Here is a 288,358-nt window from a genome sequence, read left to right as displayed (position 1 = left end):
CCTCAGTCCTCACAGATACCATTAGTAGCCCCCAAGCGCTTTTATGGCGAACCCAAAAAATTTGGGATTTTTCTAAGCCAGTGTCGGCTACATTTTCTATTTAAACCCACAGTATTCCATGATGACCAATCCAAGAGCGCTTTTATTTTGTCTTACCTGGGTGGTAATGCAGCCAGTTGGTCGATTCCATTGATAGAAAGAGAGGTCTCATTATTAATTACTCTGAAACAGGAGTCACAAGATCTTCTTATGTACATCATTACATTCAACCGTCGACATGTGAGGAATTGATTGAACTCACAATGCAGCTATATCACCGGATACAGGAAAGGAAGAGTGACAAGAACCATGGTGATATCAAGTACTTTGTTCCTCACATTAGGCAGGCTCCTGGGGAGGCAACGAAATCTCCAGATGGGGTAAAGCCGATGAAAATAAGTGGAATACATGGACCTCTTACTACAGAGCAGCAAGATAAAAGATGTCAAAAACGTTTTGTTCGTATTGTGGAAAGGGGGGACACTTCATCAAAGACTGTAAGAACAGAACCCGACCTCATACAAATCAATCAATCAATCAAGAAATTTGTATAGCACTACTCATCCGGAGGGTCTCAAGGCGCTTGGGGGAGAGGGGTCTGCTACCGCTCGAACAGCCAGGACTTGAGTTGCTTCCTGAAGGAGAGGTGGTCTTGGGTACGACGGAGGGGGATGGGGAGGGAGTTCCAAGTCTTGGCTGCCAGGTAGGAGAAGGATCTTCCTCCCATGGTGGCTCTTCGAATGCGTGGAACCGTGGCGAGGGCGTGGCTGATCGATCGTAGTTGGCGGGTGGGAGTGTAGAAGGTCAGGTGGTCAGGTGGTTGTTGAGGTACCTAGGGCCCAGGTCGTGGAGGGCCTTGTGTGCGTGGGTGAGAAGACGGAAAGTGATTCTCTTGCTGACGGGGAGCCAGTGCAGGTCTCTCAGGTGTCCGGAGATGTGGCTGTGTCGGGGCATGTCTAGGATGAGTCGTGCGGAGGCGTTCTGGATGCGTTGGAGTCTTTTCTGCAGTTTGGCTGTGGTTCCGGTGTAGAGGGTGTTTCCGTAGTCCAGACAGGCTGGTGACGAGTGCTTGGGTGACCGTCTTCCTGGTTTCTGTGGGGATCCAGCGGAAGATCTTTCGGAGCATGCGTAGGATGTTGAAACACGATGATGAGACACAAGTGGTGGTGCAAAGACATTGGAACAAAAGCGAGGAGCCAGAAAACTAGAGAACTTGAGCCAGCAAGAGATCCCTAGCTTGGGGGAAAGAATCAATGTGGTCTCTCCCGTGATAGCAAATACACTACAGCATTCTGTTCCTCACCTAAATGTGTATGTGACACTTTGGTTGGAAGACGGAATACAGACACAAGTGCCATCTTTGTTGGATTCTGGAGCTAACAGTAATTTCATAGATAGAAAGTACACCAGAGACAAGGGTTGCCTTGCCTGAAGAAGATGTCGCCTGAGCCAGTAAAAGTGGTGGATGGAATACCGCTTAATTCAGGGCCTGTTAAGTTCCATACATAACCCTTGATGATGTAGTATGGAAAGGAACATTATGATTTGATTGATCCCCTGCATTTTTGCTTAATCCTCGGTATGTCATGGCTAACTCCACAGGATCCCACCATTAAATGGGCCAATCAATCAATAGAAATGGATTCTTCTTATTGTCGTGAACACTGCACCAGAGAAACTGTATTGCAACCAGAAGCTTCAGACTTTCTGGCACGTATCCTCTCCATCGGGTGTGAAGAAAAGCTCCTATGATGCGTAATGACATTGCCTCCTGATTATGATCAGTTTTGCTCTGTGTTCAGCAAACAGGAAGCTAGTCACCTACCTCCTCATCAGGAATACGACTGCCGGATTGAACTGACCCCGGGGGCAGCTATCCCTGCACTTGGATCTACACCTTTATCGAACCAGGGACACAGCATTTACGGAATATTTGGATGAAATCCTAACCACTGATTTAATACGTCTTTCATCATCTCCAGCCTCTTCCCCACTCTTTTTCATTCCCATGAAAGAAGGGGATCTAAGAACATGTATCAATTATAGGGTGCTCAACTGTGTCACCATTAAGAATCAGTATTCGTTGCCCCTCATCCCAGTGTTGCTGGACCACTTGAAGGGTGCTTCCAACTTCATGAAGTTGGACCTTCGAGGAGCATACCATTTGGTCAGAGTGAAGCAGGGGGACGAATGGAAGATGGCCTATTGGACGAAGTATGGGTTGTATGAATATCAGGTCATGCCCTTTGGCCTGTGCAACACTCCTGCTGTATTACAGTACTTTATGGATGAGGTACTCCGAGGATTCTTGGATGTATTTTGTGTAGTATACATAGAAGACATCTTGATATACTCCTCTGATCTTGCTCAGCATGTGAAGCATGTACGTGCCGTGCTAGAGAGACTGCAGAAATACACCTTCTATTCCAAACTGGAGAAGTGTCTATTTCATGCCTTTGAAGTAGAATTCCTGGGTTATGTCATTAACGCCAAGAGTATACAGATGGACACTAAGAAGGTCACTGATGTCAACCAGTGGAAACACCCTACAAGCCTTAAGTCCCAGCAGAGTTTTATAGGCTTTGCCAACTTCTATATATGGTTTATAAAGGACTTCTCTAAAACCATTCAACCAATAACCCACTTGTTGAGAAAGGGGGTGCCCTTCGTTTGGAACAAAAACGCTGAACATGCCTTTCAGACGCTGAAGGCCTGTTTTACTCAAACACTCATACTAAGACACCTTGACACACAGCTACTGTTTATACTGGAAACAGATGTCTCACATTATGCCCTAAGGGGATTCTGCCACAAAGGCACCCAGAAACCGGTAAGCTGCATTCAGTAGTCTTTTACTCTAAGAAGCTCACTTCTTGCAAAATGAATTATAGTATCATGGATAAGGAGTTATTGGCAATAAAAAGGGCCTATGAAAAGTGGAGGCATCATCTGTTAGGGGCGAGACATAAATTGAGATATACACGGATCACAGGAATCTGTTATTTCTGAAAACAGCCAAGGCTCTCACACAAGGTCAGTTGCGGTGGTCCCTTTACTTTTTGGATTACAATTTCATCATTAAATATCGATCAAGACCTCAAAATTACAAAGCCAATGCTTTATCCAGACTGGAATCCACAGCGTTACATGAGGAATTGCCGGTCACCGAGCCCACATGTATCCTGCATAAGGCCTCTCTCTGTGAAAAAGAGCTAGCACAGGTAACCACTGAAGATTTCTTGGAGGACTTGAGAGTGTGCTCATCCGCAATTGACAAACAGGCTTGGGTGGATGAAGAACCTAACAACAGAGTGGAGAAAGAAGAATTGCTATGCCATTCTTTGTACGTTCCTGATCTGGTCTTACAGATACGTGTTTTTATGTGGGCTCACGATTCCCATACTCGGTGGTCACATGGGTATCTACAAGACCATCGCTACAATGGAACAACATTTCTGGTGGCCTGTGTTATGTCAGGCAGTGAAACAGTACATAAGGGATGTGCAATTTGTGCCCGAGGAAAACCAAGTCATGCCTAGCCTTCTGGACTGCTTTGCCCTATTCCTATTCCCCCAAGCCCGTGGCACACAGTATCCATGGTCTTTATTGTGGAGATGCCACCCAGCAAAGGGCACACAGTAATACTGGTAGTGGTGGACCATTTAACCAAGATGGGTCACTTCATCTCCCTGAGGAAAATCCCTCTGTCTCTCGAATTGGTGAATATCTTTCTGCAGCATGTAATAAGAGCTCATGGAATACCAGCAGTGATTACAATGGATAGAGGGTCCCAGTTCACTTCCAAATTCTGGCAAGGGCTATGTAAAACAATGAAAGTAGATACTCGCCTTTCTACCAGTTATCATCCTCAAACCAATGTTAAGACAGAATGCCGAAACCAGACCTTGGAACAATACCTGAGGTCTTTCTCAATCCAGTATACTACAGAATTGAACACCTTACTATGGATATCTGAATTGGCTTACAACAATGGAGATCATACTGCATTAGGGTGTTCTCCTTCTGTTTATACGGTTGCCATACGAACATGCTTCCTTTCGAGTGGCCTGTAGTATCAAAACATCCCCCATACAAGAGCATCATGCGCATCTCTATACAGTACTCCTAGATGCTAAGAGGCAGTTGGCAAAGCCACAAGAATCCTGTTGACGTTTTGCCAACAGGAAACATTCTAAAGAGCCTCTGTATCAAGTGGAGTATAAGGTATGGCTTGCACAAAAAACTTGCAGTTGAAGGGAGTTAATAAGTTGAAACCCAAATACGTAGGGCCATACCCTATTGTAAAGGTTATAAATCCTGTAGCCATGAGGTTGGCTCTCCCCTTTTCCTGGCACATACACCCTTTTTTCCATGTTTCCTTGTGACGTCCTTGCCTACCACACACAAGGTTATATAGTTCCACATTGCCATTTGAGGTTGAGGGTGAGCTTGATTTTGAGGTGCATGGTATTCTTGATTCCAGGCGCAGGAGAGGGTTAGTCTACTTCTTAGTGGATTGGAATGGGTTAGGTCCTGAGTAGCGAACTTGGGAGCCTGCTCAAAATCTACACCGTCCCCGTCTTCCTAGATGCTTTCATGCTTTTCACCCTACCAAACCCGGGAGTCCACCGGGACGGTGTTCCTTGCGGAGGGGTACTGTCATGGTTGTGCAGAGTGAATGTAGTGGGGGGGTGGGAAAGGAGCACGTCTAGATCTTCAGATGACTCTGAGTACTTGCCCAAGTATGGTTGGGTGTGAGCATTGGGTGAGAGAACAGTACTTGGCATTGGGAGGAACTACAACTCACACAATACATTGAGCGGGTCCACTCTAAGGACTCAGGATAGGTGGAACCATGAATACAAAAGCCCCTCCCTTTGAGCGGACCAACGCTTGTCAATCCAGTTTTGGAGCTCATAATTTTGCAGCTCTAGTCCAGTGGTGTCTAAGGATTTGCTCGGGCGGCACATTCAGGACTGAACGATGCAGTGACTCCTAGCCGCTGCAGTTCGAGTTTGTGTTTACACGTGCCAGCGGTACGTGTTCTCTTTCCTGTTTCTTTGGCGAGGGACGCAGCCATTTTTGCATTTGTTTTGAGGACTAAACGCTTCTGTTTTTCAAGGGTATCCCGCAACACTTAGGAGAAGTGGTTGCGAAGCTGATTGCCGGCTTCGGAGGCAGCCTTTGGCGAAGTAGAGCATTCCCTCTCATGCTTGAGAGAGGGTGTTTACGCTGCTTCAGGAACCTGTTTTCTTCTTTGATTTTCTCACGTGGCAACTGCCACAGACGCTACTTCTTTGTTTCTATTTTTTTGATCGGATTGGATTGCTAAATATCAAGTCACAGAGAATTGTTAGTCTTAAAGACTCTTGCGGACCCGGTGAGGTCTTTCAGTACTTTATTATTTTGTGACCATAATTATTGCAGAACTCAAGCACTCTAAAGATAGGATTCTGAGTTGTTTAAAACATTATCTGAGGGGGAGTCAGTATTTGTCAGTATTTCTTAGTCTTCTTGGTGTGAACTGCTTATGAGTAGTCAAAGTGATGTTTTTTGCATGAATACGATACTGAAATAGGAGCGTGTGATTGATGTGAAAGTAAATCTCTTTCTGTTTGCTTCACCTACAGGATCCCACATACAGTTACCTGCCCAAAGAGAGATAAGTTTCCTATAGCAGAAGAAGAGGTTCTGTGGTGTCAGACTGCTACCTTATTTCTTTATTATTTTATCCACTTCCCTTTTCCCCTTGGTACTTTTGTTCAGGGCAGTGGTTCTTAACAACTCTCTGCGGGTTGAACTGGGTGGAAATGAGAAAACTATCATCGTCCACGCTGGATATGTTCTGGAATGTTGATGGCTATCTTTTCTACTAACCTAACACATCCTGACAACTGGACCCTGTCTAAATTAACTATGACTTGACTACCCCAGAAAGAGGGCCTGATACACAAAGTCATTTTGCAGTTATAAAGTCTGAGATTTTTAAAATCAAAAAGAATCATGTTTGGCTGGTAACATATTAGCAAAAGGTAAGGAATGCCCTTGACTTTGTGAATGTAAAAAAAAGGTGTTTGGATCACTGCCAACTCTCAAGCAAACTTTCAAAAATAAAACTTTCCTTTTTCAACTCAGTCCCGTTTCTGCTGCGGAAAACGGGCTGCATTTAAAAAATCGTAGACATGGCGTTCTGTTGAGTCCCGCAGACCACCATCCTTGTGATGGCATCCAAGCATAGTGAATCGCAATTTATGAATTAGCTCATGTATATCGATGAGGTAGATCAAATTGCGACCCACTACAATTCGGAATTTTGGGCCAGATGTACATAGACTTCCGTTTGGGATTCCCTAGTACATCATTTTTGTGATTCGCTATCAGGAAATCGCAAACAGCTTTGTACAACAGTTTGTTTTACACTATTTGCGATTCCCAATGGGTGGCAAAGGACCTCCCTCATTAATATTGATGAGGCAGGTCGCAATTTGTAACCCATTGGGAATGGCTAGCACTCACAGGGATGGGCCTCCTGGGATGAGCAGACCACCATGTTTGTGACTGTATTCAAATGAAGCTGTTTTTAATTTTGAAATGCAGCCCATTTTCCTTAAAGGAAACCGGGATGCATTTAAAAAAGAAAATTGAAACGTTTCATTTTCATTTTTTAAGAGACGCCCTTGGCACGCCCATTCCTAATATTGACTCACAAATCGATTTGTATTTTCAAATCGAATAAAAGCTTATGAAATTGAAATTGAATTGACTCACAAATCCAATTAGAATTAGAATTAGAATTAGAATTAGAAATAGATTTATTGAGCGCGGTTGCTGCCCAAGGGCGTCCAAGCGCTGAAGTAAGAATTAGAGAGACACGCTGAGTGACAGATTAGAGCTCAGAGGCTTTGGCGAATAATAAAGTCTTCAGCTTTTTACGGAATGCGAGCAGGTCCGGGTTGGAACGGAGTGAGAGGGGGAGGGTGTTCCAGAGTTTAGCTGTGTTCAATGAGAACAACCTGCCCCCGGATCTAGCTCTCTTCACTCTAGGAACCTCTGCCAGGAAAGCCTCGGTGGAGCGGAGGTTCCTATTAGGGTGGTAGGGGATGACGAGGTTGCTGTTGATTGCGGGTCCTGTTTTCCAAAAGGCCCGGTGCGCAATGCACAATGCCTTGAATGTCACCCTGTGCTAGACTGGAAGCCAGTGAAGACTTTTTAATGCAGGTCTGGCTGACTGGGCTTGTGGAATCTGCAGCAGGGTGCGTGCTGCGCAGTTTTGCACCACCTGGAGTTTCCGGAGAGTCATCTCGGGAGCCCCTACATATAGGGCGTTATTTGAGTCCAGGCGGGACTGAATGAGGCCTTGTACTGCCACTTTCTTGGCTTCTAGAGGTAGAAGTGGAAGGACTTTCCTTAAAGTTTTAAGGATGCCAAAGCAAGTGGCGGACAGCTTAGTAGCCTGGGTGGCAAAGGAAAGTTTCCTGTCCAGCCACACTCCTAGGCTCTTGACGCTTTCCTTGGGGGTGGGAGGAGTGCCCAGAGCTTGGGGCCACAGGGAAGTAAAAGGTATTGGCGAGACTGGGCCTAGAAGCAAGAGCTCTGTTTTGTCTCCATTTAATTTAAGGGAGGAGCTGGTCATCCACTCCTTAACATCTTCTAGGCAGCTCAGCAGGCCTCCATGGGGTTGACTGATGTTATCTTGAGCCAATGAAACCACTAGCTGAGTGTCGTCGGCGTACGACACAATTTTGATGCCGTACGGTTTGACGATCCCGGCCAGTGGTTTCATGTAGACATTGAATAGCACAGGGCTCAAAGAGGAGCCCTGTGGTACTCCACAACTGAGAGGCCTGCTGGTAGATGTTATGTCGCCATCGAAGATCTGAAAGGATCTATCGGACAGGAAGGAGTCGAACCACCTTAGAGCGTCGCCTGAGACTCCGATGTCCCGGAGACGGTTCAGCAGGGTGGCATAGCTGACCGTATCGAAGGCGGCGCTTAGATCAAGGAGGATCACTGCCACTGATCCTCCCTGGTCCAGGACCCTTCGGGATTCCTCGGCGACCGCTAATAAGGCAGTTTCGGTGCCATGTTTCGGCCTGAAACCTGTCTGGGATACCTCCAGTAGGGAGTGATTTTCAATGAACTGGACCAGCTGGGTATTTATGTATTTTTCCAACACCTTGCCAGCCCAAGGGAGGAGTGAACTGGGATGATAGTTGGAGTGATCATCGGGGTCCAGGTTAGGCTTTTTTAGCAACGCCCGTACCATGGCTTGTTTCCATGCTGTAGGAACAGTACATGAGGCTATGGATGTATTTAGAAGTTCCAAGATAACAGGCAGGGTGGCTTCGTGTGCTTGTATCAGAACTTCTGGTGGGGCTGGGTCACGCGGGGAGCCCGATTTAACTTGGCGTGCCATTTTGCCAAGGGTGTCAAGGTCTAGGGGAGGGAAGTGCTCGAGGGTTGACTGTTCTGGGGGAGGGAGAGTTCTGGGAGAGGGTGAGTCAGCTATCTCCGGAGCTGTGGCTCCTGTTTGAAAGGTGGAATATATTTTCAGGACTTTGTTGTAGAAAAAGTCCGCAAGCTCGTTGCATTGGTCTTGAGTTTTGCTCGGAGGGGGGGCGGTAGTGACACTTGAGCATTGTTTTATTATCTGAAAAATTTCCCTGGGCTTAGATTTAGCCTCTAGGATTCTATCAGAGTAGAAGGTCGCTTTCGCCGTCCTAATCCCATCTCTGTAAGCTTTTATCGCCTCTTTGTAGGCTACCTTTTTTTCCGGGAGAAAGTCTAGGCGCCAGGCTCTCTCTCGTTGCCTGCAGCGGCGTTTTAGTTCTCTTAAGGAGTCGGAGAACCAGGGGGCGGATTTATACATTCTCTTAGATGAGGATCTCCGGAGGGGGAGGATCGTATCTAATGAGTTAGTGATCCAGCTGACATAATTTTCGTTTGCTACACTAGGGTTTGAGCAGGGAGACGGGCGGGTAGAGTCCAGGCTGTGCATCCAGGAATCCAGCTGGAGTTTTGACCAGTTCCTCCTGATTGTTGTCCGGGGGGGTAACTGGGGGACCTTGTGGATGGCCCAAGAAAACGGAATCAAAAAATGGTCTGACCATGGGAGGGGGATAGGAGAGTCAACATTCAGGTCGCTGCAGCTGCTGAAAATTGGATCGAGCAGATTGCCCTTCTCATGGGTTGGAGCTGTGACTAGCTGGAACAGCTGAAGAGCTCCAAGGTCGTCTATTAGCTCCTTGGCAATATTATCAGCGGGGGAGTTAAAATGAAGATTCAGGTCTCCTAGGACCGTGTAGTTAGCTGCGGATAGAGTTCTTTTCGCTATGATCTCCGGGAGGGACCTATGGAACAGTTTTGTTGGATCAGGGGGACGATAGATCAACGTGCCCGAGAAGGAGGTGTTGGCGTTGAATTCTATGCAGAATTCCATGCTTTCGCACTCGGGTATACTTTCTGCTGTGGTGCGACACCGGTACTGGTTTTTGTAGATAATAGCCAGACCGCCGCCTCTTCCTACTGGTCTGTCCGATCTAACGATGTGGTATCCACTGGGTAGAGCTGCCGCTATGTCTGGGTCAGAATGAGTGGAGAGCCAGGTCTCTGTTAAAAAGATAACATCTGGCTTTGCGTTAATTACTTACCGACTCACAAATAAGGCTTTAGACATTTAAAAATGCTTTTTTCAGGTCGCAAACAGTCCAATTCTGCGAGTTGAAAAAAGCTTTGTACACCTGGCCCTTTGTGAACTGAAATATTACTATACAGGTTGGTTTGAAAATTCTTTGCCATTTGCTAGTGCAATATGCAACCTCGTTTTGCTATTGGAACTTCTGTGCATCCGTCCCAAATGTGCTTCTCCCTGTCATTCATCCAGCAGTACAGAGCAGACACGAACAGGAATGAATGGCAAGGGAGGGACGGAAACTGAATCCAGGCCATTGAAAATCGACAATGCAGGATGTCTCCAGTTCCCTCGATGACGCCGATCAAGTTCTCATTTGTATAATACAGCACTTTACGCTACTAAAGGAATAAAACTATAATTCATATTTTTGCACAAAAAAAGACATCATGTAAATGTTGATAGATTTGAAACGTTAAAATGTGGGCTCGAGGTCTTGCATGTAAAAATGCGTTATCTTAGCTGAGGATCAGACAGGTTGAACACAGTATTTATGTGAGTAATTACCACATTTGATTATAACACTAAGACTCACTTTTGACAAAAAATGCGAGAATGTTAGTTTATAAAAAGATTAAAAAGAATAGTAAAAGTGCAGCTACAATGCTACAGCCACCCTGTTGCAGAGTTACTGGTTTTGGGAATTCGCAACGATTCAGTGAATTCAAGCCTCGGAACCCACTGCTGTGAAGACGCATTGATGAAAACCCGTCGTGAATTGATGGTTGTGAACATGCGCAGGCATTTCTTCATATGCAATTGTACAAAGCGCACAACTGTGGATGGGGTAATGCAATTGAATGTGTGCAACTTTTTTTCTCCTAGGGGAAAATATTTTTCTCCCAGGTGAAAGCCCTTTCCCTGCACCCCACAATTTTGGGGGTTTAACTCCTCCCCGTCCCACCATGCAAAGGAGTTCACTCCTACCTTTTGCAGGAGGAGTAAATCTCAACCTTTTCTATGCTGGGAATGGCCCAGAGGCGCGTTTGTGAAGATCTTCTAAGGGTAAGTTTGTGTGTGTGCGCAGGGCAGTCCAGCGCTGGAACACACACTCCTCACTAGTAGGTACTCTCACATGAATATCTTCGGATGAGTACATTCCTTCACAGTGTAAAAACAGCGTTTGTGAATATCGAGCCTGGTTATACACTTTTGAAACAGGCTATTCGCATGTCTTGGATAAACCTATACACGCAAATATACATTTACAGAATTCTTTACAGAATTGCATGAACGCCATTTACTAAATACCCCTTCAAAATACACAACACAAACTATTTTCTATCACTATCACTTAGAAGGTCAAATATAACGTTTGGTGCTTTGAAACACTTCCTTTAAGTCTGCTATTAGATCAAACATAAATCAAAAAAACAGAAAATATTAACTTTTCTATGTAAACTCTTGTATGCACGGTAACATCGCAGTTTACCACATGCCTTCCCGTTTTTGAGTGATTACATGTAAAACGTGTGTGAGGCATGACACATATGACGAAGAGGTTATTTTCGACTGACGTTATACATGTAGGAAGACAGGTTTCTGAAATAAACCAGTGTTGCTTCACATTGAAACACGAGGCGGCACCTCTTGTGAAAGCAAAAAAATGCACTTTTACAGCTGGGTGCAGGGCTGGCTTTAGCGCACTGCGACTAGTGGCACCGCACAAGGGGGCAAATTTACAAGCCCCTTGCGCCACTTTTGCATCACTTTTAACATGGGAAAAGTGACGCAAAAGTGGCGCAAGGGGCTTGTAAATCCGCCCCAAGGTGCCCGACCTTTGGAGGGACCTGGGAGGCACCGTGTTAAGCAGTAACTTATGATTTAAAAACACCTTCAGCAGAGTTTATTGTGGGTCCAGTTTTCAGGCAGCATTAAACATGTCAAGATAACTCGTGATTAATGCAGTGGTGGAAGTGGGGGGAAAAAAAGTAGAGGAACTGTGGGTAGATAATCAAAAGGCGGGGATAACTGAAGATTGGATCAGTGGGCAGAGTCAGGGGTGTGGCTAGAAATACCAAAACATACCAATTTTTAGTACGTTTAGCATTTCACTGACCAGTTACATCTTTTAACGTTATTTAATTCCAACAATGGATAAACATGTTTATTTGAGGTTTAATTCAGAAAAAAGCAAACACTCATAGAGAAAACAGGTTTATGTAAAGCGTGCAAAATATAAGTAGGAACAAATTGTTCAGAAATCCATGAGTATTTTTTGTCTCAAACATTGATGACATGAATACAGGGCTCCTCCTGTACACAGTGGCGTCACTAGGGGGGTGCGGGGGTGCGGACCGCAGTGGGTGACACCATCCTCATGGGGTGACACCGTGAGACTCTGCAATATGACACCACATATGTGCACATGTGAACTCATGCTGGGCATGTACACGAAGACGTGTATGGGGAAAAGTACACCTCGTGGTGAGATGATGGAACAACCATGAAGGTTTAAATGCAACAAGCCTCTTTAGAAAATAGAGACCGTTCATAGAAACGCGGCCACCCACCAAAGGGCATAGTGCCCACACCGCCATCACTCGCTCCACTTGTACCCACTACATTCACACCAAGAAGACTCCTGAGACATACTTGTGGGAAAACGGTGGTGCAGGTTTATTTGCATACTACAGCAGATAGGTGGGTCATCTTACAGGCGATCCAAGACGGCAGCCCCTCGCTGACCCGCCTGCCTAATTAGCCAATTTGCACGGTAAGTCGATGCTCTTGACGGTGCAATACCTTTAATAGTTATCTCGTTTACTCCCGCCCCCCCTGTCGGGGCGGAGCGATGAGGCACACCCCCGGTCGGTTTAGGCCCCCCGACCGCCCGAAGGACTAACGGGGCGCCGACGTTGCTTCCTGGAACCCCCTCGGCTCCAGGTTCTTGGCTCGGGCACCCCTACTGTGCCAGGCAGAGGTATTGCTGTCTCCTTCTGCCGCAGAGGTACCCTTACTGTCCATCTGCTTCCAGATCGCCCTGTGACTCCGCCTACAACACAAAAAAGACCATTATTTGTTCACACCAACCTGCTGCTCTGCCGCTGGGTCTGGGCCAGGGCGGGAACAGCGCAGAGTAGTCCAGCTAACACGCGGCGGAAAGAGGAAGTACTGAACCGGGCTGGCCTAGATAAAGGCCCTAGGCCCGCCCACCACCTTACATGCTCGCGCCCGCATTGGCCACACCTAAAAGGGGGGCGGCGCCCTGACTGTCGCGCTGGTGACGTTTTGCTCGCGAGGCATGTGTCACTAAGACGCTGTCTCGCGTTATCTCCCCTTCGCGTCGCGCGGCCAGCGGCATAGTGCCCACACCGCCATCACTCGCTCCACTTGTACCCACTACATTCACACCAAGAAGACTCCTGAGACATACTTGTGGGAAAACGGTGGTGCAGGTTTATTTGCATACTACAGCAGATAGGTGGGTCATCTTACAGGCGATCCAAGACGGCAGCCCCTCGCTGACCCGCCTGCCTAATTAGCCAATTTGCACGGTAAGTCGATGCTCTTGACGGTGCAATACCTTTAATAGTTATCTCGTTTACTCCCGCCCCCCCTGTCGGGCGGAGCGATGAGGCACACCCCCGGTCGGTTTAGGCCCCCCGACCGCCCGAAGGACTAACGGGGCGCCGACGTTGCTTCCTGGAACCCCCTCGGCTCCAGGTTCTTGGCTCGGGCACCCCTACTGTGCCAGGCAGAGGTATTGCTGTCTCCTTCTGCCGCAGAGGTACCCTTACTGTCCATCTGCTTCCAGATCGCCCTGTACTCCGCCACAGCTCTGGATGAGGCCCCCGCCGATGACAGAGTCCCCCACCACCTAGCACCTTGTACTTAGACCTAGCACCCGTACCTCAAACGCAGCCTGCTGCCGCTAAAGTTTCCTGTAAGTCAAGGAGAAACACATCCATCCCCGTCTCAGACAAGTGAAACCCATCCTTTTCATAGTAACCCACAGTCCTGTCCTGTATTAATGAATGCCTAATAAACCCCATACCCCTCTTTTCGGTGAATTTCTGCATAGCCCTGTTCACCCTTCTCCTGCTCTGCTCGATGGCAAGCGGTGACCGCGCTCCTCTCCATGTCCTGCGTGGGACAATTTCTGACCATACCAATTCCGTTGTTCCCAACTCGTTCGCTATCGCCGTGAATTCCCGCTGCATGGTATCCACTAAGGCTCGCCTCCCCATGGTTACCAGGTCGTTACCACCCAGATGTACTACTAAAATGTTGGGCGGTCCCCCCAAGGCTGCCACACCCTGCGCCAGTCTGCGCTTCAGCTGATCCCACTTCATTCCAGGTGAGCCCATCCATACTATCCGGGTCTTTGCAAAGGCCAACTCCCATTTCCTGAATGCAGCCCATCGCTCGAGTCTGGAAACATACGAATGCCCCATCACCCACACGCAGACGCCGACTGTAAGAAAAGACACCGTTGGTATAACGCTTTTATTCTAAGCTTCACTGCAAGCAACAAACAAACAATAACACACCAGAATTCAATGGCACCAATACAATGTTCAAATTGGAAAATGACAGCTCGGCATTGCCTTGAAGGAGCAAATGGTCACAACCCTATATTAAGGTCCCCAACCCGGATATGCAACGCCCGCATTCAAGTTCGATGCCCCAATATTTATGGGCGTACATATCTTTGGTAACATGCTGATGACCATCTCCCCACTCTTTTGACCCCTTCTTCCCCCAGGCCCGCCTTGTATGCTGCTGTGGCTGCCCCAATTCTGAAAGAATGGCTGGAAAATTTTTTGCCATCCCCAGCTGCTGCCAACCCCGCCTTTGCCAACACTTTCTCCATCACCTTTTCAAATTGGAACTTAGTTAGAGGCATGCCATCTGCGTGGATCAAAAAAGGTCCCGCCAGCAGAGGTCTAATTCTCAAATATTCCCGCACCAAAGACACCGGGCAATATCTGGGGTCCTCAAAAGCATGCAATGTTATCGCTACTCCCCTCCCAGCCTGATCGGTCTTGGATTTGCGCAACCATAAGACCAGGGAATCCCTGGCATTCACATCTAGCATGTCCAGTGCTCTCCCTGACCTGTCGTTTTTGGATCTGACTACCAGCTCACTGGTCCGGAATGCCCCAAAGAAGGCCAGGCAGAACGCTGTTGCAAACAGATGAGCCTCAAAGGCCGAACTGGCCACCGCAGGCACTGTGTCTACCATGCATTTCAAGGCAGGAAACTCTATCCCGGCTCTCTTATCAGGGCTCCTGATCTCATCCCGCGCCCAGCCCTTAAGTGCCGCCCTAATCCTAAATGCCCCCGTGGGGTCGTCTTCACCATTCAGCTTAGTATCATGCCTGAGTGCGGCCAGGTGGCTGCACACCCAAGAATGGGACTTGCCGGATTCGTTCGCCCAAACGACAAAACCTTCAACCTGTCCCTTCAAGCCCCCCTCCGTTGCACCAAGGTACTTCGTCACTGTTCGGAAAGTGTCCAGCTGGGACGCATATCTCCTCCTTGTCGATAGCGCCAAGGAACGCTGGCCCATCTGCTTTAAGCGTTCCCCCACCGAAGGAGTCGCCAGTGCACTGCTGGGAACGGTGTCATCTCCTTGCTTGCCTGCGGCCATGCCTCCCGGAAACGTGACAGCTGAAAGCGAGAGAGAGCGTCAGCTGCCACATTTTTGACACCTTCCACATGTCTAGCTCTAAACTCTATGTTGTAGCGTAACCCTGCCCTGACCAACTCTCTCAGTAGGCTAAGAACCAACGGGCAGCTTGCACTCAGGCCGTTAATCGCCTGGACCACAGCAAGGTTGTCAGACCAGAACACCACCTTCCTGTTGCCCAGTTCTGCCGGCCATAGGAGCAAAGCCACCACGATGGGAAAGAGCTTGAGGACAGTGATATTCGCCGTCACCCCTTTCTTGCGCCATGCATCTGGCCATTTCATCGCACACCATTTCTCACGAAATATTACGCTAAATCCTACTCTCCCTGATGCATCAGAAAATAAACAGATGCCTTGGCTGCTCTCCCAGGGGGCCCTCCAGATAACTGTACCGGTAAAATTACTCAGAAATTCATCCCACATGGTCAGGTCAGCTCTCAATCCGGGCCCCAGACGAACCAGGTGGTGCTTTTTTACCATCCCTGCTGTAGCCTTAGCCAACCTGCGTGAGAACACCTTGCCTGCCGGTATAACCCTTGCGGCAAAGTTCAGCTTGCCTAACAAGCTCTGCACCCGTTCCAGTGTTGCGCTGCCCTTACCCAGCATTGCAGCAATCTCCTGCCTCAAGTCACACACCTTGTCAGCTGGTAACCTGGATTGCCCATTGACAGTATCTAGTTCTACACCCAGGAATGTTAGCACCTGTGCGGGCCCTTCAGTCTTCCCTGGTGCCAGGGGGACCCCCAAATGCTCAGACAAGTCCTCAAAAGCTCGCAGTGCTTCATCGCACTCCTGAGAACCGTCCCTGCCAAAAAAGAGGAAGTCATCCAGGTAGTGAGTGACTTGTGAAATACCGTACCTGTGCGTGAGTGCCCACTGCAGAAAAGAGCTGAAAGTCTCAAAAAAGGCGCACGACACCGCGCAACCCATTGGCATGCAACGGTCAAAGTACAGTGCCCCTCCCCAGCTGAAACCCAGCAGATGCTGACTATCTGGGTGGACCGGCAAGAGGCGAAATGCTGACTCTATATCTGCTTTTGCCAACCAAGCTCCCCTGCCTGTCCTCCTGATCAAATCGATGGCCATGTCTAGAGAGCAATAAGAGACCGTACATGCCCCTTCATCCAGCCAGTGGTTAACTGAATTGCCCTCTGGGTACGAAAGATGGTGGATCAGTCTGAAAGAACCCTGCTGCTTCTTCGGGACAACACCTAACGGGGAAACTAGAAAATTCGGGAGCGGTGGGGAAGGATATGGCCCGGCCACCCGCCCCAAGTCAACCTCCTTCTGTATTTTCTGGGTAACCACTTGAGGTAGGTCCCTAGCTGATCTCAAGTTCAGCGCATCCCTGTGGCCCAAGGGGCCCTTATATGGAATCCTGAAACCATCTATAAAGCCCTCAGTCAGTAGCTCGCGCTCCTTCTTAAGCGGGTATACCCTGAGCAACGGCAGCATGTTCAGCAGTCTTATGGGGGAAGGACCCTTGGAATGCGCCATCCCCTCACCCAGCTGGGGGATTACCAAATCACGTTCAGAAGCTAAGTCATCACCTGTCATTACCAAATCACGTTCAGAAGCTAAGTCATCACTTCCTAAAGGACCTGTCTGCCCATGGATAACCTCATTGTCTGGCCCCATCTGAACCCATTGCTGTGTTGGTGGCTGAGTTCTGGACCGTGGTGCAAGAGATTGCCGCGTGTTGGGACCCACACTTGCTGCACTCGTGTGCGAACTTACATGCCCTCCCCCATGTGCAAGCGCCATTGTTGAAAAGCCTACAAGTCCCTGAGTTGAAACGCCTTGGTCCTGCTCCATAGCCCCTCCCTCGACCTCCCCGAAAGGGCTGCTGAAAGGACCGCCTCGGGTATTGTTCCCACTTCCTATCCTGGTCCCAACGCTTGGCCTCCTGGCCCTCACTCTGTGACCTGTGCGATGTCTCCTTTTTTCCATTACCCGTCCTGCACATATGCTTGAACCATAGCTGTATGTCGGTGTGGTCCCAACCTATGTCAGGGCAGCTGGCCATGGACTTCCTGAACTCCTGATCGTAATAAAACCATCCCATCCCCCCAGATTCTCTTGCCCCTTGCTGGATGGAATTAGCATACTCCATTAAAGCCTCGCTTTGACCCGGGTCCTTCTGTACGATTATGGCTGCCAAGATATTGAACGCCTCCGTCCAATTCTCGATGGTCTTTTCTGGCCACCGCTGAAACCTGACTTTATCCTCCTCCTTCTTACCCATCCTCCTCGTGTCAGCCCCCGAGTTTTCGTGCATGAGCAAGGTCAGGATGTCTATGTATTCCCTTCTCCATATGCCCTCCTTTGCCGCCTGCAGCACTTGCCTTGCCAATGAACAACCACCTTTATTTTTGAACCCTGGTTTCCCCATACCTGTTGGCTGACCCACACCTGCAGGACTTGGAGTAGCCCCGCCCCCTGCCCCCACAACCGCTGGACCAGGAGCTGCCCCACCCAAGGCCCCCCCTGGACATGAACCAACACCTGCTACCCCTTCCGTGGCCGGTACCCCTCCAGCAGTATGCAATCCTGAAGCGGTGCCCGGCAGGGGCGCTGCCTGGGGAATAATTACCGGTGTACCAGGGGGTCCACTCTGAGGGACACTGGGGGGCACACTTAGCTGATTCACTGCTGACACATTCTGCGAGTTAAGTGCATTGACAATTTGTGGGGCTCCAGTCAGAGGAAACCCGTGACCCATGCTCGGCTGAACCGCAGGCGCACTGATCTGCTGCGTAACGGCCGATACACTTTGTGAGTTGATAGCATTCATAATCTGCGGAGCGCCCGAGAAAGTGTTGGGCCCCGCCTGTGAAACGTTGTTGACAGCGCCCTGTTGACTCACTGGTACGGCATTCTGTCCCGCCTGTGAGTTGGCACCCCGACAGGCGGGCAACGGTGATGGTATGACCACTGACGACGGCCCCCCTAACGGCGGCGGTCCTGCCTGAGCCCATACCTGGCTCACTGGATCAGAAGCTACTGCCCCCAAAAGAGGAGCCAACTTCTCATGTGCCACAGTTATGGAGTCTAAACGCTTCTGGAACATAGCCATTAAACCCATCATGTCCTCCATTGTCTTACCCAGTTGGGACAAGTCATTCAACTCCGCCACCGGCACCGCCGTGGGTATTACTGCCGTGTTTGTTGTGTTGACCACAACCTCCACAGGGACTGCTGGTGTTGCCGCCTCGATCCTACGTGGCGGTGAGGCTGGGAAGTCCTTCCGTGTGGCTTTCCTTTTGCGGGTGGACCGACGCGTCCCCTCTCCTGAAGTGCCCGGTGCGTTGTCGCATGAACCCTGTCCGCCCGCCTCTTCCAGACGGCGAGCTTCGATAAAGCCCTGTGCCCATGCCGGCTCCTTTGACTGTGCGACCGCCAAGAATTCTGCCCATAATCCATCCTGTGGCAAAGCGTCACCGCGGGAGCTCATCGTGGCTGCTCCTGCCTCTTGAACCCTACAAGCGAAAGGTACACATCAAGCACTGTAATTTGCTAAGTCATCTACCTACAACCCTGGCGGGACTGCGTCCTGGGCCTTCATTAGCGTAATAATTATGTTTCTGGCTCGGTGATAACCCTCTCGCAACTACCCCGGTGTCGTGTACGAAGTGATTGTTACCTGATGTTACTTGAAAACGTCCGCTGTCACGCACTCCGCGATCCGCCCGCGCCGAGCCGAACCTGTACCGAGCCGGACCTGTAAAACAGCACGAGTTACTTCACCTGTATCCCTACACGACCTCCTCCTACCTAACGCGAACCTGCGTTCCCGCTGCCACGTCTCATGACCCTTTGGCCAAATATATTACCTGGCGTCCTTGAATATGGCCACCCGATCACTGCCCGCAATCCCAGCGTATCTTGTCAAACCTGTAAAACATAATGGATTTAACCGACTGCACCTGTATTTGTCCTGTCCTGTTGGAGGAAAAGGGTCTTACCCAGATGTCCCCACCACGCCTTGCCTAGGCGGCCCCATCTCACCTGAATGCCCTGTGCAGTTGATGCTGCCGATTATGCCCACGCGCTCGCCGGAGCTAAACTCGACACTTGGTCCTCCTAGCAAAGCGGACAAGATGAAGGAAAATGGCAACAGATGATTAGAACATAACATATGGGCTCGTGACAAGCGTTCTCGCAACGTTAAATGGCACCGCGACTCTGAAACATTCATCACATGCAGGGAAGAAACTACACTGCAAACGAAACACATGAATGAAAACTTAAAAACAACGCCACCTCCCTATTGTTAGAGCCCTCTATAAATCTTTCAGACATGATTGATCTTGATCTTTTGTTAGAAGTACTACTGTAATAAAGATTTGCAATACATATAGCAAGCTCGCACTAAATATGTTCTTCGTTCTCATATTGCCTGGCACAACGTGAATAGGTCTGTAGGTTATAGCTTTTGTTAGAGAGTCCTTTTGTTATTTGCAGTTTAAAAGTTAAAAACCTAATATAAAACAGTGAGCTTTAACTGTCATCAGAGAACTGAAATGCAGACTTAAAGTATAGATTAGATCGTAGTGATTCTTTCCCCAGACTTTCCTTATCCTAATGTTGCACAAAAAGTTCATATATGTAGATGTCAATTCTGATTATTAAAGAGGACCCCCCAAACCATGGTGTTACATTTTAAATTCTGAGTTTGTGCCTCTCCATACCAAGTCCCCAAAGCTATACTGCCTACCAGGGATTTTACCAGTGATTTTATTTACTCTAGTATCTCCATGAAGCCTTTGTGAGGGGTTCTAGCTCAACTTCAAACATCCTTGCTTTTGCCATTATCTGATTTACCATGGACCATTGCTGCCTGTGTAGATAACTCTGCCCATGTGTTCTTTCTCCTAAGGTAATGTTTGTGCTAAGTGCACATTAAGACCGAAAACTGAATTGAATAATGCTCCAGTTGGTTTTAAGGGATCCTTCGATAACTGACCTGTCTGGAACCAAAACATGCAAAACCCATGTGGCAAAACAGCACGATTTAGGTATAGAGAAACTGCACCATATCTGGCATCGTGAGGTATTTGCACCGGCGCCCTAAGGCCCTACATTGAGCATGCCGGAAGCAGTAGGATAATTCTTTACAGTGGTACTACTGTTCCAGGACAGCAGAGACCCTCACGCCATTCCCTGTCGAGCCCTGTCATTTGACCCTTTTGACGCAGGTGCCTTGATATTTTGAGCTTTAAGTGCTATAACCTGATTTGCATTTGTAAGTGCCCATCTATGTTCGCCCTCTATGTATGCATGATAATGCATTCACAGCACAAAAGCCAAATCGATTTGCTTTGTCAGGGATTGTTAAGTATTCGTTATTGTTCCCTGCAACCGACTCTGTCCTGTAGCAGTTTTATCCTGAGCCATTTTCTCCCAGTTCGACTTGCTTGCGGTCTCAGAGGAAATTACCCGGGTGTGCCACTTACGGGCTTGCAGTTCGGCATTTCAAGATCTCTGACTGGCATGGCACCAGTAATGAAATGTGTGTGCGACCAGATAACTAAAATCCCTCAGTCTGCCCTGCAAGCGAGGCCAGAACACGTAGGCAATCAGCGCGTGTCTCTCTAACTCTAACTCGTGGTCCCCCACACATGGCGCCCAAGGTGGCACCGGGTGCAGTGATTACCTGCCCTGGGAGATCGGTGCCGAACAAAGGGAACATTCAGTGGGAACAGTGATCTGGCGGGGCACTAACCACTCCACAAAGACGAAATGATGGTTTGACAAAGAAGACGGGAAAATTGCCCTGCTGAATAAAAGCTGCAGATAAAGGCGCAAATGTTCGCGCGCTGGATAACAGCTCCGCGAAGCTGTGGCGACGCGCGCGCCAACGTGATAACGGCTCGATTCGTTCACTTCACACACCTATACCACAAGGACTGAAAAGCAACAGACAGGAGACGCTCTGGCCCTCAGTACCCAGACAGTGCTGAGAAGATCGTTAGCAAAATGCGGCGGTCCAGGAGACGGGGACAACAACTTTTAAGGCCAATCTTATGCAAATGGGTCTACTTTAAAGCACCGATACACAGCCGTAACTGGTCATAACTGCTACAGTTAAATCAACTGTTATGCCTTTACACGGCACATAAGGCTAGTGCTCCAGGTACGGCTGTGAATTAACCCACAAAGGGAGGGGGCCGTGCACCGAGACGCGACATGGACGGCTCAAGCATGTTACGCGCCGGTGAAATCGTTGTGATGCACTTACACGCACAAATCCGATTAAATACCGCGATCTTTAAAATAAAACTACAAGAGTTGAACTCGCGGAATTCCCCGCCGTGCCTGATGCAATCTTTCCCTCACACCGTCACACCCACGACACGCAACCCTAAACATGTCTCGGAGTGTGCGTCCCCATGCTTTCCTGTTACTTTTTCCCGTTGCCAGCAGTATGTGCTACACAAACGTCCCCAAGCTCGATGCCTCACCATCCTCTGCAGCGCTGCACCACCGGACCACGCCGACCCCACTGTTGTGTCGGGTGATCTACACTCACGGGGCATCTAACCCTGACTAGGCCTGACACGTGGCCCTAGAATAAACTCAGCCAGACACTGGGAATGAAGTTGCTTGTTCGGTCGGCGCGTCTCTCTCTGAACGCCCTCGCACGTGCTCGACCTCTTTTTATTATAGGGCAGTCACATGACCAACTTGTCCGTCCCTCCGGACCTCGGGGCGGACCTTCAGGAACATAACATTCCTCCTAAAACAAGGAAACAAAAGAAAACCAAGAACAAACTGCAAAACCGTAAACAGGGTCTGATCATACTCATTGTCTTAATAATATCAGGACCGAAACCTTCAGCGTCTTTCAAAATGCCAGCGCATTCAGTTCAAACATTACGGGCGTATATGTAAATGAGAACAGTCTTACGTAAAGTAGTCCCTCAGCCAGCCGGAGGGGGTGGGGTTGGCACGTAGTTGGCGTTGGGACCCCCGATGAGTCATCAGCTCTGTTCCAGCCTCCACCTCGGGCCTTGGCGCCTCAAGGTCGGCCCCCTCTGGATCTGGGGCCTCATCCAGGGTCTCCGTGTCGCCGCCCATTTCCTCACTAGAGACCTGCTGCTCGTCACGTGGCCTGACCTCGGGCTGAGATGTTGATTCACCAGGCGGCAACGTAGTTGCAGTTTCGGTTTCTCTGTCGCCTTGCTGGCGCCTTGGCTCGCTGCTCGAAGGGTGGTAGAGTTTGAAGTGAGACACGTTGCGAGTCACCCTGTCTCGTCCTCGAGTGGCCGTGATGCGGGTGCCCTTCACACCACTGACTCGCCATGGTCGTTTTTCGTAACTGAGTTTGAATTTGCCACCAGTGGCCCGATTCTTGATGAGCACTAGGTCACCTCTTTTGAAGTGGGGGGCCACGGCCCTACGTTTCTTGCTGATCTTGTCACATGCGGAACGTCTCCTCATTTCCACTGTATGTTCATCTATCAGTTCAGGGGCCCACTGGGGGTGATGGGGAATGGAGTCCGTTATTACCCGCCCCAGGAGAAGGTGTGCAGGAGCTACCCCCGTTGTGGAGTGTGGGGTCTGTCGGTAGCTACGGAGGAAAGTGAAAATAGCCATTTCCACTGACTGTCCCTTATCATGCGCAATGCGAATTACCTTGTTTAAAGTTCTCATGAACCTCTCGGCCTCCCCATTGGCTTGAGGCCACCTCGGGGTGATGCGCCTGTGACGGGTTCCTAGGGACGAGAGATATTCCGCAAAGTCTTGACCCTGGAAGGGCGGTCCATTGTCCGTTCTGAGTTCTCTCATGGCTCCATGGGTGGCAATGATTTTCTCGATCTTGGGAATCACACAGTCTGCACTGGTGCCGGTGACGATTTCGACCTCAGGATATTTGGAATGGTCCTCGATCATCACTAGCGTGTGCCGTCCATCCGGAAGGCTGCCAAAATCCATGCTGACCCTTTCCCAGGGGCCTCGGGGCCTGGGTTCCACAATGATGGGGGCTTCGCGGGGGCTGTCGCCCGTAGTTTGGCAGGCCGTGCAGGTGCGCACCACAGTTTCCACCATGTCGTCCATGAGCGGGAACCACACCTTTGTCCGCAGCCGGGCCTTTGTCTTAACCATTCCCTGGTGCCCCACGTGCGCCAGTTGAACTACTCGGCCTGTCAAAGCCGTCGGGATCACCAGGCGATGCCCTCGCAGGAGGCACCCCGCCGCGTCCTCATTCAGTTCAGCCCTCACGTGGTACAGACCGTCCATGATTTTCTGGGCCTCTGGTGTGAGTACCTTCCAGCTCTCCTTGGCTTTCTGCCAGTTAGCCGTCCGGAGCAGATCCTTGGCCCGCTGTATACAGGCATCCTGAGCCGTGGCGCTCACAACCTCTTCCAGGGATATGGGGCGCGGGCATGATCTGGCCACGACCCATCGCACATAGGCCTCCGTCTCTTCAGCTTCGTCCATCTCCTCTGGGGTGGCCGCCCGGGGGTGTCGTGACAGATAATCCGCCGGATTCTTGGCCCCTGGCTGGTACTCGATGGCACAGTTGTACTCTTGCAATTGCAAAATCCACTTTTCAATTCTAGGGGGTGGCTTGGATGAAGTACCTGAGAACAGCGACAGCAGCGGTTTGTGGTCCGTCACTACTGTGAAGGGCTTGCCATATACGTACAAGTGGAAGTGCCGGCATCCCCAATGAATCGCGATGGCCTCCTTTTCGATTTGGGAGTACCTTTGTTCTGTGTCCGTGAGGGACCGGCTGGCAAAAGCGACAGGGGCCCAGTCTATCTCGTCTCGGGCTCTCTGCATCAGAACAGCCCCCAATCCCGCCGGTCCGGCATCTACCGCAATGAGAGTGGAATGTCTTGGATCAAAAAATGCCAGCATGGTGTTGCTGGACAGCGCACTCTTGATATTTTGGAATGCCCTTTCCTGCTCCGTTCCCCAGTTCCATGGTGTGGAGTCTTTGGTTAGATCACGTAGAGGGAGGGTCAGGTTGGCTAGGTCCCTTATGAAGCGACCACAGTAATTCACCATCCCGAGAAAGCTTCGGACTTCCGTGACAGTCGTGGGCGGAGGTGCATCCTTGATGTCCTTGACCTTGTCGGGATCAGGATTGACGCCATCGGCCGAGAATATGTAGCCGAAGAATCCTAATTTGGTCTGAAGAAACTCGCATTTGTCTCGGTGCAGAGTGAGTCCAGCGCTACGGAGCCTACGGAACACCTGTGCCAAGCGTTGGTTGTGCTCGGGAATTGTCCTTGCGTGCACCATGATGTCGTCACTGACATTGATCACCCCCGGTATGCCAGTAATGAGCTCTTGGATAACATTCTGGAACACCTCGGCAGCACTGGATATCCCGAAGCTCAGCCTGGTGTACCTGCGCAGTCCGATGTGGGTGGAGAACGTCGTAATGTTCCGGGATTCTTTATCCAGCACGAGCTGATGGTACCCCGCCCGGAGATCCAGCTTGGAAAACCACCGGGCCCCGGCCATCTCTCCGATCAGGTCGTCGATCGTAGGGGTGATATGTCGTTCCCTTTTGATGGCTGCATTGGGGAGGCGCATGTCCACACATATCCGGACCGCTCCCGGCTGCTTTGGCTTCCTGGTAACCACGATGGGCGATACCCAGGGGGTGGGTCCGGACACCTTCTCAATGATGCCCGCGGCTTCCAGCTTCTGTAGTTCTTCCTCAACCAGTGGCCTTAAATGAAACGCAACCCGCCGGTGTCGCAGGGCCACCGGTTGAACAGTGGGGTCCACATGCAGGTGAATTTCCCGACCCCTGAAGCGGCCAATCCCTTCGAACAAGTCCGAAAAGTCTGCAATCAGTTGCTGCACCGATTCCTCGTGCACCCCAAATGCAAAAGAGACCACTCCCAAGTCTTCTGCCGTCCGACAACTCAGGAGCATGCCTTGACCTTCCTCCGACACGAAGATGTTGGCACGCGTTATCTTGTCTCCGTGCCGGACTGCTGCTTTAAACTTTCCTCGAATGCGGAGGGGCACGTCCTGGCCGTAGGCAAAAACGGTGATCGGAGTGGAGCGGAGGCTGGGGGGATTAGCCATGCTTCCGTAGAGGGACGCACTCATGAGATTTATTGAGGCGCCCGTGTCCACAGTTGCCATGATGTCCTGATCAGCTACTTGTATCGCACATTGTGGTAGTGTCCTTGTGCGTCGGGTGGCCGTGCCGATCATGTGCACCTTGTGGACGGACCGCTCCTCCTCGTCGTCATCCATATCACTGTTGCTGGGTCCTCCTTCCGCGCCTTCGGGCTCCGCCACCGTGTGTACTGTCTGGCGGGGCTTGCTAAACTTTTTGGACCGGCACACCTTTTCAAAATGATTCATTTTTCCGCACCCGGAGCATATCTTGCCCCGTGCTGGACATTCTGGCGCCGGGTGTCTCGGGCCTCCACAGTACCCACATGATTGCGCCGAAGCTCCGCCCTGCGGAGTTGTTGTTCGCTTCACCCATTTGGGCTGTGGGCGGACTTGTAGTTTGTTCACCGGTTCCACTTTCATGTTGGCCTGTAGAGCTGCTTCCATGTGGGCTGCCCTGGCCTCGTGCGGCCCAGCGTGAGAATGTCTGGGAGGGGTTTCCCCGACTCCTCCAGAATTCTCTCGCGTAGTTTAGCGGAAGCGCAACCCTGAATAATCTGGCCTCTGATTTCCTCCGTGACATCCTGAAATCCACACGTTAGTGCCAGTTTCTTCAACCGAGAGTGATAGGCGTCCAGCGATTCATCTGGCAGTTGCCGCGCTTGTCTGAAAATGAACCGTTCATAGTCTTGGTTGGCCATGGGTTCAAAATGCGCATTGAGCGCGTTTATGAGCGTGTGGTGGGTTTTGGGAGTTGCTTCCGTGAGGGTGCGGGCGATGGAATGAATGTCCTTGCCACCAAGATGGAGGATCATGGCACGCTTCTGCTCCTTATGGACCTTGGTGGCCTCGAAGAATATGAAGAGCCTGTCCACCCATTCTTTCCACTTCGGTGCGAGAGTGGATGGCGCACCCTCCACCACAAACGGCTCAATGGGCGGAATGTTAGCCATCGCTCTAGACGCCCGGGAGGGTGTCCGTGGGCAGCCGGGATGTGATCCAGCGGCAGCCGGAGCGCCCGGCCAGTTGTGTCTTGGTGCGGATTACACCCGCGCAGCCCAGTGCGGCGTGGCACCGAGGCGTGGAGGGTCCACAGGGGAAGCACCTCGCGCGACCAATCAGACTCCTGTGCGCCGCAGGAATGGGCGAGCCAGCGCCGCTCACCTGATGAGAGCCAGGGATCAGAGTATTTCCACCAGGCAGGCAGAGCGGGGGGTGTGTGGTGGCAAGGCACGAGCACCGCGGACACGTGGTAGTGCCCGCAGCCGCCTCACCTCAAGAGGGACACACACACGCACCCCGAGCGGGGGATCGATCACCACCCTCGTCGCCAATTGTTGTGTCGGGTGATCTACACTCACGGGGCATCTAACCCTGACTAGGCCTGACACGTGGCCCTAGAATAAACTCAGCCAGACACTGGGAATGAAGTTGCTTGTTCGGTCGGCGCGTCTCTCTCTGAACGCCCTCGCACGTGCTCGCCCTCTTTTTATTATAGGGCAGTCACATGACCAACTTGTCCGTCCCTCCGGACCTCGGGGCGGACCTTCAGGAACATAACACCCACCTCCTCCGATAGTGCCTAAGAAACGGCCCTGCCCCACGTAAGCGTCCAGAGGTGTGGGCATCAAAATTAGCTTCTCTTGCGGCTTGAAACTTAAAATCTAAACAGCTCTCTAACGCCGCCGGAACCGACCCTGCCCGCACGCTCTCCCTCTGCCCCAGGCCACACAAACCGCTGCTCGGCATCGAAGACCCGCTCTGAGCCCCACCATTGTAGAAACTTGCGCAAGCGGACCCTGGGCATTGAACTACCGCAAACCCGTTGAGGGAGACCACCCGACGCAAAAAACGCGAGGCAGGCAGGCAGGATGGCCACAGGAACGGTGCCTGAGCCACGGAAAACAGCGCAGCCCCGTGCTCACCCACTGTAACCCGCTCTCCCCACCAGTTCTCGCCCATCGCCCGGGCCTCCGACCAACACGTGGCTAATCCGCCGACAACCACCAAACGCTCTCACCCTCAGCCCGCACTTAAACAATCCACAAGCCTACGCTGCTCTACCCGCCGCCATATTCCCGCGCTCCCTCCCGGACTAACCCTAACCCGGCCGTCAAGGTGCTACGCAACCCCCCCCGTGGACAAGCCACAGGGCCCTATAAAGGCCCTAGGCCCGCCCACCACCTTACATGCTCGCGCCCGCATTGGCCACACCTAAAAGGGGGGCGGCGCCCTGACTGTCGCGCTGGTGACGTTTTGCTCGCGAGGCATGTGTCACTAAGACGCTGTCTTGCGTTATCTCCCCTTCGCGTCGCGCGGCCAGCGGCATAAACGCGAGGACACTTGTTAAGAAAAGTACACTCAGAAACAACGGATGAAACATCCATCAAAATCATTGTAGTTCAGCATGACGCTTTAGAACATAACAGATGCTAACAGAAACGCGGCCACACGCTAAACGTTCACTTACCGGCAACAATAATAATTTGGCCCTCCACGGGTTTCCGGTTGTCTGAACGGGCCTTAGTAACGCCCACTATATAATCCCTGCTGTAATTCAGCAAAAGCTCTATACAAAGTTCCTCTTCGGTGTTGCGAGGGTCAGGGCAAAAGTTGAGCCACTAACGTGGCAATTTTGTAATGGTAATTAACAAGAGAAGTAAACGCATATAAACCTAAATTGTTGTTTATTGAAAACTAGATCCTCCTAAGTGCTTCCGATTTTAAGGAAACCATAACGAGATGGTTATTATGTGTATTGATAAAAACAACACAACTGCATATGTTCGTTAGCGAAAGTCAGAGAAGTGCAGCAGCCATGATGAAATGGCCAAACCGGGTGAGTCAAAAAGTACCATGTATGATAGGTCACAATCACTCCTCCAGATCAGAAAGGGTTGAGGTGATTCCAGGGCCAGCTTTAGTGCTGATGGTGCCACAATCTTTTTGGTGCCCCCAATGACGTACTTCCTTCGCAGATTCTCTCACCACTAGCCTCCAACAGTGCCCCTCATCATCTCTCCCTAGTCGTGAGGGGGTGACACCATGAGTCACCGCACTGGGTGACACCAACCCTAGTGACGCCACTGCCTGTACACATGTGTTATGCAGGGCTCAGAAGAGAAAGGGACTCTTCAGGAGAATCTAGACTAACAGAAACCCACAAAGGCTCCTTCATATTCATATCAGCCAAGTAGCAGCTCAATCATAATATAGCAAAAAGAATAACTGGTGGACAGAATGCAGAACAATGTAATACATTTATCCCGGTACAGATATCTGGGCCTAAATCCATCTTTTTTACTCACTATGCCATTCCAGTTTGGACCCAGCCATATGCAAATTAGTCTTGATCCTGCACCCAATGGGAACAGTCCAGCCCGAACTGCCAGGCCAGGTCCTCCCTGGATTGGAAACAAGAATCCTAGGACCGGTTTCGGGCTTTCAGCTCTCATCAGTCAGGATAGCTTAATTCCAGTGGCATGGAGAGCACGGGACCCACGTCTGGGCATAACCGTCCCACTCGGGGTGACAAAAGCAAAACGAATAACTGATGGACAGAATGCAAAACCATGTCATACATTCACCCCAGTACAGAGATCTGACCCTAAATCCATCTTTTTTTGCTCACCACCCCTGTCCGTTCACCGCTCCTGTCCGTTCACTGCTCCTGTCGGTCCACCGCTCCTGCCCGGTCACTGCTCCTGCTGATGTCTAATCACTGCTTCTGCTCCATCACCTCTCCTACCCCATCACCTCTCCTGCCCCATCACCTCTCCTGCCCGTCACTTTAACTGCCCCGTCACTTCTCCTGCCCCATCACTTCTCCTGCCCCGTCGCTTCTCCTGCCGGGACAACACTCCTGCCTGGTCCCCACTCCTGCCCGGTCATCACTTCTGCCCGGTCAGCTCTCCTGCCCGGTTCGCTCTCCTGCCCAGTCACCTCTCCTACCCAGTCACTGCTACTTTCCTGTTGCCTCTCCTGCCCCGTCACTGCTCCTGCCCCTGCCTCTGCCCCATCACTTTTCCTGCCCCGTTACTTTTCCTGCCCCATCACCGCTCCTGCCCATTCACTGCTCCTGCCCGTTCACTGCTCCTGTCTGGTCAGCCTTCCTGCCCGATCACCCCTCCTGCCCCGTCACTTCTCCTGTCCCATCAGTTCTCCTGATCCGTTCACTGCTCCTCTCCGTTCACTGCCCCTATCCGTTCACTGCACCTGCCCGGTTACCGCTCCTGCTCATGCCTAATCACTGCTCCTGCCCGTCACCGCACCTGCCAGTCACTTCTCCTGCTCCATCTCTTCTCCTGCCCCGTCACCTCTCCTTTCCTGCTGCCTCTCCTGTCCCGTCAAAGCTACTGCCCTATCCTATCCCTTCTCCTGCCCTGTCACTTCTCCTGCCCGTTACTTCTCCTGCCTGGTCACCGCTCCTGCCCCATCACCTCTCCTTTCCTGTTGCCTCTTCTGCCCCGTCACTGCTCCTGTCCCCTCACTGCTCCTGCCCCATCACTTCTCCCGCCCCATCACTTCTCCTGCTCCGTCACTTCTCCTGCCCCGTGGGCCTAGAGGCCCATAGGAATGAAATGGAAGCCATTCTCATTTTGCGATTCGCAATTAAGGAATCGCAAAATGAGAATGCTATTTCAAGGGTGCGGGGGGGGGTCCCAAGGACCCCCCCCCCCGCACCCCTGAAAGGTAACTTTAAGAACATTTTTCACACACACATGCCCCAAGGGCATGTGTGTGTGTGTAAAATGAAACTTTCAAAAATGCACTTTTGAGCATTTTTTAAAGTTTTAGCAAATTACCATGAAGTTCAACGTCATGGTAATTTACCTCTTCCTATTTGCGAATTCCCAAAAAACAATATTCATGCATTGCATTTAAGAAATCACAAATTGCGATTTCTTAAATGCAATCGCAATTTAAGAAATCGCAATATAATTGCGATTCCTTAAATTGCGAGAAAAAAAAAACATGATGCATCCCAAAAAAGGAATTTTGCGATTCGCACCGTTTGCGAATGCAATTTACCTTGATGCATGTGGGCATAAGTCCATCTCACTGGCACATGATATGCTTAAGGCAGACAGCGGGGCGCATTTTGAAAGGGGGTAATCAGCCTTAATTGGAATGACAATGGCCCAGCCCACAGCCTGTGTGAGCTCAGGGAGGGGCTGCTGCAGCCTCTGGAGTTCAGGAGAAGTGGAAGCCGGCCCAGGAAGCTGAATGAAAAAGTTATCGTTTTAAAGTAGAACTAGTCTTGTCGTCCGGGATGCTTTTTTGAAAGACAGAAGTAGGAGAACGGACTCAAATATTTTTTTTAAGTAGGGGCACGCCGTGCCCTTCCGATCCCGCCCACTTCTACCACTGGATTAATTTTCCTACTAGAGACAGATCAGAGTTTTGTTGAGTGGCAGTTTTCACTCGCCATAAAGTAGAGCAGAGGGTTAATATGCCAGCTGCGAAGAACTGGTACCGTGCAGATCACAGATCTATATTTTATGTGGATAGCTGAGAGGATTACTTCTTTTGTCTCAGAGATCCTTTTTGTTAGGGTTGTTTATAAGATACAACCCTAATACAGAACAGTGACTATTACAAACTGTCATCAAAGAGCTGAATGCAAACTGCATAAAATAGGTTAGGAGGTTATGTTTTTTTCTCCAGTCTTTCATTAGCCAGTATGTGAGAGAGGGGCTATGAAGAGATAAGGGGACTTTTGCCTGGTGGTCCTGAGGAAATCTGAGGAGATGGTCATGGGGGGGCGCCAACAATGATTGTCACACTGGGCGCCAACAGCACTAAAGCTTGCCCTGGCTGGGTGGTCCAGGGCCAGGATGTTATATGTTGTAACATTACCACCAGCTAGAGGTTAGGGGTGAAACGGTCAATGGTGTTGCATGCTCTGCTTTCTTTAACATTAAAAACTCTTGGACTAAACCTGCCATCAACAAGACCAGGGGTTAGCCAAATGACTCACTTTTTTTTCCTTCAAATCAGCCATTCAAAGCAACATTGGAGAAGAGATTGCCCTCGTATGATAAACTACATCGAATGACCCTTCCCTTCACTTTCCATACCTTTCCTTCCCTCTCCTCCCTCCGTTCCTCTCTTCTTCCCTTTTTCCTTTCTTCCTTCCTTGCCTCTCTACCACCCTCTCTTAGTTAATTTATTCATTCACGTTTTCATTTTTTTCTTTATTTATTCCTTCCTCCTTTCATATATCTCTCCCATTACCCTAAATACGAATATTTGGCTCCTACTAAGCTCCCCAGGATTGGTAGATTTGGGAACTGTGACATCGGATGATAAAAGGGATCATTTAGCAATTGGCATCTGCAGGACATCCTCCAAAAATCGAATAGATGACTACATCACAGTGGCGAACATAAGCACCCACATCCCCCGAGCTCCAGTGGGCCCACTCAGCAAAATGGGTAGGTGGTGGGCTGGGGAGAGTGGGCTACTTTACAGGGGCCCCCTCAAGTTTTTTACGCCACTGCTTGAATATATGAGTGAAAGCCGCATTCACCAATCCCGCCATTCATCTGCGTCAGTTAGAGGAGGGGGAAAGGCTAGGTTTCCAGCAGCTGAACCTCAGCAGGGAGCATTTTGTGGCAGTCCATCAGTCACAGGGTGGAGCTAAGAGAGTCAGAAGATAGGTCCTATGTAGGTCGTGCCTTGGTATGATGGTGGCTGCAAACATAAACAAGCATTGGCAAACATAATAGGTCGAGCCTTGGGACAGATTGGCTTTGCCAATAGTTTTTAGCTATGCTGTAAAGCATTTCCAATGCGGTGCAGCATAGCTAAGTAAAAATAAAAATGTCTATGACACACCCAACTTTATCATTTCATAGGCAAATGCATCATGAATGTGCGCACTTACAAAGTAGGCAGGCGCTTTTTCTTTTTATTTACTGATCCGAGTTCGATTGGTAAAAACGTGGACATTTTTTTACAGTGGGTGGGGAGAAGTCATGGGGGATGGAAGTAGCATGGGTGGGCAGGAGCAACATTAGGACTGGAGAGGCAAAAGCAAAACAAGGGGCACAGATGAGAGCAAGCAACACAGGGCTGTGGTGGGGGAACACGAATGGTGCAGATGAAGGGAAGCAACACAGAGGAAGCTTATGGGGTGCAGAAAACCAAACAGGCAAGAGAGAGCAGATTGGATCTCGGGAGAGAAACACTGACGAGAAAGCCACACAATAGGAGAAGCACATGAGGGCAAGCAGATCAGGGAGGGGAGTGAGAGAAGCACACATTTGAGAGGGAGCAACACAGGGTGTGGAGGGAAAGAAAGACACACCAGGGAGACAGCTGGTAAACACATGTACTCTTGTGGAATGCTAAAGACAAAAGAGAAAGGTAGTTCCCTGAAAGTGAGCAGTGAAAGGCCACAAGTAAATTGTAAATGCTACAGAGGGACAGACACAAGATGGACAAGGCAAGCCATCGAACAACAAGTAGGCAAATAACAGTGACAGTAAAACTAACCAACGCTAAGCAATGGGGAGCTGCAAGCCCCCTCTATGTTTTTGGTAAGACCACAATATGGTCTTTCACTACCAGGCATCAGCTCTGCCTGGTAGGTTCAACCTAAAAAACACAATTACCGTACAAACACTAGGAGAAAACTCCCTTCATGCTAGGATCATTGCTTACTTGTTTCTGCAAAGCAAAATAATGACCTACAGGCTGCCATGATGTGGTGGCTGGCCAGCATTATCATTTTTTGCCAGCTGTCTCACCGCAACCCCTTTTAACAGAAAGACCTCACTATACCAGGTTGGGATCTCATAATATGATGGGCAATTTGCTGCCAAGCCAGATGAGGTGAGCTCTCCTCCATCCTGGGTGTAATGATAGACCATTTGCTAAACTCAAAATAATTTCCAAAGTCTTTTGCCCAGAATCAGTGCCACCTTGATGCTTACTTGACTCTTGCTTGGCTCTTTACTGAGCTCTGTTCTTGGACTATGCAGTGCTGTTCAATAATGCAAATTAATCCCCAAGTGGGGTATGATGATAATGTCCTGCACAACCCACTGCACTTAACTGCTGAATTCAACCTTTCTCCTGTCCAATGTGTGCCAATGTCGCCTCGCATCAGCACTGGTCCGTTCTCCACGGCGGGGCTTTTCTCCCGGCAGGACTGGCCGTTAAACATAAAACATAAATTTAAAGTGCCGAAATCAATCCCCTGTGTGTGGCCTTTTTCGAGGGGACAACTCTCTGTGATTTATGCTGTTTGATGTGGAGGGAGGCAAGCAGCACTACTTCCTGGTTGCTCCATTGGAGGCGGCCATACTTGGTGGGTTGACGCGCTAGTCTCCCACTCCGCCTAACCTACTTAGTCCCTTGCTCAATCGCGCAGCGGTGACGCGCAGCGGTAGCGCCACTGACGCGCCGGAGAGGCGCCAGAGAGAAGCCAGTCTGCGCCAGTCCGCGTCCAGACGCTTCCTGCTACCTGCGGTAAGATCTGCCTATCATGGCTGTGGCTGCGCCCACGATGGTGTATGACTGTTCCACACTCCATGCCCTACGTCATGCTACTAGTCCGGCTTGTGATCATCTGGTTCTGCCCACTCTTTCTGATTTTTCCTGTAAAAACTGTAATTGGAGTCCCTCTATTTGCGTTAACCGACGCCCATTTTCTGTTCATGAGTGGAGAATGTTCCTACTAAACTGTAGGTCTTTTAATAAACACCACACCGAATTACGTCTAATGATTGAGGAGCTCAATCCCCACGCCCTTTTCCTAACAGAAACCTGGCTTCAGGCAGACAACGACCCGGCCATTGTTGGAGCCATCCCACCAGGATTCACTCTTAAGAGATTGGATCGCCAAATTGGGAGAGGCGGTGGATTGGCTATTGTTTATCGGAACAATTATAAGTGCCGAATCACCCCATTTACCTCATCGACCTGCGAAAGTCTTCAATTTTCGCTAGAACTCTCCCCTACTACCACCTTCTCTGGCATTCTGATCTACCGTCCTCCTGGCGCCCTTAGTGATTTTATCACTAAGATTACTGAGTTGGCTGCCAGTGTCATCTTATCTTCACCGAATTTTACCCTGTTGGGGGACCTCAACTTGCACTTTGATGATCCTCTCGACACTGCCGCTAACTTGCTCCGTGCTAATCTTCAAGCATTGGACCTCTATCAAAAGGGATTCCATGTAACGCACAATAGAGGTCATCTTCTCGACACTGTCTTTAGTAATATCAATGACATCACAGTGGAGCCCCCCATCCCTTTACCTTGGACGGATCATTTTTTGATACCTTTCATCTGGCGCACAAATACCCTCCCCTCTGCCCACTTTGTCGCCAAACATCAAGCTAGGAAATGGTCTTCTCTCTCCCTCCCTGTATGGGAAGCTGCTTTGGCTAGAGACCCCCCCGGGAAGGTGATGCATGCCAACATAGCAGCTAACAATTTTGACGGCTGGATCACCTCTACACTCGATATGGTTCTTCCTGCTCAAAACAACAATCTTACCAAAAAACCACACGCGGCTCCATGGTATACCCCCGCACTTAGGAGTATGAAATTAACCTGTCGAAAGCAGGAGAGAGCCTGGAGACAGGACTATTCCCAAACTAAGAAGGATGAATATAGAGCCAATATCAGGCTCTACAAACAGGAGCTAAAACTAGCACAAACCTCCTTCTACGACAGCAGAATTCAAGCAGCCGCCAATGCCCCTAGGGAAATTTTTAAAATTGTGAAATCCCTCGTCTCCCCCCCAGCTGAATGCCCCGATACTGAGGGCGCACAAAACCGCTGCAATAATCTGGCTAACTTTTTCTCTCAAAAGATTCTTACAATCTACTCCTCATTTGAGGACACAAATAACGAACTGGAACCCTTCACCCCCCCAACCTCCGATGCCTTGGTTTCTTGCAGGCTAGACACAATTCCTCTCTTGGACGCCCCGGCACTAGATAAACTGACTGCTAAAGTCACCTCTGGATCTCCCAATGATCCAGCACCCCCACATACTCTTAAACTGGCGATGGATACGATCCGCCCCATCATATTGGATGTTCTTAACACCTCCATTTCCTCCAAATCCGTTCCCCCGCCATGGAAGTGCGCAATGGTAAGAGCGCTGCTGAAAAAGCCCAATCTTGACCAAAGTAACATGGCAAACTACCGTCCCATCTCCCTGCTCCCCTGGTTGAGCAAACTGCTTGAGAGGCATGTAAACAACACCCTAACGAACTATCTGGAGTCAAACAATCTCCTGCATGCCTCTCAGACAGGGTTTCGTCCCCGACATGGGACAGAAACTGCGCTTCTAGCGGTCACGGAAGAAGCAAGAGCTGTGCTGGATCAGGGTGAGAAAGTCGCCATTATTTTATTGGACCTGAGTGCCGCGTTCGACACGGTGAACCATGTCACGTTGTTGCAACGACTGACGGACATGGGCGTGTCGGGCGCGGCCCTGGAATGGCTGACGTCCTTCTTGACCGACCGGTTTTTCCAGGTCTTTGAGGGTGAGGCAGTATCACCTAAACATTCTCTCAGGTGTGGGGTTCCTCAGGGCTCCTCCCTGAGCCCCACCCTGTTTAATGTTTATATGGAGCCTCTAGACAGGATAGTCCAACCCTTCGGTGTGCGTATTGTCACCTACGCGGACGATACCCAACTGGTGGTCTCTTTAGACCACGCGGAGGGTTCGTCCCACACCTTAGGTCCTTGTCTGGAGGCGGTCGCCAGATGGATGCATTCCTCCTGTCTAAAACTTAATGGGGAGAAAACGGATGTCATTCTGTTGGGGAACTCTTCCCCCTCCGTTTTTACATCCATCTGGCCACCATGTCTGGGTGAGCCCCCGACTCCCAAGCCCCAGATAAAGAGCCTAGGGATCTGGCTTGACCCAGCCTTGAACTTCTCAGTACAAGCCACTAAGATTGCAGCTACCTGTTTTGGGTTGATGAGGATGCTGCGGAAGGTGCTCCCCCTGCTTCCTTTTCAGGCCAGGAGGATACTGGTCCAGGCCCTGATATTATCGCGCCTGGACTATGGGAATGCTCTTTTTTTGGGAGCCCCTTCCTTTGTCATCCAAAAGCTCCAAGTCACCCAAAACAGTGCAGCCCGCCTTCTTTACAATCTTCCTCGCCGACAGTCAGCTAGGGATGCCTTAAGAGAACTCCACTGGCTCCCTATTGCGGCGAGAGTGCAGTTCAAATCTTTGTGTATTTTACACAAGGCCTTCCATCATACTGGTCCCGCAATTCTGCAGACCTTGGTCACCCCCTACGTTCCTGTGCGTTCCCTCCGTTCTGGCTCCCTTCAGCTGGCCACCTCCGTCAGAGTCAAGAAGGCTCGATGGGGTGGTCGCTCCTTTTCACATACCGTGGCCAGGCTTTGGAACGCCCTCCCCCTATCTCTTCGGGAAACCACTAACCATCTTGCTTTTAGGAAAACCCTTAAAACACACTTGTATGCAAAAGCACACTGATCTGCCCTGCTCCCGCGCTAATAAAGTGTCAGTCATGAGCGCTACGAGGCCTCCGGGTAGATAGCGCTATACAAGTGTAATTTAATAATAATAATAATAATAATATATATATATATATATATATATATATATATATATATATATATATATATATACATACATATATATATATATATATATATATATATATATATATATATATATAGTGTATACATATATATATCTATATACATATAAATAAAGATAAATATATAAAATTAACCCAAATAAAGCTTATGTATATAAGTAAATAAATATTTTACATTTATATTCGTTTTAAAATAATTAAAAATATATATATATACAATTAAAAAAAATACACTTAACACCCTAAAAACTAATACCACCCTACTCCCTTAAAATACCCCAGCACCCCAAAATCCAAACCCACCCTTACTCCTTAAAATACCCCAACACCCTTAAACACTAACCCATCTTCACATACAACTCTAAATTGTTGGCTTGGAAGAGCATGGACTTGCCAAGTGGGGATGAATTCAAGTTTTTAAAAACTAATTACCCAGTGATCCCTGTATTTTATTTGATCCCCAAGGTCCACAAGGACCCAGTAAATCCACCAGGAAGACCGATTATATCGGCTAAAGGCAGCATGTTGGAAAATACATCCCGATATATAGACCATTTTCTCCAGGAATATGTACAGTCACTCCCATCCTACCTGCGAGACACAGGGGATTTTTTGGAAAAGATCAAACTGATCAAATGGCAAGCAGACTATTTATTGATAACGCTCGATGTGACTGCCCTATATACGAGCATCCATCATCTGGATGGGGTTCGAGCAGTAGAATATTTCATGAGAAAAAGATCAGTTTCCATGCTCAATCACAATAGAATGATTAGCGAAATGATTAGCTTTTGCCTATGCAATAATTACTTTCTATTTCAGAATATGACTTTCCAGCAAATGAGGGGCGTGGCGATGGGGGCCTGCTTCTCCCCGAGTTACGCGTGCTTGCACATTGGACTATGTGAGGAGCAGGTCCTCGGGACCACGTATGAAGAGATCTTGAGCAATAACATCATATCATGGTACAGATATATTGATGATCTGTTTATTGTGTGGAATGGCTCAAAATCAAGCGCAGAAAGTTTTATTGCAAATATCAATGTGCATAGTCTGAATTTAAATTTTACTGGTAACATCAGCGATTCAGTAGTAAATTCCCTAGATGTGGAGATTTATGTAGAGGGCAGACTGGAAACCAGGCTTCACAGGAAGGAGACGGCCGGGAACACAGTTTTGCATGTCTCAAGTCACCACCCGAGTCACTTGATCCGCAGCATTCCCTATGGGGAAATGTTGCGGATTAGGCGAATCTGCAATACGGAACCAGAATGCAGGAGGGCCCAGGCAAGCAGTAAGAGTAGAGTTCTAGCCAGAGGGTACTCAGTGGATGTGGTAGACAGAACAATCGCTAAGGTCAACGAGATCAGTAACCATACACAGGAAGGGGTGGACAATTTGACAAGTCAAACAAGTCAGCCCACAGTCCCTGAGCAGCCTAGACTCATCACGGCATACAGCAGGCTACATAAACAGCTACATAGTATCTTCCGAAAAAATTGGCCCATTGTTAAGGGGGATCCTATCATTGACATGACCCTGGCAAACAAACCGGAAGTTACATTCAGCCGAGCACGCTCAGTGAGTGACATGTTGGTGAAGAGTAGTCCAGAGGTGGCCAATAAAATCCAATGGCTTTATACAACCAAAGGCTTCATCAAGTGCGCAGTGCGCAAGGCATGCAAACAAGGGAGAAACAGAACATCCTATTTGACCCCCTTTAGTGATATTCCAATCCCAATAACAAAAAAGATAACCTGCAAAACAGATTTTGTAGTATATGTGCTGGAGTGTGTGTGTGGCCTGCGATACGTGGGCAGCACGAAGTTGCAAGTCCACAAACGCATACTCCAGCACATACGCGCGGTTGTCAACAGGGATGAGACCTACCCGGTGGAAAGGCATATCAACTCTTGTCACAACAGTGACATCAGTTGTTTGTCATATTATGCCATAGATACCATATTGCCACTACGGAGAGGAGGTGACAGGGGAGCCCAGTTGAGAGCACTAGAAACCCGATACATTATCGAACTTAATACTAAGACCCCTAACGGTCTTAAAATGGGGGAAGATATGTATACCTGCTTGGGATGAGAGCTGACATAGGGAGTTTGTGCACCCAAGTATCAACTAGGGGACCCCACAGGATCAGGGAAAAGATTAACCGTTACTGAGTCATGCATATTCATTTAACATAAAAGCGAGCTTCTTTGGAAGGGTAAAAAAGGATAAAAAATAAAAAACAGCATCATTAGGTAAGGCCCTTTTTTTGATTACTATTGATTATCACACAGCACATAGGGGTTTACACAATAGGGACTTGGTCCCTTTCTTTCTCTTTGTTTTTGTTTCTCTTTTTCTCTTTTTGTGTTCAATATGATTTGAATGCATAGCACCAGTGGACACAGAGGGAGGGCAGTTGGGACATGACAAGTCCAAATGACGCAATGGTGACAATGATGGTAGAACCAACAAAGCCAAATTAATTAATATGCCCACTGGGGCGGTACTATAGATGCCAAATGTTTTTATGACATGTTGTAAATGGCTCAATAATGCATAAATCTTATAACTAAAGTTGAAGCTTTTATTGCATTAAGACAATCTGCGAGTTTGCACATTTTTTGACTTTGCACATAAAATGGAGCTATGAATGGTTTTAAACAAAACATATTTATACGTATTTATACATTTTGTATATGACAGCAACTTCTTACATTTATATTTATGTGTTTTACCGTAATATTTATAAATTGTAATATTTGCGGAAGTTTGCACAGACATACATGTAAATATGTAAACATGTCAAACAGGAACTATTTGTGGTATCGGAACTGTGAGGCAAAATATCAAATGTATATTTGCACTATGATGAGACATTTGGAATGCAGGAGACAAAAAAACTAAAATGTTAGGCTTTTTTCCATGGCCTTAGGCCAGGGGTCAGGTGACTAGCACGTGCACTGTATAACAAGGTGTGGTTTTTCACTCACGTCATGTGATCAAGGGCTCAAGGGCCCGAAACGCGTCATGGCGGCGATTGTGTTGTATACTCAATAAATTCAAGCAAAGTACCTGGCTGGGTCTGTGTCAGTTTCTAACCGAAGGTAACGGGTGGAGTGGAACGGAATTCTTTGCATATATATATATGTATATATATAGCAGCTCCAATAGTTTTCTGTTTTCCACAAACGATAACGCACTCACGGGGGTTTATGCAGCAAAGTTTTAATTAGCCACGGACAGACAAAAACAGACGCGTTTCAGACCTAAAGTGCTTCGTCAGTGTTTACATTTCCGTGTCTATCTGACACATTATATACACATTACTTCCTGTCAGTGAAATGAATGATGGACACTTCAAAACAACATATATGGCGGCCATTTCATAATGTTATATACAATTAACGGCGCAATTGCAATATTATTAAATTGTGCCATTGCCGGTATAAATAAATTCAATCTCGCTGTGTATCAGCATATTACCGACAATTATTTGCCGCAAATTAACAACTTTTACAATCGATTAAAATTCAACTGTAACGACACCACCGAGCACCTTATGATTGCAGTCATCAATCAATTACACAGGGTTTTCCATGATTTTAGCACTGATGTGCTTAAGACCCATCTAATGGGAATTTCGTCCCCTGTCGGTGAATAGAAAAATGATTATGCCGTGTATCGGCACATCACCGACTAATGTAATGACAAAAGGGCTGCAATATATTGCTTTCTACACCCATTTGTTATCATACTAACAAAGTTATAATATTTACAAATCTCATAATTTAGCCAAAGATCAGCTAACACAATCACATATGACCCTAGACTCCCCTTCAATTGCATCTTGGGGAGTTGGTTAAAACCAGAATCTTGTGCAGGTCAATGATCAGTGAAATTCTATTACAGATCGGTTGACTGAAAAAATTATTATGAGAAAAGTACTGGAAAATTCAAAATGAATTTTAAGAGTAGTTTAGCCGAGGTGTGAGAAAATAAAGGGGAAAGAGAGAAAGAAAAAGAGAATGCAGTCGAGAGAAGAATAAGAGTACACATAGAGAGAGAGAAAAAAAAAGTTTACGTTCATTTGGTCACTACCACAATCTATCTCATCATGAAGGTTCTCATCACATTTCTAGTAATCCTATCAAACTTGGAAACCAATATTCAGCCAACCTAGCACATTATTTTCCCAGATGTACAGTGAGTTCCTCCCCAATGTTGAGTCCACCCGGCTGCTTAGTCTGCATGTCTATTATGTATCGCGACTCCAGTCTACGTAGACATAACAGTCTATCTCCCCCTCTCGGGTTGGATGGAACATGGTCTAAACCAAAGTATTGGAGTAACTCACGGTTACTCTGATGTTCCTGTGCAAAGTGCCTGCGGGATAAGATGCATCTTTATTCATTATGGCTCGTTGATGTTCCAGCACTCGCATCTTGACGTTATTGATCGTACTGCCTACGTACTTGAGGCCACAAGAGCATACCAAACAGTATACCGCATAGGATGTTGTGCAGGTGATAAATTTATTGATTTTCTTAGGGCGGGATAGACCTGGGATCTAATAGGAGAGGACCCTCTTGCTATTTTCACACGCTCGGCATCTTCCACATGGGAAGAAGCCTGCCATGTCCTTGAGGGTACCCTGTGTTGGAGTTTTGATGGGTGCTAGATGGCTGTGGACTACCATACCTTTTATGGATCTAGATTTGCGGAAGGTAATCAAGGATCTTACAGGTACATCACACCCGATGACTGAGTCTGTGCGCAGGATATGCCAGCTTCTCGAGAGCATGCCTCTTAAGGTGTTATCCCCCTCCGAATACGTGGTGATCATCCTGAATTTATTCTCAATTTCAGAATCATTCTTCTTTTTCTGATCACAATCCAGTAGTTGTCGTCTCAGAATTCTGGCTACTTTCTCCAAGGTTCTATTAAGCATGTCCGGATCATATCCTCTCATGCGGAACCTCTGTATACTCTCTTTTGCGGCTGACATAAAGTCAATGTCACAGGATCAGTTCCTTTTTAGTCTAAGCAGCTCACCGTACGGTATACTTCGTACGAGGCTGGGTGGATGACTGCTCTCGGCATGAAGAATACTGTTCCCTGCCGTTGGTTTTCTATAGAGGGCAGTCTGCAGCTTCCCATCACTGACAAATACCCTGAGATCCAAGTAATGTACTTGCTCCCTATTGATGTCTGCTGTAAACTTAAGATGTAAGTTATTCTTGTTGAGATCCACAATGAAATCATTGGCTGCCGCACCCACCACGGAAGAGTACAAGAGCGCCTTGATGGGAAATGAGCTGGGCAGCAACACTGCATAGCGCGGAGCACCGCCATGCGACGACCTGGAAGGAATCGTGAATCGACAGGCATCTAGCCGGTGGGGATTCGGATATTGACCCGTACCCTGTTCCTTCACTACGCCGCCGCCTGGCTGGCGAGGGGGCTCCAGGCGACCGCTTTTTAACCACAGCTGGAGATTATAAAGATAAAGAAAGAAAAAAGAACTAAAAACGCATCACGCAATAATAATGAGGGGGCAGGAATACAAGTACCATAAGGCACTGTGACATTAGCACAGCCCATTCAGGGACGTGTCACTCAATTAATGAAAGGCGCTTCCTGCTACCCTCCTGTGAATCAGTTCGTCGACCTTTGAGAAAGAGGGCTGTTGCCTTCGAAACGCGTCAGGACATATGACGAAACAGGACAATTCATGAACTTACTTCCTTGCCTTCAGGCTATCCAAGCGTGCTGTTGGGGAATAAAGCTTTCTGACCTGGAACCCCCGCAAGTGTGGTCTGTGTTTTCTGCACGCGAGCGTCCATACATAGAATGGTCCCATCACCATTCTCTGCCGCACCTGCCACGGAAGAGTGCAAGAGCGCCTTGATGGGAAATGAGCTGGGCAGCAACACTGCATAGCGCGGAGCACCGCCATGCGACGACCTGGAAGGAATCGTGAATCGACAGGCATCTAGCCGGTGGGGATTTGGATATTGACCCGTACCCTGTTCCTTCACTACGACGCCGCCTGGCTGGCGAGGGGGCTCCAGGCGACCGCTTTTTAACCACAGCTGGAGATTATAAAGATAAAGAAAGAAAAATGAACTAAAAACGCATCACGCAATAATAATGAGGGAGCAGGAATACAAGTACCATAAGGCACTGTGACATTAGCACAGCCCATTCAGGGGCGTGTCACTCAATTAATGAAAGGCGCTTCCTGCTACCATCCTGTGAATCAGTTCGTCGACCTTTGAGAAAGAGGGCTGTTGCCTTCGAAACGAGTCAGGACATATGACGAAACAGGACAATTCATGAACTTACTTCCTTGCCTTCAGGCTATCCAAGCGTGCTGTTGGGGAATAAAGCTTTCTGACCTGGAACCCCCGCGAGTGTGGTCTGTGTTTTCTGCACGCGATCGTCCATACATAGAATGGCCCCATCACCATTCTCTGCCGCACCCGCCACGGAAGAGTGCAAGAGCGCCTTGATGGGAAATAAGCTGGGCAGCAACACTGCATAGCGCGGAGCACCGCCATGCGACGACCTGGAAGGAATCGTGAATCGACAGGCATCTAGCCGGTGGGGATTCGGATATTGACCCGTACCCTGTTCCTTCACTACGACGACGCCTGGCTGGCGAGGGGGCTCCAGGCGACCGCTTTTTAACCACAGCTGGAGATTATAAAGATAAAGAAAGAAAAATGAACTAAAAACGCATCACGCAATAATAATGAGGGAGCAGGAATACAAGTACCATAAGGCACTGTGACATTAGCACAGCCCATTCAGGGGCGTGTCACTCAATTAATGAAAGGCGCTTCCTGCTACCATCCTGTGAATCAGTTCATCGACCTTTGAGAAAGAGGGCTGTTGCCTTCGAAACGAGTCAGGACATATGACGAAACAGGACAATTCATGAACTTACTTCCTTGCCTTCAGGCTATCCAAGCGTGCTGTTGGGGAATAAAGCTTTCTGAACTGGAACCCCCGCGAGTGTGGTCTGTGTTTTCTGCACGCGATCGTCCATACATAGAATGGCCCCATCACCATTCTCTGCCGCACCCGCCACGGAAGAGTGCAAGAGCGCCTTGATGGGAAATGAGCTGGGCAGCAACACTGCATAGCGCGGAGCACCGCCATGCGACGACCTGGAAGGAATCGTAAATCGACAGGCATCTAGCCGGTGGGGATTCGGATATTGACCCGTACCCTGTTCCTTCACTACGACGCCGCCTGGCTGGCGAGGGGGCTCCAGGCGACCGCTTTTTAACCACAGCTGGAGATTATAAAGATAAAGAAAGAAAAAAGAACTAAAAACGCATCACGCAATAATAATGAGGGGGCAGGAATACAAGTACCATAAGGCACTGTGACATTAGCACAGCCCATTCAGGGGTGTGTCCCTCAATTAATGAAAGGCGCTTCCTGCTACGATCCTGTGAATCAGTTCGTCGACCTTTGAGAAAGAGGGCTGTTGCCTTCGAAACGCGTCAGGACATATGACGAAACAGGACAATTCATGAACTTACTTCCTTGCCTTCAGGCTATCCAAGCGTGGTGTTGGGGAATAAAGCTTTCTGACCTGGAACCCCCGCGAGTGTGGTCTGTGTTTTCTGCACGCGAGCGTCCCCACATATATATATCTATATACATATAAATAAAGATAAATATATAAAAATAACCCAAATAAAGCTTATGTATATAAGTAAATAAATATTTTACATTTATATTCATTTTAAAATAATTAAAAAAAATAAAAATATATATACAATTTAAAAAATACACTTAACACCCTAAAAACTTATACCACCCTACTCCCTTAAAATACCCCAGGACCCCAAAATCCAAACCCACCCTTACTCCTTAAAATACCCCAACACCCTTAAACACTAACCCATCTTTACCCTATAAATATACCCTGTACCCCAAAACCCAAACCTAACCCTGAACCCTAAAAATACCCCTGTACCCCAAAACCCAAACCTACCCCTGAACCCTAAAAATACCCCTGTACCCCAAAACCCAAACCTTCCCCTGAACCCTAAAAATACCCCTGTACCCCAAAACCCAAACCTACCCCTGAACCCTAAATATACCCCTGTACCCCAAAACCCAAACATACCCCTGAACCCTAAAAATGCCCCTGTACCCCAAACCCCAAACATACCCCTGAACCCTAAAAATACCCCAATACCCATACCTATCCCTTAACCCTTAAATACCCATGCACCCCATAACCCAAACCTACCCTTAAAATACCCCTGAACCCCAAACCATATACCCCAACACCCCCAAACTAAAACCATATACTTACCATACACTTAAATATAACCCCAAACCTACCCCTGAACCCTAAAAATACCCCTGTACCCCAAAACCCAAACCTAACCCTGAACCCTAAAAATACCCCTGTACCCCAAAACCCAAACCTACTCCTGAACCCTAAAAATACCCCTGTACCCCAAAACCCAAACATACCCCTGAACCCTAAAAATACCCCTGCACCCCAAAACCCAAACATACCCCTGAACCCTAAAAATACCCCTATACCCCAATACCCATACCTATCCCTTAACCCTTAAATACCCATGCACCCCATAACCCAAACCTACCCTTAAAATACCCCTGAACCCCAAACCATATACCCCAACACCCCCAAACTAAAACCATATACTTACCATACACTTAAATATAAAAAACATATGCTTTTACCAATCATGCTTTTACAACGAATTTCGTTGTAAAAGCATGCGTGGTAAAAGCATATAATATATAATGGCATGCGTTGTAAAATTTTGCGGAGTAACGGTACCTGCGTTATCATGGTATGAGGTGTAATGGTATGCGGATTAAAAAATGCGGAGTGACGGTGTTTTACCCTGCCTAAGAGATCAAAGCAGTTCGGGATATAAATATTGGGGTCCAGACCCCTGACCTTCAGAGCTCTTTTGACCAAGAAGACTGCCAAGAAGAAGAGCCGGAGGAGCTGTGAGAAGGACTTACCACTTTGCTGTGTGCTTTGCTGTGTTGGCCTACAGTGGCTGCTTCTGTCTTGGGTAGTGAAAGGACTGGATTGAACTTTCTGCAATCTACTTTGTGAGTTTCTCCAAGGGCCTGAGGTAGAGCTTACCCCCTGTTCATGAATTCTCAGGAACAGCAAAGACTACAAGGTATTCTGCCCTCAGCACTGGTCACTGTGTGTTTTGTGCTGTAATAGAAGAAAAGCAACTTGACGATGTCTATGCCGCCACCGCCAACTCCGTGTCCTGAAGGCAGCGCAGAGGGCAACGCCACAATGCCGCACTGTGACCCTGGTTTCACCTTCACCGCCTGCTGATGCCGCCGCCAAGCCGCTGCTCGCACCACAACCTGTGAGCACCGCACTCCGCTTCGCTTTACGGCGACGCCTTGGCAAGGCAGAGGGCACCGCCGCAATGCCGCACCACGACCCTGGTCTCACCGATGCCACCTGCTGACACCGCCACCGAGCCGTTCCTGGCACCGCACTCCGCACCGCCTCGCTTCACAAAGATGCCTAGGTATCCCTGATGACGCCACTCCACGCTGAAATTGACAGAGCTGCTTGCACCATGGTTAGAGGGCACCACTCGTAAAGTTACATGACGCATCGCCCCCATCCCGCACAGCAGCCTTGGAGTGCCGACACCGGTGCCATCAACTCCAGTTCGTCAGCCGACAACAACGCTTTAGCAACAACAACGACACTGCTTGCGTGACCTGCCAGCCCCGTGATGAGCACCGCCTTCATCTCGCACCGCGACCCTGGTCTCACCGATGATGCAATCTGATGCCGCCACTGAGCCACTGCGCGCACCAAGACCTGTGGGCATCGCATGCAACACCGATGCACTTTGCAATGCAGCACATGACGTCTGCCGACGCCAGTGCTCCTGACTTCAGAGAGGAGATCGACTTGCAACACGTGTGACTTCGAGGGCAGGATGACTCCTGCACCGAAAGCCGGAACCAACGCCTACGGACGCCGTATTTTCGGAAGCTCAACGAGAGGTCATCGACTCCCTGCATTTCTAAAAGGTACTGTTTGCGGGTCTTTCCGACACCGTAGCTGGCCCGCAACGCCGCAGTCAGCCAGAACTGTTTGGATTTGTTTGCTCACGCCGCCACGATAGCTCCGGAAGGAGCCATCGACCTCAAGGAACTATTTTTAAAGCATATTTTGATAAGTGAAGATTTTGATGTACTGTATTGTGGATTTTTTAATCGTTTTTGGTCTTGTCTTAAGTATATAAAAATATTGGCTATTTTTCTACACTGATGTGGTGTCCTTTTGTAGTGCTTATGTTGGGTATGTGCAAATGCTTTCCACACTGCACAGAATAATATGGCAGTAATTTTGAAGCGTCCCATAGTGTGTATGGGGATGAACACTGCGTTATCTAATCACAAAGATGAATTCACTCATGTAGATTTACTCATGTGTAAATTTACTATTGCACCTAGTGATAACTTCACACTAACTTCACACTATAAAAAGGCTTGCTTTTCTCTGTGATTTAGACATCACAAGAGAAGACGCCACGCGATGGAGCCGGCCTGATCTACACTTACAAGTAAGCAAAATGCTGGCAGTATAATTTCTCAAATTAGATAGATGCCCCATGTAGAATTATATTGTTACTCTTTGGGAATTAATTTGCTTTATAAGACCCTGCCACCGGACACTTCTGAGTTTATAAAGTTTTCATAACTTAGAAGTGTCAGTACGAGTTTAAGATGATGTGTTCATGGGAACTATAATTTTACAAATGTTCCCTACACATCGATCGCTTTACTAGCTCATAGTGAACACATATCGTTTCGGGGCTGGTTACTCCAACATTTGATATGGCCATGGGTTCTGCATTCTCATGATATGGCGGCCCTTTTTCCACACATCGACGGTATCTGCTGTTCATTAAGAACACAGATTCTTTCAACTTGCGGGGCTGTCCATTCTAATGGGCAAGAAGGCACCATAATTATAATAAATTTTGATAATAGTTAAAACGTAGAGTCTGGACAGGGAGCTTTTTCTTTTCCAGTACTATACCCAAATGTTAAACTTAATCTGAAGAATAAAAATGCAGGATCTTGATATGGAGCTCGCTATCTCCGCTAATACAATAATAATACAATACTCCTAGGTGCCCATAGACAGTGGGTTTATAACATGTCATTGATTCTAGGTATATCCTAGCAACCCTTTCTGTTATAGATGTAATACCAATATAACAAAAAAATGATATAGGCTCTAAATACTTCCACCATCGTTTTTTCAGATTCCTGTTACACGGGGCTATCTGACCCTTACCTTCTCATCTACTGGAATTGGAATGTCTTTTCACCTGATAAACGGTAGGCATACAAACTTGAGGTGATGACAATGACATCAATAATCACACAATAAGTGAAAGACTGATATGGCTCTGAAATTTTTATTTTAGAATAAATCTAAATTTACACTGAGGTTATTTCCGGATGGAATTATATTTCTCTAATCAATACCAAGAAGAGTTCACTCCAATTGGTAAGCCAATCCTTTAGGCTTTTTTCAATTAACAATTGTCTCTATGTGTAGTCTTTTAACAACTATATAGTTGCTAACGTGTTAGCATGTATAAAACATAATAGCCACCCACCCAAAGTCTTAAGAATTATGAAGTTGACTGGCCCACCTCTGTCCTGACCATCCAGGTTATATAATGAAGCAAGTAGCAGAGTTTGAGTGCATAATAATGCTTTTTATATGTGTCCTTTGTATATTTGTAAATAAGTATAAAGATTGTGTATATAGCAGAGATGTAAGAAATTGGAACTCAACAGGGTTTAGCACAATTTAAAGAAACCACTATTTTGAGTAAGGTTGTTGTTCCTTTTTAACATATTGTTAGCAATTGTAATGTGGCAAATAATGTTTTGTATTGTATTCAATGTACATATTTTAATTGTGTGTATATATATATATATATTGTTTGTAGCCCTGAAGAAGTCCATGGAGGACGAAACGCGTTGGCTACAGGATTGAAGCAATAATAAAGATTAAACTTAAAAAAAAACATCTGAAGACTCTGCTACTGAACTCTTTTATCTCTTTTTGACTTGTGTTCAATGACTATTATTGTACAGATTCATAATACATTGATGTGTGTGCTGGATCATTGGTTGTAAAAAACTTTTTATTATTTGCCATTTCCAAGTGTAAGTTTACAACTAGGTGCAGATTTACATGTATCCATCCCCTCAAACTTTTGGTTGGAGCCAGCTACAACGGGAGTGTACAGCTATTATTAATAACTTTTATGACACGGTCAGAGGTCTCCACCACTGGGCAGAGATCTCCAGATGATAAAGTATAGGGAGAAATCGTGAAGTTTAATAATTGTTAGAACATTATTGAAAGTATTTTAATGTAAAATAAAAATGTAGATTAACTTAAAATTATTACCATTTCCAACAACTACCAAAAGAAAATGTTACAGCATACCTGCTTATCATATTAAATGTTTAATAAATAATTGAAATACATTAATTTAAGATATTTGTTTAATTCATTTTATTATTTTTTCGAAATTTAAATGTTTTATTTATTTGTAAACAAAACCCTAAATATTATTTTTTGACTTAAAAAAAATAATACTTATAAATTGAATATAACTTTTAACACTCCAAAGCTGGGCTAGAGTACATTTACTATTATTTTGGGTTATTTTTGCTGTAGTAACTTCAGAGTACAATTTGTTGATACCAATAGACTTACTCTTTAATTGGAGGGTGGGTGTTTGTATTTGCATGCCCCTCCCTAAATGCTCCTTTGCACCTCCTTACCAATCCATAGTCCTCCCCATTTACTAGAAAGTGTTCCACATTTTCCAGCCACCTCCCAGTATCTCCCACATTTAATACAAAAACATATACATACGTTGGTGGAGCTCTCCTTACACGGGATTCCGTCATTAAGAGGCACAGAATCTGCCCTTGTTGCCATCGGGGATGACCTTAAGAGCACAGTTGATCGGAACTGGGTTGCTGTACTACTTCTTTTGGACCTCTCAAGTACCTTTAATATGGTTGACCATGGCGCTCTATTACGAAGACTCTAGGAAGCTGGCATAGAGGGGACTGCTCTCGACCAGTGGCACAGCTAGCCACTTTGCCGCCCATGGCGGTCCCTGCCATTGCCTCCCACGGCGGCTGTAAGACCGGGGCGTGCTGGTGATTTTCCTGAGATTTTCCTGAGATTGCCCCCACGGCAAACGCATGGAAGAGCGGGGGGTCCGCTGCACCCAAAACTAGTACCTCACCCCCCTACGCCACTGATCTCGATTAGATCACATCCTACCTTCACTAGTAATGACTTCATGTAGAGGTTGAAAAGCATTGGTGAGATGATAGAGCCTCTAGGGACCCTGTGAAGTATGGCTTGGATAAAGAAGGGGGGTGTGGATGACATTAGTTCTGTAGTGAAGGTAGGATGTGATCCAAACGAGATCAGTGACGTAGCAAGGGGGGGTGAGGTACAAGTTTTGGGTACAGCGGACCCCCGCTCTTACATGTGTTTGCCGTGGGGGCAATCGCAGGAAAATCACCAGAACCCCCCGGTCTTATGGCCGCAGTGGGAGGCAATGGCAGGGACCGCCACGGGTGGCAAAGTGGCTAGCTATGCCACTGGTCGAGAGCAGTACCCTCTATGCCAGCTTCATAGAGTCTTCGTAATAGAGCGCCATGGTCAACCATATCAAAGGTACCTGAGAGGTCCAAAAGAAGTAGTGCAGCAACCCCGTTCCGATCAACTGTGCTCTTAAGGTCATCCCCGATGGCAACAAGGGTAGATTCTGTGCCTATTCCTGGACGAAATCCTGTTTGTTAGTCTCAAAGTATGGAATTATCTTTAATGAATTGTGCCATCTGGGCGAATGTTGCTCTTTCTATCAGTTTGCCCAGGAAAGGCCCATTTGATATTGGTCTGTAGTTGTCGGGGTTAATCAGGTCCAGGTTTGTTTTCTTTAGTAATGGTCGTATGTATGACTTTTTGAGATCTTCTGGAAACATTCCGGTGTTTAAGGAATTGTTAATGATTCTTCTTACTGGTGTGACAGCAGAGGTAGTTAGAAGAATTGTCTTGAAGGTTTGTGGTGGACACGAGTCAGATTGGCTGTCGGTAGGCCTTTTTGCTTTGACCAGGTCCATAAATTAACCATGTGAAATTTGTTGGAAGGAATGGAGAGGCTGGGGTAGCGTATTCTTGGATAGTTGTTTTGTAAAAGGGTTGGGCTGGTGGTTTTATTTTGTTAAATAGGAGTCCAAGGCGTCTGCTTTAGTCATGTAATGATTTGCTAGTTTGTTATTGCTTGAGTATGGGAAAGAGCTCCTTCTAGGCAATTTTGTTTACGGAATCCGTTGAGAATTTTACAGAATTCTTTATTTGCACATTTAGTATTTTGAATTCTGTCTGAAAAATATCTTTTTTTTAGCTTTTTTATTGCTGACTTGTATAATCTATTAAGTTTCTATAGGTGAAGTTTGTCTTGATTGGACAATTGTTTTGAGTCAGGTGGGATGTAGTTTTCTAATTTGCTGTTTTATCTCTTTTATGCCCATATTTCTCCACGATGCCTGTTTTCTTTTGTTCTTTGGGTCGTTCTTAGTGGTATTAGGATACTAAAAGCTTTGGGTAGGCACTTATAGAGTTTATTGTGTCTACATCTGTACTGGATGATAGTTTTGTTTCTAAATGTTCAAAATTGAGTTTATTCCACGCTCGATAGGTGGTTGCATGTAAGGTGGTTTTAGGTGTGTTACTTTGTGTTGTTTTATGTTGGAAAGCAAGCAAATGGTAGTATGACCATGTGACTGGAGTCATTGTTTGAAAGGTAACGAGTCCTGTGTTTGCAAAACTGGCATGTAGGGTGTATCCAGTGATTTGTGTGGCTTTGTGGATGATCTGATGTAGTTTCTGTGCGCCTAGATCAGTGATGATTATTTTCGGATGGGGCATATTGGGTTTGTCAAACCAAATGTTTCGGTCACCCAGAATGCATATGTTGGAATGTAGTGTTATAAGGTTTGAAACTGTGCCTGGGAATATTGCATTGCTAGATGGAGGTCTGTAAAGGAGCAAGAAGTTACAGGAGGAAGATGGTGTAGGTTTGTGTCTGGTGAAGAGGACCTCGCAACTTTGTATGGAGATGTCGTTGGCTTTACTGATAGTTAAAGTTTGCTTGAACACAACAGCTAGGTCACATCCTCTTTTGGCTACACAATTTTGTGTTATTGCTTGATAGCCAAGAGGAATGGCTTCATGCAAGACTGGAGCCATATCATCTACCAACCATGATTCAGTTATGAAGAGTAAGTTAGGTTGTGCGTCAGTGAGAAGGTCTTAGATGTGATGCTTGTTTTTAGAGAGTGATAGAGCATTTATTAGGAGGCAGTTTAAAGAATGTGCTTTGGTGTATGAGGATAGCAGGAGCGTAGCTGCTCTGTATCACATTCCTCGCCCAGCAGTCTATGAAGGCATTTTGATGGGTCTATGTGTGTAGGTGGTGGTTGGGAGTGGCTTGGTTAGCTGTTTTGTTTTTGTAGAGTAGCCTTATTGTGCAGTAGACATGGAGACGCAAGGTTGTGAAGAGTAGCATGTTGCCTATTTTGTTTGCTTCTTGATGGGGTGCAAGGTTTATGAGTTAGGGGTGGTAGTGCAGCATGTGGGTCATGTTGAAAGGTGCTAAAATGTCCAATGAATGACAGGCGGTTAAAAGAATGTTGCTGCATTGATTTCTATTGCGTAGGTGTGGAGGAAGAGAGAAAACGTGACATTGGAGTTGGTTTATGGTGGAGAAGTGTGGCTCAGGGTTTAGAGGCGGCAGACCCGGAAGCTGAGATTGGCCCTGGACCAGGGTTCAATTCCCCGCCTCGGTGGGTCTTGGGCTAAAAATTCCACGGACTCGATAATTCTCGCTCTGGTGCCTTCTCGACTCACGGGTTCACACTCTGCGACTCAGGGCAATAGCTTGCTTAATCTCCACAACGGCCCCTCGCGGCGGGATGCCTGGCTTTCACCTTGTGGATACCCTGCCGGGGCTATCTCACAGGGAAATACCAGGACGGGTTCCCTAAGCAAGCGCCGGGAAACCCACTGCGGGTAGCTGTGCGCTACATAAGCTCAAATACATTTACATATGGTGTGCATAATTTGTGTAGTCAGAAAGGTGAGAGTGGGTGTACGTTTCTAGTTTGTGACGGAAAGTATTATGAGGTGCTGTGTATGTGAGATTTTGTTGTGCTGGTGTGTGTGTAATAGGTTTTGTTTCTGAGGATTAGTGATTATGTTTTTGTTTCCAGAGAAGAATTTGTATGTAAATTATTGTTGGTGAGCAGAAGCTGCAAAGGAAAGGGGGTGGTGATGTGTTTTGAAAAAGAGTGTATGTGGTGTGTGAGAGGGTATAGACAAGAGTTAGGAGTGTTTGTTTTAGATTGGATTGCTAAAAGAGGTAATATGGGTGGTGTAAGTGTTGTGTAGTTGTGTTATTGTGATGAAAAGAAGAGGATGATGTTGGTGGATGAAAAAATGGAAGGGATGGTTTATTGGTGACAGAAAGTGGTCTGTTATGAGTAATTAGAGCAGGCAGTGTGTGTCTGGATGGGATATAATTACATATGATGTGGTATTGGTTTATGTTCATGATGAGTGGATTGGGTAGTGGTATAGCACAGAGTGGTGTTTTGTGTGTAAGTGAAGGAGGACGTGTGTGGTTTTTGCGCTAGAAGGGCAGGGTGTTGTAGTGGGTGCTGATACATTAAAGTGTGCTTAGGGTTAGTTTGTAATAAATCGGGTAGAGTACATTTGCTGTGAGTGTGTTAATATGGTTGTGGATGTGGATGGAGTTGGGTGGGTGCTGGTGGATGGGAAATTGGGCAGCATCTCAGACCTGACCACTCTCAAACGAGAGATCATTCGTGAAGGTAGAGGTGACCCAAGCGGGAAGGTTAGCATCGCGCTACACTTTTACGAGGTTTAAATGTTTTTAATTAGAAATTTTACATGGTGACACTTTTAATCCCTTTTTAAAATTGAAGTTATTTACTCACTGTTTTACCCGCATTTGCACTAAAGCATAGACGATTGGCAGACTCCAGTATCTCAGGCACCAGTTTTAAATCACACCGGTTGGCAAAAGAGCGGGGCAACCCCGCAACAGCAGACAGACAGGGAGCATAGAGTGCGCAGAGAGGTAGAGTTACCCCTCTCTATCAGAGAGTGCACTCAGAGACTGCAACCCAGGTCAGCAGTCTAGTTGTTGGTCCAACACACTTAAATGAAGTCAGGGCAGTGGGCGCGCAGCGGGCACAGCACTGTTGCGCCAAAGGCGCACCAAAGGCAAGGCAATCTGCACCCGTCCGTGCTCGAACGGGCCCAGTGGCCAGAAATTCTGCCTAAACCACATGACTCACGTACTCTGGTAAGCAACTGTACAGTTTTAGGCCTCCACATATAGCAGCATGTGGAAAGGGCTGACAACTTGTACTTAAGCAAACACAAGCCCATGTCTGCAGACACTGTAACTTGAAGTTTAGAGTGCCAGTCAAGCCCATAATATCCAAGGACAGTTTGAACTGGAAAGCTCAAGCATGGAGGTTAGGCTTAATTAACTGCTCACTTCTCAAAAACTACATTGGAATCCGCCTGCTTCTGGAGGAAGCCAACTTAGATATACTGTTTATTACAGAAAGTTAGCTGACCGACAGTTCCACCCCAGATATTGTAATGGCCCTCCCACCAGGATATCAAATATTCAGACTGGTCTGCATAGGGCAGGTGGGAGCGGACTTGCTATCCTAATGAAAAGTGAACTCAAATGCACTATCAATGCTCTCCCTATTCAGGGCTGTGAAAGCCTCCAATTCTCAATCACCCTGTCTCCAACAAAAACGTTTTCAGGAATTTTAATATATAGATCCCCCATGCCCCTATGGAGATTTCTTAGGTAGCCTACCAGATTTCCTAGCTAATACTCTGGCAAAGAAACCGCACACTGCCATAGTAGGGAATTTAAACTTACACTTCGAGGACAAGAAAGTCCCTAGTGTCAAAAGGCTGCATCTAGCTCTTGGGGGCCTTCAACTCTCACAGTTGGTTACTTCTGCCACACATATCAAGGGCCATATACTTGACGTAGTTATATAAATTACCCCTATATCGTAGCTGCCCCGCCACTACCAATGCCCTGGTCAGATCACCACCTTATCCTGTTCAATTTAAATAACAGATTAAGAGAGAAGGGCACGCCCCCCCCCCCCACCTCCCCACCCCCCATTGGTAGGGATGAAGAAAAGAAGTTGGACCAAGGTGGGCACAGAGGCTTGGGGGAACTTTCTGGCTCCCATGGCCACACTTAATTTTGAGGGACCGGAAACAGTAGTAGAAGCTTATTCAAGCTCGGAAACTCAGATAACACAATTTCTGGATATAATAGCTCCAAAAACCTCGACTAAATCAAAAGCAAGGCCCATATTGGTTGGTTCAACCCTAACTACTTTCCCTAAAGAAAAGCTGTAAAATAAATTACGAGAATGGAGGAAGTCCTACATTCCACATCTTAAAGCAAAATACAAGGTGGCGATCAGACTCTACCACAATAGCTTTAAGGAAGCACAGACTAAATTCTTTGAAATAAAAATTAGCCAGGCACAGAATTCCCCAAAGGAACTCTTCACTGTAGTCAAGGCCCTAAACTCACCTCCACACACTACTCAGACAATAGAAGCCTCAGAGAAGAGATGCAATGACCTAGCAAATTATTTCTGCACAAAAGTCACAGACATCTATAACGCACTCCTGACTGAAAGAGAAACACTCCCAAGGCATGAAGGAGATGAGGCACAGTCCGTCCCCACGCAAACCATTACTAGCTTCCCCCCGGTGCACATGGAGGAGGCGAAGCTGTTAAGGGACAAGGTGAGGGCAGGCTCGCCACAAGACCCTGCACCACTGCATATCCTTACGAAAGTGGCAGACACCATTCTCCCTACTTTAGTCAAGATCATTAATCTCTCCCTTGAATCGGGCTTAGTACCAGCACGCCACAATCTGACCACTGCTAAAAAAAATCTAGACCCAGCACATCTAGGGAATTACCGCCCCATCTCAATGTTGCCATTTGTTGGGAAGTTGGTGGAAAAACACGTGAACAGAGCACTGACAGAGTTCCTGGAAGCAAACCAATGCCTTCATCCCACATAAATGGGATTTCGTGCAGCATAGCACGGAATTAGCATTATTAACAGTGGTTGAGGAAATCAAAGTGTCTCTGGACCAGGGGAGTTCTGCAGCCCTAGTACTTCTGGGCTTGAGCAAAGCTTTTGACATGGTGGACCACCATATCTTGCGTAATAGACTGAAGGCCATCGGGGTCCAAGGTAACACTCCCCTGTGGCTTCGTTTCTGGAAGGGAGGTCATTCCAGGTCATGGAAAACAATCTCCTCTCCAGAACGATGCTGTTGACCTGTCGGGTGTCTCAGGGCTCCTCACTGAGTCTGACATTATTTTAATGTTTATATGAAGCCATTATCACAGATAGTCCAAGAGTATGGCGTCTTCATGTCAGCCTACACCAATGACACCCAGTAGGTGATTTCCTTAGACCCCAGAACCAACGGGGACTCTGGCAGCCTAGCGCTCTGTATGGAAAGAGTGATGGGATGGATGACAAACAGCTGTTTAAAATTGAATGGAGATAAAACAGAACTAATGGTTCTTAGCACTAAAGCAGTTCTTTGGCCATTAAGTAGATGGCCTAAATGCCTAGGTAACCCTCCCACTACAAAGAATCTATAAAAAATTTGGGTTTCTGGCTTGATAGGGACCTAACAATGGTGACCCAAGCTAAGAAATTGACAGGTGTATGCTTTGGGCTACTCAGAATGCTCCGCAAAATCTTGGAGCGTAGACCCTTAGAGCTCAGAAAGACAGTATCGACTCCCTGGTCACATCACGCCTCGACTACGGAAACTCACTGTTCCTAGGGGCACCCAAATTTGTGATCAATTCAATCAATCATAGCATTTATAAAGCGCACTACTTACCCGTGAGGGTCTCAAGGCACTGGGGGGTGGGGGAAGCTGCTACTGCTCAAAAAGCCAGGTCTTCTGAAGGTCAGCAGGTCTTGGATCTGTCATAGGTGGATGGGGAGGGTGTTCCAGGTCTTGGCGGTGAGGTGGGAGAGCGATCTGCCACCGGAGGTCACTCTTTGGATGCGGGGGACTGTGGCGAGGGCGAGGTTGGCGGAGCGGAGCTAGTGGGTGGGGGTGTAGAAGCTGAGTCGTCTGTTGAGGTACGCTGGTCCAATGTTGTGGTGTGCCTTGTGTGCGTGGGTGAGGAGCTTGAAGGTTATCCTCTTGTTGACGGGGAGCCAGTGCAGGTCTCTCAGGTGGGGTGTGATGTGGCTGCGGCGAGGGATGTCGAGGATTAGGTGAGCAGAGGTGTCTGATGCGTTGAAGCCGTTTCAGGAATTTGGCCGAGGCTCTTGCATAGAGGGCGTTTCAGTAGTCCAACCTGCTGCTGATGAGGGCCTGGGTGACCGTTCTTCTCGTTTCGGTGGGGATCCACTTGTAGATCTTGCGGAGGATGCGGAGGGTGTTGAAGCAGGAGGAAGAGACGGCATTGACCTGCTTAGTCATGGAGATGGTGAACTTGAAGGGGTCCAGAACGCTGCAGCAAGGCTACTGTGTAAGGTCCCAACCAGTAGTCAGCCAGGAAGCACCTCAAAGCACTACACTGGCTTCCGGGGGAGGCCAGAATCAAATTCAAGGCACATATCTTGACCCACAGACCTTTACACAACAAGGGTCCAAGTAAAATTAGAAACCTGTTGACCCTTCATGTCCCAAATAGAAGCCTGAGATACGGCTCCGAACGACTGATCAGGAGAGCCAGATGGGGAGGTAGGTCATTCTCCCTACTTGCAACCAAGTTGTGGAATTCATTACCACGAGAAGCTCGCTTTTTGACAATGGAAGCAGCATTCCGGAAGTCGATCAAAACATGGCTGTTCCAGCAATATCATTAGTCTATCCCTAGTCTTCTTGAAGAAGTGGTTATGTAGCGCTGGGAAGCCCTTGGGCAGCCATGCGCTCTATAAATATAAATAAAATCAAATAAAATCAAACAGGATCAAATAGGCAGCTGCCCTTGTCGTCGCTACCCTTAGCCTCAACATCTGGGCTGACACACCCTGAACCCTAACCGTACATCAAGCCCACAAACAAAACATGTGGGAATTAGGCCCTTAGGGGTAGAGGAAAATCACTTTTCTTATTTCATGAAATAGACAGCACAAACTCTGTCTCCTTACCACCTCCTGGTCCTTGGTTCTCTGCAATGTTGGGCACAGGGAAGCTGCAGCTCACAAAATGGAGGTGAATGTCTTGGGGTTCACCCAACAAACTTTAAGGGGCCTGGGCAGGCCTTCCACTTAATGGTGACATCACAGAAAATTACTTCACTTTCACTATAGTGCGTAGAACCAGGAAAATGAACACAGCATTCAAGTAAATCTGTAATAAAAGAATGGTGACTACTCAACAAAAGGTCTATATAAAAGGTACCATAGTGCTGGAAAATCGTGAGACTAGAGGTAGCTGTGCTTGGTGACACACAAAGCTGATTCCAGACGAGCAGTGTTGTGCCCAGATGTTTCTGATGTGGAGGATCTCTCTGAAGTGTGAGTGTTAGTGGCATACTGGAATGGGGGGTCACAAACTACAATTGTCTTCTGACAGTCTCCTCCACATCGTAACCTTTGTGTGGGACCTTCTACAGAAATGGCACATAGCTAGAAAGATAAGCATTTTATTTATTTACAGTGCCCCACCTCTTCTCCGTGCTTCCTTTGAAAATTAACCCTTTAAGTGCTGCGAACGTCCAACGGTCGTCGCGTGCACTACCTCGCTAGTGCTGCGCACGACCATTGGACGTCCGAATCCCGTTAGCGCGATCGAACGTCCGCACTGGGGCGGAATGTTCGACGCGCTAAACGGGTTAATATTTTCAGAAGTATTCCATTTAGCATTCCCAAAACACACACACAGCAAATGGTTTGAGAGGATCCATCGTAAAGCCCTCTTAATTGCATACAGTTCTACCGTAACAGGGACCCATACAGATCAATACATCTTTAAAACTGAACAGCACATTTTGGCAATCTGAAATGTGATTACCTCAAACGGAAACAAACCTGACTCTGACCATTATTTGTAGAGGGTAAACCACTATGCAAGGAGGAAAGGCTACCACAGTGCCATAACATATGCCAAACCATTCTACATTACCAAGCGTATCAACAAGCCACCAAATCAAGCAAAGGAAAAAGTTCTCTTCTATCAGAACGTACCAGCCTGAATCATTTACATGTCTACTTCTGAATAGTATTGAAAAAATCTTCTTAATTTTTTAAGACATTTGTCCTTTGAATTCTTGTATTCACTAAGTCTCACCATACCTTCCCGACAACCTTTCGACCACGTGGAGAAGTGTGGCTCAGGGGTTAGAGGCGGCAGACCCGGAAGCTGAGATCGCCCCTGGACCAGGGTTCAATTCCCCACCTCGGCGGGTCTTGGGCTAAAAATTCCACGGACTCGATAATTATCGCTCCGGTGCCTTCTTGACTCACGGGTTCACACTCTGTGACTCTGGGCATTAGCTTGCTTAATCTCCACAACGGCCCCTTGCGGGGGGATGCCTGGCTTTCACCTTGTGGATACCCTGCCGGGGTTATCTCACAGGGGAATACCAGGACGGGTTCCCTAAGCAAGCGCCGGGAAACCCACTGCGGGTAGCTGTGCGCTATATAAGCTCATTTACATTTACACTTTAGACTTCACTCTTACCCTTCGATCAGTTAAGAGTCCACCATGAGAAGGCTCATGCCCAAACAAAAGACTAGGTTTACTGAGGTTTTGTGCTGGGAAAGAGAGAGCTTGAAGTGAGGGTAAAAAACGAGTGAGAAACGATGAGGAAAAGCAGAGCAAGAGAAGGAGACAGAGGTCCACTGGATCGCCAGGGATGAGGCGCAGGTATAACATGCAGGTGGAGGAGGGCCTTGAACACCAACACTCTAGAGTGCAGAAGCTCAGGAGGGCCTCACTTGACGGTGGAGCTACAGGGGTGGAAGAGCAATTTCACTGACAATGAGTCAGTGGTCTTGCTTGCCTGTCCCGCAGCGACCGCCATTTAGTAGGGGTCGGGGAGGACTGGACAGCTGGGAGGCGGGATCGGGAAGGGAAACTGGATTGGGCGAGTCGCGCTGGTCGTGCTGGGCAGAGGGGCTGTGGGGGCAGCAGCGGCAGGGAAAAATGGTCTAAAGAAGGGAAATGGAGTGGAATAAAAGGGGAAAAAAGCAGCAAAGTGCATGAAAAGTGGATGAAGAGATAGAGGGAGAGTGAAGGGAGAGCTTGAAATGAGGGTAAAAAAACGAGTGAAAACCGAGAGGAAAATCAGAGCGAGAAAAGGAGACAGAGGTCCACCGAACCACCAGGGAAACGAGTGGCATAAAGGGGAATAAAGCAGAAAAGTGCAAAAAAAGTAGATGAAGGACATAGGAGAGTGAAGGAAGAGCTTCTAATGAGGGTAAAAAAACGAGTGAAAAAGAAGAGGAAAAGCGGAGTGAGAGAAGGAGACAGAGGTCCACTGGACCACCAGGGATGGGGCGCAGGTATAACCTGCAGGTGGAGGAGGGCCTCGAACACCAACACTCAAGAGTGCAGGAGCTGAGGAGGGCCTCTTTTGATGGTGGAGCTGTGGGGGTGGGAGAGCAATTTCACTGACAATGAGTCGGTGGTCTTGCTTGCCTGTCCCCGCAGCGGCTGATAGAGGGAGAGTGAAGGGAGAGCTTGAAATGAGGGTAAAAAAACGAGTGAAAACGGAGAGGAAAAGCGGAGCGAGAAATAGAGACAGAGGTCCACTGGACGAGTGGAATAAAGCAGAAAAGTGCAAGAAAAGTGGAAGAAAGAGATAGGAGAGTGAAAGGGAGAGCTTGAAGTCAGGGTAAAAAAAATGAGTGAAAATACGTAGCGAGAGAAGGAGAAAGAGGCCCACTGGATCACCAGACATGAGGCGCGGGTATAACCTGTGGGTGGGGGAGGGACTTGAACACCAACACTCAAGAGTGCAGGAGCTCAGGAGGACCTCACTTGTGCTGGAGCTGCGGGGCGGGAGAGCAATTTCACTGACAATGAGTCAGTGGTTTATCACTGACAGACGAGTGGCATTGTTGAGAGGATGAACCGTGTGAGGGCGAATGCATTAAGTAGACAAAGTCAGGGAACCATAACACTGTTAGATCGTTGAATTGCATGTTGTGGTTCTACAGGACTACGCCTCATTCCTCCACCAAAGTCTGCTTAGAGGACGTAAAGCCAACACCAGTTCCAGACCTGGTTGGATGGGTAAATTGCTCAAATCAGAGTTTGATTTAGAGAAGCTCATGGAAATGTTGAGACAAAATTTGTCCGAGACTCAAGTTAAAAAGATCGCAAGAAAGGTGCTAAAAGTATTCCACTTATGGTAGGTGATATGGTCAGGATTAAATCTCCTATTCATGTGAAAAAAGGAGAAAACAAGTTTGGTGAACCGACTAGAGTTGTGAGGATTGGTATAATGTGATTCAAGTCATTGGTGGACATTGGTGGAATCTTTCCAAAATTGTTAAAGTGAGAGCCAGTGCCAAGAGCAGTGCTGACGAAGTTGTCATGAACGATAACACCGGGTACTGAGTGGATCATGTTGGCCTCAGGAGAAGCTCAAGAGTGTCAGTTACTCCCAAGAGGTTTCGGGAGTACATTTTTTCCTTCACATATTTTGTTATATATGTTTTGTTTGTTTTGTTACAAGGGAGTAGGGAAGGTGTGTTGTATTGTGTGATCCTGTTTGAAAATGCTGCTTTATGCTGCCTGTGTCTCAGGTTGCAGGGAGAGACATTCTCTGTCAGTGTTCCATGGTTGCTGGCGTGCTGGGATTGACTTGTGTGGGATTCTGAGAATATTTAGGTTTAACTTGTACTTACAGTTGAAGCTGTGGTAGTGGCTTGTGGAGTTGCTGATCTTCTCCACAAACGTGTAGCCTACAATAACTCTTAACTACTCATCCTGGCTTTGGCGTCTTCATTACAGATTGCTTATATATTAAGCCTCTTTGGGATGTGAGGTCAACAATTGTTTTAAGGGTGTCTAGTGTCACGTTGACACGGTTCCATTGTTGGGCTGCATCACTCAATGCTGCACTTGCTTGTATTACAGCTTTTCTGCCTCTTGTATCGTAAAATCTTGTGTGCATTGTGGGAAGGATTCAATCACACCTTTGTGAAACATACAGGCTATATATCTGCAACCCTCCTCGTGCCACTTAGCAAAGTCTCTCACCACCAGTGCCAGAGAGAATGCTTGGTTGCTATAAATTGGCACATAAAGGGATAGGTAAGTGGTAAAGTACTCTGTTGGGATGGAAAACTCCTCTGCATGGTAACGGGCATGTACTCCTGCTCTGAATGTCCCAAATGTTCTGATGACTGGATCCCTGATGCAGATTTTTGTTGTCATAGGCAAATACGGATCATGCGTGTATGTCATGACATAGGCCTGTCTCGTGGATTGTGGTTTTGTTGGAACAGTAAGGGTGTCTAAAACACTACCCTCATAGTGGTGAAAGGATACTGCCTTTACCAGGAGGTAAGCAGCACAGACTTGGTGGTGGCAGCTAGTGATCAGCAGGAGTGAACAGGTCCTTTTTACCTGTGTCACATGATTGAGGCCTAGCGCCTCACTCATTTAAAGTTCTGATTCTGTGTGCTTAACTCACCCCTAGGCCTACATGAGTTTGATGTGGAGTGCTACGCAGCACATAAGTGGTGTACCTGGGCTGGGTGTATGTGTGCCTGGGAAGGGTACAAAACAGGGATAATGCAGTACTGTGCAGTGTGTGCATGTTAAATGAATGTTCTGGGTGTATGTGGGCCTGTGAGTGGTACAATACATGAAGGGTGTAATGCTATGCAGTATGTGAATGGTGAATATATGTGCTGGGTGTTTGTGTGCCTGTGAGTGGTGCAATACATGAAGAATACAGTGTTGTGATGGAAACAAAAAGATGGGACACCAGGTCCCAATGGTATTCCTTTCGCACTTTATAAGAAAGATCCAGATCTATGGTCAGAATATCTAACGGCAGTCTTTAAAGAAATTGTCAGGACATTGACAATACCCGAATCCTGGAGAGGGTCATTAATATCGCAAATTTAAAAAAAGGAAATTGGCCCCACCCCGAAAATTATAGATTAATCACTCTTCAAGACACAGATGCCAAATTATTTGCTGGAGTTTTATTATTAAATTTATCTTTATGGGCAAAGGAGAACCAGATACTTCCGCCCAACCAAACAGGATTTATTAAAGGACTGGGCACTACAACAAATATATTAGCCTTATTAGTGCTAATGGATAAATGTACCTCGATGAATCAACCCTGTATGTGTGCTTTGTCGATTTTAGAACGGCCTTTGATCGTGTGCACAAACAACTTCTGTGGAGAAAATTGAAGGAGCAAGATAACCCAGTGTCCCTTTTAAAATCTATTCAACTTCTCTCAGTGCTGTGCAGTGCATGTATGTTGAATACATGTGCTGGGTTTATGTGTGCCAGTAAAAGGTACAATACATGTAGCACTCTGGGTTCCATTTTGGGAGCCCCAGGGCTGCATGGTGAAATCCCCTAAACAGATTTGTGTATCTCTACATTCTTGTATGGGGTGCAACACACTACACTTCGAATGGGGCTCTTTTATTCAGAGTGAGGTCACAAGGAAGGGGCATGGGTACATCTTGAGATGGGGCTGATAAGAGAATTATATAAGAGTAGGGCTGAGGCCCAGAGCTAACCTTTTGATACACTTATCACTGTGGCTAACATTCAGGTGTGAACTCTAGTCACTCCCATTGCCTGTATTGTGCAGCTCACAGCTTTAGAGCCACTCCTGCTGTGACTGACTGCAGTCAAGAGGATGAGAAGGCAGAGGAGTGGGCACTTAAAGGGAAGCCAACAACCAACATAAACTTCAAAGTCTCAGACTCTAAATCACATTTGGTGTCTGAAAACGGACTATAAAAGGGGGAGCTTGTGACACCCAAAATTGGCTACTGTTAAGCAGCAAGTTGGGCTGTGCAAGTACGAGAAGCTTTTTAAGAGTCCTGCCTCTGACCAAGACTGGGGCTAAGGCCTGCTAGTCTAGCAGCTGGGAGAGGAGACCACCCAGGGAATCCAAGACCACCTGCCCTGGAACCTAGAGCACCAGTGCCTGTCTGTCTGCTTGCCAAGATCAGTGTGCCCTGTGAGAGGAGAGCGTTGTATTGAGGGAGATCCAGTGGGAAATCCTGTCAAGCATACTCCCGTTGCAAGGTATGAGGAGATGGCTGCTGCACTGATATCGTCGTTGCCCATGTGCAGGAAAAAGTTGTCAACCCTCATATGCCAGAGGAGGGCCGCTATAAAGTGAGTCTTCAACATTGCTTTACTGAACAAGTCATCGCCCATGTGCAGTGAGGAGTAGGACAGTAGAGGCTGCTGTGATATGAACTGTGATCATTGTGTTGCCAATCGAGCCGGCGTGCAGTGAAGGACAGGCAGCCCTGTATGCAAGGAGGGGCTTCCGTGGACAAATTACTTTGCAGAGTGGGCCCTAGCCCTTGTGCAGTGATGAGCCAGTGGCCCAGTTTGCCAGGAGGGGCTGCGCTGAAGGAATCTGCTGTGCCAATTGGGTCGGAGCCCATGTGCCAGTAGGGGTCATTGATGCCAGCAAGAAGTGTGAGCTGGTCGGGATCATCGCCAGAGGAGTGAAATCCTTGTGGCGACCCGCATGCACCTACAGCCACATTACCTTTGAACTACTACCTCCCACACTCCCACAATGGGATATACCAAAGACTTACCCTACCAGGAACAGCTGCTAAGGACTTCAGGTTGCTGTGGTTGTATGACCAAATGTGAGGAACTCAAGGACAGCTAAGCACAGCCCACCTGGGCTGCTTGCAGTGAACTCACCTAAATCAGCCACTGTCACTGTAGAGCCCACAGAGTGGGTGTGCTTAGAAACTCTAGTCACTCTGATCCTGGTTTTAAGGCAGTAGGCCCTGGAGGAATTTGCTTGATAGATATTTTGGCACTGGAACATTTTTTACTTTAATACCGACTTGGGCAATTAGCGGGGCTTACTCTGCAAGCTGATATAGTGAATGGGGAATAATTACTATTTATAGAGCGAGGAGTGAGTGGGACACAGGGAATGCCTATCAAATACTAGAGCCCCGTCCTCAGGGTAGTTGTTTCTGAATGTCAGATTTCCCCTTATGTTAATCATAGTAAAAACAAAATACTTCTCTTTTTTGTCATTAAAAAAAGTGGAAAATAATTTGTTGCTTCTGCTGCATTTACTTTGAGTTGTGAACCTGGGTTCATCCCCCTGTATCCACCTCACGCCCCTGCCTCCCCGAGGTAGCCTTGGACTGCTCAGAACAACCCAATCCTGAGAGTCAAGTGCTGAAGGGGTACTTAGCCTAGTTGTGCAGGATCCAGAGTAGGACGGCCCCAGACATCAGGAGGAAAAGACCTCAGCCTCCGCGGTTGAGCCATGTATCTCCTGCAAGCCGGTGACCTTCCTAACGGGGTTCTAATAAACTTGTTCTTGTTCACTGTGTCCCAAATTTGAAGTCTGGTGTTGATAGGGGTGCTAAGGTAAGTGTTTTGTGGACAGTGGTTTTTACAGAGCCGGCCAACTTCTCTCAGGAGATGTGTCATAACCGTCCTTTCCATGTTAGGCCAATGCGAATCAACCTCATCTTTGGACCAATCCACTCCACTATGGAGCACAGTTATGCTGCATAATAGTACAATTTTAAATATGGTAGATTTCTACTTTGCTGCAATCGTTTCAAGAGAATGCGTGGTTTAGAGGTTATCCAAATAAACATATTTACTGCATCCTAGAGAAGGGCAAAGAAGGTTTCCTCCACCAGCATCAGAAGTGCCTGCAATAGGTATAAAACTCTGAGTAAAATATTAATTCTCACTAGAATATATTGTATTGTAAGTGCATTTATATAGCGCCTACTACCCCTGACGAGGCGTCAAAGTGCTATTTCAGCCAGTAGTATGTTACTCCAGAACCCAAAAAGGATTAATGGTGAATTAGCAAAGTGAAATATGAAAGTAATTTGAGTGGTGGATATGTCAGTCTGTTATTTGGATTGAGAAGGATAGTGGAAGGATAGAAGAGGGAAAAAGGTTTGCATTTATATAGCGCTTGCTACCCCTGATGAGGTGTTGAAGCGCTTTTTGGGCAAGTAGCACGCTACTCCGGAACCCATAAAGGATTAGTAACGAATTACCTGGATTGTGCCTGCCACTGAGGATTAGCTCCAGAACGCTTGCAACCGGTATACTCTCTGAGGCAGCGTCGGCTGGTGGGAGCGCTACCGCGGTCGGCGGTTAGCTCACTCGCTCCCAGCGCGACCCCGCCCAGGTTGAGGAGTTTGACAAGGGATTCTGCCTGAGGAGCCTACCGGGGGACTGCGAGGCCCAGCAACCACCACACCTTGCAGCTGGTGCCTCTACCCCCGGCGGCCACGCCCTCTAATCTCCACCGCATTTTACCTTTCGCGAAACCCGCTCCGCGGGTGCCGCTCATTACCTGGATTGTGCCTGCCACTGAGGATTAGCTCCAGAACGCTTGCAACCGGTATACTCCCTGGGGCAGCGTCGGCTGGTGGGAGCGCTACCGCGGTCGGCGGTTAGCTCACTCGCTTCCAGCGCGACCCCGCCCAGGTTGAGGAGTTTGACAAGGGATTCCACCTGAGGAGCCTACTGGGGGACTGCGAGGCCCAGCAACCACCACACCTTGCAGCTGGTGCCACTTCCCCCGGCGGCCACGCCCCCAGACCCCACCTATTTGAGCAACACAAACTCTTCCGAGACGCGGGACGTGCGCGGGTCAGAGCCCGGGGCGAAGGCCGGGCAAAGAGCGGGCCGTTTGAGGCCGTTCGAGGATGTAAGAGACTGGACTGGGCCACTTTTCTTTCTTCCTCACCTGGTGTTTCCTCCTCCATTCTGTTATTAACAGTATTATTGTTTAGACACAATGGTCGTCACTAGGGGAAACAAAATCAAAGCTCCGGGTAGCATGGGCAAATTGCTTGGTCCTATGGACGACTTCATTACGAAGGCGAATACGTTCATATACCAAAGCATATCATTAATAGAAGAAAGGGTCTCCTTGGACCTGGCATTCGCCAAAAGATCCTCTTTGGGGAATTTGGCGGGGCTAGATCACCAGCCGTAGGAGTCCCAAACGCTGAGGTAAACCCGAGTCGAGAGAGACGTAGTTTGCCTAATACAGTTGATTTATCAGTGTCCCAGCTTGCAGACTCACAACTTAGCTTTGATCTAGAAAAAACACCGGACCTAGCCCCGCGAACCTCACCACAAAACTCCTCCATAGAAAAAATCTTAGCAAGGGGAAGGAGGGAGGGGGCGATAAGTAATAAAAGGGTTCCCCCTAGTCATCCAATACCAAACAACCCGATCCATATACCTAGTGCCCCACAAGATCGATCGGATAGAGCAGAACAAATAGTAGTCCCAGTGTTAGTCCATCACTCAGAGAACGAAACACCTATCCCGGTAATTCTGGATTCTCCAATCATCACACAAACCCATAAGGGTTCATGTGATATGGAGGACTCCCAGCTGTTACTAACTAAGATAGCTAATATATTTAAACAATCTTTGCAACCTCTAGAACAACGATTAGCTCAGTTGGAGTCACAGATCTTAAAACTCGCAAAAACTCAACAACCCAACCATCTCTCAGGGCCACAAAAAATAGGGGGTAACAACACTAAAAAACCACCCCCCATAAAGACAACAAATGTAAACCCGAATTTGTCAATTCCCCAAAAGAAGACTCTCCAGATAACAATCCCCAGTGTACCCACCACCAACAATACACCGAATGTAGCCAATATATCAAATCCAACTACTACACCGACTATACTCAACATTCCAACAAATGGTATACAGACAAAATATCGACTCCAAAATATCGACTGGACATAATATCGAGTTTTAAATATAGACTGGACAAAATATCGACTGGACATAATATCGACTACAAAAATATCGTTTTTCAGGTAAGTGAAGTAATATCGACTGTATAAAATATAGATAGCAAAAATATCGAATTTTTAATAATATATAATATTTTATAGTGTATTTTTATGTAATAATATGTGTGAAAAGTGTGTATTAATGTTATAAAATATTTTATTAAATGAATTTTGTTTTTATAATATTTGCGTAATGTAATTCTGTAGCGGGTTGTGGGTTTATAGGGGAATAGGGTGGGAAGTAATTTAATAATAATTAATTAATTAATATATGTTTGTTAATATTTTTAATTAATAATTAATTGATAATTAATTAATATTAATTAGTTAATTAATTAATATAATTTTGAACATATTTTGTATTAGTAATTAATTGGTAATTAATTAATTGTAATTAGTTAATTACATTAATTAGAGTAAATTTTTAATATATATAATTTTGTGTTATTTTTAAGTAATTAATTGGGAAAAAATAATATTAATTATTAAAATAATTACAGCTAATGTGCTAATATATTTACTTTATTGTTATTGTTAATTAATAATTAATTGGTAATTAAATAATATTGATAAATTTTGGGTAAAGGAGTATTTTTAGGGTTCAGGGTCAGTTTTCAGTTTTAGGGTAAAGGGGTATTTTTGGGGTTCAGGGTCAGTTTTCAGTTTTTGGGTAAAGGGGCATTTTTAGGGTTCAGGGTCAGTTTTCAGTTTTAGGGTAAAGGGGTATTTTTAGGGTTCAGGGTCAGTTTTCAGTTTTAGGGTAAATGGGTATTTTTAGGGTTCAGGGTCAGTTTTCAGTTCATGGGTAAAGGGGTATTTTTAGGGTTCAGGGTCAGTTTTCAGTTCTTGGGTAAAGGGGTATTTTTAGGGTTCAGGGTCAGTTTTCAGTTCATGGGTAAAGGGGTATTTTTAGGGTTCAGGGTCAGTTTTCAGTTCTTGGGTAAAGGGGTATTTTTAGGGTTCAGGGTCAGTTTTCAGTTTTTGGGTAAAGGGGCATTTTTAGGGTTCAGGGTCAGTTTTCAGTTTTTGGGTAAAGGGGTATTTTTAGGGTTCAGGGTCAGTTTTGGGTTTTTGGGTAAAGGGGTATTTTTAGGGTTCAGGGTCAACAAATAAGATTGTAAAAAATTATTTTTATTATTTTCATTTATTATTTAATTATTATAATTTAATTTAAGTATTTTTAAGTATATTTTAGTAATTAAAATTTAATATTAATTTAATTTAACACTGTTTTTAATAAAGTCGATATTTTTTACATCTATATTATTGTTAACGATATTTTGTACTCGATATTTTTGTACTTACCTGTTTGTAGATACAAACTCGATATTTTGACTGTCGATATTTTGTCAACGATATTTTGGCAAGTCGATATTTTGACCCTCGATATTATTTCAGTGATCCCCAACAAATACTACCTTACAGACAACACCAGGACCACTAGTTACACCTGCCCCAAATGTCGAGGCACCTAACAAAACTGCCAACAAAACCGCCAACAAAACCATAAATAAATCATCTACCAAAACCCCGGTTCCTCAGATTTCAGCTTCAAACCCCTCGTCCGTCAGGGCCAGGAGAAATACCGCTAAAAATTTAGGGCAGTCAAGAGCTCCAGCAGATTTCCCACCTGAGGCCTCACCGTATGTAGTGGTCATGGCCGGTGTTCCTGAGCTAACAGATCACAACTCGGAACCTGGCTGGTCTTTAAAAAACAAGGCACAGCATTGGCTACAGACCAATCGACCGATCCCTTCAACCTGGCATGGAAGGATTAGATCTGTTTCCAGGGTTCCATGGGTGGGTAACACCAGAAAAACGAACCCAGGGGACTGCATAGTGATCACTTTTGAGGGCCCACGCATAGCAGACTATATCTGCCTGGGAAGACATTGCCTCAAACGGAGGTATTAGAATTAAGTCACTTTCTTTTTTTTATCCTTTTAGGCAAATAAACGGACTTCCCAAGGAACAAGACCCTCCTTGGGCCGTTCCAGTCTCCCGACAGGATGATTTACCGAACCCTAGATATTATGGTCCCCCCAGACTCTATGATCCAGATTATTCCTGGCACACAGTGGGACCACGTTACCAGGGGGGAGGCTGGGCAGATAGGAGGCCATGCACACAAAGGCCGGTGACTAGAGACCAGTCCCGGTGGGATCCATGGCATAATATCCCGTTGTTCAACAGATATAGTGGACTTGAAATGGTCGATTGACCATCAAATGAAAGTATACCCACCAATCTGCATGTACTCCCTAGCCCTGTGAATCTAAATATCTCTTCGGCATCCACGGACGTCGAAGCTGTGCCCATAGCAGAACAATTAAAAGAAGTGAGACGCCCGATTCCCATACTCTATTGGAACATAGCAGGTCTGCGCTCCAAAATTGAGGACGGGACCGCACAAAACTTTCTAAAACCTTATCAAATAATCTGTCTCCAGGAGACATGGTCAACAGAAGAGCTGCATTTACAAGGTTATAAAGCCTACTTTGTTCCAGCAATAAGTAGTATAATGGGAAGACCCAAAGGTGGTTTAGTAACTTACATAGCGAACACCCTACCCCACCTAAAACTGGCTATAGTTTTTCAGGATTCTAATTCTCAAATCCTTTCTCTCTCCTTTGCCAACAAGGAGACCATCATCTTAACCAATTTATATAATAACCTTGATGAAGACCAATTCATAAATCTCCTTAGTAATGCACACGAGAGATTAAAACAATCTTATCAATGGAGACTTAGTCAGGGGGTAACCCACTTAATATGGGGAGGAGATTTCAATCTCCATCCATGTCTAACGACTAATCCACTCTGTTGTGGGATGGTGGATGAATTTGAGGTCCCATTAGTACACTTCACACACAATAAAGCGGGGAATGTTCTAAATGCCGTGCTCTCGGACTTGGACCTGCAAATTGCTAACCCCCGAAATGCAGACTCTAACTCACTTAACCCGACCTATGTAGGTAGAGGCTACCACACAACAGTTGATTTTATTTTTTTATCTCCTGGCCTGATAGGCATAGCTAAGGATTTTCGGGTCATTGGTAATTCACTTAGTGACCACTCAGCCCTAAGGATTAATCTTTATTTACCTGAGCTCAAACCCCAAAACTCGGCCATAGCAAATACGCTTGCACAGAATAAACTAGAGATTGGTAAACAGAATGGTTACACAATCAAATGGGGAAAAATCAACCCCACCGAAATTAAAAAAAAACTGATAATCCAGGCATACCCAAACATCTTAAAATGTCTGGATTTCTCCTCAAGCTATGAGGAAGTTCTAACGAACTTCAAACAAATTTTAGAGCTCATCAAGGACTTGCTTTTGTCAACACCCAGAACAAATCACTCAGTAAAGAAAGGGTGGTTTAGCCACAACTGCACAACCGCTCTAACCAAACTAAAATCGGCGCTCCACAACAAACCGAGGGATGCAGTCCAAATTCAACTTCTAAGGCGCCAATACATAGGGGAACGAAAATCGAGAATTGCAGAATTAAAGCACAAACTCTGGGACGATCTTCATAAGAGTGCTGTATCAAAAAATAGTGAACTCTTCTGGCGAACAGTCAGAACCCCATATCTCTCTGACACTGGCACCCCCAGAATAGAAGTCGCCATAGATGAGCACACATGGGTCGTACATTTCTCCAAGATCTTTAAAAGTAGTTCACCCACAGACCTATCGCCCCCAAAAGTACAGTACCCTATACCGCTTCTGTTTGATATTCCTGATCTTTTGGAAGCATTGCAGAAAAGCAAACTGGGTAAAGCTCCAGGCCCTGACGGGGTCCCAGTGGACTTTTTTAAAAATAACCTAGATCTCTGGGCCCCCATTATAACAAGAGTGTGCATAGCTGCGGCAAATGAGGGAGTTTTAAGTTCCTGGACTAAGTCAATAATGGTCCCCATTTTTAAAAAAGGGGACCGCCAAGATGTGAAGTGTTATCGGCCCATCTCACTGCTGGACTCGCTCGGGAAAGTAGTGGGGAGAGTTATCCTAGAGCGCCTCCAGCAGTGGAGTGAGGATCGAGGCATCATTTCCGATATCCAATTTGGCTTCCGTGAGGGTTTCGGAACAGTAGAACAGGCCCTTAATCTCACCTTAATAATGGGAAAATACACACAGGCCAAGGCAACCAAGATCTATATGGTCTTTGTCGACCTGTCCGCAGCGTTTGACTGCGTATCGCACGCAAAACTGTGGACGGTCCTACGCCAAATGGGAGTAGAGCCATCTCTTTTGGACTTTCTGAGGGAACTCTATTCCGGCGCAACGGCCAGAGTGCGATTTGGCCTGAATGGCGAGTTGATAGCCCCGTTTAGTGTAGAGCGTGGAGTCAGGCAGGGATGTGTCCTGGCCCCCTTCCTCTTCTCACTCTATACTAATGGCCTGGAGGGGGAGATGTTGAGAGGGGCTCAGGATCTCCCACGCATAAATCAGCGTCTGATTCCCACCCTGCTCTACGCGGACGACGCAGTCATTCTTGCGCGCACACCACGCGAGCTTCAGCTCTCACTGAATAGGTATACGACCTTCATGGGCAATCTGGATTTACGGGTGAATGTAAAGAAAACTTTTGTTATGACAGCAGGTAGGGGGGAAAAAAGAACAAAGGCCATTTACCTCGATAATCAAAAGCTTGAGGTCACCCCCCAATACCCTTATCTGGGCATCATGATAGATGAACAACTGACATGGAAGCCAGAAGTAGACACAAGGGGTCATCTCTTTAAGAGATCAATAGCCGCTCTAACGACTTTCTCGCAGAGATTAGGAAAAAGGCCCCCAGTGGAGCTATTGAAAATCTATAACGCTAAATGCCAGGCTATTGCCCTATATGGTGCGGGAGTCTGGGGATACACCGATACTAGCTCCATCCAGAGGGCGGAAAATGTTTTCCTTAGATTCCTCCTAGCCACCCCGAAAGGCACCTCAACCTATGCCATGCACCTGGAATTAGGAATACCTTATATAGAGGATCTCATTAAAACTGAACCAGTGATGCTGTGGTGGCGCATTTGGACATCTGATAAGAATGCGCTGACCCAGTCCATCATTGCTGATTTGATGGCCCTCGATAAATCCCTTAAAGTAAAATGGCTCTCCTATGTAAGAAATTTTTTCAAAGATCTAGGGTTAGAGAACTACTTCCTTGAACCAGAATCTATAATGGACATCTCGAAGAGAGACCTTAAACAATTAGCTCTAAGACACTTGGAGTCTCTAAGATTGGCATCTGAATCACTAAAAACTGCGGTAGTCCATGCAAATATGGTACAAATAGCCCATGGCATTCATCCGTATCTGACACTCCAAATATCAACATACGAGAGAATGCTAATGACTTGATTCAGGCTGAACACTTTTTTTAGATTGTTTACGTTTCCATTGAAAAACTGTTGGGAAGCTACTCTCCCACCTTGTCCGTGTGATGGACTATCAATACAATCCAATCTACATGTGATTATGCTTTGCAAATTCCATCAATCGCATAGAAAAATCTGGTTACTACCAATATTGAGGAGCTGGGGACTGAGACAATGCAGGCCTGCTCTTCTTAGACTCCAAATGCTGGAAACTGAAAATGTCTGTTGTTTTGTGAGCAACTTTTTAAAATGTATCATGAAGCACAGGAAAAACCTATAAATATCCATATTAATGATATCCTGAGCTGACTCCCGACGAAATTTTTATAATTAATTCTCTCATGTTTAATTAGCTCTCTGTATGAATTTTATTGAAATTGTGTGTTTTTCCTTTTTTATTCATGTAAAAATGTAATGTGTACTATTAATTGTCTCTTTTATGGTTTTTCCTTTGTGAATAAGCCGAATAAAGAAGTTATTATTATTAGTAGCGAATTAGTATAGTGAAATATGAAATACATTTGAGCGGCAGACATGTTAGTCTGTTATTTATATTGAGAAGGATAGTGGAGGGATGGATGGTTTGCATTTTTACAGCGCTTGCTACCCCTGATGGGGTGTTGAAGCCAGCCGCAGTCCGTGGAGGTAACAGCATGGGACAGTGGGCCCGGGGGATTTCAAGGGACGATGCAGAGGGAAAATGTAATAAATAATTTATTTTCCCTCAGTATCGTACCTCGAAATCCCCCTTACCCGGCCCTACCGCTGTTACTTGCACAGACTGCAGCTGGTTGAAGCGCTTTTTTCGGAGAGTACCTCTCTACTACGGAACCCATAAAGGATTAGTGGCAAATTAGTGTAGTGAAATATTAAATTAATTTGAACGGTGGACATGTTAGTCTGGTATGTGGATTGAAAAGGATAGTGGAGGGATAGAAGAGGAAAGAATTAAGAAATCTTTTTTTGATGTTTGTTTTTGTTTAAGAGCTCATAGCAGTAGGAGGAGGCTTGGGATAAGTAAAAGGGAGGTGGACGTGGAAGAGCCAGAGGGAAAGGTTTAGAAAGGCTTGTTTTGGGGATCTGAATAGTAAAAGAGGTATGAGATTATGCAAGGAGGGGTAGAGTAGGGCAGAGTCTTGAAAGGGTTATTTCCGGGATCATAGTAGTGGTATGAAGTTTGGTATGAATGAGAGAGTGGAGCTAGAGGATATAATAATAGAGGTATAGGGTAAGAAATAGGTGTACATTAGAAAGAGTAGTAGAAAGAGAGTTGAGATGAGTCAGAGTTGAGGTAGAGGATATATTTAGAGCGGTTTAGGGTGAGAAATAGGGTAGTGCATTGGATATGCTGAGTTATATAGATCCATAAGTACATAGAAGGTATATAGATGCATAAAGTAAGCTAGTATATGTAGATTAAAGATTCATTAAATAAACTCCGGATTTCAAGTGTTGTTGTACTTTAAATTAATTGTATTTATTTACAAAAAAAAATGTTTTTTGTAATTCAATAGTAAAGCAATTGTAGATAAATAGTTATAATAAAAGATTTGCTTATTTATGCAGTCACTTAAACACATGTACAGCGCTAGAAAAATCATAAAAATGTTACTAGACCTGCAGGTCTAGTAATTTTAATATTTTACTAATCGACCTAACTTTAATGTACTTGACTAGTGAACTGGTCTCAAAATTGTGTGATCCTAGGCAAATATTTTGTCTTATGGAGCTGCCTTTTTCTTTATTATCACATGAGAGATCATCTTCAAATATGCAAGTTCACTTTTTCTGCTATACAAAAATACTCTTTTTATTTACTAGACTAAATGAAGCGACCAATCCAAGAAAGGGAAAAGGGACTCATCTATGCAAGTCATATTTGATATCAGACAGCAGCACAGAGTAATTGGCCATATATAGATCTTGTACATTTGGTGTGTGAGGTTCACTCCAAAATATTTGACCTGTGTAGATGTCCATCTCAGCAGAAATTTAACTCACGGATCCTCCGCAGTTGGTATGGGAAAATTAGGGACATGGTAATTTTATACCCGCTTGACTTTTGTAAAGTTATTCAAGTGGGCAAGTGCATTTAATTGGATCACTAGCGTAAGCACAAGATAATCAGTTAAGAGGACTAATGTATGGGTTTCTCCACCAAATTGGATTCCTTGAATGTTCTCTGCCATCCTAATGTGGGATGCCAGGGGCTCAATACTAAGGGTGAATAATGAAAGAGACTGAATCATATGCTTTGCCCTATGATGTTGCACTCTTCAGCTACCACAACGCATAATGGAGTGGCGATCTTCTTTCATGGAGATGCACATTTTCAAATATAATATACAATCAAAGCCGGATGCTATATCATCACTCTGGAGGTGGGAGTGGTCCCTTATCGCCTTAGCCATTGTCTATGTACCAAATAAGGGACATGATAAATTCTTAACTGACTTTTTTACATGACTAGCAGGATTCACCTTAAAAGAGATCACAGTCACAGGGAATTTTACTATGGTATGGGCTGGCTTGAAAGATAGATTTAGGCCCAATAGAGGAGAGACTGGCTCCTTCCCTAAAACCCTTAAGGCCAAGCTTCGCTCTCTGGACTTGCGAGATATATGACGCAAGCAACATAAGGATGATCATGAATACACTTTCTTCTTCTGTGTTCATCAAATGCATTCCAGAATAGATTATTTCTAATGAGCAATGTCCTGACCTTTTCCATCATCTCGTCAGAGATTGGCCACACCTTGATTTCAGGCCATGCGCCTATCACCTTACATGTAGAGTTAGGGTCAGGAAGCCAGCCATCTAAGAGATGGTGCCTACATTCCTCCCTTCTACGGGATCCCATTCTTAAGCAAGAAATAGGGAAATGCATAGACGAACATTGTACACTCAATCATGTTGATGACGTTTCTTCTGTAACTCTATCAGACGCGTTCAAGGCCACAATGAGGGGGAAATTTATCTCAAACATGGCCAGTAAAGAAACACAGAATGCTGGAGACCCAAACCTTTGAATCAAAGATCCGTTCAATCGCACAACAGAATGATCAAATTCCGACACGAACCCTCATGCAACAATTAACAACATTAAGGGATAAACTTAGGGCTAGTATGGTAAATAGAGCAAACTTACCCTTTTAAATTTGAAGAGGTAGTCCTTCAAAACCCAGAGCAAAATAAGTCTGCATCTTTCTTGGCTCCTTAGGAAAAATATTACTAGCTCCTACATTAAGGAGCTTCTCACTTCTGATGGTGAAAGTCTGCAGTCGGATCTTGAAAAACTGGAGGAATTTCGAGCTTTTTATCAGATGTTATAAGCAGCTGAGAGATGTCCCGTTTGCCTTTCAACAACACTACATCACTGTTGCAAGATTATCCAAGACCACTGGTGGGCATGTCCCAATTTAAAAGCCCCTATATTAGAAGAAGTTAAAGTTGCAATAAAACAATTAAAAATGGGTAAGGTGCATGGCCTCAATGGCTCCATAGGAGAATTCTTTAAGGCCTTTCTACACAAGTTCCTTACCAGATTAACCTTTTTCTTCAATACCTTTGCGACATGTGGTGCTGTCACGCCTACAATGTGAGAGCCTACCATTTCTGTCATATTGAAACCAGGCAAAGATCATAAAAGCTGTGCCTCCTATTGGCCTTTTGCCTTCAACGAATCAATCTGGCTTTATCAAGGACAGACAGACGCACGATAATATTCATAAAAGTGATACAACTGATTGAGAAAACTGTCAAAAAAAAGTTCTGGCACGCTTTGTCACTTTAGACACGGAGAAAGCCTTCGATCGTATAGATTAGTGCTTTCTGTGCCTGGTCTTATACCCGGTTGGCATGGGTCCTCCATTCATTGTGATGCTTATGACCCACTACAATACTACAAAGGCCAGAACTTGTGGATTTTCACATACCTCTTGGAGATAGATGGGTAAATGTTCCTAATGTGAGTACTCCCAGAAAAAGTTCTGATAAAGTTCTGATAGAGACATATTACTACTGTCACATTTTTCTCTGTTTTTTTCTTAAATTATTTGAGAAGTCAATAAAAGTGGGAAAGTTGCTTTCTAGGCAGAAGTAATCCTAATGGAGCACATTTCTGACTTTTTTTAGCTCGTCCTTGGAGCCTGAAGATGTCTCTGTCAAACATTACTAGAGCACATTTTGGAATATGTGAGTAGCAAGCTCTCTGCCTCCTTGGGCATTACCACCTGAACTGTTTTGTGAGCGTGATACTGGAATTTGCAACCGTTTTGGCTGTTTCAGGTGAGCAGATTTGAGTCAGTGGTTGTAGAATTTCTCAGAGGTCTGTGATGTTTAAATTGCACAGTGCTTAATATTAGCACCCTATTATGCCCCATAATGTATTTTGCATTGACGCCTGTGGTATTACAATAAATTGCAGGTTGCTTAACAAATTAAAATAGAGTTAACATCTTTCCCCACCAATAATTTTCATAACAGCACAAATGTAGGCTACCAGCCACATTTCAGGCATTATCATATTTTACATTTAAAAAAATCGGTATGTAAAATATGGCAGTGCTTCAGTTTGAAACCTAGTGACAAGAAAAGGAGTCATTTCATTTAAAAAGAACAAAACTTCCGAGGTAGTGTTTTTAAAAAGTCTCCGTGTTACCCTTTAGTCTAAAATCAGGCTCTGAATTATTTACGTTTACTTTTTTTTAAAAACTCTTTTTATTGGATTGTTTAGATACAAACAATGGAAAAAAAATTATGCATCCATATAATTATGCGCCGTTCAAAAATTGTACATTATACTTTCAAAAGGTAACATGGCCTGAGACAGGAAAATGGCCCTTCATTAGTCAATTCATGTCCCACATGACCTCTTGTCCTCTCCCTTTCCCACTATCCCATCCCCAGTGGCTCCACTCAATCCCCCACTCTCTATGGTGGGTGAGTTAGAACATACATTAGTAGGGGGTCCCATATCCACCTTGGACTTGAGGTAGGCAGAAGAAGTTCGGTATATGTCAGGGATTGTTCTTGCCATAGTATGAAGTCTTGGATCCAATCTTTGAATTTAGGTGCTCTGCCCCGTCTCCGCCTGCAGGCAACACTTCTCTTAGCCAATAGAAGCCCCAGCCCAGTGAATTTCCTATTGGCAGCATCAATCTCTTCAGTAAACCCCAGCAGGGCCATAATTGTCGAAGATGGCAGCGGCAACTCAATCATCTCTCCGAGTGCCTCTAAAACCTGCCGCCAGTATGTCCTGAAAGGCTCACATTCCCACACTAGTTGTAGGAAGCCTGCATTGCCATGCCCACACCTGTCACATCGATCATCTGCCCGAATCTGAAACCTGTGCATCTTAGCCGGTGTGTAGTATAAGCTATTGAGGAACTTATAGTTTATTATCCGCAAGCGGCTATGAGCAGAGATGTTTCCAGTCTGGTTACAGCTGTATGCCACTGCTTGTCCAAACGAGATGTGCCCAAATCTGCTTCCCATCTTGTTTATGAGTCAGTGGGGGCATTCGTTAGGGATGCCTGCGTGTGATGCTACAAAAGGGAGACTACGTGCGATGGGGAGGTAGATTGTAATATAGTATATAGTGGACCCAGCGTTAGTGGGTCTCAAGGAAAGTCGAGTGTAAATGCTTTAACACTCTGCCGGAGTCTCACATACAAAAACGGCTCCATAGACGCAGGTTCATTATAATGAAAGAACTGGTCCTTATTTTTATAAATCACATTGTTGTATAGGTCCCCTCAAGTGTTTATTTTGACTTTTTGTAGCATTCGTCGGCAACCCACTTCTTGTGTCAACTTAAGAGCTGGATAATGTGAACGTTGTAATCTAAGTGAGTATAGCATCAGTATCTCTAGTCTATTGGAGAAGTGTGGCTCACTGGTTAGAGGCGGCAGACCCTGAAGCAGAGATCAGGCCCGGGACCAGGGTTCGATTCCCGACGCGGCAGGGTCTAGGATCAATGTCCGCGGACTCGATAATTCTCGCTTCAGCGCCTTCTCTAATCATGGGCCCCACGCTGCAACTCTGGGCAATAGCTTGCTTAATCTCTCGACGGCCCCACCAGCGCTGGGATGCCTGGCTCCGCCCCTCACAGGGAAATTGCTTGAATACTATAGTTTCATGACGAGCTCAGCTCGTCATAAGCACAGCTCAACTGTGCCTCATGAGGAGCTGAGCTCGTCATGAGCATCGAAAGGGTTAAGGAGAACCCAAACCAGGTGGAAACCAGCAAAAAAAAAAGTTGATTAAAGTTAACTGCAAACAGGTGCTGGCCTGACCAAACACACTAAAGGACATGCTGTTGGAGACTGAGGGCTCTCACAATGCCAGGACTCTACATGGTGGTCAGGTGGCGTAGGCTGCAGCGAGCAGCACAGAACAGGCGTAGGATCCAGGAGCGGATATTCGATCAGCGGGTCACCCTTCTGGGGCAAATCAGGGAGCAAATCAATGCCAAGTACCGGCTAAGTGGCCCAATGATCATTAAGCTGATCCAGGACCTAGACCCCCTGCTGCAGCATCCAACAAGGAGAACCAATGCCGTTCCCACCCATGTACAGGTATTGTGCAGCCTGCACCTACTGGCCTCCGGAAGCTTCCAGGGGATAGTTGCTGTCGCTGGGGGTTTATCCCAGCCCACCATGTCCCGCTGCCTAAGGAGTTTCCTGGATGCAATGCTGACCCGGCTACACCACTACATTTCATTCCCCACCACCCAACAGGACCCAAATGACACCAAGCTGAAATTCTACAACATTGCACATTTTCCGCATGTTATTGGATGCATTGACTGTACCCATATCCACATCGGCCCACCAGCACAAACGGAATACATGTACCGCAACCGCAAGTCCTACCACTCCCTCAATATCCAGATGGTGTGCAACGCCAAGAATATCATCACGGACATAGTGGCACAATATCCGGGCAGCACACATGACTCCTTCATCTTCCGGCACAGCGGCATTCACACACGACTGGCAAGGGGAGATTTTGGCCTAATGAAGAGCCGTTTCCGCATACTGCACAAGACTGGTGGGGCCATCAAATACACACCTGAGGTCTGCTGCCGCATCGTGGCCATGTGTGCAATACTCCACAACATTGCTACCAAGCGCAGGATACCAGTGGAGATATCTGGCGTGACAACCGGCCGCCTCCACATGTACGTCATGCACGCGGAGAAGATCCTGCTGAAGGACACAGGCGTCGCAACCACATCACTATTAACTGTTTCTAGTGCACCCATTCCCCTCTCACAACACTGCACCCATGCATGACAAATGTAATAATGACATGAGTGTGAATCAAGTTTGACCATTACTCTTTATTGTTTATAAACAATAAATTGGCCTTTACTTATTCAACTGTCTGATGGAGAGAGTATTGCTCCATACCTCCCCATGCTGGGGTAGTGGGTTTGCAGGGGTTGCCTGCATGGCCTCCCTCAGAGTGTCTGAGTCCTCACGGTCGGTGACGACGAGACGCCCCAAGTCGTCTCTCCATATCCTGAGGGACGGTGTTGGCCCTAGTTGCTGCTGTTGGCCTGCTGCTGTGGCGACGTGCAGGCATCGGTGGCAAGGATGCACTGCTGTTGGTTGACGCAGCCTCACTTGCGTCGTCAGCCCCCTCTGCTTCTCCATGGGCAGTGGCCTGGCTGCCGAGCACTGCTGCGGTGAGTAGATCTAGTGACCTGGTCACATCCTGGCAACACTGCACCATCTGGGCCTGCATGGCGAGTGACCTGCGTGCCAGCTGTGATGTAGCATTCCCAACTACATGATTGGATCTAGTGTAGGCCGATAGGCGGGCCAGTAGTTGGCGGTGGCGTCGGCAGGTCATGTCCTGCTGGGCTACCAGCAGCTGGTTGTTCTCACGGACTGCAGCGGTCAGCTGGGCTATGTTTTGGCCGTTCGCCTGCATCTGGGTGAGCATTGCTGCCATGTGACGCGCCTGTGTGCGATGCACCACCAGCAAGCGGCGTTCGATGGCCAGGCCTGGATCTAGTGTTTCAAGTGCCCTGCCGGTGCCTGCTGGGCCCTGGTGCTGCTGGCGCCTCAGTGCACTGGTGTGTGACCTGGCACCAGCTGTGCGCCTCGTCTGCCTCCTAGGCGCTGGTGGTGGCGCCTGTACCACTGCTTTGGCTGTTTGCTTGGGTGTTGGCTGCACAGCTGTGGCTGCAGGGGTGGCCCTGTCCGCACGGGGTGGTGGTGGTGGTGGTGGGAGCACTGCTGGTGGCTGTGATGGGCCGAGTCGTTGGGAGGACTGGCCCTCACCGTCAGTGTCCTCCTGGCTCTTGGCGATGTGCAGGGCCTCGCTGTCTGTGCTGGCTTGCTCACCTGCACCTGTAATGTGAAAGGGTGCATGATTAATGTTATGTATCTTGCGCAAGCAATGTTGATACGTGCATGCAGCCTTGCTTTCCCTGACTGGCTTTTGGATTTACTTTGCATTGAGTGCTCTGGCAGTGTTGGGCTAACTGGGAGTACATGATTACACTACACCTTTTACAATGCAATGGGGCTTTTTTGGTGAGCATGGGCTGCATTGTTGGGGATGTCATATTGCTAGCTCAGGACTTAAGGGCATTGTTGGGGACAGGGTCGCAGTCGCATGGCACTTACCTTCAGGTTGTTGGCTGGGTCGAGATGAGTCCAGCTGAAGGACCCCCACGCAGGCTTCTGGCGCAATGGTGTCCTCTATCAGGTCCTCCAATGGGGTGTTCGGTGTGGCTACAGGTTCCCCTCCACCGGTGGCCAGTCGCTCCCCAAGCCTCTCAGCAATCTGCTCCTTAGAACGACCTCTCAGGTTGTACCAGCGCTTTATTAGGTCGTCAATTGAGCGCTGGGTCACACCAACAGAATTGACCTTAGCGCGGATGCGCTGCCAGATCCTGTGCTTGTCTGCCTCTGGCACCCTCCGGGAGTCTTTTCCAAAGAGCTGGACATAATCCTTGCAGACCCCCTCAATTAGATGCTCCAATTCTAGTTCAGAAAACTTAATTTTCCGCTTTCTCTCCTGCCCACTGCTCCCTGCTGCATCCTGGGACATCCTGGAAAACTTTTTTTCTGGCTGGGGTGCTGCACAGTGTAGGTTTTGGTGCTCCTCAGTATCCTGCTGCCACTCCCTGGCTCTGTGTTCTGTTTGTGGGTGTGGTGAGCCTACTTCCTGGTTGTGATGTCATCAATGGGCTCAAAATGCGACTTCCCGTTTTTGCGATCTCGCACTTAGCGAGATCGCAAATAGCGATATCGCAATTTGGGATATCGCAATTTCAACATAGAAAATTGCTGATTCTGCGATTTATATGCGATAGCGGCAAGATCGCAATCGGCAATTGCGATCTATTGCGAATCGCTTTTTTCATCGCATTTCTACATGAATTCCATTCTGCGATTCTCAAATTGCAAATCGCAAATTTTCGCAATTTGCTAATCGCAGAATGGTACCTTCATGAATCTGGCTGTAAGTGCCGAGATACCCTCATGGGTGATTCAGCGCTATATAAATCAATAACTATAACTATAACTATTAGCGATTTCCCTCCATGCCGCAATGGCACAGTCTACTGTGGTGGGATCCAAGTCTCTGCACTTGGGTTTATGTGCAATGAAGCCCACCAGTGGGATGGGGTCCATCTACCCCTCCTCGAAAGCAAGGTGCGGCATACATGGGGGAGGATGAACCCAATACATTGCGTAGTGTGCCTGTGCGCATAAATAATACAGTTTCATGTCAGGGGCTTCAAAGCCACCTTGTACAAAGGGACGCATTAGTGTGTCCCAATGAAGTTCCTTATCATGTCCATGTCCATCAGATTTACATTTACCTAACTGTAAATGTTTAGGCATACGTCGCAGAAAGAAATGTAAGTGTAAAGAAATCAGATGACAGGTACAATCTAAAGCAGATTCAGGTCTTTGAGTGAATTCCCACCCATGCGATATCTGGAGCAGAACCTAGAAAGTGGTTCATGCAGACATACTTAATACTGTTTACAAGCAAACATGGACAGCAAAGAGAAAATCATCTACTGGAATATCGACTGCAGAAAACGTTTTTAAGAAAAGTTTTAAAGTTTTCAAGAAACAAGAATCAACTATTTGCCACATGTCATTCGGTGACCCACAGTTAGTCCTCAACCTTTGTATAGCAAAACTTTGCATTCAGGGATTTGTATGCATGTGTTTTCCTGCTATATGTCTGGGCCCCTAGGTCTGCTGCTGGCCACATTACCAGATATGACGCACACATTCCTCATGACATAAGGCTATTGACAGCACTGTGACACTAGAAGAAGTAACGCTGTGATGGAATAACTTTCCCCTTAACATAGGTGTTTTCATATTTTAGATGGTCGTTGTTTTACTTTTGATGTAATTAATTAGGCTTCAACTCACCTGCTGTGTCATAACCACCGCCAGCTGCACCGAACATACCACTGACTGCCCTTTAGGGCAGATGGCATCAGAGGCAGAGATGCACAGGACCCTATAGAGGGGCGAGGCAGTAGAGGTCGGAAGGGTGCAGGGAAAGGAAATACCAAGATGTAAGTGGAAAAGGGCCTGGAGTGGACAAGAAGAAAGAGGAGGGAGAGACCAGGGAGCCACTGAAATATTGGCAGGACCCGGGGTCTGGAGGGCACAGGGCTCACGAAAACCCCAAGCCTGCTCCAGCCTGAACCATCAAACACACGCTGTGCTTGTTCTGATTCCAGGAGTAGAAACAGATATTGAAAAACTGTAAAATAATATTCCACAATTTCCAGAAAACGTCCCTGGGAATGAATAAACACCTGATGCTAAGGCTTTGAGGGAAGCCATGGGGATGGCCGGTCTGTGTGGTCCCCTCTGACAGCCAGCATCATGTGTCTGCTGTCGAGGTCACGGGGCCTTTGCTGGTGACAAGACCACCGAGGCAGGGTCGTTGCTGCACATTTCGGGTGAGTGAAGGAGAAGTCTGGTAGGGCCTTCTCTGGGGTGTGCGGAAGGATATTTCTAGCTCAGCAGAGTCTGCTGGACAGCCTAGTCCACCTAGGGTCACGTACTGAGTATGTTGCATCAAGCGGGTTGTGCCGATACGGACACACCGCTCTCCCAGACTCCCCTCAGCTCCGTGCTTAATCAAAGGGGCCCGATCGACTTCAATGCGGCAGCAGCTGCGGGCAGGCGGCCCAGCTGAGCCAGCTCCTGCCGCACTCGAGCTAGAAGACCTGTGAAGTTCAGTTGTGAGAATGCAGTGCTGGGTGGACCTATAGAATATCACGTGACTGTGGTTGATAGTTTATACTAGTTCTGCATGTGTGCTGCTGTCTCTAGAAGGCGCTTTCAACCTCCTCGAAGTAGCTTTGCAGTCTGTGATGACACAATATCGAGTCGGGGGTGACATTTTTCAAGAATAAGAACTACTTTAAAAAAGATACTCAATTCAATAATGCCCAAATCACTGATTTCAGATCGGTGAACAACCTTTACAACGAAACTTTTACAACGCAGTGCCTTTACAACGCGGTATTTACAACAAAAACCATTGCAACGCATTGCGCTGGGGGGGCGCTCTAGGATAGGGAATACGTTTAATTTACTATCCAACATCTTCCCTAGTGTCCACGGGGACTGGAGTTGGAATTGTAAATTAAACTATTCACTATCCAGCACCCCAAAGCGCTATGCGTTGTAAAGGTTTGCGATGTAAAAAACGCGTTGTAAAGGCATGCGTGGTAAAAGTATGCGTTGTAACGTCATACATCCGAGCCGAACCATTTGGCCCAGATCAGATCATAGGTGGAGCCCCGGTAGGCAGGTGTCCCCTGCACCTTTGCAGCGTTCACTCTGGCTTCCCTATTGCCCAGCTCTATCAGCAAGCAGCGGACACAATCATGACTGTACATAGGAGCCCGCGCCCATTGTTCATTTAGTTGCTTCAGCAAAACAAAAATCTCTCCACGGTGCTCTTTCTCTCTTTCTTTTCTGAACAATTTATTTTGGATCAACTAATGCACGCTGTGCCTTCTTCTGCATTAGAAGGGAGTTTGATTAAACCTCCTGGGGTCTGATTCACAAAGGTTGTGTATATAACTTTACTTGCGATTATAAAACAATATACACTTCACAAACGGTGACTTTACAGTCATAAAAACAATTGCTAACATAAAATGTTTTGTGTGATTGAAACGTCTTTCGTGGGTGTGGAGTAGGAGTTTTCTAGCTGGCACGCCCAGAATGTTTGTGTTCAAACACACAGGTAAATATTTGGGGTATTCAAAAAGTGTTTCCTGATTTGTTCCTGAGAGATGATGGCCAGAGATTTGCTAATTTCAAGACCAGAAGTAATTCTCTATCCAGGATGGGAACAGGACGGGAACCTCCTTAAAACTGGTATGTAGGAAGAATAAGGGGTGTCTTCCCTTTTTGCACATCCTTTGTACAATTATGCGTGAGGAAATGCCTCTGTGTGATTGTCTGTAGGAACCCACTTGTTTTCCAGGAGCTCTCCTGGGACTTCTCCTAGAAACTTGCAGCTGTTTATAAAAATCAAAAATCTGTACCTAATGAAGGAAACCTATGAATGCAGATTTCAGCATGTTTTGCTAATAAGAATGTTTGTCTTCTATGCCGTATATTATTTGGAGAGGGGGTGTACACTCCTTTTTTGCTCTGCTCTGTATGAAGAGGAAATTATATAGGTGTCATTCTTTTACATGTATATTTTATGCATGTTTTGATTTATATTTTGCATCTGTTTATTTTGTGATTGGTCGGTGGGGACAGTTTACATTTTACATGTTCAATTTGCACATTTATTATTATTATTATTTTACTGCTCTGTTCCTCTCGTGGTACCTTTAAAAAGCTGCTGCTCTTGTTTAATGTCCCTCTCCTGTGCTCAATTAATGTTAAAAGATATAAATGTTTATTATTGTGGGGGGCGGAGGGGGCACAGAAAAGCGTGTTAAATATCTTGAGGTAACATACACACAAGAAGCATTCGTGGTATCGTCACCCAAAGAGAAATGAAACCCCATAGACTGTTAATATAGAGTGGGCAGTTCTTCACTCACACCATCCCTGCTCACATAGGGTGACCATTCCAAGAGCTCCTCCCCTGCAGGGTGGGGCCCACACCATAATAATAAGCCATGGTTTGAGATGGAACCCTATGCTGAAGCATGCCACCCAAGGGTGGGTGGGGGCTCTCGTCCAGGACACAAGTATTGTCTTCAGTTTGAAAGACAGTCTTTCTTTCCTTTCTCTTTGGGTGACTTGCCACCAGTACATCCTGTGTGAAAGTTGTATTTGGTACATTAGGAGTTGGTACTCGCAGGTCACTAATACCCCCCATACCTCTTATTTGTGCCTTGAACTATCTAGAAGCCCCTCCCTCACAATTTGCTATAACAGAAAGTGCTATAAAGCCCTAACTAAGGCTTCCAGGCCTTGTAGTTTCAGTTGTTACTATTGCAAAGCTCAAATGTAACTATCTTTTAACCTTGAAAGAATAAAAGGTAGGAATGGACATTTTAGAATTTAAATCCATATTCGGTGTTGCTTACAATTCTCTACAATGGGCGTATTAACCGTTTGAGCTTTACCATGGCATTCAAACCTGTGGCCTGCAGATCTGTGAAGCGGGCTCAGTAGTCAGCTGGCCCACGTCACTTGACTAGAACTGGGCATCTGTCATCGGGGTTGTAATGATGTCAATCAGACCCCCCAGGATATTGCGGCATGGATTAGCAAATTTAGCGGCACAAATATGGAGATTTAGCGGCACAAATATAGAAATTTAGCGGCATTTGTGCGGCACTTTATTTTCTTCCTAATCATTCATTGTCAGCCTTAAATTGATAAACTGTTTTAGCAGAGTATTCCATTGAAATAGGCATGTTTGAAGCACCTGCAGCTCTATGGAAGCACAGCTCTAATCCTAACCTCAGGAGAGGGGGTTCTATTTCTCCCTGGGATGTTCTAGCACCCATGAACGCACCGATGCTGGCCACCGCTGCCTCCTGAACCCTGGAGGCATGACACCTCTTCCTTAGGCGCCCTAGGGCACAGGATCATTGTGGGTGGAAGTGCATTGCCATGGCTAATGTAAGCATGCTAAATATTGCTCTACGCAGAAGTGGATTTAGGATGGGTGGAAGTCTTTTCACAATACCCCCACCTCAATGTGACTTAAAAGTGCTGTGTATGCAGTCTAAATCCCAAATATGAAACTATTACCACCACAACTCCTCTGCGAGCAACCGCCCCACCAAGGCTTGAACAGAATGACTTCCAAGTGTCCGGCCATGCATTGGCCAAAATCATGACTGAAGACTTTGATTCGAAAACATCACAGACTACAGAACAAGCATTGGAAATGCAATAGGGCTCGCATTAGGAAAGTTTGAGCTATTGGTCTTATAAATGATTTTTTTTTATTCAGGTGTTATTTTTGTAAATTGCTAAATTAATAGCTTTGCCATTTACAATGCCAATAGTTATAACTTTCGTGACACCGATCGCATTTCTAATGCAATATGTGTTGCATTTACGTGACTTAGATGTATTGATATTAGAAATAACAATGGCTTTTATTTTTTAAAAATAATTAATACTTAACCCCATGCGCGCTACGCGTTTTCCCGCTGTGCGCTGACTTTTTTAAAATCCCGCGGTTCATGACGAGCTCAGCTCGTCATGAGCGTACGACAGGCGTAACTCATGACGAGCTGAGCTCGTCATGAGCGTCGAAGGGGTTAAATAAAAGTTATTGTAATTTATAATGGCAATAGCTTAAACGTTTGTAAATAACTTTTGTGAAGATTATGTTCAGTGCATAATATTGTGACGAAAATCCAAGAACAGAAGTGAAATAGTAACATCTTTTTGTGACATGTGTAATAAAGCTTGAAACATTGAGAGAACATATTTGAACCAGCTGTTGTTGAATGGTTGCACAGATTGATGGTGTGGTAGCGCATAGTGATGTTGAGGTGCCCCTGAGTGATGCTGCTGAGTGATGCTGTTGTGATGCGATAGATAGAGTAAGGGCGATAGATAGAGTGAGGGCGATAGATAGATAGAGTGAGTGCGATAGATAGATAGAGTGAGGGCAATAGATAGATAGAGGGAGGGCAATAGATAGATAGAGGGAGGGCGATATAGACAGATAAGGTGAGGGCGATAGATAGACAGAGTGAGGGCGATCGATAGAGTGGGTGTAACATTTCTGAACTTCGCTTGAACCCCACTAGTGTGTGACTGGAACGCAGGAAAGACCCTGTATTTAGCTGGTGGAATAGAAACATGCGTCAGTATGCCTTACAGTGTGGTGACACCACTTCTATCCCACCTGCCCACCCCCTTATCTACTCTTTAAACCCATTGACTCAAGAGAAAGAAAGAAAGAAAGAAAGAGAGAAAGGGAAAGAAAGAAAGAAAGAAAGGGAAAGAAAGAGAAAGGGAAAGGAAAAAAGAGAGAAGGAAAAGGAAATAAAGAAAGAGAAAGAAATAAAAAGAAAGACATAGGGAAAGAGAAACTAAGAAAGAGAGAAAGAAAGAGAAAGAAGAGAGAAAGAAAGAGAAAGAAGAGAGAAAGAAAGAGAGAAAGAAAGAGAGAAAGAAAGAAAGAAAGAAAGAAAGAGAAAGCAAGAAAGAGAGAAAGAAAGAAAGAGAGAAAGAAAGAAAGAGAAAAAGAAAGAAAGAAAGAAAAACAGAGAGAAAGGGAAAGACAGAAAGAAAGAAACAAATAGAAAGAAAGAAAAAGAAAGAAAAAGAGAGAGAAAAAGAAAGGAAGGAAGGAAGGAAATGGAAGGAAGAAAGAAAAAGGAAGGAAGAAATGAAGAAAGAAAGAAAGAAAGAAAGACATTGGTGTGGTAACTAGTATGTGCTGAGTGACCGAGAACTTAGATGTCTGGTAAAACAGACACCCACGTGGGCAGCTGGGCCGACCTGGTTTCTGTACACAGAGCTCAGGGAAACAGCCTCAGCAGACTCCAGGTTTCACTGAGGGCATTTCAAAGTGCCAGACTGCATTTTAACTCGGGCTGACGTCATTTCAATTGAAAGGCAGACATTCGGGGAGGAGCTCGTCTCCTCGCTCTACAAATTACTAAGTGACTCTACCAACAAGTCGAAACAAGCAAAAGAAGACCTCAAACACACTTACAGTCACATATCACATCCTAAACAAAAACACGAACACACACACCAACGAAGGTCACCACAGATACCTGAAAACAAACACTTTCGAAGAGAGACAAGTATACATATACGCATACACAAAAAGTTAGACCGGGATACATACTTATGAGCACAAGCTTGACCTAAAAAACCTGTAAATATGTTGTGTGTCGGCAGCATTGATGACGCTGTAAGTTGACAGTGCCTCTGCGCCACAAAATAAAATGTCTCCTGTACTTCTAAGACTGTTTTAATTTTGCGCCTGGTGCACATGAAAGAGCACAGAAAAACACATCAATAAACTTTTGTACACAGTAGAGTTGAACAGGTTCTAATTGTGTACTTTGATCCAACTGAATACTTTTTTCTGAAAAGAGGCCTTTGACGCTATGCAAAAGGGCTCCTGAAAAAGCATCTTTCACTAAAGTGCCCAAATTCTAAATCGGCCCCTCCGCTGCTCTAACCATGATCACCAGCCCGCACCGAGGCTTTAACTGCGTGCGTGAAGCACACTGTGTGATTCGTTTAACCTGTCATTCTTTCATGCACTTATTTATTTGTAGGTGTTTGTTAGTTGATTCACTCATGCATTCAAAACGCTTTTCTGTCAACAGCTTTGCGTGCACTGAAGCGCTTGAGTTGAGAGTCGTGCGGCTGTTGAACAGAGCATTTACCATCCCCCTCAGCATGAAAATAATTTAAAAATACATTAAAGCTGTTGCTGTTCTTAAAGTTAAAGCGGCGGCCATCAGTATGAAAATAATTAGAAACGAAGGGAGGAATAGGGAGAGTAAGGGGAGACGCACACAATAATTTAAAAATACATTAAAGCTGTTGCTGTGCTTAAAGTTAAAGCGGCGGCCATCAGTATGAAAATAATTAGATAGTAGGGGAGAGTAAGGGGAGACGCACGGGGAGCAGCAGCCTTTGATGTGCCGGCGGCCGTGGGCAGTGAATAATTAGGGGAGGAGATATGCCAGAGCTCACGCTGGGGACAGCTTGTGGGAGGGAGGCTGGTGGCTTTGATGCTGTGCACGAGCTTTTTCGCGGGCACAGCATCAAATCGCCCCTTTGGGTAAGCTCTGGATAGGCCATAATATGTCTCGACATCTGCAATGCTTGCGCATTGGCAGAGGTCGAGCCCTAAAAAAGGGTAGAAGTTCTACTTGTGGAGTTGATTCAAAACTCCTCAAATATGATACAATGTAAGGGTTAAATCCTCGGTAATCCTGCAGAGAAAGATAAACCCTCATCTTCAGTATGCTCTTCCATTGTGCATTTAATAGTAGAAACTGACCACATCCAGTAGCCTGTTTACTGCGGCAAAAAGCACATGACCTTTGATTTCTGTTGTTTCTTTAATTTGTGAATTAGGAAACAAGTCTCTCTTCGTGACAAGTGGCATTCCGGTGAATGTGAGAGAATTACTGCAGCAATTTAAAAAAGATTCTCGAAGAGTGAAAATCCAGGTCAGACACCAGCTTGAGGACGAGACAAATATATTACAACGTTTTTGTTTGAGATTGACCATGCCTTTCAGGCTCGGTGTCAGGAGCCCCACTGTATCAATACCTCCACTCAACAGTGAAAATCTCGCCGAAGCCGTGAGCTGCTATGACCCCTCTAATCAGGCAAAGGCTTGTTCAATTACTCACAAGCCACATACACTTCTACTGCCCGCCCAATGCACTCATTCATCACTGCAGTCGAACTAAGATCATATTAACTACTGCTGCACAGCTAAGAGGCTTTGCTTGCACCTTAGCTCCATCACTTACACTACTGCTGCCTAGCTAATGGGCTTCCACACCAATACTGCCGACATCGGGATCCTTATACAACTGCTGTGCAGATTAAGCTGCACCCCCTACACTGCTGCTGCCGGGTTAGTGACAAATCTCAGACTACTACTGCCCTAGTGGCTCGTCCACTATCACTTATGTCCATGCCTTATTAACAGCTGCCTTGCTTATAAGGCATCAATTACACTGCTGCTGCATCGACATGGAGACTCCCCTTGTGCACCTGCTGCCCAGCTAATACTGCATGCTTTCCTGCCCTCAGCAAAGGAGCCAACCCTGACACTACTACCATCCTTGAAGAATGCCAAATGCACTAGAGCTGGCGCGCTAAGCATCCTCTTTCACTGCTCTTCGATTGTGCATTTATTTTACGGTAGAAACTGCCCACATGCAGTAGCTTGTTTACTTGATGCAACATACGCACAGGAACTTTGACTTCTGTTGTTTATTTAATTTCTGGGTTAAGAAGCAAGTATATCTTCGTGACAATTGGCAACCGGAGACTGTAAGAGAATTACTGCAGCAATTAAAAAAAAAAAAAGATTCTCGAAGAGTGAAAATCGGTCAGGCAACACTAGCTTGAGGATGAGACATATATTTAAACGCTTTTTGTGTGAAAACGCTTTTTGTGTGAGCCCTTTCAGGCTCGGTGTCAGGAGCCCCACTGTATAAATACCCCCACTCAGCTTGAAAATCGCTGGAGCCATGAGCTGCCCTGACCCCTCTAATCGGGCAAAGGCTTTTTTCAATTAATCACCTCTCCCAAATCAGCAAGTAGGGTTGTACGGCACCACGTAGTGACGTGTGCGCTTACAGCCAATCAGAGGCCATCATTTTGTTTGTAGTCTTTCAAGACCTTTTTTCGCGGCCGAAAAATGAAATATCGCGGTAATTGCGCTACTTAGCAGATTTCGCGATTATTTTGCAAAACGCGAAGTCGCGAAATGCTGGAGGGTCTGGTCAATGCAATTGAATACAAGAGTGCCCAGTGACCAAACTGGTCAGGCACTAGGACCACCCGAGTGAGGGACGAGGGCGGGCGGAAAGGGAGGAGCCGGGGGACCAAGGGGTCAGTTAGCCGTTAGCCCTGTGTGAGGAAGGAGCTGAGTAAAGAAGCTGATGCCATTTTCTGTGTCTGCGTGCATTCTGTGGGCATAACGATACTACATCTGGCGACGAGGGTGTCCTGTCCCCATGCGTGCATGAAGAAGGCTAGGTCGGCACCCAGCGGTTATTTGACCCGCCTGGAGCTCACCCCACGTCCGGAGGTTTGAGCGTGTTGCCCACAGAGCGCCCACCGAGAGCCCACCTCGGTGACGGAAGCGCGTTACTAAAAGTGCCTACCGAGAGCCCACCTCGGCGGCGGAAGCGAGTCACCAAAAGTCCCCTCCGGGAGCCCACCCCGGTGGCAGAAGCAAAAGAAAGCTGCCCTACCTGTCTGTGACTCCAGCAGTGGTTCGTGGCTGCCTGAGGTGAGTGAAAACGCCGATTGACGGTGTCCCCGGTGAAGGAAACAAAAAAACGGCCGAAATCTCGCCAGAAACGAAATTCCCGCGCGGCCATCTTGGAGTCAGGCAGCATTGGCCAATCCCCTGCGAGGGACTATCGGCGGCCATTTTGAAGTCAGGCAAAGAGCCTGAAACAGCAAACAAACATTGGCGAGTGACAAACAAACACTGGCAAATGTAACAAGACCAACAAACAAGCACTGGTAAGTGCAACGGAAGCAACAAACAAGCACTAGCGAGTGCAACAAAGACAGAAAACAAGCACTGGCGAGTGCAACAAAGTAACAATCAAGCACTGGCGAGTGCAACGGGAGCAACAAACAAGCACTGGCGAGTGCAACAGAAGTAACAAACAAGCACTGGTGAGTGCAACGGGAGCAACAAACAAGCACTGGCAAGTGCAACAGAAGAGAATGGAAGCAGGGAAAGGTGAGAGACGGGAACAAGCATTCAGGATGCAGTCTCGACAAGCGCACAGACGATCCCCACCTCAGGTGCGTTCCTCCAGATCCAAGAGGCATCACCACCAGTCAAGCAAAGGACACAAAGACGCGAATCACACAAGGGGACGATCAGACAGACAACTCAAATGCTACCGGTGCGGATACGACTTCCCGCATGCAGATGCATGCCCAGCACTAGGACAGCAATGCCGGAAGTGTGGTAGAGACAACCACTTTAAAAGCATGTGCGGGGCAGTACCAAAGAGTGACCACAGGAGAAGGCACCGGCAACACCAGCCTTCAAACAGTCGTCATCATGTCAGAGCAGTCCAGGATAGATGAGACTCATCCACTGGGTCATCCCAATCCAGCTTCCACTCTTGCAGGACATGTCAATCCCGGCGGTCATCATCAAGAGAATCCCGATCCCCATCACCCATCTCTCAAAACCGAAAGGAATATATTTATTGTGTGGCTGACTCTGATCAGCTGAAAAAGTACCAGCGGCTCAACATCAGAGTTGGTTCTCACCCCACCAAGTTCGTACTAGATAGTGGGGCAACGCTCAACTACTTACCAGTAACAGAATACCAACCCATGAAGCCACCGCCAAAGCTGTCTGATGCCCATGTACAAGTATTCACGTGGATGTCCAAGAAGCCACTAACGTGTCTTGAGAAGTTTGCGACTGAACTGTCATACCAAGATCGCACAATATCAGCCTACATCCATGTCATTGAGGGGCCCGAAGCTGACTGCCTCCTGAGCCTAGCCACTGCAGAACGATCGAAATTGGTGAACATCTTATTTAGAGTCACTGATGAACCAGCACTCATCCAGAAGTTCCCCAAGCTCTTTCAAGGCCTGGGAAAAATGCAAGACTGCCAAATAAAATTGCATATAAATGAACAAATCACACCGGTGGCACAACACCACCGAAAAATCCCATTCCATCTGCAAGAAGCAGTGGAGAAGGAACTCCAAGACCTGCTAGAAGCCAATATCATCGAGAGAACAGATGGACCAACCCCATGGGTCTCCCCAGTCGTGGTAGTCCCAAAGAAAGGAGAAACCAGCCGAGTCTGTCTGTGTGTGGACATGAGAGCGCCCAAAACAGCAATAGAGAGAGAGAGGCATGCAGGCCTTCACATCAGTGACATGATCACTTCACTCAATGGAGCCAAGATCTTTTCAAAACTGGACCTCAATAAAGGATACCACCAGCTAGAACCGCACGAAAGGTCAAGATACATCACAACATTTTCGACACACCTCGGGTTAATCAGATATAAAAGACTCAGTTTTAGGGTGTCATCAGCAGCGGAAATATTCCAAGAGGCCATCAGGAGAACAATACATCACATTCCACAGGTCCTAAATTATAGCAATGACATCCTCGTATATGGAGCAACAACTCAAGAACACAACAAAGCGCTAGATCAGGTCTGTCAGGCGCTGATGGAAGCCAACCTCACACTCAACCAAAATAAGTGTGAATTTCACAAACCTACACTAAAAATTTTCGGACACATATTCTCGGGGAGTGGCATGAAACCAGATCCAGAAAAAGAAGCAGTGCTGAACGACACACCAAGCCCGGAGGACGTAGGCGATGTACGATCATTCTTAGGCATGACCAGCTACTGCTCCAGATATATACCAGACTACGCCACGCTAAGCTACTCGCTAAGGATGCTCACCAAACAAGGACAGCCCTTCCAGTGGTCCACTCAATGTGAAGGCGCATTTTGAGAGATCAAGAGGACTGTAGAGTCAGCAAAAAACCTGGCTTACTTCAATCTAAAAAAAAAAGACTGAGATAACAGTGGATGCCAGTCCCGTAGGATTATGAGCCATCCTCGCACAATACGATAGAGAAGAAGACCAACGACACATAATAGCATTCGCCAGCAGAAGCCTAACAGACACGGAGAGAGCATATTCACAGCCAGAAAAAGAAAGCCTGGCTGTTGTCTGGGCGTGTGAACACTTCCACATTTTCATCTTTGGAAAACATTTTACACTAGTGACTGACCATCAAGCCTTGACCACAATCTTTGGAAACCCGCGAGCAAAAATGCCACCGAGAATAGAGCGATGGGGCCTATGGCTCCAAGAATACACCTACACCATTATTCACAAGCCAGGAAAAGATGCAAACCCCGCAGACTACATATCCCGGCACCCCACCAGATCCAGCAAATCAGATCAATCAATCGCGGACGAATACATTCACTTCGTAGTAGATCAAGCGAGGCCCCCGGCTGTTCCACTGGAGGCCATTTGTGAAGCGACGCAAACCGATGCCACCCTGCAAGAGGTGACACGTCTGATCCAAACTAACAGCTGGAGACACACGCAAAACAGTGAACAAAACGACCAAGAGATGGCTGCATTCAAGCATGTCCGCGAGGAACTGTCGATAGCAGCAAATGGCCTCATCTTACGAGACACCAGAATAGTGATACCGCGACGACTCAGACAAGGAGTCATCAACCTAGCACATGAAGGACACCGGGGCATAGTAGCCACGAAAAGAGCACTCCGTGAAAGGGTCTGGTTCCCAACACTAGACGTGATGGTGGAGGCGACCCTGAAAGACTGTCCGCAATGTCAACTGGTGGGCCGTCCGGATCCTCCCGCACCACTACAAATGTCTCCACTACCGGAGGGCGTCTGGTAACACGTTGCTGTTGATTTCTTTGGGCCAATCAAATCGGGCCAATACGTTCTGGTCATCATGGATGAATATTCCAGATTCCCCATCGCACAATTTTGCACATCCACGAAAGCATCAAGTGCCATACTGATCCTAGAGGAGGTCTTTGCCGCATGGGGCATTCCCCTAGTGGTGAAGTCAGATAATGGGCCTCCATTCAACAGCCATGACTTTGCTGATTTTGCTCAGCACCTCAACTTCACACACCGCAAGATCACACCACTATGGCCGCAGGCCAACGGAATGATCGAACGTTTCATGGCCACGATCAAGAAGGCCATTCAGCAAGCAGAACTCACCGGAAAGAACCTCCAGGCAGCACTCAACGAGGTGTTGCGAGCATACCAAAACACGCCTGACTCCACCACAGGCAAATGTCCTGCCACTCTCATGCTAACACGCCCAGTGTGCACCAGAATACCAATGATGAATACGGCAGCGAACGAACAGTATCCCGACTCTGATCATGAGGAGATCGCGGCCAGAGATAAAATAAAGAAGGAAAAAATGAAAGACTATGCCGATGAGCAGCGTCATGCCACGACCCCTCAAATCCAAGAGGGAGACTTGGTGCTGGCACGACAAGAGCAGCACCGGAAGACTGACTGCAGATACCATGAGGTTCCGCTGAAGGTGATCCAACAAAAAGGAACTATGATCACTGCAGAGATCGACGGAAGAAGACTTACCAGGAACGTGACGTACTTCAAAAAGTGCTGACCCAATGTTAAAGAGCTGCTGACCGGACCGAAGCTGGAACAGAGAGAAACAGAGACGCTGCCAAATCACAGTCAGGAATTGATAGAGATTGGCGGTGAGAATGAGCATGACAATGCCGACCTCCAGTCACGCCCCAGACGTGTGATCACAAGACCGTCTCGCCTTATCGAAGAACTTTAAAGAAAGACAGTTTGATGTGGTGTTTATATTTTTGTTTTTTTTATTCACAGAGGGGGGAGATGTAATGATGTCAATGCAATTGAATACAAGAGTGCCCAGTGACCAAATTGGTCAGGCACTAGGACCAGCCCGAGTGAGGAACGAGGGCGGGTGGAAAGGGAGGAGCCGGGGGACCAAGGGGTCAGTTAGCCGTTAGCCCTGTGTGAGGAAGGAGCTGAATAAAGAAGCTGATGCCATTATCTGTGTCTGTGTGCATTCTGTGGGCATAACGATACTACAGGGGTCACAGCAAGTCTCAACAGTGTGCACATTAACCATGGCACTATGTTAACTATGGCGCTATGTTCTCGCACTATAGAGCGGACTCACTCTTGCACCTAATGTAATGTACTGTCACCAACATATGTCTTAAAAGAGCTGTGACTGCCTCAGTGCTACGAGTCAGAGCAGAGGCGCTTTGGGAGAGCCCCAAGGCAGTGCACTGATACACAAGAGCACTGCAGACTGGCTAGAAGTGAGAGCCACATATGTTTAAAATGAGCTAATGACTGACTGCCTCAGTGCTACGAGTCAGAGTAGAGGCGCTTTGTGAGAGCCCCAAGGCAGTGCACTGATACACAAACATAGTACAGAACAGGCTAGAAGTGAGAGTCACATATGTTTAAAAGGGGCTTATGACTGACTGCCTCAGTGCTACAAGTCAGAGCAGAGGCGCTTTGTGAGAGCCCCAAGGCAGTGCACTGATACACAAGAGCACTGCAGACTGGCTAGAAGTGAGAGCCACATATGTTTAACATGAGCTTATGACTGACTGCCTCAGTGCTACAAGTCAGAGCAGAGGCGCTTTGTGAGAGCCCTGAGGCAATGCACTGATACACAAACGTAGTACAGAACAGGCTAGAAGTGAGATTCACTGTTATGATGAAATGGAGGACTCACAAGTTGATTAATGAAGTTTATTCCAAAAATAATGAAGCACCACCGGCTACAAGACTGGAGGCCCCGGCTGGCACTGCACAACTGTCAGTCTTGATTCCAGGTACGATCAGATGTTCTAGTCTAGAACAAACTGATCGTGCCAGGAAACAAGACTTGAAACACAACATGAGCTTGTGCATGCAAGCACGAGAAAATAAAATAAATAACATAAATGTAACACATCTTCCTCCTTTACCAAACAATAAAAAGATAAACTAATTAACAAATTTGTTCCTGATGGAAGCAACAAAATCAGACATCCAATTAGGTTTTTTCCTGAGACGTTTACCAAGTTCATTATTGTTACTAACACTTTCAGGAACAATTATATTATCAGGTCTGGAAACAGAACATTCAGATCTGGGAATAGGACACTCAGCAGGGCGATCAGAACTTGCAACAGAATCATTGTCATCTAGACCATCACTAAGTCTAGACTCTTTTTCACACTTAAAATAAACATTTTTGTCACCTTTAAGAACATCAATCCTTTTTAAATTCCATACTTTGTTATTATTCAGTCTGACCGAGTTTTTAAGAACTTCTACAATCTCAAATGGACCCATGAATTGGCTTTCGCCTTTCTTTACTTTTCAAGGTTTTTTAACTTTGACTAACATGACAACTTTTACAATAGGATCATGGGGAGACCCTTTCCTCCTATCATATCTTTCTTTATTAATGGCATGATTCTGAATCAAATTCTCTTTGACCTTCACAAGATCAATATTAGATACGGTAGAAGGAGCTAACAAAACAGGATTAAATTTAGTTCTGGGAACCCTACCTCTCATAATCTCAAAGGGAGGAAACCCAGTCATAACATTAGTTGAGGTCCTATACATCCAAACAGTTTTTGAAATTTGTAATTCCCACTTGTCATTGTCAACCCCTCTAATTTGAACTGCACTCTTGAGAACTCTATTGAAATGCTCGATAACACCATTGCCACTGAGGTTATACAAAGAAGTGGTGGCATGAACAATGCCAACTCTCTTGAAATATGCTTTGGCTTTGTTGGACAGGAAATGCACTCCATTGTCAGTGTTCAACTGCACTGGTAAACCTTCTGCATTAAAAATGTTATCCAGGAAGACCAATGGATTGGAGAAGTCCGCTGCACTCTGAGGGTAGATCAATTAGCTTGATGGGTAATCGGTGAAAGTACAGTCTTTTAGGGTGCTCAGGGTAGTCCCCTACTGTCCAGGAGGGTAGGAGATGTAATGCACGAAGGACCTTACAAGCGTAAGGTGGTTAAACCTGAGCACTCCTGTGTGCTACAAAAGCAAGTTTATACGAAGGTATTTGAATGTTCAAAGTTTTATTCACTTTGCAACGTAATTCATGTCATTTTTTGATCATTTTTTCATGTCAAAGAGATATTCATGTGGATGAACTGAATTTGAATACAATATTACAGCATGATTCCAAAAGTAGAAGAAATCTTTTTCATTGCATCATGATTGTAGTAATGAAACAATGTGTATCAATGTCCCCAATGCATTTCGAGCTGGGTGGCTCTTCATCAGGGGGTTAATGTGTTTCTGTGGGAAAGTAGGAAAAAACGAAAGTTAGCGAGCCAGGAGCCGAGTGTAGGTACGAAGAGAGTATTAGTTTGAATATCAAAAAAAGGGAAGTGATGGTGATTCACAAACGTTCGGTGATTATTAAAAAAGAGTGTGAATGTGGATGGAGGATGGTGGGGTCACACCGTGTAAGTTCCAGAAAATGGAGAGAGCACCAAGAGAATTAAAGATGAAGAAAAGGAGGGGGAAAACCAAGCGTGCACTGTCAGGAGGTAAATAACAAATGGACGAAAATAATGCAAGTTTAAAATTCTAACGAAGGAGGGAGAGCTGAGGGCAAGAAACAGGCAAAATGCGTGATGGTGAAAGACGATAGTCCCTGCAAACCAGTGAAAAGGCTTAAGGAGAACCGACGAGCGCGATAACGCTAAACGTGATAGAGACTGGACATTAAATGAGTAGCAATCATATCCGTGCTTACCGAAAGAGTGTGACGCGGTTAAGCGTTAAGATTAGCAGGTCCACAACACGGTGTACGGTGGAACGCCATCCGAGGGATGCGGAAGTAAACCAGCAATGGTGCGCATGCGTGTCTTATCTCACACATGCGAAGTAAAAAGAGGACTGGGTCCGTAGACGCGAAAACATGCAATAAGAAAAGTGGTTTGTGGGTGCACGGTCAGTTCAGAAAATGAGATGCAAATAAAGATGAAGAGGAAATAAAGAAAAATATAATGGAGTTAAATGGACGATAATCGAGGATAGTTGGAAGGAAAATAAAAGATGGAAAATCAAAAACAGTCAGTATGAAGATAATGTGAGGTATAACGAAAGAGAGAATGTGTGAAATAGAAGTGAGGGAATTGAAGGTGCAAGAGTGTAGAACTGAATGTACTGAAAGTAAGGTAAAAGTGAGACATTGAAAAGCTGATGGAGAAGGTGAAAGTACACAGCAAAGAAATAGAAAGAAAAGAGTGGGAGAAGCGAATACAAGATATATATATAAGGTGGAATGGATTTCAAGTACACATATGGATCGCGCTAGATTTTGAATTCTAATGCTTCCCTTTGCATCTTTCAAACAGCCGCAATCGAACAAATTAGTTCATAAGAATTGCTGGACCGAACGGCCGAATCACTTCTCTTCGCGGTACTCCGCCTGAAGGACAGGTAGGATGTTTGCCGATCAGTACAGTTCTGTTCTAATAGTACAGCGCTCGATGCAGAGATAGACCCTCACTCATTTAAATCCGTTTCTCTGCAGATATTTCGTCTCATGCGAGGTCTCCGCTCCCATTCAAACAATGAGTGTTACATCCAGTCAGGTAGGATGGCTGCCCATCTAGCCCTGCTTGCTTGTTATGTCATAGTGCTCATTGTAGTCACAGGCTCCCAATCATTGATATACCTGTTTCCTTGCAGATAATGTGTTCTCAGTGAGGCTGCTGCCCCCATTCATATTGACCATGAATGCTACATCCAGGTATTTATATATACCGGTTTTAGAGTCTTTGAGTCCACTATAATGTGATTGCTACCAATACTTACACCAAACTCCACTATGATTGTTTACAGCTACGGCTCTATCCAGTCCGTGTCCTGAGGAGAACCCCCAATCGCTTTGTGGTTCGAAACGCGTTGACCCCGAGCCAGGGATAAAGAAGAAGGGTGCAACTAGGGATATAAATAATGCCACGCTTCCTGTCCCTAGAAGTGCAACCACAAAAATATCTAATCACTGGCTCAGCAAGACAGGCAGGCAGTATCTATGAACTTTGTTGTCCGCCTGTCTTCTGTTATATAATCTGAAGGACTGGTGCCTATTTCTAAAATTGTTTTTAGGCATTGTATTAATTTATTTGTTGTAATGTATTTTTGGTGTTTTTGAAATTCAGTATTGATGGTGTACATATTGAACACTTGTATGTATTGCGCACATTGTTTTCTGAATGCATTCTTTATTGTTTGATAACCGTTCTTTTGATGACATACAAAAAAGAAACATAAAAGTACAAGAAGATAAAAAAACATAAATAAAATATTGACCGCTCAGTACTTGTAGGCTGGGTGTGATCAAATGAGAAAAAAGTAAAACCTGACTGGCCATCTGTTTTATTTGGTACTTCCTGATAGCAGCATATGTCGGTAGGGTTTCGATGCTGCGGTAAGCAGCGAAGACTAATAAGTTTGACTACCGTGATGTTATTGGTCTGGTGGGGTACATTGAGCGAGCGGAAAGGTCATACCAGGCCGCCAGACATGGATATCTCGAACGGAGACACAAGATAGTTCTGCCCACCGTGCCTCCAGGCCGCTAGGCCCACACAATAGCTTCAGGGGTTTGTCTAATGATTGTGAGGAGCGTGTTGTTAAGTTGGTCCAAGGAAGGGAGGTACAGCTACACATGCCGATTGCTTTTCAGATCGCTAGAACTGTTAAATGTTTTTGCGTAACATGTAACTCACTGATGCACATTACAAGCTGCAGCGGGTGGCAAGTGGCGGGTGGCGGCTGGAGGTTCTCCAGAGTAGTGCGCGTTCGCACTCCTTGCTGGTAGCTAGGCAACCTCAGCCCCCGCGTGCAATGCACCTGTTTGTATCTACGGATATCACCAAGTTTGGGGTAAGGGATGGGGGGTGGAGGGGTGACAATGTACTCTGCAAGGCCCAGTTGGGGGTTGTCTGCTGTGGGCGGGGGGAGGAGGATATGTTCATTGGTTTGAGTCGACAGTTGGGGGGAGGGAATATGTTACTACACTGTTTGCGCACACAGGCCAAAACAGGCTCATATAGAACCTGTGCATTTACACAACCCAGTCTAAAGAGAAATGACTAGTATACCTAAACTGGAGGTTCGTGGCTTCTCCGCCACGATTCGTGCCCTTACATGGAATGTTTGAGGGCTCAACGATTACCGCAAGCTAAGGAAAGTGCTTAGCTACCTCCAGCGGCAACAGGTGGATGTAGCGCTCCTCCAAGAGACTCATTTGCCACTCACTAGCAGGATGTTAAACAGTAAGGGTTTGGAAGGTAATATTACAGCTGCAGGCTTTACGACTCATGCCAGAGGGGTGCTAACCTGGGTGAATCCCAAATCGAACCTTGCTCTGACACCCTTAAGGGCGGATCCCGTGGGCTGTTTTGTGATAGCAAATTGTAAAGGCCTGGGGATGGACTTTGTAGTCGTCAATGTCTATGGCCCAAATTATGATTCTCCTGATTTTTACCGGTTACTAGCGAATATAGCCAGTGATTACAACACTGTGCAGGTCCTGTGGGGAGGGGATTTCAATTTGGTACTTAACCCAGCACTGGACAGATCCGCTGGTCCACCGCGTAAGCCATCGGCTGCGGCCCAGATGTTAAATACTTTGCTCACCAGTTTAGACCTGGAGGATGTGTGGAGGTACAGACATGCAGCTCCGGGGGAATATACCCACAATTCGGCCTACTACGACATCCACACCAGAATCGATTACTGGCTGGCGACCTCTTCCATGACGAGTCGCATTAGAGACTGTAAGATTTTGCCACGCACTTTGTCGGACCACTTATCTCTCCTACTAGTGCTCGACACCCCAGCAAAGGCGATTCCCCCGTTCACATGGCGTTTTCCCCCGTACTCACTACTTGATCCACTGTTCAGAGGCGAGCTGGCAGAAGCGATAGATGTCTTTTTTTAAACCAATGTAGGATCTGTGGAAAACTTCCAAACTATGTGGGAGGCCTTTAAGGTCTACATACGGGGCATAGCTATGTCCAAACACTCGAGTGTTCTTAAATCCATCAGAAAGAGGCTGTCTGAGTTGGAGCAACAGCTTTCGAGCCTGGAGGAGCGACAACTGAGACACCCAGACACCGCAGTCACGGAGGAGATAAAGTCCCTGCTCACTGAATACCATGAGGAAGCAGACAGGGAGGTTAAACACATGGGAAAATACACAACAGCATGGACCTACGGAGAAGGAGAGAGGCCTAGCTCGGTCCTAGCTAGAATACTGAAGGGCAATAGAGGGAAATCGCAGGTTACTGAGTTAAAGACTATGAGTGGCCAGGTTTCCACGGACGAAACAGACATAGCGAACACGTTCAGAAGCTTTTACTCTGACTTGTATTCCTCTAAGAGCGGTGATCTCTCTGGCGAGATATTGGAATACTTGGAGCAAATAGAGCTGCCCATGCATACCAATACACACAGGAAATTCCTTATGTTCCCCATAGGAAAAGACAAAATAATAGAGGCTCTAGCAGCTATGCGTTCGGGTGGAGCTCAGGGAGCAGATGGTCTCACGGTGGGATTCTACAAAGCCTTCCAAGAGCAACTGATCCCCCACCTATCCATGCTGTTTGATGATATTTGTGTGGAGGGTAGCATGCCACAGTCCATGCGGGAGCACTGTTAGTCACAATACTTAAACCTGAAAAGGCGCATGACGAGCGCAGCTCGTACAGGCCGCTTTCCCTGCTCAATGTCGACACCAAGCTGTACGCTAAGGTAATAGCAACCCGTCTGGCTCTCTTGACCCCCAGGCTGGTAGCGCCAGAGCAGGCAGGCTTTATTCCCAGTAGGAATTTAACCTACTATATTTGCACGGTACTTGGTACAATGCAGCATGTCAAATAGGACACGAAGACCATCGCGGTGTTCCTTGACATAGAAAAGGCGTTTGATTCGGTGGAATGGCTGTTCATGCGGCAGGTGCTACAGAGGATGGGACTGGGCATGCCCTTTCTACAAATGATAGGGGCTCTCTATAACAAGGCCTCTGCCAGGGTGCGAATTGGCAACCTAGTTACGGAAGCCTTTCCTATTGGTAGAGGAGCCCGACAGGGCTGCCCGCTCTCCCCACTATTATACTCCTTAGTAGCGGAGCCATTAGCCTGCGCACTGCGGGAATATCACGGCAACAAGGATATACGCTTCCCAACATATAAGATAGTCGTCTCAATGTACACGGACAAACCCTGTTATATGTTCGTGACCCAGAAAATAATCTATCACCGATGCTCAGGGAGGTTGTCCGTTTCGGTGCCCTCTCAGGTCTGAGAGTAAACTGGGCAAAATCGCTGGCCTTCCCCCTCACTCCGGCTACCCTGAAGTTTGACATTTAGTTTCCGCTACAATGGTCCGAGGACTTAATTAGATACTTAGGAGTGCGTCTCCACACTGACTCAGAACTCCTGCTTAGGGAAAACTACAGAGTTGCGGTCAGTAGACTGGAGGACGATGTAGCGATCTGGAGCAAGCTCCCGCTCTCCCTCGGGACGTATCGCCATAATGAAAATGGTAGTATTGCCTAGACTCCTGTTCCTGTTCAACGCTATCCCGATTGTGCTGTCTAAGGCTTTTTTCCAAAGGCTAACTCAGCTTATGATCAAACTAGCTTGGGCTGGCAAGCAGCCTAGAGTTAAATGGACGCTCCTCACATTGCCATACAGCATGGGAGGCCTTGGAGCCCCAGATCTAGAGCTATACTATAGAGCAGCGCAGGCATCGCACCAACACACTTGGGTACCCGGGGACATGCACATCCCACATGTTCGCATAGATGTTCGTCGAGCCGATTCAGCTTCCGGCCACAGTGTTCCAGCCAATGGATCACAGAACTGGAATTCTAGACTCTATCACAGCAACCAACCATGCCTGGCACTGTCTGCTGCAGACACAGGGAGGAGCGTTACTCTACTCGCCTAATATGCCGGTGGACTGGACATTTATGGCTGTCCCCCATTGGAGAGAAAGGAGTAGTCTGACCTTTGCACCAGCTTGGCATCCTACTGGCGGGAGACCTTTTCCAGGAGGGCACGGTTAAAACCTGGGAACAGGTGATAGGTGATAGAAGGGACATCTCCTTATTGCTCCGCTTCCAGTTCCATAGAGTGCGCAGTGCACTTCTAGATTTGCTAGGGACAGACTTGGCGGAACCACCGGAAGTTCCGGAACTTACATATATTATTAAAACGGAGACCCCCTGCAAATTACTGACTAATTTGTACAAACTCCTAATGTCCCACAGGGAACACTAGCCCATGAAGGCTAGAGTGGCATGGCAAAGAGACTTACAGGTCACAATAGATGACGACATGTCGCACTACTGCTGCATGAACACTAGGAGGATATCCTTGAACAGGAAGCATAGACTGATACATTTTAAGTTTCTCCAAAGAGTATACTACACCCCAGAGAGGCTCCATCGATATGGTCTTTGTCAGTCGGCGGCATGTGAGAGATGCCATGAGCCGGTAGCTGACTTTCTACACCTGGCGTGGCGCTGCCGGGGGATACAGGCCTATTGGGACAATATCTTTACCGAAATGAGCAAGATACTGGAGGTCGAGCTGACTCCTTATCCTGCACTGGCGCTCATTGGCCATTCTAGGAGACTCCCGGTTGCGGTCTGGAGGCTCGCAGACATGGGGATGCTTATAGCGAGAATGGTAGTGGCACTATGTTGGATGAGAGGGCCTCTACCTACCACTACACGCTGGGCACAGGATATGCTTTTACTGCTGCACGCAAACTGATCACTATAGCGAGTTGCTACCCCCTACAAGTCACCCAAAAAACTTCTGGGGACTATATCAAACACACCTAAGTGGCACTGATCAGGAGGGGGAATCTGACGCTATGTGTGACGGCGGAGAGCCTCTCTTAGGCGCATCTGGCGTTACGGAGAAGTAAAACACTGACGGGGGACTGTTACGCACCCGAACCAAGCATCCCCATGGTTTGATGAGGGGATGGAAGGGAGTCTAGAGAGGAGTGTGGGCAGAGTACAAATGTAACGAAATTCACATGACAGAGCCCAGACGTTATTTGTGGGGCTGCCAGTTCACTTGTAACGACAGGTATGGGATGCTTGACGCCTATCTACACGGGTGGTCAGATAACTGGCTGCGCACGGTTCTCCGAAGAGACTTAGATACTGTGTAGCCGACCTATGGTACTGTGTGTGTGTAACTGGGAGGGGGCGTTATTGTTCATAATAACTGCATGTTTCAGAATTCCTAGGAGTTCTTTCTCCTCAAAGTTAGGATGTTCCGCCAGGGTGGGATGAGGTTTATTTACGAATGCAGTACATCTCATACTTGCTTAAACACGATAATTATTCATATTGTTCATGTGTTGACTTATCTGCATTCATTTATATCTGCCACGCCGCCGGACCCCAGGGTTGTCAGCTAAAGGGCTGTGTTATCCCTGTACATTTTTTAAGGGGAGCGGTTAGGCTTAGGGCTACTAGGGGAAATACAGGCCGACCGGGAAGTTACCTTGTGTTTATGGACTTGTAGGGGTTTCTTTGTAAGGGAGGGGTACCCACTTCTTGATATATCCATTGTGTACTATGGAGAATCTAAGACTGTTACACTGTTTTTTGTTTTTAAATTTGATGTATTTTACTTGTACTTTTATGGTATTTTTGTTTATACCGAATAAAGTTATGTGATGATGATGACTTGAAGCCCAGGATGGGTCACTGTCCGCGATGAAATGGAGTGAGGTGACCACCTGGCAAAAAGAGTCAATGCTTTGTGACCCATGAAAGATGACAACAACAGCTGATGATGATGAGAATGAAGATTTGTATCAGGCGCAAACTACCTCCAGGAGGTACCTGGCCCTTTCTTGCTCTCTCCTCTCCACCCACCACCCCTCCCCAGCAATTTGACAGCTCCTATGCATTAACATGAAGAAAATGTAGTTAACATAGTGAGGGTGCCTGGTGGTTTAATGCAAGCTTGGAAAATGGCGCCTTCTGCGGCTAGTTGAGTAGTGGAAGGAGGCCTTACTTTGACATCATTGGGATGGGGGGTCGGGGAGGGGGGGGCTCTGCACCTGCTGCGCTAGTGATGGCGACTCCCGGTGAAAGTGCGTAAACTTGAGGAAAGAGACTCCCACTAGTGCACTGGAGTGTCCAGCTCTAGTCTTTCTTCTGGTTTCAGTGAAGCGCAGTTTTGAGCAGTACATGCAGACATGTTGGCTGTGCAGGGTGCCTGTCTAGCTAGGGTCTGACCCAAGACCCTACTAGGGCTCAAAATAAATACATCAAACTGTCAACCACACACTCTTTCACCGTACAGTGTGCTTACGAATCCGAAAATGTGCTTCGACACTCTATAAAGGGGTGGGAAGCCTATATAAATTCCACATGTAACCAAAATCTTCTATTACGTCTTCAGTGACCCCAATGGCATCTTTCACACCCACATTTCTCCAAATATTAGCCAATGTGAACAAACAGCTTGAAAGCAAGCCGGGGCAGCACCCTGGCCTATTGTGGGGAATATTTCCCACGTGAGGAGTCGGTGCGCCGAGTTACATAATGCGTGGAGGTGTGGGGCCAGCCAGCCTGCGGCCCTCTGTAGCCCCATTCTTCCGGTCCTCGGGCCCTGCTTGCGCATTTCTAATAAAGCCGAACTGACAAAGCGTGAAAGTGGTCTAAAGAGGGCACAAAGGCGGCGGGCGGGGCTGCCCTCCCTGGGCCAGCCCTCATCAATATTCCTGAAGCCCCCTCGCCTCTCCTTCTGCGGCGGGGCCGCTCCGAGAGAGAGACAGACCCCTCCTTCCCCTGAAGTCACTCAGTGAGAGGCTGCTCGGGCTGGCGTCAGTCGAGGATCAGCCGGCCTCGCTCACTGCACTTGGCAGCGCCTTCTCTACCTGCCGGAGCATCCAGCGCTCCCTGACGCCCCGGGTCTTCGCAGCGCCTCCAAGGTGAGTACCTCGGGCCCTCGCCTCGGCGCTTTTGCACAGATTGTGAAAGTTACACTCTTGTCACTGACTTTATTTAAGGTGCCGGCCTTCGACTGGAATACATTAATGTTCACCGGTGGTTTTAGGCTGAAGGGGTGCTGGGCTGGAAGGTAAACGAGGGGCTGACTTGGACGGGGGTTGGAAGCTGCTAGGAGCAAACTCGAGATTTGTAGGTCCTCGTCAAATGTGAGTTTGTTTCGCATTCTTTTGTAATTGCATATACATAGTTCTTCAAACCACTGAGGAGGCGACTAAGCACTTCTGTTGCACCATGTTATACCCGCATTTTAAAGTGGCTAAAGCGCCTCGACATAAGAGCGCTTCGAGTTCACTTATGACTTGTTTCTATAGGATATATTCTTTATTACTCTCTGTTTACGCTGAATGGGGAGTGAATGAGCGAGTGAACGATTGAACATTCTTGTGTAGCGCTCACTGTAAACTGAATCGACCCTGGACGCTTCAGGGTTATTTCAGGAACTTTTTTAAAGCATTCCTGTACGAACAGGTGACCTGCACTCCAAGTGGGGTCCGACAGCTGCACCTGAGCAGTGCACGAGGGGACAGTGTGCAATAGAGTCTTATTGATTCGATTAGCGAGTGCATATACAGCGCCTAGCGCCTAGAACTGCACCCGGTTTATGAAATAATAATTAATAACTGTTTTGACAATGTTCAGTTGATGCTATGTTGTAGGGTGCTTTGAAGAGCGCTTAATGAGGCAATGTGATGCCGAAGAAAAAGCAAAACGTGATTAAATTAACGAAGAGATAAATACACAGGGGTGGACGAGGCTGAAGGATCAGATGATCCACGCCACTCCAGGGCCTCAGAGGTGTGAAAGCAGTTGTGTCGGTAACGTGACCGGGTCGCCAGTTATTATATGTGCCGGGTCTGGTGGCTTAGTGGTCAAATGCATCCACTGTAGGGGCCTGTGTTCGACCTCATGGTCACAGGTTCAAATGCCGGCGGGTCCACTCAGCCTTTCATCCATGTGAGGTCGATAAAATGTGTACCATTGAGTTGGGTAACAGTAAACATCTGTTACAGCGCATTGGGGGGCATATTATCAAGGGCGTTTATCTCCGCTTTTTTGGCTTTAAAAGCCAAGAAAGCGGAGATAAAATGATCTCCCTATTACCTAGCTGTCGCTAACACCAGTTAGCGACAGCTAGTAGGAGATAGCGACCATCTTGGGCCCCACTTTGCATGTCAGTGATATTTATCACTAATGCCATGCAAAGTGGGCGTGCCAAGATGTTGCTATCTCCTATTACCAACTTTTGGAGATATTCGCGCTAAGTGCGAATATCTCCAAAAGCTAACACCTGCCCTGAGCAGTTCTTAGCCATGTTATCCAATGAGAGGTGGATAACATGGCTAAGAGCATTAGCTCGGTAATGCATGAATATCGCTGACTTTTCAGCGATATTCATGCATTGTGGCCGATTTTTATCGCATTTGCGATAAACCTTGGTAATACCAAGGTTTATTTGCGATAAAAATCGCCGCAGATTAGCGGTAAAGTTTTGTCTCTAACCAAGCAATAGCGATAATCGCTATTGCTTGGTAATATGCCCCTGAGACCCTAGCTTGGGTGATATGGGACTATTAGTGTCTAAGTTGTAGAAATCACATAGCACATTACAGAGCCCTCCCGCCCTCACCCCACCACCACCAATTAGCAGCCAATAGGAGGGCTCTCCAAAAGTGGCTTCGCGAGGAGCTGCCTTGAGGATGGGAGAGTGGTCGGTTAGTCAGTCGATTCTGGCCAACACCTGGTTTTGTTGGCGTGGAATGAGCTCTCCGTTCGATTGTTTTCATGAATGATGTTTATATTTCTATTGGCTGACACGAACCCCCGAACCTACACGCTGTGTGTTTTGGTTGGTAATCCTGGGGTTTGGCTTGTAACCCTCCAACTGCTCACAGAGTTGTGCAGGAAGCGCATTATCCCACTGGGGTATATTGAAGGCTTCGTATACCCTGTCTATCAATACACATAAGTTAATAGTCATACGGTTTATATATGTATAGATAGGTACGTAGGTGTATGCACCCGCACACATTCTGTATACAACCAGACACTCATTATTCTCATCATACATTCAGGCATTCATTATTCGTGCCCACACTCCTTGCAAATAAGTAATCTCTTGAGTAACTGGGATATGGTATTTGTATCCTCAAATCAAGCATTTCGCTTTCTAGGGCACACCCGCTCATAGATGTGTGTGTGTGTGTGTGTGTGTGGAAGGGGTAAGAGGGTGGAGGGGAGTAGGGGGCACCAAGAAGTCAACTAAAACTTGGCCCAAACCATGTGGAATAATTATAACCTGGCACCCAGAAGGGACGCAGCCAGGTATTCACATCCCTAGAAAAGCAGCCCGAGCCACAGGTGCTCTGTGTGTGCTGTCCTCTGATAGGGCATGTGGAGCCCAGGGTGTATTTTAAGATTCCCCGGAACACACAGACAGACAGACAAACACACAGTCAGCTTGCCAGACATATATTTAGACACACAGTGACACAGACAGACAGGTCGATAGACAGACAGAGTGACAGACAGAGTGACAGACAGATAGATAGATAGATAGATAGATAGATAGATAGATAGATAGATAGATAGATAGATTACCAGACTGACAGAAGTAGTCAGATTGACATAAATAGATACATAGATACATGGATAGATGGATAGATAGACAGACAGACAGACAGACAGACAGACAGACAGACAGACAGATAGATAGACAGACAGACAGACAGACAGACAGACAGACAGACAGACAGACAGACAGACAGACAGACAGACAGACAGATAGATAGATAGATAGATAGATAGATAGATAGATAGATAGATAGATAGATAGATAGATAGATAGATAGATAGATAGATAGATAGATAGATAGATAGATAGATAGATAGATAGATAGATAACCAGAATGCCAAAAGTAGTCAGAGTGACATAGATAGATAGATAGATAGATAGATAGATAGATAGATAGATAGATAGATAGATAGATAGATAGATAGATAGATAGATAGATAGATAGATAGATATGTAAATGTAAATTGATACTTGTATAGCGCACTACTCACCGCAAGGGTCTCAAGGCGCTTGTACGAATACCGCTGTGGAACCCGTCCTCGCTTTCCCTGTGAGGCGTCCACTCCTGGGCACCCCCAGGGTGAAGGCTAGGCATCCTTAGCGTTGTGGAGATTAAGCAAGCTATTGCCCAGAGTTGCAGAATGGGACTCTATGATTAGAATAGGCACCAAGGCGAGAATTATCAGGTCCGTGGAATTTTGAGCCCAAGACCAGCCGAGGCGTGGAATTGATCCCTGATCCCTGATCCCGGGCTAGACCTTTGCATCAGGGTCTGCCGCTCTAACCATTGAGCCACACTTCTCCAGATAGATAGATAGATAGATAGATAGATAGATAGATAGATAGATAGATAGATAGATAGATAGATAGATAGATAGATAGATAGATAGATAGATAGATAGATAGATAGATAGATAGATAGATAAATGCACGGCAGATCGATAGACAGGCCGCCAGGCCTGTAGACTGTCTTGCACAGACAGACAGGCTCTGTAGGTGAACGCACTGGGACACAAACGTCCTATTGAAAGACTGATTGTAGTAATGAGACCTGCGCGATCTGCAGCTGCATGTAGCCTGCTCCAGCCTTTCGAGGTTGGGCATGCAGGCCTTGGGAATATCACAGTGCCATGGATGCGTTTTAAACTCATTCTCTTTACGCATTTCTTCTTTTTTCAGCTGTTGACTGGAACTCTCTGACTCCTCAGACTGTCTAAGAAGACCTGACTCTGTAGAGGAAGAAGACCCTGTCAGAGGCATCCATGACCAAAAGTAACGGAGAAGATCCAAAAGCCGGAAGCACGATGGAGCGCTTCCAGCAAGGAGTCCGCCAGCGCACACTCCTGGCCAAGAAGAAGGTGCAGAACATCACCAAGGACGATGTCAAGACCTTCTTCAAGCGCAACGGCTTCGTCCTCTTCACTGTTTTTGCTGTTATTGTCGGTAGGTGACCTTCTTCAGGGCTGTATCCGCTCATCTGCAGAAGGCTCTTCACTTGTCTTCATTCTCCTGCATCCAGCTATGGATTGACTTGGGACCGTCTGGTTGGGCTCTGTGACCTCCAGATTTAACAGCTGTGCTTAGTTTGTTAAAAAATAAGTGCTGATGCCCAAAGCGCTGCTCAGAACCCCTACCGGTGCTATTAAATGTCAGCACGCTGAATACCAAGGCTGTGTAGTCCTGAATTCACCCCAGGTCTCTTTAATGCACTGCCATCACTTCTGCAGGTTCCTGTTGTGACGGGTTTTCCGTCTTTCTCTTCCTCCGTCTTTTCTGTTTGGGTGTTTTCCCTTTCTTGCTCCCTGGAAATGTCTGATGGAGAAAAATAAGTGCCAGTCCCCAAGAATGAGTGCCAATGGTCCCCACCAGCAACCAGCAGCTCACATGAATTACTGCACTGGAGCAATGGAGCTATTGTTGTAAAGCCACACATATCTAATGGGGCCTGTGGATAAACCCCACTAGGGGGGAGCCTACAGAAAACAACCATTAGAGCCCCAAGCTTCAAAACACATTCTCCATCACATTAGAAGGACCAGCACTCTGCCAATATGGTGGAAATTGCCTTTAACGTAGCCAAATTTACAAAGATTTTTATGTAAATAGCCAAACTAAAAGTCCCATTTTAATGTCTATGAAGATACAGAGCTTTCGAGTTTTCTGTGTTCATACCTCAGTATCTCATCCTGAACCCGTTCTTTTTTTTAAACATTTTGTTGCATGTTGTCCTATTTGGCCCACTTTAAATGCAGGACTACAAGCGCTAGGATGTAGCCGCAGCGGCCGCTGCAGGTAAGAGCAGTGGGGGGGGGGGGGGTAGGGTCAGGTGAGGGGGGATTTCGAGAGACGACCACGAGGGAAAGTTAAATAAATAATGCATTTTCTCTTGTGGTCTCGAAATTACCCATTACCTGCCCCCCCGCCGCCCTACCGCTCTTACCTGCAGCGCCCACGGCTGGGATGCAGTGAAAAAGCCTGGATTGGATAAGCTACTAATGCTTAGATCGGGGTTGCTCTCTAAGCCTCCTTTTCCGCTGCTTCAACTTGATTTCGGAGTGAGCGGAGGAGGGAGTTATGTTTGTTTCTGCTGTAGTCAGTTGTTGGGGTCAGGCGTTCTGATGCAGGACAGTCATGACATAGTTCGGTGTATGGATGACGCAACAAGAACTTGGGAGAGTTCCTGTAGAGTACCAGGTGACTCTGTATTTTTGTTGGGTGTCTAAAGCCCCTCTTAATTGGGGCTACTCCCAAGAAGAGTAGCCCATACTTGAATGCCCTCTGAGTTTGATGCTGCTTGAAATCTTATGACTACTAGCAATGAGTCCCATAGTGTGGAGGTCCAGGATGGAGTTCTCGCACTTCACTAACACCGTACAGCTGGAGACCTTCCCTCATAAACTTGTCGATTGCCTAGCAGAACCTTTATTAGTTCATACAAAAATGTCCATGTAACAATGTATTTCTGCTTGGGTAGATCAGCACTAATATAACATTTCAAATACTAGTTTGCTCATCAGACGTGAAACATGTTGGAGATAATCTTCTGTAAAGCTCGACATCTTAATCCAGATCTAAGGCATCTGTGTGGCGTTGTAGAGATGAATCACATTCCAGCCAACAAGAGAGCTTCTTCCTTGAATAGACTTCACCCGCTCTTCTGCATAACGCCGTAAGCACTACAAGAAGACTGGCACCACTAAACTCGTGTCAGATTCTCCACGGTCCACCAAATATATATGTTTCGATAACCCCTCAGGCTGGCTGACCTCGAAATGGTGACCTAAAATCTGTCTACGTAAGGGGCTTAGGGAGGCTATTGGTATGTACTGTATGCACTCACCCATGGTCTACTACTACTTATTCCATAAGAGTGGAGCAGTGAAGCAGGAGCGATTATTAATGGTACTGTCCTGTTACTATGCTATACACTTTAGTGGGCACCTCGAAACCAAAATGAATTACTTGTATTGGGGAATATTTTATGTTCATGAGTTATGCCCATAGCAGAAATTGTGACTATAATCCTTGTTCCGGTCACAGAACAAGCAGAAATTCAACACGAGTGTAAGATTTTGGTAGTCTTGGATCTGGCATAGTATGTGCGGGCAAATGCCACATCCTGTGCGGGTGGTCCATGCCGGACCGCACAGCACACAGGGCACCTCCCCTCTTTCCTTCAACTGCTAGGGAGCATAGGCAACACTCAAGTACTGGAACAGTAAAAACAGTTCCATTTTTTGGCCAGTTAAACCCTGTGGTAAAATATACCGCTCCGCCCTCACAGAGAAATATATTGTATACATAAGCAGCATTGGCGGACTGCATAGGCAGATGGAATTAATCTCAGGAAGACATAACTGTTGAGCCGTGTGAAAGTACAGCCATGCTCTTCATGGTCAACCTCAAGGATAGTCATCGCCTTTATTTTTAGGTCTGGCATGACATTATAGTTCTCTGCATACCTATTGTTACCATTTCTCTGCAGCATTCATAAAGTGGGCTTTGGCCCCTCCCAGAGGAGTATTGCTCACTCACCTCACGCTATTGGATATTTGATGCATCATTCCACCTCTGATGTAGCGTTTGCATTACAATGCATGAGGGACTATGTGAGGTCTCAAGAGTGCACTGAATTGCCACACATAACTTCTTTATATCATAGATGCATTGTACACAGAAAACACTATTGTTTTTGTTTTTTCCACTGCAGCTGACTTTTTAATGTTTCATTCAGGACTCAGAATGCAAACCCGACCTATTGGCTTTGCCTGTGCTTGTTCACGTAGCTTCGCCAGTGCATGTTCACGGAGCCCGGGGTAAAATGAGACACTACTACCATATGAAGTCAGTTTACCAACATCTGTGGCAAAGCAACCTACTCTATGAACTTTCATGTATAGTTTCCTGATTCATGGCAGAACCCCATTAAAAAGCGCCAGGTACCCTTCACGTGTTTCGCTTTCACATCATAGGCTGATACACTTTAGCAATGTGAGAGTGAACATGGTGATCTGATCTGCTCAAATGGGTGGTCGGAGCTGCTTTGCTGCCGAAAACAAAACATTTTTCTTCCACAACACACCCAAAAAGTTGAGGACACGAGAAACAATACCTGCAAGCACTAGCCAGACTAAACACACCTGTATCGGGCAGCACTGGTCCGCAAACAATGGTGATGTTCTGTGAGGGCCGCCATGTTGGATGGAATCAGTTCAGTAAGGAGCCCCCGAACAATGATCAGCCGGTGGAAGCCCTGGGCTAAGCGTCAGTCTATGGTGTCTGCTGTCTCTGACATATCACATTCAGAGGAGCTCCTTTTCACTGCTGTAAGGCGGGGCATTACAAGTGAAGCGAGTTAAGTTCAAGCTATAGAGACAGCCACAAACAAGGGCCGAGGCAAACCACACAGGCAGTGTGGGTTTCCTGTTCGTTGCACACAATGGGCCGGGTTCAGAAAAGTTGTAGGGACTTTGAATAGTTCACTCAATGTGTAGGTTATACAGGCCTTAAAGCTTTGTCTCATCTTTGGTACTTCACATGAATTTTTTTAAAGTACCATGGCTAAATTATGCTTGATGTATATTTCTCATGCAAATCTAGGTGTTTGTCACCTGCCCTGAAATACATTCTGAGCAGGGAGCAAACTTGTACATGGACAATGGAAAAGTGCAAAAAGTATATATTTTTTTCATTATTATTATTATTTTTTGCTTCACGTACAAAAGGCGTGAAGGGATTTCTTTTTTGAAAAGCAATTCTCACCTTCGCTCAGGTAAAATTTCCAGCATACACTAGTAGGTTGTTTTTTTAGTACCAGATCACACACTTTGGTTTGTAAATCGTCAACCCTACTTTGGAATGTGCTGTTGTTTTGAGGGTGCATACCAATGTATGTGCTGTTTGTTTTTATTCGCTCCAGTGGAATACTCACTTTTAATTTAAGACTATATTACACGTATATGTTACTCACACAGTTACGCATGCAAACAGGGTATCTGTTTTCTGTGTGAAATAGGCACAGTTTCCTCGTGTAAATTTAACTTTTAGAAGAAATAAATGCTTTGAAGACCAAGTGACGTGGCCCCAAAGTGTCACAACTTCATTCTGTTGGGACACCTTGCTTGGTCATTGAACCCGCAGCCACTCTGCTGCCCCAAAATTACCTAATTGAGAGATAATTACTAGTGATGTTGGCTCCTATCCAATTTAAACTAGTGTTCTGGGTCAAACTGACAATGGTCGCACTTCAGTTGACAACCTCATGAGAAAATGGGTCAAAGAACAAGATAATTCCCCAAACAACCTAGGAGCTTTACCAAAAATGTAAATATTTACCCCAATTCAAGAAATTTGATTTAGGACAAATGCCACCTGTTGAAAGAAACACAAACAACATTCTTGCGTTGCAGCAGATCCTGATTATTTTTAATATTCTTTGAAATCATTTAAGAGGTTGCAAACCCTTAACAGTTGCATCAGAATATACTTTAACATTTTTTAATAAAAACATCTCTTTATAATTGAACTTCAGCTTTTTCATCTTGAGCTTTGGATTCATGAAGGTCTTATTCTAGTGAGCCTATACGCCCCTCTTCATTATTAAGGTACATTTAGTGCTTCCTCCATGAGTTAAATGCTTGCCCCTTCTCCTCATATGAGCACTCCCTGGCCGTCGCAACACCGTGCATTCTTTTTTGATTTCTGTGTATCAAATTGCCCATACATGAGGGTCCTTTATGTTTATTCATATCCCCTTAGCAGTTTTCATACTCTTCATTTACATATATCAAACTTCCGCTCTTTCCACATGAATGTGTTCAGTAATCTCTTCCTGAATGAAAGTCACTCTCCCCTCATTCTTCCTCAACACATTTTTTGATTTCCTCTCCTTTAAAATTTCCTTTCTGTCGGGTTGCCTCCCCATGATGTGCTTTAGATTGCCTTGCCTTCTTTATTCCAGATGTGCCCCTAGCTTTCTTCCTCCTCGTGTCAATCTATGAGATGGTCTTTCTCACATTAACAAGCATGAGGGCATTTAAAAAAACTTCTCAATAGTTTACACGATATCTTAACTAGAGTTATTTAAATTGTCTAGTTGTTCAGTTTGTGGTGTAAATCAAGCACAAGGATTTTATTTTAGAAGAGTGTGAGATCACAATCTTTTATTAAAAGATTTGTATTGCGCTGGGCATCAGCTAAGTCCCTTCAAAGTACTGGAACAGAAAGACAAAACCAGGAAACTGAGAAGTACTAAATACTAAAAGATAGAATCCAGCCATTTGCTATTTAAAAAATCTGTCACACTCTTTCTCAAGTTGAAATTCGTTGAATACTGTCTAAAGCGTTCAGTTTTCAGGAATTAATTGAACTGAAGCAAACAACTTCCCTTTGGAGTCAAGAGTCAAAGACTTACCCAATGATCTACAACCACAGGTTAGACTCTTAAAAGAGAATTAGTTGATCAAGAAATGGAACTACAGTGAATTATATGTTACAATATTAAAATAAATTATCGATGAATTCACTAAAAATACTTTATATACTCTTGTATTTGGAGGGTTTAAAAATGAAGGATAATAGCAAAAAATATTAAAATACACTTTGAAAGATCCTAACCCGAATGTTGAGTAAAAGAAAAGCGGAGATAAGGTATAGAAGAAAGACAAAATGTTTAAACATAATTAGGTGAAGTGTCCCACTTTCTGACATATGACGCAGTACCTTGGCAGGCATCAAGGCCTTCACCACGCTGAATGACTTCAAACAAACAAAACCCTGTTGGATACCCGCAGGGTCTCATCAACAGTATGTCGGCATTTTCTGCTAAAAGTCCTTAGGAGAAAACATTCACACAGTGAGATCACTGATTCACTTAGTCTGCAAAGTAGATGGACAATTCTGATGACATCCTTCCATAGTCTTAGGCCGTGAGAACTGAATTGTGTAGAGAATAACGCTAGTCGTGAAGGTTTACATCTGGTTTATTAGTGAGAGCAAGCAGTAACAGTCAGCACTCCACCAACTGCCTTAACCAACATTTTACATTCTAAACCCTCGCATATCCTAGTAACATACAATACATTCTAAACTTCGCACTACCCCAGCAACAAAATAAAGTATCTGGCTAACTTAGATACCACACATCTTCCCCCTAAAACAAAGAATAACATAACAAGAATAACATAACATTTAAAATTCCCAAATCCTACTCAATAACAAGGAGTCCCCCAAAACTGAATGTACATAAAGATACAAAATACATAAAGATACACACATGCAAAATAATAAGAAACATACCATATTAGATTGTAAACCAATTACATCCACTCCTAGACCATGACTATGCATTAAGTGAAATCACACCACAACAAATTCATTTAGCCTTACTGGAAGTGACACCACCCTTTCAGATTGAGAAGTGATCTTATTTTTGCCTTCAAGGTTTGTCTTTAAAGTGCTTTCAACAAATGGACTATTCCCACGTGCAGCTTCATTAAAAGATGAATTCGAACCATTTCCATCAATAAATTGGTGACAGTCAAATTAAATCACATCTTCATTTTTCTCCCACAACCACGAATCAAAGATTATCAGATTTCCATCCACCTTTACTCCTCCAGAGTTCCAAGAAAAGATTTTGTTGCAGCTAGGCAACCTACTACAGGGCCAGATCTTCCCATCACTCAACTTGGCTGAACACGCATACACGTCTCTCACCACAAGTGGTTGAGAAAGTTTGCTACTTCCTTTGGTAACTTTCCTATCGAATTTCACATGCTCCCAATCCCCCTTTTCCAAGACCACTTTCTTAACTCCATGCTTTTGTCATAATACTACTTGTATGTCTTCTGAGCCTATTCCAGGTTGTTCTTAACCACCTCAGTGGACCATTTCTTTTGTAGTGCTGAAGACATCCAAGCACTGTTATCATTCGTGAAAGGTTCCCGACCCTTCAACCGCTTGAAAGGACCATAGCCTGTAACAAAAAGAGATATCCTGTGAGCCCGAACCAATTTGCACAATTTATTCTTCCAGTCCTTCCCTGCATTGATGACAGCTTGAACATTCCATATAATCACCCTACTGAGGCGCTTAACAGTTCGGTTACCGGCTGGATGATAAACCACTGTATTTCTGGCTTTGATACTCTTACTGGAAAGGAAACTTTTCAGCAATAAATTGCGGGCCATTGTCACTCAGTTAGGGTTTTGGAATCCCTTCTCTCATGAAAGTTTTCTCCCAAAAATAAATCATGACAGCTGCATCCACTTAATGATGCTCTTCAACCTCATGACACTTAAAATACAAATCTAACAGCACAGTCACATAGTCGGGCACTCCCTTGCTATCCAAAATATGACCTAAAATATTAACTGCTAAAAGCTTCCCAAGGCTCTTTAGAATCTCTCTAAGACTTAAACGAGGTCTGCAAACTTTCAAAGATGTATGCACATTCTCACAACTCTCACACATTCTTACACATTTTTACATAGCTAAATCAACTCGCAACCAATACACAGCTTTCACTTTTTTCTTAGATTTAACCATACCTAAATGCCCTTCGTGCATAATCTCCAAGATCCTTGCCCTCACTGACCGGGGAGGAACAATCCTAACATCCCTTAATAAAAACCATGCACCGGAAATGTATAACTCATCCTTGCGTTCAGAGAACTTTTTACTCTCTTCATCCAATTTATTCTTACTGTGCCACCCTTGCAAAACACACCTCTTAACCTTCTGAAGCACAATATATTCCTCATAATCCTACACCACTCCTTCAATGCAATAGCTTGAGCTTCGCCTTCTACAAACGCTACACTGTATTCATCCCACTCATTAGAAATGTGGTCTTGCAACTGCAAAGGAGACCTACTTAAATGGTCTGCAACTCTATTCTTAAGTTCCAATAGATAGTCCAAATCATAAATATAGTCTAACAATCTAAGAGATATTCTAGTTGAAGGGGCCGATTAAAGCTACCTTTAATCGGCCCCTTGAACCCCATCCCCATAGACCAGTTACAATAAAAAGGGGAGGAGACCGCATGGCCCCCCTCTCTGAGCCTTCTTGGGCCACAGGGCCAAAATCTAAGGGGTGGGGTTGTGCAGCCCCCCTCCCCCAGACTTATTAGGCCCAGTGAACCCCATCTCCAGGTCAAATGCCATTAAAAGAGAGGGAGGTGGCTTCCAGGCAGCCCCTCTCTCCAAGCCTTATTACGATCTCTGGGCAAATATAATGAAAAGGTGAGGGGTGCTGCGCTAGCTCCCTCCCCAACCTTTCTAGGAGGCAGGGGCCCTCATCCCCTGGGACCAGAACCTAAGGGGAAGGGGGTATGCGGCCTCCTTCCCTGAGCCTTAATGGACCCCATTGACCACAACCCCTAGGGCCTAATACATTATAAAAGGGGAGGGGACACGTGAACCCTGTCCCTGAGACTTCATAGGCCCCAGGTGGTTTGGCTGTCTCCCCTTAAAATAGATGTTGTGGCCCCAGGAAATAGGGTCCACAGGACCCGAAGGCCAATCTTACCCTGTTATATTTAAGTGCATATGTCAGTGACAACATTAACATTTTGAGCTAAAAAAAACACAGAAATTCACCAGCTATAATAAGAACTAGCAATAATTTGCGCCCCAGCCATGCACTACGTATGACCTCATATTACATCACTCATGAAATGTTCTATGACATCATGTGTGACATCACTTATGACATCTCAAATTACATCACTGAAGACATCACTTATGACATCATCCAAGCTTCTTTTGTACGCATTTCTCTATAAACAGGTATGGCATTAGAGCTCTAAAAGTAAGTGCAAAATAGCTCACAATAGAATAAAGCATCAATAATGCTATCATACATACTATCCCTATGGGTGAAGCAAGCTTCTGTGATGCACAACTTTGACTCCATACCATACACTTCATGGGTAGCTGAGTTCATATTGGTTAATAACCACAGATAAAGGGTTACCTCTACTGCACATGATGTTCAATTTCTATACAGCTGTTCAGAGAAATTCAAGGTTCTCCAGATAGAGCCTTGTTACATAACTGATTCCTTACTACAGACAGTCTTTACCTGTATCAAATCCCTCACAATCACAGAACCAACCAACAGCCAGAAATTAAGTGGATATCAGTAGAAAAGTGGGTACCATGAACAGTGTTTACGCTATGGAAGCAGTTTACTCTGTACTACACGGTTTCCAGACATTGAAACTCTCATGAGAAATACACCACATAGTATTAAAAACTATCTACTAAGAACAATGTACACTGTATATAAAACTTGTGCAAAGAGAGTCTATTCACTTAAAATAACCAAGGTCTGAAGGTGCTAAAGATCATACTACTTAGAGCCTTCATATGGTGGTGAAAACTATACAGATAACCCATCTTCTGAAGCAAAACATGCACATGGACATTGGCCAGTACCTGGTGCACACAGCCTTTGAAGTTATTTAGAAATTGTCATGTTGTTATGATTCTGTCTAATAACTGAAGGCTGCTTACAATACTCAGTATGTAGTACGTAGAATCTTTGGCATTTTGGAAACTTTTTCTGCAGAACCAAAAAGCGACTGTCACCTGCACACAGAGTTACTCTTCAATACAAAGGTTTATAACGTGCACAATACCTCTACACACATATATGTGTGCGTTTGTTAAATATTTCATATTCAGATATTTGTGGCAACAAAAGGCCTATTTATATTTGTGTGTGATCTCATACTTAATCTCTAGTGATCTGAGTCTTGGCTTACATTGTAGAGAAAATGTTTTCAAGGAGAACTTGTAATAGAAATGTTGGAGTACCCAATGTACCTGGTACAGACTCTTCACTGTCTAGAACATCTTTTTTTTTTAAAGTGCCTCAGGTTCCTGTGACCTACTTCAGGTTTGCTGCCTACAGAATATAGCTTGTATTATAAGAATTCGGTTCAGTTATAGCTTTATACAAGTCTCAGAACAGGCCAACTGGGGTAACCCTGGAGCTGTCGATTTCTATGCTCCTAACCAATATGTCATATTTATCAGGTCAGAAGCAAAGAATGATGTTTTGGTGGTTATGCCTGAGGACACGAGAAGGAAGTTGTGAATGAACTCTGTGGGAACTGAACTGCTGTGAGACTTTGTTTCTGTGCTGCTCAGGGGCAGGCACCGGAAGAAACTGGAGAAGTCCCCTGAGAGAGCACAGTTCGGCATTTCAGGCGCCTGCAGGGGTTTGTTCCAGCCTCCCTCTGCTCTTCCGCATCACAGCAGGACTGCACCTGCGTCCAAAACAAGCTCCTTAAGACGTTTTGTAGAGTGCAGAATGTGCAGCCATAAAAAGTCTACAGTCAGCAGATGTGTATCTAAAAATGCAATGCAAATCTTAAGACACAGTTACATTGGATAATGGATTGGCCACTAAAACTGTTGTTGGACGTAGAAAGTTAGTATACTCAGTAGTATGACCGTATGGTCAAGGTTGAATATTCATCAAGTACTTGTTTAAAGCTATAAAAACAGCACAGGTGCTGCCTGCAGAATTCATTTCTTGCAGGCTGTTGATATTTCTTAATTTTCTGTTTTAACCAGGGACGCCTCATTTGGCTTGAATCTCTAGTGCCATGGGCACGTTAACATAAATGCCCAGATTCACAAACCCTGCATCTAACCAGAATCAGCAAAATGTGCTCTCTGGCTGGAAAACGCTCATATCGTGCCCATGCCTGACTTCACCAAGTCTTATTGCTACTGTGTAAATTGTGCATGTGTGTCAATGGCTAGATGGATGAGTCAGTTCTACATCTCTTACTTGAGGAAAGGTGATCCCTTAAGGAAATATTACCTGTAGCAGGTGTATCAGGAGGTACAAACATCTTGCTGTCTGGGAATTCGTTTTTGAAGCACTAGGAGTAAAAAGATAGAAGGCAAAAAAAGTCCTTCAGTTGTTGCCAGGCTAAACTTTGGAAGCAGAACTAGAGCGGGCAGGACTGGATTTGAGCTAGAACAAGATGGACTGTGGCAGACCAGAAGTGAGCCATCGAACAAGAGCAAGTCAGATGAGCTGTGACACACTGGTTGGTTTTTTTCTCAAAGTCAATAGAGTATTTAGCCACAAAATCCATTGATAGCGTGGCCCTGGCACTTCAGGGCGTACATCACAGCCACAACGGTGACAATTTCTCTCTTGGCATCCTCGGCGTAGATGACGGCGTCCCGGATCATAGTCTCCAGACAGTCTTGAGCTCACGGCTGGTCTCCTCATAGATGAGGCCGGAGACGCTCTTGACTCCTCCACGCACACTAGGCAGTGAATGGCAGTCCTGTTGATGCCCTAGATGTTGTATCGGAACACCTTCCTGTGCCTCTTGCCAAGAGCTTTTCCTCCTTTGCCGCATCCAGATATGTTCTTCTCTTAATCAGAGCTCAGCTAAGCTCAGACACTCTTTTAAATAACAGTAAAATAGCAAGCTCCTGCCAGCAAGAGGCTGATCTATAATGAGGAACCACCTCATGGGAAAGGGTTGGCCATATAACAGGATCTATTGGATAGGAAAGTGCTTAACCCAGAACAGGAACCACCTAACAGGAAGGAGCTGGTCTAGACATACTGAGATCATCTCCAGGTTTGATGTCATCTTGAAATTGGGTCAATGCTTATTGGCCATCATGGAACGCATTTTTTGTTAGTGACTCTCTTGAAACGGAATTTCAATAAAAGGAACTTGCACTTAGGCTTCCTGCTACCTGCGGTGCCCTTTGCGCTCTGCCTACACACAAAGGGTATGCACACATTTTGCCCTGAAAGGGGTGGTGTGGCGTGTGCATAAGATGGTGCTACTCGAATTCACAAATGGATGTACTTGCATATCTGCCTACCCTTCCCCTGGCATAAGGGAGGACACAGTGCAGTGTAGTCTGAGTAGTTTTCCAAGAATTATATCCCAGCGTTGTTGCAGATCATGAACCCTCATGAATCAAATTTAGTTTCTATTCCAACATGTGGTGAAGCAATGAAATCAATTGACTTTTTCAAATTGACCTTTAATGATTGATGTAAGTAACATTCTTCATTATGCACTTGGAAATGTTACTACTCGGGCGGAACATTTGGAGGTTTAGATGAGTGGTCCCCAGTCAATCAATCAATCAATTAAAATACTTTATTCGGCATAAATACAATACCATAAAAGTACAGTTTAAAAAGAACATCACCAAATGAGATTAAAACCAGGCTAAAATACATGTGCAATCAATTCACAAATAGAGCCACTTCTCCAATATCATTCTTCATTAGGGTCCTATGTAAATTGTCTTGGGTTAGGGTGGGTCGGAGTAAGTGTGTAGGGGGGTTACATATAAAATCAGTCATATAAGGTGCACAAATAATTAATCCCTTTATGCTAAAAATTGCCCTCCCCCACACAGTTCAATAATACATTCTTTTGAAAAAGAAGTACTACAACCATCTATATTCACTCCTCGCCTCTTGTGTTTCTGAGTCTCGCAACTGACCTTAAAAAGTTTACGGTGCAAAACAGTGTTAAGACCTCTGTGGAAAATTTCAGAAACAATGGGGCCACCTTTGCCGCCTTGAAGCTGGCCTTCTTTAAAAAACGTTTTAAAAATAGCTTCGTAGGGCGCGCATAATAGGTGCATAATAAAACGCAGTGAAGGGTGTCCTGCGGAGACCGTTGGTCGCAGCCGCACGGGGCCTTCAACTCTGTAGATTATGTATATCCAGCCGGAACCGCTAAGATATGATGTAATAAGTTCAGCCTAAAACGAGTCATTATAAATCTGTCCTGGGCGTTGTGAATAAAAGACAGATAAGGTTCGATGCCCAGACACGATTTGGTCAGAAGGTATGCTCTCACAGATGGTTTGATCAGCTCCCTATCTTCCCTAATAGATACTACATGCTTTAGAAATTTAGCCTTGACATACGCCTGGGTAACAATTTTGTTGGATGATTAAAATAATCCACACATCTCATGCCTGTTAGGGTTTCCCTCACATACTTAAGCCATGGGATGTTCCCGCCCCGGTCATGGGCAATGCAATCCATTATGATCTGCTTGCTTAGTAAGACCTCAGGGTTGTCCAAATTTTAATCCAACATGTTAGGGGTTTGAGTTACGACCTATCTCTAATATAAGTAACATCCAATTCCTCATGGATAATGTGGGAAGTTCTACTCTGAGGCACTCTCAACAACTGCCAGAAGTATTTATTCTCTTCAGATTGCAAGTGTTGTAAATCAATGAAACTCCAGACCTCACTGCCGTACAGAACTTTGGCACAGCACACGGAGCCATACAATCTCAAGAGTGGCCCCCAGTCCTAATCCACACTCTCACTCAAATAAGATCTGTGCGCTGGGACTGACTCAAACCTACAGGCTGTCTTGGGGGGGGAGCGGAGATAGGGAGTAGTGGAGATGCTCACTGGAGGGCATCTTCCAAAGTTCAGAATTTCTCTCTCTCTCTCTCTCTCTCTCTCTCTCTCTCTCTCTCTCTCTCTCATTGAGTATACAACAGCAGCTGTAACACACACACCAGTGGAACAGCAAGTCTGGACATAAAGAGATAAGCACATACAGTTTGAGTATTAAAATAAATAGACATAACAATACTGAGCAAGGCCGATCCCCATATTACTCATCTGATGCTCCGATAGGTAGTATTGGTAACAATCCTAGGAAGTACCAGGAGACCATCGCGGAGTACCAGGAGACGCTGTCAGTGAGAGCAACGTCTCATTGAGTTCAGGTGTGAACGCCCAAAGGTGACAGAAGGGCTTCCTCCATAGGATAAAATTGGAAGCAACACAAAAGAAATGCAGAGAAACCAAAACAAAGGTGCATAAAATGGGAATATGGTGCATGAACTGAGCGCACTGGAACTACGCAGTCAAATAGTTGTGAGGCAACTTGTTCATATCATACTTCTGCTTAAACTGTTCTCCTGTTGTTCTGATTGGTGTTTCTTCTCTGGCTGACCTGGACATCCAGTCTTTCACAGCCTCCAGATCTCTGATCTTGATTTCTTCTTGTGTATCCATGCTATTCTTATTTCTTCTCTGGTTTCGGCCTCCGCATGTTGGTGTACGACAGTCCCTCGGCCTCCTCTTAAACCATCAGTATAGGCTTCATAGGGTGCTTGGAATGGAAGCTGTTGATCGCTGCAGAACTGACACCAGCCCCTTGGCTGTGTGGCTCTCACCAGGGCGATGTCACAGTTGAGAGTAGTAGACATTTGCATAAATTGGTGCACAGTTGCAGCAATAGCACCACAGCATGCGTTTTCTGCAACGCGGTAGTAGCAGTCTTTTGCAAGAGAGTAGGAAGTGAAAATTTTCAGCATGGATGTCCCATGCTTAAAGCAATAGGCATTTCAAAGGCTATTTCCAGCAAAATAAATAGCAGGGCTTATTTACAGGAGGGACAGAAATGCTCCTGCTCCTCTTCTTGATAGTGGCTGTATCCTTAGACGTTAGCGTGTAGAAATGGGCTCTGTGTGTCTGCACTTGACTGACATTTAGTCACATACTGGTACTTTTCATATGCTGTGTATAGTATTCGTATCTATGTTGTATTCTGTTCTTTCTCGCCTTGATCCCTAAGTAGATTTCTCACCGCCTAATGTTGTAATTATTGAGCTTTAAGTTTGGGAATGAAGACTAAGAAAATTTATTCCATTTTAAAGGTTGCAGCTTAGACCAATAAATTCTTAGATTCTTGTTCTTTTCTAGACAGAAAAGCTGAACTTCCTCTACAGATCTCTATAATGTATCTGCCATGATTATCCATTTATATTAGTTCGTAAAAAAGTAAACTGTCTTTTTAATTTCTTGGTAAAGAAATTCCTATCTTTTGCTTCTGCTCCTTTTATCAAGTTATCAGAGACAATGGTCCCTTCCAGAAAAGAATAGAAAAGTGTAGCCACAATGCTGAAATCAAGATCGGGTCTACTTGTGTATGATGCAGAAAATACTGAATGTGACAGGGTAACTGGAAATCAGCAGATTTCCTTACCTCAGGCATGAAATAAAGTAAAACATCTTATGCTCCGCATAAATTAATAATACATATAGGAGTCAAGATGCGGGTGTCGACGACGTTTCGATCCCCAACAAAGGTTATGGGATCATCATCAGGACTGAACGATCAAGAGATGCCTGAGAAGGACGTTCAGAAGATCGACATCTTATGCGAAGCATAAGATGTCCTTGTGATTGTGAAGACAAGAATATTTTTGAAGTCAATAATATTTTTTTCCTGAAGGCGTTCAAGACCATCTTCTGCCAAGTCTTATTATTTTTGTAGCTCTCGAGTATTGCGACACTATGCAGATCATGAAGTGGGAAATTGTAGGTTGGGTCAGCTCTCCCTATGGTAATAATTCATTTTTATAATGCAAAAAAGGGGCCGTACCGGACCTATGATGTTATAGCCATAAGTAGCACCTTAGATTCATTAAAGGGAGAGGGCTTCAGGCATGAGAATGTTATCCTGGCAGGGGATTTAAATTGTCACCCGTGACCAAATTTTTTACACCCGCCACCTAACACACAACCTTGCATGATTTCGGAAGATTTGCATTTGGAGCATACCATAGAAGGGGAGGTGATAAATAGCTTCCTGCATACACACAATTGGATTTTTACTTTAGACAAGCTGGCAAACTGGTCTAATCCTCGAATTCCTCCAACATATTAAGGAAGGGGCCGCCACGATCATTGATTTCATCTTTGTCTCTGTATGGGTTGACTTCCTGTCTCCTTCAATATCTTATATAGTCCCTACAGTGACCATAATACTGTGGCCCTGTCTATGGTGGGGGTAGGAACCATTCGGAGGGCCCTTGAAAGCCCTGGGGAGCCTTAACCCCCAATGGCCTGGGGAGGTGTTAAAGCTGGTCACAAATAGACGCGAAGGAGAACGGAGGCACCAATTACAGAAACAGGCATGGGCTGATCTAACCAAAGTTAGCGAACTGAGGGACTCTGCATTTTTCTGACAGATTATTAATAGTCCCTGTTTTTCTAAGCCTTCAAGACCTGTCTTATGTCACCGTATCACCCCGGAACAGTGGGTCATCCATTTTGGTAGTGTATATAATTTTGGCCTTCTTGAAGGGTCTTGCATGGATATTTCTCCCAACTTTGTCCGACACGTCAGTCACCTTCTTGTTGGAGGAAGTCCACAGGGGTATTTAGTCTGTCCCTGAACAGGGCTCCAGGCCCTGATGAGATCCCCCCAGATTTTTTCCAAGACAATATTAAAGTTTGAGCCCCAGATTCGACACTTGTGTTAAATGCAGCAGCACAGAAATGGATGCTGCTCTCCTGGTTAACTGCAAACAAAACAGGTGATGGACCGAATGTGGATCAATGTCACACATTCAACCCAGTCAAAAGATCTGGGCCCAAATCCATCGTTTTTTTGCACTCCATACCACCCTGGGTTAGACAATGGCGATATGCAAATCAGCTCTGACCCTGTGCCCCATGGGAACAGTCCAGTCCGAACTACAAAAGCCATGTCCTTCCCAGAACGGAATCAAGCATCCGAGGACCGGACCGGTTTCGAGGTAACACCTCTCATCAGCCCGGCTTGCTTGACTCCAGTGGTGTGGAGTGCCTGGGACCCACGTCTGAGCATCCCCAGCACACTTATGGCGGCAATTGCAAACAAAACAGGTGATGGACCGAATGTGGATCAATGTCACACATTCAACCCAGTCAAAAGATCTGGGCCCAAATCCATCGTTTTTTTGCACTCCACACCACCCTGGGTTAGACAATGGCGATATGCAAATCAGCTCTGACCCTGTGCCCCATGGGAACAGTCCAGTCCGAACTACAAAAGCCATGTCCTTCCCAGAACAGAATCAAGCATCCGAGGACCGGACCGGTTTCGAGGTAACACCTCTCATCAGCCCGGCTAGCTTGACTCCAGTGGTGTGGAGTGCCTGGGACCCACGTCTGGTTAACAGCCACCATTGCACCAATTTATAAAAAGGGGGATAAGGACAACTCGCTATTCTACCGCCCTACTTCCCTTATTGATACGTTGGTTAAGGTACTGGGCGTGGTCCTTTTAACTCAACTCTCTTCATGGGCGGACAGCAATCAAATAATATTTGAGGTCCATTTCGGCTCACGCCCTGGCAAGTCAACTATTGAGCAATGCCTTACTCTCTATATACTAATAAATAAATACACGGTTGCTCAACCATGGGCGTTGTTCTCAGCATTATGGACCTTACGTCTGCCTTTGATTGGGTTAATCGAAAGAAGTTGTGATACTTATTGACCTCTTTTGGTGCCGGTCCCACCATTGCATCCTTAATAATGAATCTTCATGCCCATACAACAGCGGCAGTAACATTTTCGTGGGGGGGCCTTACTGAACATTTAATTGCACTAGGGGGGTTCGCCAAGGCTCCATCTTAGCCCCTTTTTTTATTCCCCATTTACATCAATGGTTTAGAAGCTGCCCTCCTGGCATTACAGTCTGATTTCCCCAGTGTTGGCAGGAAATCTTTGCAAGTGATACTATATGCCAATGACACGGTGCTTATGGCTCGCACAGTCCTGGGTCTGCAGGTATTAATTGACTGTTTCTTTGATTTTATGGATAGACTGGACCTGTCAGTCAACTTTATAAAGTCATACGTTTTGGGAGTTGGGACCCGGGTCGCCGGTCTAAAACCTTCAAAGCGGGATCCCAGACTTTTGCGAAGGTCCCGGCCTTCTCCTATCTGGGAATTGTATCGATGGAAAATTAAACTGTAAAACATTATTAGAGGGCAAGGTGGGTGGCGTTAACAAATCTATAGGGGGCATTGCCAGCGAAGCTCATAGTTTGGGATCTTGGGTACCACAGCTGATTTTAAAATTGTATAAGTCTATATGCACCTGAAAGGTGTTATATGGTAGTGATGTCTGGGGGTATGCTTCACACACAAGTTACTGGTGGCCCAAAACAAGTTTTAGCGTTGGATTCTGAGGGTCCCTCAAAGTAGCCCGCCTATACAGTACACGAAGAGTTTGGCATTCATTTCTTAGCCGACCAGGTGGTAGTTAAGCCTCTGTTCTGCAGGGTAAAAATATGGTTTATGGAGAATAAGGACCTAAATCGCCGAATTATTTCAGACTGCCTGTCATTAAAGCATGCGTTTAAGCTTCCCTGGCTACGGTATGTAAAGGAGTCATTTTTTGCTCTAGGTAGGTCCGATAATTTTCTTTCATGTGACTCAGTAATGTCCTCTGGACCTTAACATTGTAAAAGAACTGGATTTCAAATATACCTCTGACCACTGCAAAAACACCATGCTCCAGAAACCAACTGCGAAGGCACATGCCTTGCTAAAGTCAGTTCAGGGCAGGGAAAACTACCTCTCTACCCTTACAAGGGCAACTGACAGGTTTTTAGTCACCCATTTTAGGTTCAACCTGCTTCACCATCTATTGCCAGGTTTTGTTCCCCAAACACGAGATGACCCTGTGGCTGCGACTCTAGGTCTCCACAGGATACGTTACATTTTGTCCTTTTATGTAAATATTTTACCATACCAAGAAGGCAGTTTCTTCGCCCCCTCTTAAAGAGCCTGAAGTTTAGGCACGCCAGAGTGGCGCTTATGTATTTACAGCTATTGCCTAATGAACTCACACTTTGTGCAATGAAAGGTTTCCTGCGGACCGCCTAAAGATCAAGGCTATCTAGATCCGATTGACCATTGAATGGCTATCTCTGTTTTCTTCTCACCCCTAGTTTAATCACCCGTGACCACGATGGCGTTCTATCTTAACTTTTAAAATGGATGTGTTGTGTTTTATCTGAACTTGTACCTGGATTTGTAATGATGACTTTCCTATTGCATGATTGTATCATATTTGGCCACGATTGCTTCCGAAGAAAGATTTATAATAATTATAAATGACTTTCAAAAACACCTTTTGAGTGCTGTCTGACGAATTTATATTTTTGGTATAATATATTTTGTGAGCATTTCTAAGTTCTGGTTCTAAGTAATCCTGCCTTAAACTCCTGTTTTGTCAGTGTTTATTAGTCCTTTCAGTTTCTTTTGTGATCCTAGTGTGGTATTTAAAGAGAAGATCTGGTATTAATATGGTGGTTTGTCAAAGAGCGATGAAGTCAATTGTAGAAGTAATCCATTCAATTCATGGCTTAGAATGGGCTACTGAAAGCTAGGGATTGGGTGAAGGAAAAGCACAATAGGTTAGATGTAATCTTCCACCATTTCCTAGATGACTCTGGCAATGTCTAGGGGGAACTAGATGAGACAAGGTCCATGAATGAATGTATCAAATGATTATCAGATCTAATAACAAGGTTGAATTTAATAGCAGACACTGTCCCCTTAGATGCAAAAATTCGATGTAAAATATAGCCCACATTATGAGTGCTTCTAGGGACATGTGGGGCAAAGAGCAGGCTGGTGGATAGTTAACACATTTCTGAATATTATTGTCTATTTCTTGTTAATGTGGAAATTGAATCACCCTATAACATTTGCTTTATTAAAGCTGATGACCAATTCTTGAAAGGAAGAAAGAAAGGTAGTGGTGGGGCTTAAAGGTCACGCCAAGAGTCGCATGTCGGAAGTGTCTCCTTCATACCTGCACTCATTCATGCGTTATGTAAAAAGAAAAGTTGGCAGCCGGTGAGAGTGTCAGCTCTGTTAAGTGTAGGAGAAGATACATGACAGGAATATTGGTTTTAGCAATCATTACAATACCACCATGGATTGGCCGGAAGGCTTATTGGTGCAACCAGAGATAGGGCTTCAATAAAGGGGGATTAATATGCTTAACCAATTTTTAGTTATAAACATCATAATTGCTCTGTAGGAGTAAGTCACATATTTCACTGGCTTTTCTGAGCAAGGACATAAAGAAATGTGGACCTTAAAGACGTATTAGGGGCACAAGATCTTGTTCAAGTGGGGCCCACAGAATGGAGGGGGAAGTTAACAGAAGACACCAGGAAGAACAAATGCAGCTTGTTATGTACAATACACTGGTTATCCTTTAAGCTTACCTGAAAGACTTGTGTACTTTATAGATCACCATGGGTGTAGTATTAGCAGCTATTGGCAGTCTGGAGCAAGAGCGGGAGGGCTACCGGGTACATCCGGGACCCCGGTTCCTAGTCGAGCCCAAGTGGCAGGAGTGTGCTAAAGAGACACGAAGTGCAGGATTTTTTCAGGATGTTTGATGAAAGTGGCAGGAAGTGAAACAAAACTATGCATCCTTGGTAATCGGCAAACCCAGAATTCATCAGCGCCAATAGCTAAACCCTGCACGTATTACATTTACAAACTAGGCACTGCAATCCACACCCAGATACAGAAAAACAAGGTATATTTTCAGAATGTCGACGAGTTTGCTAACTATCCCTATCAAAATACCATGTACACAATGAATGTTTTTTTATTGTTTTGTTTGTAAACTCCTTCAACCGCTAGTCTGTAACATAAATATCTTCCTCTGGTTCACATGGGCTACAAAAGAGAAGTATTTCTTGCATCTTCTGCATGATGTTACATGGATACTCTCTAACCAATTTCATCTAAAATGCAGGCTGCTAACCATAGTGTTAGGTGTTATTGGCAGGTGGTGTATCCTATATCAAGGTATGGCACAAGATGGTGCCTCTGGAATAGGGACGCTTTAGAGTTTGAATACACTCAATTTACTTCGACACACCCTACGATGAATTCAGATTCTCCTACTCGTCAAACAAAAAGCAAACCATTCCACCTGAAGCAGTACTTCATTTGTGTATGTAGTTGCAGAAAGTGGGCACTGTTACTCCTTTTTTGAGACTGAGACATATTTTATTACATCTAATTTTGAGAGAGAAAAGCAGCGGAGAGAGAAGGGAGGAAGAGAAAGATAAACAGGGACCAAGTGAGATTGGGATGGAAAGGATTCTGCCAGAGTGAGATAAAGATACAGGGAGTTTAGGGTATGAAGGTTTATTATCTTTTCATGTGAGTAGATGTTTTTTGCAGTTCAAATTTTGTGAATCTGTGCTTTCACATCTAACCATGTGGTTCTCAGAGCATGGTTGAGAAGTGACTTTTTAAGTTCGTGAACTCGAGATGGTTTGATTGGATCTAGCACTTTGGGAGATCTGTCTTTGCATTTTTTATCTGTTTGATGGTTTGACTAACAGCAAAAGTGTGGGTCGAAAGACTAGATATCGCAACTGGGTTGTGAAGTTGCCCATGCAGGTCTTGTGTATCTTACAGTGTCTTAAACTCAACTCTGTAGTTAGTCAGCCACTTTTGGGGTGGTTTGAGGTTGGCTGGGATATGGTTGATGAAATAACAATAATAACGTCACTTATAATAATCAAACCGTGCAGTATACAAGGAAGATTATCCAGTACGTAGCATTCCTTCCAAAAACTTGATTCACAGCATATCACGCAAATTATCTCCTTGACCGGCCCATCCTGTAACTCCAAGAACTCTAAGGTCTTCAATGAGTTTAGAAGAACTGTCCTGAACTGGTTCCAATGTTTCCTGTTCTCAGCATCTCACTTCATGAAATTAGACTTGTTTGAATAAACTCTACTTGCAGTGAAATGTAGTGTTTCACAAGGTTATATCTGTTCGCCTCATCTATTTATATATAGAACTTCTACCCATAATACTACAGGACAATTCTATCCCCATACACTAATATATTGATAATAGTCATCTACATACCTAGTGTCCCAAGTCTGGCTGGTATAGATTTTATTTTCACCTTGTTTTTATTACAGAACTGTAGTTATATGTGAACATTAGAGCGTAAGTGGTTACAATGTGCAAGAGTAACTTAAACGGAATAAACAAAGAATGCACTCAATACATCGGAGTGTCCTCCCAGTGTCTGCAGCGAGCCCAAGAATAACCTGGGACTAGGTCTGTGATCATCATCATACTATACATTAAAGATCAAGTCTATCAAAATGAATTTACTACTCCTCTTCCCCAAAGGCACTTCAATCCCAGTCTAAACATAGATCACCACTGTACGCCCTCTGGGTATTTACGCAGTACTGGTGACACACAATGCGTTTCCCAGTCTCATCATTGACCAAAACCTCAATTAAAAAAATTATGTTGCCAAATTGACCAAAACTGCCTCATGTCAACTCCATCCCCTCAGAGAGCTCAAACCATAACCCCTCACAAAAGACTTCTGATCAGCACTTGTACCCACACCTCTTGATGGAAAGAATGCAGTTGTGAAAGGTTTACCAAATCGTCTGTTGTACCTTTAAAAACTATACCAATCGGCTACAGGAGAAACAATTGGGGCATTTCACGACCATCTTTAGACATCTCCATTGGCTCCCTCTGGAAGCTAGAACTGAAGCTAAGATAGCCGTATTACAAGTCAGACAACACACACTGGGCTACAGTCCGACCTGAACAGCAAACTGCAACTCACAGGTGGTCAATAAAACAAAAGAAAGAGAGGCCTCCTAGATCTGGATATCCAGAAATCCAGAAAAGCTAAAACACCAAAAAAAGCCTGCACATGCCTGGCTCTGAGACTGTGGAACTCCATTACTGACATGAGATGAATTGTAATCTCTTGCCTTCTGACAGGTTTGAAATGCCCTTTGTCAGACTTTACCTCCTGAATTAATAAACCCCAGGTTCACCTTCCTGCTACAACTCTGGATTCTTGCATTGATTCTATGTCACTATGTTATCACTAGCGTGTTCTGTCATGGCTACATCTACACTATTGAAATATTTCAAATTAAAAAAGGAAATCCACTTGAATCATGTGTTTGTATTCTACTTTAGTTTTACGAGCAAGGTGATACTGCTAAACATTATTTTATATTCAGCAGATTGTGTAACCATTTTATTGTTTAATAATTTCATTTGTACACATTATGCTACGTTACGGCATCACGTAAAACTGTGTTATACATTCATATGTGCTATTGAAGTCGAGCTGCGCACAGTTTTGAACCAGTATTTATTTTCTTTCCTTTAATATCTGTCTTCCTTAGGCGGGATCCTGGGGTTCTCCGTACGCTCCTACCACATGACATTCAGGGAAATCAAGTACTTTTCATTCCCCGGAGAGCTGCTGATGAGGATGTTGCAGATGCTGGTGCTTCCCCTCATTGTTTCCAGTTTGGTAACAGGTACAACAGTCAAATAACCTTTAAAGGTGTCTTAAATAAACTATGTATAAACAGTGTATAGAAAAATGTTAAGCCTTTACCCAGGGCTTTAAGTGGGATGAAAAAACTGGGGGGGTCTCATAAAGGGGCGAGGCCAACGTAATTAAGGGTGTGGCTTAAAACACGTAAGCTAAAAATCTGTACTTAGATTAATGTGCCGCCCGACTTGTATTTTGCTGTTTGTGTCATCATACCTACAAAAAGTCAGGACTATTGCCTTTGTCAATGGTTGTTAGTTGCATAAGATAAATAAGCAGCAACTATGGCTTGTATATAATATTGAAAAAGCTTCCACTTTCTGCCCTGGTGACACCACAACAACATTGATGCTCCTGAGTTTTAAACAGAGAAGGGAAATCTAGAGAGAAAATGACTCTATTTAAGGATTTCCCTTCCACTACAATGCTCACATGGCATGACGTCATGCTCTAACTTCGCCACTAGTGAGAAGTGAGCAGTGTGAGCATGCGCACATGATGTGCATGCTGTCAGTGCAGTCCGGAAAACAACGGACCGCCTGTGCCTGTCTACATTCATGTAAATAATAAATATATCTGCTAGAACCAAATAAACGTGGGTCCCTTGCTCACTGTGCCACTGGATGCAAGCTAGCCTGGCTGATGAAGGGTGACATGCACTGAAACTGGTCCCAGGATGCTTGTTTCCGGTCCAGGGAGGACCTGGCCTGGTCTGGCAGTTCGGTCTGGACTGTTCCCATGGGGCACAGGGTCAAGACTGATTTGCATATGGTGAGTCCAAACTGGGGTGGCGCAGTTGCCAAAAGAACAATGGATTTAACCCAGATCTTTTGACTGTCAAGTCAAGTCAAGTCAAGTCATACAATTTATATAGCGCACTACATACCCAGAGGGTTTCAAGGCGCTTAGGAAGGGGAGGAGGATTATTTGTCAAATATCCACGTTTTAAGCTGCTTTCTGAACGCTAGGTGATTCTGGGTGAGGCGAAGGTAAGCGGGGAGTGAGTTCCATGTTTTGGCCGCCAGGTAAGAGAAGGATCTGCCTCCCATGGTGGTCTTGTTGATGTGGGGAACAGTGGCGAAGGCTAGGTTGGAGGAGCGAAGTAGGCGGGGGGGGGAGTAGAAGGACAGTCGGGAGTTGAGGCAGTCTGGTCCGATGTCGTAGAGTGATTTGTGTGCGTGGGTGAGCAGTCGGAAAGTAATCCTCTTATTGACGGGTAGCCAGTGGAGATCTTTAAGGTGACCAGAGATGTGTTCGTTGCGTGGGATGTCTAATATGAGCCTGGCTGAGGCGTTTTGGATTCGTTGTAGTTTCTTCTGGAGTTTGGCGGTGGTGCCTGCGTAGAGGGTGTTTCCGTAGTCCAGTCGGCTCGTGACCAGAGCGTGGGTGACTGTTTTCCTTGTTTCGGTAGGGATCCAGCGAAATGTTTTTCTGAGCATGCGAAGAATGTTGAAGCAGGAGGAGGATACGGCGCTGACTTGTCTGTTCATTGATAGTGAGGAATCCAGGATGACGCCAAGGTTTCGTGCGTGGTCTGTCGGGATGGGTGCATTTCCGAGGGCTTCCGGCCACCAGGAGTCGTCCCAAGCAGAGGGGGATTTACCTAAGATGAGGACTTCTGTTTTGTCTGAGTTCAGTTTCAGTCGGCTTTGTTTCATCCATTCGGCGACTTCTTTCATTCCTTCGTGAAGGTTAGTTTTGGCGGTGTTGGGGTCTTTGGTGAGAGATAGGATCAGTTGAGTGTCGTCCGCGTAGGAGATGATGTTGAGGTTGTGTTGGCGGGCGATGGCCGCGAGGGGGCTCATGTATACGTTGAAGAGGGTGGGACTGAGTGAGGATCCTTGTGGTACGCCGCAGATGATTTCAGAGGCCTCTGAATTGAATGGTGGGAGGCGGACTTTCTGGGTTCTTCCGGTGAGGAACGAGGTGATCCATTCCAGTGCCTTTCCTTGGATTCCGATGTTTCTGAGGCGATGTAAAAGGGTGTTGTGGCAGACTGTGTCGAAGGCTGCAGAAAGATCGAGGAGGATGAGGGCGACTGTGTCTCCATTGTCCAGTAGAGTACGGATGTCGTCTGTTGCTGCGATGAGGGCGGTCTCAGTGCTGTGTTTGGCTCGGAATCCAGATTGTGAGGGGTCGAGTGAATTGTTGGCTTCGAGGAAGGCGGCGAGTTGGTTGTTGACAGCTTTCTCGATGACTTTGGCCGGAAATGGAAGAAGCGAGATGGGGCGGTAGTTTTTGAGTTCGGTGGGGTCTGCTGTTGGTTTTTTCAGAAGGGCGGTGAGTTCAGCGTGTTTCCAATCTTCTGGGAAGGTAGCGGAATTGAATGAGCAGTTGATGACGTCTCGGAGGTGCGGAGCTATGACGAAGTCTGCTTTGTTGAAGATGTGGTGAGGGCATGGGTCTGTGGGGGATCCAGAGTGGATGGAATTCATCAGGCGGATGGTGTCCTCCGTGGAGATGGGGTTCCAGGCGTTAAGGGTGTTAACGGGGGGAAGATGGTCGGCTGATGGTAGGGTGCGTTGGTTTCCGGGTTGGTTGTCAAAGCTGTTGTGGATGTCAGCAATCTTGTTGTGGAAGAAAGAGGCTAGGGAATCGCAGAGGGTTTGAGAGGGGGAGATGTCGTTGGAGTTGGCCGAGGGGTTGGAAAATTCCTTGACGATGTTGAAAAGTTCCTTGCTGTTGTGGGCGTTGTTGTCAAGTCGATCTTTGAATGCTGTTTTCTTGGCTTTTCGGATCAGTTGGTGGTGAGTGCGGATAGCGCTTTTGAAGGCGTCCTTGTTGCTGGTGGATGGGTCTTTTTTCCAGGCCTTCTCAAGGGAGCGGCACAGTTTCTTGGACTTCTTGAGGTCATCGTTGAACCATGAGGCCTTCTTGATACCAAGTTTGTATTGACGTTTTTTCATTGGTGCTAGGGTGTTGGCGGTGTTGGAAAGCCAGAGGGTGAGGTTAGATGCGGCTTCGTTGGCGTTAGAAGAGAGGGCTGGGGAGGTTTGAAGGAGCGATGTGGAGATCTGCTCCGTGGTGATTTTGTTCCAGTTTCTTTGTAGAGTTGGTTGGAGGTGGGCGATGGGTTTCGGTTTGTTGTAGGTGAAGTGAACGCAGGTGTGGTCAGTCCAGAGGAGATTCGTAGTGTGGCTGAAGGAGACATGGTTGCTGGAGGTGAAGATGGGGTCGAGTGTGTGGCCTGCGATGTGGGTGGGGGAAGTGACCAGTTGTTTAAGTCCGAGGTTGGCTAGGTTGTCCAAGAGGGTGGTGGTGTTGCGGTCTTTGCTATTTTCAAGGTGGAAGTTGAGGTCTCCCAGAAGGATGTAGTCTTTAGAGGGGAGCGCGTGTGGGGTGATGAAGTCCGTGATGTCTTCACTGAATTTTGCGCGGGGTCCTGGTGGTCTGTAGAGGAGGGTGCCTCTGAGTGTGGTCTTGGGGTCGATGTGGATTTGGAAGTGAAGGTGTTCGGAGTTAGCGAGGTTGGCGTCAGAGCTGGTCGAGATGCGGATTGTTTTCTTATGGACGATAGCGATTCCACCTCCTGTATGGTCTGTGCGGTCCTTGCGTGTGATCTTATAGTCGTCAGGGATAGCGATGGCGATGTCTGGGGCGGAGGAGGCGTTCATCCATGTTTCCGTTAGGAAGGCGATGTCAGGAGAGATGGTGTCTAGTAGGTTCCAAAGGTCAATGGCGTGCCTGTGGACCGAGCGGGTGTTGAGAAGGATGCATTCTAGGTGGTTGGGGTCGGGAGTCTGTGTTGTGGACGCAGCGGATATGCTGTCGGTGCCGATGAATCTGCAGGAGAGGCAGGAGAAAGGGCCATGGGTGCGTCCAGGAGCGGCTTGGACGCAGTTGGGGGCGCGGCCGGGGTTGAGGGCTAGGAGGGTGGCAGCATCGTAAGTAATGCGGGGGGGTTGGGCAGCGCGAGGAGCAGGGGGTCTGGCGCTAGGCGCGGTCCAGGCGCGGACGGGCGTAGACGGGCTTACCTTTGGCGCACCTTCGGCGTGTTCGAAGCGCGTGGACGCTGCGCGTGGGGGCATCAGGCATTTAATGGAGAGAGGAGGGGGCGGAGCGTGGGAGGGGCAGCAGCTGGGAGGCGGTAGCAGGGAGGAGGGGCGGGCCAGGGGACACACAACAAGATGGAGGGTCACAGGGCACCGGGGGCTAAAGGAAAAACTTTAGAATGTTTGCATTGTCAGCATTCCGTCCATCATTTGTTTGCTGTAACACTTTTCACCCTAAGTGGGATGGGTATGCCCAGACGTGGGTCCCTTGCTCACTGTGCCACTGCATTCAAGCTAGCCTGGCCGATGAAGGGTGACACCCTGAACCCGGTCCCAGGATGCTTTTTTTTCGGTCCAGGGAGGACCTGGCTAGGCAGTTTGCTCTGGACTGTTCCCATGAGGTACAGGGTCAAAACTGATTTGCATATGGCTGGGTCCAAACCATGGTGGCGTATTGGGCAAAAGAACGATGGATTTAATCTTTTGACTGGGGGAGAAGGTTTGCATTGTCAGCATTCTGTACATCATTTGTTTGCTGTAGAACCAAATAAAGGCATGTTCATATCTTTTATAAATTATGCAGGTTGAGGGGGAAGTAGAAAGTGACAGACAGCTTGGTAAACACAGTTAATATATTTGAGGCTGTCCATGATGATTGTCACATGCTAAACTGTCACCCATACCAGGTTGAATCAAGTCAAATTATAGCAATACACACATTAAAAATATGTGGCATGCCACAAAACTTTGTGGCATGGCATGTTATGTTATATAGTGTGTGAATCCCTCGAACCAGCCTGCTAGTTAACCCTAATTCAGGCAAGGAAAGTGCTCCCTGCTCCCTTCTTTCCATTTGCACCTCCAATTTCTGCAAGTGCCCCACACAAGCTGTCTTTATTAAGAGACGTTTATTGGAAGCAGTGTCATATTTAAAATAACAAAGTTGAAAATTGCAATAATCTCTAGATAATTTACAAATGCATGTATCCTAGGCCCTTGCTCAAAAATAATCTTTTCATGGTGCACAGCAGGTTGAATTAGTTTCTAAAGTTCAAATGGTGCCAGCAGAGAGCATGTTCACCTCACAGAGAAATAACAGTAGTTAGTTGGTTACCCCCGAAACTGTATTTATTTGTGGTAGGCATGGGAGGACATATTTTGGACTGGCCTCCATGCTGTTCTCAGCACTGGAAGTTTTGTCATTGATGGGTCTTTCCTATTCATCCCACCCAGGAGTGCAATGTCTGTTTTGATAATATTGAAGCATTTAAACAACTTGCAACCAATACGGCTCATGGTTCAAACAGTCTGTGATGTCATTTGAAAGCATCTGTTCTTGTAGGTTGAGTTAGATGGCATGTTGGACATTGGGCACGTATGTATACTGAAGGTTCATCAGGAAAAGACAGAGGCCAAGGGTATGTCTGAACCTTTCCGACTGGTATATTCCCTAGATGTTGTTCTAGTTACTTGACTCTAACTTAATGGGGAAATGACAGAGCCAGTCTTAGGATGTGGAAAGCCATTCAGTCAGTCTCATGAGCTTGCTGCATGCTTAGCACCAGTCAGAAGGTCAGTGCTGTTCGTCTATGGCAATGGGACTCACTCTTATATCAGCTTTCTTAGTCTCTGTTGCTCTCATGGGACTTAGTCCTGAGTGGTAGTCATGAAATAGCTTCCACATGCTCCTGCAGTAATCTGACAACTCCTTAATGAAAGGGCTTTTACTCTGACAGTGAGATTCAAACCAACCTCAGAGTTCTTTGCATGTAGCCCTCAGCTCTAAAAACCACCAGCTATAGGTATTCTATAATGTTAGTATGTTGGAGGATGTCTGCTTTGGGTTTGAGGTCCCTTTGGAGGAAACATGGAGGAGACCAGTGAGGGCAGAGAGATCTGTGGATAGGATGATTCATCAAAGGTGTCTTTTATGTCCTCTTGGGTTTTCTTGGATTTGCTTCACATGATATTAAGAACTTGGCACAATGTTGGTGGAATGCAAGAGGGGGCTTTTCAAGTATTCTGAGCTGGGAAGCTCTTCTAAGATGTTTAGTGTTTAGCATGATTAATGTGGTATCTATTATCTTGATATATCTCTGTGATACTGTTAGCCCACTACCCCTTTTCTACCTTGACTGCTGTGCATTATCCCTTTCTTTATGCCTAGCACATGCTGGTTATCACATTCAAACCTGCAGGGCGATGACTGAGTATACCTCTCAGATGTAAAATAATCCCTCATGTATTGCAGTAGAAGCAATTCCTGGATGGCGAGATGATACACCAAATAGCAAACAGTATGAAGTGACAAAGTATTATTATTCCTGTGGTTGGGGCCATAGCTCACCCTTTCAAATACATTGTAACATTACGTCTTGCAGTAGTTTCAGGTTCAGAGGAAAACTTAAAGATATATGTATCTCCACAAGAAGAATAGCAACCAGGTGTAGAATTGTGTATGCAGAAATTAAACACAATAGGGCTTGGGAGGGCGGCCGACCAACGGGAGGCCTGCCTCCCCGGGATGTTTTGGGCCAATGGGTGCAGCCGGAGCCCAATTGGGCTTGTTTGGGCTACACATGGGCTGGTATTGGGCTGGTCTTGGGCTAGTTTTAGGCTGGGGGGATATTTAACCAGTCATTTTGTGATACCAGCCACCATTTCGGTGGGGTGTCACAAATAATACGGGTAAGTACGTGCTGCAGAGATCAAATAAACAGAGGATTGATATGTTGATGTTCAAACCGGTACAAGAATAAGCAAAAGGACAGCTGGTACATATTTTTACTGTTTATCTGTATACTTCACAAATATAAATAGAAAGCAGTTAGTTTAAATGTGTTCTATCCATGACTAATACAAACAAACACAGAAATTGCATGTTACGTATGACAACATTTTAAAATAGACTCTTGAAATAACAAGGAATGGCCTGTAATTTTCTCTTGGAAAGCCAAAGGTGTGAACTCTAAGCAGCATGCATGACTTACCCGAGTGCTGCAGGTCTGCAATTAGGGCGGTGTCCGAGCACACGGCGAACCACAGGCAGGCAGCTCTCCTCAAGAGTTTCAAGCCGCTGTAGTTTTCAGTCATTCAAAGACCCCGCTTAAAGTTGTTTCCCGGCGCCGTGCGGGCTCGCCTTAAGCAGCAAGGATGCCTTCCTGGGGCTAGGCAGGATAACAAACAGTAGGGGGTGCCAGTGACGCACATCAACCACTGCACTGCCTCCTGATTAATTAAGTGCAGGCCTATCAGTACTGCGGGGTGATTTCTTAACTTAATAAGAACTCATGTAGGCTGTTCAGTGCTGCTCAACCCTGCCAATCTGTTACAGCGACGTCACGTGAAGCTGCCCCGCGTCGTGGTGAGAGTGAGACTTGCTGTCGATTGAATGTAGCCAACGGAGATCACATCCGCCTGCGGTCCGGTGCCGCAGCAGTAAATCATGAAACCAAAAAGGCAGGCTCCGCCCGGCGGGTGTTACTGCCTCGGTATCGGACTCAGCCGTGCCAACACCAAGGGTTGGTATTTCAGTGCAGCCAGCTATTCCATGCTGTTGACGGCCGGGAGCCGTCATGGCACACAGTGCTCGTGTGCTGATGACGGCTTCCGGCCATCATGACCGCACCCGCGATCAGAATGTGCCGCACAGGCGCAGAATCGAGGCCGCAGCCAGGGGGTTAAGCTACATTTGTAGCAGCAGTGAGGGACAATATTAACTCTTACTGACAAGCCTGTGCTGGTGGCAGCGCCCGGGCCACCAAGGCTCCAGGGAGCAGCATAGCCGGCGCAGGTCACAGGTGTGCACTCTAGTACTTCAGTGCTGGTAGAGCAGAGACTCAGACAGTGGCAATAAAATGTGTGACACTGCATTTCAGTGCGGTGTTGCAGAACACCACACTGAAATGCGTTAGCGTCACGCTTGATGCGTGATGCTTGGCGGGCCTGGAGGTGATTCCCTTGTATTGTGTGTCTGTGGGGAGCCAGTGGGACTCAATTTGGATTTGGGGGCTCAAAATCTTTCAATATACAATTTGAACCCTTATGAAGCATAGAAACAAATATGTATAAACATCTAGCTAGTAAAAATACAACAGCAGGTGCCCTTTTAGATTAAAATCAATTTCGAAGGTCTGTAAGTAAAACAGCACAAAGTATTTTAAAGGTAAATGTACAAATATGTAATTTAACATAGCCATATCCTCCTGGGTTACTTGTACATTTTCCCCTTTGCTTCTCCAACACTGTCCTCCTTCCTCCCCTCGTTCTCTTCCTGCCTTGGTGGGTGTTTGGCATGGTGAGACACCTCTTCATCAGACTGTGTGCCTTTCCCCATCTGAAAATCTTGTAATGTGAAAACATGCTAATTTCTGCTGTGATTATTCACTTTTTTGTTTGTCCAAAATATGAAGAAAAATACTCAGAATACATGCCCCCCCCCCATGGTTTCTAGCACCACAGGAAGCTGGTTTCATATTAAAAACAGCCACAAAAAGCTCTAAAGCATATACACATCAGTCTCTTGCAGGTGGGAGCACTGGCAGATGCAGAATTAGAAAATTCATCAGTCTGGGACTGTGGACAAAGGTAGTCTCACAAATAAAAGACATAGGTGAGATTAGGGCAATAAATATTGTGTGAACCAATGGAACATAATCAGGACCCTTTTTCTGGAGGCTCAATATGTGAACTTTGTATTAAATATGTGTGGCTTGTATTGTACAAGGAGGCAGCCTACTTGAAGAACCCCAAAGGCTAAAGTGGTCCTTTTCTTATATTTCAGTGTTCAAGTTCCTAGACAATTTTTTTGCTGTATCCTTTGGAGGGCCAGGGGATTTCTTCCCTTCGAATGGGCACTACTACCTGCTGGGGTGCTCAGCATTGAACCTGCGAGTTCATCTGTGCCAGCACTGCCAGTCTGTGAAGTATTATATGCATCACAGCACACACTGGAACTGTGAGCACTGATACCGAGGAGTGTTTAGGATTCAGGGATTGACAGAGTTGAGGGGTAGTAAAGGGATTTTAGGATTGAGGGATGGGTGGTGTTAAGGGCTAAAAGGGGTTTTTAGAGTTTAGGGGTGAGTTGAGTTGGGGTACTAAGAGTTTTCTTGGGTTTAGGATTGGGGGAGGGGTTGCATTGCTTATGACCTCACATATTACATCACTCAAGGCATGTCAAATGGCATCATTGATAACATCACTGATGAAAACTCACAGGTGATATCTGAATGGTTGGTCCAGCTGAGTACCTCGGTACCGTTAATATAAAAAATAAGGACCTCTGATTGGCCAAGAGATCTGTTTCTCGAGCCTGCCTTTACAGTACCTCTGGACAGGTAGGATTTCTGCAGTACCAATCAATCTAAGTGGGTGGCTGCACATTCAAGAAAAATGTTGCTGCCACTATTACATGTGGACTTGGTCCCTGTGTCCTGAAGAAATGTTTAAAAAAACCTAAAAAGGGGCAGAGTACCTTCATCCCCTGGCACTTGTGAGGAGGACCCAAGGGGACACGCCCCAGTCAAAAACAAACAAACAAAAGTGTGCTTCAGATACTGTGTGACTCCTGCAGGACCCAATGTGTCCATCACTACTACCCCCCCGATTCCTTCCCCCCCACCGGTACTTCATTAAAAAATAATTGCTCTCGTCATTTTGTAGGCATGTGTGGTGCACACTCCTACAAAATGAAGCGACAGCGTGTCATTTTTTTGATACTGTACATCATTGCTGTATGCTGGAGCAGCATGGCTAAAAAAACAATAGCAGAGTCTATAGGTCCCAAAGGTGAGACCTATTGGCTTTGCCAATCTTGTTGTAAAATAGAGTTGGTGAACAATTGTTGGCATTGTGGCAGTAGCAATTCCACTAACCCACACGTACTACTCACCCACATACTCTGATCATATCAAAGACTTTTGAACAATGGCAGACCCTTGTGTGTGGAAACAAAATACATTCAGCCTGGTCATAGTTCATGTTATGAATTGGCATTTCTGTGGGAATATATCCATAGTCTGAACTTCCACTTATTTCTATAATACAAAGAATGTGTGTTTTCTACTTTTTGTATTTTACTCAGTAATGGGCCTGTTTAAAACTGTGTTATGCTAATTTAGCAGGAAACATTGCAAAGAAATCTGCATTTAAATAAGAGAGAATGAGGGTAGGGCGATGATCCAAGTGGAAGCAGTGATTAATTTGTAAAAGAAAAAAAATAAGTTCCAGGGCCCTCATCAGGTGGCTACAGCAGCTTGCACCACCCACTGCCCCTGACAGCACTGCCAACGACAGTACCACCAAAATTACTAACCATCATAGTTCTACAAATGGGACACTTCAGACACTGACTGGCCCGTCGAGCTTTAACAATGGATTGGGCTGCAGGTATTAGTCATTTTAATGTATATTGAATTAATAAACAACTGTTGTTGTGCTTTTTGGTAAATTGGACAAATAGTGCCACCATGTGGCAGACTGTCATAGTGCTGGCGCTGAGCACTAGGAACCACAGACTCAAATTAAGCACTGGGTGGAAGTAACTAATGACTGATCTAAAAAGTGTTGTCATTTATGGGAGTATAGTTATAGAGGGGGAAGGAGGCAAAGAGCAAAGATGACGCTCCGGGCAGGCAGTTTCAGAGGTAAAACACTCCAAAAAGGCTGTGAATGTGGTTCTATGTGTGTTTATTCATGAGGGAGCAATCTTTATGTGTTTCTGTCAAATACACACACACAGACACAAACATACCTCTCCCAAACAAAGTGACACCAACAGATCGTTCCTGCACACATCCAACTATAGAGGACTCCTAACATCCAAATATCAACACTTATCAGAAAAATACACATCTATATGTAATATCACGCACTCCGAAATGCACACACTGGCAGATCACACATAGCGTGAACTATGCTCACCAACTCACACTGAAATCTACCATTAAAGCCTACCCTACTCAAAGACTGAGCCATGCACACAAGATTAACTTGTTATCTCAATTATTAACTGATCAATTTCAGTGATTTTTTAAAACTTAAAACATTATTTTTTAACTTAACAATAACATCACTTTAACCTCTGTGTGTTTTTCAGTGAATATATGTATGAGCCAACTTGTACTGCCAAATTCTTTCTGAAGGAAGGAGTAATATGAGAAAAGATATTACATTTGGGTCGTAGTATATCAGGGTAGGAACTGGGCTATCATCTACTACATTCTCAGTGGCAGCCAATATAATTTAAAAGTGGGGAGTGGGGTGGGTGAAAGGTTCGCAAGGGAGTACAGGGGAGTGCACACGAGATTAATATATTTAAAAAACGTACTTCATGCTGATGCCCACCTGGCCTTTCTCTGCTTCTCTGCTCTGCTGCTCCCAGAAGTGCCTGGGGCAGCATCACGGCATGAGACCAGCATGGGGAATGGCCTCAGCAGGCTGAAAAGATGCTCGCTCAGGCACAGGGAGTCTATGCTGTTTCTCCAGCTGGGTTTTAGAAAGCAAAGTGAGCATGTCAGTTTAGCCAGCCTGAGACGGCAGGCCAAACTGACATGCACACTTACAAGTGTACATATCACTCCTCCTCCCCCTTCCAGTGGCCTGCCCCGCCTCTCCCTGTACACACTAGCTCAGAGACAGCAGCTCCAAAATAAAAGGATAGTAAGATATAATTTACTATTTTAGCTGCTGGCTCTAAGCTTGTAGGGCGATGCTTCTCCGCCATTGTGGAGGAGCCGCCACCATACATGCTGTATGATTATTGGCAATTATAATGCTTTTCTGGATAAAAATAAAATGGTAGTGGAGTGTGAATAAAGGTATTGTGTAGAAGATGGATACAGTTTGTATTGGTCACCACAATGGGACTCCTGGTTTAGGGCATCACTCACTGGGTTCTTGCTTCCCATTCATATTATTGTCGGAACAGCAGCAGTTTCATCTCTATCAGTTTCACATGGAGTAGGACGGGAGCAGCAGCGGACCATGCAGGTAAGAGCAGTGGGTTGGTGGGCTGGGTCGGGGGATTTTGCCCGATGCAGATAAGGCAAAATTAGTTATTTATTTAATTTTCCCTCGTGGTCATCTGTCGAATCTCCGCCGCCTCACCACCCCGTTCTTGCCTGCACGGGCTGCCACTGGATGGGAGCCTGCGCTGTGACTCACTACTCTCAAGGAACTACCATCCGCCTTTATTCATTTGAACTTGATTGGAGCCTGGGCTGTACCGAATATATGACGTTACAACGCAAACAATTTTAACGCATGCTTTTACATCGCAGTTTTACATTGCATTATTTTACAATGCATACCATTACAACACATTTTTTAAAACTACCATTATAACGCGTGCCATTACAACGCATTCCATTACAGCGCATACCATTACAAAGCATAATACTTTTAGTGCAACATTAGGGTAAGTGTGGAATAGTGTATGGGTAAAAACAATTATACACCCTCCAGTGAGTGCAACAGGAGGGAACGTGTTGGATAGAGTAGGGGTAAAAATTACTATTCCCACCCCAGTGAGTACAACAGTAGGGAAAGTGTTAGATAGCGTATGGGGTAAAAATTTTGGATAGCGTAGGGGTAGAAATTACTGTTCCCCTTCCAGTAAGTGCAACAGTAGGCAGAGTGTTGGATAGAGTAGGGGTAAAAATGACTATACCCACTCCAGTGAGTGCAACAGTAGGGAAAGTGTTAGATAGCGTATGGGGTAAAAATTACTATTCCCAACTACCCCAAAACTCATACCCACCCTAAAACTTAAAATTCTCCATTAGTAACCTTATAATGCGTTGTGATGACATGCGTTGCATGGCATGCATTGTAATGGCATGGGATGTAAACGCACTTGCGCTGTAAAAGCTGCGTTGTAAAGGCATTGCGATGTAATGCCTGCCTTGTAACGGACATTTCCCGGCTGTACCTGGCTCATAGGAGGTTTTTTGCTAGGATGTAGTGTGTGGCTATTTTATGCATCTATTCTCGGTCCTTGCCCAGAATGCTTTGTTCAAGGTTCATACCGCTGTGGATTTGGTCCTGGCTTCCACCAGGAGCGGATGAAATGCTTTGAAACCAGCTCTGGTGTGGCTGTGTTACTTGGAGTTGCAGGCTAACATAGCTGTTTAATCTCGTACCTGCTATAGTTTGCCAGTGTGCTTCTTGGGTGACCCTGGGTAGACCCTATTGAAGCATTAATTTCCAGTCACGCTTTGGAAGTTGAATTCTTGCAGCAGTTCGCCAGTAGATTCATGGGGGGAGTGAGGAAGAGGTAGGTAAATTACCACACAGAAGGCAATTGGGAATAATATTGAAGAGCTCATGCGCCACATAGTATTATACAGTCATGAAACGGATGTAAACATGACTTTATGCGTAATGTTAAAATGTATATACATATTATGACATCAAAGCAATTAATTTAACAAATACTTTGTAGCCTGTAAGATAGCTCAGTTGATGAACCCATCCTCTGTAGAAATCTGTGTATAACTTGATCACAGGTTTGAATCCTGACAGATCCCCCAGGCCTGGGATCCACAGACAATTTCATCTCCTTAAGATCAATAAAATGATTTGAGTTGGATGACACTGACATCACTTCCTACTGCTCTGTCAGACACTTGTAATGAAGCGCTAGAAAAGCAACCGGTCATTATCATATGCAGGGCTTAGTTTAGTGCCTCGGCTAGAACATTCAATACGGTTATAATTAGGGCTCCAGTGTGCCCAAAGTCGGGCTGAAAAAGAGTCACGTTGCCAAAACAGTGAATACTTTGCAGCTCGAATTTCATTTTGCCCTGCAGCAGTTATACAGATCCGTGCAGGGCAAAATGACCATTCAGCAGGATGCACAGAATCCTGCCCCACAGCTATTAATGAGAGAGGATTCTGTGGTGTGCGCTTGGATACCCTCATGGGTGACAAGCGGCGCTCTAAAAATCCACCTTACATTACATTGCAAGGAATGGTTGCCGAAAGTAGGGATGGAGGCCCGCGGGAGGCAGGAGACCTGTATCCTTGAGTTTGCCTCTGCAGAATGCTTACCCTTTTTTGAATCTTGCCTTGTCTTTTAAAATCATCCTCTGTCTGCTTCCCTCAATGCCAATGGTCCACATTCACAAAGTAGAAGCCTACCTTCACCAAACATCTCCCAGTTAGTGAATGGATACAGCTCTTTTTCTGATGGTCCTATCCATTGAATGGATACATCTTTCTTTCTGGTGGTCCTATCCGTTGAATGGATACAGCTCTTTTTCTGGTGGTCCTATCCATTGAATGGATACAGCTCTTTTTCTGGTGGACCTATCCATTGAACAGATACAGCTTTTTTCTGGTGGTCCTATCCATTAAATAGATACAGCTCTTTTTCTGGTGGTCCTATCCACTGAATAAATAAAGCTCTTTTTCTGGTGGTCCTATCCACTGAATGAATACAGCTCTTTTTCTGATGGTCCTATCCATTGAATGGATACAGCTTTTTTTCTGATGGTCCTATCCGGTGAATGGATACAGCTTTTTTTCTGGTGGTCCCATCCATTGAATGGAAATAGCTGTTTTTCTGGTGATCCTATCCACTGAATGAATGCAACTCTTTTTCTTGTGGTCCTATTGATTGAATTGGATACAGCTCTTTTTCTGGTGGTCCTATCTATTGAATGGATACAGCTCTTTTTCTGGTGGACCTATCCATTGAACGGATACAGCTTTTTTCTGGTGGTCCTATCCATTGAATAGATACAGCTCTTTTTCTGGTGGTCCTATCCACTGAATGAATACAGCTCTTTTTCTGATGGTCCTATCCATTGAATGGATACAGCTTTTTTTCTGGTGGTCCTATCTGTTGAACTGATACAGCTCTTTTTCTGGTGGTCCTATCCGTTGAATGGATACAGCTCTTTTTCTGGTGGTCCTATCCTCTGAATGAATACAGCTCTTTTTCTGGTGGTCCTATCCACTGAATGAATACAGCTCTTTTTCTGATGGTCCTATCCATTGAATGGATACAGCTTTTGTTCTGGTGGTCCTATCCGTTGAATGGATACAGCTCTTTTTCTGGTGTCCTATCCATTGAATGGATACAGCTCTTTTTCTGGTGGACCTATCCATTGAACGGATACAGCTTTTTTCTGGTGGTCCTATCCATTGAATAGATACAGCTCTTTTTCTGGTGGTCCTATCCACTGAATGAATACAGCTCTTTTTTTCTGATGGTCCTATCCATTGAATGGATACAGCTTTTTTTCTGGTGGTCCTATCCGTTGAATGGATACAGCTCTTTTTCTGGTGGTCCTATCCGTTGAATGGATACAGCTCTTCTTCTGGTGGTCCTATCCACTGAATGAATACAGCTCTTTTTCTGATGGTCCTATCCATTGAATGGATACAGCTTTTGTTCTGGTGGTCCTATCCGTTGAATGGATACAGCTCTTTTTCTGGTGGTCCTATCCGTTGAATGGATACAGCTCTTTTTCTGGTGGTCCTAACCGTTGAATGGATACAGCTCTTTTTCTGGTGGTCCTATCCATTGCATAGTTGAATGTGGCTTTGTTACTTTGAGACTTGTGGTTTTGTGGTTAACAATTCTGTGATTTTTTGAATCGCAGGCTTTGCAGTCGTAACACCATTTAATGCATGTGGCCCATAGTTCTGCAGCACACATTACACATATAAATGAACAGAATAAACACACATAAAGTATTGTATGGATCCCACAGAGTGAAAATTGCGATGGTTTGTGGTTGTTTGGGCAACAGTATAAAGGCTAGCGATAGAGAGTCAATCAAATCCTAGGCTATTGAACCATGTTTTAAAGACTCCATAGAGATGCAGACCTTCCTCAGATTTCCCCTTCAGGCAGGAGCTATGTGAGAGCTGCAGAAACTCAGGAAGCTTGTTCTTTTGATCCACTTTGGACTTAACCGCATTACTGCTACCAGGGTCAAAGGTCACAGCAACAAAACAAAGAAAAGAAACTAGAACAGAAGCCTCATTCATAAAACCACACAAGCATAATTTAATATGTTAGGGCCTGTGAATGGTCTAAATAACATTTCTCGTTTGCAACATTCTTTATCTGTGTGGGCATTTTTAAAACCAAAATGTTACTCGCCAGAAGCATGGCCGGCGTGCAACATCTCACATTTCAGAACACACAATAGGCACCTCAGCTATTTCAAAATCAAAGCCCAAAGTGGCCACAGATGCAGTTTAAAAACAAATTCAATAAAGTTTGAAATAGAAACAAATAGATATAATCCTAGGACCAGTGATACGGTCCAGCGATCTGCCTACGTTTTTAATATCTGGGGAAAGACATCGGATTTGTCTAGCGCCGAGACGCCTACGGGTATTCGTTCGCGCTCAATAAATGTCAGAAATAAATAAATAAATGATGCGGTGTGGGGAAGGCCCATTTATAAAGATATCCCTCTCAGCAATGAGATCTGCAAAACCGTTTGATGTTCTAGGGAAAGTGCAAAAGAGGGGATTTTAAGAGCAACTGACAGGTTCTCAGTGAATTGGCTATTAAATAACAGAACACGGTAAACCATCGTGCATTTGTGGCTACAGAATTCCGCAATGACCAATGCAAGACGGGGACAAGAGACCAGAGGATGAGAAGGAGACGAGAGGAGCTTTGAAGATGCTTCATTGCATGAGTAGGGGTAAGGGAAATATTCCCTGCGGTAACAGATTGTATGCAGGGCCTGCACTCAGACCGATTTATTCGGAGTCCACTGTCCTCAGCATTTCACCATGCACTATGGGGTTAATTTGACTTTGAAAAAGTAATGCTTACATTTCAAACTTATCGTTTTTACTCTAACAGGGGCTTTGTCCATGCATCACTCGCCTTACACTGAAATACCAGCTGTCACATCTGCCCCTCCCCACATGACTGGAAAATATTTTTCCCTAATGCCAAAATCACAATTGTTTGAAAAGAGATGTTTGGAAAGAGCCAAAAGGCACCCCTTTAACTTATCCAACAATGTGTGATCAGCACGGACATGCGCGGAGCTTGAAACACCGCTGAACTTGCTCTCTAACAAATTTTCCTATTTATCAGTTTGCACAAACGTTACTAGCAAATCTAAACTTTTTTTAGCTACTCTGCCTTTAACTTTGCTTCCACTTGATGGATGTGCATGAAACTATGAAACCCAGAACTAATATCCAAACCAAGCTGACTGGGCTCATTATTGGCCAAATTCTGTGAAGATTCATCCAACCTGTCAAAATTATTAATAAACAAAAACAATTCTTGGCTTCCTGTATAACGTTAAACCCTCAGGGATGATCTCCATGAAACTTGACAATACAACCTAAGGCGAATGTGCCAAAAGCCAGCCCCATTTCACGCATATTGGAGAGAAGGCAGCAAAGTCAAATGTACATTAACATACACCTTTTCACCAAAACTGCAAATTAACCTTAATTTTTCCGCTACTAAAATCGCGATTTGAAAACTTGTGATTTCATTTTAAATTGTAATTCTTTTTATCTAAAATGTATTGATATACGTGATCCAAAGAAATGTTTCCACCATTCAGGGGATACTGTTAAATAACAACCATCATGTCTCGCATAACTGACATAAATGCTAGTTTAGTAAAAACAAATCTTGATTTGAAGATGGCAGAAAAAACATGAGTTTTTCATGTCAATCACTTAATATTGCCTGATAGAAATTTCGACTTTGAAATCATGATTGCAAAACCATTTGAGTTTCGCTAAATCAAAGAAGCATTATGAGTCGTCTCATTTCACTTCACTTCATCCAGGTTTCCAGAAACTTCATGAGGCGTTTTTGATCTACATATTGCAGAATTTTTCCCATGGGAATGAATATAAGGAAGTTAGTTTGATTTGATTGATTTGATGTATGGATTTGCAAAGCACACTTTGACCTTATCGCATATCCTAGAACCTTTTGAGAAGTAATTACAAGTCAATAGTAGCTGTGAAAAGGACTGCCTCCCCATAAGATGACTCTCCCTCATGCATTACCACCAAACTCTGCAACATCAAGTCGGTGGGATTGAGTGAAACATCTGGAATGATTTGTATATCTCCGTCAAACAGAACAAATGTTATTAAAAGATTAAAGCATTCAACATTTGCATTTCCATAACCACAGAGAAGCTATCACAGACTGTAATATTCTTTAAAAGATAGGTATGGATGTGCCCAAAAGACAGATTGAGTGTGTTAATAAAAAATAAATAAATTCCAATGACAAGTGAGTGCATGGTTACTTCACAGAATGCAAATAAACATTGAAACTCACCAGCTGTGATGAGTAGCACAAATATATCTCATCCAACCCCCAATGCACTACTCATGGCCTCACATACAATAGAGCAGGCGGGGCATACTAACACGCCTGTTGGCAGTAGTGTTCAGGCCAGTACCCATTTGAAGTAGAGATGGTGCTTTATACAGTGGCGGCTCCTCTATTAGGGTGGAGGAGCATTGTGAGGAGCAGAAACATAAAATGGTAGTTACCATTTTATGTTTCAGCTTCTCACACTGCGAGAAAGCAAAAGGGTTTGGTTGGGAGAGGGCGGGTGGGCGGGTCTACTGGAGGGCAGGGGAGGAGTGGCTAGCTCAATGCTGTGGGCCCTGGCTGTTTGGTTGGCCCTCAGGGGCTGACCAAACCAGTCTGGCGCCATCCCCACCAATCACAACGCTGATGTTGCAGCATTGTGATTGGCGTAGGGAAGGGGAGGGAGGCTGCCTGCTTCCTGTTCCACTGGACCCGGCCAGGAGCTGAGACAGCACGGGACACAGGAAGGTACGTTTAAAAAAAAGAAATTCCCCTGTGCGACCCACCCGCCCACCCCCTCCCACCAGCGAGTCATGCCTGCCACGATTGGCTTTATATTCATACATTGTTTTCGTCCGTTATGGTTGAGGGCAGTGGTCTGACAACATAGGTGAAGTGGCACAGTCTTGTTGATACAAAACCTCAAAATGCATGACATTTTTCAAATTGAGGTACCAATACAGTTTACAACTTCCCCTATGAGCATGAAATGTGAAAGAACGAAGGTGCAAGTGAATCACAAAGTGATGATTGTGTGGTTGAGTGAATCAGAGATTGGATGACTGAATGGAAAGGTAGTTGAGCAACAGTTAATGCTGTTATTAAGATAAAGCATTTCCTTGGAATATGCGTTACTTGACAGGCTGAAGCTGTGCCATCCACTTCAGAAAAGAAGAATCATTGATAGAATACATCAGATTCTGTAAACTTAAAAAAGACGTCAGAACGCTACTTTTAAAAGTTATCACAGTCGAGTTCTGATGTCACAATGCCTGTTGCCAGAGCCAGTAGCCGAGGTAAAAGGCAGGGCAGGTCCTGGAGCTTAATTGAAGCAGCTGTTTAAAGCAACGAAAATAAAATGTTGCTTTTCTTTCTCCTGCTCTATTGTTCGAGCTTACAGTGACAAGCAGAAAGAACATGTTTATTTTTTGCACTTCTTAGACAGTTAGAGAAAAGCAATGGAAAGGCAGGCGGTCTTCACTTCGAAGACGAGGTGGGGGTGCACACGGGGGTACCTGAGAGCACCGCCCGCCACAATTTTAAAAATGCTGGATGCGCCCGCCACTGTGGGGGGCGCATTCTAATACACCCCACGGGACCCCCGCCCTTATGGAGGGTGGTCCCGATAGGATGAGTCCGCCCGCCATCCTAATGACCCCCTAAGTTTCTGATGTGCATTTCCATGACTGGGCAAGCCTGCCTCAGGTCCAGGTTTACGCGTTTCAAGGTCCCATGATATGCAGTTCCTCTATGTGGTGTTTCACCAAGTCCATCCTATCCTAAGTTATACGTGTTCTTGTTACTGCATTGGTGATTTTCTAGGTGCCCCTACTTGGCGCAAATAGTTCAAATAGGTAATAGAAAAAGTAATGTCGCTTACAGTCGAGTTGAGCAATTGAGTATTGGCAGAGCACGGATTTTGCTTTCAGATGTTGACAGACAATAAGTCGTTGAGAACTCAAAGGTACATCTTGACTCCTTTTCTCACCTGAGCATGTGCAGTGACATTTAATCATCTGGCCACCTTAAAACAAATCAGAAGTAGACATTTGAACAATTTTCTTATTTATTGTTTTTTAAAGCATACTTGATTTAAGCAGGCTCCAGAGAACTGTACAGACTGTATATCACCTGCGGCCCGTGCAGGTAAGAGCTGTGGGGTCAGGTGGGGTGGGGGGATTCCGACGGAAGATGACAAGGGAAAATTAAATAAATAATACTTTTTATCTCGTCGTCTGTTGAAATCCCACCACCCGGTCCTACCGCTCTTACCTGCACGGGCCACGGCTGCTGCATATGAATTAATATTACAATTAATGTACAATATCAAGGTGGAATGTATACAGTTCAATTATTAAAGAGTGGTCACAATTAAAGAGACAAAAGACCGCAAACTAGAATTGCAGATAAATGTTTTTACAAATATTCAATTTAGGCATAGCAGTTGTATATTAAATATGGGGAAAACTAACCTAAGTAGTCAGATAAAAAGCATCAAATAATGAGTGGCAAATTGATTTGAATAAGGAGAGTAATCTAGAAGTTTTTGGAATTTTGTATACTGTAGAGACTGTGAAGTGGGGTACAAGGTGATAAACATTCCGCGGTATTCTTGTTAGGGGGTAGTGAAGGCTGTACCAGGAAGAAAGCTTGGGAATAATGCAGAAAAATGGGGCTGGATAGAGGAAACAGAAGGAATGAGATAGAGGTATAGAGACAAATGGCATTATTTTATCCCCAACTACTGAGCTTTACGATAAATAGCATACATGCCTAGAGTAGCCTATGCACCACATTACATGCACATTGTACCTTCAATGGTATCATAGTGTCACATCATCGTTTTAATTGCTCTCTCTCCATTCCGATAATCCCTAGATGAGGATGAGTGAGTAGTAATATGGCCTGGACTTGGTTGTATGTGCAGGCTAGAAAGGTAAATTCACAGATAGCTCCTGATGTCTATCGACTTTGATGTACTCGGAAACAGAGAGGAGTAAACCTCAGCCTCCTGGTTACACATGATCAGGTCCTTAAACCAGCCCTTACACTCATGGGGATGACATGGCATGGCATATGATTTACGAATATTCTTCAAATAACCCAGAAGATCAACCAGCAGGGGGGCAGTACCAGCTTGTCCTCAGTAATTGTGCACAGTGTAGTTAACATTTGGGACCAGTACTCCCTGACTAGTGAGCAGTCCTAGTCCAAGTACAAAAAACCTGCATTGGAAACCATGCATCTTAGAACTGCCAGTTAAACCAAACGTTACCTTGCAGGAGTGTAATAGATTCTATAAATAAATGTAAAATGTATTATTCAAGTTTACTGGTTTGGGGATTTCCCCTTGCTTTGCTGACATCAATATGCCTACTATTCTTCAACCTCAGTCACATCACTTACATTGCAGCCATTTACCTTCAGAGCAATTAACACAACTTTGCACATAGTAATAATCAGCTCAATAGGGTAAGGATTTGCTGTTATATGGATAGTAGTTTCCACTCTTCTGGTTGGTCCAGTAGGGATCAGTACAGCTTGCGTAGGGCATTGTGAAGACTATGATATAACATAACATCAAGAGTACTAGCTGCCAACTCCTGCAATGTAAGACATTTGTCAATGGTGTAGGTCACTCAGAGTGTCCATTTGTTGGGTGTGTAGTTGTTTTATCTCTATCGGTTAGTTGGAAACTTCGCTATATGGGTTTGGGCAGTAACAGCAGATGTGGGTAGTATAGCCCCTCAATCTTGCAGATCTCATCCAGTCTAGCTCAGCCCTAGACCGTACATTCTACTATATGGATCTTTCTGTTAGGTCTGCAAGCCTATTTCATTATTCTTGTGTTCAAGTCTGGACCCTGTCTGGAATCATGAAACCAGTGATGGGTAAACTGCATTTGAGCTACCAAATAGAATACCTCAATATTAAGAGCAGTGAATGCCCCACTTTTATATGGTAACAGCAGAGTGCTCCAGCTGAGTGCGGTTGGCTTCCCAGCACAAACAAGTTTAAACATAAAGGACTTTACCTTTGTTTTTCAGTTTAGTGGGGTAAGGATGTTTTCGAAAAGGGAAAGTAATCTGGGCAATAATCCCAGTGTCCTCCCACATCTAACCAACGTTTGGCAGTCTATTCTATTTCTCTCGTTCTGTGTGGATATTTTTCCAATACATTTTGCATAGTTTTCCCTTATAATAAAATGTATGTCCCAATGATTTTGTACCCCCAGATACCAAACAGGTGAGTCTTGACACATTAGTATAGGAACATTCAGAGATGCAGTGCAAGTGTCCCTAGCAAGAGGGAGCATGATCAATTTCCACCAGATAATGGTCAGTCCTGACCTCCCGCCATATTTGACAATGTATCTACTTGTAGGGTTTAGATTAAGCTCTGTATCCTTAACTAGTAGGAGAATGTCTACGGTGTACATCAATAGCAGCACTTGGCAATCTGAAATGTGATCCCTCTCTTCAGGAGAACTTTTTAAGTAAACATGGAAGAGGCTCTACTGAAGTGTAAATAGGACTGGTGACAAAGGACACCCCTGTTTATTACCCAGTACAATGTTTTATATTTATTCTAGCTACCAGGTTATTGTACAGTAGTTGGATCCATTACACCATGTCTTTACTTATGCCAGTTCTTTCAATTACAGTAAGTAAAACGGGCCATCTAATGAGGTCAAAGGCCTCAGTGACATCCTGGAATGTGGCCACTGCCTGCACCTCGGGGTCGTTTTGATGTGTAACTGCAAATAGTGTTCATAGATTGTCTGCCGTTGACATGCCTGAAATGAACCAAAACGGTTCTTGTCAAACCAAGCCATGCAGTAATGATAGGATCTTGTTGACAATAAGTTTTGCCAGAATGTTATCATCCATTTTTATGAAGAACAGTGAGTCACTAAGAGGTGGGGACAAAATCCCAAATGCCTCCATATACATTTTTATACAAACGGAGCAAGCTCCTTCTCAAACTCCTTTTAAAGCTCCAGTAGGAGTCCAATGCCGTGCACAAGGCCTCTCTCTCCATCACCTCCACCTACGCCAACATAGCTCTGTATAATTAGTTATGGATCTCTTAGATGTTGTAGCCTCTCCCTTCGGTATGCAAGTTGGTATAATATTGTGTGAATTCTGTCAACCATATAGAGTTAGCACGAATTCCTTCTTATGACCCTTGGAGCCCACTTTTTTGTCCTGGATACAAGAGAGAGATTAGGTCCAGCCCTCCAGGGCTCTTCACCATTGCAGACAGCAATGTCAGTCCTCTTCTGATTTTCCTCAAGTCAAATAGTGTTCTGAAGTGGATGTCTGGAGGTGCCACATTTATGCCTGACACTGGTTATTTTCTGGTGACGTCCCCTGGGAGGGCTTTAGCCAATGGGATAAAGTTCCCAAAGCCAAACCTACTCCTTTGCGCAATGTCATGGTGGCCAAAGTCTTCGGCCACACTATACTTGGGGTCTCAGGGACGGGATGTGCTTGGAGAGTGTAGTGTGGTAATCCCAGTGTCCTCCCACATCTAACATCAAACTTCAGTTTGTGGCACTCTTTATACCCATAACAACATTAGAGACAGAATTCTGGTAGTACAAGGCTGAGTTTTCAGCAACCAAACATTGGATACATAAGAACTGTTTGGGCATCCCACCTTCACTCATAGAGGTGCACCCCGAAATGGTATTTGCAATCCCAGCAGACCTCTCAAACTGGCTGTGACACTGTAATGTCAAAAAGAGGCCCTCTGTTGGGTCCTGACTGACTTTGGGACAAAGGACGGGCCCTGCCCAAGTGCCACCTAATATGTGCCGGTGACACGGGAGCCCTCTTTAAAGTGTCTCCCCGAGTGTCAGAAGAAAAACCCCAGCAAACCTGTCAAGCTTGATGTGACATTCAAGCAGGACTTGGCACCCTCCTTGCATATTCTGTCATATCTGTCCATTGAGGTCAGCCTATTATCTTCCCTAGGAGATAGTTCGCACCTCATTGACACCATTCAGATGCTAATTGCTGGTTGCCAGAAGTTGGAGAGCAAAATACAGATTTGGCTTACAGGGACAAAGGTACTTTTCTAACATTACTTTTCTGGAAAACCTATGAATAAATCTCACTTCACATTGAATTGGACTTTTATTAACTCTTGAAAATAGTTGTGTAGTCATTTTTCTATCTAGTCCTATTCCCAAAAGAAGGTATTAGCTTATAATATTGGTTCCCAGGACTTTCCTATTGAACAGCCAATACTACAGTGAAAATAGCTTAGAGGGCCTAGCCACTGAAAGGACATATTTTACATTAAACCTTTAAACTCTTACAGGTTCTACGTTTACATAGCATGCACCCTGTCTTATGGGCAATAAGGCCAACTTTGGGGTGACCTATACATATTTAAAAGGAAGGTGAAGGCCTGTCAAAAGGGGTTCTTTTGACAGGTACTATGGGTGATGCAGTCACTTGTGACATTTAACATCTAGGCCCACATACACCTTGGTACCATAACCTAAGGATTTATAGGTAAGTTAAATATGCCAATCAGGTGTATATACATGTTTAAAGGAGAAGCACAAGCACTTTAGCACTAGTTAGCATGGTGTAAGGTTTGCATAGTTCTGTAGCCTACAACAATAGAGTGCAGCAAAAAGATAAAAAATAATCCAGGGTGACCCTGCAAAATAAGCAAATTTCCAAAACACGCTTTTGGAACTCAGTACCATATAAGTAACAAAACATAGTGATTGTTTCAGTTCATGCACTGCAAGATCATCTTCCTATGAACAATAAGGAAGATTGGGAGTTCACTCTAAATTGCTGTACTGTTAGTTTTGCTTTGGGCTCGGTGTTGTCCTTTCTTTACACTGCTCTGCTCAGTGCTTCTTCAGGAATGCTGATGAGTTTTACATTGGAGCATGAATCTGAGTTTCACATGGTAGAGGGCTGAGTATTGGATATCCATCCATACTTTGCAGATTTTTCTTGATTTGATAGAATTTGCATCGAGCTTCTTGAATGTTTTGTGTGAAGGTCAGGTAGAATGTGATTGTAGCACCAGCATATTGAATATATCTCCTTCCTTTTGCCATTTTCAATATCTTATCCCATCCTCTGTAGTTTAGCAGCTTGGCAAGGATGGGGCACTGTGGGGCGCCAGAGACTGGTCTAGGTGCCGGCGTGCAGTATGCTCATGTCAGAACAAATACCTGTGAGAGGTTTGTGCGATCAAACAGCTGTAGGAGTATTTTCTCACTGTAGTCCTCGGGATGGCCAGTCTTCACTGACTCAGGTAAGGCAGTAATGCAGATATTAGTTCTGCTGGATAAAACTTCAAAATCTTCAATTTTAAGGTTATTTTCTCCAATTTGCTGGTCATTTCCTTTAGGAGTTTCATTAGTGCGGCTGCATCATCTTCAGTGTCAGAAATATGGTGCACTGTCATATTCATGTGTGTATTTTTTATTTGTCTATAACAAAAGAGAGGGACCCAAAAGACCAAAGGGGTAGAGTACTAGAAGACACAGCTGTCAATAAAGTTTTCCCCTTTGGGTGAACTTAAGAGCAAACCACAGTTTTATACTAGACATACAAAAGATTCACCCACTTTAACACAATAAGGAGCAGTAAATGATAAACATGAATCAGTCATACAAAAAACTTGTACATTTTATTTAGGTAGGTTAAAAACAGTTTAAAAAAACAGAACATTGTGACAAATCATAGATTCATTACATTAAAAATGGGACAGTACATAAGGAAAATAATTCCAATTTAAAAGCGGAGAAAAAGAACACCAGTTTCAATGACTTGATGAGATTTACTCCAAGTTGTATATTCAATTCCACTCTATTTTTTATTTGTCCAGACGGCCTTTTCTGTCATTTAGTAGCTTTTCATATTGTCAATATTGGAATCTATGGAGCCCAGACTGCCTTTCATTTTCTTTAGTAAGCTTTTGATACTTGCTCAACCCATGTTCCGTCCTCCTGTTTGTGGCTCACATTGTTTTCATGCTTTCTTGGATACTCCTGGGTACAAGCTGACTTCTTAGATTCCTAAGTCTAACCCTTTTCAATTTTTACGTTTCCTCATTGGCCCCAGTTATTCGATCGTATGGGTTTGGACTTACATCTTACGCGGATGACACGCAGATTGTGGTGTCACTGCTACCAGGTAAAGAGGAAGGAGTAGCCAGCAAATTCCAGGAGTGTATGTCAGTGGTTAGTAACTGGATGGCTAGAAATTGTTTAAAATTCAATTCGGCTTAACCCGAAGTTTTACTTTTCGGCTCCAGTGATAACCTTTGGAGCCCGAACTGGTGGCCTGAAGGGATGGGTACCCCCCATTCCAGTCACGAAGGTCAAGAATCTACGGGTTCTGATTGACGATCAGCTTACCTTTAGACCCCAGGTTAATGCAATGACGTCATCCATCCACTTCACATTGAAAATAATCCGGAAGATCCTTCCTTTTTTACCAGATGGGTGTAAGAAATCATTGGTGACCGCCCGGGTTTTATCTCGCCTGGATTATTGCAACAGTCTATTTCTTGATGCTCAACAGGGGCTTCTGAAAAAAATTGCAGGCCTTGCAAAACGCAGCAGCTCCACTCATCACAGGCTTACCAAAGTTCGCATCCGTCTCCCAGGAATTGGTGAAGCTGAATTGGCTCCCAGTGCGGAAGCGGATCTCTTTCAAAGCCTTGTGTATAGTCTTCAAGGCCCTTCGAGGTCTCGGCCCGTCGTTCTTAAAGCAGTACTTCCAATGGTACATGCCTGGAAGACATCTTAGGTCATCTAACAGGGGACCGATCGTGACCCCCCCAGACAAGGAAAGCGCGCTGGGGAGGCAGGAGCTTTGTCCTGGGGGCAGCCAGGGCCTGGAATGCTCTGCCTTTGGTGCTCAGATAGATTACAGATTTGATGGCCTTTTGTAAAGGTTTGAAAACCTGGCTTTTCTTAAAATAATTTTCAGGCTTAGGTGAGGGGAGCTTTCATTCCACCGCCAGGACACCGTTTGGTAACAGTGCGCTCTATAAATGTAACAAACTAATATTTTAGATTCAAATTTTAATGTGGGCTGGATAGCGTCTGTTTTACCCTTGTTACCTGTTTCTAACCTGAGGCTACAGTGCCAGGCACCGACATCTCTATATTCCCTTAGTGACTTATTGATCGGTTTCACAAATGACTACATCGCTTCAGGCCTTGTACAGTACTGGGTCGGCAGGTCTATGAGGTTTCTGAAGTGTCAGTGATGTTAAGGTGTAGACCGCCCACCATCATTTGTTTTTTCCTAGGGTTCCTAGGGGTCTCAGTTTTCCTCCAATCACCAGCCCTCACATGTCTGCAACCCAATGCAACCTACGCTGGAGCTGTACATAACAGCACTTTGTTTCTCTGCATTCTAGGAAAGATGAGTATCCATCCTGTTGCCAGGTCTCAGCCTCTCCTGGCTAAGCCATAAGTCCGATGACCAGGGCAGTAGGTCTTACAGTCCCTTCCTCAGTCCAGCCCAAACTGCTCAGTTGTCATGTGTTTTCTGCCACTGATCTCAACAAGCTAGGAAAAGTATAAAATACCTTGCATAGTTCCAAATCACAGAAACTGGATAGATAAAATAGCGGCAGATTTGGCATGATCTCTGAAATCTGAATGAAAGCATTGTATCCCTCCCTGTATAACACAGCATGAGAAAACCCTTCCTCACTTCCTAAACTACCCTGTGTAATAATGATACAGAGATAGTGGCAATGGGGGAAGGTGTAGGCAGATGGACTGGTTGCTAGCGAGATGCTGAACGAAGGGTCTCTGACTTACTGCTGATAGCATAATGGTATGTGGTGCTGTGAGAAATTGGGTTGTTGGTTGAGGGCTCTGTGAGCTCTTTTCAAACAACTGCCACAATCTCTGCCAGTTTGAGCCACACAAAATCGCTAAATTTGCATGTGCTTAACCCTCTGGGAGCTTGGCACACAAGCAGTCAGGCTTAACTTAAGAGGCAATGAGTAAAGTATTTATGCAGTACTTCAAACAGTAATAAAGTTAAAACACAACAGAAGAAAAATCCCACACCTGTTAATGAAAATAGAGTATATTTTAATAAATTACTTGCCACCAAAATGACAAAAATCCAGTCAGGAGAACCAGAGGTACTAATTCTTTAAGTTTTAGTGTAAAATAGCCCCTAAAAACTGCAGACATGTAGTCAAATAAGGGTCAAAAGTTATGGCTGACTGCAATGGAGCACAAGTCAGATACATGAACTGGATTGGGCCGGTCTTCCTTTACCTTCGAACTTAGAAGAAATTCTTCAGAAAAATGTCTGAGAAGGTAAGAGTTCAGCTGTAAAAGTCAGATGGCAGTGTCTCAGGAGGTGGCATAGTCATCTGGGAGCAGCTGGACGAAGTCGGGATGAAGATGTCTATGTTCGGACCTAGTCTCTATTTTGGAAAATCTCCAGAGGTGACAAAACTGCAGGCTGTAGTAGATGAGGGTTACACAAGACCAGATACCCCTTGTGCAAGGAGCCACTGAACAGGATTTACTGCTGCAGAGAATATCTTAACGGAAGGTGCGGCGAAGTCAGATTGGCAGGCGATGCACCTTGGGCAGATAGATCCCGGTCTCCTCTTATGTCAAGTTTTGGATTTAGGCTATCTGTGAACCTTTAGCACCACTTCCAAGGGTCCAGGACTACAGGGGCAGCTGTGAACAACCTTTACAACGAAACGTTTACAACGCACTACCATTACAACGCGGTCATTACAACGCAAACCATTACAACGCATTGTGCTGGGGGCAATCTAGGATAGGGAATACGTTTAATTTTCTATCCAACACCTTCCCTAGTGTCCACGGGGACTGGAGTTGGAATAGAAAATTAAACTTTTCACTATCCAGCACCTCTAAGCGCTATGCGTTGTAAAGGTATGCAATGTAAAAACTGCGTTGTAAAGGCAGGCGTTGTAATAGCCTGCGTTGTAACGTCATACATCCGGGGCAGCACTTGGAGGTCAGGACTTATTCAGGCTGGGTCCACGTCTGGTTTCAAGATGGTTGGCGCTTTCCAGTCCTTGTGGCTCTGATCAGGAGTCCAGCCAATCAACCCTTGGAATCAATCTTGGAGTCCTGGTTCAAGTAGAAAAGCAGGGCTCAAGGAGCAGGGCAGTCTTCTGAGGACAAAGAGCAGGCTGCAAGTAGCAGGGCAGACTTCTAGGTGCAACAAGGCAGTTCTCTGTAGCACATAGCAGACCACAGGAAGGAAGAAGTCCTCTAAGAGTCCTTCAGCAGGTCTAGAAGTGAGCTGAAGAGTGGGTCTAAGGGTCATATTCTTACACCTGGTGCCCCCTTTGAAGAGGGAGAAACGTCTGGAGGCTTCCGTCCATAGAAGTGTCTGGAATGTCCTGCCCATGTGCCATGGTCTGAGTCTGTCTGCTGGCACAATAGGCTAATGTGAAGTTCGTTGTGTGAGAGCTGAGGCAAAGTCCTTTAAAAATAAGTTTACAATTAAAGAGGATTTTAAATTTCAATTGCCCATGACTTTTCTACAAGCTCCCAATCAAAAGTTAGCACTGATTAAATGTAATAAGGTAACCTAATGTTATCACATGAGAGCGGTAGGCCTAACATTAGGCAAAAACGAATTTGTGAGTTTTTCACTACCAGGACATGTAAAATGTAAACGTATATGTCCAACATTTTAATTCCAACACACTCTACCCTATGGGCTGCCTAGGGCCTACCTTAGGGGTGACGTATGTTATAAAAAGGGAGTTTTAGGCCTGGCTGAGCGGTTATATTGCCAAATCGCATTGGCAGTTCAAAACTGCCAACAGGCTGCAATGGCAGGCCTGAGACATGCTTCAAGGAGCTATGTAGGTGAGCTGCACAAGTAGTGCTGCAGGCCCACTTGTAGCTGTTAATTTACCATCTATTGGTATATGGTACCCCACTTTACTAGGGACTTATAAGTAAATTAAATTGACCAATCAGATGTAAGCCAATTTTACCATGTTTTAGGGTGTGAGCACAAGCACCGGAGCACTGGTTAGCAGTGGTAAAGTGCCCATAGTCCTAAGGCCAACAAAAACAAATTCAGAGAAACAGGAGGGGGGGAGGCAAAAAGTTTGGGGGAAGACCACTCTAAGACATGATTTGGCCCAGATATAAATCCGCTAACTATAACATAGGTTCCTCCTGATTTGCTTAACACACATAAAGAAGATAAATTACCCTCCAGTTTCTCATGAAAACCATATTATTTGGCACATTCCAATACTGTGGGCAAAGGATTGGCCAAGGTGAAGTTAAATGGGGATCCAATGGCCCCACAACACGATCTCACATTTACAGAAAGCAAGTTTTGTTGTTACTGTATAGGTCATGTGCAGCACAATCCAGCACAATCTAGTCGCTAGGTAAAGTAGCATGGGTTAGTTCAGAACTGTGTGAGTTCTATTGACTTTGACTGACTTAGTTAGCTGATGTTATTTTTTGGGAGGAATGGAGAACGTTGAAAACGTTGTGGTTCAATGAGATTTTCTGTAGGTATCTTTAAATTCTCCATTACTGATTCCAGCCATACACCTGCCACCAATGCTCCCACTGGGCACCTGTCTAAAGACGATTTGAACCTAGTATTATCCTTTTAACAGGGTTGCCTGATGAGAAAAGCGATTACTCACCAAACATGGGATGCATGAAGACACCCTGAGGCCCATTAAGCTTCACCTGCATGCAGATACCTGATTATTGCAAGGAATGCAGTCTAGCCTTTGACAAAATAGATGCTTTAATTCCATTTTCATTTATACTATCTTCTTATGGGGGATTTTTTTAGATGTTGCTATGACTTACAGTGAGGGTTAGTATGAAATTAAATGGCAAGCTTTAGCAACCAAAGATGTCAAGGATGTCCTGTTCCCATGGTAGGTGTTTGAGATAGGGAGGTGTACCAATAGGGAGCTCTTATGGCCAGCCTGATCGTCGGTCAGACCTTGTGGGCATAAAGGTGTCTGCCATAAAGATAATGGAGTCCCTGTCCGCATCAGCACTGTGGTCTTTCATCTGTTCACATATACAGTCAAGGTATCCCTGAACAAATCAGCCATTTGCACATATTTTGGGAAATGATTGCAAGAGACACTAGTATTTCTACTGACTGTTAGAATGATTTTGGGAGTTTAGGTAATAATCTCCTTTGTTCTGCCCCACGCTCACTAATTTATGAAAAGTGCTGCATAGTTAGGAATGTGTGGTCAAATATGATTGGGCTGTATTTAGTCTTTATCCTTCTATTCCTTTTATTAGATGAGTTCTTAAGAATAATGACAGTATTTCTTTCTTGCTTTATTTGCAGTAAAATAGCGTACAATACGTATTAGCGTGCTGTAAAATACCCACACCTGTGTGTTGTGTCCTGATTTCACGGTCCGTAACTCAGCAGGAGTGTAAGAGACACACCACTTTTCTTTTTCTCTGATGAGGACGAGGTTTCATTTGGCGGATTAAGAAACCTTTCAGATCAAACCTAATAAATTCAGGGAAAACGACAGAGTGATTTAATCACCTCTTTTAAGAGCATCTTCAGGTGATCTCGGAGGTTCCTTATTTTCTATAAGTGAAATCCTGCTGTTTCTGCGATCGCTTGGATGTGACGTCTGCTGGTGGGTGAAGGATGGCTTGATGTGGATGACGTGCTTTGTCATCTTTACTGAGGGCTATTTTATTTACTAAATTATGATTCATATTAGTTGCTGTGTTTGGAATATTTGGGATGATGCAAATCTATCCTTTTCCGGGCCTGGTTCAATAAGTTTCTATATATTTAAAACAACTCTGTGGTCTTGTTTCTAACCTCAGTTGTTCATTAATTGTATATCATTTTCTTCTGTTGCTTCTTTAAATGCTCTGGTGTGTATTCTCACAGTAGTTTGTCTTCAGAAGGGAGGTACAATTTGTTGATTCTTGTTGCAGGGGCGGCCTTAGGCATGTGCAAGCTGTGCACCTGCACAGGTGCCGCCAAACCCCAGGGGCCGCCACGCCAATAAATACCCTTAATATAATAATCCTCTGAGGATGGATACATATTTGCGTGGCGGCCCCTGGCAGGGACTTGGCGGTCTCCGGCTCTGTTCCACTTCCAAACACCGTGACCCCTCCCCTCTTCACTGGCCTCCGTGCCTGCGTTCCTCCGAGGACCCCCTACCTACGCTCCCTGCCCAGGGCCGCCATGAGCGTAGAGCCACCCCTGCTTGTTGCATTTGCCATGGATTGTCCCACACAGAGCCCTGTCAATTTACAACCAGGCACAATATATTTTGTGTGGTCGGTAGAAAATTCAGAAATTCAGATCAACATTCAAACCGTCTTTTTTGAATTGCTGATGACACCCAGGGATGGCGAATAAAATATTACTTGTCAACGTACAACCTCATTCTTAAACCTCACCACCATAATAAAGTATTGCTGGGCAAATTGAAAGATGCTTGAACTTTTGTATTGCCTTGAAAACTACTTTGGAGTTTTCACAAAAAAGATTGAAAAATTACAAATATTCGCTTATACTCAGTCATGTACCACTCATTGAAGTGTTTAATTCAGCTGGTCCCCTTACCTAAACCCGCTTACCAACTGTTGAAGCTCATTTCAGCTCATAAAATGCCTATTTGTCTTCTGAGGCCAACCTACCCTTATGCGTTAACTGCTGCTTTACAGAGCGCGCATGTTTGACCTAAGCCGAATCCGCGGTCCTCTTGTGACCAGCCTGAAAGCCTTGAACACAAAATGGAGTCCCTGCGGAATCCAATTGTGCAGGTAGCGGCAGTGTCCTGTTACGAGAATTTTGAGCTGCTATTTTCTGTGCTCCTGGGTTTCTAATTCTTGGCACTGGGACAGTCGGCTCTTTGTCCTCGGCCATCACAATGAGGTAACTAAGAAAGGGAGTCTTGGTCTGAGACTGTCAGCTGTTACTAATCAGCACGCCAATGGCTTGCTGTGAATCCCCTGCCTGCCTCTCCCTCCTGCTCTGCTTAACACACATAAAGAAGATAAATTACCCTCCAGTTTCCCTTCAAAAAGCATATTGTTTGGCACATTCCAATACTGTGAGCAAGGGATGGGCCAAAGTGAAGAGTTAAATGGGGATCCAAACGGCCCCACAGCATGATCTTGCGCTGGCATACGCGAGCTTCGTGAAGCTCTGACCGAAAACAAGTTTTGTTTGTACTGTATAGGTCAAGTGCAGCACAGCCCGGCACTATCTAGCCGCTAGCTAAAGTTGCATCAGTTCGTTCATAACTTTTTTACTTAAATTGATTTCAATGTTGCTTATGAAATTGATAGAAATAAGTCTATTGGTGCTCCCTTCCATCATGCGGATCGTTTCATGCATAATGAATTGGTGCTGAATGGATTAGCTGATGCAATTTTTGGGAGAAATTTAGGAGTGTTGAGAAAGTGGTTTAATGAGGCTTGTTGTACATATCTTTAAATTCTCCATTATTAGCTCCAGCCGTACACCTGCCGCAAATGCTCATACTGGGGTACTTGTCCAAAGACGATTTTAACCTCGTATTATCTTTCGTACAAGGAGGGCTGATACGACATAACAATTACTCACCAGACGTGCTATGTATGAAGATACCTTGAGGCCCACTTGCGTTAAATCTGCATGCAGATTTGCAGATAATATCACCGTTGACAGAATAGATGCATCAGTTCAACTTTTTTTATATTATGTTTTATGGGGTATTTTTTAGATGTTGCCATGGTTTACAGTTTGGGTTAGTATGAAATTAAATGGTAAGCTTTAGCAACCAAGGATGTCAATGATCTCATCTCCCCATGGTAGGGGAGATGAGATCAGACCTTACGGGCAAGGAGGTGTGTCCGTGATAAAGTTTGCTGAGTCCCTGTCTCTAACTACAGTGTAGTCTTTCTCCTGATTATATACCAAGGTAAGGTATAGTGTGCACAGAGTCCAGTGGATCCCCAAAGGCAGGCAGATGCTAAAGTAGATAATACCTTACACTCCATTAGTGCTAGTGTGGCTGAGCAGTAAAGCTTTATCAGAGAGTAGTGTTAAGCATTTATTGAACCCACTCAGGCAAGAAATGGTGTCACACACTAAACCCCTTTGGTACTCATGACGGAATGGTACCGTCATGAGCACCAGTGCTCATGTGCTCATGACGGAACCATTCCGTCATGAGGACATGGGCACGAAACCACATTGCTGAAATCAGCAGAGGGATTTACCAGAAGGGCGATCCCCTAGGAGGGATCCACCCAATAGCTACCAGGGAGGTGGGCAAGGGCCTTTGTTCCCCCTCATTTAATATTGCCAGGTATCCTTCATCTAAAATTAGCCTGTTCATTTTATATAGAGCAATAATAGGAAGAGACACTAGTAGTTCTACTGGCGGTAAGGGTGATCATGAGAGTTCAGGTAATCGCCACCTCTGTTCTGCCCCACGTTCTCTAATAAAGTGCTGCACAGCTGGTAAAGGAAAAATGCCTGTGTTATCACTTACCTTCCTAGTGAGGAGAGATTATGTTATATAATCACTCTCTGTGGGTACCTACTGCCTTGGTATCAAAAGATACTGTCTCAAGCAGCTAGGGTATATTTTAATAATAAATCACGAGTATGTATTTTGCTTGAGGAGTAGAGAGGAAGAGTAAAGACGTGCATAGATCTGTCTAAACACCAAACTATGTAACACATATGAAAACACTCATTTTTGCTATGGTTAACTAATTACAGTATCCTGAGGACTCTGTAATCAGAGTGAATTAGAAATGATGGTCTATAAAGTTCTTTTCCATCTGAAGTATTTATGGCAATGGAATAGCAGGATATGTAGAACCTCTGAAAGAGTTGATTAACTGTAGTGCTGAGTTCCCAATTCTAAATAAAGATTTATAATGGTCTTGCCCCTGCTAACCCTAGGACCTTCAGGAGATTTCATGGCATTTTACAGTCAGCCTGTAAAGTGACATTAACATCGAGTATTTTCAAAATAGGTTTACTCTGCTTTACCAACCTTAACCAATCCCAAAACATTACCAACTGCAATTTTCTTCCCTCTTGACTTTCGCATTCCGTCCCCTTCAGTCTAACACCTTGGTGTAATTTTTTCATTCTGCAATGAATTTAGAGTCTTTCATATATTGCAGTAAAGCTAGAGATGAAATTCTCAGCATCAGAATGATATGCCTTAATTATGATTAAAAGCAAATTGATGATTGGTGTCTCACCTAGCCAGCGCATATGCTGTCTCTTCGTGACAAATGCAAAAAGAACAATTGATGGACAGAATGCAGAACAATGTCATACATTCCTCCCAGTACAGAGATCTGGACCTAAATCCATCGTTTTTGCTCATCATGCAATTCCAGTTTGGACCCAGCCATATGCAAATCAGTCTTGAACATGCGCCCATTGAGAATAATCCAGCCCGAACTGCCAGGCCAGGTCCTCCCTTGACTGGAAACAAGCATCGTAGGACCGGTATCGGGCTTTTAGCCCTCATCAGCCAGGATAGCTTGACTCCAGTGGCATGGAGAGCGTGGGACCCACATCTGGGCATACCTGTCCACCTCGGGGTAACAATTGCAAAAAGCCCAAAACCAGTCCTAGGATGGATTTGGGCCCAGATCTCTGTACTGGGGCGAATGTATGACATTGTTCTGCCTTCTGTCCATCAATTGTTCTTTTTGCATTTGTCTCTTCGAAACATGCAGTACCTACTCTATGGGCTTTGAGCACATCCCTCGCTTGCCATTTGTTCCTGTGTGTACTTTCTGTGGCTAATTGCTGTGTTGCACTTCTTTTTCCATTTGCTTTGGTTAATTTTTTGGGTCGACACAGGAACAACCGCCACAGAGACTCAACACTAGTTCCTCATCTCCAAAGTCAGCAGCCCTACATGTTTTGTGACATTCTCTCTCCAAACATTTCTGTTTTTCTTTCTAAAGACCTCTGTGGGAAATCAAACAACTATGTTGTGTATTTGTCCTCTGCTTCGTGGTACCATGCCTCCGGACATGTGTAATTTTTTTCCATATAATTTACTTGCACTGAAGAGAAACAAGCCTCTAGTCTTCCCTTAAAACTGAAAACTGCTGATAACATATGTCTTCTTTTAAGTAAGTATTCACCGGAGCTGCTCACATGCAGTAGTCAACTAATGTCCACAGGTGGGCTGGAACATGTTTCAAGCATTTTTGTAGAAACATTGGTCTCGCTGTTTACGTGGGGCCTTATTGTAACACACATATCGTAAAAAACCCTTACTTCATGTTGCCAGTGCTGTCACGTATGATGAGCTAGCTGATGATAATTCTTACCGCTTCATGCTACTAATAATGCATTGATATTACATTTATGACGCAGTGCTGTGTCAGAGTGCATCATTTGCGTGTCCACTTTTTTAAATAATACTTTGCATCTGAGAAGAACCTGTTGTGCCTCCGAGTTCCTTTCCAACATTGCTAGCAGGATCATATGGACAGGGTTTAAGAGCCAACAAAGTGCTCATGATCTCTCATTCACCACAACAAGCCGACTCCTTCAGATCCAGATTGATTATGTGCTCACTCCTCTTCCAGTCCCAGGGGCTTGCATGTCCTAGGTAGTACATTCTTCCAACCTTACAGGGACCTCACACATCCCATGTACACTCTTCCGGCCTCAAAGGGGCTGACACTTCCCACCTACACTCTTCCGGCCTCAAAGGTGCTCACACTTCCCATGTACACTCTTCCGGCCCCAAAGGGGCTCACACTTCCCATGTACACTCTTCCAGCCCCACGGGGGCTCACACGTCCCATGTACACTCTTCCGGCCTGACAGGGCTTCACACTTTCCATGTACACTCTTCAAGCCCCACAGGGGCTCACACTTCCAATGTACACTCTTCTGGTCTCAAAGGGGCTGACACTTCCCATGTACACTCTTCCTGCCTCAAAGGGGCTGACACTTCGCATGTACACTCTTCCAGCCCCACAGGGGCTGAAACTTCCCATGTACACTCTTCTTGCCCTAAAGGAGCTGACACTTCCCATGTACAATCTTCCGGCCTCAAAGGGGCTCACACTTCCCACGTACACTCTTCTGGCCCCAAAGGGGCTCACACTTTCCATGTACACTCTTCTGGCCCCATAGGGGTTGACACTTCCCATGTACACTCTTCCAGCCCCATAGGGGTTCACACTTTCCATGTACACTCTTCCGGCCTCAAAGGGGCTCACACTTCCCATGTACACTCTTCCAGTCTCACAGGGGCTCATACTTCCCATGTACACTCTTCCGGCCTCAAAGGGCCTCACACTTTCCATGTACACTCTTCAAGCCCCACAGGGGCTCACACTTCCCATGTACACTCTTCCGGCCTCAAAGGGCCTCACAATTTCCATGTATACTCTTCAAGCCCCACAGGGGCTGACACTTCCAATGTACACTCTTCTGGTCTCAAAGGGGCTGACACTTCCCATGTACACTCTTCCGGCCCCACAGGGGCTGGCATTCCCCAATGTGTTTACTGCACCCAATTTAAACTATATATTCGCAAGCTATCAGTTAAACTGTTGGAGTGGGACCTGGGTATAATTAGCATGGTACCCTAAGCAATCACATTTCCTATTGCACTGTTGTATGTGTGATTTGCAATTACATGGTACAGCCACTGCTGCTGTGCCCCCGCACAATCAGGTAGGCACGGGAACCATACAAAATAAAGCACTGGTGCCCAGCGTCAGCAAATGAGGAAGCCAGACCGCAACTTCTCAGCCTCAGCTGGTGTGGAGGCGATGCACGACGGAATGGTGATTTTAAAGGTCTGCGGTGGATCAATGCATCCAGTACCAGAAAAATCCACAGGGCATGCTATAACTTGGCACCATGCTGCTGAAATCTTGCATTTTCCTATGCTCAGGTTTCAATTAAAAAGTCTCTATCAACTAATCTGCTTACTTTCAGGAGAAAGTGAGGCAACAGAAGCATTTTAAACCCATCTGCAAGTCACATGAATCATCAACGCACTCACACTGGGGTGAGCCTGTTTTAACAAGCATGCTCAGAAATAGACTGTAGTTATGAAAAAATACACTATGTTTTTCTGGAGCTTTTTTTTCTTTCAGTCGCATCCTTGGAGCTCTGTTGTACATGGGCCCTGCCCCAGCGGAGCACCTTCACCAGTCTCCGCAACCCCTCCCACAATGCCTACCCCCACTACCCATCTGAGGCCGCTTCTTGCCAGTCCCAAATCCCCCTGCCACTGCTTCTTTTAATGCACTTCGACCACCATCTCAGATTTTTAAGACTGATATTGACTACTTGAAAGGAGTAAACATTTTGAAAACACAGCGTAAACCAGTTCGACGGAATGGGGATACGTCGCTGCCATGTTTTCCTTGCTATCCATCGGGCGGGGAGGCATTCTTTTGGCAAAGCAATACTTTTGTTTATCACATTTAATGTTTCTAAGATATTTTACACATGGCCATGCAGCACCTAGCCCCGCTACTAGGCATTGACACGGAAGACGGACACCCAGGTGTCTCTGATGCAGGCATGCCGCAGCCTGGTGCACCGAACATGTCTTCTGTCTTCCTGCTGCTTCATCCATCTGCTGTGCCTGGACTCACAAAGGCCAAGAAGGAAGACCCTGCCTTGGGAGAGCTGCACTCCAAGAAGATCGAGTGCAGCGGATAAGGGGAACACTTGCAGAAGCCGGACTCCTGTAGTACTGCAGTCATGCCCAGGATTGTCTGGCCTGTGATCCACACAACACGCACTTCCCCATGCCTGCCTATGCCCAGAGCTGGGTGGCACTCATCCCCAAGGGCAACAGCACCTACGGGACAAGATCCGGCATGCAGCCATGCACAACGCGTCAGCCGTGGTCATCTTCAACATTGGCTCTGCCAACGCTAATGAGGCCATCTCCATGCCCCATCCAGGTGAAAGCTTGCCACGCTGAAAAGAACCTGGGACATGACAGGTCCTAAGGGGGGGATGTGTGTGTAGAGGTAGTGCTCGCAATAGGCCTCTTTGTGTCATTACACTTCCTCGTGGAACAAACTCATTCATAACAGTCCCAACCTGGACTCACACCTCTGTCATAGCTGGGCTCAAGATCCACCTCTCCACCTGCTTCATACTTGCTGTACTTCCCTATTAAACACTGCCCATCCTCATTCAAACCCCTCACACCAGTCTTACATAAATTTCATTCCTGATTTACTTCTGGCAACGTTAGCCGATGACCCTTCCAAATTGCCACCTCTCCCACCATCCCATACTCGCAACACTTACCATATAGTGCCTCTTCGGCCTGTCCCCCTCCGATAGCCAAAACCCTGTCTCTGCCATACTTCTTTCATACTTCTTAATTTATTTATAGTTCAGCTCTTCCTCCTCTGCACATTTCCCTCCTGCCACTAACTGCTACTTCATTGCACTTAAAGCATGTCCAACTTCATATTTACTCCCTTGTCGCTCATCTATAGCATCATTCGCAAATGCCTTTCATCCTTTCACTCAGACCTCGTCATGCTTGCCTCCCATGTCTCAGTTCTCTTTTTAGACTCTCATTGTTGTCATCAAATGAATATCCCCCATGCTTGACCCCATGAACGCATACCACTATGAGTCGTCCTTCTCTCAGTCATACTTTTCCCACTGCCCTCCCAGTCCCCACTCATGCCACTCATCAATGGTCTTGAATGATGCTTCCTGCCACCTACTCTCATTAGGGTCCTTAAAGGAGATAGTGGTAGTTGATCCTTTCCTTGAGATACTGAAAAGATGTGGAACCTACTCCCTCTGCCACTTAGGCTTGATCACACTTGTCATTCCAGAAAAACCTAAAAGAAATCTGGCTATTTAAACATACCTAATTCCTGCCTTGCTTGCTGTTGTCTTTCAGCTCCAGTAAAACTCATGTAAGGGATGCAGTTTGAGCTCTTTAAGTGTTATTCATTCATTCAACTGGGCTTCTCCTTTATCCCCTCAAATAGCCCATGGAGTGCAATTTCAGTTTTGGAACAATTTAAAGCTCATTCTAGTATTATTTGTTCAGTGACTTGTTACATTTCCCTCTGAGTAAGTCTAGAAAGTAGCACAAGGTAAAATGAATCATACAAGAGTAAACTTAGGACTTGACCATAAGCGACAGTATTTATTTATTTATTTATTGACATTTGTAGAGCGCGGCGAATACCCGTGGGCGTCTCGGCGCTAATTAAGGGATGGATCAGCAACTGGGGTAAAGAAGATATACAAGGCTATTGGTCAAATAACAACGTCTTTAGCTGTTTGCGGAATGTGAACAGGGAGGGACTTGCTCGGATATGTGCAGGAAGGGTGTTCCAGAGTCTAGGGGCGGCAACCAGGAAACGCCTGTCGCCCCAGGTGACTGTTCTAGTGCAAGGCACAGCCAAGAAGTTCTGAACAAAGTTGCGTACCCCATTTCTGCTCTAGCACATTTAGTGCTCACCAATAACATTTGGGAGTGGGGTGACCAAGTCTTAAAATAAATACTGAAGCTATAGTATGCTTTTATTATTGTAGTTGGGCGCCTGCTCACCATCCATTGATTTTCTAAACCCCATTATCAAAATCGTACTTTTGGTTTTAGTGAAACTCCTTTTATATTTAAATACGTTTTTACACTCAACGATACCAGTATACGCTGCTGTAGCCCAATGAGATTTTAGCAATGAAGATCAGATCGTCAGCTTAAAAAAAGATTATATGCACCCCTCCAAATTTTAGGGAAAACTGCTGTACACATGTTTAAAAGGCAGGAAGATCTGAAACATCTAAATTAAAAAGTCTGGGGCATATTGTGCATCCTTGCTTTAGCCCATTATGGGTATATGTGTAGTTAACATCTCTGTAATGAGCTCCCTATTGAACTCAAACCATGCCTATCTGAACTTGCACTCAAGTGTTCGCATGAAAGATTTACATAATCATGAGGTTGCTTGGTTGCCCAGTGTTCTATTCTAGTTGCAAAGCTTGGGGCCGCCATGTGTCCTTTGCAAAATGTTTTAAACTGTGCATTTTGATTGATACACTTTCCATTCCTGGAGTCAAGCAAGCACTGTATTCCTGTATCAGACTGCTTGACCCAGTGTTTAGTACTTGAATCGCTATTCAATCCCTGGCGGCACAGCACCCAGGATAAGGTACAGCATGGCTAAACACTTATGAGGCCCCAAAGGCAAGACCGATTAGCTATGCCAATGCTTGTTTGACAAGCGTGGTTTCTGGGCCCACCTTCCTCAGACACTGGCTTTTTTGACCAGCCTCTATCAGTGATTGGGATGAGACTGTCAATCACATCTTGGCTCAGCCCTAAGGAGAACAGCTTGTTTACGTGCCGTTATTGACTCCTAGGGTGTATCTTACCATCTCAAATACAGGGTTTGAATTAAACTAGTTAACTTTAGACCTTTCTGTCTGCTCCTGCAAGTATGTTTCCATATGTCTCACTCTTCTTTGCTCCAGCTTGCCACCCTTTCTGTCCTTCCATCCCATTCCCCCCTTTCCCCTGCCTGCTCCTTATTTGCCTACCTGGCAAGACCTCTTGCGCTTTCCTCCTGCTTAACCTCTCCATCTGCAACCCCTTAACATGTCCCTCGCCTGCTCTTCCCTCTCAGTGGCTTCTCATTAGTGCTCCCAGGGCCAAGTTATTTGATTTTTTTTTTCTTTCCTACTGCCGATAGGTGATCAGCATTGGAGGCTCCCTAGCCTGCAAAACCGGTCTCTATTTGTTTCTATTTTAAAAGAAGGTCTGGCGGCAAGGAAGCCATTATCCTAGTCCTTGCTTTCATTCTGTGTCGTAGAAAGTAAAGAAGGACTATAGTGAAGGCCCCCTTGCTCTACAGCCTACAGTTGGTATAGAAACAAAAACTGACCTTTATCGAAGGCAAGGGATGATCTTTCAATATAGACTGCTTTCATTTAGTTGTTGCTTTAATGTATGCCATGTTTCTGGAAATAAAGTTGGAAAGCTGAGCCAGGGGTATCATTAGCTAAGCGTATTTAATTCTCTTTTCATACGTGCTGTAAATAGGAAAACTGAGCCACTCCCACGATTATAATGTCCACCAGTACCTGTCATCTTCCAGGGAGCGTCTTAGTGCAGATTTTTGTAGTGGCTCGTAAGCGCCCACTAATCGTTCTCTAAGGTTTTTCCCTCTTCTCTTGGTGAATAGTGGAGTGTCAATGCATGTTACCAATGTATTTTGATCACGCTAATTTGCTAATTTCTCTTACCTTATTTTTTTATCTCAATTCACTGTTAGCCAAACATTGGTGATAGTAATGAGGGTTCATGCAATCTTGTTTGAGAGGAGATATGCTCTCAGAGTCATCTCTTTTCCTTGTTTGTTTCACCAATCGCCATTGGTTACTTTTCTTAAAATAGTGTTTCGCTTACACTATCAAATTGTGTAGGCAAATCTCATCTACTGTGTCGTCTTCTCCAAATCTGCAAAATGTGTGCACAGGGCGGTTATCACATACATTTTGAGGATGGTATCTCTCACAGTGAAGAAGGTTGTTTTTATCAGTTTTCTTGTCAGTGTACAGTAAAACATTGATGTGACAAGGGCATTATTTTAATGATCCATTTCCAGGTCCAAAAAGTGAATGTGGGGTTTAGTTAGATTAAGGATAAAATGTTCCTTGTACATCAAGTGCTTTTGGTTTAGTGACAGTCTGGCCAGTTCCAAAATGAAAAATATATGTACTTGAATGAGTAAGTGGCTTACAGTGTTTTGCATTGAGGTATATCTTTCTAGGACAGGGTAATATAAACTCTGGCATATCTGTGCTATTCTAAGGTGGTTGTACGCCAAGGGGCCAATTTAGAGTGTGGCATAGAGGTACTTAATGACAACGGTGACAGAGTGCCCGCTCTGATAAACTGAAGGTCCACCTGCCTCGTTTGGAGATGGGCAGACCTTCGTTTATGTCGATGGCGGAGACTACTCTGTCTTTGCTGGTGCCATAAACCTATGACGGCCCGACGGAATAAGAGATGTTGAGGTTTGCTATGTGTCTGCCCACCTGATTATTGTGGGCAAACAAATGGCCAATTTTCCCTCCCCCTCACCGCAAGTTAAACTTGGTGTAATGGGGCAGTGAAAACTGTAACATGCCCTCCGCCGTGGGAGAAAACTCCAATGGCGAGGGAGGCTTTTTTTTTTTTTTTAAACAAAATCCCACTTTGGGTTAGAATTTTTTTTCAACATTTACTGGGCAGCTGTCATGTTGATGGAACCATCCATCAAACGCACAACTCCTTGACCGGAACTGCTGTTCCTGACAGTGCTAGACATGTCCTCTAGGCCTGCGGGCATCTGAGAATTTGGCAGACGGCGACTCCGTCACGGCGACGCTGTGGTATACTCTTTTATCATATGTGTCGAGTCCCTTATATATATGAAATGATCATAGTCACAAACAATTGGACTTCAAAAAGCAATGTATTTCATAGATTTTCTAAGACCAAAACAATTAGTCATCATAGGAGGAGTTCAAGGATCTTATGTATTTTCAGGAGAATGTAGAGTGCAGTCGTTAAAGGATTTTTTTGCTTTCGAGAACTCGTTCTTTTTTTTTCTCTAATGTACCTCTCACTGAGAGCTTTGTCTGTCATGTCTTTTTCTGTCATATGTTTTAGCTTTTCTTTGCTTTATTGCATTTTTGTCAATCTTACTTTAATCAGCGGAACATTGATAGGGCTTAAAAAATGTTTGGAAAAGAATGGTGTATTCAACCCAGATCTCTTGAATGGGGCTGAGTGTTTGCAAAGTTTCAACGCTCCATCCATCCTCTTGTTGTGTTTTCTTTGTTCGCTCTAAGTGGGAAGGGTATGCCTAGCTGTGGGTCCTGTGCTTACTGTGCCACTGGATTCAAGCTAATTACACAACAAGGGGTGGTGATGGGCAGAGTTTCTGAATTAAGCAGAATACTCTCACCCAGTCAAGAGATCAGGGCTAGATCCAACACCGTTTTTTAGCTCACTGCACCATCCCAGCTTAGAACCTGGCTGTATGCAAATTAGTCTGTTTCTGTCCCAGTGCATGATGGGAACAGGGCAAACCAAACTACAAAGCCAATTCTTTCACTGGGAAGGAAACAAGCTTCCGGGGACCGGTTTCTGGCATAACAGCCGTCTTCGGCCCGGCTTGCTTGAATCCTGATGGTGCAATGAGCAAGGGACTCACATCTGAGTATACCCTTCCACGCTTATGGTGGACAAAATAATTAAACAACAAGGGGTGGTGATGGACAGAGTTTCTGAATTAAGCAGAATACTCTCACCCAGTCAAGAGATCAGGGCTAGATCCAACACCGTTTTTTAGCTCACTGCACCATCCCAGCTTAGAACCTGGCTGTATGCAAATTAGTCTGTTCCTGTCCCAGTGCATGATGGGAACAGGGCAAACCAAACTACAAAGCCAATTCTTTCACTGGGAAGGAAACAAGCTTCAGGGGACCGGTTTCTGGCATTACAGCCGTCTTCGGCCCGGCTTGCTTGAATCCTGATGGTGCAATGAGCAAGGGACTCACATCTGAGTATACCCTTCCACGCTTATGGTGGACAAAATAATTAAACAACAAGGGGTGGTGATGGACAGAGTTTCTGAATTAAGCAGAATACTCTCACCCAGTCAAGAGATCAGGGCTAGATCCAACACCGTTTTTGAGCTCACTGCACCATCCCAGCTTAGAACCTGGCTGTATGCAAATTAGTCTGTTCCTGTCCCAGTGCATGATGGGAACAGGGCAAACCAAACTACAAAGCCAATTCTTTCACTGGGAAGGAAACAAGCTTCCGGGGAACGGTTTCTGGCATTACAGCCGTCTTCGGCCCGGCTTGCTTGAATCCTGATGGTGCAATGAGCAAGGGACTCACATCTGAGTATACCCTTCCACGCTTATGGTGGACAAAATAATTAAACAATAAGGGGTGGTGATGGACAGAGTTTCTGAATTAAGCAGAATACTCTCACCCAGTCAAAAGATCAGGGCTAGATCCAACACCGTTTTTTAGCTCACTGCACCATCCCAGCTTAGAACCTGGCTGTATGCAAATTAGTCTGTTCCTGTCCCAGTGCATGATGGGAACAGGGCAAACCAAACTACAAAGCCAATTCTTTCACTGGGAAGGAAACAAGCTTCCGGGGACCGGTTTCTGGCATTACAGCCGTCTTCGGCCCGGCTTGCTTGAATCCTGATGGTGCAATGAGCAAGGGACTCACATCTGAGTATACCCTTCCACGCTTATGATGGACAAAATAATTAAACAACAAGGGGTGGTGATGGACAGAGTTTCTGAAGTAAGCAGAATACTCTCACCCAGTCAAGAGATCAGGGCTAGATCCAACACCGTTTTTTAGCTCACTGCACCATCCCAGCTTAGAACCTGGCTGTATGCAAATTAGTCTGTTCCTGTCCCAGTGCATGATGGGAACAGGGCAAACCAAACTACAAAGCCAATTCTTTCACTGGGAAGGAAACAAGCTTCCGGGGACCGGTTTCTGGCATTACAGCCGTCTTCGGCCCGGCTTGCTTGGATCCTGATGGTGCAATGAGCAAGGGACTCACATCTGAGTATACCCTTCCACGCTTATGGTGGACAAAATAATTAAACAACAAGGGGTGGTGATGGACAGAGTTTCTGAATTAAGCAGAATACTCTCACCCAGTCAAGAGATCAGGGCTAGATCCAACACCGTTTTTTAGCTCACTGCACCATCCCAGCTTAGAACCTGGCTGTATGCAAATTAGTCTGTTCCTGTCCCAGTGCATGATGGGAACAGGGCAAACCAAACTACAAAGCCAATTCTTTCACTGGGAAGGAAACAAGCTTCCGGGGACCGGTTTCTGGCATTACAGCCGTCTTCGGCCCGGCTTGCTTGAATCCTGATGGTGCAATGAGCAAGGGACTCACATCTGAGTATACCCTTCCACGCTTATGGTGGACAAAATAATTAAACAACAAGGGGTGGTGATGGACAGAGTTTCTGAATTAAGCAGAATACTCTCACCTAGTCAAGAGATCAGGGCTAGACCCAACACCGTTTTTTAGCTCACTGCACCATCCCAGCTTAGAACCTGGCTGTATGCAAATTAGTCTGTTCCTGTCCCAGTGCATGATGGGAACAGGGCAAACCAAACTACAAAGCCAATTCTTTCACTGGGAAGGAAACAAGCTTCCAGGGACCGGTTTCTGGCATTACAGCCGTCTTCGGCCCGGCTTGCTTGAATCCTGATGGTGCAATGAGCAAGGGACTCACATCTGAGTATACCCTTCCACGCTTATGATGGACAAAATAATTAAACAACAAGGGGTGGTGATGGACAGAGTTTCTGAATTAAGCAGAATACTCTCACCCAGTCAAGAGATCAGGGCTAGATCCAACACCGTTTTTTAGCTCACTGCACCATCCCAGCTTAGAACCTGGCTGTATGCAAATTAGTCTGTTCCTGTCCCAGTGCATGATGGGAACAGGGCAAACCAAACTACAAAGCCAATTCTTTCACTGGGAAGGAAACAAGCTTCCGGGGACCGGTTTCTGGCATTACAGCCGTCTTCGGCCCGGCTTGCTTGAATCCTGATGGTGCAATGAGCAAGGGACTCACATCTGAGTATACCCTTCCACGCTTATGGTGGACAAAATAATTAAACAACAAGGGGTGGTGATGGACAGAGTTTCTGAATTAAGCAGAATACTCTCACCTAGTCAAGAGATCAGGGCTAGACCCAACACCGTTTTTTAGCTCACTGCACCATCCCAGCTTAGAACCTGGCTGTATGCAAATTAGTCTGTTCCTGTCCCAGTGCATGATGGGAACAGGGCAAACCAAACTACAAAGCCAATTCTTTCACTGGGAAGGAAACAAGCTTCCAGGGACCGGTTTCTGGCATTACAGCCGTCTTCGGCCCGGCTTGCTTGAATCCTGATGGTGCAATGAGCAAGGGACTCACATCTGAGTATACCCTTCCATGCTTATGGTGGACAAAATAATTAAACAACAAGGGGTGGTGATGGACAGAGTTTCTGAATTAAGCAGAATACTCTCACCCAGTCAAGAGATCAGGGCTAGATCCAACACCGTTGTTTAGCTCGCTGCCCCATCCTGGATTCAAGCTAGCCTGGCTGATGAGGGGTGATACCCCAAAGCTGGTCCCAGGATGCTTGCTTCCGTTCTAGGGAGGACCTGGCTTGGCAGTTCCGGATGGACTGTTCCCATGAGGAGCAGGGTTAAGACTGATTTGCATATGGCTGGGTCCAAACAGGGGTGGCGTAGTGGGCAAAAAACTGATGGATTAAACCCAGATCTGTAGTCTGGGGGTGAATGTTTGCATTGTTCAGCATTCCGTCCATCATCTGTTCTTTTTGCTTTTGTTGCCCTAAGTGGGAAGGGTATGCCCATATCTGGGTCCTGTGCTCACTGCTCCACTGGATTCAAGTTAGCTCGGCTGGTGAGTGGTGATACCCCGAAACCAGTCCCAGGATGCTTATTTCTGGTCCAGGGAAGGCATGGGTTGGCAGTTAGGGCTGGACTGTTCCCATGAGGAGCAGGGTCAAGACTGATTGGCATATGGCTGGATCCAAACTGGGGTGGCGTGGTGGGCAAAAAAATATGGCTTATTCCCAACTGGGTATGAATGTTTGCATTGTTCAGCATTCCGTCCATCATCTGTTTATTTTGATATATTAGAATCTGCATTAAAATTGAGTTTTAGCTCCTGTTCATCATATGTATATTGCAAAGATGAAACCCATCACAACAAAGGGCCTCCTGAATGAAATTTGCCAAAGCGTACAAAGTGGATGTCAAACTTTGTGACACTCCATGTGAGTGGAAACGTCATTGTTAATTAGATGCATATCATTATGCTTCCCCTCAGAAAATATTCCCCAAAATCGTGTAAGAACTGATATGACATACATCTTCTAAACATTAGATGTAAAAAAAATACACTTAAGGTTAAATTGCAAAAAGAAACAAAAAAGACACAAATTGTCACATACATACAGTAACCTTAAGTATGCAGTAGAGAAAAGGAAACATATATCGAGATGCAGTAAATACATGAATGCTAATATCTCTACAAGCAATTTAATATATTAGTTCTAAATCATTATGAAGTTTGAGAGACTACTTGCAGGATGCTCCCAATCCAAGCTATGTTACACGCCTCTGATTATGAGCAACATAAAAGAATGAACTTTGTGTAAAATAGAGCTTTGGTTAAGTTTCTATAACATGTATGTTGTCGAAGACACACCTATTAGCCAAGCATTCTTCATATTAGCCTGCTTAGAGAAATTATTGTGACATAATGAAAACAATTCACAATGTTACTAGCCAAACAAGACATCAATGTTAATCCTCTTTTATCCTCTGCTTAGCCCCTTTAAATGCCTTGCTACTAGTTAACTGGTACTGAATAATTTAGATCAGTGACCTCTATGAGGTGCCAGGAATGGAGTGAATATTATACACTAACACTGGATGACCCAACATTCACAGCTATTTTAGCAAACATTTCATGAAAGCTTCATACAAAATAAGTTGCTCATGACAGGCCTTCAACAAATAGAGTGCTCCTTCTCTCCACATTCCTTAGCTTTGTCTCTGTCCTGTCTTATATTCTGCAAAAACGGTAATCTCCAACTTTTTCTTTATTGTGAAAACAGTGGGGAAAACACCACAGTTTAACTCAAACACCACCGCGATGGCCAACGATGTAAGTGTACATACACAAAAATAACATTAGGTTGCGTGATTCAACTTTATCATTATCAGTCAGGTTAAGAGATTAGAAAACCTACTTCTTTGATCACACAATTGTTTTCATTATAATCAGAATATTAATTCAAAGTAATGATTAACAAAGTATAATAGACATATCCAAATATGTTATATTATGTTATGTTAAATAGTTTTCAAGAGTGCTCGAATACCCAGAGGTGTCTCTTGGCCCTGGCTTAGATTACATATGCAAGTCCATGCGTTTTATTTATATAAACAACCTATTTCCAAAACAACAAGAAAATACTAGTTACTTAACGTCTAGCAAATGTGTCTCAGTGAATCATAAAAACATCATAGTTCAGGCCGCTTGGTGCATGGGAACTGCCTCTATTGACAGAAGGGGAAAATGGGAGTAAAAGGTTTAATAGGACACTTTAGTCAAATAGGAAAGAGTGTGCATGAAACCCTGAACCTATAACACACAAAAAGATAATGGACCAGCTATATGCAAATCAGTCTTGACCCTGCCTCTCGTGGGAACAGTCCAGCCGAACTGCTATGCCAGGTCCTCCCTGGGCCGGAATTAAGCATACTGGTACCTGTTACAGGGTTTCCCCCCTCATCAGCCACGTCTGGACATACCCTTCCTACTTGGGGTGACTATAACAACACAAAAAGATGATGGACGAAATGATGAACATTGTCAAACATTCACCCCAGAACAAAGATCTGGGTCTAAATCCATCATTTTTTCTGCACACCATGACATTCCTGTTTGGACCCAGCCATATGCAAATCCGTATTGACCCTGCTTTAACAGTCCAGCCCGAACTGCCAGGCCAGGTCTTTCCTGGACTGGAAACAAGCATCCTGGGATCAGTTACGGGGTATCACCCTTTATCAGCCAGGCTAGCTTAAATACATTGGTATAGTGAGCACAGGACCCATGCCTAGGCATAGCCTTCCCACTTGGTGTGACTGTAACAACACAAAAAGAGCAAGGACGGAATGCTGAAGATTGTCAAACATTCACCCCCCCGTACAGAGATCTGGGCCAAAATCCATCCTTTTTTTGCTCACCGTGCCATTCTAGTTTGATTCCAGCCATATGCAAATCGGTCTTGACCCAGTTCCCCATGGGAATAGTCCAGCCTGAACTTCCAGGCCTGGTCCTCCCTGAACCAGAAAGAAGCCTTCAGGCACCGGTTTCAGGGTGTCAGCCTTCATCAGGCAGGCTAGCTTGAAGTCAGTGGCATAGTGAGCACTAGAACCATGTCTGAGAGGAGAAAGCAAATGAAAAGGCCTAGAGGCAAATAAAAGGTCATTACTAAGGCATCAGGTCCCAAAACACAAGGGCAAATGAAGTCCATCTGCTAGAAGAGATAGGAGTAAACAGGCACTATATATTTGGGTGGAGAGAAATGGTGTACGTGAGAATGTTCACTGTGCAGGATCAGGCTTCGCTCTCCTGTCTGGGTTCCTGCATCATTTAGTCATTTTCACGGCTACTCGTGGTGGGTTGGGATGGCAGGGGCCCTGGTCAGACTGAAAAGGTGCATCTACAAATGTTCACTTTTGACTTGCTGTTTAGAGGATGCTAGAAAAAGAGGGAATAGGGAATAAAATCTTCATATTTGTAGTGCTGACCCTTGTACCTCAAAAGATATAAAAGAAACTGAGAGAGGGTGTGTGCAAGCTGTGCTAGAGTTAATTTTACAGTATTTCAGAAAGATGGCTCAGAAAGAGGTTGTTTGGCAGGACAGTGAAGACAGTGTAGTCTTAGCTGCCCTTTGTGCTTGCTTCTTGGCTGGTGCTTCTCTTCTCATTACTTTGGCTTGGAGTTGTGTGGTGGGGTGAATGGGCGTCCCCCAGGATTCAGGCCACTGAACTGGCCATACTTTCCTTTGTTCTTGTCAGCAGGTTACTGAATCTGAAAAGAGCACATGAGGGTCTCATCAACACTCCTCATGGCCCCAGCATTGTCAAACTCCCCGCAGTAGTTTGGCTCATAGAAGAGTGTAACCAGCGGCTGTTTAGCAAAGAACTCGCAGCCATCTTCCCCCATCTGGTGCGCTCTGCAGATTAGATCCAAATTGTGCTTTTGCAGTAATTTATCCATGACTTCAGAGCCTAAGATAAACGAAATGCCTCTGTCATACTCGCCCCATCCCTGCACATCCTAGTCAGGATCCAACCACAGCAAGCCACAGAGAAGGCCCTGTCCAGCACATCTGTGGGACGCATGATCCTTTGAATCTGCTCCATGGACTGCAGATCTGGAGACAAACCTCAGTGTCAGCAGAAGATCTTCTCATCTACTATAGCAGCTATTAGGAGGCAGTTGAAGTAGTCAGTAAATGTTTGCTACAGATGGATGTTAGCACTGTCTGCATTCATCATAGAAGTCATAAATGTGGTGGATGCTTGCATACTCATGATTTCCGCGAAGCAGAAAGAAGATCTCGGGTGTTTGATGTTGTAGGCCAGAAGAAGGCAGATGGTCTTCAGTGGCTGCTTCCAATGGTCCACATAGTCGCCTAGGAAGAGGTAGCTGCTCTCTAGTGGGAAGCCCCCATACTCAAATAGGCGGAGGAGGTCGTAGTACTGACCATGAATGTCATCACAGATCTTGAGTGGTGCCTCCAATTCCGGCAGAATGGCTGCCTCAGGAAGATCTCTGTGGACTTCAAGCACAAGCCACAGATTTCATTCTCGGACAGCTGGACGTTCTTCCCTGGCCGGGAATCCTGTACTTCCAGCAGCCAGCTGTTGATGGAGTCGATGTTGAGTATCTTGTCGTCACCCACAGTGGGTGGAAGGGTAGGTCTCTATAAGTTGTGGGGTATTTTATCACTGGGCTGGGGTGAATGAGAGGCCTCTCTGGGTGGTTCAGTGCAGCAGAGCCCCCACCGGATGAATTTCTGGCTCGCTGATTTCGTGTGAGGGGGGCAGAGCTCTAGGGCGGGGGTGTCTGGTGCCCTCCCTCCACCGGCTCTCAGGGTTCCGGCAACAGGAAGAGGGAGTTAGCAAAGTCTGGGAGGGATGAAATATGCAAGTTGAAAACATCATTAGAGTCTAATTAACATAATTGCATTCCAATCAGACATTAATGAGTGATTACAATGTGGCAGTATCACCAGTCAGTGAAAACCAGACCACAGTGATAGTGAAGAATTCCAATTTGCATTACAGTTCCATTTAGTTAAGCCAGGCAAGTACAGTCCTTTTCCATATTCAATTTTCCTTACGGGATTAAGAATGCGAAAGATATATCCAAGGGCACTTGGCAAATTTTCTTTGTGGGTGTATACATCTCATTAAGGTAGTTCATCTACTAACTCCACTTACAGGTTATAAACCCTCTTGGACCTGGATGAGTGTGTCAACAGGCTTCGAACCCAAATTGCTTTGCGGTCTCCTCAGGATAGAGAACTGATAGGACGGTTGATTAAAAAAAGCGGATATTTTTAAGAAGTTGTAATATGAGATTGGTCTGCTACGCAAGTGAACAGTGAAACATAAAAGAGAGAACATACCTCATTGTTGCTGTCAGCTATGGTCAAGATGACAAGAGCCTAAAACCTAATGTGGAGTGGTTATAACTAATTTGAGAGCATGTGTATTTAAAATGTAGTAGGGCAAGAGTTCAGGGAACGCTTCATCGAACATGCGAAAAAACTCAGAAACTACTGTGGTAACTTCCGTAAAGACTCACAAACTTGTTGGCGCTGGAGAAACACCTGACAGAGGTGGATAGGACCCCTACGTATGGGACATATGGGAGGTCTTGAACCTAACTATACTCTAATGATGGTACAAGAACCTGCCAGTATGTGTCTTTTTCACGTGCACGCCTGAACAACTTATACTCTCTTCTAGCATACCAGAGATTGACCAAGTAACTGATACGAAAAAACAGACACTATGCTTACCCGATAATCCGATAACAATTTATTTTGAAATGTATTTCCCTTGCCCGACTACATTAGATTCTCACACGTGCTCTCAATTTAGTTCTAACAACTCTAAATTATGTGTTTGGCTCTTGTCTCCCTGACAATACAGACAGCAACATTGAGGTATATCCTCCCTTTTATGTTTCACTGTCAATGCCATGAACAACTTTTGTGAATACCCACAAAATAAAAATGTTGTGGTTGTACTCATGAGTCTGTATGACCTCTCACTCCCTGAAACACCAGTTCCTTCATTTTCTCGTACACTAAGGAAGGGTTACTCTTGTGGAAAGGTCCAAATCCTAGATGTACGTTGCTGCAGGAATAAGCGGATGTGAATGTGAGGAAATCCACAAATCCTGAATCCGTGCATCATACGAATGGCACCCAACATTTTGCACATGTGTGTGACACTTAGGAGAGCAAAACTCTTACAGAATTGTATTTTATGGGCTGGGTTCACAAATATACTTTTCAATCTGCTCTTGCTTGTTAGGAGAGAAGCAGCTTGGCAAGCCACATGAGTAGTGTGGCAAAGCAAGTGCATTAACGATTCAAGTCTGCACCCTTACTCATTTGCCATCCTTTGTCTGAGGCTGGACCAATTGCATGGCTGCTGCAACACAAGATGCAACGAAGACAGGCAACAGTATATGTTATGTTATGTTATGTTATTAAAGTTTGTAGATCGCACGTATACCCGTAGGTGTCTTGGCGCTATGGGTGGGCAAGGAAGTCTGCACTGCCGGCTAGTTTTGGAATAGCCAAGTTTTCAAGCCTTTCCGAAAGCCAATGATAGAGGAGGAATTTCTGAGCTCAAGAGGGAGTGTTCCAGAGTTTGGAGGTAAAAAAGTGGAAACTACGCCCGCCCCATTGCACGGTGCGGGTTATTGGTACCTGAAGAAGTTTAGAGCCTGAAGACCACAGATTCATGGTCGGTTCGTACCAGGAGAACAGATTTTGGAAAAAGGTCGGTCCTTTGTTGTTAAGGGCCTTGAAGGCTATGGAAAGAGCCTTGAATTTAATCTGTTGCTCCACCGGAAGCCAGTGTAGCTTGCGGATTTCAGCAGTGACTGAGTGAGTTCTGGGGATATTGAGAAGCAGTCTGGCGGCCGAATTTTGCACGCTTTGAAGTTTTTTAAGGCATCGTTTTTGGGCTTTGCCTAGTAATCCGTTGCAATAGTCCAATTTGGACTGGATCAAAGCTGTGACAACGGTTTTTCTGGTGTCTACTGGAATGTAGGGAAGAATTTTTCTAATCTTTTTTATGAGGAAGTGGCTTGCTGAAACAATAGCGTTTGTGTGATGAACTAGGGTAAGCTTAGGTTCAAGCCACATCCCTAAGTTCTAAACTTTTTCCGCCGGTCTAGGGGGTTCGCCCATCTCCCCTTGCCACCACAGGGTACCCCAGGCTGGTTGGACATTGCTGAATGTTAGGATCTCTGTTTTAGAGGAGTTCAATTTGAGGCAGTGGGTGTTCATCCAGCAATTGACCGTGCTCATACACGTTTGAAATTGTGCAGCGGGAGATGACTCTTTTTTATGTATTGTTATGGCAATCTGTGTATCGTCCGCATATGAAGTGAGACAGAACCCAAAGTTCTGAATTATTGGGGCCAGCTCTGAGACATACACGTTAAAAAGTGATGGGCTCAGGGACGAGCCCTGAGGCACTCCACAAGGGAGGGTGTAAGTGTCCGAGCGGTAGGCATCCAGCTCAACCGCAAGTCTTCTGTCTTTAAGGAAAGAGGATAGCAGAGCCAATGCTGTGCCCCCGATCCGTATTCTCTCGAGCCGCTCGAGCAGGAGAGAGAATGGTCAACCGTATCAAATGCGGCTGACAGATCGAGGAGTATGAGCATGGCTGTGCCACCCCGATCCATCGCCATCCTGATCTCTTCTGTAGCTTTAATTAGTGCTGTCTCAGTGCTGTGCTCTCGGCGAAAGCCGAACTGAGATGGATCCAACAGGTTATTATCGTTGATGAATTGGGTTAGTTTGGAGGTCATAACTTTATCAATTATTTTGGCTGGTAGAGGAAGCCTGGCAATAGGGCGGTAGTTGGTAGGGTCAGTGGGCTCCAGTGAGGGTTTCTTTGTTTGCTACTTGCAAACTCACCCTCACATACTGTCACTCATATATGGGGCCTTAGCCTTTTTAATTTCTATCTCAGAACCAGGGATACAAAATTAATTTTCTAGGATTTGTGCCCACTCACCTATGAAGCTTGAAGTCAGATGCCAAATGACGTCATCACACTGCTCCCATTGACCTCAACTGGCTAATGGAAACAAAAGCATTAGAAAGTATTGGGTGCTCACCCGATATGTTAGTATGCATGGAAAGACGAGTTGGAAATAAAGCTCACTCAGGTGCACAAATAGTTTTGTGAATTTTACCATTTTATATCATATATGGTTGGCTTCCACAAAACATAGACAATCATTAGATATAGTAGATCCATAGGAAGTGTGGAAGTCAAGGAAATACGTAAGCGCACTCATGCTAACCGAACATACATTTTATTCAGAGCCACTAACCTTAATTTAAGGGGTATGATTTATTTTCTGGGTGAGCCATAGTTGGTGTGAGCCAGTTTGTCCCTCGTCTATTGCATTGTAGCTGAAGTTCTGCAAAACTGAAGCACCAGCTTGGCCAGTCCCAGCCACAAGTTAATCATTGGTTACATCAAGAGTTGGGGCCCTCTACTTCTGATTAGTTACTCAGCCAAATTACAAAGCAGAGAAGAGACAACATATTTTCCAAACTTCCAATATGCAGGCTTCATCTATCTCCCTTATGGGACCACATTCATCAAGATTTCCTTATAACATGGCTGATCGCATAGCTCATCTTTTACTTTGCACCCAACGTCTATGAATTTTAATGCACATAAACTTCAATTGTGAGCCAAAAATTGGGACAGATTGGGACAAATGTTGAGGGAAGGTTCATTATGGCTAGAAATGTGCCCAACGGAAACAGCTGTATATGGATTTGCAGAAAATTCACAACGTGGCAAACACCAGCTCACTCTTGATACCGGAATTTGCCCCGTGGTGATTGCCACTTTCTTTTTCCTTGCTCCAGACTACCAGTGAGGAGTAAATCAATCAGCCCTTTGTGTGAGGGCAGGAAACAACCTATTCAGATGTAGTTGTGAGCCACCACTCCCCCTTCCTGCCCAAGGCTGTCAGTATGCAGAAGAATCCTGTGTCACACCCAGCCTTTCCTGTGTTGTGGCTGGCTAGAGGGAATGCACAAAGTGTACCTCTCACCCAGGCCTGACGTATATTGGAGACAGGCTGTACACAGAGCAAAGTTCTAAAAATGGCATTTCTAAAATAGTAATATTAAATCCAGCTTCACCGGTAAGGAGGATTTATAATTACCACTCGAAAGATATAAAATATGAAGTATCTACTCCTTTCTAATCAGGAATTACTGCTTAAAATGTGTTTTAAGGAATCCCCAATGCTAGCCTATGGAAGGAGTAGGCCTCACAGCAGTGAAATACGAATGTAGCATTTGTCAGTGCCAGGACATGTAAAAATTACAAGTACGTGTCCTGCTTTTCAATTACCCAGCACCCTGCCCTTAGGGTCACTTAGGGCCTACCTTAGGGTTGACTTAGGCGTAATAAAAGGGGAATTTAAGGCTTGGCAAGTGGTTTTAAATGCCAAGTAGAAGTGGCAGTAAATTGCACACACAGGCCCTGCAATGAGAGGCCTGAGGCAGGTTTGAAATGCTACTTGAGTGCATGGCACAACCAGTGCTGCAGGCCCACTAGTAGCATTTAGAGAACAGGCCCTGGGTACATCGAGTACCACTTCACAAGAGTCTTATAGGTCAATTAAATATGTCAATCAGGTATAAACTAATGTCAACATATACAGGGGGCGAGAAAACATGCACTTTAGCATTGGCTCGCAGTGGCAAAGTACTCAGTCCTATGGCCAACACAAAACACAGTAAAAAGGGGATGAAAGCAGGCATAAGGTTGGGGGAAGCCCACCCTAAAGATGACAAGTTCAACAGTAACTGATAGGTGGGCAAACAATAATTATTGGGCAAAATATTTTTACAAAATATGTAAATGTTATTTTTCGAATAGAGTGATCTTAGTCTACCATGTCTCTTTGAATACATTGCATCTTTTTTTACATGTTTACATTGCCTTCAGTCCTCTGAAAGGTTATCAATAGCTGGTGGAAAATAGGATGAAAGCATTTATCTCCCTATCTGAAGGACCAAGGAACCACAACAGACAGCAACAAGTTATCAATAGAAGGCCATGGATTACACACACTAGGGTTGCCCAATAGAAGCTGATCACAGTAGTAAGGTGCCTTGAGAGCTTTGCAAAAAGAAAATTAGTGCATTCAAAACAATTGCCGTAGTTTGCTGCCTTGTGACCAAGGAGTGTCAGCATCTCAATTCCTCCCTTGTCCCAGGCTACAAGTGAGGCCATTCAGGAGGCCTGCAGGATTTAAGGATTACCATATAATCCGCCAGATCTACAATGGTCTAAGTAGATTTGATACAATGTATATAATTATGTCACAACAAACTCTCTAGGAGGGAAATTACACACTTTTAGGTAGAATCAAATTCTCACAGTATTATTCAAAATATCTAAACTTTCAGAAAAGAATGTGAACCAATATGCGTGCATCAAGGAAGCAGTTTACGGAGAAATCTCACCCCCGAGCTTTCGCAGGGATTACCACCTGACGAAGGGCTAGACCTGAAATGCATTAGGGTTTTTTTTCTTGTGAAGCAAACTGAGGATAATTATACGTTATGATGCTAACTTGAAATGCAGATCATAATGATGGAAATGGACTGAAATCTCACTATTGGAATATTCTGTTGAATAAACAATTGCTGAAAACAACAAATGGAAAATTGACTTTGTAAAGCGAACGCTTCGCTTAGGAGTGCTTACATGAATTTGTCTTTCCCTTGGTGAGGGACTTCTTATATTTTAACCAATATGCGTTAAAATACCTCAAATATACATACATGCCACCATTGATGAAACATTGCAACTCTAAAAAAAACTCTACCTAAATAATACATATTAGAGGGAGAGAAAAACAGGAGATAAAAAGGGAGCAGATGTGTTGACTGAGAGATGCCTTGATTTTGTATCCAAATGCCAGCCAGTTGACTTCAGAATCCCATGCTTTTATCTTCTCAATGTTATATTGTAGTGTGAAAAAAGAAGAAAAAAAAGAAGCAGAGAACTGTAGGTAGTTCTCAAGTTTGGGTGGAAAGCAGCTCCTATATAGAGCACTCTCAACGCAACCCTCTAGATCTGCTCACCTCAAATGTCTGCTTTTCTATCAGTCTTTCAGCATAGCATTAGCACAGTGCTATACACGCCGAGATAGAAATGGACAAAGTCTTTTGCTATTTCTACAGCAAAGTTTTTAAGCATAGGACTAGCACAGTGCTGTCCTTGCCGAGCTGTAAAATGACAAAAGCCATTTATGACTCCAGGCACAGTATTACAGCTTTGAATTGGTAAAATACCAACCAAGCCACCCTGAAATGAATAAAAGCAACCCCTGACACAGTGTTCGCTCTAATTAGAGCTCTTCAGAGAGGTATAGCTTTGTCCAGACACAAGGGAGCACCCAGTAGAAGTAAAAAAAATACCCTTTCAGGCATAAAGTGACGAATAAATTATGCAAAAAGGAAGCAGAGAACTCTGGGTAGTTCTCAAGTTTAGGTGGAATGCAGCTCCTGCATAGAGCACACTCAACACCAGCTACACTCTAGACCTGCTCAATGTCTGCTTTTCTATCAAAGTCTATAAGTATTGTAGTTAGAGCAATGATTAACTTTTCTGCACACACTCACTAAAATTACTCAGAATAAATAAACTTCAGGCATATTTAATCACACAACAATCTTGCTAATAGGAACTAACTCCGTGACTTTATAGACAGTAGAACGTATGACGCTTGGCAGATCTTACCCCATCAAGAGGGAGAAATGTGATTTGACCCATTCAGGGTAGCAGGCACAAAAAATGTCAGTTGTGCATGCCACCTCGCCGTCATTCCTCTTTTTAAGTGCTGAGAACCACAATTGGTGTGACCATTAGACAACCTTTTATCTTACGAGTAATGTTAAATTACATCTAAGAGACTAATTACAAGCATTAGTTAAACTGCAGACCTATTGGCTTTGCCATAGGCTTTTCTCCCAGCTAGCCATCTAATGTGCACACACATGCACAGCAGCTATCTTGTAATGGTTTTTCTTATGCTTTATGAAATAAATATTTCAGCAGCCAATACCTGAAGAGGGCTGACCAAAAGTTTGCTTTTGCTGCGCTGTCTGTTGCATGTATACGTGTATATTATTTTAGTAACATGAAGTCTCCGACAGACAGCAACAGCTGCAGGGAAACCCAAAAATGCATTTTCATTGTAGAACGTGAAAGTATGATAACAGGGTCTTGGTATCACACTGCTCCAACTGCAGTGTACATTGTTCATCTTGTGAGTCACCTGGGTTAGCAGGTGGAACCATGTGGCGGTGACAAAATAAAATGGAGATTACCTGCTTAGTTTACCTGGGCCCATATTTATTTAAGGGATAACAACAGTCTTCAACTTCTCTGTCTTCTAGGGTTACAGTTCTTTGCCCCTGTTTATGGGTTTGAACTATTGTATATGTGCAACACCATTAGCAACATCATCGACAATTTGCTACTGCATTTATAGGTCTTGATTTAAGGCCCAGTTATGTCAGTGTACCTGCAGGTGGCAGGATGGCCAGAGTCCTGAACCTCGATTGCAGATCTAATTCCAGTTTAGTTTGTAAAAAAGTAACTGCCCGGGCATTCGTCAGAAAGGTGCTTCACCCATTGCCCCTGCCAGTGCAGGCAATGACAGGACCAATAAAACTACTAAACATCACGCCCTACAAGTGTAATAAAGCAGGCTATTCGAAGCCTCCAAAGCTATAAGAATGGCCTGGGCAGCAAGTATTAGTCAATTGTAACATATATTGAATCAATAAACAACTGTTGTTGTGTTCATCTCTAATTTAGACAAAAGTGCCATTCCTGACAATTAAGTGCAGGTGCAGAGCACTGGAAAGCCCTAGCTCAAATTAAGCACTGAGAATTTCCCATTTATTCCAGTGTATGTTTATGTTGCTGGCCCACATAACTAACACAATTGTTGTGTGGGCATAGATGCCTTTCTTAAATTTTATTTAAAGGCTGCAGAATCTCATGCCATTTCCCACCGTTCTTACTCATACAGAGGTCTAAGATGTGGACAGCTGTCGAATGAATGTAATAAAATATTGGGCAATTCAAGCTGTAAAACTGTGATTTTTAATCTGCCCTCCAGCCGTGGAGCTGAGCTACCCATTCAACCAGATGGGCTTCATCAGATACCGGACAATCTTAGAGAAATGCAGTCATCTATATAGCCTCCACTGAAACTCTTCTATGCAGTATTCACTGGGGCTTTTCCATGCCGTTTCCACTGCAGGTCGTCCATGCAGTATTCAGTGGGACTCTTCCATACAATAACCACTGGAACTCTTCTTTATAGTATCCACTGGATCTCTTCATGGAGTATCCATTGGGACTCACTCTTACATGCAGTGTCCACCAGAGCCCTTCGATGGAGTCATCACTGGCAGCCCTCCGTGCCGCTTTCACTGACACTCATACATGCAGTATTCAATGGGACTCTGCCAAGCAGTATCTACTTACATTTTTCCATGTGGTATATGCTGTGTGTGTATCCACTGGGAGTCTTGCATGCAGTATCCAAAAAGACTCCTATATGCAGTATCCACTGAGACTTTACCATGCTGTATTCACCCAGGCTCCACTGAAACTCTTCAATACAGTATGCGCTAGAATGCCTACTTGTAGTATTCACTGGATCTCTTTGTGTAATATCTACTCGGGCTCTTCCAGGCAGTATCCACTGGAATACATGTATGAAGTGTCCACTGGGACTCTTGCATGCCATTTGCACTGGAACTCCCCCACGCAGTATTCAGTGGGACACTTCTACGCAGTATTCATGGCAACTCTTCCTTGTATTAGCCACTGGATCACTTCATGCAGTATCCATTGGGTCTCTTGGTGCAGTATCCACTGGGTCTCTTCATGAAGTATCCTTTTGGTCTCTTGCATGCAGTTTCCACTGGACCACATTTGTGTAGTATTCACTGGGTCCCCTCATGCAGTATCCACTGGGTCTCTTAGATGCAGTATCCACTGCTGTGCAGAATCCACTGGATCACTTCATGCAGTATCCACTGGGTCTCTTGCGTGCAGTATCCTCTGGAACGCTTCTATGCAGACTTACTGGGATCTCTTCGTGCAGTTTCACTGGAAAGCATTTGTGTAGTATCCCCTGAGTCTCTTGTATGCAGTTGCCACTGGAAGACTTCTGGGCAGTATTCACTGGGTCTCTTCATGCAGTATCCACGGAGTCTCTTGCATCCAGTATCCGCTAGAACTCTTCTGTGGAGTATTCATTGGGACTCTTTAATGCAGTTTCCACTGGAGCATATTTGTGCAATATCCACTGGGACTCTTGCATGCAGTATCCACTGAAACACTTCTTCTCAGTATCCACTGGGTCTCTTCATGCAGTAGCTACTGGGTCTCTTGCATGGGGTTTCCACTGGAACACTGCTGAGCAGAATTCACTGGGACTCTTCAATGCAGCATCCAATGGATCTCTTTGTGCAGTGTCCACTGGAACACATCTGTGCAGCATCCACTGGGTCTCTTCATGCAGTATCCACTGGGTCTCTTGCATGGGGTATCCACTAGAACGCTGCTGTGCAGTATCCACTGGGTCTCTTGCATGGGGTATCCACTGGAACGCTGCTGAGCAGAATTCACTTGGACTCTTCAATGCTGCTTCCACTGGAAGGCTTATGTGGAGCACCCACTGGGTCTCTTCATGCAGTATCCACTGGGTTTCTTGCATGGGGTATCCACTAGAACACTTCCGTGCAGTATCCACTGGGTGTCTTGCATGGGTATCCACTGTAACACTGATGTGCAGAATTCACTGGGACTCTTCAATGCAGTTCCCACTAGAACACATTTGTGCAGTATCCCCAGGGACTCTTGCATGCAATGTCCGCTGGATCTATTCATTCAGTATCCACTGGGTCTCTTGCATGCAGTATTCACTGGAACGAGTATGTGCAGCATCCACTAGGTCTCTTTATGCAACATCCACTGAGTCTCTTCATGCAGCATCCACTGGGTCTCTTCATGCAGTATCCATTGGGTCTCTTGCATGCAGTGTCCACTGGAACACTACTGTGCAGCATCCGCTTGGTCTCTTCATTCAGTATCCACTGGGCCTCTTGCTTGGGGTATCCACTGGAAGACTTCTGGGCAGTATCCACTGGGACTCTTGCATGCAGCATCCACTGAAACATTTCTCCTCAGTATCCACTGGGTCTCTTCATGCAGTATCCACTGGGTCTCTTGCATGGGGTATTCACTGGAACACTGCTGTGCAGAATTCACTGGAACTCTTCAGTGCTGCTCCCACTGGAACACATATGTGCAGTTTCCACTGGGTCTCCATGCAGTATCCACTGGGTCTCTTCCATGGGGTATTCACTGGAACACTGTTGTGCAGAATTCACTGGAACTCTTCAGTGCTGCTCCCACGAGAACACATATGTGCAGTTTCCACTGGGTCTCCATGCAGTATCCACTGGGTCTCTTCGTGCAGTATCCACTGGGTCTCTTGCATAGGGTATCCACTAGAATGCTTCCTTGCAGTATCCACTGGGTCACTTGTATGCAGTATCCACTGGAACTCTTGCATCCAGTATCCACTGGGTCTCTTGCATGCAATATTCACTGGTTGTCCTGCATGGGTATCCACTGGAACACTGTTGTGCAGTGTCCCCAGGGACTCTTGCATGCATTGTCCGCTGTGACTCTTGCATGCAGTATCCACTGGGACTCTTGCATGCAGTATCCACTGGGACTCTTCCATGCAGCATCCACTGGGACCCTTACATGCAATATTCACTGGTTGTCTTGCATGGGTATCCACTGGAACACTGTTGTGCAGAATTCACATGGACTCTTCAATGCAGTTCCCACTAGAACACATTTGTGCAGTATCCCTTGGGACTCTTCCATGCAGTATCCCCTGGGACTCTTCCATGCAATATCCACTGGGATTCTTCCATGCTGTATCCCTTAGGACTCCTCCATGCAATATCCACTGGAACTCTTCCATTCAGTATCCCCTGGGACTCTTGCATGCCGTATCCCTTGGGACTCCTCCATGCTATATCTACTGGGTTACTTCCATGCTGTATCCCTTGGTTCTCCTCCATGCAATATCCACTGGGACTCTTGCATGCCGTATCCCCTGGGACTCTTCCATGCATTATCCCCCGGGACTCTTGCATGCAGTGTCCCCTGGGACTCTTGCATGCAGCATCCCCTTGGACTCTTCCATGCAGTATCCCTTGGGACTCTTCCATGGAGTATCCCTTGGGACTCTTCCATGTAGTGTCCCCTAGGACTTTTGCATTGAGTATCCCTTGGGACTGCCTCCATGCAATATCGCCTGGGATTCTTCCATGCAGTATCCCTTGGGACTCTTCCAAGCAGTATCCCTTGGGACTCCTTCATGCAGTATCCCGTAGGACTCTTGCATGCAGCATCCATTGGGACTCTTCCATGCAGTATCCCTTGGGACTCTTCCATGCAGTATCCTTTGGGACTCTTCCATGCAGTATCCCTTGGGACTCTTCCATGCAATATCCACTGGGACTCTTACATGTAGTATCCACTGGGACTCTTCCATGCAGTATCCCTTGGGACTCTTCCATACATTATCCCTTGGGACTCCTCCATGCTATATCTACTGGAATTCTTCCATGTTGTATCCCTTGGTTCTCTTCCATGCAGTATCCCCTGGGACTCTTGCATGCCGTATCCTCTGGGACTCTTGCATGCCGTATCCCCTGGGACTCTTCCATGCAGTAGCCCTTAGGACTCTTCCATGCAGTATCCCCTGGGACTCTTCCATGTAGTATCCCTTGGAACCCTTCCACGCAGTAACCCTTGGAACTCTTCCATGCAGTATCCCTTGGAACTCTTCCATGCAGTATCCCTTGGGACTCTTCCATGGAGTATCCTTTGGGACTCTTCCATGTAGAGTCACCTAGGACTTTTGCATGCAGTATCCCTTGGGACTGCCTCCATGCAATATCCCCTGGGACTCTTCCATGCAGTATCCCTTGGGACTCTTCCATGCAGTATCCCTTGGGACTCCTTCATGCAGTATCCCGTAGGACTCTTGCATGCAGCATCCATTGGGACTCTTCCATGCAGTTTCCCTTGGGACTCTTCCATGCAGTATCCTTTGGGACTCTTCCATGCAGTATCCCTTGGGACTCTTCCATGCAATATCCAGTGAGACTCTTACATGTAGTATCCTCTGGGACTCTTCCATGCAGTATCCCTTGGGACTCTTCCATACAGTATCCCTTGGGACTCTTCCATTCAGTATCCCTTGGGACTCTTCCATTCAGTATCCCCTATGACTCTTGCATACAGCATCCCTTGGGACTCTTCCATGCAGTATCCCTTGGGACTCTTCCATTCAGTATCCCCTAGGACTCTTGCATATGGCATCCCTTGGGACTCTTCCATGCAGTGTCCCTTGGGACACCTCCATGCAATATCCACTGGGACTCTTTCATGCAGTATCCCATGGGACTCTTCCATGCAGTATCCCATGGGACTCTGCCATACAGTATCCCTTGGGACTCTTCCATGCAGTATCCTTTGGGACTCTTCCATTCAGTATCCCCTAGGACTCTTGCATACAGCATCCCTTGGGACTCTTCCATGCAGTATCCCTTGGGACTCCTCCAAGCAATATCCACTGGGGCTCTTCCGTTCAATATCCCCTGGGACTCTTGCATGCAGTCTCCCTTGGGACTCTTCGATGTAGATTCACCTGGGACTCTTCCATGCAGTATCCCTTGGGACTCTTTCATGCAGTATCCCTTAGGACTCTTGCATGCAGCATCCCTTGGGACTCTTCCATGCAGTATCCCTTGGGAATCTTCCATGCAGTATCCATTCGGACTCTTTCATGTAGTATCCCTTGGGACTCCTCCATGCAATATCCACTGGGACTCTTACATGCAGTATCCCCTGGGATTCTTCCATGCAGTATCCCTTGGAACTCTTCCATACAGTATCCCTTGGGACTCTTCCATGCAGTATCCCTTGGGACTCTTCCATTCAGTATCCCCTGGGACTCTTGCATACAGCATCCCTTGGGACTCTTCCATGCAGTATCTCTTGGGACTCTTAATAATAATAATAATAATAATAATAATAATAAAACCATTTTTAAAGCGCTTGGCTACACAAAACAGTGTGTCCCCACGCTAAATACTGCTAAATTGCCCGAGGAACGAGCGAGAGTGAGCCAAAAAGGTGCAGAGGGATGACGATGGATTATACCGGGGGAAAAAGAAATGTTTTAAGTTTTCCACGGAACCTAGTTTCCGAGGGTTCCATCCTTAAGATCGAGCGGGAGTTCGTTCCAACATTTGGAGGCCAGGTATCTGAACGAACACCCACCCATCCTGGCTCTGGTGACTTTGGGGAGTTTAAACATCATCGTTCCGGATGATCTCAGGTTCCTAATGGGGCGATGTATGGTGAAAAGATTTTTCAAGTAGTTCGGACCTTTGCCATGGGCAATGCGATGCACAAAGCAAAGGGACTTGAATTTAATTCGCTCCTTAATAGGGAGCCAGTGGAGTTTAGCCGGAGCGGTTTTCCCGGATGCTCTGCTAGGGAGTCTGAGCACAAGGCGAGCAGCAGCATTTTGAGCACACTAGAATTGGTGAAGGACTTTTTTGCTCAAACCCAGAAGCAGAGCATTCCCATAATCAAGGTGGGGGGGTCACCAAGGCGTGGACTATGGTCTTTCTGGATTCGATGGGGAGGATGTCTAAGACCTTACGGAGAACTTTCAGTGTGCTGAAGCACCTGACTGTCACTTTGCTGACCTGAGACTTATAGGAGAGATCTGAGTCAAGTGTAATGCCTATATTGTGCACTGAGTCCACAGGACGAGGTGGGATGCCTAGTTCCGCAGGCCACCACAAGTGTGACCATGCTGAAGCGGATTTCCCTACCACCAGCAGTTCGGTTTTGTCGCCATTTAGGCGCAGGCAATTGCTGTTCATCCATGCTGCTACTGATGATAGACAGTTGGAGAAGTTAGTGGCATCTTCTCTCTGGTCAGGCGTGAGCTTGAACATCAGTTGGGTGTCATCAGCATAGCTGACAATGCCCACCCCAAATGCTTCAACTATGCGAGCCAGGGGTTCCATATAGATATTAAATAAAGTAGGGCTCAGACTCGAGCCCTGTGGAACCCCGTGGCTTGCTTTCCTAAGAGAGGATTTGAAAGGGGGGCAATGCAACTGGAAGCTCCTGTCAGCCAAGAAGGACTTAATCCAGGCTATTGCCCGTCCCTCCACACCCATATCAGACAGCCGAGACAGCAGCGTTGAGTGCAGCACGGTGTCAAAGGCTGCACTAAGATCTAATAGAACCAACGCTGCTGTCTCTCCTTCATCCACTATTTGTCTAAGGCACTCAGTAGAAAAGAGTAAGGCTGACTCCGTGGAGTAGCCAGCTCTGAAACCCGATTGTGTGGGGTGTAGGAGAGATTGTTCCTCCAGATATCTCATGAGCTGTCTATTCACCACCTTTTCCACGATCTTTGCGCAGAAGGGAAGAAGGGAAATAGGGCGAAGATTTTGGAATTGGGAAATGTGGATTTTGGATTTCTTTTTGAGGGGAATGACCTGGGCCGTTTTCCATGCATCCTTCCATTCAGTATCCCCTAGGACTCTTGCATGTGGCATCCCTTGGGACTCTTTCATGCAGTATCCCTTGGGACTCCTCCATGCAATATCCACTGGGACTCTTGCATGAGGTATCCCTTGGGACTCTTCCATTCAGTATCCCCTAGGACTCTTGCATACAGCATCCCTTGGGACTCCTCCATGCAATATCCACTGGGGCTCTTCCATGCAATATCACCTGGGACTCTTGCATGCAGTCTCCCTTGGGACTCTTCGATGCAGATTCACCTGGGACTCTTGCATGCAGTCTCCCTTGGGACTCTTCGATGCAGATTCACCTGGGACTCTTGCATGCAGTCTCCCTTGGGACTCTTCGATGCAGATTCACCTGGGACTCTTGCATGCAGTATCCCCTGAAGGCGGTGATGAGTTCGTCTTGGTTCACTAATGCTGCAGGTAGTACACTGCCGTTCTGACGGCTCCCTCTACATCCCTAGACCTTCAAGAACAGGCTAAAAGCCGTTATCGCAACTCAGTACAGTTCACTCCTAAACACCATCATCTGAACTGTCCACTGACAGAGATGAAAGTGTACAAACAAGGAAATCAAAAGGGGGAGTGAAGAGGTGGTGCCGATGGGCACCGAGGTGGGCACGTCCTCCTCTTAACAGGGATTCAGGTCAATCAAACAAGGGCCACCTCACATTGGGTGGGTGTATATCCGGATGTCATTGGAATACACCTTCTTTGTTAAAATACCCCTCACACACCAAAAGGGCCCTTGGTGTCATGCTTCATCATCGGGGTCTTCCCGTCCCGCTGCGGGGCGGGGCAGTGCTGCGACAAGCGGATACGCCGGAGCACCTTTAGATGGAAGTGCTATGTGTTGGGAGTGAGTGTCAGTGGGGTCAGGAGTGATATGTTAGTGAGTTGTTAAAAAATACCTGGCCTAGTGGAAAAAATAAATTTTATTAAACACTGGCTGGTATTGTTAAAAGAAAAGTGAAGCGGAGAGATGGAGCTGATTAATGGGCTCTCTCTCCTATGTGGGTCAACATGTTTCGAGGCGCAGGGCCTCTTCGTCAGGACCTTGGGGGAGATCCCCCTGTCACTCACTAGTGTTTTCTCCACAAAGGTAGAAAAAGTGTATATACAAAAAAGTGAAAAAAGAGACTATGTGTGTAAATATAATTAATAATTACAACACTTTTATGCTACCACACTGATAATGTAGTATGCTTATCAATGGAGGAATCAATGCCTCATGAGCCAGCTTTTGACAGAAGGGTATAGTGGGGTCCCAATGAGCCCCTTGCACGCTTGTGCTTCCTCCTTCGTCTGCTGCTTCCACTAGTGAGTGACAAGGGGATCTCCCCCAAGGTCCTGACGAAGAGGCCTTGCGCCTCGAAACATGTTGACCCACATAGGAGAGAGAGCCCATTAATCAGCTCCATCTCTCCGCTTCACTTTTCTTTTAACAATACCAGCCAGTGTTTAATAAAATTTCTTTTTTCCACTAGGCCAGGTATTTTTTAACAACTCACTAACATATCACTCCTGACCCCACTGACACTCACTCCCAACACATAGCACTTCCATCTAAAGGTGCTCCGGCGTATCCGCTTGTCGCAGCACTGCCCCGCCCCGCAGCGGGACGGGAAGACCCCGATGATGAAGCATGACACCAAGGGCCCTTTTGGTGTGTGAGGGGTATTTTAACAAAGAAGGTGTATTCCAATGACATCCGGATATACACCCACCCAATGTGAGGTGGCCCTTGTTTGATTGACCTGAAAAAGAGATGAAAGTGTAGCCTTCTAAATTATTTGTAAATAACTAAACAGTGATTTATAGAAGTATATAAACAATGATGTCATCGGTACGCACGAAACAGCTGCAAAACTGCACAACGAACTGATGCTATTACTGCAGTACAAACGATGGTGCAGTTGCTGCACACAAAACAATGTCAGTGCTGCTCACCAAACAATGGTATCATATGTGTACACCAAACAATGGTGTCATGTATGTACACCAAACAATGCAGTCATGTCTGTACACCAAACAATGTCAGTGTTGCTCACCAAACAGTGGTGTCATATGTGTACACCAAACAATGGTGTCATGTATGTACCCCAAACAATGCTGTCATGTATGTACACCAAACAATGTCAGTGTTGCTCACCAAACAATGGTGTCATATGTGTACACCAAACAATGGTGTCATGTATGTACACCAAACAATATTGAATTTCCAACACATAAAACAATGTAAAGGATGCACACCAAACAATGGTGTCTTTACCGTACACCAAACAATGTTGTCTTTGCTACTCAGCAAACAATTGCGTCATTGATGGGCACTAACAATGGTGTCATTACTGCAACAGCAAACAATGGTGTCATTTCTGCGCAATTATCAGTGGTGTCATGTGCCTGTACATCAAACAACGTTGACTTTGCTACACAGTAAACAATGACGTCATTTCTGCACACCCACAATGGCTAACACTGGCGTAATTGCTGTACACCTAACAATTGCGTCGTTGCTGCGCACCTAACAATGGTACCATTTCTGCACAATTATCAGTGGTGTCATATCTGAACACCAAACAACGGTGACTCTGCTACACAGTAAACAATGGCATCTTTGTAGCTCACATAACAATGAAGTCATTGCTACTCACCTAACAATGACGTCATTGCTGCTCACCTAACAATGGCGTCATTGCTGTACACCATAATTTTCTGTGTACAGGGAAATGCAGCTATTTGCCGATTGTGTTAATAAATGTTCACATGCCCTCACTGCCCAGGGTAAACTTGAGTGTGCATGCCTTGGCACTGTATTCTACTGTTAACAAACAAACAAGTACAGATAATTAGGCAAGTGCCTAGCTGACGATTTTGCTAGTGCTAAGGGTCCCTCTGAATGCCGTTATTTATTAAAAACAGACTGGTGGGTGATTACTGTGCCCTAAAATGAACCGCGGTGCAGCACATGAAAGCCAGGGCCGAGGGCTTCGGTATTTGCTAATTGCAGCACTTGTCGCTCCTGTCCTCGCCCGGGTTCCAAAAACATTCTGTCCAGTTTACTCCCATGGCGCTCCGGTTGGGAACTGGTGCAGGGGCCCTTTGTCTCCAGCCCTCCCGGGAACGGCTCGTTATGTCTTTATTACAGCCCCCGTGTGACTCATTCACGCTCGCATTGGGGGGAAATTGAGGGAGGAAGAAGGAGAAAAAGGATTTGGGGAAGTTTTGTTTTTGTCCCCAAGGCCTCTTTCCCCGACACGTCATCCCCTTTCAGGATGTGTGTGTGGCGAGGGATTACGGGCGCGCGGCTGGCCGTCGCCCTGACAACGGGCGAGGTGTCCTTGTTTGGGCGGCCATGGCGGCGCTCACTTTCCCATGCCCGTCAGGAGCGAGGCGAGGGGAAGGCTGAGCGGGCCCGACGAAAGGGGGCCGCGGCGGCGCGAGAGAGCCGCGTGGGAGAGGGAGCCCGGGCTCGATTAAAGAGCCACATACATCTCCCCCCAACAATGGCCGCCTTTGCTCGCGCCCTGTGAAAGGAGAGAAAGGCCGGTGACACATGAAAGCCACAGAACGAAACTTTATTGCGTCTCCATAAAAGCCCTTGGCGGAGGCCATTCATCTCCAGGGTGGGAAGGAAGGCCTTCTAAACCCCAGCACAACTTCCTTTTTCAGAAACCTGCACTGTCTTCCCAACTGCGACCACAGCCAGGTTGAAGTTGAGCAATGGGCACTGCCCAGTCATACTGGACACCGCAGTCCAGCAGCCGCAAGCTTCACCGCCCCTTAACCAGTTTGCCAAACTCGGTGGTTTGCAATGAGGCTGTGAGAAGAATTCTATTTCATTTTATTCCATACATTGCAGAGGTAGAACATCATGGACTCAGAGGGAAAATTATCCCAGAGAAAAGCAGAGAAACAGTAAAAAGTCTAAATGTCCGCAGAGGAATATTTTGTAAACCTATTCTTATCTTAAAAGGACACACACTAACTATCGTCGTTCATGTAACATTGCAAGCACAGAGAACGTTGCAAGAATTTGAGAATCAGAAATAAAATGATATGTTTATGTGCTGACATCGCTACGATAAATGCTTGATTCCAGCTTCAGTGTGCTAATTGTCGGCCTGAGTCACAAAGCTGTTTGCTTATCTCATTGTCACTCAGATGCACAAATAGCAGCTTTTTTTGGTGTGAATTCCACTTTGTGGTCCTGGTTCACAGAACCATTTGTGCATATAAGTACCAGTAAGATTCGCAGAATCCTAGAAATTCATTCAAAAAAATCATACATTTCAATTGAACCGCTCCTCTTTGACTTGTTGAATCGCCCCAGAACTATCTGTGCCCCTGTGCCCGTCACACCATATCAAGCTGTGCCTCCAAGTGCCTGCCTGTGCCTCTCAGTGTCTGCCTGTGCCTCTCAGTGTCTCCCTGCGCTTCTCAGTATCTGCCTGTGCCTCCCAGTATCTACCTGTGCCTCCCAGTGTCTCTCTGTGCCTCCAAGAGTATCCCTGTGTCTCTCAGTGTCTGCCTGTGCCTCTCAGTGTCTGCCTGTGCCTCCGAGTATCTACCTGTGCCTCTCAGTATCTACCTGTGCCTTTCAGTGTCTCTCTGTGCCTCTCAGTGTCTACCTGTGCCTCGGTGTCTGCCTGTGCCTCCCAGTATCTACTTGTGCCTCCCAATGTCTCCCTGTGCCTCTCATTATCTACATGTACCTCTCAGTATCTAACTGTGCCTCTCAGTATCTCCCTGTGCCTTTCAGTATCTACCCGTGCCTCTCAGTATCTAACTGTGCCTCTCAGTGTCTCCCTGTGCCTCTCAGTATCTACCTGTGCCTCTCAGTATCTAACTGTGCCTCTCAGTATCTACCTGTGCTCCCAGTGTTTCCCTGTGCCTTTCAGTGTCTGCCTGTGCCTCAGTCTCTGCATGTGCTCCTCTGTGTCTATAAGTGTCGCCTGTTACCTACCTGTGCCTATCAGTATATACATGCACCTCTCAGTGTCTGCTTTTGCCTGTCAGAGTCTCCCTGTGCCTCTCAGTGTCTCCCTGTGCCTCTCAGTGTCCCCCTGTGCTTCTCAGTGTCTGTGTGTGCCTCTCAGTATTTACCTTTTACTCTCATTGTCTGCCTGTGCCTGTCAGAGACTCCCTGTGCCTCTCAGTGTCTCCCTGTGCCTCTCAGTATCTCCCTGTGCCTCTCAGTATCTCCCCATGCCTCTCACTATCTACCTTTGCCTCTCATTGTCTCCCTATGCTCCTCAGAGTCTCCCTGTACCTAGTGCTCGAAATAGAAAAATAAAAGTGCAGGTACTCTGTACCAGAGTACCTGCTTGTTTCTGAGACGTGCCGGTACTCTCCAATAAAAAGTATAGCATTTCTCTTGAGAAGTGCCGGCACTCTCCCTCTCAAAATAAAAAAGTGCTGGTGCTCCGTACCGGAAAGTACCGGCACTCCGTACCGGACATTACCTGCCCATTTAAAGCACTGCCTGCACCTCTCAGTATCTACCTCTTGTAATACAAATGAAGTCCTGGTGTAGATTAGGTAAGATGGTTTATTAAGTAGTTATGAAGAAGAGCCCCGCCAGGAGCAGCCTTCCTGCTGCTCAGCCCATACTCCAACTGACACTCACAGACATCCAACATTCCACTGCATCACCATGCACCAACATTCCACACCACACCACACTCACACTGGCTGAGCAGCAGGTATAACAGATCTCCCTTCTTTACAAGACACACAAATACCATTGCTACTGCCCCATGAATATCTCACAATTACACAACAAGAGGAAAGCAACATATTAGATGCAATCAATAAAAGATTGACAATCAAGCGAATAACAAATGGACAAATGGACCTGATAAAGAATGCATGGAAACAAATTAGATGTAATACATAAGGGACCATGCATGTAAAATCACTGAATAAAAGATAAAAACTGTAAAAACACTGAAGATAAAACATGTGCAACTTACACACATAAGAGCACTAAATCATAAAGGATACACCACTCCATCTCCCCTCTTTCAAAACAACGATAGACAACACCACACTCAACACCGCCTCACAACCCATACCATATACCAGATGCCACACAATACACCAGTTGGCCAGATCAGAATGAAACGCAGCCAAATGAAAAAACACACCAAAGCGGCACAGCAAAGAACATCCCAGAGGTGAAAAAATAAAAAAACGGGCAACATACACCCTCACAATGATCCCAACACTAACATCACCAATACAGAAAAACAACAGGTGACTTACACACACACAGGAATGGGTGAGATATGCATGTGCAGTCATCCCAACTACAACACCAAGAAATGAGTGACTTAGCCTCGCGCAGTCATCCCAAAAACGAACAACTCTATCAAAAACAGATGACTTAAAGTTCACACAGTCATCCCACACAAAACATCTCAAAGAAAAACGGGTGAATTAAACTTCGCGTAGAAATCCCACACAAAACATCTCAATGAAAAACAAGTGACTTAAACTTCGCGCAGTCATGCCGCAAAAAACATCTCAATCAAAACTGGGTGACTTAAACTTTGTGCAGTCTTCCCAACAACAAACACCTCTATAAAAAACGGGTGACTTAAACTTCACGCAGTCATTCCACATAAACATTTCAATGAAAAATGGGTGACTTAAACTTTGCTCAGGCATCCCAACAAGGAACACGTCTGGACTGGTGACTTTGTGCAGTCATCTCAACTACAACACCAGGAAAGGGGTGACTTGCAAATTTACACACCCACACCAGCAAGAAATGTGTGACTTTCCCCTAAACAGTCATCCTTAAAAAACAAACAAAGTATTTTAGGAGTATAAGTGAGAATTCCTCTGTTCTGAAAACTGCAGCATTTGCACTGCAGATATTTAATAATAATAAATGATAACAATACCAGCATTGGAGGAGGAGCTACGACAGCAAGCAAGATGGCTGCATAGTCTCCCGGCTCCGCTGACCTCCGTCTTACACTCCAAGATCCTGTCACTTATCCTGATTTCCTGCCCCGGATCCGTGTGTGTGAACTAATCTGCACTCCGATGGTGTGATCCCGGGGTTTTTCTGACTTTGTGGAGCTGAGTAACGTCGAGGACCGATTTGTGGCCTAACCCAGTCTGGAAGCCGGGGTCTCGAGTGCTGGCTTAGCCGGGTCTGAATTGAACAACAGCGGGCTGTTGAGGGCGGCAGGGTCCGGTCTCTGGAACTTTCAAAACATTTTTTGGATTGCTTTGCTACCATCTGCAGCCTGGTGTTGTGTTGGAGGTGAGGAGACGAGTGACGCACGGTGCTGTGTTGCAGGGGTCCCTGACCCGGAGGCCCGGCACTTGCATCACCGGCGCACTTTGGGTTGGAGTCTCGTCGCGCACTAATGCATGCTGACGGTTGGTCCCTCACGGCTCAGTCCTGCTCCGGCTGATCTTACCCCGGAGAAGGCGCCTCTCCGTGGGGATCATTATGCCTGAAGAAATATGGAACCGGGCGGAGCAGGCCCAAAGTGGCCCGTCATTGCGGGAGGTGCTGGCGGCCCTAGCGGCACTTCAGGCGACTGTGGCAGCTCAGACCTGCGGCCTGTTGTCGGCAGCAGATGGACTTAAAGGACTGAGACCGGATCCTGACTCGATGCCCGAGACCTGGCAGCCAGCTTGCATTTTGATCGACGCCCCAGTGGCGCAATTAGACCCGGTGCTGGAAGCTGTGCCTGCCCCTACAGAAGTGGATCTACTTGAATGGGCTGTGATCGGTGACTTAACTAATTTTTTGGAATCCCCGGTTTTGCAGCTGTCGGAACATTCAACTGCTGTCCCTATCCTGGAACCTTTTAATTGGTACTGTGAACTGTTTTGGATTGTGTTGAATCCCCTCCCCAGTCGGTATATCAAGATGGCGGATGTGATACTGCCTGGCTTCGGAGACAGGGAGGGACATCGTCGGTACCAGCTGCTTACTTGGGGGATCTACTGTTCTTTTTTCATCTATTGAACTATGTTCCGACCACTTCTGTGTATCTTTTGACATTCTGATGATGGGATTTTATTCGTCTGAGGGACTCGGCGAATTTGATCGATGGGGCCAAGGCTGAGACTGTTGTTTGGGTTGTTCATTGTGGTTTTATCGGTAACGGGACTGCTTCATTAGCTTAACGTAGTCCGGGGCAGGGTTGGTGGTTCCCCCCAGGATGTTTTTTCAGTTCGAACTATTCAGATGTGACAGTTTCGGGGGGACCCCTTTGTTAGGGCGGGGGGGAGAGACCGAGAGCACGTAGAAGATAGCCCTCCTCCATTTCCCCTCTTTGGGTGGGGTTTAATTTCTTTCTGTCTTTCTCTGGGTCTTTCTATATTTCGGGTCTCAGTTCTTGGGCGACAGGCACGCTGCTAGGGGGGTAGGCCGTAGTCATCTGCAGGGGTGCAGGGTGGGGGTTGGGGATGGGTGTTTTGTTTTTCGTTTTATTTCTATGGCCTTTTTTCTCCTCATCTTTCTTTGCCCTTCTCTTTTCTTCCTTTCCGGGTCAGTGTAATGGGTTAATTTTTATGGCCATCTCTGCTGTTTCATATGTTCCTCAATTCTCGCGATGTTTCAGTGCTACTGGGTGGACATTCAGCTGGCGCAAACAGTATTTGTACGCTTGCTTAATCCTGAATAGTATGTTTTAACGCCGCTGACTTACACGAAGATGATTTAACTGTGGACATATTGCTATTTCGCCCCCCCCCCCTTTTTTGCAACTTGAGATATTGTATGGCACCTGATCCTTCTATCTTATATTATAAAATGGAACCTTTTTATCCTGTTACCAACTTGATATGTTTTACAACCAGTAAGTATGGTGGACGTGGCGAATCTGCTCCCCGAGATGCTGAGTCTGGGTTTTGATTGTTTTATTGTGTTGCAACTGCTTAGCGGTCGGCCCTGGGGGTTGTAGGCCCGTGTTTGTACTTGGTATAAATATCAAATAAAGGTTTTCCCAAAAACAAACAAAAAAAAAAAAAACAATACCAGCATTTGTAAAGCACAAAGCTACCTCAGGCAAGGTGTCCTGGCGCTGGGGGCCGGCCCGTGAGGAGGATTGAGCGAGCTATTGCCCAGAGTCACATGGTACTGGGCTAACCTTCCACCAGCACCAGGGATCGAACCATGAGCCCCATGTTCCGGAGTCAGCCACTGTGGCCGCTGCACCACACCTCTTCACACCTCTTTGACACTGACACTGTGTAATTTATCACAGGAAACCTATGGATGTGACCATGACCAAAACCATGACAGCAGACTAGCAGACTAAGGTATGCCAAGTAACCTGGAATGGCATGTATGAAAAGTACCATAAACATTCTATGAACTCCTGGTGAGGGATCTCTCACTGAATACTATCAGTAAAACACCATTCTTTTCCTCTTCTAAGCCGACACATTTCTGAGATCCTCCCATCCAAGCAGACACGCAAAACACAAAGTTTCTTTTTTCCTTCCAAGGAGACGCGTTGCTGTGATCCACCGCATTACCACGCCTGCATCCCAGTTTTTTTCATTCCCTGCTTTCACCTGTAAAATACATCGAAGACGCACCTTCGGCTTTACTGCCGGCTGATAAGACGGCGGCACGCACATGTGAAGAGCGCTGGGTAGCTCCGGGCATGAATGTGCACCAAATGTTGCTGCGCCACGATCTTCCATGCATAAATCGGGTGACATCATTAACAGTCTTGTAGCACCTTAATGCACCACTATAGCTTGAGCACTGGATTTAAACCAAAAACACTGTACGCATCAAGGTAACAGATTATGACCTTTTCCTCTTTTATTTACACATGGCCATATGCAAATCAGTTTGACCCTGTCCGTCATGGGAACAGTCCAGCCCGAACTGCCAAGCCATGCCTTCCCTGGACCGGAAACACACTTCCTAGGACCGGTTTCTGGCATTCCAGCCGTCTTCAGCCAGGCTTGCTTGAATCCAGTGGCAAAGTGAGCAAGGGACTCATGCCTGAGCATACCCTGCCAACGTATGTTCTGCATTCTGTCCATCAATTGTTGTTTTTGCATTTGTCACCCCGAGTGGGATGGGTATGCTCAGACGTGAGTCCCATGCTCTCCACACCACTGGAGTCAAGCTATCCTGGCTGAAGACGGCTGATAGCCAGAAACCGGTCCTAGGATGCTTGATTCCGGTCCAGGAAAGAAATGGCTTGGCAGTTCGGGCTGGACTGTTCCCATGAGGCACAGGGTCGGCTGATTTGCATATGGCCATGTCTGAACTGGGTTGGTGTGGAGTGCAAAAAAACGATGGATTTAGGCCCAGATCTCTGTACTGGGCTGAATGTATGACATTGTTCTGCATTCTGCCCATCAATTGTTGTTTTTGCAATGGTCTCCACACCAACACTGGTATATATATCAAAGCACACCAAGTGCCTGGAAAGCGGCTGGATATAAACATCCCACAAACTTCTTAGTTTCTATTTTTTTTTTTTAATTGAGGCAGACATACACCCTGCCCATAGGCTATCTGATGTGTCTAGACACTGGTGGGGCTGCTGGGCTTACTGTACTTTCCTGCATTTTTAGTGTCCTTACATTTCCTTTAAAGTCTTTCTCTTCCTCTGGTTTCTTCATGTTACTAGTTCCATGTAATCTTGATTCTCAAAGTCCCTTCTTTCAATCAATTAAACGCACATAGGTTCTTGTTCATCAAATCATCACCAAAATGTTGTAATACAAATGAAGTTCAGGTGTAGATTAGATAAGATGGTTCATTAAGTAGTTATGATGAAGAGCCCCACAAGGAGCTTCCTTCCTTCTGCTCAGCCCATACTCCAACTGACACTCACAGACATCCAACATTCCACTGCATCACCATGCACCAACATTCCACACCACAATCACACTGGCTGAGCAACAGGTATAACACCACATTTGCCTCCCAGTGCCTCTCTGTGCCTCCCATTGTCTCCCTGTGCCTCTCAGTGTCTGCCTGTGCCTCTCATGGTCTGACTGTGTTTCTCAGAATCTACCTGTGCCTCTCAGTATTTACCTGTGCCTCACAGTGTCTTCTTGTGCCTCTCAGTATCTACCCGTGCCTCCTAGTGTCTGCCTGTGCCTCTCAGTGACTGCCTATGCCTCCCACTGTCTGTCTGTGCTCCTCTTTCTGTTTCAGTGTCGCCACTTATCTATCTGTGCCTCTCAGTGTCTGCCTGTGCCTCTCAGTGTCTGTCTGTACCAACCAGTGACTACCTGTGCTTCTCAGGTCTATCTAGGCCTCTCAGTATCGGTCTGGACTTTTCCCAGCTCTTTGTGCCGCCTGGTTGTTCCTGTGTTTTCCTAGCTTTGCCTCCATTTCCTTTGTTCAGACTTAGCTATCGGTAACCCTGAGCAGAAACCTCTACATGTACCAACTACGTTGGTGATTTACATACTCTATGTACATAGTGACAGTTGTGGTGTTTGGTTATGTATGATGAACACCCTGTTTAGCTCCCTAACTAAACATCCGGTAACGAAATGCAGTTAATTAGAATGTGAAATTGTGTCTTTGTTACATGCAGATTCGGGGCCTGAGGTTTTTACATTTTGATTTTTTATTTTTTACAGGGTTTACCCTTCTCATGTAGAAGTGAAAATATTTTCTAGCAAGTACGCAGAATATCATAATGCAATCATGCAGCTTAAAAAAGTAGTATTAGGCCAATGAAAGGAAAATACGTTCCTCTTGATCAGTAATTCTAAAATCGAGTTGCATTGAATGGAATGTTTAGATGCATATATGTATGCAAGTAAACTTTAGTAAGCAGGCTGTCTGCTTCTTAGTGCATTCACCTCATGCAGGGGATTCAAGGACCAGGCTGATTTTTTGGACATAAACTCTAGAAACAGGCACTTAACTGTCCCTCGTCTGTTTGCTCCTGGCACTAGATCCTTTTAAAGAACCAACAGTTATCAAGAGTAGGTGAAAGGTCTCTATTCTAGAAGAAGTGGAATCCCTGGCTGATTCTGCGAAGCTCCACTGAATTAAATGCACAACATTCAGCCTGTTCTGTACCAAGGCTCACAGCAGGCACAGGATCATTGGGTCAATTTGACTGATCAAAATGCCAACTAATCCTGTAGGCTTTTGGCCAGTCAGATTGGCCAAAGCTCCATGAGCCAGAGGACGTACAGAGTGTATGGACCAGTTACTCTGTCCTGTGACCAATTTGTGCATTCTAAATGTCACATTTTCAGATGGCCCCCTCTTAACAACTTGCGCCAATAAGTGAGATTTGCATACCCTTAGAAATGAAACCAAAAATGACAAAGTGCATTAGCATTTAAGACTGTGCCTCCTCTTCTCAGAAGAGGATGGTTGGAACTAGGCCCAACACCGCCATTTCATTTGAACAGATCTTTTCACATTTATAAAGCACTGAAATTCAAGGCATTCCCCTTGAGAAGACATCCCCAAGTAAATAGAATGTTCAGCATCATCCAGAAGAGTTAAGAACAGTTGCAACCCTGCCCCCTACCTAGAAATAAGGCCTGATACCACTAACACCTATGACTGAACATTACCACTGCCTGCAGCCCTCCCACCACAGCCGCCATCAGGATTTTCATGCAGCTACAGTTGCCACCAGGATGTGGAAGGAGAATGTTGGCATGATAGTGTAAGTGGGCTTTTGTCTCATTTTTAACTGGTAACCCTGCAGGACCAATTAAAACAACACCCTTGTCCCCCTGCTTCTGATTTCTGGGAGCCCATGATGTTCCCCTTTCCAGTGGGTTCTGGGAGTCCCTGATGTTCCCCTTTCCAGTGGGTTCTGGGAGTCCCTGATGTTCCCCACTCCAGTGGGTTCTGGGAGTCCCTGATGTTCCCTATTTAAGTGGGCTTGGCATACGAATAGACTAGAGGCAACATGGACACCAACTTCACTCTCAAGGAACATACTTTCAGAAAAACACAAAGACGGCCTGGGCCCAGCTCTCTCTTCTAAAGAAAGTCAAATTGTTTCTCCCAGAAAGCGATTTCACAACTGCCGTTAAAGCCCTCATACTTTTGCATCTGAATGGTCATAATGCACTACTCCTTGACTTCCCACAGCCCACACTGCCGCAGGCGTCTCTTCAGCATAGTACAAGGAACCCTGTCTAATTTGCTATATGTACAGAAATCAAGTGCAATAATTTAGCAGCATAGCCATTATACAATCATTAGCAGCATGTTCAAACCCTGCTCCTTTAAAATATAGAGTGGCTTTCAGATATCATCAGCGGTACTGAGAGTTAGCTAGACAGGAATTATATTTCTCATAGAGATATTTATACTCAGTAATGAGAGATTCGTGTATGATTTGAATATCGCTATCAACTTTTTTTATAGAGTGACATTCTGGTGCATCATTTGGGAGACTTTAAGGGGTTTTCACAGGCAGAAATGTACACATTCACAAAGACAGGCAGTACCAGCCGAGCGGTCTCCCACAAACTCCTGGGGTGATTGATGAGGGTCAAACATTGGGATGTCCTGTGATGTCCTATATTATGACTTATATGTGTTGCACTGTTTCTTCTGTGTGTAAAGAGTGTTGTGTGCTCCACTGTGCCATGTGTATGTGAAAGCACTTAGTGGTGATTTGTGGTGGCCTGTCCTTATGGTGAATATCTGATGTGTAAGGGTTGGATGTTACATCAACAACAGTTGATTGGTTAGCAGTATCTGGGACTGAGTAAAGATATTATCCTAGCTCCTGATGGGCATGTATACTCAAAGGCCACCCTGTAAAAAAGAATCATTTGGTATGTGCACCCATGGCTTCCATTAGTACAACACTGCCCCCCTGGCAGCTGCTACCTGATGCCAGCAGAGCAGTGCTGCCACACAACAGTTATGTTATGTTATGTTAGGGTTTTTTTGTAAAGCGCACGTACGCCAGTGGGCTTCATGGCGCTGTTGAAGGAAGGAACATAACATAACAAATCTACTGCAGATATGCTTGCTTATATGGAGTGGTGTGGCTCACTGGTTAGAGGCGGCAGACCCGTAAGCAGAGGACGGCCCGGGACCAGGGTTCGATTCCCGACGCGGCAGGGTCGTGGACCAGGGTCAGCGGGCTCGATAATTCTCGCCTCGGTGCCTACTCCAGTCAGGGACCACACTCGGCAACTCTGGGCATTAGCTTGCCTCATCTTCACAACGGCCCCCCCCAGACCGCCGGGGATGCTTGGTCGCACCTTAGAGATACCCATTAGGGACCATCTCTCAGGGTGAGCCAGGACGGGTTCCCCAGCGGTCGAAGCGCGGAGATACTCCGCCGGGAGTCGATTCTAGCGCTATATAAACCCACAATTAAATTAAATATATTGCCAGGTCTTAAGAGAGAGCCTGAAAGTCAAAAGATCCGGACTTTGCCTGAGAGTCAGTGGAAGAGAGTTCCACAAAACAGCAGCTAGGTGGTGAAAACAGCTGCCACCCTGGCGTTTCCTGTTGTAAGAAGGAACAATCAAGAGGTCTTTATTGGAGGAGCGAAGATTCAAAGTGGGCTTGTATCTGGTGACCAGCTGAGTGATGAACTGTGGCCCTGTCTCCTGTAAGCTCCTGAATATAATGCAGCTGGTCTTAAACATTATTCTTTGGGGGACAGGCAGCCAGTGTAGTTGTTCAAGGCCTGGCCTGATGGATTGCCACTTAGGCTGTTTAAGAAGCAGCCTAGCTGCCTGATTCTGCACTAACTGCAGTCGTTTAAGGAGACAGAGAGGAAGGCCCAGATAGATGCTGTTGGAAAAGTCCAGCCTAGAGAGAGCCAAGTCGATGGTGACTTGAATAACAGCTGAAAAAGTTAAGAACTGCGCTATTTTTTTAATCTTTCTTATCTGACAGAAGCTGGAAGAGACGACCGCGCCAACTTGGCCCCTCAGTGATAGGTCCGAGGTCAAAATGACTCCGAGACTTTTCACCGAAGAGGCGATGGGTGGCGGAGGTCCAAGACTAATAGGCCAAAAATGTGGGCCCCAACTGATACTACTGGTCCGGGGACAATTAGCTCGGTTTTCCCCGGGTTGAGCTTAAGATGGTTAAGGCTCATCCAGCGTTGTATCAGTTGCATTGTTGCTTGGAATTCGATGACAGAATCGGGTGCCTTCAGGGGAAAGATAAGCTGCAAGTCATCAGCGTAGTTGTAAACTGTAACTTTAAATTGCTTTAGGAGATGCAGAAGGGGGCGCATGTAAAGATTAAAAAGCAAAGGGGAAAGTGAGGACCCCTGTGGGACCCCGCATGTGGAAACAGTTCTAGAGGCGGTAAAAGGGCCCAGTCTAACCGACTGAGTGCGGTCCGAGATGAAAGAGGTTATCCACTCAAGAGCTGTGCCCCTAAGGCCGGCCTGCTCGACACGGTTGATTAAGATGGAAAAATCAACCGTGTCGAACGCGGCCGACAAGTCAAGTTAGACCAGGGCCTGGTGGATGCCCTTGTCTGCATTAGATCTTAAAGCATTTTGGACGGCTAGGATGACCGTTTCCGTTGAATGACAGGGACGTAAACCTGCTTGGTTGGGTTCAAGATAGCCGCTGTCCTCTATAAATTTAGAGAGACAGGTAGAGGTATATGCCTCCAGTAATTTTGACAAGTATGGGAGCAAGGAAATAGGCCTATAGTTGACCAGGACTTGTGGGTCTGCACCCGGCTTCTTCAGCAGAGGGATGAGTAGAGCCTGTTTAAATCGAGATGGTAACCTGCCGCTGATAAGAGAAGAATTTAGTGTGGGAAGAATACTCTGAGGTATGGCTAGGCCTATGTCCTTATATATGTGTGGGGGGCAAACATCATCAGGAGAACCTGACTTAACTCGGTTAAAGAGTTCGGACAGCATTTTAGCGTCAATCGGTGGAAAAGCCTCGAGCGTAGAAGGGTTAAAAAAGGAATCATCCAAAGGAAGTGGGACTGGAGAGTTGATTATGCATTGTTTTATGTCCAAAATTTTATTGATAAAGAAAGAATTTAAAGAGTCTCACCATGCTTGGGTAGGGATCACCGGGGGGACCGTTCTGTCGCTGTCGCAGAGCTCATTCACCATCTTAAAGATGTTTTAGGATTTATTTTGTGAGTGTGTGATGAGCTCAGAAAAGTAAGTTGTTTTCAGTGCCAGGATGGATTTCTGGTAGACCTTGCGAGCAGCACAGTAGGTCACCCTATCCTGTTGGGAATAGTTGGTCCTCCAGGTCCTTTCTTTCTTACGGACTTCTAATTTTTGCGCCTGAAGTTGTGGGGTAAACCATCTGTGAGTATTACTAGCGCGAGACCGAGGGGGCTTGACCCAGGGGGCATGGATGTCTGCAGCCCCTGTGATCCAATGTGAGATAGATTCCTCCATGGCATCCGGATGTTCTGAAACCGGAGGTAAAGTTGCAAGTAACGAGGCTTTTCCATTTTCTTATTTTCCCCATTTTCGGAGGCTTCTGGACCTTATTACTACTGACCGTCAAGGCAAACTGTATTAGGTGGTGATCCGACCAGATACAAGGCTCCACAACCAGATTAGATAGAGTAAGGTTGTAGGACCAGATCTGGTCGAGGCTATGGCCTTCACGGTGAGTGGGGGAGTGGATATGCTGCTGTAGATTAAGGTCAACAAGAAGATCTTTTAATTCCCCTGCCTGAGCATCCAAGTCCATAGCGTCAAACCAAAGATTAAAATCCCCTACTAGAAGGGTTTTGGAATAGGTAGTTACTAATGGGGCAAGTTGTTCCGCTAAGGCGGAGACAAACGTGTGCATGGAAGAGGGGGGACGGTAAATCAGAACAGTAAGGATGGCTCCGCAGTCCGTATCAATTTTAAAGACAATGTTTTCAACGCCAGGTAGGATAAGTGAAGGCAGCAACAGAGGTGTAAAAGATTTTTTTAAAATAACTGCGACTCCGCCGCCTTTTTTTCCTGGCGGACGGTTGACTGAGTGAATGTGATAGTCGCCGGGGGAGTGTGGCCAGGATGTCAGGAAGAGAGTCCTGGGTTAGCCAGGTTTCTGCCAGTAATAATAGATCGGGTTTTTGTTCTGTCAGTAATAAAAATAGATCTATTTGGTGTTGTACCATTGAACGTGTGTTTAAAAACAAGCAGTGAAGGGTTTTTTCGATAGTGGTAGTCACAATATGATGAACTTGTGGGGCAGTATCCGGGAGTGGCACAAGGTCCACAGGAGTACACTTAGCAATGCCATAAGAAATAGTACGTTTAAGCACATGTGCAGCTATGGTGGGGCATTGATGGTCAAGAGGTCTTAGGGCCATAAGTTGTAGGCCTGAGTAAGAGTATTTTTGGGCATGGTGACTGGCCCCTGGCTCCGGACGCTCGCGGACGAGCGCAGACGAGCTTACCTTATGCGCACCTTCGGCGCGCCATCGTCGCGCCCGCTGCGCTCTCGGAAGCACTTGGCCTAATAAGCACTGCCTCTGTGGGGAGACTAGACCGCTAATTCCGGTCTATCCACTCCCAAGATGGCGCCTCCCCTCCACGCTAACGGCACCTGCCGCGATGGTAGGGCGAGGTTACAGGTAATGTGAAGCGGTAATTGCAATTAGTATAAGTGCAAAATGAGGAATAAGTAAAAACTAGTAGTACACTTTAAAATATTACAAATGCGCAGCCAACATTGCAATCATGCCAGCGCCGATATAAAGTGCAGGATAATAAGCACAATATCAACAGAGTGATTTTAAATCCAGCGTTCCGACCAACAGACCCCAGGCACTGCTACTACCTGGAAACAGTACAGAGAAAGGAAAGGATGCATTTAAAAAACTTGACATTGCTTTCCCCCTCGCCCAGGCAGGGATACACTGGATGTATCAGTGGTGTTGTCTGAGTGAGAGTCAAGTCAAGTCAAGTTAAGAGATTTATATAGCGCGCTACATACCCATAGGGTCTCAAGGCGCTTGGAGAAGGGTGGGGAATTACTTGTCGAATATGCAAGTTTTAAGTTGCTTTCTGAATTCTAGGTGGTTCTGAGTAAGGCGAAGATGAGTGGGAAGTAAGTTCCAGGTTTTAGCTGCCAGGTACGAGAAGGATCTACCTCCCATGGTGGTTTTGTTAATGTGAGGTACAGTGGCAAGGGCTTGGTTGGAGGATCGTAGCTGGCGGGAGGGGGTGTAGAAGGACAGACGTGAGTTGAGGCATTCGGGTCCAAGTTCGTAAAGTGCTTTGTGTGCGTGGGTTAGGAGGCGGAAAGTAATCCTCTTATTTACGGGGAGCCAGTGGAGGTTTTTCAGGTGGCCAGAGATGTGTTCTTTTCGCGGGATGTCTAGTATGAGCCTGGCTGAAGCGTTCTGGATGCATTGGAGTTTTTTCTGGAGTATTGCGGTGGTACCGGCATATAGGGTGTTTCCGTAGTCCAGGCGGCTCGTGACCAGTGCGTGGGTGACCGTTTTTCTAGTTTCGGTGGGGATCCAGCGGAAGATTTTTTTGAGCATGCGAAGAATGTTGAAGCAAGATGATGAAATGGCGTTGACTTGTCTGGTCATCGATAGTGAGGAGTCCAGGATGACGCCCAGGTTCCGTGCGTGGTCCGTCGGGATGGGTGCTTTTCCAAGGGCCTCTGGCCACCGAGAGTCATCCCAGGCGGAGGGGGAGGAGCCTAAGATGAGGACTTCTGTTTTGTCTGAGTTCAGTTTCAGACGGCTGTGCTTCATCCACTCGGCTACTTCTTTCATTCCTTCGTGTAAGTTGGTTTTGGCGGTGTTAGGGTCTTTGGTGAGTGAGAAGATCAGTTGAGTGTCATCAGCGTAGGAGATGATGTTTAGGTTGTGTTGGCGAACGATGGCCGCAAGGGGGCTCATGTATACGTTGAAGAGGGTGGGGCTGAGTGACGATCCTTGTGGCACGCCGCAGATGACTTCAGTGGCCTCTGATTTGAATGGTGGGAGGCGGACTTTCTGGGTTCTTCCGGTGAGGAACGAGGTGATCCATTCCAGTGCTTTTCCTTGGATTCCGACGTTTCTGAGGCGCTGTAAGAGGGTGCTATGACAGACTGTGTCGAAGGCAGCGGAGAGGTCGAGGAGGATGAGGGCGACCTTATCTCCATTGTCCAGTAGAGTTCTGATGTCGTCTGTTGCTGCGATGAGGGCGGTTTCAGTGCTGTGTTTGGCTCGGAAGCCGGACTGTGAGGAGTCGAGGGATTTGTTGGTTTCGAGGAAGGTGGCGAGCTGGTTGTTGACAGCTTTCTCGATGACTTTGGCCGGGAATGGGAGAAGCGAGATGGGGCGGTAGTTTTTGAGTTCGGTGGGGTCAGCTGTGAGTTTTTTCAGAAGGGCGCTGAGTTCTGCGTGTTTCCAGCTTTCCGGGAAGGTGGCGGAGTTGAGGGAGCAGTTGATGACATCACGGAGGTGTGGTGCTATGATGGAGTCTGCTTTGTTGAAGATGTGGTGAGGGCATGGGTCAGTTGGGGATCCTGAGTGGATGGAGTTCATCAGGCGGATGGTGTCCTCAGTGGAGATTGGGTTCCAGTCATTAAGGATGTTCAAGGGGGGTGAAGGTCCTGCAGAAGGATGGGTGGGTGGGTCTCCGGGTCGGTTGTCGAAGCTGTTGTGGATGTCTGTGATTTTGTTGTGGAAGAATGAAGCTAGGGAGTCACAGAGGGTTTGAGAGGGGGTGATGTCGTTGTAGTTGGCTGATGGGTTGGTAAATTCTTTGACGATGTTGAATAATTCCTTGCTGTTGTGGGCGTTGTTATCTAGTCGGTCTTTGAATGCGGCTTTCTTGGCAGATCGGATTAGTTGGTGGTGTATGCGGGTGGCGTTTTTGAAGGCGTCTCTGGTGTTGGTGTTTGGGTTTTTTTCCAGGCCTTCTCGAGGGAGCGGCAGAGTTTCTTGGATTTCTTAAGATCATCGTTGAACCAGGAGGCGTTTTTGCTGCCAAGTTTGATTTGACGTTTTTTCAGCGGTGCTAGGATGTTGGCGCTGTTGGATAGCCATTGGGTGAGGTTAATGGCTGCTTGGTCGGGGTTTGAGGAGTGGGTGGGGGGGGGGGTTAGAAGAAGCGATGAGGAGATCTGGTTGATGGTGATTTTGTTCCAGTTTCTTCGCAGAGTGGGTTGAGGGTGGTTGTGGATTGTGGTCTTATTGTAGATAAAGTGAACGCAGCTGTGGTCCATCCAATGAAGAGCTGTGGTGTGACTGAATGAGACATGTTTGCTGGAGGTGAAGATAGGGTCGAGTGTGTGACCTGCAATGTGGGTGGGCGTAGTGACAAGTTGTTTGAGTCCGAGGTTGGCGAGATTGTCCAGAAGAGTGGTGGCGCTGCTGTCATTGCTCTTTTCCAGGTGAAAGTTGAGGTCTCCCAATAGGATGTATTCCTCCGAGGGGAGGGCGTGTGGGGTGATAAAGTCGGTGATGTCGTCACTGAATTGTGCACGGGGTCCTGGAGGCCGGTAGAGGAGGGTGCCTCTGATTGTGGTCTTGGGGTCGGTGTGGATCTGGAAGTGAAGGTGTTCGGCGCTGGCAAGGTGGACGTCTGAGCTTGTTGAGATGCGGATGGAGTTCTTATGAACGATGGCGATGCCTCCTCCTGTTTGGTCGGTGCGGTCCTTACAGATGATATTCCTCCTCACCCTCAGTGGCATAGGATGTGAACATCCTAGTTTTAATGTGGCTGACCTTTATCTGCTGAAGTGTGAATTTGTAGTTACTGTAGCTTATTCATTTGAAACAACAGAAAACGTTGGCTTTATTTTGAACTTTGAGAACATTTTGAGCTTTGGCATTCATTTTGATGGTGACACTTCATGTGCTATCGTACAATCAACGGTTGTGTTTCCTTTGATATAGCTTTTGATGAAGCGGGCCAAAGGGAATATTATGTCAATTTCCATACCGTAGCATTTTTGATGAAATGACACCAGAACATGATGCTTATTGCATTCTTTTAGACACCAATGTAGCCCAACCAATGTCCCCAATGGATAATTTCACTGAAAATAAAATCAAATCAAATACATTCTGACGAAGGGGGTTCAAGAGGTGCAAGTCACTGCTATCACTACTCTGAGTAGGAAATGAGCCATGGGTTTCATAGATAGATTGCTTTCAAACCTCCCACACTTACCTTCCAAGTAAGGAACCTTCAGTAGATAGTTCTCAAGCCACTAAATTAATTTCAGAGTTTTAGCGATTGACTATCCAGAACTTGCCCACATGTAGCTTTAATTGACCCTGACATCTGGTGTGTATCAGTCTAGAGGCAACACTAGTCACACAGACACTCATATAAAGCTGGGTGTTGTTTTGGTATTGGCGAGATATGATGTTGTTGCTTCTGATCGCTAAGGGGTTTCATGGACTGGGTGAAAAGGACTCCCCACCCCATATTGTGAAATAAGAAAAGGTGCAGTTAGCTTCCTCTTCATGTGTATGGAACAGTCAATGTAAATTTAGCTCCACATTAGAACTATGGAACGATTGAGTGAGTTTTAGAAACTGCATTGAGCTCACAGCCGGTTTATTCGTACCTTTGGTTTCTCTAGAACCATCAACCCTCCTCGATTAGCTACAATGTCTCTTTGAGTCGACAGTGATTCTATATGAGCAATTTGGTGGAACCTGTCTATATTCTACCATTAAAGTTGTTCACTCTTTATTTTCCAGGAATGGCTGCTCTTGACAGCAAAGCCTCAGGCAAAATGGGTCTCCGAGCTGTCGTATACTACATGACGACCACAATCATCGCCGTGTTCATTGGGATAGTTATCGTGATCATTGTTCACCCGGGGAAAGGTACAAAGGAAAACATGCACAGAGAAGGCAAAATCGAACCAGTAACAGCTGCTGATGCTTTCCTCGATTTAATCAGGTATGTCACACCCACACATATGTATTATGCAGCAACCATGGCAATGCAATATGGTCATGTGTGCTCATTTCACAATTATCACAAGGTTTAAGTTATTCGATCACCACGTACAATGTAAGCCGCATAAAGGACTAGTAAACCTGACATCCTACCAGCTTTCTGTGGACTAGCTTCGGGCTGGAATTTAATTGAAACACGTATGATCTAAAGAAAACATCTGTAAACTTTAGAGTCTAAAGCAGCATCAGGGTGTTTACTCCTTTTTCATGAAACATCTGAAGAGATCAGGCAAACTAACTATACTACAGCTCAACTTCCAAAGCCCTCTTCACTTTACCAGATGAGAGCAGATTCCCTCTCCTTTCCAGAGTTTGCTCTGACTCCCTCAGTTATGAACTTCTTGCTGGGATCCTTTCCTTTCAGTTAAAATCATAGTCTCTATTACAGTGTCCTGGGTGGGATCATCTTCAATGAAACTAAGGTAGACTATTATTGTGAGTCAAGCATTAGTCTTTTAATTGCTTCCTGTACATTTTGATCAAAAAGATCGATTTGTCTCATTTATTGCAGCTTCATAAAGATAATTTAGGAATCCAGCATGTCAGAGCGCTTTCCATAGTAATACATTCTGTTCGGGAGAACAGTTATATCCAGGTACAATCGAATTATGCATTAAGGGAGGATCAAATAGTACAGCATAGTTGACTAAATTATTTGGCAGGAAGGGGCAAATTATGCAGTGCACTGTGGCACAATTTGTGGCACTTTTCGTTATTTTGTCAATTTGTACACATGATAACACTACCTAGCAAAGTATTCTCCTCATTAGTATCAGTTGAGCACCTAAATAGCGCAATTAGCAACTGAAATAAGACCAGTTAACATTTCCAAATGACCTTGCATTAAGCGGCAACACATATGGCACCATTTTAGTAACTTTTGATCTGTTTGAGCTACAAAGTTTTTTGTTAAATATGCACATTGTACAGTAGGTCATGTATTATGTGGCAAGTGCGGCAACTCGATAATTATACAGAAAACACCATGCCTATACAATTAATATGTCCCTTTTCATGCCCCTCAAGGAGGTTCTTACAATGTTTTAAATATGTAATCTATGCCTGTACGATCCTAATCCTAGTGTGTTTTTGATTTTTGTGTGACTGCCATCTATTGTTTTATTTTACTTTTTCATCTATCTCATTTGTATCTGTAATGTGTAAGTATGTACATTTCCTCATGTAATGTACTTGGTTCTACTGTGAAGCGCTCTACCACCTTTGGGTAAAATCTGCGCTATATAAAATTGCATTAACATTTTTTTTTTTTAAATTGCATAGATTCAATGGCCCTCGTTATAATGTACTGTTATGCATACTCCCATCAAATATAACAGAAAAGATTTGTAAGTGTCCATAACCAAAAACATACTGTATTTGCACAAATATTAGTAAAACTAAAGCAATGATGTGATTCAAATGTCATAAGGTTACACAGAGTAATAGTTTAGCACATTGGAGGAGATACTTGTCCAAAACTGTAAAAATTAAGCAATATGGACAAAAATAGTAGCAGAGACTATAATTAACAGTATTAATGTTACAGGCATTACCCGACTCTGGGTATCTTTCCCATACCTGCCAACTTAAAAACTAATTTAACCGTGTTAGAATGGGGAGGGGCCTTGGAGGGGCGTGGCCTCGTGCCGAGAGCTATCTAAGAGGAACTCTGCCCCTCACCAAGTCCCCCACCCCCTTCCAAAAACCCCGAAGCAAAGGGTCATCGAACCAGTCGCCAATGTCCTGGGGTGTTTTCATCCTTTTTTGGACATCGGCTGCTTACAGCCTCGGAAAACAGGCTGGAAATCCACTGTTTACATTGGTTTTCAGTTCGTTTTCTCTGCCACCGTGTGATATTGCCTCCTCCCGGGGCGACAGTGTGAAGGGAGCAGAAATCTTAGAACCGTGTGAGTTGGCAGGTAAGCTTTCATCGGTGGAGGTGCTCTCTTTTAAATGTTTTGTATGATGATAGTGTTCTAATAGCTGATGGAGTGTCGTTCCACACTCTTGGTCTATGTCCTGAGAAATATTCTTTGGTCCTCTTTCACATTGGAGCTTCGAAGAGAAGCCAGTCCGCGCTCAGGGGGTGCCGTGGACATCCAGCAATGATCCGTTTCTAAGCAAGATAGTTTGGTAGTCCTGCTATTAAGTTCGGTGTTATGTTATGTTATGTTATGTTAGAACTGTATTTCTTGAGCGCACGGCTACCCAGAGCGGGTGTCCCGGCGCTTTGACAGAGAGTCCTGAACACAACCAGGAAAAACCCCAGAGGCAGAAACACTGTAGGCCCACTGGTTAGGTGGAGAATAGGAGCGTCTTGAGCTCCTTTCTAAAGGCCAGAAGATTATTAGCCTTGCGGAGTGGTAGAGGGAGCTCATTCCACAGCCTAGCCGCCATAAACTGGAAAGACCGGCCTCCCATCCGTACGCGTTTGATCACTGGTATCTCCACTTTGGCCAGATCGGCAGATCTCAAACTCCTCCGGGGAACGTAGCGAACAATCCGCTTCCTGAGGTAAGCTGGGCCAATGCAGTGGAGGGCTTTAAACGCCAACGTTAGGACCTTGAAACTTATTCTGCTGGGGATAGGCAGCCAATGCAGCCTGCCGCGCAGTAGAGAGGCACTGGCTCTCCGTGGGAGGCCAAAGATGGCTCTGGCCGCCGAGTTTTGGACAACTTGCAATCTGGATACCAGATATTTAGGCAGACCAGCGAAAAGTGCGTTAGCGTAATCTAAACGCGAACCCACGAGTGCTTGCACGATGTTCTTGCGATATTGAAGGGAAAGCAGTGGGAGAAATTTCCTCACCATCTTCAATATACCAAAACATTTCCCCGCCAGGCCCGTGATGTGGGGACGAAAAGAAAGACTGTCGTCGAATACCACACCCAGATATTTTACTTGGGCAGATGGTTTCTCAGGGGGGAACATGTCGGAAGGCCACCATGATTTCCAGCCAGGGTCCTCAGCGCAACCAAAAAAGAGCAACTCAGACTTATCCGAGTTACATTTCAGGTTCTGGTGCTGAAACCATGCAAAAACAGCACTCAGGCAGTCTCTGATTCTGTCGCCATTAAAAACCTCTCCCTTCCTGCAGGTGAACAGGAGCTGGGTGTCGTCAGCGTATGAAATGACCCGGGCTCCAAATGCCTCCGCGACCTTCGCCAAAGGGGCCACATAAATGTTAAAAATGGTGGGGCTCAGGATGGATCCCTGAGGCACCCCCACCTCTAGCGAAGGCATTTCCGCGGAGAACGGAGGAGCCCAGATCACCTGCCGACGGTCGGTTAAGAAGGATTGAAACCAGTTCAACACCGTCCCCCGCAGACCTACCTCCCGGAGTTATCAGGAGGGATTGAACTTCTTGTGTGTGCGCTTTTATACCACTAAGTATCCTTTCTTTATGCTGAGTCTAGATTAAAGACATTCAGTTTATCTGTAAAGAAGTTTCCCACATCTTTAAAGGGGACGTTTATTTCGAAGGCTCGCAACCTACAGTCTTTATAAGCATGAATCCACGTGTGACTGTGTAGATTCAATCAAAATGTAGGATTGCATAAGTGTGCTTAATTATGGCTACTGATGTAGGTTTGGATTACAAGTGGCCCGAGCGGGAAGTGATATTAATGGTATCCAATACAATTCTACGCCAGGTTCGGAATTGATCAGATACTATAACTACTGAATGTTTTGATTATTTGGGGAATTGTTGGGATTTTGGTGCTTGCTGTACCAAAATCTGCATGTCCCGTTAAATACTGGAAATTTTCCCCTTGTTAAATTTCAGCAGGTTTGACGTCTTGAAATGTAATGAAGGGTGCGATCTATAATGCACCTGATAATTACTGGGAGCAACAAACATCCAACTACTTGGATCGCAATTTAATGGCCAGTTGTAATTAGTCCCACAGGGAAACATTTCTCTGATTTGTGACCGTGTAGTAGAAAAGGAAGGGGCTATAGTCCTCAGTGTATACCAGCAATCCCCAAACTGTAGCTGTTGGGAGCTTCGTATTGCGTGCTGCATTCTAATCTTGCTAGCTAGGTCTGATAGGGATACATAGGCATTTCTTGCTTTCGAAGTTGGTGTTTTTCCTGATTGACCTGGCTGAGGGTCTGGCTCACTTGGGATGTTGTTTTGAAGGGTCGCCCATCATGGTTCTGGGCTACCCCTTTCAACACAGGCAACGTGGCGGCTTTTGCATGGTATGCATGCCAAACTCCATTTAAAACAATCTGTTATACCGTGACCTATCTTATCGAAGTGCTTCCAACTCCCTGGACTCTTGGCTTGCAGCCAAGTTTGGACATGTGACAGGTAGGGCCCAGCATGGAGCAAGGTCAGTAAATCTAGGCCCAGCTCAAATGAGCCAGACTCAGCCATCCACCACACTTGGGTCCAGCCCCAGCCTGGCTAGGATAGATTGGAGTTTTTTCCAAACTAATTATGTGGAGGAAGTGCTAAACTGCTGCTATACATTTTACATTAATTCACTTAATTTTAATGTAATTAGAAAATGTTAAAGTTTGCAAGGTGACTTATGCTACCCTGAAACTATGCTGAATTTTGCTGACTAAGCAATTAGTGCCATAGGGGTGAGTGATAGGCTCCAAATGATTAGCAGGGCATTAAGCATAATTGCAATGTTCATATTTATAGTGTAATTGATGTTATCTGGTCAGGATAGGCCAGGTTAGAAACACCAGCATTTACATGCTCGCGTTTCTTAAGTTGCCGTCTCTTTTAAACACAGTGACTTTTGACATACGTTTGTGTGTGTGACCATCCAGGATAACATTCTCTGAATCTGCATTCTTCCATGTCCACTTCATAGGCACTCTATCACAACACCTTGAACATTCAGTACAAGGGGTAAAGTTCACAATGCAAATGTTATTTATGTTATTGTCCAGTAGGCGCCAACACTATACAACTAGAATAAACATTTGCAGCCTGACAGAGGTTTGCGACATGGCCACATGGGCTCTGTTCATTATATAAACAGAACCACTTCCTTGTTGGCACTCAGCTGACACAGCGAGGTCACTGCTTGCTGGAATTCCAGCTCAGCTTATTCCTGCTTACCAACACAAGGGATGTCCAGCTCTATACCAAGACACTCTGCCTAATGGCACTTACCCACAGGCAGTGGGGAGTTAAACCACATCAGTAGGGTTTGGCAGATCACCTACCCTAGGCAAGACTAGGTTAGGCAGCGCTAGGTAGGAGTACACTCTACACAGTATTAATATGCCTGCATATATTCACTGTCTTAGCCCAATGGTGGAAATGTTCATCTTTTTCACCATTCTTGTAATTCTAATTACTTTTATCTGTTTCATTCTATTGATTATCGCAGCACACATAATTTATACAAGAATCACAATGCTTCAGTAAAAATTGAAACGCCTTGCTGAGTGTTTCTTGTGTATTTCTTTAGGTATGCATGAGAGACCAAGCTAAAGAGTTCTAGATCTGTTATCATGATTTCTTTGGGGGATCAGGGTTATCATGTTGCACACACATTTGTTACCCTGTAAGGTTAGGGGTGCTGAAAGTGCTCTGTGGCCTAGCAGGGATACATGCCAACATATCCTTAGGGTGTGCCTGGAATCAGTCTGCAACAATCCTGACATTTATGTTATCCAACAAACACACAGTTTTACCGGTGAGGTACAAGTTGTACGACATTGTGGATAAGTGCGAAGTGTGCAATATTTCTCAATATGGGAAATTGCAAAATGTACCAACTTGGCATTATTGAAAATTGCTAGTATTTTCTTCACATTGACTTGCTCACCATTTGTTGAATATACAAATGTTACTCATTTCCCAAAAAAGTTTAAGATTCCCAGGTATACAAATGAACGGTGCTTTAACGTCTGTTTGATTTTATTTCACTTCCATCTTACTAGCCCTACATGTCAATGATTGCACTGTCTGCTCCTTTAGAAATAAAAGTGTAGATCTTGGGCCCTGATTTTGACTTTGACTGAAGCATTGCCTCTTGCCAACAGTCAGAGATGGGACAGTGGTGCACATAAGTCAACAGCTCAATTCAAAACCAGTCCTGTAAGACCAATTGGTGCAACTCAGAGTTTCTGACTGGGCACACCTCCAGGCCTGGTAATACTGGCATGGCCATATCGGTGGGAACGAATCACAGGGATTCTGCAAACACTGGATACATGGGTAATTCCTTGGTTTACTCACACCGGGGTTTGAACCCACACCCCAAGGAATTGGTGCACGGAGTAGATTCCCAAGTCACTATCACACATTTACTAAGATGATGCCTGAAGGGCCCATGTTCACCATTTCCCAATTTCTGCATGCATGCAGGGGCCCCAGGCACCCCTTTCCACTGCCCGTAGGCAGCCGTAGGAGTTTCTAATAAACAGCCAGTCACACATGCACAGCGGTCCTAGGGATACACCTGCGGAGTCACTAGGCCCAGAGACAGATCCACAGGTAACTGGCTCCTTCTCTGAGCTGACCAGACCCACTTTTATGCTCAGTCTTCCTCTCATGGCATCCAATGTCAAAATTATGGAGCAATTGTCACTGTCTGTTCCAGAACTGGTGTGTGCCTCGTGGCCCGGTGGAGGAGGTTCTGCCATAACATTGATATAATCTGTGCTCCAGTCTCTAAAGTTGTAAGGTGGGATTTCAGGATTTTACCAATAACCTAATCCTATGAAATTCTAAACACAGCCTATAAACACTTAGATGTAGGCAGTGGTTGTTGCTTTGTTAGGAAGTCAAAAAGTCACATTTGCAAACACAGATCTGTTGTGAAAAGTCATACGTACTTTCTGTTATGTTATTTCATATCATCAAACAATCTCACTGTACACCTTCTTTAACTCCACAGAAATATGTTCCCTCCAAACATGGTGGAAGCTTGCTTTAAACAGGTAAGACTTCAAGCAATGGCAAAAAATGCTGCAGTGCATTAAACACTTGGTTCATCCAGGGTATGAGGGGTTCACAATAGCATCTAACACATTGTTATTGACAAATGTTGTGCAGTATCTGATTGAAAGTGCAAGTCGAGGGATTTATCATCTGCTTTGTCTTGTCAATGGACACCTGCCCATTCTATATTTAGATGATTTCATGCAAGGATTTCAGTTAAATGTATATCATTTGTTTGGCACTTCTGCAATACTTTGGGGCTGGTGATGGAACTTCACTTTTCCCAGTGTGAGGTTCAACAAATTCTTGCAAAAGGGAATGGACGAGCTGGGTGGCATTACCTCATCTACTTCACTCTTCATTCTTTGACTCCTGTTCTTGGCCACCCCCACTTGGCTCTAAACTTTACAAGGAGAAAACTTCCGCTCTTTTGTGGCATCCGACACGCACCAATAAGCTGACATTTATCCCAAGCTTTAGTCAGCATTCAGTATTAGGCATTCATGTGTTTTATGCACTGCTTAATGTGCAGGTTAATCTTTCCAGCTTCCATATAATGAACTATTGCACTCCATTGATATCCCAAACAGGCAGCAAATGCCATGCAATAAATCTTCTGAATGTTTTGGCTGTTTGCCTGCACAAGTGTAAGAGCCAGAATGCTTTCAAAAGAAGCCTGAACTGAGCTTAGGCCTTTTTAACAAGTGATTTATTTTGGGACCTAGGAAGAGCCATAAAAGAAACAAAATAGGAAATGAGAGAATGAAAAGGGAAAGAGAGTACCATACAACAAGACGATCAATAGCTTTAGTAATTTAGAAAGTTATAACATTTTATGTCATTATATTTATAAAGCGCTTACTCCATCTGACGAAGCGTCAAAGTGCTTTTCGGAAAGTAGCACGCTACTCCGGAACCCAAAAGGAGAAGTGGTGAATTAGCGTAGGTAAATATGAATTAATTTGAGGAGTGGACATGTGAGCCTATTAGTTGGATCGAAAAGGAGAATGGAGGGATAGAAGAGGGAAGGGTTTAAAGTGTTCATTGGCAGATCACAGTAGTAGGAAGAGGCTTGGGATGAGTAAATGAGAAATGGAGGAGCGAACAGTCTCTAGAAATGGATTAAGGAGATCATAGTAGTAAAATGAGGTGCACAATGAGACTAAGGAGGGATAAATGAATGACAAATTTAGAAAGAGTTGTTTGGGAGATCTTAGGTTTGGAGTGATGCATGGAGGGATAGAGGAGGCAAGAGTCTAGAAAGGGTTATTTTGGAGATCATAGTAGGAGAATGAGGTTTGGGATCAGTGAAAAAGTGGAGGTAGAGGATATATTGAGAGATGTATAGGGTGAAATATAGAGTAGTGCATTGGAGAAACTCAACTGTGTGTTTTTCAAATTTTTTTTTTACAGTGGAAGTAAAGAAATAAATATGTAGATATATAAGTACATGGAAGGTATAGGTAGGAACTGGGTAGTATTACACCCTATGGAGAAACACCATCCTCTAAACTCCCATCATTCCTGCACATAACAGTAATCTCTTGCCCTACGCAGGGTGGAAACTGGGCTGTGGGAAAACTCATGAGTTTGTGGGTGTTTATCAACTTTCCAATTCATTCCTGCCATGGAATGCCCTCTCACATTCCTTCGGAGCAGATGTATGTCCATGTAATGTTACTTCATTATAGGGTAATATTGTGTGAGTAAATTGTCTTACCAGTAAAGTTTCACTTGCAAGTCAAGTAATCTGAGCATCTAAAATGAAAATGGGTGCGCAGATAGTTTTGGTAATTGGGCCACAGACTGGTCACTACCAACCAGTGCTTACATTTGAGCTGGTGGCTGCAGGTAGGGTCCACCAGCACTTATTTTTGGAGACTGATACATTTTTCTCCTCATCAGTCTTTGATCCAGACCAAGAGAGAGAAAAACACGAGGGGTTAAAAGGAAGAGAAAGATGGGAAAACAATGTCAAAGGGAGAGTGTTTTATCTTGAGGGAGGGTGTTTTATTTTGGGGGTTATGGATGAACTAGGTAGCAGCTGCACCCGCCGCTTGGGGGTCATATCCTGAAATGTTCATGTGTTGGGGAACTTAATAAAAACAATAGATCTTACTCAATTATGGGAGTACAATGAGGTAGTTTGCTTCCAGGAGACTGGATTGGTGTGTGATCTGATCCATCAAAGTGGGTTTATGCAGTTTACTAAAGGAGGAACTAAAATAAGTTCCGGACAAATAAGAGGTGACCTTATGACACTAGTCTCAACTGAATGTAGTAAAGGTGCAAGAATCATCCAGACAAGTAGTGAAAGGCTATTGGCTTGCTCCTTGGATCTGTAAGATGGCTGTCTACCGCAAAATAGCCTAATGTATATATAAACCACGAAGAGTCCTGGTTGGAGATGTGGGAGGTGCTCCAGAGGGATATAGTTGGTCTGACAGAAATGAGAGGGGCCCCCTCGGTTCTAATTTTAGGAGACTTCAACCTCCATTTGGCTTCAGGGAAGGTAGACGTGGGAGCCTCACATATGCTAGAATTCTATGGTATCTCAAATGCTATCTTCCCAGATTGTGCTCAATCTAAGTTAGAGGGGAAACGTACGCAATTTATCCCGGGGTTATGGTTTGTCGGTTTAAACTGATGTTTATGGGGAACTCACCGGCAGCTCAAACCTATCTGCATGGGAACCAGCACTGCCCAATAGACTATGTTTATAGAGGCATGGCTTTTTGACCTCTGTAAAGGTTTTGAGGTGCTCAGAATCAGGGGCAGTAATCATTGGGGTTTGAAAATGGTTATTGCTGCAGACTTATTATTAAGGGAGTGGGTAATCCTGATGGAAGTTGCTTTCACAAAACGTCTAACAACAATAATAGATGAAAGGTACAAGACCCAACTGACGCAGTATCAAATCCTTAGTGAGCTGGATCTTGGGAGGGATACAAGGTTGACAGTCTTGGCATGGTATGCTAAGAAAATTAGCGAAGTAGTTAAGTGTTGACCCCAATAGCAAGGCTGTGTACTAAGGAAGTAAGAAAGAAAAAGTCTAGATGGTCCCCAAAGCAGCCGTGGTTTGATAAGGAGTGCTTGAGGTTAGGAAGGAGCTAAGGAAAGCAGGAAGAGTCAGGCACTCCAGGGACCCTATGATTACTCTTGAGAACTATAATCATAAAAAAAATGGTGTTTGAGACCCTGGTTAGGGCTAAGAAGCAGGCCTATTATCAATCTAATTGGGACCTCATGAATAGCACCCTCCAGTGTAAGGACATGAGAACATTTTGGAAGTTAGTAAAGAAGGGATGTGGTAATGTGACACATCCGGTAAGATGCATGGTTCCAGAAACAGATTGGGTAACCTTCTTAAGTGATATTTACAAGCCCTGGGAGGAAAGTTTGAGGGATAACTGGCCATAATTGGAGGAGGAGGCATTGGAGTCCTTCTCTGTACAATCTATGGTCAAGTTAATAACCCCTTTAAATCTGACTAAAGTGGCTGGACTAGATAATCTTCTCGCAATTGTTATTAAGACTAACCCTATGTGTTGGGCAATTTTCTTCTCAAAGGTTTTTATAGCCAGCATTCAATGTCCATCAATTGTTTCTTTTGCATTTGTCGCCCTAAGTGGGAATTGTATGCCCAGATGTGAACCCCATGCTCACAACACCACTGGATTCAAGTTAGCCTGGCTGATGAAGGGTGATGCCCTGAAAACGGACCCAGGATGCTTGTTTCCGGTCCAGGGAGGACCTGGCTTGGCAGTTCGGGCTGGACAGTTCTCACAAGGAACAGGGTCAAGACTAATTTGCATATGGCTGGGTCCAAACTGGAATAGCATGGCGAGCAAAAAAACGATGGATTTAGGCCAAGATTTCTGTACTGGGGTGAATGTATGACATTGTTCTGCATTCTGTCACTCAATTGTTCTTTTTGAATTTGTCTTAGGCTGGTGTGGTGAGCAAAAGAATGATGGATTAAACCAAGACCCTCGTGTCTGGGGGTGAATGTTTGTATGTCCAGCATTCTGTCCATCAATTGCTTCTTTTGCATTTCTTTTATAAAGTCTGGCATAAAACATCGCAATAATGAATTTGCATTTTTTTTAGGATATGTAATTTTAGATGTTGCTTTAGCCATGGCAAGACTTTTTAAAAATGTGTATTGGCTAGAAATGTAGGAACCCTGAGGGAAGACGTGTTTTTTTGTTGAAGTGTAGCCAAGTATTTGTGGCCTGGGCATAGGGTAGGGCAATAAGACTGAATCTGTATTAGAAGAATTGTTAATTTTAATATTAATGTAAATTTAATTCATCATGTATTTATGTTTTAAAGACCTGAGTCTAAACATTAATACATTTGAACTATACTGAATATCAAAGGGAGAAAGCGGGGATGTAAAAAAACCTGAAGGAGTGAACTATAGAGGGTGGGAGTGTCTGGTCCCCATCACACTTTTCCTGCTATAGATCCTGTTGTGTCTGTTTTTCCTTAATTCCATTGTTTAACTTAAATTAGTCATGCCAAAAACCTCACACATCTTCCTCATTTATGTTCCCAAGGCATTGGTACTTTGTTCTCTTCTATTCTCTATCTAGTAAACCTTCATTGTTGATTGTAATATTCCTCTTTGTTACTAAAACCTCCCTTTCACGGATATTACAAAATATTCTTTTTTGTTTAGCTCCTTCTCTGCTCTCTCATCTACTGCATTTCTGCATGGCAGTCTGCCTTGCCTTCAGGATTGTTCTGTTATTTCCTTACTGTAGACCCTTCCAGAACAGATATCCTTTTCTTTAGTTCTTCTTTTCTAGACTCTCCTCCTTTCCTCCCTTTATTCATTTCTATTGTTTTGTATCACTGTGACATCTAAAACCAGGGTATAATCTAAAGTCTATATCTCTTTTCGTCTGATGCCTAAATTTATGGCATATTGGTAAATCTTACCTTTCATTCCCTACCAGCATCTTCTGCCTCCCTCATACTTGAAGGTACCATTATTCAATCTGTGTCAGATCGTTTCTGTGATGTTTTATGAAAAATCAAAACACCAATAATTGTTTTCATTCATATTTATTCCTCTGTATGTTCCTTCTCTCTTTTTATGTTCTTTGCCTCAACGCCATCTCTTAGACCGCATGGGGCAATGGGCCAGCCCACCTGTTTGATTGACTTACATTTTATTTTCACAGAAATGACATTGTTTGCATAATTATGTGCAAATATGCGTGAAAATGAGTGCCCTTCATTGTCAGTGATGTTGGGCAACCACTTTAGCTGTCCTCTAGATTTATAGCGGGTCTTCCATCTTCTTTTTATCATTTATTTTCTAGAGTGCCCAACAACTTCCAAAACAGTGCAACCTGGTGCAATGTTTAAATTACTATTTATTTTTTAATTGTGTGCATATTACCGCAATATTTAGATTGTAGCATTTTTTTAGTTGTATCCTTTAATTTTTTTAATTTCAATAAGCTTTTTATTGTTTTTACATATCTGGCATACATCTGCAAAAAAATAATAATAACAAACTATACTACAAACAGATTGACAAAGCCTGACCTGTTGGGTTTGGCAATGCAAGTCATTAATTGAAGACAGTTAATTTCCGCAGCTCAGCCGAGAGAACAACATTAACTGTTAATGTGTCTAGAGGATACTCAAATCCTTCCTAGTTGTTATGACTAGGTAAGGAAAACTTAATAAAATAGACAGGAGAAAAAAATACTGTTTTGTCATCTAACACACAGCAGAAAATGAAATTGTGCCATTATTTCTTCTTCCATTAGTTCAAAACAAATTATGAAAAGAAGCTTTACAAAATACCATTGACGGAAAACGAAACAGCCATTGCAGCAGCCACCATTAACAACGTTTCGGAGGCCTTGCAGACCTTGACCAAGATGAAGGAAGTAATGATCCCTGTGCCGGGGGCTGTGAACGGGGTCAACGCTCTCGGTCTGGTGGTCTTCTCAATGTGCTTTGGCTTAGTCATTGGGAACATGAAGGAGCAAGGAAAGGCACTGAAGGATTTTTTTGACAGCCTGAATGAAGCCATCATGAGATTAGTGGCGGTCATCATGTGGTAAGTGATCAATGTTATTCCTATTTTGTTTCTAATAATTTATAACAAATTTACATAAAATGAAATCAATTTACCTTGCGTGCAACTTTACAGGGAGATGTTGAGTATTTCCACCCTGCTTGCTACTGGCGGTATTTGTTCTGTGCTTCAGTTCTACAAACGGCACCTCATTTTTTGACTGTCTTTGCACTTGCCGGCCCATAGATTAGTTGCATTCATCACTGGATCCGTTAGTCTGCAGGGACATTTCTATGGGAGCCAGACAACTGAATCAGATGGGGTAGTCACCTTTTCCTAGTTACTTACGTTGAATAAAGCTCAAGGCCTGTCCTCTAGGACCGAACCCCTCTTCTGCTGCTGCTTCTTCTTGTGTGTGGGGTTGGCTTGAAATAGGCAGTCATGATTTTGATGATCCAGTGTGTGTCTTATCACTTGCCTCTGCTGAGTCAAATGACAACCCTCCCTGGGGTTGGTGGTCTGCAGGTACCATTCTGTTGTGGTCAAACACCTTGGTCATGGGAGTTGCTGGTGATCCTCCTACTAAATGTATTTCCCATGCGTTGACTTTGCATGATCTTTACGTCCTGTCCTCTGGTTGTGAAAACATTTGATGCTCCTTGATCTGTTATAATCAAGAAGCAACTATGCTATGCTTGGCATAGCCAGCCATGGATGTGAAGATTCTCTGAGTGCACTCGAACTTGCCTCCTGTTAGCCCAGTGGACGTTTTCTTTGGAGCAGAAATACTTCTTTTGTGGTCAGGAACCTTTGTCAGGGCAAGCCTGGTGCCCTTGGCTTTGGTGTACTGCAAGCACTACCCACACTCTTAACCTTGATCCAGTGCTTAAACTTTGCCCTCTGTGTATGCAGCCCCTGAGTGATTCTTGTTCTGGTGTCCAGAACTTGCTTAGCATAGTCATATCTGTGAAGGTTCTCCTATCGGTACAGCAGAGTCGAATGATGTAAGCATGCTCTAGATGTGACTTTACATGATATAGTGCTCCTGATCCCAAGGATAGTGTTTTTCTCAGCTGCTTTCTGGTGGGTAAAGCAGAATAAAGAGTAGTTTTGGTTCAGTCTTGGTCAGATTACATTTACATACCCCATCGCTTCACCGGATGTCTATCAGCTCATCCCTGATAGGTGCTATGGGAGTTTGCCCAACAATGTGATTGTCCCCCATGAAAAATGTGGTTTCGCCTATTTTGCATTATTCTTACAGATGTGTAGGGAGTGAGGTAGGTGTAGCTTTGGAAGGCTCTAGTTCTGTGCCTGGCTCGAGTTGGATGAATAGCGTTTATCGTGAAATGTCCTTGCTGTTAGCTTAGGCCCTGACAGTATAAACAGTTGATTGGTAGACCCAGTTTGTGTATGAGGACTTCTAAATGATTGGTTTGTGGATTCCTAGCCACCCCATACCAAGGTACCAATTATGAGACAAGTTTAACTCCACTACACTCCGACTGAGCACAGCTAGCTCAGTGTTTCTCCAGCACAGCTTTCCAGGTGCAGGAACACCGGGGCCAATTTAACGAGCAGAAAAATCAGGCTGGTAACGTCACAGGAGTACGGTTCAGGGAACTGTGGGCACAAGCGCAGCCCAGCTGCTAGCCAACCTTCTTATATATCATAGGTGAAGCATGGTTGAGTGCCCCGTGCAGCTTTCCTCACCCTGGACACCCTTGTCATCTTCTGCTCACACCCAACCCACAGTGATCCCCCAGCACCTATTTACTGTCTCTTTAAAGCAAAGGTAAACGGGAGTGGGAAACGGCCTGTTATTCTTGCAAGAATGAGGACCCACATGCATTTTTTACCTGGTAAAGTTTGACTCACATTCTGGACAGAATAACTCAGGATAGCCAGATTTATGTGTGGGATATGGGCTGGTTTTGGTATTTCCTGCCACACAGTATTCCAGCACCTACATCCTAATCTTGGCCTTGGTAGTTATATTTCTTATATCCTTGCTTCCCTCAGTAGCTCCTTACCTTGGCTTCCATTTTGAGAGTGTTGGTGGTTAGGTTTTACTGCATCATATGGGAGAGGAAATTGCACACTATATTGCAGTGACTGGCCGAATTCTCTGTATCAGGTTGGTCTGGTTTGTTGTGCTGGTCCGATTGGTTAAGCGGTGTCACATGCAGGGACTCATTTAGCACTCTGCAGTCTGCTCCATGTTTCTAGACATGGAAGGTACGGTGTTCAAGGTGTGAGAAACAAATGGCTTAGGCGTTAAATGGAGTTTCTGATTCAGTGCAAGTTGATGTACCATTAGTTTTGCTTTATGTCCCACACAGCTATGTGTGGTATGTGGACTAGTGGCATGATGGATATTTGCAATATATCAAGTGCTGCCCATTCCCTGGCATGTCTTTGACACTTGGATATTTTGTTTGGTGGCTGTTTGCAAGGGGACTATCTTTGATTTGAGCACTTGCCATTATGGCTGTTCCCAAATGTCACAGCCAGTATATGGGGGAGTCTTGCTCCATAGCATGGGAGAGTATTGATGCTTGGGTTGGTTTTGTGGTAGAAATCTTTGTCCGGGATTGCAGGAGAGTGCGTATTCTGCAGTCTGAAACAAGTTTGAATAAAAATGTGTTATATCAACCTGCAATCACAGACATTCTCCAAGAAAACCAAACTGATTCTGAAGGTGCATTAATTACAATGCATCATCCGAAGCATCTTTCTCTCATGGATTGGTGAGAGAAATAAAGGCACATGACTTGGGAAGCAGACAGGTCATGTATTATGGAAGTGAGTAGGATGATCCATCTTTCAGGTAGGCCAAAGTTAACTCAAAGATTCCATTTAAGATCAAAGAAAGTACATGATATTTATAACTCAATAAACTATCTATGTCCAAGTTGGTTGACAGGCACTGGGGTCCTCACAGATGTCCAAAATTAATCAAATCTTGGTGGAAACTATACATTTAGCTAATTACGCGATTAAGAAGCGTACATACTACTGAGCGTTGCTTTTGCATCATCCTGTAAATATGAGATTTGATTTTACAAAGTATAGGATGTTTGTACAACATCTACTTATTACAGCTAAGCAGATGATTCTGAGGCATTGGATTTTTTACATCTCTTTAAATATACGAGAGGTAAGAGCATGTATATTGTCAGTTTTTTAAAGCAGAGCAAAATGTATGGCTCAGTTAGAATGGCAGATCGTGTTGGTAATCACTATCTAATGTTTTGATAAGTGTCTTTGGGGCTCTATTCACATCAGTGTCCACATCCATAAGGTGGCCGAGTGGCTGGTGGGATTGTAGTTGTGTTAGACGATGGACGTCTGCACAACAGGGTCACTCTGTGAAGAGCAGTGGGAAAAAATCACCTTCCCCTTTTTTCTCTCTTTGAAATAAACTATATACCATATAATATAATGTGAAAACATTTTTATGAAATTACATTTAAGCTATAGGCATTGACAAATTGTATGCACATTTCTAATTAGATTGGAGCCTGGACAGGGGGCAAGCAGACAAACGAATCTAGGTCAGTGCTGATTACTGAGCGGTAGGGTTTGCTATGTGCATATTTTTAATATACATTGAACCTACTTGTTTACACTATGTTCATGCTTCATGGTGCTTCCTTAATTTTTGTCTGATTTATTGGGGTGCTGCGGCCTTCTTTAGAGAAGTGGGTTAAAGATCAGTAGAGGGGAGTAACTCTATTGTATGAGACACTGCAAAGCCCTTATTAATGAATCAGAGATGTGCATGCCCCATTGACATTGCCTTTTGATTTGTTTGTAGGTATGCACCCATTGGGATCCTCTTCTTGATTGCTGGGAAGATTGCTGAGATGGAGGATATGGGTGTGGTTGGTGGGCAGCTGGGCATGTACACTATCACAGTCATAATTGGTTTACTCATCCATGCCGTCATTGTCCTTCCCTTGCTCTACTTCGCGGTGACACGGAAGAACCCTTGGGTGTTTATTGGAGGAATCCTTCAGGCTCTGATCACAGCCCTTGGTACATCTTCTAGGTAAGAATAAAGTAGTTACATCTAATTCATGAATGACATTTATTTAGTTTACCAGGTGCATTGTCATACCTTTTATTATGTTTGGATATCCAAGCAGGTGTGGTGTGGGCATGTCTCTTTTCAGTTTCAGATTTTAACTCTAGGAAACCCATGATAGTAAGTCAATGACACTACAAACCATCACTTACACTGTGATCTTTTTTTCCTTTCGACTGAGAACCTCCCTGCTTTGTTTTTTCACCTGCTGCACTATCTACAAGGCAGCCACGACAATTTATCTTTAGAACAATCCTCAGGCAGTGACAGCATGTACCGCTCCCCATGCAGCAACACAACATCCTAGATGTGCACAGCTGCATAGCATATCACAGTAGTAGTTTTCATCAGGGGATCGAAGGGATCTATATGAAAGCGGAAATGCTTTCCTAAAGTACTGCAAAAAGATCAATATAAAATATGCAAATCATAATGTAATATTTTTAATTTTACCATACTTTGTTTGTCTGTCTGCTTGAGATGTCTGTCACATGTCAGTGTGAAAAAAAACACTTTTAGGTTTTCTTAAAAGACCCCTCACCCACTAACCAAGTTGGTGGCATGCTTCATTATTCGGGTCTCACCCGAGATACCTAGCGCATCAAGGGTATGCTACAATGCCTGATTACAGCGGAGTATGTTTTTTTGGGGTGTTTCTCAAGTGAAGAAAAGGTGAGTTGAAATTGACTCCAGGTTAACAGCCAGTGATGTATGTTTACTAGTAGTAACCTTGGACAAAGATTAAAAGCAGTGGTGGAAGTGCTCAGAGAAGGCAATGAACTCTCATATTCTCATTTTCGGTCGGAGTGCATCCACCACCGCTTTTAATCTATGATCACAGTCTGCACATATACTGCTTTTATGTGCAGACTGTGATAAAAAAAACTTATAGATTTTGTGGGGGAAAGGGACAGGAAACATTTTAATTAAGAAACTGATTTTGTGCCATTTTTAATTTTGTCTTTTTTTATTGTGGTGTTTTTATTAACATCACAGCACCCAATTTCTTTCATTAAGTGTGTTTTAAATAGTTTGAATCTTTAATATCTAATAATGCAAATAATTGTATGTGAAAACCTTTTCTCTCTTTACATTTTTGCTATTTTAATTTAAATGTTGCTGTGATTACCTGCATGTCTCATGTATTGTTTCTGCTCGTCTTCAGCTCTGCCACCTTACCCATCACGTTTAAGTGCTTGGAAGAGAACAACGGAGTTGATAAGCGCGTCACCAGATTTGTCCTGCCAGTAGGTGCTACAATTAACATGGATGGTACCGCTCTGTATGAGGCCTTGGCTGCTATTTTCATCGCTCAAGTAAACAACTACGATCTGAATTTTGGACAGATCATTACAATCAGGTAATATAACCCTACTTTACACTCTTTGTCTATATGATACAAATTTGTATTTCGGGTAGAGATGAACCGTGTTCAGCCGCGGTCCGTGCGGGTAACATCGGTGGGGCCATGTGGCCGCAGTCGGGGGATTTAGAGGGACGATGCATTGGGAACATTAATTACTTATTTAATTTTCCCTCTGCATTGGCCCTCGAAATCCCCCACCCCACTCGGCCCCACCACCCCACAGCTGTTACCTGCATGGACCGCGGCTGCCCGTGTTTGACAACCAACACTACAATTGTCAAAACAAATTAAAAATGTTTTAACCTTTCCTGACCTGGACCATTGCTTGCAGTGATACTGGCAGATCTGTACTATGTCCCTCCTTACTGAAAATGTACTAATAGAAGCCTGAAGGTTCCAACTTATTGTTTGATAAAACATTAAACTATAGGTTGAAGTCTATATTCATCTGTTCCTGTTTACAAAGCCTATCAGAATAATCTTAAAATACATTTTATTTCTCTTCTATTCATCTGTCTCATACTGCGTCTATTCAAACCATACATGTATTATTTCCCAGATATTTCCTTTTGCGGGTTGTGGATTTTATGTATGGAATTTAAAAGGTTGCTATTCATCATGTTTATATGTTAGAGTCGATTCACAAACAGATTGCTAAATCAGGTTTGTGCCTAGATTTGGGTGTAGATCTATGACTTTTTGGAATCATCACAGAATTTCATATTTACTCCTGGGAAGATATGCCAATCAATAATACAACTTATCGTAAGCTCTTACACATGCCTCATTTTACCTTGTGTAAAAGTGTGTGTGCATACTGGCTTACCAAAGGTTAATTTGCAAAGTAATACTTTATTTATTCTACCAAGGCAAATGTTTTTCAATGTGGAGAAATCCCTTCCTCCACACGTCCACCAGCTTTAGGGGTGTTACTTGTCCACAGATTTACACCTGCTCTTGACCAGATTAAATCTTTCACCATTTCCCTGATGAGAAAGGACTGAGAAAACCTTTGTTCATTATCAACAATTAGCAATTTGGTGACTACCCACAAAATCACAAACTTTCCAGCGCATCTCCAGCTTGAAGATGACCTACTTGCTTGTGGAATCGCGTTTTTGCCATATAGCATCACAGCATAAAGATATGTGTTAGTAAATGCAGTTACAAGTTTAAATTCACATTTTAAATTTGCAATCCTAATTCAAGCCATTTGGGCCCTCTGTGCACATGTATTAACAATAATGTTGGATTTCAAGAATTAGTTGCCTTTATGTACATGTATTTGCAAACACAAAGATAAGAAGAATTACAAATACCATCTATGGAGAACTTCAATGCCATTAGTAATTGATAATCCATTCTTGTGACCAGAGCTTGCATGACACCCTTCTGCCTTTAGCCAAAAAAACATGAACCATTCTCGCCAAAACATATCAGCCTTCCCAAGCATATTATACAGTTGGGCAGTGCTTGTTTGACAATGCTGCCAAGAGGCACCATGTACTGCTGGACACCTGCAGACAGAGTTCAAATTTTTGACAATAATACTTGTTATGCTGGACTTAATAGCCCACACTGGAAAAAAGAAAAATTTGAACAATGACCTAATAGGAAGGACTGAACCAATATTGTATCTTATTCTAGATCTGCAGATAGATAGCAGATCTGTGGTCACACAATTATCTGTAAAAATTTGACTACTTTAGTAAAGTCAGAAAATGGCAAAAGGGTGTGGATGGAGAACTCAAAAACTCAAAAGGGTATGGATGAAAATCCCAAAGACTCAGTTTATTCTTACGCTCCTCATATATAGTTTTGTTACAGACAAAAGTGGCACATAGTGATACATAAATACCGGAGTATTTAGTGTAAGACAGAAAACAACCCAGTAAAACTTTAAAAGACGACTATTGCATTTGTAGAGGGTAAATCTCTTTTCCAACAGTCTGTAACAAAAAAAGTCCATGTTGCGATCTCCCCCCATAGTGAAACCAGCAGAGTGTTCTTCTCACAGCAGCTTGTTTTAATACAAAGTTGTAGACACCAATATGATTACAAATAAATGAAAAAACAAGCATCAGATATTGCTTCTTTAAGTCCAATCAGATCTTTTACACATGCTCGCGTTGTTGGCATCAAATACCACTGTGAGAAGAGTGTGCACAATGTCAGTTTACAAAGAGACAATAAATACCTATGTGAGTTGAGTTTACCAATAGCCCACACAGTGTCACTATAAAATACCCATATGATTCAAAATAGGAGTACACAAAGTATATTTCAAAGGGACATTCATCAGCAGTCCAAAAATGCTACTATCAATGTTTAGTCAAGAAATAATACTAAATAATATCAAAGAGATAAACCATTGTGATGTAATAATCAAAAATGAGGGTACTGCATGAAAATAAAATCCGGAAGTACATTAGAGGTTGAAAAAGCATCCCCAAGTTGGTCAGCCAAATTATCTTTTAGAAGGGAATCAATAAAACCACAACCTTTGGAACCATAAACAGTGTCAAATGTTTAAATTTAAGTGTTAAATGTTCAAGTGTCAATTCAGAAATAAAATCATTAACAGATTAATTAAGAACAATATGGATGGGGAAAATAAAGGAAAAACCAAATCAAATTGAAATAAATCAAAATTCAATCCAATTATAAAAATGGGAGCAAAACCTGCCAGCAACATATGTCAACAGATCTTGGCAACATTTATGAGTACCATAAGATGGATGATGCAGCATGAAATGGGCAGTGCACGCAAATCCCAGAAATACAATAAAATTACAGCCTCCATTGCCAAAACTGATGAGACGTAATGAGCATGGATGAGTAGGGGCAGAAAAACAACTCAAACACCTCCATTCTACAACTGATATAACATATCACAAAAAATGGTTATAAAAGTGTAAAGAAAGCTATATAAAGGTGATGTGTAAAAACATGTTCTGTCTGGCCCATCATCCTACTTTTATGCTGGTTTATTCTGCTTGTGACCTTCAGAGTGGTTTGGCACATGTTTGACAAATCGCAGGACATCTTATTGTAAGGGTTATGTGAATTGCAATCGGGTGCAGCAACAAAATTCAAATGCACCCATTGCAGTGAAACATTTTAATATTACAAGTTTAGACATAAACAGCACTGATTTAGCACTTTTAGTATAATTTAAAAGTCAGTAACCCCCAAGCTAACAATATCATTGCAGGGGCAGTTTCTTCATGTTGCAGTTTTAATCTTCTAAACAGCATGATTTTCAGAGGTTTGGTCATTTATCCATGCACCCAATTTAGAGAGAGCAGGGCCTAATGGCAAGTCTTTAATCTCCCTGGTGGTAAGGGTCAGTAAAAACATTTAAATGACCACCATAATGTGGGAGGAAACTCCCATGGCAAAAACAAAATCATCTTTAGAAGTTTTTGAAAAAATCCAAACAAATTAAAAACTTGACAGATGGTACCGTCATTTGACAGTATCATCCGTCAAACTTTTAAGCCATTCACAGGAGGTGCCATGATGGGGGTTCCTGATGGGAATGTTCACAGTGCTGGCAGACATCTCTAATTTCAGAATATGCTTACTCCATCAGGCGACTGAGTACTTTACTCTATCTTCCCGACGAAGCACAATCTGTACTCCGAGCCTAAATCAGACTCAAAGTGTTTAGTTCGGTTGAATAAATCCATGCTGTCATACACAAAGAATCTAGTGGCAGAGACAAAGTGTTTGATGAAAAAGATAACATATTTTCCCAGTGCTTCGAGTATTGATCCATAACCCCAAAAATGGGGTGCTCAGGAGGATTGGTAACATTTTGTGGATCTTGGGAGTACATATATTTTCTTTTTAACATAGCCTACATTTGTTAAGGGTACATTCTGTCAGCTCATTCCCTATTTAAATACCAAGCAAAGGGGTGGTTTGGAGTTCACTATGGTGCGCTGGAACACTAAGCTGACTATGATTTCTCTTTCATAGTCAATCAAATTTTGAAGAACTAGTTGGCCATCTTATCTCAGCTGGTTGGCAAACAATGTCTATCTTTTTCTTAATTGAACTAATTCACCGTTTTCAGATTTTGGAAAGTTATATTTAGTACACCTCCTAGCTGAGGTCACATACATATATATGACAGAACCAAATCCTGGAAGGTCAGAATGTCAAACTGAATAGTTTCAATTATGGAATTGAATGTAGATAGGACATGTAATCCTGTACATTAGGAAAAAGTTAGTACTTGATGATGTTCATCTGAAGAATCTGAAGAGCTTGGGTCAATAATCAAATGCATCAAGTTGTTGTGTAGGTACAAACAACAGGCCTCCATTGAGGACATTTACTCTTTGCCGGTTAATTCATATTTTGAAAGATTCATGCCTAATGGTTTCAGGAATTTGAACTTCACTGTTGGAGGTTGCATTAGTGACACCCATTATTGATGGTTGTCTTGGCAGCATGTGTGTTATTCACCAGTTTCATGTATGTATAGGCATTTATATAGCGCACTACTTACCCGGAGGGTCCCAAGGCGCTTCGACCGCTGCGAAACCCTTCCTGGCTTCCCTGAGAGATGGTCCCTTAATGGGTATCTCCAGGGTGAGACCAGGCATCCCCGGCGGTCTGGTGGGGCCGTTAGTGAAGATGAGGCAAGCTAATGCCCAGAGTTGCCGAGTGTGAACGCTGATCAGAGTGGGCACCGAGGCGAGAGAATTATCGAGTCCGCTGACCCTGGTCCAGAAACCTGCCACGCCGGGAATCGAACCCTGGTCCCGGGACGTCCTCTGCTCTCGGGTTTGCCGCCTACCAAAAAGGTATTTCTATTTTTATAGTTTTGTAGTGGGGCACGGATTGGTGATTGAATAGCTACTCCACCTGAAAGTGTATTCTGTTTTCTACATGCAACACCTCAAATATTGCCTGCACAAACCAGGATATCCAGCACTCACCAAAAGCGCAAACCACCCAAGATGGAATTACTGTTATTTGCCAAGAAAAACAAATCAGACATAGTACAGACCTTACTCAATGACATGAATCTTAATGGCTTCCAACCCCATCACTTTGTTTCACTCTGGGCACCAACCTCTCCCTCCAGGAACACATTGACAAAAAACAAAGATGGCTCTGTACCAGCTCTTTCTTCTAAAGTAAATAGAATCATTTCTTCCAGAAAGTGACTTCAGAACTGTTGTACAAGCCCTCATACTCCAGATAGTGATAAGGACCTGCACTATGTCCTCACAGACTTTATACTGGTACCCCTTAAGGACATTCTAGACAGCCTACACACCACATTATGTTTCATACCTGGCCTGCTAAAAGATGATCACCTCATCCCCATCCTGATGGAACTCCGTTGCCTCCCCTGGCAGGTCCATATCATCTTCAAACTAGCTGCATCATTTGCAAAGCCATCACTACCAGCAACACTTTCTTGCAGACAAGCTCACTATCTCCAGTGGTATTCTGCATACACACAGCCAGGACACCATCAGACTGCAGACTAAGAATTGTAAAAAAGGGAAAACAAAACAGCAGGCCTTTTCCATCACTATACCCAGGATCTGGAAGAACATTCCCTTATCCATCAGGAATTTCCCAATGTTGCTCCAATTTAGGGGCCAATTTCAATGTTGGACGGACCAGGGTCCATCCGACATCGATTCAGTTGTGGGACCAACCGACCTCCTGTCGGCTGTCCCAAATCAGCAATTAAGATGCGACCGAACACTGTTCGGTCGCAATCCTATTCTTTACAATAGGAGCATGCATTCCAATAGGAAAGCATGCTCTCTGTCAAGAGACAATGTGCAGTTAATCCCTGCACCTCGTGGCAGGCACTTTAAGTTGCCTGCCACAGGTGCAGTGATCAATATAACCGGAGGCTGTGCACCCATGGGGACCCTGATGGTAGCCCCCAAAGTTGACTTCCGACAGCCTTTCTGTGTCGGGAAGGCCGACACAGAAAGGCTGTCGGAATCCGACATTGTAATCTGTCAGGCGGAAAGAGCCGCTCTTGGGATTACAGGAGGATTTCCGGAATGGCAGATGCACTCTCCGAGCCCTTTGGAAGCGATTTTTTGGGAATCCAACTCCCTTTGGGAGTTGGATTCCTTTCCAACTTATTCCATTCAAATGTGTCGGTCGGAAATGAATCCAAACAGGAGATTACAATGCCATAGGAACGGTTTCCTACGACATCTTAATCGCATCCTTAGTTGAAACTGTTGAAGATACGCCTCTTTAAAGAACAATGCATCAAAATGCAGTAAAAGTACACAAACCAACCACCTCTCCTATCAATCTTTATGCTTGTGTTTGACCGTGGGCAGTGCTTGGCTGCCTTTTGGCTAGGGTTGCACTATGGAAATTGTACATAAATACATGTACATATACATACAACTATGCATAGAGTATTAAATATATCAAACACCCTGTGGGCAAAAGTTTGAAGAGGTCTTGTTTTCTCCTCATATGACATTCTTGCATATATACAGATTTCTCTTTTGAATAAGATCTGAGGAGAAAAATAAACTGTGTTAAGGTGTTACTGCAATGGATATGGCATTTTACGACTACACATTTGAGAGAGTATGGGAGAGTTTGAGGAGAAGAAGAATAGTGTTCTGTCTTAAAATGTAAATGTATTTCTAGTTTTCGATTTTTTATAGAAAAGGATCTTTCAAATATTATGTTTTTGTGTGAAATTGTGATTAAAGTTTAGTGCATTTGACAACCAATCGGTGATGTATTTTCTCTCAGTGATATATTTTCTCACTGGTCTCGGTGAATTGATCCCTGGTGTTCTAAAATATTGTAATAATTCTGAGTGACAATTTAAGTATTACATCTCTACATTGTTATAATAAACAGCGGTAAAACGTACATATTTATTGATAAGAGATACTGGATGGTATTCTGGTTAGGTGCTATGACTTTACACTTTTTTGGGACCTATCCAGAGTGTTTGTGCACAATAGTTTCTTCTGTCACAAAAGAGCAGTAGTGCAGCTGATTTTAATGTGCTTTCAAAGAGGACACGCCTTGAAAAGTGGGATTGGACTGTTTTCATGTATTTGTGATGCATAATGTAACCTTGCCCCTTGTTAAAATAAAAAAATTAAAATGGTAAAACATTTATAGTGCCTGACTAGCCTATTGCTTCACCCTATTGCTACCTATTACCCAAATGGGAGATGGTGATGCAATATGTTTATTAAATATTATATCTGCATTTCTGTTCCTAGTCACACGTCTGCCTTCAATAACCTCAAATAACAACTATTTTCTTGCATACTGTGAACAAATCTTATGCAGAAATGCAATTGTTTCTGAGATACACACTGCCCATGAATTTTCTTAATGACATTCCCTCCTTATTCCTTAAACAGCATCACAGCCACTGCTGCCAGTATTGGGGCTGCAGGAATCCCACAAGCTGGACTGGTCACCATGGTTATCGTGCTAACCTCTGTTGGACTTCCTACCGATGACATCACTCTCATTATTGCAGTTGACTGGTTCTTGTGAGTATTTCCAATAGAATGAATGAACCAAGAGTAGCACTGTTTTTTATAAGTCTTATTGTGCATTCGGCAGAAATTATTACTTTGGAAAGTAATTAATATTTTATTTTTTCACTGCCCTCTCCCCATCAAAAATATTTTTGAAAGCTACAGATCAACATGTTTAGAGTGGCAGGCATCATCCACATAAAATGACGTTTTGGAATACAGTAGTGCTCTAATAACTGTGCCCCCACTAAAATACCTCATATCCAAATATTCAGACCAGTGTTTTCAAGCATAAAGTGTTGATTAAGTGTAAAGTATGTCAAACTACACTTATGCTAAAAAAATAAAGACTGAGAGACAGATTTCATGCAAAACAGGAGATTTAGCACTTCCAATCATAAAGCACATAAAGAGTGCAATGTAAGAATTTACTCATTTTAAAATCAGCATGCACAAATGTCCTAAGTTCCTACTTGTACATGTATGCTTCTATTAGTCTGATTGTAGACAAGTACTGTCCAATGGAAGGCCACCCTGATGTACAAAGATTTGCCCATCCATTGTGCAACCTTAGATGAATTGATATTATTGTTAATATGCATAACCCAAAAGTCTCCTAAATTTCCCAGTTTATGGAGCCTACATAATATTAAGACCTCAATGCATCTCTAATGAATCCTATACTATTACCTATAGATAATATGCCAAATAAAATCATAAATAAAATCTCTAACAACATAATATAATTCATTCCTGATGACATCTTGTATTCCTTTGCTATCATCACTATATAACTTTACCAACTACATCATTTCATGCACCCAAAAACCAGGTTGAGTTTAAAGCAAGTGGTTGTGAACAATACATTTGCATGTGTAGGTTTACTACCTGGCATAGAATCAGGTGTGCTATTTTGATAACTACACAGAAGGTGCAGTAATTCTCAAAACATTTATGAACTCCTGATTATGTCTATGAAGAGAGAGTCCTACTTGTGTTTTGTATATGAGAATGCACTTGCTTTGTTAAAATTTCACTTTTATTTTTTCACCATTGGGAAAATATTTCTACAGACAAACCACTTGCCCTGCACCCCAGCTATGACATGGATTTACTTCTACCCTCATAGGAGTATTTTTTTTGAATTGTTACAAAATGGTAATACTGTGTAGAGATGTTTGTGAATACCGCAAAACTTTGGTGTTACTAAACTTGCCCTGTCACTCTCCTCCCTTTGTAGGCCATCTATGTGTAATATTACTATACACTGTGGAAATATTGCACGTGGGTAAATCAATTGATAGTGTACATTTACATTTTGTGAGATTTTGTGAAAGTGCTAGATTCAGGGTGGTAAATTTGTTTTACTTCAGGTTTAGCATGTAGAAGTAAACACTATTAGTAGATCATCTGGAAGAGAAACCATTGTGTATTAGCAGTATTGTACTACTCTCCCTAATAAAAGTGTTCCTTCAAAAATCAGATGATTTTCTGTTACCATCAACTCTATTTTAGGATCTGAGACTTCCTAATTGTAGATATATGTTTTTCATGCTAATAGTTTATGTATATTTTGTGACATATGCTAGTGCAGACACCTGGAGTAGATTTGCATCGCTTGATTCTAGTGAGGAAAAGTCAGCTTTATTTGGTAACAGTGGTTCATCATAAGATACCAAACTGTCAAATTCTGGGAAATCTCAAATCTATAGAGCTGTGTTCTAGTTTACAGGTGATGGGCTGCAATCATAAGTCTTGAACACAGAAGTTTATTGACAGAATTTTCTAATCAAATATGGCGGTCATCAAATTGCCGGTTAAGCGTCCTGCTTAACGCTAATAAAACTTTATATTGTTCTTTATAGGGATCGGCTCCGTACCACCACCAACGTTCTGGGAGATTCTCTGGGAGCAGGAATAGTTGAACACTTATCTCGGCATGAACTGCAGAGTGGAGACACTGAAATGGGCAACTCCGTTATTGAAGAAAATGAAATGAAGAAACCATATCAGCTGATTTCCCAAGAAAACGAGCTTGAGAAACCTATAGACAGCGAGACTAAGATGTAAGAAAATGGTGGAATTGGTTTCAGGAGAATGAAGCATAAAATCAGTTTTAATTTCCCCAATCCATTTTTTCACTTCAAGCAAATAATAGTAATTTGTGTCAATGTATGAAAAAGGAAAGAAAGAATAGATGATTGTGAATGCATTACAAGCATTGAGATTCATCAGACATCAGCAAGTCGCTTGTATACTACTCTAAAGGAAGGAACATAACATTGTATTGTATCAGTCATACTAGTCCTGACTACAGAGGAAAGCATATGTTAATGAAATACATAAGAATGTGCATTATGTCCATGAAAAATCTGTAAAGTGACCGTGATTATCTACATTTGTAATGTCACAATTACAATGGGAGCCTATAACGTGTCCCACTTGTTTTAATACATCGGTATTTGAGCTAAGACTGCAAGTTGAGCCATTATTTTGAGTCTCCATGTCCAAATGAAAGTCTGATCTTGTATAGTTCGTATGTTAACTCTATAAAGAGTTTTGGTTATTCAGCACATTAGAAGCAAAAGAACACTTACAATTTACAGGGCACACGACTCACTGATAAGAATTTGTCCATTTGCTAGTAGCACAAATTAATAGGTACTCAGGACACTATATGCAGGAGACATTAAGGTTCATAAAAACCTCTTTATCTTCTAGCATTGATCTTCTGTGAAGCTTTGGTAAGTGACTGAGATCCTCGATTTAGGCCACCAACTCAGTCAAACGTTTTGTCGGCACTTGCTCCACCAAATGCCACCAGGCATCAATGTATTTTTAAACGATGTTGCTCTAGAATTAAGGCACATGTTCTTAACTCTACCCCTTCAGACAAATGTTGATATAAGTACATGTCATTAGTCAACATTTGGTAAAATTCTTTAAACCTCCATGTGTAAGACATATTGAATTTATAACATTTTTGGTGTATTGCACTTCCTAGTATCATGTGCTTTTGTTGTATACAGTACATTCTGTGTATGTTCTACCCATACTTACTTCAGTAGTATACACAGCTATACGTCATACAATTTCATGATTTAATTCTAAAACAGTTACACAGAATGCCAGGGACCTTTATGGGGAAAGTAATGTCTTACAATTAAGAAAGAAGACTTCAAGCAGGAATCACAGGTAGCCTGCAGATAAAACTCCTTTCGATGTGTTTGTAAAAGGGAGAATATACTAAAAGAATGAGAGGGAAAATCTCCTCTCTCCTTTCTGTGTACAAGCCACAGACAGTCCCGATGTGAGTCTTACAGTTTTTAACAAAATATATTTTATATTTGTATATATATATATGTTTTTTTTGTTTTCATTGTTCTACAAAGTCAAGCTGGAAAATATTAGTTGGTCCAGTTAATGGATTCCGAGGGAACACAAAAGCACAAAAATGTTTTTGCATGTTTTTTGATTGTCATGTTATTATGAACTTCACATCAAAGTGCAAGATGGAGGGGGGTGGAATCAACCGCCACCACAGCCCTTCGCTAAGCAACGTGATTGCCATCCGTGGCCTTTGGTTTTGAAAGTAGTGTTACAATACACAAACCTTGCTGTACAGTACATAGTGAGGTCTTAAGAGTGACCCAGGCTGGTAATTTTTCTCTATATGTGTACTGTGTCAAATGATGAGGCGGCAGATAGACATAGGACAAATTTCCAGTCTTATAAACTGTCTGCATTGTGCTCATGCAGAGTTGTGTTAGAATCAGACTGAATTTCAGTCATGTGAAACATTTTATTTTGATAACAGAAGAAAAGTTTAGAAAGCAGATACACATCTTCTAGGTATAGATATTTTTATATAGATGGATGACATATGTGTGTGTACAAAGTTAATTTTAGAATGTATGGCGTAACCATGTAATATTTTTGATGTTCTACATTGAAGTATACAGTATACAACTTGTAAATGGATGCCATTTGATAGCATCAGTTGAAACAAAAAAAAAATGAAATATGTCACAGATTTGTGTGTGATGATCTTCCTTCATTTTTTTAACTAACGTTGTTTCTTACAGAAATCAATTACTTTAGAAAAATCTTACCTCCCAAAACTGCTTTGTCGGCTATATGTGTAGATGTGACTCTGCAGACAAACAATACTTTGTAGATGTATTTTCAATAAAAAAAGAAGTAGTTTACATGATCAATTTGTGGACATGCTTATTGATTTCTGTCTTTGCCTTAGACCTTTAAGTTTTGTCAGAGCATTTGAAATCCTACTGTAATTGTTAAATATTACTTGCATAGCGCACAATTATCTTTTGGTATGGTATTACAATGCCTATAGGTTATACAGGTAATGCGCCTATAAGTAATGCGGGTCCAACTTTACAAACCTTTCCATCAGAGACCAGAATCTGTTTCAGTTGTGTGGGTGGTGCTGTCAGTATGGTGAATATATCTACTTTAAGAGTTGTAGGTTTTTGTTGGTGGTTGGGATCATAGGGATAAACCAAATTGCTTCCATGGTTTTTCAGCTAGTAAGTGTGCCCATTGCATGATGTATGTGTGTGGTCAATACCAGTTACTTCCAAAATGTGATTTGAGGCGATTTAGTTCTCATAACAATGCTAAAGAAGTGTATTACACTTGCTCATTTCATTCAGGAAAAGCCTAGGTAAATAAAAAAATGCTTTATTGATTTTTCATCACCAAGAAAAATATTCATCAAATTTTAAAAGCTAGATTCATTTGATGAGATGAAATGCCATTTTATGTATCTAGGTATCATTTGTTCAGAACACGGGTCTCCAAGCTTTTCTGTAGTGACAGCTACTTCCGATCCTTGAAAATTGTGAACTATTCAAGGTTAAGCAAATGATGCGTTGTTACCAGACACCCGGTACCTAGGTTCATTGACTTTGAGCCTAATGTCCATAATGCCAGATACAATGGCTGCAATAAAATGATTTGACCAGGGCCACTATGACAGGGCTGCCATGAGTGTCAGTGAGTGCGTGTTCTTTAGAAATGTATTAACATAATTGCGTATGAATGGGATATAAGAGTATGGGTCTCCGTATGTACTCTTGACACAAGAAATACCTTTCACAATATGTTAAACACAAACATACAACTATTTTTTTTAAAGTGCAGAAAAATGTTCTGCAAATGTGTCCATAATATTCTCTGTGTAAAGGCGCCACTTTAAAATGGGCGAAAAAGGAAACTGAAGAGTTAACTTTATGTTTATATGGAATCCATAAATCTCATAATTTAGATTAACACCCATTTCCAATTATAATATTCACAGGCACCAGGCATCTTGCTCCCAGTGGCCAGTAGAGACTGTGCCATATTTATAACAGAAAAATACAGCCATTTGTTTAAATGGCAGAAAATTAAAGTGATGAAACATGCTTCATAAAACATTAAGACAATCGGCTTACTTGAAAGTGGACGAAAAACATTAAGACTTAATGTTTCCTAGAAATATTTTAATTTCGCCCATTTCAAAAAGAATTGTGTATTTTACAGTTATAGATTTGGCACAGTGTCTACTGGCCACTGGGAGCAAGAGGCCCGCAGTTTGTAAATGCAACACTCTGAAATGGGCAAAAAATAAAATAGAGCTACCTTAATGATAAAGTCAAAAAGCATTCCGAAACACCATTTTGTTCTCACACTCCAATATCCAGTTGACAAGGACTTATTCAAGAGTTAAATATCTCAGTTCTCTGACCCCTGATTCACAGCCTGTGTCATAAATCTGCAGCCTGGTGATAATAATGTAAAATAAACACTTCCTTTCTTTAGCCTTAAAAGGGAAATGTGACCCTGTGCTTATTTAAAAAAGAGCTAAAGGCTTGGAACTACTCGGAAGGCTCTGGCTCTGAAGGAGTGGTTGGAGATACCTGGTTCAGAAATGATATCTGCAATAGCTAACTTTGCACATGATATTGAAGAAAACAAAGATACCACATCAAGAGAAAACAGCACTGGTCATTTGTTTTACCACAATTTAAGTGGGTGAATTTTAGAATTTTGTTTTGCTTCACACAATCTGCAACACAGTTTCACAGCCCTGAAAACTGCAGGTACTTTCCACTTATATGTATCTTTATTAACACTGTTCTATATACAGTAGAATTTGTGTTTGAAAACTTAGTTGAAATCGTTCCTAGTGTGGAAAAACTGGTTCACAACTTTACGTCTGAAACAAATCCTTCGGATTCTCAAGAAGACTTGTGATGCTAAAACAGTTCCAGAGAGTTTGTAGTGCAGCTGTTGCTAAAAGAAAAGTTCTTACGTTCCCACGACCATGTGCAAGTACCTCATCCATTCCAGCTTTTTTCATTGCATCCTACTATTTGTAGCCCTCAATATATGATGAGATAAACATGTCTATAAGTATCAGAAAGCAAAATAAGAACTAGGACTCAATGAGATACTCCCTACTCACAAATATACTTGGGAACTTGAGAGCTGTACTCCAGAACATTATGATACTTATGGCCCATTTCACAAAGCTACTTGCAGCTGTAAACTTGCATTTACAGATAAAAATGGCAATCTAGTAGCTATTCAATCTAGTGAAGAAGAGATTGTCTGGTAGCTCAAGAAAGGTGAATGTTATTGAAGAATGAGCAAACATATTCCAATCCATCAACATGAGGGCAGGCATTGCCTGAAGCCCCCCTCAGCACTCCTACCACCACTTTGCAAGTATTATTATTCCCAATATTCCCTGATTGAAGCTCAGAGAAGCTTTTCAGTGGAGGAGTAGGAAAGGGATGGAGGAAGGCTGAAAGCACAGGGGTAGAAAAGGGAAAGGAAGGCTCACCATAAACAATAGATATTACTTGATATTCAGTATACACGTGCTTTCCAATAGAAAACATGAAGACAAGGTGATAAATAACAAACTACAACACTAAAAGTAACATTCTTACAACATATTCATACTGCTAGACAATGTTATTCTTGTGATTGCCTTCATGATGGTTTCATATGTCTAAGGGTAGGCTTCACTCTTTCAGCAATGTTTTAAACATCATCCTATTGACTGTGAGGCTTTGAGGGCTACCCAACTCTGTTTCAAATCCATTATCAGTGGGATTAGAAATTACAGAATGCCTTTCTGCTTAGTTGCATAGGATCCTTCAACCATGGGATATTCTATATGACCACGATCAATATACGCCTGTGTAGCCTGTCTTTTCTTGCCATGGGGCCAACTTTGCTGAAAATAGCAACCCTTCTCATGTCCAGCACCTCCTATCCTAGATGATTATGCACCTTTGTTTTCTTTGAGAACTCTGATGGGATCGTAAAAAGGATTTACCTTTGTCAATGTGCACTGTTCGTATGATTCTAACCATGTCATAAATCTTAATCCTATTGTCCTTGACATTGTGCCTCTCTTCATACATTAGTTTAGAATGTTGTGTTCAAATTTGATTTTCTCTTCTAATCTTGCCTCAATTTCCTTTGGTGAACATGTGACTTACAGAAGCTGCTTATTCTACCATGGATACAGCTGTGATACAGGGTGTGTCCCTTCAAGAAGGAAGAAAGGACCAATTTCCGTCATAGCATGTGGGCTTATCCTTCCCATCCATCATCTTTCTATGAATGTATCAATCAATGGAGCGTTCATGTGCAAAGCGAGGTAGACACTGCCTTGACTTAACTGTTAAAACGCTCCATCTTTCCATTGCAGTGTGTCGTGCAGTGCTGAAGTAATGAGTTTGGTTTGGTATTTTTTTTATTATCCTCACAAATATCTGCTTGTCATTGTTAGGGACCAGACATTCCAAGGAGCCCTAACAGAACACCTCCCACAGAAAGCTCAAGACATTCTTAGATGTTGAATTCATTACAAACTTAGCTTCAACTCACTTTGAGTGATGATCTGTTATAGCATAATTCATGGGTCAGTGCAGATTTTGTAACATTCTGACAATGCCAAAGGCTAATGTTGTCATGCTTTCTTGGGCCATCTGACGAGAGTCATGGACAAGCATTATGTATCTATCTTATTGCTCATGGTACTAATCTCCCAATCTCTGACCAACAAATCTGTGTCCTTGTCCAAGACACAAAGCAAACACTAGGAGATGATGGACGGAGATTTTCAGACACGCACCACCAGCCACGGATCTGGGTTGAATCCATCATCGTTTTTTAGCTCACTTCAGACCCAGCTATATGCAAATCAGTCTTGACCATCATCTCCTTGTGTTTGCTTTGTTCGCCCTAAGTTGGCAGGGTATGCCCAGAAGTGGGTCCCTTGCTCACTTTGCCACTGGATTCAAGCTAGCCTGGCTGATGAGGGGTGTTACCCCGAAATCGGTCCCAGGATGCTTGTTTCTGGTCCAGGGAAGACCTGGCTTGGCAGTTTGGGCTGGACTGTTCCCATGAGGCACAGGGTCAAGAATGATTTGCATACAACTGGGTCTGAACTGGGTTGGCGAACTGAGCTAAAGAACGATGATGGATTCAACCCAGATCTGTGACTGGGGGTGAGTGTCTGAAATGTTTCTGCGTTCCGTCCAGCATCTCCCTGTGTTTGCCTTGTCCAAGCACTGTACAGGAAAATTCTTGGGAGCAGACATGCCAAATGTTTCCTTGATGTTCACTTCTGAAAATGGTTTGTCTTATCCAAAGATGGGTATGCATTTGTCAGCAAACATGATAAGCAATCATCTGTACTCTTGCTTCTCTCAGGAATGAATGTGGCCTCAAAGTGATACTCATGAACATTCTAACACAGTCACCAATCTGAGCTGTGGCTGATTATTCTCTCCAGAACTCAAGATGTTTACCAGAGTTTTAAAATCAGTTCTTATTTATTTTTTTTTAAGTTCTTTTTATTAACAACTTTTTACAGTTTATTTCCCCCCCCCCTACACCGGGGGTGAGGAACAGTTTACTAGATCAATTCAATCATATTTCCACCCAGGAAAAGTAAAAACAATATATAATCTTAAACTATAAACATCATATGACACATTATTACTTGTAAGACACCTGGAACTCCTCCCTCCTGCCCTAATACTTTTACAAGCCTATATATCATATATACAATATATACATTATACTTCTTCTATTTACATACTAATAAATCATACATCATGTTATTTCTTATTAGCACTTGTGTCCCTCCCTCATAACCCAATAATGTTTACAGCCTTATATACATTATATACATTATATTTCTTCCTTCCATTTTATTATTGGCTCCCATATTTTCAATCCTAGCTTCCTCCCATTCTTTCCTTTTCTAGAATATATTGCTTTTTCCAGACTGTATATACTTAGAACCTTAGCTAGCCATTGCTGAAATACTGGTGCTGACTGCTCAAGCCAGGCTGAGGCAATACATAATCTAAAAACTGCCATAGCAACAAAGATAAAATAGTTACCCTCTCCATACTCATTGCCCGAATCTACTCCCAATAATACAATCGTAGGAGTTAAGTTGACAGTTAATTTCAATGCCCTTTGAAGAAACATTTCTATTTCATTCAATATTGTTGATAGACATGGACATGTTGCAAAAATATGGATCATATCTGCCTCTAGACTACTACATCTAGGGCAGTTTATGCCGGTAGTCGCCCCCCATTGTGCAAGTTTTGCTGGAGTATAATATAACCGGTATATAGTTTTATAGTGCTGAGCCTGCAAAGATGCAGAGCACAGAATATTGTTTCCTAGTTCTACTGACATATTGAAACATTCCTGTTCTATATCCAGCTTAGCCGACCAGCTTTCCCCCCACTTAACCATATCATCCGGTTTTGATTCGATTAGCTCTGCATAAAACCTTTTAATAGTGCAGTCTACTCCCTTATGTATCGCCTCTAGTATATGATTTTTCTCAAATCCTCTCAATCCCCCCTTTTGTTTTGCAAAAAACTTCTTACTTGTAAATATTTGAAAAAATGCCTTGTTGCCAAATCGTATTTCTCCTGTAATTGCACAAATTGTTTCATCCCCTGTGGAGCCATCAAATCCCCCACTTTTATTATCCCCTTCCGGTACCATTCTATATACACTAAATCAGAAAATATATCTTCAGGGAATACTGTATTATCTTTTATTCTCGTATATCTATTAATTTTCCCCAGTCCATATTTCTTAGTAAAAGCCTTCCAAATATTATGCGCTCCCAAAATAGTTTTGAATCGTGTTCTTTTAAAGTAAGCTGTGTCAAAGTGTTTCAAAAATATATTTTTAACCTCTTCCCCCATCAATAAACCATATATTGCTAATGAACCTAGATCATCTTCTCCTTCTACTTCTGCTACGCCTATTAATCCAACCATATATTGTAAGGCTGCAGCCCAGTAGTAAGATTTCAGATCCGGTAAAGCCCACCCTCCTCTCTCCCTTGGGAGTACCATATATCTTGCTGCTCTCCTAGTTTTACCTTTAGACCAGATAAATCTATTAATAATTCCTTCTATCTTTTTGAACCAAAAGTTATCAAACCATAACGGGATTGTCCTGAACAAATATAAACATTTCGGTAGTATTAACATTTTTATGATATTTACTCTACCGACTATTGTAAGGTGTAAATTGTTAAGTCTATCTAAGTCTTTTCCCACCTTTCTTATGATAGGATCTATGTTTAACTCTACTAATTTTCCTAACTCTGCAGTGATAGTTATGCCCAAATATATTCCTGTCTGTACCACTCGTGAATCTTGACCTACTGCCTTACTATTTTTTATAATTTGTGTTTTCCCAGTATTTAAGGAGTATCCTGACACTTTTCCAAATTTTATAGCCTCCAGTTCCACGTGTCTAATAGCCTCTGTGGGTATTGGTGTTACAACAGCCACGTCATTGGCATAGGCAAGTATCTTACAATCCCCCCTAGGTGTGGCAACTGGAGGTATACTCCCATTTACTTCCATTCTGCGTATTAGTGGATCCAAATATATAGCAAAAAGTAGCGGGGAACACGGACATCCCTGCCTAGTACCCCTATTGATTTTCACTTGCTCAGTTGTTCCCTAATTTATTCTTATCATAGCCACTGGGTCTCTATACAAGGTCTTTATTGCCGTAAGGAAGCCAATTCCAAACCCCATCCTTTCTAGGACACTCCACAGATACACCCAAGATACACGTCGAATGCTTTCTCAGCATCTAACAATAAGACCGAAAATGGTTCCCCAGTGACTTCCATTTTATCCATAAGGGTTATTAATTTCCGTGTGTGGTGCGTAGTTCCTCGTCCAGGTATAAATCCGTGCTGGCTGATAGTGACTAGTGGTGTTATTACGCTGGCGAATCTTATTGCCAGTGCTCTTGAATAGATCTTTGTGTCAGTGTTCATAAGCGTAATTGGTCTGTACGATCCCGGATCTATGGGTATCTTTCCTTTCTTTAAAATGACAACTATTTCTGCCCCAGACCAAGAGTTTGGTACTGACAATCCCGTCTGTGCCTGTTGCATAGTACGTACCATATCCTTCCCTAACTCCTCCCAGAACACCTTATAGAATTCTAACGGAATCTTATCTGGCCCAGCTGCTTTGCCAGATGGAAGATTCTTCATAGCACTTCCTATCTCCTGTTGATCTAGTGGGTTGTCTAACCTCTTTTTCTCTGATTCATCCAGCTCAACCCCTTCGTAATCATTCAAATAGGCCGCTATCTCTTCAGGATCTTTTACATCGTTTTCTTGGTATAGATTCATATAGAATTTCCTAAAAACTTCTCTGATTTGTTGCACACTTGTTACCACCTTTCCTGAGCTATCTTTTATTGCCTTTATCTCCCCAAGCGATACTTTTTGTCTTGCTCTGATTGCTAGCATTTTACCAACTCGTTCACTCATCTCGTAACAATTTTCCCTATTAACCACATATTGTTTTGCTGCCTTCACTGTTATATATTCTTCTTCTGCTTCCATTCGCAGTTTTGCTAACTTCATAAAGGCAGGATTTAGTACACCTCCATTACTATTGGAAGGATCTGGGCTCTTGCACACTTCTTCCTCTGCTAAAAGTATCTCCCTCTTTAAGGACTCACTTCTCTCTTTCTCCTGCTTCCTTCTCCTAGCTCCAAAACTAATAGTCTCTCCCCTCACCCCTGCCTTAAAACTGTCCCATACCATCCCTACAGTTGCTGTGTCTCTATTTATTGTCAGGAATTCTGTTATCCACCTCTTCATATGTTGGATATATGCCTCGTCTTCCAGCAATGCTCTTTCAAAGGTCCACGCCGACACCCCCCTTGCCACTACCAATCCCTTTAAGGTAACAATTAAAGGATTATGATCCGCCAGTAATCTTGGTAGTCTCTCAATAGATGCACCATCAATGCCCTGACTACTGACCAAATAATAGTCTAATCTTGCACTTACTTTATGTGGTGCTGAATAGTACGTATATCCATCTTCTCCTGACTTAAGAGTATCCCAAACGTCCAATAGCCCATTATTCCTAGCTAAAGAACAAACTGCTTGAAACACTCTTTTTTTCCTTCCTTTATATTTAACTGGAGGTCCTAACCCCAAGCCCAGGCCACCTGCACCATTGATGTTAAAATCCCCTCCTATTACTACATATGGGGCCCAAGTTGCCAACTCAATATCAACCTGTTCAAAAATGTCCGCGTCGTCTCCTGTAGAACCATATATAGAACCAAGAGTTACCCATTGTTCTCCTACCAGACATTCTATCAGAGCCCATCTCCCCCAGACATCCTCCCATTTTTTCCTGGTAGTAATGTCTCTCTGTCTTGCCATTACTGCCACCCCCCTATTCCCAGCCCCCTGTCTTGAATACGCTAATACCGTAAGTCCTAATTGTTCAAGTAGTTGGATTTCAGACGCCTGGATGTGTGTCTCTTGCAGTATTAGAAAATCTAGTCTAAGACTCTTAATCAAAATAGCCACCTTCTGCCTCTTTAATCTGTCATTTAGTCCACAGACATTCCACGTCATTATTCGAGTATTCATCCTGGGTTTTTAAGTAGGTCATCATTTCTTATACCAATACACAGCTCATTACTTATACCTAGTGGACTAACAGCCATATAAGACTCGTAGGTTTTTCTTATTCTACTGGTCCTTACCTTCCAGGTTACTTCCTTTTTTCCTCTACAATAATTCCACATGTTTTGCTGTTCCTCACCCCTCCACCCCCCTTGCCCCCCCCTGAGTCCCCACCCTGACTGTCCCACCCCCCCTACAGGCAAATAGGTCTGTAAGACCTATGTGTGACAGCTGTGACTGTGTGGGGCCACCGTGCCCCCCCTCCCCCTTTCTTAATAACAACCTGTACAAACAAGGTGATAACATGCTATAACATCCTATATAAATACACATTTCTTGCATTGCTTTGCTCTAATCTTTGCACTCTTATCCATTTTATAGACATTTATGGCTTCTTATTTCCTTTAGCCACCAAAGCTACTGCTCGTTCTCTATCAGCCTGTGTCTGGGACTGTGGGTTATTCTCTTTCAGCCATGTCAGAAACTCATATGCTTTAATTTCAGAGTAAACATTTTTAAACTGACCATCCCTTACCACTTTCAGCCTGCTGGGAAACATCAAATATGCCTCGCATCCCATTTTTTGAAATGGTGCAATCAGTTCCCGTAGTCTCCACCTCCGTTCTACCGTTGTATGGCAGAAGTCAGGCCTAGCAAAAAACTCAACATCTTTATATCTACATTTAGTCTGTGGTTTTGCCTTCGCCATTATCTCCTCTCTCAGCAGGTAGTTTCCAACATATATAAGTATTCCTCTAGGCTTATTTGAAACATCCCCCTTTCTCTGTGTGAATGGAAATCTATGTGCCCGCTGTATCTCTGATTCCCAATCCCAGCCTTTTATATCGGGAAGTGCGCCCTTAAGTAGCTCTATAACATAGGATCTCACATCCTGCCCCTCTCTACCTTCCGCAATACCCAAAAGTCTAATATTGTTTCTACGTTGCCTGTTCTCAAATTCTTCCAATTTCCATAATACATCAGTTGTAGTCTTCTCTTGCTCCTGCCTAAATTCCTGCCAACTCTTCATTTCATCTTCCAACACCCCAGTTCTTTCTTCTACCTCTGTAACTCTCCCTGACAAATCTGCGTATAATTTATTTACTTTACGGAGAGATCCTTGTATCTTTTTGCTTTCCTGCCTAGCTCTGCGGCTTTCCACTCTCGCCTCAGTTTGTATCTGCTTCAACATTGAAAACATCATTTCAAACCCTTCTGGTGATGATTGCCTTTGAGATTGACTCTGATTCTGGCTTTGGCTCTGACTTGGACTTTGACTCTGCCTAGGTCTTTGTTCCATACTTTGCTCTAATATCCCTAGAATGCCCATATTTTTATCTGCTGACCCCCCAGTGGTCTCTTGGTACATCTGTGACGTAGCCGAGTAATCCCAATCAAGTCTCTTTGCAATATCGGCATTTATAGGACTCACAATGCCTTTTGATTTCCTTCGTTTTTTTGTCAAAATTTTGGACTTGCGCTTTGCAGATATCTCTTGGGCTGAAGCCTCTCCAGATTCTAATGTGGCTACTGTCTCTGTTACTATCCCCGACATTGTTTTATCACTCTCCGTCTCCTCAGCACTAGAGGAGGTCTCTGATTCCCCCTCCCCCAGCTCCCCTTCTCCAACCACCACCTCCTCCTCCTCTTCCTCTTCCTCGTTCTCATCCTCCTCGCCCTCGCCCTCATTTACAGAAAAAAAACATTCAGCAGATGGAGAGCCTGGAATTACCAACGGGCCATCAGTGTCTAGAATAGCCGTATCATTCACTACTATCACAGAGCCGTTTTTATTAAGTCCATGATTCGTCTCTCCCGTAGTAGCTACCAGATTTTGAGCCACAGCTTCATCCGGGATATCAGCTCTATGTCTCTCTGTTAATACCTCTGACAATACCTCTGTTAATGCAGAAATCTTATCGGTGCCTGCAGACATAGTACTCTCCTCGTCCTGACAGTTATCTTTGCCAACATTATTTGCCACCTTTTTTTCCTTTTCCTGCAGAGCCAGCACTGCTTCAGCTCGGGTTGTACTATTCGTTTGCCTTAGATTCACAGTCTGTTTCTCCCCTCCCCGAGAGTCAGTCTCTTTCCTGATCTTCCCTTGCTCTGCATCCTCCGCCTGCTCCTGCTCCTGCAGCGTTGCCCCTCCTGACAGCTCTGCACCCGCATGCCCCGCCCCTTGCTCGTTCACTACACCAGTTACCTCAACGTTTGCCTCGAAGCTTTCCATTACTGGGTCTGTAGCTACGAACCCATCTTGAGCCAAGTTCTGGGCTGCAGGAGCGACAATAGTTGACACACTCACGGCAGGGTCTACAGAGGACGGCGTAGCTGCTGATATCCCACGTGTGCTGGCAGCAGGTAGGAACGCCTCGTACACTGAGGGCTGTCTCATAGTTGCCTGCTCAGAAGTTTTACATTTCTTGATGGATACCGCCTTGCTTTTTTCTTTTTTCTTCTTTTTTTCCATCGTATTATCAGTTGCAACGTTTCTACCGGCGTTCTTTCCTTGTTCGGCAATACGCAAATTATCCCGTTCTTCCTGTGTCCGCAGCAGCTTCTTCGCTCTGAGTTTAGCCGCCGGAGCATCCGAATCGCTCCAGGCAGCTCTCTCTATCTCCTCTCTCACATTCTTAGCGATCTTCGGGGCCATCACTCCCCACAAGCTGGATGATGCGTCTACCGCTCTTTGATAGCGCCGTTGACTCCAAACAGTAACCTTAACTATCAGCTGACTTGTGCGAGCCAATGTCCACGCCAACGCTGATCTCACCGTCAGGGAGGTTAGTACTTTTCCATACAGCTTGTATTCAGTTGCAGTTGAAATAAAATCCTCCTTATTTTCCTGTCCAAAGATGTACACCATATCTTCATTCCTCTCCAATACATCAAAGAACTTTGTCTGCCAGATAGCATACACACATCATCCTTTTCTCAGAAAAACAGCCTCAGGGAGAGAAGGGAGAACACGTCCTCTCCCTACAGTCTGTCAGCGGCCATCTTGCTGTGGCTGATTATCCTCTCCAGAACTCAAGATGTTTACCAGAGTTTTAAAATCAGTTCTTAGGCGTAAATTTGCCCTGCCACATGATTAAAGTGTATGTTAACACTGCATTTTTGCATTGCATATTTGTATATTCTGCTGAAGATAAGGTTTTTAACACCTTATCTTCTAGAAATTTGCTGGTTTGGAATAAAACCCTAACACCTGCATCAAAGGTGAGTAGATGCTCCTTTGTATGATATTTTTAGGGTTGCTGTAGAAGAAACGGTTGGCATTATTCAATTCCATGAGAAGGAAGCTGACACCAGGCACACAGATAACACTGGATGGGTTATCTCTTGGTGGGAAACTGAAGATTGTTACTTCTGGACGGAATGTGGTATTTTAAGTAGGGAAAGCTTGTTAGTTAGCTAGATCACTTGCCTCCATCCACCATTGCAGGTGGAAGTCTTCTCTCATCTGGGGGGCGCTAGAGGGCGCACTGCAGAATGGCCGCACTGACGTGAGGCTCCTGCTGCCCGGAGCTATTATCCGCTTAGGGATCCTTATTACCATTGCTGCGTCCTGATCTGCCCTATAGATCTACTGGGATACCGACTGGCCACCCACGGTCCAACTCCTGGTCCATTCGGAGGTTGCTGACTGAAGTTACGAGGACTCCAAGTTACACCGGCTTGCGCCTTGGAGGTCTGGTGTTCCGCAGTCCGGCGTCACCACTCACGCTGGCTCGCGGCTCTGCACGTGGGGTGTAGGCCCTACTCTGCCTCTACCCACCGGGCCTGCTTGCTGGCCGGGCATATTGCGGATTGCTCCCCTGTCCTTGACCTGATTTCTCGACTCTCACATCTGCCTGCCCAGGACCTATTGCTTACGGAGACACAGTGTAACGTCGGCTGGTCGCCTGGAGGACGACCCTCTTGGCCTGGGAGCGGAGACGGCCATTTTTCTTCGCCGGGAGTGGCGGGGCGTACATCCCTGCTCGTGCCCCCGCGTTTTGACGGTTGGCCGAGGTCTTAGGCCGGCCTGCAGCCTGACTCTTTTTTGACCTGTGTGCCCCGCTGTGCTGCTAGCGCTTTATTATGGGGAAGCCAGACACTAAACAATCTAAACTGTCCTTTGATTCTGGGGCGGCTAGGAGGGGAACGCGTCTGCTCCAGGATGCTGGGACATCGCGGTCTCCACCCCCGCCTGTCGCTGATACTGTGCCGCAACCGCCAACTCCGGACTTTCACCAGATGATGCAGGAGATGAGGCAGGGGTTTGCCACGATAGTGGACAAGGTGGACAAGATATCGTCGCGCATGGATGCGGTGGTCCAGAAGCTAGACGTGCACGAGGAACGCCTGACAACGGCGGAACAGCGCATCTCGGACCACGACGACACGGCGGCCACTCACACCACCCAGTTGGCGCGCATGGATAATATATTGCGGGTAATTGCCGCCAAGAATGAGGAGTTGGAGGCGAGGAGTAGGCGCAACAACGTACGTATTGTAGGTGTGCCGGAATCAACGAATGTTGGCAAGATGGAGACTTATGTGGAGAGACTTCTGGTGGGCGCCATTGGAGCGAATGTTTTCTCGTCCCAGTTTATTGTCGAGAGAGCGCATCGGTCACTGGGGCCTAGGCCGGCCTCTGGGGCTGCACCGCGCCCCATCATTGCGCGTCTTTTAAACTATCGGGACCGGGACGCTGCCCTCCAGGCTGCCCGCACCAATCGGGCCCTTTCCTTTGATGGGGTGTCTTTCACCATGTACCCTGACTTCACGCCTATGGTGCAGGACCAACGTCGCAAGTTCCTGGGGGTAAAAAAGAAACTGCGGGAATTGCAAGTTGACTACGCGTTGCTTTACCCTGCCAAGCTTAGAGTGACGCACCAGGCTAAGCAACACTTTTTCACTAACCCACAGCATGCTGAGGATTTTGCAAAGCGCCTCAAGCGCGATCGAGCGGCTGCAGATCGAGGGGGCGATCGAGACCCTGACGGTGACCATTCGGCGGCTGAGGAGGAGGTCGCCTGATGGGGGTGACTTTGTTCCCTTTTGTTGTTGTATTGAGACATTATGACGTATGCTTGTTGCATTGACTTCCTTGCCAGCACTTGAGGCCTGACTGCCATCCTCTCTTGAGGCGGGGGCCTTATCTCGCCCTTAATTGCGTGAATGAGTGTCGTGTCTTGGGGTCGGTATGGAATCGCAGGACGGTGCTACATGGGTTCGCGCTCTGGGCGCCCACCCCCTCCGCACTGCGCCTGGGCCATTTAGGACTCGTTGGCTCGGTCACTGGCGTGGTGTGTGGGAGTGGTGTCGTGCACCTCTAGAGGGTTCCCCAGAGGGTGTACCCCACTTGTACCTTTGGTTTGGATTCTAGTCCTTTGTTGGTTGACTGGATGTGTGTTGGGGAACAGGGGGGGGTGGGGTGTCATCAGGTGGGTGGGTGGGGTGGGGATGCTTCTGACGACACGTGCTTGCCTGGGACTCATGGGTATATGTGCAGAATGTTGTTGCTATCTGTGTGTGCAGGCGCGGCTCCGGTCCTGCTGCTTCGGCTGGTCCGTGTTTATTCTGGGCGGAAGTGGCCCTGGGGCCCTTGCCTTCGGCCGCTTTGGGCCTACGAGGACCGGCCGCCATTTTTGGCGACCACGTGGTGGTGAGCGCGCTGCACGAGGGTTGCGTGTGCGTGATGTGGGCCGAATGAACTGGGTTTGCTGCGTGCTGCGCGATGTGTTTCCTGGGTGCCTGTTGTACGTGTGGAGCAGTTGGGGGAGAGCTGTTGTGGTTTTGGTTGCTTGGTTTGGAGATGGCGGGGAGTTGTGTGGAGTGTGTGTGGTGGGACGGCTGCGTCCTGGGTTGGTGTCCTGCTGCTGGCTGCTGCTGGGAGTTGGGCGTTCCACCCTTGTTCATTGGGTCCTGTGGGGCCCTGAAAATGGCTAATGTTGACAGATATTATAAACCAGATATCAATTTTGTCCTGGAATGTACGGGGTCTTAATGATGCCAGGAAATGTCGCAATGTGATCCAATATTTGGACAGGCATGCTATTCATGTTGCCCTCCTCCAGGAGACGCACCTGCGGCCCGGTCCTTCCCCCAGTTTTGGTGGGAGGTGGGCTGCGGCCAGGATGTTTGCTTCATACTCCTCCTATGCTCGCGGGGTTGTTATCCTAGTTAAAAGAACGCTCACATTTCAGGAACTGGGCTCGTTGGGGGACCCTGAGGGGCGCTATGTGCTACTGTGGGGGCGGCTGGGGCAGATCACTGTGCTGTTTGTTAATTGCTATGCTCCCAATGTTGATACGCCAACCTTTTTTGTTACATTGTGGGGTCATGTGCTTGCTGTTGATGCCACTTACATTGTGTGGGGGGGGGATTTCAATTTTGCATTTCATCCTCATTTGGACAGGTCGGACGGGAGTCCTCAGTATAATGTGCACGCTAGGGAAATACTGCGGGGGATTGTAGAGGAGGCTGGTTTGATCGACAGCTGGAGGTACTCTCACCCTACCACTAAGGAGGGCACTCATTACACTACACATGCGCGCTCATGGGCGAGGCTGGACTATGTGTTTCTATCTAGAGGATTGGTGGCTGGCCTGCGGGAGGCAGTGCATCTTGCTCGTACGTATTCTGATCACTGCCCGGTGAAGGTTGTTTTATCTGTCCCCGGTCTGCACAGGCCGCGCCCGCCTTGGCGCCTTTTTCCGACTGCCTTGCTTGACCCTGTGTTCAGGGAGGAGCTTGGCGAGGAGGTGGAGGCTTTTTTCCCCAGAAACAAGGGTTCTGTCGACAGTGTTGAGGTTATATGGGAGGCGTTCAATGTTACGATCCGGGGAGTCACTATTTCTAAAAGTTGTGGAGTGCTTAAACTGATTGTTCGGACCCTAGAGGGCTTGGAGGGTGACTTGCGTGACTTAGAACGCAGAATGCAGGCTGACTCGGATCCCGATCTTTTGAGCCAGTTCCGTACCAAGCTCTCCGAGTACGAAGAAGAAGCCGCCAGGGAGGCTAAACATAGAGGGAAGTATTGGACAGCGAGGAGGTACTGTGAGGGGGAGCGGCCCGGTAAGGTCCTGGCTGCCCTTACTAGACGCCCAAGGCATGGGTCAGATGTGCTGGAATTGGTTCTTCCGGATGGTACTCGCTGTCGGGACACTGCGGAGATTCAGCGTGCCTTTATTGACCATTACGCACACCTTTACACGACGCAACATACTGACGAGACACGATATGGCGGTTTTCTTGATGAGTTGGCACTTTGTTGGTTGTCGGATGATCATCGGGCGTTCTTGGGTAGGCCTCTGGAGGTGGAGGAGGTCAGGAATGTCATCATGTCTTTGAATAATGGGAAGGCCACCGGTATGGATGGCCTTCCTGCTGAATTCTACAAGTGTTATGTAGACATTATGGCCCCCGTCTTACGTGAGGTTTTTGAGGAGTCACTGGAGGAGGGGCGACTGCCGTGCTCCATGCGGGAGGTCGCTATTACGTCGCTGCTCAAGCCGGGAAAAGATCCATTGGATGTGGGTTCCTATAGGCCCCTCTCATTGCTCAACTGCGATGTCAAAATACTTGCCAAGGTCCTGGCGGTGAGACTCGCTGAGCTCATGCCTGTTATTGTTCTGCCCGATCAGTCGGGGTTTGTGCCTGGTCGCGCTACCTCCCACAATCTCCGCACCTTGTTTTCCCTTATTTCAACCATCGCTCCGGATATCCCGGTTGCCGCCATCTTCCTTGATGCCACTAAGGCGTTCGATTCCGTTGAGTGGGGCTTTCTTATTGAGGTACTTTGTCGGATGGGCTTTCCCCGGATCTTTATTTCGTGGGTTAAGCTGTTATATACTGATCCGATGGCGAGGGTGGTGGTGAATGGGGTGCTGTCCCCCCCGTTCCCTCTCACAAGGGGGACTCGTCAGGGGTGCCCCCTCTCGCCCCTTCTATTTGCCATTGCCATTGAACCTCTGGCTTGCAGGATTCGTCAGCTACACCAGCAAAGCGCCTTTAAATGTCTTCAGCGTCAGGTCGGGATCTCTCTGTACGCTGACGATGTCACGCTTTATGTGAAAGATCCTGAGAACAACCTTAATGCGCTCTTGCGAGAGCTGGTTGCTTTTGGAGGTGTTTCCGGGGTCCATATCAACTGGTGGAAATCCCAACTCTTCCCCCTTACTGCGGCTGTGACTAGGTTTCCTCTTGATTACCCTTTGGAATGTTGCGAAACGGAGCTGCGGTATCTCGGCATTGTGGTGTCATTGGATAGAGAAGAAACGATCAGGCTTAATTATGGTGTGGCTATCACTAAATTGGTGGACGACATCACCAGATGGATGTCCCTGCCTCTCTCCATGGCCGGTCGGGCGTCACTTATCAAGATGGTAGTTTTGCCCCGTTTTTTGTACCTCTTTCAAAACCTCCCATACTATCCTGGTGCTTATTTTTTTCGCAGGCTTCGCTCTGAGCTCATACGATTGTTCTGGGGGGCAAACAGCCGTGGGTGGCTTGGTCTACCCTTACACTGCCCTATTCTGATGGGGGATTCGACGTCCCTGAATTTGAGCTTTATTATCTTAGCGCTCAAACGCATTACGCCTATCACTGGATGCGCCCCACGCCGTTTATGCCCCAAATAGCGGCTGAACATTGGGTTGCCCATCCGCTCCCATTGGAGGGATTAGTATTGGGCAATGTGTCAGATGTGGACACGCCTCGAACGACGGTGACATGCACGGTGGATGCTTGGAAACGGGTAGCACGACTGCTGGGCGTCTCCTTTCTTTACTCGCCGGCCTTGCCTCTGTCCTATCATCCTGAGTTGTCTCTGTGGTTGGAAACGGGATTTCAACGAATGTGTAGGCGGCTCGGTATTCTCACGTGGGGTGACGTGTTTCACGAAGGTGCCTTCCGTACCCAGGCTCATTTCTTTGGAGTTGCTGCCTGCTCTCCTTTGGAGCTGTTTTATTATGTTCGTCTGCGGCAGGGCATGCGTGCATTGTTGCCGGATTTCCCTTCGGAGCCGGAGGTCACCCTCCCCCTTCATGTGCTTTTGGTTTCAGATGGGCGTCACCTGGTGTCGAAATTATACAGTGCTATTCGCCGGCAGCGCTCTGTCCCGTCCAATCGGGTGCGTGAGCAGTGGGATGCTGAGCTGGGAGCCCCTATTACTGACGAGCAATGGAAGTATTGCTGCGAACTCACGGCCAAAGTTTCTTCCAACTGTCGCTTGAAAATCATTCATTATAAATTTGTCCAGAGGTACTATTACACCCCGGCGAGGAAACTTCGGTTTCATTTAGCGGAGGATGACAGATGTGCTAGGTGTAGAGCGGAAGGTGCTGACTTTCTGCATCTGGCTTGGAATTGTGCGGGGGTACTCGAATATTGGTCTCAGGTCCATGTGGCCCTGCAGGTTATGGCGGAAGATGGGGTACCGTTTGATCCCGTAGTGATGGTGCTGGGTTATTCTAAGGACGTACCTGCCTCTCATCGCAGATTTGTTGACGTGGGCCTACTTCTGGCTAAGCGTAGGGTTGCTTGCTGCTGGGGTCGTGGCAGGGTGCCGCGCTTCCAGGATTGGTTGAATGACCTCATATACTGTCAGGACCAACAAAATGTATATTCTGAATTAATGCCTGTGAGCTGCAAACCCAGGGACTTCTGGAGCCCGCTTCAGGTGTACCTCCTAACTAGAGCGGTGCAGGACTCTGATTCTGAACACGAGGACCGAGTGGGGGTTGGCTGACGGCAACACGGTGTGCTGTTGCTTCATTCTGCATCTGCTGGTCCTTGGGTATTGGGTGGAGGGCTGCATTGCATCCTCTTTCTGCGAACCTGGGGGGATATGCCTCTTTGTGTGTCATTCGGATTGTGGCAATAGAGATCGTGCTCCAGTCAGGCCTTGGCCCTTATTTCTGTTCTTCCTTTGTTTCTTTTTTCGCCAACAGAACATGCCCACACTGTATCGTCTCATCACTCTGACTGTGCGACCTGGATCATCATTCCCCTATATACTATGTGAATGTAAATGTTGCTATCTGTGCTATTTGCTTTGTCACTCTGTACACGGGACTTTTATTGAATATGTCGTACCACTGTGATGGCCATTTATGACTGTATGTATCGTGTATGCACTTCCTTTTTCCTTGCTTATCTCCAAATAAAGGTTTAAAAAAAAAAAAAGTCTTCTCTCATCTGCTAAGACCAATGCTCCATATTCTCCTATTGGCTAAAATGTTCTCAAGAGCAATCTTTTATTTTTTGGAATATTTTATTATGTCATTAACATAAACATTTACCGTAACATCGGGAATTGATATAGCACAGAGTTCGTACCTCAGTGCTTCATGCATCGTAGACATATAGATAGATGACTGTTTAATAAGACAGCAATTTTCTGATTGGAACCTTTATGTGGTTCTTCTTTTGATTCTATATTTGCTAATACCAGCTGCCATAGAACTTCCCCGACTTGCCCACAGCCTTAGCATAGAATTAGGGCTTTTGCTTCATGGAAACGAGTCTTCACTTTGCTTTATACATGAAGGTTTTGAATTTCTAAATCTCTGTATTGTTTATTGTACTGCTTGGAACACAGTCATGCATTCTGCATCCAAGAAAAAAATATATTTAATTTGATTTAACAGATTTGAGAAGACATATAATTAATCTGAACAATAAAACCTTTGTGGTCGGCAATCTACTCCTTTCTGGCATTACTGTAGAGCAAATATCGGCTTCATTGTTGAGGAAATATTAACAAACTTTGTTATTTCAGCCATAGTTCAAGACAACAACCCCTTTAGGTGTTTATAGCAACGATTTGTGTTGTACAGAAATTTGCAAGGTAGAAATAGAAGATCCATTAGCTTATTTAATCAGGCTAGCAAATCTAGTAGCAGAGGATGGTTCCCACTGAGACATGGATAGTTGGCATTTGCCCCAAAATGAGTCTAAACTTTCCCCAGCCCAATCTGCATTCTCAAGGTTCTGATGGTCCAACTTGGAGAATTGGCGGTGTTCCAGAGTTCCTGAATGATTGCAGAGTCCTATGAGCATGAGTATGATAGGGTTATGTGTCTTCGAGGGTTTTGCGGTGTCTTGTTAGACTTGATGAGTTAGTGTGCCACACTGTGTGGTGCTCGTTGATTATAAGGGGACATCTTGTTGTTGTTAAGATTACAATGCTAGCAATGTATTTTTATTGTGCTTTAATATAAACACGCTTTCAGCAAGTCGAATTCTAAGATCCTCACATAGATATTAAGTTTATTGTGTTTAAAGTTGTCTGTTAAGGTTTGTGTTGCAGGCTGTGAAGTGCTATCACCTGCACATTAAGATAGGGACTTTAACTTATTTTGTGAGACTGTACTAATAGAGATTGGTGTTTAGTTAGTCCTTGTGTGCAGAAGAGTAGACTGCACTGGTCAGGGTGTTCTCTCACTGGTCGGGATTTCACATTCTGATTGATTCACGGCCCCTTTTGGGCGATTGTGTATTCTGAATTTCTTTAGTAAAACAAACAAGAGTTAGTCATTGGTTTTCGTTAATGCGCTATTGCCGAGCTGAAACACTGCTGAGTAAGAGCTGCTGTGAGGTGCTGCAAGTTGAATCATAGGGGGCTGCGCTGATATTGATAGGATGGTGCGAGTGGTGTGGTTAGTGGTGATGGGATTGGTTGTTACATCAGTGAGTGCTGCACCTTAGGGGACAGTTTTGTGGTGCCATCCTGAGATTGGAAATGAGCGTGGTTGAATATTGCCCTGTGATTTGCTGTGAACTGCCAGTCATTTCAATTGATGCTTAATTAGAATAGATTGTGTTAAAAATAGAGGAAAAGTGTCGTATTTTAAAGAAATCAGAGACTTTTTAGAGACGATGTGAGAATACCCGTTCATGATGGTGAGAAGGCTCATCCAGAGGGCAAACCTGGTCTTTATATGGCCAAACATATCAGACTTCGCACATGTATTTAGCTTAAGAAATGGATTACAATCACAAAAAAAGATGGGTACTCGCAGTTTCCCCAATATGGCACCTTTAACTTGAATACAATAGAAAATGTGAGGCAAATACTGTATGACATGAAACCCCCACCTAGACCAGCACAGTACGAGGCTTTGAATGCATGGGAGTGAGTTACACATGCATGGAATAAGGACAAATGTCAGGCCGGTTAAAAGGATAGTCTTTAGTTGGATGGATGGGAAGTGAAATGCTGAGCAACAATATATGGAGGAGAGAAATGATAGAGGGATTCAGGATGTATCTTGCATTGATAGACGTTAAGCCAGGAATAAAGAAAGTAGGAGAGTGGGAAGGATAGGGAGGAGAGTGATACAGATTCTAGTGATTACTTTTTAGATGAATTACCGTTCTCTCGACAGGTCCAATATAATTTAGCTTCACCAACAGGGAAAAACAATCAATCTGCAGTACTCCTGACCACTGTCAGTGATGAGACGCCAGTTGACTCGAATGTTCTTGTCAAAAGGGCGCCAAATATACTTCTTCCTCTACAGTTAATGCCTATGGTATCCCAAAATCCTCAGTTAGGCCCACTTCATCTTCCGGCTCCCCAGGTAAGGCCACCAACCCCACTTCTCGCTCCCCAGGTATTGCCACCCATTCCACTTCCAGCTCCACAGATCTGACTGCCTATTCCACCTCCAGTCCCACCGGGAGGATCTCCTGAGAATTCTAATGCTGCATCAGATTTAGAAGTCCTTTCAGAAGTGGACGTGAGACCTCGAACAGGAGCAGCTTCTGCTATAAGTAAAACGACTTGAGGAACAGCTAGCCTTAAGTCCCAGTCATCGGAAATTGGCATCCCATAAAAACACAATCTTCCATGGCACTTTTCAAGAAATCCTTAAAGACGTGGCTCTTCATCGAGGTCTACTCATAGACACGCTCTCGGACCTAGGATTATGTTTTTGGTTAGGCGCCTTGACGCCCGATGGGCTAAGTTGCGTTATATAAGTTTATTTTCATTCATTCATTCATTCCCTGTGAGAGGGCTAGATGTTGTGAGGGTGAAGGTACAGCTGCAAAGAATTACTTTGGATTTAGGCTTCGTAGACAGATACAATGAAACAGAGTTCTTATATTTGTGTAAGGAAGCCACCAGACATGCTTGTGTGCCACATATGGCTCTCAAAAGCATAGCTACAGAGTTTGGAAGTGATCTCTCGAAACGTAAGATTCTGAGAAAGAACTTAAATTGTTTTATGACAGATGACACTCTTAATAGCCTGCAAACTCTTGGTTTGAAAGTGCAGTTCAAGGAATGGCCTGGCCAAGATGGGAATGGAGTGAGATGTGCTAAAATGAAGCTCTGTATCCCAGTGGGCCTCCATGCCATAAATGTGCAACAGGACCTGTCTCTATAGCCTCTCCCCACCGGCACAACTGCCCGGGTGCCTCCTGGAGCCAGTTGCGGACCCGGGATCCTGAAGTGCGGGGCTTTAGGAGTGGTATCAGGTCCCAGTGCCCAGCGGAGCCTCGCCAATCCACCATCCTTGACAGTGGTGCGGGGCTCACGAGGGACTCCCTCTCCAGGCTATTGTTTGGCACCACCCAGACATCCCAGCTGTTGCAGGCACCTGAGGGGCCCGGTGCCACCCTGGATCGGCTGCCCCCTATCGTCTGTGGCCTTACGGACTCACTGGCAGAAAGACTGGGATGTCTGTGGTACGGCCTCTTGGATTGATGGCAAGGGCCTGAGCATCGGTGAGACCTCCCTCCCACAGAGGGTGAGTTTGTTGGAGTGCCAGGGGACGGAGGAGTACCAGGGCCCTGTGGTGTTTGTCTGCCTTGGACAGAGTCTCGGGGTGAAAATTGCAAAAAACACAGTTGATGGACAGAATGTAGAACAGTGTCATACATTCACCCCAGTACAAGGATCTGGGCCTAAATCCATCGTTTTTTTGCACTCCACACCACCCTGGGTTAGACACTGGCTATATGCAAATCAGCTCTGACCCTGTGCCCCATGGGAACAGTCCAGTCCGAACTACCAAGCCATGTCTTTCAACTGTGTTTTTTGCAATTTTCACCCCGAGTGTGCTGGGTATGCTCAGACGTGAGTCCCAGGCTCTCCACACCACTTGAGTCAAGCTATCCAGGCTGATGAAGGCTGATAGCCAGAAACCGGTCCTTGGATGCTTGATTCCGGTCTGGGAAAGACATGGCTTGGTAGTTCGGACTGGACTGTTCCCATGAGGCACAGGGTCAGAGCTGATTTGCATATAGCCAGTGTCTAACCCAGGGTGGTGTGGAGTGCAAAAAAACGATGGATTTAGGCCCAGATCCTTGTACTGGGGTGAATGTATGACATTGTTCTACATTCTGTCCATCAACTGTGTTTTTTGCAATGTTCACCCCGAGTGTGCTGGGTATGCTCAGACGTGAGTCCCAGGCTCTCCACACCACTGGAGTCAAGCTATCCAGGCTGATGAAGGCTGATAGCCAGAAACCGGTCCTTGGATGCTTGATTCCGGTCTGGGAAAGACATGGCTTGGTAGTTCGGACTGGACTGTTCCCATGAGGCACAGGGTCAGAGCTGATTTGCATATAGCCAGTGTCTAACCTAGGGTGGTGTGGAGTGCAAAAAAACGATGGATTTAGGCCCAGATCCTTGTACTGGGGTGAATGTATGACATTGTTCTACATTCTGTCCATCAACTGTGTTTTTTGCAATTTGGATAGAGTCTCAGCAAGGCCTGGGGCAGGTGAGGCATAAAAGCACTCTGGGACTAGGCCTGGACTGCAGCATAGGCCGTATCTATTGACCATTGCCTTGCTTGTTCCTGTGTTGGATACTGGGAACCTTGGATCAATTAAGGCCACTGACCTGCCCGCCGCCATCTGAGACCTAGGAGGGCATTGGCCCTGCCTCAAACTTTTCCGGGCCCCCTGCTGATGCTTGGCCCTCCTGGATTGCCAACTGAGGAAGACGGTGAAAGCTCTTGGTTGAGGACTGGGGTTCACCCCATCACCCAGACGCCTGCCCAGCATACACTGCGGATGGACAGGGAGCGGCCGGGCCATTGCAGGACCCCCGCTAAGAGACCTAGGGAGCCCAAAATGTGGTCCAACTAATGGAGCATGGGTCCCAGCTCACCCAGCCCCTTCTAGAGGCTGCTGGTGATTGTGGAGAGGGTTGGACCCGGCAGTGGCTCCCTTGGGCTGTATAAACAGCGGACTGAGGCCAGAAACCTGAAGCACATGCTTTTCCCCTATACATAAGTCCATTTCTGCAGCTTGCCTCCCTTTCCAACCAACCAGCACAGGGATATGCACCTACCTCTTCCTTCTGAGCCCTGCCAGGCCACTGCTCCATCATCCAGAACAATGGTGGGTGTCAGCAGCAAAGAGAGGTGCAGACAACGATGCTGACCCACCACTGGATTCAGACATCTCCTTTTACAAGCTAACACTCTATGCCACGTCTTCAGCCTGTTAAAGAAATCTCAGTAATGTCTCTTTGGCACAAAGCTTCAAAAGCTGATATGGACTCTAAGGAGAGCGACCGACCAGCAGCAGTTGGAGGATCGGCCCATTTTCTAGGACTACATGGAACAGTTCCTTAAGGATATTAACCCTCAAAACTGACTTTAAGTCCAGCCTTCAGGAGTTATGCAGTGATGTCTCTGAACTAGGGACACAAGTGGACCAAACTCTTGAGCAGACAATAAAGAAATGCATTGGCACAGGATGGCAATTCTCAAAAAGCAACAAGTAGAACTACAGGCCGAAAGGAAGACCAAGAAAATAGAAGCCACCACACCAACATCTGCATAAGGGGGTCCTTATGGGCACTGAAGTTGACAAAATCATGGCCTTCACAGCTGAGCTCCTTCAGATGATCTGAGGGGATGTGAAGGCTTCCCCCGTGGCCCTGGACAGGGTCCATGGGTGTCCCCGGTCACGCGATGCCCGGACCCTGCTCCAAACATCCTCACGAGGGTCTACATCTTCACCGAAAAGGAGGCCATCCTTTGAGCATCCTGAGGGAAAGGCGACTTAGTCTTTCGTGTCCACACCATCCAGGTCGTCCAAACCTCTCCCTGGTGATGCTGCGCAAGAGGTGTAACTTCAAGCCAGTCATTGACAAACTGAGGGCATAGGACATCCGATACCAGTGGGGCCACCCATTTGCCCTTATCTTTCACATGAAGCGGAAGCAGTGGTTCCTGTGCTCTCTGGCTAAAGCAAACAAAATGTTTGGCATCCCCGATGATAGAGCCAGCAGAGAATAATCCCTGTCCTGGATAATAGCTGGGGAAAGGTCCATCTTGATAGACCTAAGGGGCGGGGAGGCGGCATTGCCATTATATATAGAGATACGTTTGTGTGTAGGGCGCAGAACAGCGACGTCCAGGACTGTGAGAGCTGTCAGTTCTCACTACAGATATCCCCCACGGTGACTGTGTGAGGCGTCCTGATCTATCGTCCACCAGGTGGCATGGGAAGTTTTGTTAGTTCCCTGATGGAAACAGTCACGCAGTTGGCCTCTTCGACGACTAATTTTATGGTCTTAGGGGACCTGAATCTCCACTTTAACGAACCGACGGACTTAGTGGTGGCTGACCTGCTGGGTGACCTTAAAGCCTACAATCTTCACCTAAAAAACTCAGGACCCTCGCATTCCAAGGGCCGCCTCCTTGATCCCATCTTTTCAAACATCCCATACCTTACAGCTCTGCCCCTTTGCCCTTTACCTTGGACAGACCATTTTCTGGTCCGGGTCAGTCTGCAAGTTGATCCGAGAACTGCCCCCTCTCCGAGAGTTTACACTTTGGAAAGAGCTTGGTCCAGGCTATCAGTTGATAACTGGATCACGAAACTTGAGAGCTCGTGCCCTCCTGTAGCAGTGGACCCGGTTACGGCTGATGTGGATTTTGAGCAGTGGATAACTAATTCCCTGGATGCCATCCTCCCTAAAAAGAGAGTGGCAAAGAGGGGTAAGAGGACGGGTTCCGCCCCTTGGTATTCGCCGGATTTACGAATCCTCAGGAAAGGATGTAAGAGGCTGGAGAGAACTTGGAGAAAAAACTGGGGGGTGGCTAGCCGGGATGAATATCGCGCTGCAATAAGAGCATATAAAAATGCCCTTCGCAGTGCCAAGGCGCAATTTTTTGAGGAAAGGATAAAAAGTTCCTCCAATTCATCGAGAGAGACCTTTAAAGTGGTAAAGGAACTCCTCAAAATTCCGGAGCCCCCGCTGACTCAGGATAATCCAGCTGAGAAGTGTAGAGAGTTAGCGGATTATTTCCATTTAAAAATAGAAAACATCATAGCTGCACTGCCTCAAGTTGTGCAGATTGCACATATAGGCAATCAGATAGCAGGATATTGCGCCCGCCTGGACACCTTTGGTCCAATCCCTGTAGCAGAGGTCGCAAAGGAGCTAGGATCCATGAAGAGTGGTTCACCAGGGGATCCAGCCCCAGTGAGATTTCTGAAACAGGTAACATCCGTGGTTGCGGCCCCCATAGCGAACCTGATTAATACATCCCTTACCCAGGGTATGGTGCCGCCGAGCTGGAAAAGAGCTGTTGTAAAGGCTCTCCTGAAGAAACCCAATCTGGATTCCTCAGATTTGGCAAACTTCAGGCCCATTTCTCTGCTGCCGGGTCTTGGTAAGATCGCAGAAAGACTGGTCAACCATCGACTGTCTGTCTTTCTGGAATCCAACGGCCTGCTGCGAGAGTCACAAACGGGCTTTCGGCCAGGGCAGGGCACAGACATCGACCTTTTGGCAGTCGTTGAGGAAGCAAGGAGCATTTTAGATTCAGGAGGGTCAGTGGCAGTGATCCTCCTGGACCTCAGTGCTGCCTTTGACACTGTAAACCACCAAGTGTTGATCCAACGGCTGTCCAATGTGGTGGTCACAGGAGTGGCGTTGCAATGGCTTAGGTCATTTTTGTGTGGTCGTACCTATCAGGTCTGGGAAGGCAGCGAGAAGTCTACATCTATCCCCCTCCAGTGCGGTGTGCCAAAGGGCTCTTCGTTGAGCCCTATGTTGTTTAACGTTTATATGCCCCCCCCTGGAGGATGTGGTTGCCCCTTTTGGGATAAAAATTGTCAGCTATGCTGACGATACCCAGCTGGTGGTTGCATTATCCCAACTGGAGAAGAACCCAGACTCGCTGCGCCTATGCCTGACCAATGTACACACTTGGATGTGTGAATCGTCGCTCAAACTAAACGGTTCCAAGACATAGATAATGCTGTTAGGGCACAAGACTCCCTCTCTTCCCTCGACCGTTTGGCCCAGCTGCCTGGGTGAGCTCCACAGCCCCAAGCAGGAGATCAAGAGTTTGGGAGTATCGTTGGAGCAAGATCTTTCTTTTAAGACCCAGGCTAAGAAAACGGCGGGGATCTGTTTTGGGCTTCTTCACTCAGCCCGTAAAGTCTTGCCTCTCCTCCCCTTGCCATCGAGGAGGTTACTCATCCAGGGGCTAATTATCTCTAGGCTCGATTACTGCAATGCCATATTCCTTGGCGCCCCGGAAGCCACGCTCAGCAAGCTGCAGCAGGTGCAAAATGCTGCGGCCAGGATGCTGACTAACGCGCCAAGGAGGCAATCAGCTAAGCCCGCCTTGAAAACATTGCATTGGCTCCCGGTGCGAGAGAGGGTTGAGTTTAAAGCTCTCTGCACTGCCCATAAGATCCTCCAAGCGAAAGGACCTCCCTCCCTAAGGAAGTTAGTGGTGCCCTATAAAGCGAACAGAGCTCTTCGCTCTGATCAGAAACTTCTGCTTCAGGTCCCCAGAGTTCATAAGGCCCGCACTGGTGGCAGAAGATTTTCGGTGCATAAAGCCACCCTCTGGAATGCGTTCCCATTGAAAATGCGTCTCGAGACATGCACTCTTCGTTTTCGGAAGCTTCTGAAAACACATCTCTTCCCGTCTTAATACGTTGGATTTGGCTTTGCAACGGGCTGACGGACACCTTGACAAGCGCTGGGATGCCCAAGGGTAACAACGCGCTATATAAGATTCAAAATAAATAAATAAATAAAAATAAGGTGACACCCGGCCTGGCATACAGTCTGAGCCCGTCGACACGAGAAATTGAAAAAGGAGTGTGCTGGGAGACCAATAAAGACATCATTACTCAACTGCAGATCATGAAGAAGGAATCCTACGGAACCACGTATATGCTTGGCTGACTACTGTACTGGATAGCCATCACCTTCTCATAATGAGGGATCATTCACCAGACTGTCTCATCGTTGACAATGCCTTGGCCCCAGACCCCGGCAGAAACAGACCACGAGGATCTGAAAGACTATACTCGATATTGGAACTTGTCTGCCTGTACACCACCCCATCTAACTCACTTTATACTGACTGCAAACCAGCCTTTTCCTGAGGCCTGCTCTCCTCATTTTGTAACCCGGTATGGTGACTCCTCTAGTGGGATTAGAGCATATCTATGCCTACCCCCGTTGGGTCTGGATTGCATTGTTGGACCCTGTTTGCTCAGTGTTGCACATTTTATTTGTTCCTTTCGCGTTGTGCTTCAGCAATGGATCCCTGGCGGGGGTCCTCATTGGCTACACCATATAGGGTCTGCATTAACACACAAGGGGCTGTATAGCCCTATACTCCTAGCTACCTTGCTGATCAGTCCCTCTAATGAGACTTCCATAGCGCCCGTTGTCTCCTGCATTTTCACCTCTTGGGGTGTTAGGACCTCCCTCCCCGGCCGTGCTGCCTATGTCCTGATGCGTATTGGATCAGGTAGGCCCAATGGCTTAGCATCTAAATCTGCACACACCAGCTATGAGAACTGCACAATACATTAAACTACTCTCACTCAACGTTCGGGGTCCGACCTCGCCTAACAAGTTTAATCAAGTCTGCCCATATTTCCCCCAACAGGACTTGAATGTTATCTTCTTACAGGAGATGCACTTCCTGGAGTGTGCCAGTCAACGTATGTCACACCCGAGAAACCCCCATCGCTTTTGGGCAAACACTTTCCAGAAAAACCCTGGGAGCATCTATTATGTGCAAAGTGGGCTTTTGTTCCTCAGTTTTAAAGGTCTTCAAGGACAAGGCAAGGTACTTTCGGAAATTAAACATCCTAAGTGGCATGCACCCTCTAACTCTGCCGGCTGCCTGGGGTCCACGCAGGGGACCCGCTAACAGGGTGGCCGCTTTAGTGACACAAGAGGGCAAAGGAAGCAGCCTTCTAGTGTTTCGGACCCTCAGGGGTCTGGTTGGCCGCGTCATTTCCGGTCACGTAGTACTTTTTCTCGAACCCTGACACCGTTTGACGATCTCCACGGGACCAGGACCACAAGGTTAGCCGGTGCACAACGCTGCCCTGCCCCTCCCTCTCCCCTCTCATCCCCCCTCCTCCCCTCACATCCCCCCTCCTCCCCCTCCCTCTTCCTTCTCGGCCGCGCGACCTTACCCCAGGTTGTGGGGCTTTGCAATGCACGGTGTGCACCAACATCCTGGGCAGGCCCGATTTCTTCGAGGCCCCCAAGTCTTGGCTTGGTTTGGGGTGGGGTGGGCCTCGGGCTCGGTGAGGCGCTCTGGTTAATTTTGTGGTACTGGGTAGTGCCCGGCCTCTTAAGCTGCACGCTTCCGTGGCCCCCCCCCATGTTCTGTCTGCTGTGCTTCCAGGTGGTAGGGCTTTGTTAGATGTTGTGTGGCCCGGCCTCCTGAGGCCCTTTTTTCATCTTGCCCCCGAGTTTTGGTTGGATTGGGGTGCGGGTGGGCCTCGGGCTCGGATGCGCCCTGGTTCAGGTAGGTAGGCTGGGTGCTTTCCTGCAGGGGTATATACAGTGATCATTTCCTGTCGCTGCACGTGTTAAGGATTTTTGCGCTTTTTGTTGCTTTTTTGTGGTGTTCTTTTTTTTTTTTGTCCTCATCTCACCTTGGATCAATGCAGGTTTAACAAGCCGTCTATGGTCAACCTGGGCGCCCTTCGACTCACAGCATACATCTCTATGCCCCCTGGGCTACCGCTTGTGGCTGAGGTCAGGTGTAATCATTGGACCGGGGAACCAAAAGCTTTATGCTAGAGATTAATCAGATGTAAACGTCTGCCCCAGTTCAGAAGAGGGGACCATATGTCTCCCTAGCTGGTCTCCCTGGTCCCTTTGGCCGATGTTAAATATAGATTTTACCAAACTCTCTCTATTGGGGGTATCGGATCTTTCCATTTTAGGCAGATTTCTCTCCTGGCTATGATTATCAAATACAATAGTAAACCTTTATCCAGAGTGTGATAAAGGCAAGGCCAAACGTCACAGCTATGACAGGCCAAGGATCAGGTATCTGGTCAATGCGACGAAAGTGCACGCAGTACACGGACCCGGATACAGAATTGCATGGAGTGTGGTTAATGTTTTATTTCATTGTACAGGTTCCAACGGAGCGAAAGACAGGCATCACATAGGGAACTGTTTGCGAGGAACAGGAGGAGGTATGGATAGGGTGCTCACTGAAGGGGGAGACATGCAGGCAGACCTGGGGTTTTTTGAATGTTGTTTTGACAACTGCAGGGGTACCGGTCACCAGTGGGGGCATGACTTCGGTCCGTATCCGGGGCGTCTTTTAATTTGCTTTACTTCATCTCCGCACACAGAGCACACAAGGAATTCGAAATAGGGGCACACGGAATAAGGCCACCGCACAATTCAGAAGATGTAAGTGTAAAAGTGGGGGCGGGACGTGAACAGCTGGCGGATTATGCTTGAGGGTCCGATGAAGACCAAGGGGAATTGATTCCTGAATTTGCCTCCTCAGATTGTTGACGGTCTGGCCAGCGGGGCGGCATGGGAGGCTAAGGTTCTCCCCCCTTATTTTCACAGATGTCTCAGGTTGAGGACTCCGTGCCCGAAACAGGCTCAGTGGGCTGCATTTATCATGGTGGCCAAGACCAAAGGTTTGGCAAGGGCCACGGCTCTCTTGAATGCAGGGGACATGGAAGATTTTGGGATTGTCGGCGACGCCCCGATCCCAGAGCAGGAGCACATCTCAGAGTCATGTTCAACTAGGCCCAAGCGGGTACACAAGCCTACGACAAAGGATTTCCGGGCAGATCCTCCACCCCCCAAGACCAGGGCACTGCCTGCACCTAGGGACACCATGTCTCAGCCGATGGTTTCACCTCCCATGGCTTCGTCTACTCCCTCGGACAGTGTGGCGGCAGCAGCGAAATTCACCACCCAGGAAGACCTGGGTAAGATATTGGACACAATGAGGGACTTTATGGCAGTGATCAGAGCGGGTCGGCTAGGGCCCAGCTCACCGCAGGTGGGGGGAAAGACAAGCTTGGATGAAAGAGGGGCGTGGGCAGCTGCGGCGGCCTGGGGGGACCAGGGTTGCGTTCAACAATCACAACAAGGGGGTACTGCTGTTGCAGCGTTGGGTTTAGCAGGGGTGGCTAAGCAAGTTATTCCTAACCCGGCCATGACATTAGGAGAAGTAAGTTCACCCACGACAGTCAGCCAGCCACTCCCGAAGACTGCAAGCACAGGCACAGAGGAGGGCACGCCGGCCGCCGGGGTGGGGCCGCCACCGTCCACCAGCGAGGCTAGTCCTTTCTGTAACGAAAGACCTCTCAGCAGAGCCACCACCTAGTCTGGTGCCCGCAATGGTAACTCGCCAACAGTTGTGCAAGCCCCCCGTGCAAGTACAGTTAGTTACAGCAGCCCACTGCTATCTGGACGTTGCTCTCTAGTATGGCAGGTGCCCAAGGCGGCCAAGGAAGCCATTTGGAGGCGTGAACTGATAGACATTTTTTCCCTACTATTACGCCAGGAAGGCAGGTGTAAAGGAGGAGGACAAAAAGATAAAGTTTCAGGCCTGGCCGGAGAACAGTATAAAAAATTGGCTGGATGCTTTCTCCATTTTGTTGGCTGTCATCCTAGAAAAACAACCTGAGGCAGCGCAAGGACTCTTGCAATATGGCAGGTTAATCCACAATGAGGCAATGAAGTGGGGGGGAATAGTTGGTTGAACTATGACCAGGAGTTTAGGAAAAAGATGTCCCTGTGTCCAGAAGGAGGTCCAGCAATGGCTAGATCACATGGGTTCCCGAACACAGCAATCCACTGACACTATGGGCAAGGCCCAGGCAGGACGGGGTAACAGCTGTCTCATAGAGCGCTCTGCTCTGCCAAATTCTGCTTTCACCCTTCAGTCCTCTGATGGTTCATTTTAAAATTTAACTTTTATGCATATTTTAAATCGTTCGTGAGTCCTGCACTTTTAGTGATTACTACTGATTAGTGTTTACCTTGCTCACCTTGCACTTTCTATTACGCTGCCTGTCACTGGTCAATAGCCCCGTTCCACCACGGCTGGTGCCGCTTGAGTGGAGGGCTCAGGACCAAGAGCTGGGCTAGATCGGGCTCCCCCTGGTGACGTTCGTCCGGGGGCGGGCTGCAGGCGGGCCTTCCTTGGGTTATCTCCATTTAATGGGAATGGCGGCACCGTCGCGCAGCGGACGCGCTTCCTTGGTAAGGCGCTAACAGCTGTCTCATAGAGCGCTCTGCTCTGCCAAATTCTGCTTTCACCCTTCAGTCCTCTGATGGTTCATTTTAAAATTTAACTTTTATGCATACTTTAAATCGTTCGTGAGTCCTGCACTTTTAGTGATTACTACTGATTAGTGTTTACCTTGCTCACCTTGCACTTTCTATTATGCTGCCTGTCACTGGTCAATAGCCCCGTTCCACCACGGCTGGTGCCGCTTGAGTGGAGGGCTCAGGACCAATAGCTGGGCTAGATCGGGCTCCCCCTGGTGACGTTCGTCCGGGGGCGGGCTGCAGGCGGGCCTTCCCTGGGTTATCTTCATTAAATGGGAATGGCGGCACCGTCTGCGCCCGTCCGTGCCAGTTCGGGCCCAGGGGCCAGGACCCCTGGCTCAATCACTGTCTACTCTAGACAGTCCCTGCTATGCTGTAACTCATCTGTCCACAAACTACCGGATAGGGTACTGTTGAAACTTAATCGGGAAGGACTTCTGAGACCCAATGCTAGCCTTAAGCTAACAAGTGAACCACCCTTGCAGGACATCCTGCCGAAACAGACTAGCAGGCGGGGGTGTAAGTTCTCACTGCTTAACACCCGATCCCTGCAGAAGCATTGCCTTGAAGTCTTTTCCCTCCTGCAGGAGGATACCATTGATATCCTATGTATTACCGAATCCTGGCTCAATGACTTCTCTACCCCAGACTTAGTGGCAGCCCTCCCCCCTAATTTCTCTGCCATCTATGCCAACCGGCCAAATAATGTCATGGGGTGGTGTAGCTTTCCTCTTTAATGACACCTTAAAGACGGAAACGATATACTCTGAGTGTATTGAAGGCGTAGACGTCCTGGGAGTGAAATTTTGCTCCCCCACGGACTCTGTAACCTTCCTGTTAGTCTACCGCCCTCCAAATACAACTGTAAAGTTCCTGGAACCATTTTTGAAGACGGTCCAGGACCTTCGCACTCGCTGTGAGGAGTTGGTGGTACTGGGGGACTTCAACTTCCACTGGGAAATCATCCCGACGAATAATCAGGCAAATCAACTAGAGGAAGTCCTTACACATCTAGGACTCACACAGGTGGTTGAGGAGCCAACCCACCTGAAGGGTCACACGTTAGATCTGATCTGGTCCTCCCGCCCTCTCCTAGCTCCCCCGGTGATCTCCCCTTGCCCTTGGTCGGATCACTATTTGATTGAAGGTCAATTTCCTCTCCTGCTAGGACAGCAAGAAGTAAAATATCAGTGGAAACTCCTGCGGAGCTGGAAGCAGATCAAAGCAGATGAGTTTATCACTGCCCTTTCACATACCACATATCCCCTGTCACCAAATGACGATGTGAACACTGTAAGCACCGCCTTGCAGGTCTCCCTCAAAGAAGCTATTGAGGTTGTCGCCCCTGCGTGTAAAATCAGAATGAGAGACAAGGGCAAAGCCGCAGGATGGTTTAAC

At 45.3% G+C, this 288,358-nt stretch overlaps 1 protein-coding gene and 1 pseudogene across 1 annotated transcript; one reads left to right on the top strand and one right to left on the bottom strand.

Annotated features, from left to right (window-relative positions):
• The first annotated feature begins 108,321 nt into the window (after positions 1 to 108,321).
• SLC1A3 (solute carrier family 1 member 3) lies at positions 108,322 to 254,583 on the top strand. The gene is made up of 10 exons (XM_086960542.1): positions 108,322 to 108,476; positions 112,307 to 112,570; positions 135,680 to 135,817; positions 224,169 to 224,373; positions 231,308 to 231,350; positions 237,141 to 237,436; positions 241,215 to 241,448; positions 242,650 to 242,844; positions 250,248 to 250,382; positions 252,236 to 254,583. Exons 2-10 carry the CDS (start codon positions 112,390 to 112,392, stop codon positions 252,438 to 252,440), a joined length of 1,632 nt encoding a protein of 543 aa, XP_086816668.1. The 5' UTR covers positions 108,322 to 108,476; positions 112,307 to 112,389; the 3' UTR covers positions 252,441 to 254,583.
• LOC147726416 (serine/threonine-protein phosphatase PP1-alpha catalytic subunit pseudogene) lies at positions 186,508 to 189,571 on the bottom strand (annotated as a pseudogene).
• Positions 254,584 to 288,358: the final 33,775 nt, after the last annotated feature.

The sequence above is a fragment of the Lissotriton vulgaris genome, chromosome 3_1 (genome assembly GCF_964263255.1).
Source record: "Lissotriton vulgaris chromosome 3_1, aLisVul1.2, whole genome shotgun sequence".
Lineage (NCBI taxonomy): Eukaryota > Metazoa > Chordata > Amphibia > Caudata > Salamandridae > Lissotriton > Lissotriton vulgaris.
The sequence above is the reverse complement of the archived record's forward strand: the minus strand, read 5'-3'. Positions and strand labels throughout refer to the sequence as shown.

Bases quoted from the DNA above. Each gene is read 5' to 3' on its own strand.
- SLC1A3 (XM_086960542.1), top strand. From the start codon at position 112,390: ATGACCAAAAGTAACGGAGAAGATCCAAAAGCCGGAAGCACGATGGAG. The intron at 112,571-135,679 runs GTAGGTGACCTT...TGTCTTCCTTAG, and splicing joins TGTTTTTGCTGTTATTGTCG to GCGGGATCCTGGGGTTCTCC. The intron at 231,351-237,140 runs GTAAGACTTCAA...TTCTTCCATTAG, and splicing joins TGGAAGCTTGCTTTAAACAG to TTCAAAACAAATTATGAAAA.